Genomic DNA, 288358 nt, shown 5'->3' with positions numbered 1-288358 from the left:
TGTTCCATGTTTGGAATTGCCCTATCCCCCACTCCAGGGATTCGAGCAAAAGGAACATTGTTTGCATCAGTTATGTATGAGTATTTTACTGGAAAGCCTTTCGGGAGTGTTTCTATCGAATCCTTTTCTGTAGCGCTGACAGCCTGTAATATTTCGCTGTCTATTTTTGTTTTTGACCGTGTGATGGCAGCTACGGAAGCCGTTTGCACAGCTGCCTTCGCGGCCTCATCAGCCAATGAATTCCCTTCAACGTGAACGCCATCACGTTGATGACTCAGCGTATGTATCACGTGAGTCTTTGGTAGTTCTTTTTGTAATAGAACTACTTGTTCCCAGAGCATCTTATGCTTGATTGTGCCTCCTTTTGCATCCTTAAAACCATTCTGAAGCCAGATCTGCAAGTATTCATTCTAAGACTGAACGCAGTAATACGAATCGCACACTATGAGTGTGGGGAATTCTCGATCGGTATTTTCAAGCGCCATCTTAAACGCCAGTAGTTCAGCTCGCTGAGCTGTACAATCTCCTAGAGATTGTGTCTTAGTGATAGCCAGTTTGAATTTTCCTTCGTGCCAGCGACCTTTAACAATCGCGCACGCAGCACTGTAAGCTTGTTTACCCCCTACTGCGGGTTGTGCTGATCCGTCTGTATATATTATACAGCCGTAATGTTCTAGAGGCAGAATTTCGGTCGGCGGAGGACATTCAAATTCATATTGGAGAAATTCTTGTGTTTTTAAGTTAGGATCAAATTCGTATGCCACGTCTGTTGCAGCAAGAGAATTAGCCCATTGTATCCATCTCGGATGGAGCGCTTTAGCATTTGGAATGCTTGCTTTTGTTACAGCCTCTAGGGCTGGTATTGGTGTCACGATTATTATTCGTTTACCTTGTGTCAGGGCTCGTTCTTTTGCTATAGCTGTCTGTGTTGCAGTAAGAATTTTTTCCGTTGGGCTAAATTTCATTTCAGCCTTGGTGTACAAGTGTGATTTGAATGCAATTGGTACCTTTTTTCCCCTCATTAGAGGTCAGGTATGTGAATTCGCATCTTCCTGGGATGACTCGAATCACAAGATTGCGTGTGTTATCACGTGTTTCTAATTTTGTTTTAATTAACATGTCTGTTTGTAAGGATCTCAAGATTTCTGTGTGTATTTGAGTCCAATTGGTTCTTTTAAAATCTGGTTTTATTAGATCATAAAGGGGTTTGACCCTTTCTGCGTAATTTGCGATGTATGTTCTTCCAAAATTTAGGAAGCCTAGAATTGACTGTAGGTTTTTTAGCGTTCTAGGTGCTTGGAGTACGCCACATTTCTCTAGGAAATTGTCAGCCAGGCTTTTGCCTTCACTTGATAATTCGTATCCTAAGAACAGGACTGTTAGATGGGCAATTCTGGATTTTTTAAAGTTGAATTTGTAACCCTCTGCTGCGAACCCAAGTATTATGGTGTTCACTCTCTTCAAGTGGGTATCCAAGTCATCATCTGTTAAGTATATGTCGTCGACATAAGATAATGCTTCATCATCATATGTTTGTAGTAATTCTGTTACTCTCGCTGAGAATACCCCTGGGCTATTCTTGTACCCCTGGGCTAACCGACAGAATTGTTTTTGAGTGCCATTTATTGAGAATGCAGACAAATATCTGCTCTCTGGTGCTATGTTTTGACAAAAGAATCCATTAGAGATGTCTAATGTTGTTTTGTATTTTTTGCGCACTATGTTATTCATTAGTGCAGCACTATGCGAGTTTTGCACTGCAAAGGTTTTGCAACATGAGTTAAGGTGTCGGTAATCCAAAACTAGACGATATGAATTGTCTGGTTTGGAGACCGGAAACAAAGGGTTGTTCATTTGTGAGGTGCAAGTTTCAATCACCCCCTGGTATTCTAATTGATCTAGAATTTCTTTTACCTGTTTTTTAGCTTCTTGCTTAATTGGGTACTGTCTTTGTGCAGTAGGTTGTGATTTTAACTGGATTTTGTGAGGAGAGTCCTCATCCCATCCTACATGATTTTTATATAAAGCAGGAGCTAGAGCTACTGCCCACTTTCTGGCAAGTGTGTATTTTTTATGAATTGGGATATGATTTGAGAAGGCAGGCATAATTATTTCTTCGCCATGAGGGCACTCCCTGACAAACTCTGGTGGCCAGTCTTTTTCAGCTAGAAGGATGTCATAGCCCTTGGAGAGATTATCCCAAAATAGTCCCCTTATTTTTCTAGTCTTATCCCCTTCTATACGTAAAGTTATTTCATATATTTTGTGAGGTTTGCTAACTCTGGTGTCTGCAGTTTCCACTTGAAGATATTCATTCGTGTCCACTGTCTCCAGATGATTCATAAGGACTTTGTGAGCTATGCTCACTTCTGCTGCGCTGTCTAGCATTGTCTGAGCCCATTCTCCGTTTTTCAGTTGTGTCCTCAGTATTCTCGGCATTGTTAACTACCTTGATACTGGCTACCTTCTTTTTTGGAAATTGTAATTTCTTTTTTAGATGAGCAGGTTCCTTGTCTTTGGACTTGGCGTGCTCTTCTCTTTGTTCTGATCGTCCTCTTCTTTCCGATTTCTGCGAGGAAGTCTGAAAAGATTGAGAGGGACGTGTATCAATGTCTTGATATCTATCAGGCTTCTTTATATTATCCCTATTTCTAAGGTTATATCTTTTCCCAGAGGGGTCACTTTGGGGTGACCTGTGTCTTTGGTTCGGAGATTTTTCTCTTCGCCGAGGAGACCTTCCTCTGGACTGGAATTTCTTTTCTTTAGGATTGGATTGTTTGTTTCCATCCCAGCTCTTTTTTTGTGATGTTGAATTATTATTAAAAAATATTTTTTCAGGACTTTCAATCAGTTGTGGTTTTACTGGTATTCCACCTAAACTATCTCTTCCTAGTTCCTCATAGGATTTTTCTATAATTCTGGCAATTTCAGCTGGTTGGTCTGCTATATCTGTCTCCTTTAACCTCTGGCGGATCGCCACGTTTGCTGCTTCTCCCTTTATGTTGGCTAATAATATAGCCGAGACCTGCTTGAAGTCTTTTAGTAATTTCATACCAAGAGTTAAAGCGGGTTCTGGACCGTATTCGTCTTGAATTTGTTTTAGCACATCTGGTATTACCGAAATGGATGGAAGACCGTGCGTTTTTGTGTAGATGGAAGCAAAGACTGTACCCCAAGTGTCACAGTCCTCCACGTGTGGTGCGATTCCCATTGGAAGACAGATAGTCAGAATCCTGTGTTTTTCTAACGGGGTGGTGTCTGGAAACACCGCCTCTATTTGGGTGATTTTATGTGCTAACCAGAATGGTATTTGTTTCCGTTTGGCTGGTACTTTACCTAGGCAGGATTGTATGTTCTGTGGTGTAATTTTATTTGTGTTCCCCTGGTGAGGGGTCAGCTGTGGAATTTTAATTGCTGGTTGAATTGTTGAAGTCCGCATCACATATTGGACTAATTGTCTATGTAATTTTATTAATTGTTTTAGCTGTGTTAAAAGCTCTGCTTGAGACATCCCATTGATGTCTGGATGTGGTGTGTATCCGGCTAGGACCGGCCACGTTGCTCCTGGTCTACCTAATGGACCGAGCCTGGTGATGTGATTATTATGTTTTAGGGCGCCATTAAATAAGAGCAGATGCTCTTGAAATTTAAGTGGTACTTCCACCTCCTCGAAAGGAGTGTACTCATTAGGAGGGTCCTCTGTTTTGTAATAGTGGAAGTACTTTGTTACAGCATTTGCTGCTGGAAAGTGTATCCATGAATAATATACCTCTGTCTGCCGATATTCGTGTGCCTCAATCACGAATATGACTGTGCCACCTCTAGGTGTCAGTCCATTTTCTATAAGTTTTAAAGTTATAGATTTCCTCTTGATGACCGGGATGAGTATTATATCCGGGTCTGCGTCTTGCAGTGCATTATCAGCAGCTGCGAGTTCAGTTGCTATCCTAACTGTCTCTCTTTCGTCATCACTGTCTACTATTTTACCGACAGGAACGTTATTTAGTTTGTTTGCAGATCAGGTTTCTTATGGAAACAAAGATTAGATGCACAATATTTTGGAACAGTGTATCCTTCAACGTTGACTAAACCAAGAACCATACATAGGAGTTTCCTCCTGCGAGGTCTGGCGGATATTACCTTTTACCCACTCCAGACGTCTTTGGAGTATTATGGGAAAAGGGGTCTGAGTGAAAAAGCACGACTGAGTTACTCTAAATGTCTTACGTTCGTTTTATCGCCCTTCCAAACGCGTTGGGCGCCATGTAGTGTAGTTCCTATTATCCCAATAGGCTCTGCGCATTGGAATAATACCTTCAATAGTATAGGCCTAGACCAGACGTTAACTAGGTCTACTACTGTCGATATTAGACTTAAAGTTTTGGGTTTGCCAGCTAGCTCAGAGTTCACTAGAAACTTTCTCGAATAGGCAAGGAGGAGTTGAACCTCCCTGGATAGACAAGAAGGGATTTCGTTTCTGACAACCATAGAACATGACAACTTTGCTCTCCCCTAATCAAGAGTGTATCTCTAGAGTTGTGTGAAAACAAAAGACGACTTATTTTACTCAGTCAGTACGTGCATTCTTAGTCTCACCAGATTGTAGAGAAAAGGAAGAGACGGGCGTGTTCAATAAAAGATGTTATTTATTGATCAGTCTCTTTTCTCATACAAGAGAAATGGATCGATATTATTGCAATACTTATGGTTAAGTAAAGTGCATACAATAAAAGCAGAAGTATAAAATAATACTGTAAAAACATTGATATGGTTTCTAAGCCATATGAAGGTTTAAAATGAATAAAATGAATACATACACATTTACATTTCACTAATCGTACTCAACTGGTGTTTCTAACTACGCCTACCCCGTGTACCTGACCTAAGCCTAATACGTGGGCGGGAATAGAAAGTTACAGTTTAAGTTAAGTTTGTTTTGCCAAGTGACTGACTAAAGAATTCTCTGCAAGGGGTTATTCAGTTCTGTACCTGGAATCTAGGATGAATGAGGGATGGTATCTCTCGTCTCTGGTCTCGATATTCCAGGCTGCCTGCGAGGGCTACCCGGAAGCGCCGGAGCTGGATTTCTCGGCAGGAGAAAGCAGCGTCTCGTTCTCAGCGCGTCAGGAAGGCGGGGCTGCGCCAGCGGGGTCTGCTCTGCTCTGGGCTTCGGCAAGTCTGGCTGCTCCGATCTCGTCACCACCGCGTGTGTTTGCATAGGGCAATATCGGTAATATTTATACCTTTAAGGTGCCGAGATTGACGTAAGGATGGACATAGATACGTCAATAAGGATGTCATACGACCTGGTCGTTAGCACATTCTTTTGCTGAAGTTCTCGGTGAAATCAAAACAATGGCCGCAGGGTTTTTCCCAGGTTGTCATAGGTTTGATTTGTTTTGAGAACTCCGTATGCCTTATCAGGGGCTGGAGGAATATCGCTTGTCTAATTAGATGGCAAGCGTTATGACCTAATCAGATAACACGTTCCTGTGCCGTAGTGTGGCTTTATCAGATAACGGTTCCTGCATCATGGGGGTTTTCTGCCTCATGGGATGGCTGCTAGTTAACTTGTTAACCAGAATAGGGTCAGGAATAGGGGGATCGATACAGAACCTATAGGAATACATCACAAAACGATGACCAAAGTAGCCACCTACTGGTACCACACACCTGAACGACTACATCGATGGGACCTGCGAGTTAGCGACCGCTGTTGGATAGGGTGTGGGGAGATTAGAACATTGGAGCACCTACTTTGGAGCTGCGACCGCCTACAGCCTTATTGGAACTCAATCCTAGATTTGATAGACGCACACCTAGATACTCAACTACCCAGGTTCCCTGCTTATGTCCTGCTTGGCCTTCCTAACGCTTTGATGTACCCCTTAAGGTCCAGGAGAGGGAGGCTTATTGTGATTGCACTGGGGGCAGCTATGCAAAATATAGTAGCGCATTGGAGAGCCGTCCAACCTCCCTTACAAATAGGTTGGCTACATAGGCTATGGGCGATCCTGGGGATGTAGAAACTATCACTGGCAAAGGCAGGGAAGGGAGAAGAATTTGCAGCACTTTGGCGGCCATTCTTGACCATGCTGACAGGAGAATTCCGAGAACTGAGTTGCCCCCGCTACCTGCGACTGCTACGCCTTGCGGACACCCCGCTTACAGAACCTAAGGCGCAGCCACGCAAGCGCAAGACTCCGGGTGGTTCTGCACCCTATGGAACCTATTCAAGAGGTGACCCCTTATAGTCTATATCTTTGCTCTGGGGACAAGGAGGGGGGTGGTTGTGGGAGGAGGGTGGGGGGCAGGGGTTTGTTTTTCCTTTTTCTTTCTTTCCTTTTTTATTCATGTTTCATAATCATTACAACATGCACCTGCTTTTTAGCCTTTAAGACGCGGCCGGCCCGGATGGGTTGTAGGCGGCTTGCTGTGTTAACGCTCACAGTTGGAGCATCTCATGGCCGTGTTTACGCTATTGAATTGTTCTCGACCGCCTTGTGCTTATGCAGGTGCGGGTGGCTGTACTCGATGCAATGTTTTCCTTTGCTGCTTAATGAAAAAGATTTACTACTAAATGGAGTGTTGAGGTGGCACCCCTGACACCAGGAACTTAGATTCAACGGATCAAGAAGAGAGGACAAAGATGGACCACGTGAAAAGCAAGAACTTATGGCTGCTGTGGATTTTTTGCTGCCAAACCCTGCCTACACCAAGTCTCGACAATCGTGACTAGTGACTTGTCCTGCAGTGACCAGCTTCCAAGAACCCTAGGAGACTGCCAATCCTATACAAATTGCCAAGGAATGTCAATTGGGGTAGAGGAGCTACAGCCCTGCAGTCCGCAGGTATGGCAAAGCAAAGTCCAGGTGACCGATTTGCCCAGCAGCCCCCCATGAAGAGGACCCTGTGCTCTTGAAGGTCAGATCTGTCCCCCCACCAATTGAGAAGAAACCAGGACCAATCATAGCTTCACAGGGCCAATACCGGAGGTACCAGAACCCTTGCAACAAATAAAGACTGTGAAAGTCCAATCTGGACTCCAACATCACTGAGGCCGAGCAGTCGTCAAAGGACATCAGCACCGCAAAGACCCACCTCCTGAGTGGTCAGGCTGTCCTGATTTTTGCACCCTCAAATGGTCAGACCGACAGCTGCAAGGCTCTAGGACACACAGAGCTAAGCATACCATTTCACTTGGCACCGAGCAGCCCAGCCTTGGTACAGACTGTGCTCCTTTTCCACAGAATGCTTATGACCCGAGTACCCCTTTTGGGTGCTCCCAGACTTGTCCTGAATTGCCCCTGCTGCAGCTTGTTTCTAGGTTTGCCCCCATTTTTTCCAATGGCTACCAACCCGACCAGCACCCCTGCAACCAGAATCCCCAGGGCAGGTAATGAGTAACTGCTGGTGGCACTTTGGACCTTGGACTCGTAAAACCTAAGTCACGCAGGAGACTCCAGAAACCAATCTCAAATAACTGTATGCCACAAATGCCTTTTCTCCCATAGGAAAGCACTGGTGCATAAAGGCATGATATTGAACTCTTTTACCTACCTGTAAAAATTAATAATTGAAAAAGTATTTACTTGATAATGAAATGTATATAAAAATAAAACTTATTTTTCTAAATCGATCTCTGACTTATTCTTGAGTGTGTGTCTCATTTATTGCCTCTATAAGTACAACAAATGCTTAGCGCTACCCTCTCATACGTCTAACTGCACTCCCACACTACCACAGAGAGCATTTTATGATATCATTAGTGGGTTTGCCTGGACTCTTAATACAGTGTACCTTGTTTTGGTCTATTGTATAAAGAGCCTGCGTCCTACAGGCACCATCTACCGACTCCGAGGAAGACTTGTAGCTCTAATTGTGGAAAGGCAAGGAGACCTACCCCTAGAAGTCTCTCTACTGCGTTGTTTCTTGAGCTTTCTCTTCCTCTACTTTATTGACTTTGAGGAAGAAGAAAATCTGGACTACAAGCACGACCTTGAGCACGAGCAACGCCAAGTGCAGAACTTGCTGCGTGCCTCCAAAACAGCTACCATTTCCTTGCCTGATGTTTGTCTACCAGCTCTGGTAGCGGTTTCCTCGTTTACCATTTTTACTATTTCATTGTCAGCCTCTCATTGTTTGTACCAGTTCCATATTCTCTGCTAGTGACAACATCACCTTCAGCCACACCATGGAGTTCCTGTGGACCGGCCACAGCTGCATCCACTTCACCAAACCCACCGTGCACCACCATGCCCACCACTACCCTCGCAGAATTTGGAACTATGTCACCACCTCCCTCAACAAAACCCCTCCACTGACATCCACGGATGCTAATACCTCAGCACGCAACCTACATTGTTGTTTCTCAGACTGCACCAGCACTCTGGTTCCCCTGAAGAAAGCCCCAAGCAACACCAAGTGTGGTTCTCTCCTGCCCACCTTGAGTCCAGATGTATCCGTAGATGGCTCAAGAAGATATGGAGGAGCAGCAAGATGCCAGAAGACCACTCTGCCTTAAAGACCGCTGTCACCATACACTACCACCATCAGAACAACGAAGATAAAGTGGCCCTTAAAGAAAGGATGAATGCTAATGCAGTCAATAGTAAGGAACTTTTCGCTGTGGTCAAAGAATTTACCTGACCCAGCACAGAGACATCAGACAATCCCACCCTCCCAAAACCTCTGCAACAACCTAAGCACCTACTTCCACTGCAAGATTAAGGAGATAAACGACAGATTCGACAACCTTGAGACAGAAAACCCTCTCACTGCAACCCAAGAAACCGGACCCCAATAGACCCTACTCAGCTGGAATCCACTCACGGCTGAAGACACCCTCAAGGTCATAAAGAGCATCCACTCCGGTGCACCCTCAGACACCTGCCCACACCCCATCTTCAAAAGAGCCAGCACCACCATCGCCCCCGAACTCAGCCGCACCATCAACTGCTTCATCAACTCTGAAACCTTCCCGGATGACTGGAAACATGCAGAGATCAACCCCTTGCTGTAGAAACCCTTGGCTGACCTGACACACCTCAAGAACTTCAGGCTCATCTCTTTTCACTCCTTTCCAGCCAAGGTAATCGAGATGGCCATCAACGCCCACTCTCCATGTTTATCAAAGCAAACCACATCCTGGACCTTTCCCAATCAGGCTTCCGAAGCAACCACAGCACCGAGACAGCCCTCCTCGCCACCACAGACTATGTCCTCACCCTCCTCGAACAAGGGCAAACTGCAGCCCTTCTCCTCCTGGACCTCTCTGCCACTTTCAATACAGTCTCTCCCTGCACCCTATGCACAAGACTTTACAATGCCGGCATCTGTGACACAGCCCTGGAAGGGATCCGCTCCTTCCTCACAGGCCAAACACAGTCAGCCTACCACTGTTTAACTCGGAACTCACGATGATCAGCTACGGAGTGCCCCAGGCTTCCTCCCTGAGCTCCACTGTCTTCAACATATACATGGACCTGCTCGCAGCCATCATCCGGAACCATGGACTCAACATCATCTCCTACGCCGATGACACCCAGCTGATTTTCTCCCTCACCAACGAACCCACAGTCAGCAAGAACAACTTCCTCAACGGAATGAAGGCTGTTGCCACCTGGATGATGAACAGCTGCCTCAAGCTCAACTCAGAAAAGACTGAAGTCCTCATCATGGGCTCCACCCGCTCTGCCTGGGACAACTCCTGGTGGCCCACAGCACTTGAACCACTTCCCACACCCACCGCCCATGCATGAAACCTTAACATCATCCGGGACTCCACGCTCACCATGAACCGCCAGATAAACGCCGTCTCATCATCCTGCTCCCACACGTTACGCCTGCTCCAAAAGATCTTCAAGTGGATCCCCACTGAGTCTAGAAAGACAGCCACCTACACACTCATCAGCAGCCTTACCCAGAAACTCATCAAGAAACTGCAGAACATTCAGAAACCCTTCACTAGACTCATCCTCGACATCACTAGTCGCATCCACATCACCAGCCACCTGAGAGACCTCCACTGGCTCAGTCAACAAAAGAATCACCTTCAAGCTCTTCACACATGCCTACAAAGCCCTACATAATGCGGGACCGGTGTACGTTAACCACTGCCTCGCACTCCGAGCACCCAACAGAGACCTCTGCTCCGACTAACATGCCCTGGCTACCTTCCCACATATCCGTTAGACCACAGCCAGAGGAAGATCTTTCTCCTACCTCGCAGCAAAGACCTGGAACACCCTGCCTCTCCACCTCAGTCAATGACAGTCAGTGTCTCAATTCAGGAAAGACCTCAAGACCTGGCTCTTCAACTGAAATACATACAACACCTTTGACGGACCAGCAGATTACCCCACCCCCCACCTCCAGCGCCTTGAGACCCTTACGGATTAATAGTCGCGCTATACACACAATCTGATTGACTATTTTTACAATACCTTTTTTAAATAATTAATTCCTTTATTATATTTTTTTAGTGATGCTAAAAGGGGTTAAAGGTAAGGGTGCAGCAGCAATTATAAGGTCTTAAGGGGAGTTGGGCGATTTAGGGAATTATATATATATATTTTGGGAGGGATCGGATGAAGTACTATGTTGTTTTATAGAATGCCTTAACAAGAACTGAAACTTGTTTTTTTTAAATCTCCCATAGCAAAACTATGATTGATTTCTGGACATACATATAGACGCACAAGGTGACAGGCTAGTTACCTCGCTATTTAGAAATGAAATGGCAGAGAATACAGCCCTATACACAGCCAGTAGTGACCCTGGGCATATGAAGTAGAAAATCTCCTAGGGTGAGCTGATAAGAATGTAGAGCAACTGCAGTATGAAGGTGAAGGTTAGAGTGATCCCAACCTTCAATAAAGAATCGAAGAGAATGGCTGATATATAAGGAAATAATTGTGAGGTTTGAAGGAATCAGTCATTAAAGAAATTGTCACTAAGCATCACATATTAAAGCGGAAGAATTGTGAGAGAAATGTTGGTGCATTGCCATTTCAAGACAGAAAATACAAAAACATGGTTGGATACAGAACCTTCTGTTTTTTCCCTTGTAGAAATTGCAAGGAATGTAAATCTAGTACAACCTACAACAAGCTTTCCCACCCTAGAGAAGCAATATCAAATAAAACAATACATTACTTGTAATATAGACTATGTAGTGTACTGCATAGTGTGTCCCTGTCCATGTAGATATGTGGGCAATACTATTTTCCATGATATAAAACATATCTTAGAGCACATAAGGGCGATCATAAACGACTCCAAGTACCAGTGGTATGCCATTTTCAGACTAATCATAGGAGTGATTGGACAGCAATGACCTTCTTTGGTCTCAACAGCGTGCGAAAACACCAAAAAGAAGGGCACCAGTGCCCACGGCTAGAATCGGAATACATCATTAACTTAGAGACTATGGAACCAGGGGGACTTAATGTGAGTGAAGATCTAGCCATAAATCTGCACACATGAGTGCTAAGGTTGTGGAATGTTTTCTACTGCTTTGCCCCGACGATCAAGTAAGAATTGTCTGAAGTTTGTATTTTGTGAGAACTTTGGGAAGTTTCCAGCTTATTTTCATTCAAAATTAATGTTCTGTTGTCTTTCTTTTCTTTTTCGTATTTTTCTTTTTGCATAGATCTAATTCGTGGGTTTCCAGTTTTGGATGCACTTTAATGAAGCATCAAAAACAGTACTGAGCATAGTACGTATGGAATCTATATTTGACAAACGATTGGATGTCCATTTGGGCTTGACTGACATAGGAAGTAATGTACATATACAAAGTGTATTTGATGAATGATTAAAAGCCCAAAAGTGCTACAGTGTTATAGACACCCCATAGTGTTGTAGATGAAAACAACCATTGATCAAACCAAATGGTGCAAATATTCTTAAATCAATTAGAAACATATTCTGATTTAATTGCTAAACATTATGGAATCAGCAAGATACATTTTATTTTCTGTTTCTATTTTGAGGATTTGAAATCTGCAATGATTTATCTGTTTGATCTTTGTCAATAGTAGACCAAGCCCCCTTTTCTTTTAACACCTGGAAATGATGAAGTGATGTTTTCTTTACTGGTGGCAGGACAGCGTGTTTGATATATATATATATATATATATATATATATTCAAGCTCCCAAACACCGATATCACGAGTCACTCGAGTAGCGGGTGCTATTTCCGCGGCGGTGACCCACGGCAATAATATCGGCTCCACTCCTTCAAATTATACCCATCCGGGTTAGAAGAAAACAGCACTCGCGGGTTTTTTTTGCTTCAGCAGAGGTTTATTCCAAAAACAAACGCGTTTTGGGACAAGATCCCTTCGTCAGTGTTTACAAGTGAACGCACAGCGCGGTACCATTATATGGATTCACTAAGGATCATTAACAAAGAAATAGGACTGCAACAAACACTCGTATTTGCGCGCCATCTTTAAACATGTTTTTCGTCTTTTACCAAAACATTTGTGCACTATGTATTACTGCCGTATATCGGCAACAATTGTAACTATAGAAGAAATACAATCTACTGTTACAAAATCAAAAGAGCCCTTAACACTGGTCGTCTGGACGTAATTCTCCTGAGAAACGATGTCATATCTCTTACAACATCGTAATTAATACGCTATAATCGTTTAAATATCAAGTACATTTCTAGTTACTATCTTGCCGTGTATCGGCAATTGCAGCCTTTGATGGCCGCAAGAAATCTCCAAATAGGATACATACAGACACTTGACCAGATATAAAGGAACTCTAACCAATCTCATGACCCCGCGTGACTTATCTCTAATAGCACATCTTAAAATAACAAACCCTCATATATAGTTTATATTATTGATAATACACTATATTGAACAGACATAACATTTCAGAATTCAGCATATTTCAATTCATGATTTCTTAATTATCTCAGAATTATCCCAAATGAGAAGACAACTCCTCCCCCATGTTCAGACCTCCAGGTGCCTTAAATCGATTATATATCGAGACTCTAGTCTCCTGAGTGTCTGTAGTTTATTGCCACGCCGTGGACTTTCCAGGACACAGTCCAGACAGAAAAATCTCAAGAGGTCCCTATTGCTGTCGTGCTTAATCGCAAAATGCCGGGCTACCGGATAAGAAAAATCCCTATTTGCTATTGCCCGCATGTGTTCAAGCACCCTCAGTTTTACTGAATTAATGGTGCTGCCAATATATCTTAATTGGCAGGGACACATAAGACAGTAGACAGCATGGTGTGGCAAGACATGAATTTGTTGATTTTATTACCCCCTTTACAGCCTTTTACATCATAGGTTAGAGTTCTTTTACTGGATGCGCAGGCTTTACACTTCCCACAGGGGAAGAAGCCTGTAGCATCCTTCAATGTTCCTTTCTTCTTCTCTATAGGATTTAAATGGCTCTGAACCATGTGATCCCGTAGAGACCTCGCTTTTGTAAAGGTTATAAGCGGAGCAGCTGCTATATCAGGACCAACAATTTGGTCAGTTTTTAAAATATGCCAGTGTTTGGTTAATATAGATCTTAATCTAAAGGAATTGGCTGAATAAGGTGTGATCATGCGAAATTTGCCATCAGTAATGGGGCGTGTCTTTTTCTCAAAAAGAGAGCTTCGGGATAGTTTTCTTACTCTGGTCAAGGCATCATGTAAAAGATTCTGTTTATATCCTCTATTCGAGAATCTTTCCATACTGTCACTGGCTGCCCTTTCAAAGTCTCCATCTTGGGTACAATTAAGCCTGAGTCTAAGAAATTCCCCGTAGGGGATGCTATTTATGAGTCTTCGGGGGTGACTGCTGGAAGCGTGTAACACGCTGTTACCAGCTGTGGGTTTTCGATATAGTTGGGTGCAAATCTTACCCTCCCTCACACTCACTTGGAGATCTAAGTAGTTAAACTTTTCTTTACTCATTTCCCCCGTGAATCTTAGATTACAGTCATTATTGTTGAGCATTAGTATATACTCATTGGCCTCTGCCACAGGCCCATCCCACACTAGGAACAAATCGGCGATGTACCTGCACCAGGGTACCACTTTGTTGTTCCATGTGGTATTTCTAGGGGCCCAGGCTACCTACTCCTCCCACCAGCCAACGAATAAATTCGCATAGCTGGGGGCGAAGCAGGAGCCCATTGCCATGCCAGACAACTGTCTATACAAATCGTCCTGAAAAAGAAAGATGTTATGATGCAAACAGAAATCGATAAGTTCAAGCAACATCTTATTGTGCATGGCATACTTCAGTTGTCTTTTGTTCAAAAAATATTTTATGGCATGTAGGCCTTGTTCATGTCCAATGCATGTATAAAGACTTGTTATGTCTAAGGTTACAAGTACATAGGTAGGTTGCCAGTCTAGATTTTCCACTTTCTCAATGAAATCAGAGGTATCTCTAATATAAGACTTCAAAGAAAGTACGAACTCAAATAGAAAATGGTCCAAAAATTTGGAGAGATTCTCCGTTAATCCCCCTATGGAAGAGATGATGGGTCTTCCCGGGGAATTCACAATGTTTTTATTGACTTTTGGTAGGTGGTAGAAGGAGGGCAGGATAGGGTTCATTGTTTTTAGAAACAGATACTCCTCCAGTTCTACCATCTGCTTATCATGCCATTTCTTCAGTAGATCATGTAATATGTTGATGCTCACAAGATAATCTCTCTTACTTATCACGGCATAGCAGGTATTGTCTCTTAATTGATGCAAGGCTTCTGTCACATATTGTTCTCTTGACATAATAACAATGTTACCTCCTTTGTCGGAGGGTTTGCATACAATCGAGTTATCCTCTGACAAACTCTTCATAGCCAATCTTTGTTCTTTCGTGATGTTGTAGGTTTTCCGTTGGGAAGTTTGTTCCGTCCTCATAATCATCAGATCCCTGATAACCGCATCCAAAAAAGTGTCAATAGCATCTATTGGGGTTTGAGGAACAAATTTTGATGTTAGTTTCAGCCCACTCTTGGGCGCTTCCTGGTCAATTTCTATATTGGCTAGTCTCTGTGTCAGAGTATTTGTCATGCTGTTTGTTTCCATGTGGCCCTCTGATCTTAAATTCTGTAAAACCTCACATGCAGTCAAGTCATTTACATTTAGGAGGTCAGTATCTAACTATATATCTGACCATCTAACTATAGTGAACCTGTCCCAGAGGCCTCTAACATCTGAGGAAGAATCCGTTCTACAGTTGGGACTCACATTTTGTCCAAATACGAACATGGAGCCTTTACGACACAACTTTTACAACGCAAACCATTACAACGCATTGCGCTGGGGGGCGCTCTAGGATAGGGAATACGTTTAATTTACTATCCAACACCTTCCCTAGTGTCCACGGGGACTGGAGTTGGAATAGTAAATTAAACTATTCACTATCCAGCACCCCAAAGCGCTATGCGTTGTAAAGGTTTGCATTATAAAAACCGTGTTGTAAAGGCATGCGATGTAAAAGCATGCGTTGTAATGTCATACATCCATTGTCCTTTGGTGAGTGGGCTCCGGGTCCACTTGCGTGCGTCTTTGCATCGGAATTCACTCAGATCTTTTAGCATAGCATCACTGAAGATATCAATGGCGTCTTATGGTGTCTGTGGAAGGAATTGGGAAATAGGTTTGAAGTTGGTTTTTGGTGCCTCCTGCCCTATTCCCAAATTCCTGCTTCTCTATGTCCAGTTCTCAAGATCTTGTCACTCCGTACAGTTTTCAGTTCTAAGCTCCTCTAGGGCTTCCAATGTTGTTAGATCATCCAGTTGTATGATGTCCGTGTCCCTCATTGTATCTTGTAGGAGTCTAGTCTCTTTGACTGTAGGTTTTAACTTGTAGTACTTGTGTAATTTTAATTTTCTGGTAAATTTGAAGAGATCTATCCTTGTTTGGGTGTATTCTAGGTTGGTCGGTGGACAAAACGAAAATCCTAGTTTTAATACGGACTCTTCGTTTGGTGTTAATTTCTTGTTAGTCAGATTCACTATCGGTTATCCGCTGCGTTTACCACCTTCCTCCTCTCTTCTTTTTCTTTGTGGTCGATTGATTTTGATTTTGATCTCCGCCTCTGCCCTTCCTCTTCCTACCTCCCCTCCTTGTTCTCCTGTGTTTTGTTCCGGGGTTTGGTTTTGCCTCCCTGTAGCCATGTTGCTCTTATCAGATCGAATTCCTCGTTAAAAAGGGTTTTCTTGGGGGGCCTTGATGGTCCAGCCACTTCATCCCCTGAATGCTCTGATGCTGTTATATCCGATTCCGATGTTTCAACTGTTTCTAACGACTTGGGTGGATTTCGTTTCTTGCGTATCATCTCTTTACGGGGCCCATCAAATTTTCTGGCGAAAGTGAGAATACGACCCATAGAGTAGTCTCTTTCGTCTCTGTCGAATTTTTCTTCCTTTCTCTGCCGAATTTTCAACTCATATTTCTGTAGTCTTTTTTGCATTTCTCCTTTGATATCTTCATGTTCCTTTTTGTCATGATTATTTTCCAACTCCTCCTCCAAGATTTTTATTTCATCGAGCACTTTGGCTCTATCACTCCAGGCGAACCTAACCAGTAGCTGTAGGCTCTCTTTGCAGAAAGATGCAGTGTGAAACTTCCAGTCCTCCAGAAGTAGCGGGTCTGGGTTTTCATATGCGGGAATGGTGTACACCCGCAACCCATGAGGGACCCTCTCCACTTCGATGTAGTTTTGGAGAGAGGTCGCCTCCCACCACTTCCGGATCTCTCTCTCGTGTAGTCTCTCAAGTTTTTGATATTTCGCTGTTAAAGCGCCAGAAGTCTTTCTGTTGCCTGGTTTGTCAATTGCTGCAACCTCACTCCTTTTCTTTTTAAACATCCCCAAGGCTGCTTCCTCACGTGCTGCATCGCTAAACATCGTTGTAATGTTTCTATTTGGATACCGCGCCCGGTATCCATGTGAATCTTCACTTGAAAAGCCACCCCTTTGCCTCGCCCCAAGTAATCTGTATGTCGTCCCGCTCGTAAATTCAAAAGCGTTAAGCAAGCGCTGCTTACCCGGCTCTCGTAGCAACCATGTAGTTTTCTGCCGCTTCCCGGGGAATCAAATTTCAAAGCAGCTTCTGCTTGGCGGGGCGATTCCTCTTCCGGAATTCTGGCGGTGCCTCTGTTGTATTCTCGTCTCCACGCTCCTTATCGCACCATAACAACAGTGCACTTAATGGCGGGTGTCGCGTTGACGGTGGTGCACCGTACACAATATTTTCGCTCCAAAACCCCCCTCTCCAGGCCGGGAAGGAAGGAAGGAAACGGTACTCGCGGGGTGGTTTTTCAAAGATTCAATTTATTATAATGCTTCGCACAGACGAGTTTCGGGAAACCCCTTTATCAATGTGTTCACCACGGTGAAACACGGAAGCTTACTTTAAAGGGACCCAGCACGTGATTAGATAGGGGAAGTGGAGGTAGGACTGCTCACCAGCATTACCCCAGTGAGCGCCATCTTACAGAGTGCAAAAACGTCATACATTTACAATTTTAAATGCATACACATTAAAGGTTATAGGTTGTTGGAATATATATATATATATATATATATATATATATATATATATATATATATATATCAAGTATAGGACCATCCAAACTTTGAATACATAATCATCCGGCACTCCGAGGTAAGGTTTAAAAGTACTCAGTTTATTTTCATTTTGACGAAGTTACATCAACGCGTTTCAGAAGTCTCTCCTTGTTCACGATGTCGAGGCACCATTTTTTTCAAATTAAAATACACACTGCAGTGGTGAATAAAACTGACAAATGACACATTATACCTGTAGGACTCTGCCTAACATAATGTGGCGGCCATATTTCAATATGTTTCTCTTAGTATTCAGAGATATACCGGATCAGCTATCTTTCCAAATGCTCACAATTATTCAATTTCAAATAAAAAATTTAATTCATGGATATTTGTAATCATAATTCATTAATATTATTTGGGAATGTTAATTCCTCACTATTTTCAATCTATTGCACATTTTTCATTGACACAGAAACTATTTAACTTTCAAACCGTGCATTTCATAATTTCAAAGTGCAAGTGCATTGAGCTATAGGAGATTTCAGCTTGTACCATAGTATGGCGGCAAGTACCTGTTCATATTGGGTGCAAATTCCAACAGATTTAAAATGCAAGTGCAGTAGTGCAAATAAGCAATGTTCAATCATTGTTGTTTGGACTTCAAGTTACTTCACTTTAAAGTTCAGACGCAAATAGATATAATTAATTATGACCTATATACAATTTAAAAACAGGTCATTTCTTATGTCTATCTAAAAGTATGTATCCAGAGACCAAAAACATTTTTAATTATATCCTCTAACTGTAATGTTAACTAGCACCTTTAAAGTGCTAGTGCTTATGTAAACTAGAGATAACTTCTCCATGTAAACACATCCCTCTCCTCAATATAAACATACTTCAAAACAGTACAATGATATCAATTAGTGCAAGTGCCTATGTAAATTAGATACAATTTCTCCATGTAAACATATCACTCTCCACAATTTAAAACCTCTATGAATACAGTACAATGATCTCAAAAAGTGCAAGTGCATAATAATCAAAATGGAATAAGCTACCCATCCCGACTTAATGACACAAATCCTATGTTTCATGAATCTTAATAACCATCACTGCAAAAATATATATAATTTTTTTTTAAACAATCAATTCATGGTCTTATGTGCAGATTCTCCTATTATAACTCTTCATCAAGACAGGCAGGTATATAGGTCCTCATCTACAATAAGCCCATACGGTACCATGCAATTGAATTCCAGAATAAAGTATGTTTCTAATTTCCGAAGTTCGCTTTCCCTGTTCCCCCCTCTCCTTTTCTTTGGGACCTCAGCTATACATGTATACTGCAAGCCCAGAGGGGTACTTTGGTGATGGGACTCAAAATGCCTAGCAATAGGATATGTTCTGTCTTGATTTAAGATCGCTCGCCTGTGTTGGAGGATTCGTTGGTAAACGGGCAGAGTAGTGCTTCCTATAAACATTTTTGGACAGGAGCATTGTAACAAATAAACAACAAAACTAGTTCTACAAGTCAGAAAACTTCTAATGGTTACTGTTTTGTTAAAAAAATGTCTAAAGTCAGTACAGTTCATGCCATGCTGGCATGCCTTACATTTAGAGCATTTTTTAAAACCTGGTTTCTGATGTAGCCATGTGGGGGCACCCTTCTTTCTTTCAGTGAATTCGCTCTTAACAATCAAGTCCTTTAGAGATTTATATTTTTTATATGTGATCTCTGGATTTCTCCTAACTCTGGCACCCAACACCGGATCGTTTCTTACCAGGGGCCAGTGTTTGTTCAGGATAGATCTAATTTCTCTATGTTTTACATTAAAGGTAGTTATAAATCTATAGTTATCCTGATCTCTCGATTTCTCCCTCTGTTCTTGCTGTCGTTTTGTTCTAGAAGGTTCAAATAGTATTTTACGTCTTTCCAGGTTTCTAGCCTTACTTGATGCTCCTTTCAAGACATCTTGACGATATCCCCTTTGGATACATCTCTGAGTCATTTCTTTTTCTATTCTGTCATATTCCTCCTCTTTGCTGCATGTTCGCCTAGCTCTATAGATCCCCTAAAGGGGTACTTCTAATTAACGCGGCAGGATGGGCACTTTCCGTGTGGAGAACTGAGTTTCCAGCAGTAGCCTTGCGAAATACAGTTGTTTCTAGTTTTCCATCAAGGGGTTTAATCCGAATATCCAGAAAATCTATTGTGGTCTTTCTGTAATGCCCCACAAATTCTAGGTTTAAAGAATTTTGGTTGAGGTCATTAATAAATAGCTTGATGTCTGTCTCAGTGCCCTGCCACAGCACGAAGACATCATCAATAAATCGAGCCCACAATAGGACATGTTTGGTCCACTGCTCCAGGGGACTGCCTCCGAGCACCCGTTCCTCCCACCAGCCAAGATGTAAATTCGCATAACTGGGGGCGAAACAGGTGCCTATCGCAGTCCCCTGTTCCTGCAGATGGAAATCATCACCAAAGAGGAAAATGTTTTTTGTAAGGCACCATTCCATTAGCTCTGAAATCATTTTATTCTGGGAGGCAAGTCGCACTGGTCTTCTATTTAGGAAATGTTTGAATGCTCTAAGGCCATCTGTGTGTCTTATACTAGTGTATAATGTTGATATATCTAATGTCAACAATACCATTGTCTCTTCATTCCAGCGAATATCAAAAATACATATCAAAAAGTCAGTTGAGTCCTTAATATATGAGGGGAGTGATCTCACTATCGGATTGAGAAAATAATCAATATAACGTGAGACATTTTCAAACAAACTACCACAAGAAGAAATGATAGGTCTCCCTGGTAGACTAGTGGGGCTCTTGTGTACTTTCGGGAGCATGTAAAATACTGGGATCACTGGTTTCGCTCTTTTAATAAACTTGTATTCATCCCAGCTTAACAATCCTTCATCTCTCCAATTATCCAATCTCACAAAGAATTGCTCTGTTACCTTCTCGTATTCCTTAGGACTAATCCTACTGTAACAATTACAATCCTGCAATTGGCTAAGCGCTTCTTTCTTATAATGCTCCCTTCCCCACAGTACAATATTCCCTCCTTTGTCCGAGGGCTTTATTAAAAGTCCATCTTCCTCTTGTAGTTTTTTCACAGTTTTTGAAACAATGCTTTCTTGGGATCCATTTTCCGTTTTCTTTGGTTCCCCACAGAATATAGATTTTTAAGATCTCTGGTTACATTTTCCCCAAAAATATCCAGATTGTCTCTCACAGTCTGGGGTAAAAATCTGAACGGTGCTCTAAACGGTGTATGATCACTTCTATCCAAACCAGTTCCCATTCCAATCAGATCCTCACTTCCAATCTGACAATCATCGTTGAACAAAGAAATCATGTCTCCTAAGGCCGGTATATCATTAACGCAAAGGAAGGCTGTATTGTTGGTGTATATAGGAGTTTGTTCCTGTACTTGAATATTAGTTCCATATTGACCTGCATGTAACTTAGATAACTTAAGCTTGCGGATGTAACGGTATAGATCCATTCTGCTGTTAGGATCATTGTAATCATTATCATCGCAGTAAGATAATCCTAATTTCAACACCATTTCCTCATCCTCTGTTAACTCCACAGTGCTCAAGTTAATTGTTGCATTGTCAGTCAATTTTTGAATTGTTTCTTCGTGTTGGAGCGCAACGATCTTTTTGTTTGCCAGCCTTGTGCTCCTCCTGTATCCCTCGCCTCCTCTTCTTTGTCTTCTCTTCCTCTGCCTCTTCCCCAACCCCGTCCTCTTCCCATACGTCCTCTTCCCATACGATGGTCGGACTGTTGTTCCAACAGCATAAAACGGAATTCCTCGGTTACAGCCAATCTCACGTCCCTAGATCCTCTGATACTTAGTTCATCAGATTCCGGCTCAGAACTAGTATCTGAGCTTACTTCACTTTGTGAGGCAGCATGCTGGTCTATTTGGCCACTGTGTATTTTTTGTCACCTTGCCATATCAAATTTCTTCGCAAAAGTATAGATTCGCCCAGACTCGTAGCCCATGCGATCCCTTGTAAATTTCGTGGCTTTTCTATCCTTTATGCGTTTCTCATATTTCTCCAGCTTGCCTTTTAAATCACTTTTGAACTTGTTGATTCTAACTCTGTCATCATTTTTATCTAGGATGTCATTTAATTCTTTAATTTTCGCTACCACTTCCAGACGTTCTTTCTCCGCATATTTTACCAAAATGCGTATCATATTGGTGGAGCTGGCCGCACTATTTTCCGCCCACTCGCTGAGCATTTCTGAATCTGGGTTTTCGTAGGAGGGTGTCATCATTATTCTAAGTCCACGTGGGACACGTCCCACTTGTAGATAATTGCGTAGGGATGCCACTTCCCACCATCGTGAGATTTCTCTCTTTTTTAGTTTTTCATAGTTTTGCAGTTGTTTATTTAAATCATTATTGCCAATTGGGGCCGCCGCCCCCCTTTCCCTCTGCGCAGGTCGCTCTGTTTCCTCAAAGAGTTTTAGGGCCTCTTGTTCCCTAGCTGCACATTCTTTGTCACTCATATTATGGCTGGTGACACACTACCGCGTTGGCACACTTAATGTTCCCCGCTCTCTCCCACAAAGCGGATTACTCGCATATAGATAGCAATGCGCGTTTCTCTGTGTTACGACCCAGCTCCCGTTGCCGCATACAATATCCCGCTGCTGTGAAGAAGTTTATTGCCACGCTGACTCACCACGAATCCGTGATCCTCCGACCTCCGGTTTCCTGGTAAGAAGACGCAGTCCGCTCACTCCTTTCTAATTCGGCTTTGAGGTTGCAAGTGGCAGCATACACGGGGGGCACGCCTGTCTTCTTTTTTCCTTTCGATTCGGCAGTTTACACTGGCGTGCTGCCTAAGCGCTGATGGTGCCGGGTAAGAGACGTTCCACTGAGTCTCTAAATATCAAGTATAGGACCATCCACAGTGTGAATTGACAATCCTCCGGCACTCCGAGGTAGGGTTTAAATGAACTCAGTTTATTTTCATGTTGACGAAGTTACATCAACGCGTTTCGGAAGTCTCCTGCTTCCTTGTTCACAATGTCGAGGCACCATTTTTTTCAAATTAAAATACACACTGCAGTGGTGATTAAAACTGACAAAGGACACAACATTATACCTGTAAGACTCAGCCTAACATAATGTGGCGGCCATATTTCAATATGTTTCTCTTAGTATTCAGAGATATACCGGATCAGCTATCTTTCCAAATCCTTACAATTATTCAATTTCAATTAAAAATTAGAATTCATGGACATTTGTAAACATAATTCATTAATATTATTTGGAAATGTTAATTCCTCACTATTTTCAATCTATTGCACATTTACATTAAAACAGAAACTATTTAAATATCAAACCGTGCATTTCATAATTTCAAAGTGCAAGTGCATTGAGCTATAGGAGATTTGAGCTTTTACCATATATATATATATATATATTAAATATATATATATATATTACCTACTGGCGGTCGCCAGTAGGTATATATAGTTAGGATTTTTTCTCTATGGGTTTTTTGAAAATTCTATGTCTAATAACTTTGGCGTTTGTGGACGGAATTGGCTGAAATTTTCAGGAAAATTGCACATTTTGTTTCTGAGCAGCCCCTGAAAATTTGGGGGGGGTTCGTCAAGGGGGGGCCGAGAAAAAAGGGGGGTCCCAAAACGCGTTTTTCCCATGTTAATTTCCATAGGGCGGTTGGCCTCACTTTTAGCCCGAACGGCTGAATGGATTTGCACGAAACTTGGCAAAATTGTAGGGACTGGTAGCCCGATGTGCCTTTTGTAGGTCTCAATATATGTGCTCCAGTGGATTTTGAGAAATTAACGTTTAAAAAAAGATATATATCTGTAACAGCGGACCGGGCAGCGGCCCAGGACGCGTACTTTTCGCGCAACGGAGCTTTGTGAAGCGAAGCTGATTGGTCCTCCGGCGTCTGTCAACATTCCAAACAGTCCGTAGCGGCCGCCATCTTGTCTCTCGGTAGGATCGAGAGACAAGAGGAGGCGAAAGCGAAGGGGCAAATGACCATAAGGGGGAATAGTAGATCCTCGCTGACCCCCTAGGTTTGATGTGGAGGTTTTAAAAGGGCCCCGCGGGGCAAAAAAAATAAAAATAATAATAATCGAACGGCTGAATGGATTTGCACGAAACTTGGCAAAATTGTAGGGACTGGTAGCCCGATGTGCCTTTGCTAGGTCTCAATATATGTGCTCCAGTGGATTTTGAGAAATTAACGTTCAAAAAAAGATATATATCTGTAACAGCGCTCCGCTTCGCGTACTTTTCGCGTTACGGAGGTTTGCGAAGCTGATTGGTTTTTCGGCGTCTGTAAACATTCCAAACAGTCCGTAGCGGCCGCCATCTTGTCTCTCGGTAGGATCGAGAGACAAGAGGAGGCCAAAGCGAAGGGGCAAATGACCATAAGGGGGCATAGTAGATCGTCCCTGACCCCCTAGGTTTGATGTGGAGGCTTTAAAAGGGTCTCGCAGGGCAAAAAAAAAATATATCGTTTTTTTAGTTTTTTTGCGTGGAGTGCGCCCGGTTCGCGAACCGGGAAGCGTTCTGGGGAGCGTACTTTCTTGAAAATTAGTGAAAAAAGTTAGAGTAAAATAATAATTGTGAGTGATCAGATGTAGGGTAGCTCTGAGAAGAGCTTTTGGGTTTATGGTACATTTAGGTACTTATAAGTAGGTACCAATGCACATTCTTAAATTCAGAGTGAAAACTCTGTTGCCCTCATCTGAGAAGTGAACTCCATCTCCTCTGTAGATATCTTGCATGTAGTAACGCAAGTTATTGTTGTACAGGGAGCCCATTCCATGGTCTCTCATGTAAGCTGAAACAGATTTGTTTACATGCTTCCTCGACTTCTCAATTTGTGGACAAAATTGGTTCGACCACCTCCATTTCTGTCTTTGGCATATATTTGAATATACCAAGGCAGTCTGAGGAAAAAGTGCCATCAATTGCTCAAAGGTGTCCTTTAAAAGCATTTCCAGACCTACCCCAGTCAAAGTGCCCAAATCATTACCTCCACAGTGCACAATTAACAGGTCAGGTTTTGGCAAATGCATAAAGGTTTTCACCAATGGTATCAATTGGTGACATTTTAATCCTCTGTGGCCAAACCACTTAATTTCCACATCTTGTAAATTGAGGTTAGGTAAATTCCTGTTTTCAGCGTACCTTTGAGCCCAATATATGTAACTATGTCCAACAATCCAGACAGAAAACATGGTGAGAGAAGGTTCTGCTGCAGTCAGATGAAGTGTGGCAATGAAATGGCAGTTGAAAAAATGAGAGTGTAAAATGAAAAAAACTGAGGAGTTTCTGTGTTAATGAAGCAGTAAGAGTGATTGGTGGATTTTGATTGCTGAAAACAGAAAGTTAGTGTGCATGGATGAGTTCGTTGAAAGATGTATTTTGAGTGGCGAAGAAAAAATCATTAAATGAAAGAATGCTCTGGATATGCAGGTGCACTGAGAGTTCAGAGTTCAATTGCAACATTGTTGTGTGAGAGGTCTTGCAAGAGGTGGTTGCTATGCAGAAAAAGCAGAGAGGGGGCAGAGGGGGGAAGGGTTTTGCTTTGAAAAAAAGTGAGGGAAGGGTTTTGATTGGGTGACATGAGAGATATGTGTGAGGAATTACAGCATTTCTGTGCTTTTGATAGCTGCAGACTCTGGAGTGCATACCTTTTGCTCTGCTGAAGACAAATTGGTGTGTTTCTGAGACTGTTTTGAAACTCAAAGTATTTGCTAAGGTGAGAAAAGATTTCTTTAATTTAGATAGAAAATAGTGTGCTTTAAGGAGAAAATTATGAAGAAAGTTGTGTTTTTCAAATGTTGCTTTGTCTCAAGTGTTTCACAAATAGATTTTGTTTCTTTGAGAAATTGTAATTGGAGAAAATGTGAAGTATTAGTACTGACAGGGCTTTTATGTGCATAGGAGCTGTGGAGTGTTTTCAAATTATGACTTGTAAATCGTTTTTGAGAAAAAGCAATGGTTTTAATATTGATGAGAAGGACATAATGGTGTCTGCTTCTTTATAAGGTAATTGAGAGTCTCTGATGTTATTTTTCCCATTTCAATGTAAGAAGTTTGTCTGTGGAGCAAATTGCTTGTAAATATGCTCCCACCTGTGCATGGCAAATTTAGATTTTGAATGTTTCCGTTACATAGGCATGTTAAAGGTGACTGAAACATGCTGCAAAGGCAATCAAAAAATGCTTTTATGTGTCTTAAGGACATTTTAAGTAATTTCCCCATGTGCAGTGTTTTCAAATTATGAGTTGAAAATCGTTTTTGAGGTAAAGGAATGTTTTCAAAATTTATGTGCGCCATATGACCCCAAATTTCTTTTTCAGGGGTGCAGCAGGGTGTTCTTGAGACACCCCTGCACCGTCGGAAAAATTCGTAATTTGCGATGAGGTAATTGCTAATCGCAAATTGCACCTTCATTCCTATGGGCCTCCTGCTGCATGGAAATGAATGGGTAATTTGTAATTAGCAAATAGGTCATCGCAAACTAGGAATGGTAAAGAATCGCTATTTATTCCTTAAAGTTCGCTATTTAGGAAATGCAAAAAACTTTGATGATACATATGGCGGTTTATCTCTAACAAGATAAGAAGCATAGGGATAGATTTATGATGACTGGCGCATCACCAGGGATGTGTTAGTCATTCTGTGCCGCTGTTCCGTCACCTATGGTGTGCTGCATTTACAATGCGGCGCATCATGGGGCAAAAACAGCACAGATGCGTGACGTATTTGTGCCGTAAAGTTGGCGCATTGCTGGAGTTGTATCGCAAGTGTGATGAAGCTCCAGTAAGGTTGAGGGGTGCCCCTGTCGCAGGGTTTCTGTTCTGACACAGAACTGTGGACAGAGGATTGGAACCTCGGCGAATTAGGGTGTCCCAAAACTCACGTTAGTAATCAAAAACTCCTTAGTAAGCTAGGTACAGTGTCACATTGGATATAACAAACTCTCAATGTTTAGACAATCCAGAATATGAACTTATAGTACCTCAGGATACGTGGAACTCACGAACAGTCGGTCGTTATATATTTCTTAGAAACGAGAACATGGAGTTAAGAAGAACACATGTGTATTTGAAATGTTTATTTACTAATGCCGTCTTCTCAGGCGTAGTATCTTAGATTATACAAGTACACATATTATCAGTAGCAAAATTACCAGCATAGTCAATAGTACATAAAAAGCGAATGGTGACAGTATGTTAACATGCTGTAAATGAATAAGAGTTAGCAACACTTATAAGCAGCCGCGGGCCGTGGAGGGAGTTACGGTGGGCAGGGAGGCGGGGAGGGGGAGGGGCAGGGTGGAGAGGGCTCCACCCTGCCCCTCCCCCTCCCCGCATCCCTGCCCCACCGTAACTCCCTCCACGGCCCGCGGCTGCTTATATCTCACCCTCCCTAATACACATAATATATTATTTGCTAAGAAGGTCTCTTTGTGTTGGTTTAGGGCGTGCCGATACTTTAGTGTCTTAGATTTGAAGGAATCACATCAGCAGAGAAAAGATAATCCATATGCCGTGCTTAATATCGCCAACGGCATTGTGCCATAATATTCTAGCATGCGATTGCGGAACAGTGTCAGCAGCTGCAGGGCGGGAGCTTGCACAGGAGGGACATCCATATTTAAAAATGTAAAAAAGCACAAGAGCGTCCGCTGGTAATGCAAGTAAAAATGGGAATCCACGAAGCAGAGTGGAAAAAATAGAATGTAAGAAAGCAGGGATGACTCCAAAGATTTTCTCAAATTAAGTCACGAGACCACTGGTAACAATTTTAAAAAAGTGCGCCAGGCCCTTTGTGGAGGACGCGTTAGAGATAGTCCAAACCATCTTGCTGAAATGGAAAGGCGAATCTGTATTTAAAAGGGTCTGCACCTCTGTACGGGTGTTCGCTGTGTGAAGCACGAAAGTTTCACGGGCCGAACTCAAGGCCACCTCTCTCTGAGACAAAATAGCTCTTATTCTTGCCATGCCGTTGAAATGTGCTGCCAAGGTTGGTATTTGTGGCCAGATTGAAAACTCCCTATGTTCATGTGTGGGAGGAAATAGAACATTTCTGCAGCAAATAACCCGTTCATTTACTGTTACGATAAAATGAATACTTTTAATTAACCCAGAACAATCTTCATTATTGAGCATCAAATAACTACCATTTTCCAAGAACTTGAACGTGGGGATGATAGCAGGAACTGGTGTGCCTTGCAACACGCAAGCCATATTTGGTCGGTGTTTGTTGCATGAACCGTGTAACTGTATGTGCCTACACATTAGTGAATGATCTGGCGTCTCAGTGCATTCCTCTCCATTCAGATAAAGTTCTTGATCATCTTTGAAAATCTGTATGTGTATGGAAGCGACCAGACTTCATGAAGAAAACCACTACCTAAAGGTTAATAACGACCTATTGGTATATATTTCATACAATTTGAAAACTTATATAAAGCAAAAGGCAGCGTTATTAAACCGTGGATAAGGCACGTTGCCAAAGCAGTCAACCTTTTGGATTTATACTGGAAATGTTAAAGGAAGAATTACGGAGTAGGGCCTGTAAATCTTTAATAGACAACGAGTAAAATTACTCCAACCATCATATTCCTCTAACTCCGGGATAGTAGGGGTGTTTAATTTTTTAGAAGTAGCCAATCCAAAGCATTTGGTCTGGGAAATTGTTTCATTCACAAACCACATATGTTTTGGGATGAGACATGCACGGTGGAAAGCCTCAGTGCCTTGTACCTGCCAGGTTCGTGAACCCCAAACTGATGTAGATCCTGGATATTTTTACTCTGTATTACGTTAGCATGGTCTCATTACTGGTTTAAACGCCATTTTTCCTTTTTTGTAACTTCTGCACACGACACTTAGTTGTTGCTTTAGCTTTCAGCCTACCTGCGTCAAGATCTATGCCTGCTTCAAGCAGGCGCAGGGTTTTGATGTAGCTTTGTCCTATCTGATTGTAAATGCGGCACACCGTGGGTGGCAGAGCAGCGGTGCACGTTAACTGGTGCATCCCTGGGGATGTGCTAGTTAATATAAATCTGCCCCTTTACATTTAATTATGTGCAGGGGACACAGAGTAGGTGAGGTTTATCCAAGGTTAAGAAGAGATGAGTCCTGTTCAGTGAAAAATTGGAGATAGGCTTCAGTATATTATATACTTAAGTAGTGTGTTAAGTTTTTGATGACTGTTATTAATTTACTGTTGGGTAATAGTGGTTAATAACATTTTTTATTATATTTTACCACAGATTCAACTGCAGATTATTTCAAGATTTTAGGATGCCTAGCAAAGAAAGAGTAAGAAAGGCTGCAAAACGTCAAAGACAGCAGGACCATGGAATAATGCAGCAGTCCTCTAACAAAAAGATTTGTCAAGTCACCAAGAAAGCACCGGGTAAGAGTCGAAAAACAGTCATAAGAAATATGTGTAGTAAAAAAAATATTACTACAGAAAATGTTTCAGTCCAGAAAAGGAGAAAAAATTCAAATGGTAAGGAAAGGCCAATGAGAAATGTTACTGCTAGAGTAAGAGATAACTCTATGCATGAAAGTAGAAGGAAACAACAGTTTAGGGATATTCGTAAACGAATGTTCCGCCACAGGATAATTTGGAATTTGTTAAAAAATATTAAGAAAGGTCAGCAGAAAGTGGTTTTTTATAAGAGAAAAAAAATAGTTGAGAAAGTTATTGATCAGGCATTTGAAATTAAACGTAAGTTATTTATTTTGACAATCAATAGAATTAGGAAGCTAAACAAGGTAATTTATGATTTCAAAAGAAATAGTAGATGGAAGAGAATAGTTAATCGTAGTAATTTTTGTGAAGTTTTTTCTGGAGAATGGATGCATAGTTCAAGCTCTGAGGCATTTTTTAATGAGGAGAGTTATTTCCAGGATAATGATTTGGTGCATGCAGTTGACACCAGTGGTCGAGCTTATGAAGTGAAAGATGGTTGTCCAGTTGAAAAAGAAAAACTTGTGAGAACAGAGATAGAAGAGGTGTTAGGTAATGAGGTTTTAGGGAGACGTCCTAAGGGTCCTGTGTACACCTGGAAGTGTAGTAGTATTTGCAGTGTACGACAGGATTCCATCAATTTGCTTTGTGATTTTATACGGTCATTTAGTAAGAAAAGTTTGAAGCAGAAAATGAAGTTGTTGCAAGAATTAGATCCTTGCAGAGTGAGAGAAGTGATAGGTTTGCATGGTCATTCACTGGCTTGTCTTTCCAGGAGAGTATGCCAGAGTGTTTTTCATCATTTCAGGATGCTAGCAGTGCATCATAATAAAGTGAGGAAATTAGTTAGAATGTTGTATTATGCTAAGAGTCCAGCAATTATGCTTAAACAATTATGCGCTGCTCTTTTGCATGGTTCTGAAATAGATGTGAAGAATATATGTGAAGAAATTGAGTTTTGTTACTTTGGAAGTAAAGAGGAGAATGTTGAAATTGACCAAGAAGAAGAGAGTAATGTGGAAGATAGTGTACAGGTTTCCAGTACAGATAATTTCCAGAGGGAAATTGCGACGTTTGAGGTGAAATCAAGTGAGAGGCCAAATTTCACTTGTGTGTGTTGTCGACGCACTTATTATAAGAATCAGACTAAGTTAGTGGATTTATATGGAAAAAGTGAAAGGGAAAATAATAGTGAATGGAAGGATTTTACAACATACTTGATGGTAGAAAATTGTTTTGATTTGGGATTGGATCAACGTGTGTGTACTTATTGTTGTAACAAATTAAATCAAAACCAGATGCCTGCTAGAGCAGTTCATAATAATCTGGAATTGGTTGAGATTCCTTCTGAATTGAAGGATTTAAATACTTATGAATCTATTTTGATTCAAAGTATCCATCCCTTTCAGGCTATTGTAAGAATGGAGCCAAAGACAGGGAAATTGCCTCCATCAGATTTACAGAGAGGATTAAAGGGAAGAGTTGTTTATTTGCCTCTAGATTTGAAGAAAAACATTAACACAATTGGAGTAGAAAAAGTGGAAGAGGAACCTCTTGTTATCTTAGTTAATGGGGTTCCGACAAAGAATAAGAAAATATGGCAAGATTTAGTAGATGTTAGGAAAGTCAAAAGGGCAACATTGTATTTGAAAAAATATAATAAATACTATAAAAATGTATATGTTGCAGAAGAGGAAGTAAGTGAGGAAGAGGATAGCGATTTGTGTGCTGGTCAAATTGAGAAAGTAGAACCCTGTACTAGTGAAGAAATATATGAACATTATAGTGTTCATCCTTTGCATTCCAAGGAAGTCATGGGGAATGCTATTGAGTTGTTTCAAATGAAACAAGCGAAAGGGAGTCCCATTAGTGTTTGGGAGGAAAGTTTGGAAGCTCGGTGTTTCCCACAGCTTTTTCCAACAGGTCAGGGAGGAAGATATGATGAGCGACCTCATCAAATTCCTGCTTCTGAATACCGGACTTTGCGATTGTATGCAGGAGATCCTAGGTTTCGACAATGCATTCCTTATTTGTTTCATCTCCTGTTTGAAAGCGATCTGTCTGGACTGTCATATGCAGTGAACCACATCTTGAAAAGTGGTATACACATGCAAAACATCTCGGCAAGTGACTTTATGGATAAAGTCAATGTCCAAGACAGTATTTTGGATTCTCACCTGATTAATCTCATGGCGTGTCAGCGTGGTACTAATGAGTACTGGTACCGTCGTCATGGTGATTTAAAATGTATGCTGAGGAACTTAGGAACTCCCACATGGTTCCTCACTTTGAGCTGTGCTGAGTATGGCTGGGAAGACTTACTTGAATTTCTACGAGAGGCAAATGCTAACGTAGAAAACATCGAATTCAAGACACCCGGAGAACTGTGCTCTTTGGATCCAGTCAATGTATGTAGGTACTTCAATCATAGATTTGAAGGTATGATGTCTTTCATCATGAATAAGAAGAATCCACCTCTTGGAGAGGTGTTGGATTTCTTCTGGAGGAAGGAGTACCAAGCAAGAGGTGCTCCTCATATACATATGTTGCTGTGGATCAAGGATGCACCTAAATTTGGAACGGATGCAGAAGACTCAGTGATGAGTTTCATAGAACAGTATTCTACGTGTGCTGTTCCAAACGCAAAGGAGAAAAAAAGCCTACGAGAAAAAGTTCTACGTTTCCAAAGCCATCGATGTGGAAAGTACTGTCGTCGTAAATTCCGGAACAAAGACAAGTTCTACACCAAATGTCGTTTCGGCTTTCCACGACCGGTGATTTCTAAAGGAAGAGTGAACAGTTTGATGTCTTCGCTGCGACATAATGTGATGAAGAAATCACCTAAAAACACATACAATTTGAAGAGGAACGAAGAGTCTAAGTACATTAACGACTACAACCCGGTGATTTTGTCCATGTGGAATGCTAACATGGATATACAGTTTGTGGCTGATAACTGTATGGCTGTGGCTCGGTATGTGACATCTTACATCACCAAAAAAGAGAAGACAGAATTGAAGGATATGTGGGAGGACATTTCCCATGAAAAGAGCCTCAGCAAGAAGTTGTACAGTTTCAGTCTGAAGATGTTGTCGCATCGAGAAATCGGAGCTTACGAATGTTCTGACCGGTTGTCTTCAGCAAGTCTCTATGCCAAGTCCAGGAGTATCGTTTGGGCGAGTGTTGGTCTTGCTGCAACGCGTAATCGAGTTCTGAAACCTGTGCGGGAAATTGAGTATTTGGCGGAAAAGGAGCCAAACAGTACCGACATTTTGAAGAGCAACATGTTGGATACATATTATCCAAATCGAAGCAGTCACCTCGAGAATGTTTGTCTGTATGAGGTTCTGCAAAATTACATATTCAAGAGGAACATCAAAGAAGATACTGAGAAAGGAGTGTATGCTGTAATAGGAAGTGAGGGATGTCTGGTCAAGCAAAGAAAATGCCACTTGATAAACCATCGAAAATTGAGTGGCGAATCTCCTGAAAAAAAGGAGTTTTTCTATTTAGCACTTTTGCAACTTTTTAAGCCTTGGCGTGCAGAAGAGGAACTGCTTGGAGATTTCCTTTGTTACGAAGACTCATTCAATGCTGCCAAGGAGACCATAGAATGTCCTGCTTTTCCCAAATATGTAGAAATGTTGAATGTGGAAATTGAGCAGGAAGCAACGATTGCAGCCGAGATTGCCAGAGACAGTTCTCAGGACAGTCAGAGTTCTGCTTCATTGAGTCAGGATCCACTAGGAGGACCTCTTATCGAAAATGAAGCTGCCACTGCTATGAATGAAGTGGAAAGAGCCATGGCACATGCTCAGGAGGATGCGGTTAACTTAGAAGAGTTGGAAAGACAACTCAACGTTGAGCAGAGGAAAATATATGACGAACTTACCATGCAAATTGATCATGGATTAAGTCATGACAAGAAAGAGTGCTCATGTACGTCGTTGAAGCCTGTCCGACTGTACGTGAGTGGAGAAGCGGGAACTGGAAAAAGTTTCCTTATTAAAGCAATTTCATGTTATTTGCAGGAAAGGACAGAGTCATCGCTGTCTTGTGTTGTCACCGCTCCAACTGGACTGGCAGCACATAACATTAAAGGGATTACTTTACATCGTTTACTGATGCTGCCAGTGGAGCATGACAACAAATTAGAATATCACAAGCTATCTGGAGATGCTTGTTTTGAAGTTTCAAGAGTCTTGAGGAAAATGAAACTTCTTATCATTGACGAAGTAAGCATGGTTTCCAATGTCATGCTTGCCTTTGTGCATTTGAGAATGCAAGAAGTTCTCAAAACAGAGTATGATGTGTTATTTGGTGGCAAACACATCATTGTTTTCGGAGATCTTCTGCAGCTGACACCAGTGAAAGGGCAACCTGTGTTCAAAATGCTCACGCATGAAGATACCAGGAAGTGCTTAGGGAGTATTGGCAACGTCAATATATGGTTAAACTTCAATTATGCTGAACTGCATGAAAATATGCGTCAGGCAAAGGATGAAGTTTACAAGACTATTCTACAAGATGTTAGAATTGGAAAAGTGACCGAGCATGGGAAAGAAGCTTTACATGCACGATTACTGACAAATTTATATCCAGACGAAGATGTTGTGCCTGAGAATATTTTTCAGAAAGTTACTGAGAAAAAATCTGGAATATGTTTGATGCCAACTCTTGCAGAATGTGCCAAATTCAACAACAAAATGTTGCATTTAGAAAAGCAAGAGATTGTGAAATTGGAAGCTATTGACAGAGTAGAGCATATGGGATCAACAATTATTTTGTCTGAGAATCTGAAAACAAAATAAATTGGATTCATTAGAGAAGAGTATATCTAAAACTGCGGGTTTTGAAAAGACTCTGAATGTGTGCTTGAACTGCCGTATAATTTTAAGAAGGAATTTACATGTTGAAAGAGGTCTGGTAAATGGATCAATGGGTAATGTTGTTGATTTTGTGAAATACAGAAATAGAGATGGAATTGAATTTTTAAAAATTAAATTTGATGGCATTGAGGAAGTACAGCTAATTGCTCGTTGTTCTGCTAGATTTTTGCTTGTAAAAGACTTATATGTTCGTCGTAAGCAGTTTCCTGTTTGCTTGGCATATGCGGTGACAATCCATAAATCGCAAGGTTTAAGTGTAGACTGTGCATTGGTGAATATTGGCAGTTCTGTGTTCAAGTAGGGTATGGCATATGTGGCATTGTCACGAGTTAGGACTTTATCGGGATTGTACTTGATTGAGTGTGATGTCACAAACATTTGTGCGGATCTAGATTGTGTTAAGGAATACAATAGGTTGAGAAGAGAGTATGCGCCACATTTGCCTCAGTATCCTTTGTTTGAGAAACGTGTGGTAGGCCGGAAACGAAGAAATGTGACCAATACTGGGGAGGTTGTAGCAAAAAGACGAAAAGTCGATGAACCTGAAATTATAAGCAGAAACAAAAAGGATTCTGTTGAAGATGTTGTTGGTTTTCAATTTGAAAACAGTTCTGGTGTCAACTGCTATGCTAATGTAGTGATTAATGTTTTGTTTTCTCTACAAAATGTAAAAGAAGAGATTGTGGTCAATTCTGATCAAAGATTTTGCAGTTTGTTAAATTCTGTGTTAGAGAAATGTAGCACTGATAGAACAAACATAGAAAGTGTGTCTGAAATTCGAAATCTGTTAGACAGATGTTCAGGCCAAACACAATTCTCTCAAAATAGTCAGCAAGATTGTCAGGAGTTTTTAATGTATATGCTTGATGTATTGTATGCTGAAGGTGTAGATGTAGATCATCTGTTTGGGCTTTCTTATCAATGGCAGCATGACTGCGAGAACTGTAGGGTATCAAGTAGTACTAGTGTAGACTCAGAAAGATTTATATATTTAACTTTGCCAGACAGTAAATCAGTCTCTTTTAATAAGCTAGTAAAAGCAGCTGATCACAATATGGAGTGTAGGCAATGTAAATCTGAAATGATGTCCACATTATTTATACGAACATATGGCCAGTATGTCATTTTAATGTTCCAACGATGTAGGCCTGATGGAACAAAATTGACAACTTTAATTAAAAATTTTGTGGCTTCACAGTTGTCAATATCAGGAAGGACTTTTGTAACTGTAGCAATTATATATCATGATGGTTCTTCAATAACATCAGGACATTATACAGCTTATTTAAAGTGTAGAAATGGCTGGTCATTCTGCAACGATTCTGTTTTAATTTTCAAAAAAAAATTGCCGTATGACCTTAAAAATTCTTACCTGGTGTTTTTAAAACCAAAATTTTAGGGAAAGAATCTCGGGATGTGCTCTGAGGAATTTCAAGAAGTTCTCATGGCTCCTACACTATTTGGCCTTGAAGATAAGTGTAGTACAGAGACATAACTTTTTACCATAACACTGGACGTTATTGAGAAATATGTGCACTTTGAATGAGTTCAGAAAAACTATTTCTTTTTATAAGCTAATTGAAGCAGCGAATCAAAACATGGAGTAGAGGGAATGTAAGTCTGCAATGCTGTCTACTGTTTTACATTGCTTTGTGATTAAAAGTGATGTAGAGAATTAAATAATTGTACTAGTCATAAAGGTAGTGTAAGTCTGCTTCATAGTAAGCAGTATCAGTGTGATAGGAAATGTAGAACATGATTGAGCAAGAAGGGGAAGATATTACTAGTCCAGGATTGTGTAAATGATCTTCAACATTTTAATTCTGAAAGTTGTGGAAATGCGAAAAGACGGTATTGGCTAACAAAAAATCCAAGAGTTATACATGGCTCAGACAAGATTTGGCCTTGTGGAATCTTGTGGTAGAGAGCAAGAAGTCATTTATTGTATGTAACATGTTTTTGAAAACGATGGAGGTTTTCTTTCAGAAAGTGGCGGGTTGAAAGTAATAACAGCACAACAGAGTGTAAGCTGTTCATAGGACATCCTTGGCCGTCATGGAAAGTAAGTTAACTTTAAGGAGTTCTGAATTCTGATTTCTAATGTTGTATGGGTTTTTTAAACACAATCATTTTGATTGTGTTTTTTTTTCCCCGCTGTTATATGATGAATACCTTCAAGTCACTGTTTTAGTGAAATTTGATACATTCTGAGAACAGCAAAAATAAACCATTTAACATGTATAATTAATTCTGTTCTGTTTGCATTCATGATGTACATGTAGAACTGTGTAGGAGGCATGGAGAAGGTGAGGCTTCTGTAAGTGTCAAAGTTGTTGCATACAGTGCTCATATTCTACGTAGTCTTTTATATTTCATTACTTTCACTGTTTCTGACTGCTCTAAAAAATTTTTTTTAAAAAGAACAGTAAGTATAAGGGAAGGAAACAGACAGTTATGTTAAAAGAAACACAGCTATAGGGAATAAACTAGGGATACTGTTACCCGCAATCCTCTGCTGATGATGTCACTGAGCATGTCATGAATGATGTAATATGTGACATCATCAGCAGTGGATTACGGGTAATAGTATCTCTAGTTTACTCCCTTATAGCTGTCTTTCTTTTAACATAAGTGTCTGTTTCCTTCCCTTATACTTACTGTTCTTTTTTTAAAAAAAAATTTTTGGGTTCGCTTCCGGTTCGCGTACCGGGGAGCGAACTGGGAAGCGAACTAAGAGAAATAGAGGTTGGCACAGTTGCAAATATTGTACCAATTTTTTAATAACGGGGAGGTAGTTCTGAAAAGAACTTTTTTTTAAATTGTTTTTGTTGTTTTATATTTTTTTTTATTATTTTTCTGAACATTTTTTTTTGAATTTTTCTGAACAGTTTTATATTTTTTTTGTTTTTTTTTCGGAGGGGGCAACGAAAACGATTCATTGTAAAGGGCTCAACAGGAGCAAGAAAACAAAAAAAAAAATTTATTGTTTGGGGAGTTTCAGACAAACATGAGCATGATTGTCAATAGCTCTGTTGATCAGAGTGATGCTACTTTCTGCGTAGCAAATGAATCCACTGCAATGTACGCAGACTTGTTTTACTTCACGAAATCTCGTTTGTATATTTGGCACCATCTCCCTGCCCTCTGGTCCCGTTACTTCCGGTACAACAGATCTTCTGGCCATAATAGGGAGATTATCTAGGTCGTCCTGTTCCTCTTCTTCCTCTTCTTGCTGAATTATAACTTTAGCAGGTGGTCCACTCTTCCTTGGATGTGGTGGAGGTGGTGGGGAAGCACCAGCTGAAGCTAGTAAAGAAGCCATTGCTCACTGGTAACAAAGGGTCTTTCTCTCACAATGATGAAAGTCAGAGTGAGGAAAGAAGGAGGGATTTTCACCATTTGGGAAAAAAAATAGTTCTCAACCAATGAAAAGTGTTCATTTTAGATCATATGACCTAGTCTTACATCATTAGGAAACCGAAAGTGAAATGAACCAATGAAAAGTGTTATTACCAAGTCACATGACCTGCTGTGTGTATGTTACGCGCTTTGCAGGGCCTCCCAGTTTGCTTCCAGAAACCTGTGCTTTGCGACTCGGTAAGCATACGAGTTCGCTAACGTAGCACGTCATATGACGTATCACGCGACAACGCGAAACGTCATGCGGACGGGAGGCGTCACGATGTTGTTTTCTAACGCGGCAGTTGCGGTAAAGAAACGTTTACCGGCTCGCGGTCTATTTCGCGGCATCAAGGTCAGCTAACGGGAAGCTTCCCGATTCGCGAAGCGGGAACGAAGAAAAAAAAATATTAAAAAAAAAAGTTATTAATAAACATATAAAATATATTTTTGGATTTAAAGAAGAATACATTTTACAGCTACAGATATTAGCTGTTAAAAAACCAATGAAATTCACTGAAAAAACCATAGGTTATAGACCATATATAGTTAGGAATTAGCATTTACAAAACCTTGAAAATTCACTGAAAAAACCATAGGTTATAGACCATATATAGTTAGGAATTAGCATTTAAAAAACCTTATTTTACTCACACAAAACCATTGAAATTCCATATATAGTTAGTTGCACTAACTATATATCGCGCACCCGCAATCCACTGCTGATCATGTCACATATTACATCATTCATGACATGGTCAGTGACATCACTGATGACATCACTGATGACATCTCAAATGACATCACTGATGACATCTCACTTGACATCAATGATCACATCACTGATGATATCATTCATGTGATAATACAATGCATCTCCTCACACTCTAATATAACCCCCGTTACACACAGTGTTAAATAGAGAGTATCATTTTTGAAACCATTGACACACCAATACTAGTTACTACATACGCACTCACTGATTCCTATGTCTACACACACATTCACTCATACAATCATTCATACATACAATCACTCATCTTTACAACACTATCATATGCACTCATACACCTATACAGACACTCACACTCTGCCACTCATCCATGGAGTTACTCACACACCTAGTCAGTCCTGAAAAGAATCAATCACACTTCCATTTTCTCATCTATACAGTTAAACACAGAACACCTTACATTTTTGAAACATATACTAACACATAGTTACTCTCTTATAGAATCACTGATACAAGTACACATTGATCTGCACAGAGTCACACACCTCCCAGCCAGCCATACACACACTCAGTCTCCCATACAAATACTTGTGCAACCAATCAATAACCCATATAGCTACTTATATAGCTACTGATTAACACGTGCAGCAGCTTGCACAACAACAGACATACTGATACACACTTTTAGACAGTTTAGTCACTAACCCGTGCATTCAGTAAGACGCATTTAATCACTCACTCATACAGTCAATCACGCACCTACTAAAACCTTTATTCAGACACTTATACATCCACTCATTCTTCAATATGTAAAACATATTTAAACTTTACAGAAACACATAATCACTGGATGTTGTCATCAGTGATGTCATCAGTGATGTCACTGACCATGTCATGAATGATGTAATATGTGACATGATCAGCAGTGAATTGCGGGTGCGCGATATATAGTTAGTGCAACTAACTATATATGGAATTTCAATGGTTTTGTGTGAGTAAAATAAGGTTTTTTAAATGCTAATTCCTAACTATATATGGTCTATAACCTATGGTTTTTTCAGTGAATTTTCAAGGTTTTGTAAATGCTAATTCCTAACTATATATGGTCTATAACCTATGGTTTTTTCAGTGAATATATATATATATATATATATATATATATATATATATATATATATATATATATATATATATATATATATATATATTTGCCCTGGATTGAAGACGCACTCTGCAGCTGAATAATTCTTACAAATCCTTCAATTTTCAAAAGCAAAACCGTCATGCTTCAATCAGATAAAATTCCTACCTAACGCATTTCAGAGCGCCTGCTCCTTGTTCACTGGCTTTCATGGAACTTTGCAGCAATGCTGAAAAGGCACCCTCAACTGCATGCCAAGTTAATTATAATCCCCTCACAGGTGAGTAAAACATAAATACACGACCCCTGACCTTTGGCCAGGATACTGCTCTCCCAGGCGTGCAGCTCAACCTGGACCTCTATCTCCTGCACCCCGCTGACCACGGTTCGAGGCCTGTGCCCGCTCTGCCTGGCAACTCAGCCTGCTTCTGGGTCACTGCTCTTTATTCTCCTCTTCTTGTCCTCTGTATTTCTGCCTTTGCTGTTCATTGGTTTTTCCCTTTATTCTACTATTTTCCTTTTTTGTGTGCCTATGCGTTTGTTTTGTGCCCCCCCTGCCCGTATTCGCCACCTGTTCTTCCTGCTAACCCCGCGGCCCCTCCCAGCTGCATTTCCCTCCCTTCTATGCTATTTATTGGAGGATGCTGCAGGGCCTCGCCAAAGGCAAGCCTGTCTGTGCGCATCTGCGACATGATCAGCGCCAGGGAGCCTGGATCTCCGACCATCCACCGCTATGACTCAGCTGCCCTTCTCGCACTCAACCCCGGAAGGAACAACAACTGCTAGCTGGCCATGCCTTACACCACCCACGGCCAGTTCTCCTACCATCACTGCTGCCAAACCTTCACCACCCACCGCATCCCCACGGGTACCGCCCCCACGTCGGATGCAAACACCACGAAGCCCTGAAATGCATCCTACTCAACATGTGCTCCCTGCACAGACACGCTGTAGAGATCTGGGACCTACTTGACATCCTCTCGACAGACGTCACCTTCTTCACAGAAACCTGGACCAACACCTCGTCCGCCCCTGACATTGCCACTGCCATCACTGGCGGATACAAGATCCAGAGGAAGGACAGCCCCAACCCCCCAGGAGGAGGACTCGTAATCAAATACAAGAGCTCCCTCCGACTCTCCACCGCCACCACGAATGGCGCCTTCTCCACCACCGAACACCTTCACTTTCAGATCCAGAACAAGCCCTAGAACCACACTTCGCGGCACCCTCGCCTACAGATCCCCCCCAGAACTCGTGCTTCGTTCACCACCACCATCGCTGACCTCATCGTACGCCATCGCCTCCATGCACTACGTACTCATTGGAGACTTGAACTTCCACCTCGACAACCCCAGCCAACCCAACTCCACCACCCTCCTGGAAAACTTTGCCAAAATGGGACTGAAACAGCTTGTCACCACGCATACACATCAGGCAGGACACATCCTGGACTCCATCTTCGCAGGTGGGAAGAACATCCGCTTCAGCACACCACGCAACCCCCATGGACAGACCACCATTGCGTACACTTCCTTGTCAACAAACCAACGCCGCCCAAACCTGCACCCAGTCCTCCATGAGGAAATTGGAGCAAAGTCACTGAGGAGCAGCTCAACTCCACCCTCAACCGCAATGCCCCCACCACCTTGACCGTCGCCAACCTTGCAGCCAAAGAACTCCACAGATGGATCTCCAACTGCGCCATGGAGCTCGCACCCCTACAGGTGGTTCACTGCCTACCTCCAAGAATCCACCTGTAGCCTCGAGAAAAACTGGAGAAACAGCAAAACAGAAGATCGCACCACCTACAAGAACGCAATGACAGACTACCACCAAAGCATCAGATCCATCAAAAGGACCTTCATCCAGAACAGTATCCTCCCCAACTCCAAGGAACTCTTCAGCGTCAACCAGGAATTTACCAAGCCCCCCGCGAAACCATGGACATCACCCCTTCCCAGGACCTCTGCAAAAAGCTTGGCTCCTACTTCCAGCTAAAAATCAAGGGCGTTTATGACAACTTTAACGGGCAGACACATGACACCGAAACCACGTTCTACTCCAGCAACGCCAGCCAGCCCACCATCTCCTCCTGGACCCCAGTCACCACCGAAGACACAACATCGACCATGAGAGGCATCCACTCAGGAGACCCAACGGATCCCTGCCCCCCGCAGATCCACTGCCACCATCGCTCCGAAACTACGACGCACCATCAACGCCACCTTCAAAACCGTGTCATATTGCATTTTTTTGTTGATTTTAGATATGAACGTACAAACAAGTTAACATTTTCATTTTCCCTACACTTAATATGCAGTTATATATTCTTGAATAAATGCTCATTGCAGTTGCCAGCATGTCAAAGTGTAGATGGCTAGAACACTGAGCAAGGATAGGCTGTGGCATTACAGCCAGAGCTGCTGACTTTAGAGCTGGGGAACCAGGTTTGAGTCTTGTTGCCGGCGCAACATTCTGTGATTCTTGGCAAATATCGTAATCTTCTGGTGCTTGCAAAAATGAATGTGTCCTTGTGTAATGTAACTAGCGCTCAAGTAAAGCGATCAAAGTCCTTCCAGTCAACTCTGCACTATATAAAGCAAGCGATGACCAGCGACAGAGTGGGGAAGGGGCATGCAGTAAAGGGAGCGAGGTGGTGGAAGAGACAGGCCAGTAAGGAACAGGGAAGGGGCATGCAGCGACAGAAGTGAGGTGCTGGTAGGTACAAGCAAGCAACAAGCAGAAGGTAGATGCTAGATAGTAAAAAAACAAGCATTTGCAATGAAATAGGTCTCGCATTAGGAAAATTTGAGCTATTGGTATTGTAAATTAGATATTTGTTATTTATATGTTGGTTTTGAAAATAGCGAAATTAATAGCTTTGTAATTTAAAATGCCAATACTGTTAACTTTTGCAAATGTGATCTCGCATTAGGAAAATTTGAGCTATTGGTACTGTAAATTACACATTTTTCATTTATGTGTTGGCCACGGTTTAATAGTATTGGTGGCACTTTGGGATAACACCCAATCCAGTAAGTCCTGGGTTTCTGCTGGGGAAGAATGTCTACCAAGATAATTACCATGTTGCATCAGACCACGTTGCGTCACGCAATGTGATCATACTTCTAAGATGGCCTGTTGCATAACGGAACACGATGGCTACTATGGAAGTATAAAAAAACCTTCTGTAATGGCAAACTGGCAGTTTTAAAATCATTTGGCACTGACAAAGCCAATTGCGACAAGATGTGGCAAAGAGGTGGTAGGGTAGTTAGTGGAAGCTCATGGTGGGGAGAAAGAGGTATGGATGGGAAAGCAAGCACAACACTACCACCGCATTGCTCAGCGTTTGAGGGACAGGGAAAAAAGATGAGTTGGTAGTTGGAAGAAAACAAGTGTTGCATGGTTTAACACTTCCAAGGTCCCAAAGGCGAGACCTATTGGCTATGCCAATGCTTGTTTTATTTAGGCGTTGCACAGCGAATTACACAAAGGCTTTAGAAACTGACAGTGAGAGTCAACTTTCAAAGCTTTGTTGGAACTTAAGCATACGCAAAGTTGAGCGCTAATGTTGGCCACTTTTACACACATGCAGCTTGCTATCTATGCGTCTGTATTGCAAATGGCGCTCATGTAGCTTCGGATCGAGTTTTCGCTATATAAAACTGAGACAACAATAAAAAGAATGGTAGGGACAGATGGAAAAACAGTGAGGGAAGTGAACGGATCATGGCGTAAATCTATTTTTACCGGGGGACCATCTGTAGAAAGAACAGACCTGCCTACTGAGGTCACTGTCCTCTCTCAGGTCTCAGCACCTATTGTCGACACCAGTTATTCTCTTTGGAGGAGGGATCCTGGATTGAGTGTCCTGGCTGTGACGTAGCATGTGTGCATGGGCACAAGTGCAAACAAGGTAAGTTTAACCACCTACTCTTTTACTGTGTAGAATGCCACCGTTCTGAACCGGGCAAAGAGCGCTCCCCCACACCAATGAATCCCGGCGCACCTTCATTGCCACTTCATTGCCAGTGATGTCACTGACCATGTCATGAATGATCTAAAATGTGACATCATCAGCAGTGGATTGCGGGTGCGCGAAATATAGTTAGTACAACCAACTATATAGGAGCAATTTCATTGGTTTTGTATGAGTAAAATGTCGAGCTAACTATAACACCACTAAAACGTATAGTTTTTTGAGTGAATTTCAAAGGTTTTTTAAAAACGAATTCCTAACTATATAAGGCCTGAAACCTATGGTTTTTTTCAGTGAATTTCAAAGGTTTTTTAAATGCTGATTCCTAACTATATAAGGCCTGAAACCTATGGTTTTTTCAGTGAATTTCAAAGGTTTTTAAAATGCTAATTCCTAACTATATAAGGCCTGAAACCTATGGTTTTTTCAGTGAATTTTAAAGGTTTTTTAAATGCTAATTCCTAACTATATAAGGCCTGAAACCTATGGTTTTTTCAGTGTTTTAAAAAAAAAATTGATTGGTTAACTGGCTTAAGTGTATCTTAGTGAATACATATATTAGCGAGTAATGTTTAAATATTTAAATATATGCATGAGTGATGTAATATGTGACGTCATCAGCAGTGCATTGCAGACGTGCAAGTTATAGTGAGTCCAACTAACTATAACGTGGGAATTTCAATGGTTTTATGCGAGTAAAATTTCCAGCTAACTATAACTGGTGTGAAACCTATGGTTTTTTCAGTGAATTTCAAAGGTTTTTTAAATGCTAATTCCTAACTATAACTGGTGTGTAACCTATGTTTTTTTCAGTGAATATGTATATATATAAAATTTCTATGGCAAAATGAAACCCACTTTATTCCAATCAAGATGACTTCAGGCGTGCCATACTTTTGTCATAAGTAAGACTGTTAGCGTTCTAGTTGTTCTTTAGAACACTCTGGGACATTCGGTCATTGGGCTATAGTTGGGCTACATCTGGCTGATATTTGGGCTACATTTGGGCTCTTGTGTCTCTGGTGGCCATCTTGGGAGACTGCATATCAGAATTTTTTTAATGAAATATAAGAGGATTTGAGAAGTCACTCAAAATGTGCCCTCATTTTTCTTTCTTCAGCACTAATCATAATTTCTATGGCAAAATGTACCCCCTCATTTTGTTCCTTTGCAAATTAAATGTTTTAAGTGTTAACACTTTACTCCAATCAAGATGACTTCAGGTGTGCCATACTTTTGTCATAAGTAAGACTGTTAGCGCTCTAGTTGTTCTTTAGAACACTCTGGGACATTCTGTCGTTGGGCTATAGTTGGGCTACATCTGGCTGATATTTGGGCTACATTTGGTTTTTTTTGTCTCTGGTGGCCATCTTTGGGCTACATTGGGCTACATTTGGGCTCTAACATATATATAGCCCAATGTAGCCCAATATATATTTTTTCAAAGTTCATTTTCGTAAAAACCACTGGAGCACATATCTTGAGACATAGCAAAGGCACATCGGGCTACCAGTCCCTACAATTTTGCCAAGTTTGGTGGAAAACCATTCAGCCGTTCGGGCTTCAAGAGAGTCCAACCGCCCTATGGAAATTAACATGGGGAAAACACGTTTTGGGACCCCCCTTTTTTCTCGGCCCCCGCTTGACGAATCCCCCCCAAACTTTCAGTTTCAATAGAATGTTGCGATTTCCCTATGGAAAACAATCCTAACTATATATACCTACTGGCTATCGCCAGTAGTGAATAAATATATATATATATATATATATGCTCACTCCTTCTCCCAATTAGTTTTCAAAAAAGCACTTGCAGGGGTCTTTGTCTTCTTTCCAACATTTCTTGATATGGAAAGTGGAATTGTGAAATGCAATTGAATAGGATCATATTTTGCATCATGCGCAGATGATTTATGGTCCTTCGTGGATTCTCATTGTTATTTGCATCACGTGACTTAATGTTGGTCTTTTAAAAATGTCGCTGTTTTGCGCAAAACATGGAAACATTAGAAAAAGGCAGAAGCCGAAACGCGGCATGTTGACTGTTGGCTGTATGAATTAAAATGTTGGAAAGAAGACAAAGACCCCTGCGAGTGCTTTTTCGAAACCTAATTGGGAGGAGTGAGCGCACATTTTGTACGCGGTTGCACCTCCGCGTCATAGCACCCGTCCGTGAGTGCGCTGGACCTAGGTGCAGTGGAGCGTTTTATATATATATATATAAGTGAAACAGCAGCCGTACACGGGATCGAGGACGGGCCCACTTGCGGGGTCCATACAGGACTGGATTGTGTGCTTTCCGCACCACACTTCCCATAATACACAGTCTCATTTGAGCCTCCTATTGGTGGGTGTGTCATATGGGAAATGGAGAAGTGGGTTAGCGGTTGCGCACACCGCTTTCGTTAAAGCCCCTGAAGAGAAGCATATGGAGCTTCGAAACGCGTCGGGCAGATCCATTACGGAGCGGCATCTACAAGCGGATCCCCGTCCTCACCTACACATAAGTCAAGCTGCAGCTCGTGTGCTACTCAAAGGTGGACAACCTTGGAGCGACTATATATATATATATATAAAACATATTTAAACTTTACAGAAACACAGTCACTGGATGATTGTGCAGGCAAAACATAAAAAGCATGTCCTGCTCAAAAGAAGTCAGCTTTCCACCATGTGAACATGACCCTATTTTGGGATGGACTACTAGCAAATGGCAAAGACCTTCAGTTATTGAACATTGTATGTGAACAATTATGCACACATCAATTTTGGACCTACTGGTGAAACTTCAGACATATGACAAGTATTTTTTTTAATGCTTGGACTTTAATTTATTTTTAAACGATCTCCCTACATTTATAACCCAACTGGATGCAGGCTCATCACAATAATAATTTCTTCTCTATGCAGATGCTGCAGTGCAAAGGTTAACATGCAAGATCGGAGCACGTGGTTTTCAATTTAGGCAAGCACAACTGTTGCAAAAGGCCTTCTTTTGTGTACTATTCCTCCTGGGTTTGGCCTTCTACAGCTGAACCTTTCTTTGGCAATAGGACTCTGTGCACTTTACCCTTGCTAACTAATGGTAAAGTGCTTCTGCCCTTCCTCACAAATGTGTTAAAATGGGTATACACCTAATTGGCACATTTAATTTGCTTGTAATTCCCCATCGTGTGGTACTACTTGTACCCAGAACCTGCAAATTAAATGTTACTAGTGAGAAATTAAACGCTACTAGTGGGCTGCAGCACTCATTGTGCCATCCACTAAAATGTCACTGTAAAACCTCTCAGGCCTGCCACTACAGCCTGGGTGAGCGGTTTTAAACTGCCATTTCAACCTGGCAAAATAAAACGTTTTCCAGGCTTAAACCTTCCTTATTAATACTTCTAAGTCACGCGAAAGTAGGCCTGAACACCCCAAAGGGCAGGGTGCATTGTATTTACAATTAGTTCATGTATATTTGATGATTCACACGTGCTAGCAGTGAGAACGTTTTTAGGTCGAGCCTAGAGCAGCGCATGCGCTACTTGCTCGACTTTTAGTAAGGGGGTTTTGAAAGTGCTACCCACAAGCATTGCAGCTGCCATCTGCCTTTCTTATCTCCAGTGCTTTTTGCGCGGGCTTGTTAATTGTTTATTTTCATTTCGTGCATTTTTTGTGTGTATTATTTCTTTAATTGTCTCGGTGTTTTCTTTCCTCTTATTTATTTTAATATGTTTTCCCGTGATATCCTTTGTTCAATTCAATATTTTACTGGTCTATAATTTTTTCACTTTTAAATGTAACTTTTACTTATCAGTGTCCTTTCTGTCGCTCATTCTTGTGGGATGTTGATTTGCACTTCAGTCATGAACAAAGCATTGGTTACAGGTTGCTATAAGACAAAGGAACAGGTCAGGACCAATTGAAAGCTCTCCCTTTCCCCCAGAGCATTGCAGATTGCTTTCTGCAAAGATTTCAAGCTACCTAATGCTAGTTCAAACTAAGTAACTCTTCCACTCGTTTGGTTTCTGCATCTTGATGCCCGGTGTTTATATTACAACAGCTGGCATTCTGTGTGATCTTGACAGGGAGCCTTTATTGTCGTACATTTTCAGCGATCTCAGGTTGTCCCGTACTGATCTTAAAAAATGGTCTGCTTTTACAACCTACTTTACAAACTGCCTTATTTTTAGGCACTGATTATAGGTGTACATTAATACCCGACTCCTATGGTTTGCATTTTGTCATCCTCTGAAAAATGAGCGGCTGAGTCGAGTACTATAAGCATATCTCCCGAGCGGGCGGATTCACCCACTCTGCATTCTTTCATACCTATTTAGTCCCGTGTCAGAAGAAAGAAATTAAAATATTCTTGTTATCGCTTTGCGTTCTGGGGCTTGTAGTTCGAATCGAGCTAAAAGACAGAAAATCCCAGACGTCTCAGATACAAAGAACATCATCACATTATCTTTCTGCACTAGAGTTATTTTCCCTTTGTGTTTTAGGGGAGTTCCGAGACAGCTGTTTTCCTGTGGGACGTTTCGGCCTCTCTTCAGTTTCTCTCCGTAACTAAACCGAACCCCTCTCCTTTCTGGAACTTTGTATATATAGCTTTAACAGTTCTCTTTTTGGTAGGATTTCTGGCAGAAACTCACATACTTTCTACTGCGGTCCCGAAAAAAGTAAAAAATAAAATAAAAAAGACGGGAAAATTCCTTTGCAGATGTTTTTAGAATTGGTGCGCCTATTCTTGGCAAAATTTGACTCGTACTGTGGCCGATCAGCAGCGGCGCTGTGATTTTGCTCGGTTTAAATTTTTTTCTTTTTGATGTTTTAAAACCTCGCTAGCTTTGATTCCTTCTTGCTGATTAGTCAACAATTGCCCTAGTGTGGCCTTTGGCTCTGGCACTCCCTGAAATGGACGTGGTGGCATCCGAACACCATGAGAAGTCAGCATCGAAACCTGTATTCGGACAAGAGAGTTCCCTCCACAGCAACACAAGATAGGAAGGCCCAGGACACCAGTTACCATAGGCCCATCTTGTGCCAGCTTCTTTGGAGGGCTCCAGCTCTACCCTGAGTGCTTAAGTAGCAAAAAATAAATAAGCGGCTTGCACCACCCACTGATCCTGCAGAGCTGCCTATGATAGTACCAACACAACTACAAACCATCGCACTCCTACAAGTGTGACAATGTGGACTATTCAACACCCCCAAAACTATAAGAATGGCTTGGGCGGCAAGTAAAAGTCATTTTTAAAGTATATTGAATTAATAATAGACTTTTGCTGTGGTCATCTCTAAAATAGCCAGACACCGCCACCTTGTGGCAGACTGTCACAAGCGCTGGGGATGACAATTAATGGCCAGTGCCGAACACCGGAAAGCACGGGCTCAAATTAAGAACGGACCCTGGCTTGCTCGGTACTGTTAATCCCATGTCTGGCCGAGGCCTTTAAATCCCATTGACATATTGGTCACTCTATATGGGACTTGTTTTTGCTTATTTTTTCTATTATTTATTTTAGGAGTTTTATACAGCACTGGCAAAACCCTGGGGGTATCAGAGTGCCTTACAGCAATGTAAACATTTATCAGTCAATCACAATACATTAACAAGCATTTGCATAGCCAATAGGTCTCGCATTTGGGACCTTATAAGTGTTTAGCCATGCAACAGTTGGTGTTGTTGCACCAAGGATATTCTGCTGCATAACTAAATACGTAGGTCATAAAAGCGAGACCTTTTGGCTATGCCAATGCTTGTTTAAACTTTAGCAAGGCTGGCTCTCCTACAGCTTAACGCTGGTTTACAGTATTACATTTAATAAGTACAAAATTCAGGTTTTGAAATAGCTAGAAAAAGCTTTCAAGAACTCATTTTAATAATAATTTGAAATTCAACTTAATGATTAAGTCAGATTTACTTTTACTATTTTGGAAAAAACACTTTTAGAAAGTGGTCATTTTCCTGACTAAAATCAAAAGGCGTTCCTGCCAGTCTCCAGTTGTCACCTGATTAATGAGAGCTCCTCTGTAGTTAGATGTGTATTGCTGTGAGACTGTAGACAAAGGGCTCTGGGTGTGGGTAGGGGGGTTGAGGGGTGGGAGTTGTCTCCTCCCTTGATAAGGTGGCCTGGGGGCTGTTCCCAGCCCCTTCTTGAGTTTCAAATGATGCCTACCTTGTCACTGGCAGATGAAGTTCACATCTAGGCTTGCCTCCCATTTGTGTCTCTAGTCAGACTGGCTCCTAACCCAGTGAAGAGGATGAACTGGACAGGTTAGGGGGTGGACAAAGGATTGTTCTCCACCTGCAGGCTGGTAATGGGCATAAAAGTAGACCCTCCCGCTCAAGCTCTCCTCAAAACGCTCCTGGACCTGTGAAGAATAAAAAAAAAATTTAAAAAAAAGGACTACCCTGTTGTCTGAAGAACTTGCAGGAAGACTGGACCAGCTTGCCTTGCTTGAGTTACAGGAACAGAATGAGCTTCCATAGGCATCTCTCGTTGCAATTGCCCTGCTGACCATTCCCAGCTGCACCGGTCCTAGACCCTGCTACTGACCTGTGTTGGAGTAAGTCCTAACCCACAAGTGGTGCCCCAATGCCCTGGACCCTTGGCTGGTGTTAAAGTGTCCCCCCAAACACAACAAGATGATGTACGGAGTGCTGAAACTTTTCAGCCACTCATCCCCAGTCAAGAGATCTGGGTTTAATCCATTGTTCTGCTGCTTATTATGCCACCCCAGTTTGGACCCAACCAAATGCAAATCAGTCTTGACCCTGCTCCTCATGGGAACTGTCAGGCTAGGTCCTCCCTGGACCAGAAACAAGCATCCGGAGACCAGTTTCGGGGTATCACCATTCATCAGCCAGACTAGCTTGAATCCAGTGGCACAGCAAGAAAGTGACACACGTCTGGGCATAACCTTGGCCACTTAGGGAGAACATAGCAAACGCAACAAGATGACAGAGTGCTGAAACTTTTCAACCACTCACTCCCAGTTAAGAGATCTAGGTTTAATCCATCGTTCTTTGGCTCACTATGCCACCCCAGTTTGGACCCAGCCGTATGCAAATCAGTCTTGACCCTGCCAGTGGTGAGGCGGGCCAGAGAAGGGAGCTGGGGAGGGTGGCAGGGGTCGGGATACAAAAAAAAAAAAAAAAAAAACTTACCTGATCGCCGCCGCCTCCGCCGTCCGCTCCATCGCGCTCTTCCTGCTTCTGAGACAGGCTCCCAGACTTGACTGCGGCCAATCATGACGCTGCAGGAAAGCAGCATCAGGATAGGCCAGAGTGTTATGGCTTTGCGCTCCCAGGCAGACTGGGATCCTGTGGCTTCTTTCTTCAGCCCCAGCAATGCAGCTGGGGCTGGTGAAAGCTTCACTGTGCATGAGGTGTTTGGCCGGCCTGAAACGGCCAGCCAAACACCTCATGCACAGTGAAGGAATAAGGGAGTGCACTATCACTCTCCCACCTGAGTGTCATATCCTGGACCAGCCCTCAAGATTCGCCAGAGACCTGGGGGTGGGTCCAGGGGGATTAAAATAAAACGATAATAAAACAGGTTAGAAACTTGTTTTATTATTGCTTTATTTGTGGTTGGTGGCGGAGGGCGGCGTTCCTCCGCCCTAATGGGGGGGTGGCCGCTGGACCCTGCCACTCATAGAAACAGTCCAGCCCAAACTGCCAGGCTAGGTCCTCCCTAAACCGGATACAAGCATCCTGGAACTGTGTACGGGGCATCACCCCCTCAGCAGTGGCACAGCGAGCAAGGGACCCTCATCTGGGTATACCCTTGGCAACATAGGGCGAACATAACAAACATAAGATGGACAGATTGCTGAAGTGTTTCAGCCACTCACATCCAGTCAAGAGATCTGGGTTTAATCCATCGTTCTTTTGCTCGCTATGTCACAAAAGGGGCGAAAGATAAACTGCCCAAGAGGTGTAGAAGAGAGGCCCAAGGATCTGGCCGTAGCACAAGAGTCCTTGAACCTCAGTAGGGCAGAGTCTGCCTTCTCCCCAAAATGACAGGTGCTATCAAAGGGCATGTTCATCAAATTTGCCTGGACATCGCCCAAGAAGCCAGTTGTCCCAAGAGAGGCATGGCGTTTCAAGACGACTGACAAATAAATCAATCTACCAAGTGATTCAGTTGTGTCAAGACCACACCTTATGGTGAAATTTGCTGCATCACTCCTGACCTTAACTGCCTGAGACAGCACATCCCGAGTCTCCTCCAGGCCTGGAGGCAGCACTTGCGCAACCTTCTCCCAAAGGGAGTGGAAGAAACGGCCCAATAAGCATGCAGTACTCACCAACCACAATGCCAAGCTAGAGAAAGAAAATATCTTCTTTACAAGTGAATCCAGCCTCTTGGTTTCCCTATCCGGAGGGGATCAAGACAGCTTTGTTTTGTACTTGTATTTGGAATGTTTTGAGTGCTAAGAATATTGCTAGCAGCTCTAGATGGTTGATATGGAACAATTTCTGTTGACTGTTCTATTGAGTTGTGTGATGTAGGAGATGGGCTCCCCATCCTGTGAGGGATGCGTCTGTTGTGAGCACTAGTTGTGGAACAGGTTCGAGGAACGGCCACCCTTTTGTCAAGTTTTTGGTGTTCCACCACTGCAGAGAGCGATGTGTGCGGCTGTGTACCAACACCAGGTCTGTTAGTTGACCTTGAGCCTGGTTCCACTGTTGTGCTAGGCATTCCTGTACCGGACGCATTTGCAGTCTTGCATATGGCACTATGAAGATACAAGATGCCATCATGCCTATTAGTCTCATGAACACTTTGGCTTGAAGAGAGTGTTGCTGTTGAAAAACTGTGACTTAGGCTTGAATGCTTTGTATCCTTGCTGGACTGGGATACGCTAGAGCTGTAGACGTGTTTATTGTAGCCCCTAGATACTGATGTATATGAGAGGGTTGCAGATGCAACTTGGTGTAGTTGATTGTGAACCCTAAGTGGTGCAATGTTTGAATTGTCTGATGTGTGTGTTGAACACACTGGTTGAATGATTTTGCTTTTATGAGCTAGTCGTCCAGATAAGGGAAGACATGTATTTGTTGTTTTCTGAGATGTGGTGCTACTACTGCTAGGCATTTTGTGAATACTCGTGGTGCCGTTGTCACTCCGAATGGAAGGACCTTGAACTGGCAATGTTGTCCTTCCAGTACAAACATTAGATACTTCCTGTGAGCAGGATGTATAGGAATGTGGAAATAGGGGTCCCTTAGGTCTAGTGTTGGGAGGAAATCGCCCTGTTGCAGCAGTGGGAGCACTTGTTGCAAAGTGATCATATGAAAATGATTTGGCTGAATGTAATGGTTGAGGGGCCTGAGGTCGAGAATTGGTCTTAGTGTCCCGTCCTTCTTGGGAATTAGAAAGTACAGCGAGTAAACTCCCGTTCCTTGTTCTTGTAAAGGAACTAATTGTATTGCGTCCTTTTGTAAAAGTGACAGAACTTCTTGTTTGAGCAGAGTAAGGTGTTCTGCAGACATTGGGCGTTGTCAGGGTGGTATGTGTGGAGGGGTTGCTGTAAGTTCTAGGCAGTAGCCATACTGGATAATCTGTCTTATCCACTTGTCTGATGTGATGGAGTTCCAGACAGGCAGGAATTGCGTTAATCTGCCCCCCACAGGAGTGGAATGCTGTTGGGGGAGCAGAGGAAAGTCACTGTTTTGAGGCAGAAGAGGTTCGATTACTGTGGTTACCACAACCTCTTCCTTTGTTGTTATTTCCTCTATATCCTCCTCTAAAGTATCCCTTGTTAGAGGATGTTTGTGTGTTAGATTTGAAAGATGTTGTATTATCTGCACCTGTTTGTTTGGAGCCCCCTCTATAAAAGGAGTGATGAAAGGAACCTCTAGTTTGTGTGGACTGTAGAGCCCCCATAGATTTGGCGGTGTCTGTATCCTTCTTCATTTTTAAAGTGCTGTGTCTACTTCAGGTCCAAACAATTGGTTTTGATTAAATGGTTGGTTTAAAATGGTAGTTTGAACTTCCTGTTTAATCCCAGAAATGTGTAGCCACGCATGTCTTCTAAGTACGACACTGGTATTTACAGCTCTAGATGCAATATCTGCTACATCTAGTGCACACTTGATTAAGGCATTTGAGATAAGCTTGCCTTCCTGTATAAGATCATTTGCCTGTGTCCTATTTTGGTCAGGTAGATGTTCTAGCAGTTTCTCTAACCGGTCATAATGAGCCCTATCATACCGGGAAAGTAGGGCTGGTGTATTAGCTATACGCCATATGTTGGTAGCTTGCGCAGCTATTCTTTTGCCGGAGGCATCTATGATCTTGGATTCTTTGTCAGGTGGGGGTGCTTCACCGGAAGTTTGTGAGTTTGCTCTCTTCCTAGCATTTGATACAACTAATGAATCTAATGGTAGTTGTCCCTCAATGTAGGTAGGATCTGTAGGTGCAGGCCTATATTTATTCTCAATTCTAGGGTTTAAAATCCTAATACAGGGTCTTTAAAAACTTCTGTAGCATGTTTGATGACCCCTTTGATCATTGGAAGAATTTGAACAGATCTTTGCGATTGTTCGAATGTGCCTAACAGAAAATCCTCCTCTGCCTCATCAGACTGCATAGTGACTTTATGGTACATGACAGCTCTGTTCAATAGGTGCCCAAAGCCAATGTTATCTTCTAGGGGAGGTTGTTGTGGGTAGGACTGTGGGTCAGGAATGTCCGGTATATCCTGTGGGTTTGGGCACTCCCAGTCTGTATCATGTATAGGGTCTGGGAAAGGCTCATCTGTGTCTAGCCCTCTTCCTAAACTATACTCATCATCAGTTTCAGGTGAGTGTGAGGATAAAGGAGGAGAATGTGAAGGAGACATTGGTGGTGAATTGTTATGAGGAGCAGGAGATGAAGGAGAAGGAAGTATAGGTGAAGAAGGGTGCATAGGGGATGTGGCAGAGTCCTTCTTCTTGGCAGGAACCACAGGTGTGGGTGTTTCATCTGCCTTCCTTTTCTTGTGTGGTGTAGTGGACACATGACCTGTCTTTGGGTCAATGTTGATCTTCTTTTGGAGAGGATCTGGCTGGAAGAGTTCTCCTTGAGGAACCTTTGTCGGCGTTGATTTTTTCAGTACAGGACGAGGTTGCTGCTTGTCTTTAGCCTTAGGAGTGGTTACAGTGTCCTTCGGCATACTTTTCAGCACCGAAGGTGTTTTGTTTTTGGTGTCGTATGCGGTTTTGAGGGCTTTGACGCGTCGAAATCAGGCCTTGTCAGTTTCGGCATCGAAGACGGTGTCTTTGGAGTGGAAGCTGGTCTCGTCGGCTTCGAGGCGTTCGAGGTATCAGACGCTGGCTTCGTACCCTTGTCTTTAGAAGTTAACGGTTTCGGAGCCGAGACTTCTTTTGGTTTCGGTGCCGAGTGAGCTGGTGGAATCGGCACGCGAGGCTTGCTCGGAACCGAGCTACCGGAAGGCTTAGTTCTTTTCTTTGGAGCCGGGCTCGATGGCGGGGCTGTCGAAGTGGATTTTCGATCGCGACTGGGCCCCGGAGGCGGAGTGTTGACCTTTCCCTTCGATCTGGGTACTGTGTGTGGTGCAGGGGCAGTAGTACTCATGCGCTGACCCAATGGTATGGAGTCATCTGAGTCGTCTGCCTCTGATTCGGTCTGGAGATCATCGGAATCTGCTCCGGGAACAAGCGGAACCTCCTCGTCGAAGATATCCACCGGTTCCGGAGCGGATCTCTGCATGTCGTGTCAACGGGCCCTCCGATCTCGGATGGTTTTCTTGGATCGAAAGGACGCGCAGGCTGTATAGCTGGATTTGTCGTGTTCTGGCGATAAGCACAGGTTACAGACCTCGTGGTGGTCACTGTGTGGAAATTTTGCTCCACACCCGGGGTATTTCTTGAATGGAGTCCCTTCCATGTGGTGTAGGCCTCACGGCGTGGATAGGCCCAACGGCCCACATCGACGACCAGAATCGAGCTGATGGAGTCGAAATGATGTTAGTCGATATCGAGAGTAGTTTGGAGAGTTTTGGGAAGTTTTTTTGCGCTTCGAAGTGCTTGAAAAGTCTATTTCTAGCCGCAGCGGAAAACTTTCATCCGAACCCAGTGGGGGGAAAAAACAATCTAAGGATGGAGCCGATGCCCATGCGCACTATTGTCCAAGTGAGGAGTCACCTATCTCGTGACTACAAAGACTTCTTCCAAGAAGACAACATGCAATCATCCGAGCCAAACACCAGGTGGCGATCTAATGCTAAGTGTACTATCTGCAGCTCATATGCCTCGAACATTATTTGTTGCTTATACACATTTTAATTGCTTTAAATTGTCTACTGTGTATTTCATTTGATTTAACCATAAAATATGTAGTTTACATCAAACTTTGTTTTATGGGCTTACGCCCAGAAAAGAACAATAACCTAAGTACTTAATATTGTTATTCCCTACAAAAAGGGTCATGTGCAGTATTTCACAACTTTTTGCAAACTATTTTCAGAAGAAAAATGCCATTATTAAAAATTTAACAAATCCTCACCCAAAGAGGATGCTTGTTTTGGATCGGGTTCCTTTGGCACTTGTTCCATATTTTGATAGTTTTAGCATTTAGTTCACCTACACTAATAGGATGTAGCCAAAAATACCTTTCTTTATAGATTGCTAGGGTTAGGTCCTAGGACACCAACCCTATAGATTGGATGAGTGGTATTAAACCGTTGTCATTTTGCATTATTTTGGCTACATTGTCAGGACTATTATTAAGATTGCTTATAGGAACATACCTTTGAAGGCAGTGTAAGAATTGCTTTGCTGGTACATGTGAAATCATTGTTTGACTTCCTAAATTGTTCAAATATGCGGGCCTTGCCAAGTAACCGATGAGGTGATATTCGGCCATTTTAAAGTGATGCTACTAGGCATATTGCACTGCAGAGCAGGATTACAAAATTGATTCTACACATTTTGGGGCTTTTATAGCCAGGCCAAACTAAGTTGCTTGTTTCAATCATAACTTGGGTGAAGAGAGTTTTTGTGTTGAGACTACTGCTATTAGTAGCCAGGGCTGCCGGCTGGTCCAATATGCTCTAGCCCAAGTTTTAGGGATGGATTTGGCATCAAGAATCAAAAGTGGACGTCAAAAAAAATGGTTTGATTTGATATTCAGGCATATTCGTTTGGTGAAGTATCAAATTCTTTTACCCACATTTTTTTTATTGTAATTTTTACCTTGCTTTATCCTGGATAAACTATTTGTATGATGTTTTTGACTAGTTGAATTTCCCTCCGTAAGGCCCCCCACCACAGTGAATTTTATGGAGATCTTTAAAGCTAGGTACCAAGCTACCTACTGGAGCTTCTTTGCAGCGACTGGTGAATGAATAGATTATCTTGTAACAAGTGTTCTCTGCAGTAACGGATTGTGTGATGGTATGAGTCTTTTGAATGATTATTTGTATAGCAACGCCAACACTAATCTCATTGACTGCTTCTATGTACATGGTCAGATGGGAGTCACAAGGTGACAATGTGATGTGGTGGCAGTACTTGCCACATCTTGCTTCTCAATCAGCAGTGACCACTGCGCTACTGAGCTTGCTGTGTGGGTTTGATTCTTGTGTTGGGTATGGTTTTGTGCGATGCAGTGACTTGAATCCTATTTGCACTAGGGGAACTCACCGAGTGTTGATCAAAAGTGGTGTCACAGGGTCAAACCTACTGGCATAAGTCACAAGACTTGTTGCTGCATAAAGAGTTCATTTAAGCATATGTGTTGTGCTTTAGGCAATCCTTTCTTGCATGCTGAAGGACAGTATAGAAGGTGGAGTGAATATGTCTCTTGAAGTGAGCCGGGGTATGATGTGATAAGATGACGTCAGGTGGATGCCCCAAATAAGGAAAAGCAATGTACAACAGTGCTAAATAACCAAAATATGCAGAACCAAAGTATGGATTAAACAAAATTCTGAAAAAACACTGAATCGCCTTTTACAAAGATTTTAAAAATGCAGTTGTAAGTGCCTAAATATCAGGAATCAAAGTTGAAGCGCCACTATTGTTAATTTTCATATCAAGGACTACTGCTTATTTTTACATTACCCTGCAGTAAATATTGCTGGGCTTTATCGATTTGGCACTTATCACTCATCTACTGACATACTGATGTGCCCGCATGGCTTTTTGGCACTATTACAATTACTTCATTAATAAATAAAGGACAAGTGCAAATAAAAAGCCAAACTCAGGTAATGAAACAACGCGAGCAGTAAGGGCCACCTTCAAATTACGAACTGCTACAAATTCTCCAAGACTCTTAAGATAGAGATAGAAGTATGGGAGAAGACGTACTTCAAACACAGGAAACACATTTCACACTACTATTTTTGCTGCATGTAAGGTGAGAATAAACTATTCCCTTTGGACAGTGTAAGTAAATTGCAATTAAAGGATTAGGATGTTACACCTACTATTTTTCCCATAAGGGTGCTATTCTCTTGCACTTTATGAACCCTCCAATAAGAAAGAAGATTTTTCAGAAGATGGTCTGGTATTAGCCCAAAAGGTATGATAAGCAGAAAACACAAGAAAGCATTACAAATCTACATAGTTTATTAGAACAAAAATCACAGTCATTTATATATATGTATATATTTATAGAAGATTAAAAAAAAAAGTCCCCAAATTTCAATTTCCAAACACTCCAGCAAATTGTTCTCCTCACCCCCACACTTAATAAAGGCGTCACCCCAAATGAGACTGATGCACCAAGCACAAAGGCTGTGGATGTGAGGGTCTCGGCCACCTTTTATATTGTAGTCAGTTTGAGAAGCACAGTAGTTCAATTTAAGACATGCATCGTCTCTGATTTGACGGTGATTTAACTGGGAGCTAGGCTTGTTGCCTTCATATTCAAAAATGAAAATATTGGTACTCGAGGGACAAGTAACAATTCTGGCAGTTTTATCAGGAAGGTACCACTGAACCCTTGCCACTGATTTACAGTCAATTTAATATTATTTACACATACAGCGCCCCTTCCAGCCCGGAAGGCCAAAATACTTAAATGTTCAGTTCTTAGGAAAGATGACCAAATTCTTCCAGTAGGGCCAAAGGCATTACCATGTCTCCAAAATCTGTTCGCACCTTTCTCCACTGTCAGCTTGTGATTCCCTGTCTCCAATGCTTCTTTTCTCACTCATCTCTCGCTCCGTGGGTATATATATATATATATATATATATATATATATATATATATATATATATATATATATATAGAGAGAGAGAGAGATAGATACATTAAGATGTATCTATACAAACACATAGATTTTTAAGGTCTAATGTCGTAATCACAAAGTCTACAAACTACTTCTTGCTAAATGATTACTTTCAGGCCTCTTGTGGTTATCCAGTTTCACCAAGCTCTCTAGATACCGTCCTACCTTTCTTCCATGGGAGCAGTTCCAGCCCTCACTATGTGGCGAGTTCCCTAGCTTCACTTGATCGTCTCGAAGTTTACTCCTCACCCTCTCTATATCACCTTCATTTAAACGGTGTGTGTACCAATACTAATGTGTGATGCACCTCCCAACATCTTTGCAACCACAATAGACCGTGCTGAAAGACCCAAGGTGCCATTCCTCCGCCCCTACCAAGTCTCAACAGAGTACAGGTTCTGCTCAAGAAGTGACAGAAGATCCAAGACCTGCTCTTTGAACCAGAAAGATGGTAAAACTAATGTTGCTGGAGCAGAATGAAAAAAGTAACAGGAAGGCACACAACTAAAAATGAATACATGCTTTAGTGACAAGGCACAAAAGCTGATCATATTTTAAGAAGCATCAACCGTTCATCATTCTTTTTCCAATTTCCACACAAAATAATAAAGTACGGTATTCTGGGTCCCACCACTACTCCTCCTCGCCAACCACATTTGAAAGGCTTTCTCTCTATGACTAAGAAAATAAGTCATATTGTGTATGTGTTACAAGACTCTCCTCTCCTTACGCAGTCCCTAGTTCTGTTTTCAAAATGGATTTAAAGAATATGAAAATTATAGAAGAAAGTGTACCAGATTACTGTAGGTCTCTGTTGAGAGAAGTACTTTGCATCTTTGGCAGATTTCCTGCAAAATCTTGGCTTATAATGACAGACAAAACTACTTGTGGAAACACGGTCAGGAACTTTGTTCTCACCAGGATTAAACTATTACAAGGTTGATTGCAACTATTCTGCAAAAACTTCACACAAGGCAGAAGATATTTGCCTCCAGGTTGATGAATGACTCAGTTGAAGAGAAATTGGTCTTCTAGTGAAAAAGTGAACGATGAGCATGAAGAAAGCAAAGCATGCTGGCCATGAATAAGAAAAAATCATGAAGAAATGTAAAATAAGCAGATATGAATAGAAGACATAAATAAGGGACTTTTTCCACACAAGGGCAGCAAAAAACTAAATGTCAACACAAATCAAAAAGAGACAGTAAGACATTACCAGAGGTTAAAGTCTCTCAGGTAAAAACAAAACGCCCACTGTACGGAAAAGTCGGACTTCGAGCAGACCCAAGCTGCCAGCTTCATTCTAGGGTCAGCTTAACAGAAGAGTTTTCACCAAGGCCGGAGCTCAACTCCTTGCCCACACAAACTTGATTTCCCCAAACCCACATTTAAAATAAAGTGAAACGTCACTCTCAGCAGATGGCAGAAACACCAAAGCCAGACAGCCAGTTTATTAATCCCTTCGGAGATTGTTCAAACGTTCCTCCAAGTCGGCATCGGCGTCTGCCAGGGCCGCAGCACTCTCAGCTTTCTTCTGAGCAGCCACATTCAGTGACCCACCTGTAGCAGGAAGATCTAGAAGAAAAGGGAGGGAAAATAAAGGGCCATGAAATGATCAAATAAAACACATTGCAAGCAATGTATGCGAAGGAGTGGCACCAACCCATCCACTTAGGCCGACACAAAGGGACAGAGGATCTATAAATACACAATCCATTACTAACTGGTTGTATGACCCAAAGGAAGGAAGGAAAACACTAAAGCAATCATTTGTGCACAACCCACAGAGGCTGCACCAAACACACTTGGAAGTCAATTACAAAGAACAAACCGACTAAATTGTGCAAAAAAGAAATTGGAAAAGGTCTTTTTAGGTCTCGTCTACACTACAGACACATTTAACTATTTGTTACCAAAAAAACTATTGTGTACAATACCAGTGAGCTTCGAGTCATGCCACTGGTTATAATTTGCTATCTTTGTCAGCAATCTCATTTGCTTACTTCTCACACCAGGGCTGTCCTTCCTCTTCTTGCGTTTGTCCCTCCTTTGGCACGTAGCTTATTTACTATATTATTGACTGGATGACTTGTATCCTTCCACGGGTGACATCACAGAACTATATTTTTATTTCAGCACTCCAATGCAGTGCATGCATTTTCTTGTTCACTCCCCTGGGTGCTGCTTCAACCTCAGGTTCCCACCCCAGGATTTCCTTGCTGCTCCCCCCACCTGCCCAGGATGTTGCTTCCCACACATCTGTGCTTCCATTGCTTTCCAGGCCCTACATTGCTCCCCACGCCTCCCTGTGCCGGGTGGGCTCGGCACTTTTCACTAATTTGCTTGCCCTATCTATCTCCGCTCTCCTTTATTGCTTCCTTACCACTTGTCAAATTATTTTTTCTCTTTCAGCAGGTACGGCAGCTGCCATATGCTACTGGGTTGCTTCGTTATCTGATGTGGTTCCGCGGTAGCACAGTTGTTGTTTTCTAATTTACCACTCCAAGTTTGGTGTGGGAAAAAAATCGCAGCAACATGATGTATGCTCGTTCACGCGTTGTCAGGCATGCATCATCACACTGAGTCAGCAGTTTTGCCTCTTTCTTTTTTTGCTTTTGCCTATGCTGCTCAGCATCAGTAACAACCTTCTTTTTTTCTTTATTCTGATGCGGTTAAACACTGGCAAAATCAAAAGGTCGGCTAACGAAAGGGAAGACCTATTGGCTTTGCCAGTGCTGATTATATTTTGAAGTAATGCTGTGCAAGTAAAACAAGGGCAATTTCTTGATGTGTGTGTGTGTGGTGATACAGATACATGCAGGAGGTGGCAGGATCCATTATGTGGTGTTGGCTAAGAAAGCGTGCACCACATTATTCACCACTGGAAGCTGGACAGATCTAGCCTAGAATATACATCGTCTTGTGGCTTCGTCTTCTTACCTCCAGTAAAGGCAGAGAAAATGGACTACAATATGCCATCTTTAGATTTCCATGAAAAACCGTGGGACACAAGGATGGCCAGTAACTAACATTTTAATAAATATAGATTAATGTAGCAAATAGAGAACAGTAATAAAATCTAATGCCTATAAGACTGAAGTAGACTACCATTACAGCAAGAACATGCATAGAAGTGTCACTAACATACATGAAGGACCTATATTTTTGGAATTATAGCACAAAAAACGGGAAAGCCTATCTTAGGACTTTTTTTTAGCACACCAATGGTATGTCTGAAGGTATGTGATTTGTGAACCGTAAAGTTGTTTTGTACATTTTTAAATTCTTGTCTCCATGTTTCTAATGCAGGAGTAAATGATTTAATTTACTGTTAAATGTGCAGATGTAAATAATATTCCAACACAACAGATTAATTCTTATTACACCAGGGACTTGATAATGGAGATTTAATTGAACTTCCTACAGGGCGCTGCACTGCGGTGAAAGCACCAGCTCTGCTCTGCTGCTCGGAGGCATCAGACAGCTGTTGGGACTGGGGTAGTTTAACTCTTCTCTTCAATGGTGCCCCAGGGACCAGACTCCTGATGCAGATTACTTTTTGCATGGGTCCCCAGTACATTACTGCTGCCTTCACAATGGGGTCTCGCGGGTTAGACAACCTGACCTAAGAGAGGGTCATGAGATGAGTCTGGGGCGACTGATGCACAATATGTACCAGTTAATGAGTGTTAAAAGCCTGGGAACATATTTGGCCTTTAATGATTGTTAAGGACTACAGCCTCAGACTGCCTTTGACAGCATTACATCTTTGATGAACATAATGCATGGTGTTATTTATGCTTATTAGAGCATGGAGCCATGAATGTTGGTTATAGCCCAGCACCGCTGATATACATTGCAGCATAGGGACATACGTGCATTTACTTTGTGGAGCCATCAGTACATTTAATACTGTGAATATTTTACATTTGAACCTCCTGTACAGCATTTATGATTGTATTTTCACGTTGTCACTGCCTTGAAATTAGCACTTAATGCTAGTTTGATATGCACCACGTGTTGGGCTGCTAATCAGCGACATGTTAATTTATTTGTTATATAAAACATTCACTTGAGAACAGAATAGGAGTAGGGAGGACTGAGAAGGCAGAGGTCACGAGATAGCAGACAGGATAGACCGAATTCATATATAAATCATTTTAACACATCACACAATTTATAGAAAGCAACCACAGTTATTTGTCAATGGACAGAAAGAATCAATTAGGTAATACCAGGTTATTCTGAGTGATCAAAACTTGTCAAATAATATGTGACCAATGATTCCTACATACGTTGTTACTCAGATCAGACAAATGTCCAGGTCCAAATAGTTATTGGAGTGCGTTTCGGTAGAGACCTCTCACCAAGGTCAACCTTCTTCAGGACGCAGAAGAGATAAATTGAACTAAACAGCTTGCCACTAACTGGAGGCTGATTTTATACATGTTCCATAGATTTGTCCTGAGATCGCGAGTTTCTGGAGAGAAGAGATTGAGTTGGCACCTGTAAGAAAAGAGGACTTTTTGCAGCTGTACCCCACACCTCACTTTTTTGACCCCATTTGGACTACTAGATGCTAGTTTTCTGACTCTTGACTGTGCCGTGGACTCTGCTAACCAAGTACAGGGTCAGTGCTCTATTTAAAAGGTACATGATAATTAGGTGGAATTACAATTGGTACTGACAACTTACCTGTAAGTCCCTAGTGTATGGTAGGGTGTGTAGGTTTAGAAGCCCAGTGGATTTAATGCACTAAGTGTGCCTCCTGTCATTTTAAAGCCAGTCCTGCTTTGCAGACTGCTTTTAAAATAAAACTAAGTTTAAATTTTACTTTGGAATTAAACGTACTTCCAAAGTCTTAAACTTATGTTCACATACAAGTCATCCCTAAGGTCTGCTCTACGTATCCCAAGGGTAAGGTACATTATGATAATAAGCAGTGACTTTATAAAAGAGGTTTTAATGCCCTGGTGAGGGAAAAAAACGCCAATTTAATGTTTCCCCATTGTAGATTGCTAGCCCCAAAGCCAAACCTGGGAAGGCTTTATTAAACATTAAGAAAACCAATCTTTTGACAGAGTGAGCTACAAATTGTATTCAAAGTATGAAAACAATAGTTGCAATATATCAAGCTACTTGCCCAGGTTGGATTGCTTAGACCCATTGCAGGAAAGAAGAAATAGAACTGTTTTACTCAAGTTACCTAAAATCAGTCCTGTAGCACCCTCTTCTGATTGGCCAGCCTTTGACAGGTTTAGCCAAGCTTCCTTAATGAGGTGTGGTGTGGCCTGGGCTGAGATAAAGAGACATTTAGTGGGAGGAGATCTGCTGCTGCAGATGCCAACACAGGAAGGGGTCTGGGTATCCAAACTGGTCTTCAAAGGTAGAACAACAGTTATGATAGGAACCAGGCCCACCCCCATGTCCAGCACCACCAGCCAGATGGGACCCCTGTAATTCAATAATGAGAGGGGCTGGAAAGGGAGACTAGGGAAAATTTAGCCACACCTGTGGGTTGGGTTAGCCAGACCTGAACTTCCAGGATAGATTGTCTATTTTGTGAAGCGCTGTGAACACCACGTTTGTCTCCGAATCCATTCACTAAAAGGATTGACTGTACAGCCAATCAACCATCTCTAGAGATCTCAATTTGGTGGGACTCGACCGCCCTTTCATCCCTTCGAGGTCGATAAAACCCTCCATTACACGGGCTACTGATAAGGGTGCCTAATGTGTTTTTGTGATGCAGCAAGCCAGTGGCAGAAGTGTCGCACAGGATCTTGATTTTAACATTATCACTGAGGAGTGCGTGTCCCTTGACTCGCCTCTAGCAGCCTGCTGTTCCAGTTGTCCCTCCCCTACGCCCGCAGCTACACCTGTCACTAGGAAGAGCTTGGAATTAAACCATTCACTCTCAATCTTGGCCCTTTAAATAATGCACCATTCCATTAGCTCAATGCACCATTCCATTAGCTCAAGTCACAACCTATGCAGGGGACAAGCACAGACTGCAGACCTCGTGAAGGTCAGTACTTGGGTACTTGGAATGGCACTGGGGGCAGAAGCGAAACAGAGTCCGGTCCATCAGCAGAGTATCATTGATGGAGTTGAATGAAAGTAAAGGATAGCCCGAATGGGAGAAGTCCACAATCAATGATGAATGGCAAGTCTGAACAGATGAAGTATCCAGATCCGAACCCGGCCAAGTAAATAGTAGCTGGGTGTCATCCGCATAGGCTATAATTTTTGCACCCAGTTCCTCAGCTAAGGAGATCAGGTGGGTCAGGTAAATGTTAAACAGCAGGTGACTTAAAGTGGACCCCTGCGGCACCCCAGTGGAGAGTAACCTGGCCGAGGACGAAAAGGGAGGCATCCACACCTGCTGAGTCCGATTGTCCAGGAACGATGTTAACCACTCCAAAGCAGGGCCGATGATCCTGATGGAAGCCGATGGGGCACCGTGTCGAAGGCGGCAGAGAGGTCCAACAAAATCAGGGCCGCTCTGCTGCCTCCGTATAGGCACTCCCTGATGGCCTCAGACATTTCAACCAGAGCTGCTTCGGTGCTGTGAGCAGCACGAAATCCAGATAGCGCGGGGTGCAAAGCATGTGATGCCTCCAAAAAGGCATCCAGCTGGCGAAATGCCACCTTCTCACAAACATTTGCCAACACTGGCAGGAGAGAAATGGGTCGGTAATTAGATGGAACCAATGGATCCAACCCTGATTTTTTTTAAAGTGGCAAGAGTTTGACCTGCTTCCAGCACGTAGGGACCGTATATCATTGTATGCTGATAATATTACTCTTTACCTACGAGCACTAGTCTCAATCTGATCCTCCAGCAGTTCATATGGTTTGGCGACCAAGATGGAATAAGACTTAATTGGAGTATATCTCAGATTTTTCCCCTCACACCCAACACTACTCAATTCACTCAGGAATTTCCACTAAGTTGGTGTGAACACGAAATAAAATATCTAGGCGTGATCATCACTAGGGACAGAGACCAACCCTTCAGGCCAATTATGGTACTGCAGTAGAAACTATCCTTAACTGGGTAGACCGCTGGGTCACATTTCCACTCTCTCTGGCCAGCAGAGTGGCACTCATAAAGATTAACATTCTGCCCAAGCTCCTATACTTATTCATCGATATACCATACAATCCAGGACGCCACTTCTTTAATACCGTTCCTTACTTCAGACTGGCCTGGGAAGGGAGGCAGCCTCGGGTGGGCTGGAAGGTCATGACTCAGCCATTCTCCAGGAGGGGATTTGAGGCCCCGGATATGGAATTGCACTACCTCAGCGCACAAGCCCATTATGCAATATACTGCCTTCATTCCCCCCCCCCTTATATTCTGCCCCTGGCCATTGAGCAGGGATACATGACGCCCACAACCCTAAACTCCGTTCTGGGGACTCCGGTTTCTGGGGATGAAGTGTCTCACAACACGGTAAGCTGCACTAATCATGCATGGAAGCGCTTGGCTAAAATGATGGACAAACCAGTAGCATATTCCCCGCTAATGCCACTGCTACATCTACCATTTGTCCTGGACACTCAAGAGGTTGCATGCCGGGAGATGCTCCGTAAAAGGAACCTCGTTGTGGGGGGTAACCTGTACCAGGCCGGTCAGTTTAAAGACCAGCGGAAGCGGAGGCGCTAGGGGGCGCACAGCGGGATGGCTGAATAAAAACACAGCTCCGCCGGACGGCTCGAACAACGCTGTCTGAGCCGGTCGGAATCCGCCCCCGGACGCCGCAAACCAAGGGATAAGCAGCATAAAACTGCCCAGCACAGAATGCAACGCTTGAGGTACCCAATACGACTCATATTATGCCAAAAATCAACGTTGTAATCGTGACTGCTCGGAGCGCGCAAGCAAGATGGCGGACGCCGCTGAAAGAGTCGGTTAGCCCAGCGGAGAACTGAGCGCCCTGACCCCATGGACGGCTTCTCGAGGCGGACTTCAGGTACACTCTGGCCAGCGAGGCGGATGACTGGGGGGATTCTATAGTGCGCAGCATCTAAGCTTTAATAGTGAAACGTTAACCGGCTCCTTTAAGGGACTCCGGTCGCTAGCAAACAAAATGGCGGCACCCACCAGGAGTATGCGAGCCGATGCGGTCTGACCCAAGAATAACGCTGTGCCGAGCTGTCGGCAATGTGGGTCGGGGCCTGAAATCAACACGCTCCTAGCAGAAGTTGCCCGATGAGATAGAGAAGACCCGGGCACGTCAATAGTGAGGTCTTCAGTGCATCTATCGAGTCGTGGAGTGAGAGACACCTGAACGCGGGAAAATCGACCCCACATCCACACATGGGCTCAAAGCATGTAAAGTGCCGATCGCCACAGGAATAATACCGGCCCAAATAAGTCTGAATTTACAGAGGACACGGACCATATCCTGGCGAAATCTGGTGATACAACACGACACCGCTGTGCTGTTCACGGCAATCAAAGCACCACGACCACTGAGAATCACGCGAGCGCCTGTGTGCTGCTATCAGCTGCCTAGGGTGACCATTGAAGAGACTGCCGGACGCATAGGCGGAGCAATTGGGTTTGGAGGACTCACGGCCCCACCACTGTAGACTGACTTTCCACGCACGGTGTGAGGCGAGCACCTTGCAGAGAGAGCTAATACGAAGGCGCTGAAACTGCCGCCACACCAGCCCACGTACAGCGGCCCTGAAAAGTCACGGTCCGTAACGACACGGTCTGCTGTACTCACGCAGTCACGCAGGGGGACTCCGCGCCTGGACGACATCTAACAGTGCCAAGAAGTAAGATCACTACAGCCTAACGACAAACCGGGGAGAGTGGTGCGGAGGAGAGAACTGGCGACCCACTTGGCTACGGTGGGCCCCGCGATTGCCACAGCTAGACCGAAGAGGACGGCAACAGCTAGAACTACCAGATCCACGCGACATCAAACAGACGAACAGCCGTCTGGAAACCTTACAATGGGGAAGCCAGATAAGCAACAACAAAAGATTTCGTTTGAGAATAAAAAAACGCCGAAAACCGTCGAACAAACACCTGAGAGAGAAGAGACACCGACAATGGAAGCTACATCAAACATGGAAAATATACTACTGTCAATACAGGCGAATGTCCAGGATATCAATGGTAAACTGGATAACCTAACATGCAGAATGGACGGTATGTCAGATAAGCTAGAGAAGCATGGCGAAAGACTGGACCATGCCGAAGCCAGGATATCATCGGTAGAGGATGAAGCGCATGCTACGAGCAGCAAATGCACGGGCATGGAACGTGTCCTAGAAATGATCAAGGCAAAGGAGGAGGAGTTGGAAGCGCGCTCCAGACGAAATAATGTACGCATCACGGGTCTGCCAGAATCGACCAACACAGGCAAGATGGAAAACTACATAGAACAATTGTGCAGAGACATTTGTGGCACGGAGGCCCTATCCCAAATTTTCATTGTCGAGAGAGCCCATAGATCCCTGGCGCCCAAGCCAAAACCAGGAGCGACGCCACGTCCAATCGTGGCAAGGATCCTAAATTATCGTGACAGAGACACTATTCTGCGGCTGGCACGTGAGAAAGGGAAGATCACACACCAAGGGAACACTTTAGAGTTCTACCCAGATCATACAATAGCGGTTCAACAAGCGAGGAAAGAATTTGCATCAGTGAAGGCGAAACTGAGAGATCTCAACGTGGGTTACTCCATGCTATATCCGGCGAGACTACGAGTCACATGGGAGGATAAAGCAGTGGTGCTGATGACCCCAAAAGCAGCTCAAGAATTCGTAAAAAAGGTTGTACAGCACAACAAGCAGCGCTCACGGGACGTCCACCACGAGGACTCAGATGATGCTGAATAAGTCAGTGAGTAGAACCCAACAGAATTATGGTAAGACATAACCTTTTTTTTTTTCTATCCACAATGCACTGCATACACGGCCCTAGGTGGCCACGGAGGACGATCGACGAGGCTCCCGTTGACAGTAACAGACTCTACCCTGAGACTCACATGAAGTGCGATTGTTAAGTTCCAACACAATAGTCTAAGACCTGGATTGAGATGGCTTGGGGGCAGAAGCACACAACCTCCACAGGCCGGAATCTATTAAAACACTAGGCGTTGGTAGGTGCTGAGAGTCGTGCTGCGTAGATGGGTACCCGGGAGCCTGGAACAATTGTGTACAGCACCATCTACAGACGCCTTACTTGTGCTAAAGGTCATGCCTACTCCTACATTGTGGCTCTTGTGGGGGCCGCAAACTCTTATCCACCCCTTAACCCGTGCGGCATGAAGAAGCACGATTGGTTCCAGATCTGCGCATGTGCACTGATTTGGGGACAGGGGATGGTACAATCTTATGGGAGTACTAACGACACGCCTATGTCTAGCAGGCACTGCGGGAAACGCTGCAGCAAACAGACATATCTGAAGGAAAGTTGCATAATGTCCGTTCACGTGCTTTACAGAAGACAGTATTGTTTGTCGGGTTGCGGCGGAGGGGGGCGGGGGGACCGCAGGGACTTGTCTATCAAACATGGTTGAACCACTCTAAAGGAGAGCAGTCCATGCCCGTTGGTTTGGGTGCTGAGCTGTACCCCAAGCGGACCTCCCAAGGGTACTCCCCACAACAGTTTGTTCTTAATTGCTCTAGTTTATGGGCAGCTATTCCGAGGGTAAATGGCTTCGGCAGGTTGGGGATGCTGGAGTGGGTGGTGGGTGGGAGGGTAAGGATAAAGTTTGTGTTCAGAGACCAATCGCTGTTGAATTTGTTGTGATAGTTAACATGCTGTGGCGGAGCAAGTCGGGCTCATTGGCACTGAGGGCATTGGCATGTTTCAAATTGACCACCAATCGTTCAAATATGCAATGTTATAGCGCTTTGGATATCATCAAGTATTTCATGCAGGGTTTTCCAGGGGCTCGAGGGGGGTGGCCATTCTTATTCATCGACGGCTGTCATATACCCACGAATGTCACTGGCTCGATCCCCAGGGTTGGTATGTGTTTGTTAAGGGTATGGTTGGTACGGAGCCAGTGGTGTTTGGCAGTGTGTATGCCCCCCCTCCTCTACAATGGTCCCTGGCAGAGCGCCTATTTGAATTGTGGGCCGAGATCCCAGACTCCTTGGCTGTGATAGGTGGCGACTGGAACGATGTTGTGGATGTGTGCCTGGACCGAAGGAGGTCGCAGGGGACTGCGGTGGCGACCTCCTCTACACGGTTAAAAGCAATGATTGACGGGTTGGGCTGGGTGGATGCCTGGAGACACTTGCATGCCAAGACGCGCGAGTATACGTATGTGTCTGCTGTGCATGGCTCTTTCTCCCGGCTGGACTACGTATTTGTACCAGGAGCCTTTCTCGACAGGGTGAAGCAGGCCGCAATTCAGCCTCGAGGGCTATCTGACCACTCCCCGGTCGTAATTCGGATTGAATTGCGCAAGACGCGCCAGCCATTCCGGTGGCGGATGTCCTCGTGGCATCTCCAGCAGGCAGATTATACGAAACACATGCGCAGCGCGATTGCCCACTACTGGCAGGAGAACCTGGCGGAAGGGGTTGATGGAGTGATGGTCTGGGAAGCCATGAAGCCCACGCTGAGGGGCGTCGACATTGCTTGGTGTGCTGCTGCCCGTCGTAGTCGCCGAGAGGCCACTATCGCGGCTGCGGCTCGAGTAGGGGTGTTGGAGGGTCGGTGTCAGGGAGACGGTAACGGGGTGGCAATACGACTGAGGCGTAGGATGGCTGCGCCTGCAGGAGCAATCTTAATGGACGAGGCTAGACAGGCTTGGCTGGCCACACGGAGCAGGGTTTACCAGTGGGGCGACAAGTCCTGCACCATGCTCCATCGATTGTGTCAACAAACTCTGCAGCCGATTACTCTACCGGGCCTCACGGACGGAGAGGGGACTGCCGTAACGGACCCTGCTACCCTTGCGGCGAGTTTTGCTGACTACTATGCGGAGCAGTATGCCCCTCGGGACAGTCTCCCGCCGGATGCGATTGACAAGTTCATCGCTGACCTTCTCCCCCCCCCGCGCGATATCGGACGAAGTCAGGACGGCCCTGGACCTTCCCTTAACGGCGGAGGAACTGGGTGATGCGCTGGGACAACTCAACACTGGTAAGGCGCCCGGACCGAGCGGATTTCCCAGTGAATTCTACAAGAAATTCCACCTGCAGCTGGGACAACACTATAGGCGGGCGCTGGAGGCAGCGCGGGAATGTGGTAGCTTGCCGGCGGACTGGCGTCAGGCTGAAATTGTAGTCTTCCAGAAGCCGGGTAGGCCTCCTGACCGACACGAGTCGTACCGCCCCATATCTTTACTCAACTTTGAAGCCAAATTATTGGCCAAAGCGTTGGCGAACCGCCTCCTCCCATATGTAGCGGACTTGGTTCACCCGGATCAGGCGGGCTTTATGCCGGGTAGGGCGACGATACAATATCAGACGCGCGCAGGCGGCGGTGGACACTATGGGAGCGACTGGAGAACGGGCGGCGCTACTGCTGGCAGACATTGACAGGGCTTACCTCTTCGCCCTTTTGCCGCGCCTCAACCTGGGTCCGGTATTTGTCTCGTATGTCAGGCTGTTATACACAGACATCGCCGCCTCAGTGCGTATTTCAGGAGCTATTTCGGAGAGATTCCCGGTGGCTAGGGGGACCCGGCAGGGATGCCCCCTATCCCCTTACCTCTTTGCACTGGCCATGGAACCGCTGGCCGCGTGGGTGCGCATCGATGCACAGCTTCGTGGCTTCGTGTGGGGGGCGGGACTCTCGGACAGGATCACGCTCTACGCGGACGATGTCCTTTTCTTTATGACCGACCTTAACCGCTCTGGCCCTCGAATCTTGGAAATAATGCGTATCTTTGGAGACGTATCGGGACTCTTCCTTAACCCGCGCAAATCGACCCTGTGGGTACTGGGCGGAGAGTCCGAAGCATTCTCTTGGGCTTCGGCTCTACAGGTGGCGGTCGGTGGTCTAAAATATCTGGGAGTCTTCCTGTCGGAGTCTGCCGCAATTGCATGGGAGCGCAACGTGCAGCCGGTATGGGACAAGGTCCAATCGGACGTCAAAACCTGGTCTCGTATGCCTCTCAATATCTATGGCAGGTCCGCAATTTTTAAAATGGTCGCCCTTCCTAGACTCCTGTACCAACTGCAGAACCATCCACACAGGATCGACCCGCAATGGTTCCGTCGAGTAAATTGAGTACTGGGTCACTTTTGTGGGCGGGGGGTGCTTCCAGAGTGGCGCTGCGGACTTGTTTCTTGTCCACATACTGTGGGTGTCTCCCTACATCGGACATTCTGTCCTACTATCAGGCCTCCCATTTGTTGGTTCTGAACGAGTGGTGGTACGGCGGCCGCAGTGACCCAGCATACGCCCTGGAACACTTTCTGATGGGGGAGGCCACGCTACATACACTGTTGTACTCGGCCGGGCGGCGGAAGAAACTGCCACAGGTTACTCAGGTGGTCTTCACGATCTGGAGGCAGGTGCTGCGCCGCATGGGCTGGTGGGGTCGGCTGACAGTGGAATCCCCACTTTGGAACAATGGACAGCTCCCCGCACTAGCCTCGCTGCAGGGGTTTAGTGGCTGGGATTCCATTGGGATCTTGTCACTTGGCCATGTTCTTACTGGAATTACCCTCAAATCCTTTCAAGCCCTCAGCACCGAATTTGACATGCCCAAGACCCAATTTTTTAAATATCTACAACTTCGCCATGCTCTTGCACCGAGTCTGGTGGGGCTGGACCAGCTCCCTGAATTTAGCCCTGTGGAAGCTAAGTTTTTCATGGGAGATCTGGGGGATAAAAAAGTCTCCAAAATTTACCAAACGCTTGTCACTCATTGCTCCTCTTCCCTCCTGTCGTTGAAGGCCTCTTGGGAGACGGATATCGGTCCTTTGGATGAGGATGACTGGAGAGAGGCTCTGGAGTCCCCCCGTGGGGCTGCAATAGCGGTGCGACTCCGGTTTATACAGTTCAAATACCTGCATAGGGCCTATTACACCAGAGAGAGACTGTGGAAGGCTGGCCTCATTGCTACCCCAGAATGCCTGCGCTGTGGGACTGAGAGAGGTACACTGCTGCATACTGTGTGGTCGTGTGTGGGTCTGACCCGGTTCTGGAATGGGGTATGGAACTGCTTGTCAGAGGTACTGGGGTGGGACCTACCTCGTACGCCCAGATTGGGTCTTCTGCATATCCTGGAACAAGTAGGTGGTAAAATCTACAAGCGTCACCTCCTCCTGCTGGGCCTAGTTGTAGCTAAGCGGGATTTGGCAAGGGCATGGAAGAGCGACCGCACCCCCCCACTTAGTGCCTGGAGGGCGGGCTTGGACTTTCTTATGGGGCTAGAATTGCCAGTGTTTGAGGCCAGGGGCTGCCCCCGGAAACACTACAAGATCTGGAAGCGGTGGGCGGATTACAGGGAGTTGACCTTGGAGCCCCCCATTGACCTGGATGATGGACTGCCTACCGATGGTGACCTCGGGGCCTAGGAGGTTACAGGACGCCTATTTTGCTTTAACTGTATACTGCAGCTGATAGTGAACACGTGCACCGGGCTAGGGTGGGATAAGGGGTGGGTAGCGGGGGATTTTGGGGTTGTTGGCGGGGTGCAGGGGTGTGGGAGGGGGGCGAGTTGAGCATTTAGGCTGTACATGCATGCTGTTATATGTTGACCACTGTCAGTGTCCTCCTGATTATGGAGAACTGTACATATGCTATGCCTAAACATTTAATAAACGCAGTTGTGAAAAATATGCAATGTTATGGCCTTATAGATGACCAACAACACGATGAATGAAAACAGTGCGCACCTAAAATTTCTAACGTGGAATATTAGGGGTCTCACGCAACCACGCAAAATTAGACAAGTGTTCGCCTATCTGAATAGATGGAATATTGACATAGCCTTACTGCAGGAGACCCACACTGCACCACACACGCAGCAACACATAGGTAAACGCTGGGCCGAAGCAAGCTACGCTGCCACGTACTCATCGTATTCAAGAGGGGTGATCACCCTGGTCAGGAAAGGGGTGAACTTTAAAGTACATCGAGTGATACAGGACCCTAATGGGAGATATGTAGTGATCTCCGGCACTTTACGAGGACAAAGCTTAACGCTTTTAAATGTATATGGTCCAAATATAGACTCGCCAGACTTCTTTCAGGAAATATGGGGGCATTTACAAACGTTTAATAACACCAATGTTCTATGCGGGGGAGACTGGAATGTTACACTGACGGATGGGGTCGATAGGTCCACACATTCTGTTGAACAACATAGACAAGCAAGGGCCAAACTGATGCATATGTTACAAGACATCTCACTTACAGATATATGGAGACAGAGGAATATCGATGAGCCGGGAGCCACACACATCAGCAATACATAATAGCTGGTCGCGCTTGGACTACTGGCTAGGTACGAATAACATTGCCTTGTGGACATCAGGGATGAACATACTACCACGCACCTTATCGGATCATAACCCAGTGCTTTTACGGCTATCGATCCCGCAGTACACTCCACCTCCATACCACTGGCGATTCAACTCACGTGCACTCACTGACACGGTATATGACGACACTATTAAAAAGGCGATCAAAGAATATTTCCATGTAAACGGGCCAGTGGTTGAAGACCCGGTGCTCCTGTGGGAGGCTTTCAAAGCCACTATACGGGGGGTCTGCATGACAACTACTATTTGCGTTTTAAAAGACATACGACATCAGATAAAGCGATGTGAGAAACGCATGAGAGAGCTTGAGACAGCGTTTGAAGCTACGCAAGACACAGTCTTGCTGACTGAGCTGCGACGGATGCATTCAGAACATCAAGCATTCATTGATGACGAAATAAAATACCTGGACCGTAGACTAACCGCTAGAACATTTGGTGAAGGTGGCAGACCAGGCAAGGTATTGGCACATAAAATATGCGAGGGCAAAAGTCACTCGGCTGTACTAAAGATCCAATCAGCGGGGGGCGAGACACACACACATGCGGAGGGTATATTAAACAGTTTTGTAGACACGTATTCGTCATTATACAAATCACAACAAACTGCCTCCAGAGACGAAATTTTCCAATATTTAGATGATGTGGCAATCGGGTGGCTATCGGACGGACATAGGGAATACCTAGCGAGGCCAATCTCAGCAGAAGAGGTGTCAGAAGTAATTAAGACCCTCCCCAACGGTAAAGCGCCAGGACCAGACGGGTACACCAATGAATTTTACAAACACTATGTAGATCTACTGGCTCCGCACATAGTCGACATGTCTGGGGCGGCATTCGATCAGAAAGAGCTACCTCCCACACTCCGTGAGGCGGTAATATTAGCTCTTCTCAAACCCGCCAAAGACCCGGAGAAATACGACTCCTATAGACCGCTATCACTCATCAATACTGACTCTAAAATACTAGCGAAATTACTAGCACTCCGCCTAACCCCATTGATGACTAAATTGGTTCTGCCGGACCAGGCAGGGTTCATCCCCACTAGATCAACATCACACAACACCCGGTCGTTATTTGCTTTGTCACACTACCTACAACCCACTACAAAGGCGACAGCGGTTCTACTCGATGCCGCCAAGGCGTTTGACTCCATAGAATGGGGGTATTTGATAGCTGTGTTGCAGAGGATGGGCTTTCCTAAAAGATTTATCCAATGGGTGACATTACTATACACCAATCCATGTGCCAGGGTGCGCATAAATGGGCATGTCTCTACCAGTTTTGCAATTGAACGGGGCACCAGGCAGGGGTGCCCACTATCACCCTTACTGTTCGCTCGAGCCTCTAGCTTGCATAATTAGACAAAAATGTAAACTATCGGCCCTCCGATTTACTTCAAGGCCTCTTCACATATCTCTATACGCAGATGATATGCTCTTATACGTCCGCGACCCAGAAACACACCTAAATGAAATACTGAGAGAATATATCAGATTTGGAGGACATTCGGGACTAGCCATAAACTGGACTAAGTCTTCAATTATTCCGCTCACGGACACGACGACCCCATTCGCGAAGGAATACCCGTTAGAATGGCAAAATGAACCCATACGCTACTTGGGGGTGATGTATCACAGGGATCCGGTGGAGGTGATTCGGTCAAACTATGGTGCAGTAATTTCCAAACTGGAGGATAAGGTACAAAGATGGATTCAATTACCACTGTCCCTTGCGGACCGAATAGCAATAGTCAAAATGAACATATTGCCTAAGCTGCTATACCTTTTTAACAATATCCCCATTACGCCCCCTGCAGGGGTCTTTCGCCGTATAAAATCAGTGGTGTTAAAACTAATATGGGCAGGCAAACAGGCCCGTATCGACCTCCAGACGCTTAGTCTTCCCTATGTACGCGGTGGTTTTGGCGTTTCAGATTTTCTACTATATTACCTATGCGCACAGGCGCAATATGCTGCCTACTGGTACCACGAAATACCGTATCTCACCCACACCGCAATCGAAAAGGATGACGCTGCACCAATCCCACTAACAGCAATTATATCACACACTAGACAACCGCTACATGCACGAGACATCAACTCAGTAGACGCTACAGTTAGGGCTTGGCAGAAACTAGCTCAGTTAACACATAAAACACCGTTATATGCTCCTGCGATGCCACTACATTACCATCAGGCATTGTCAGTAACTGGGGAGAAGGTGGGCATGCAGCTACTGCGAGGGGCAGGAATTGACAAAATGGGAGATCTGTTTACTGAGGGCGAGTATCTGGAAGTCACAGACCTTACATATATCCAGAACAAATCACCCATGTTTCACTTCACATATCACAGATTGAAAAGGGCCTTAAAAAGACTTCTACCCTTCGTTCCCTTCTGAACCTGAAAGTCTGAACACACTGCAACTGATCATTACCACGACAGACACAGCTCTCATGGTATCCAGACTATACTCCAAAGCACAGGAGGAACTACCACATGACACTGGGAAAGCCAAAGCACGCTGGGATAGGGTATTACTGGAACCTTTGACTGACCATGAATGGACGCAGACATGCGCACTAACGCAGATCCTTACCCCGAATGGTAACCTCAAGATCATACATTATAAATTCCTTCACCAAGCGTATTATACACCTGCACGGATGAGCAAATTTGGGGGTCAGGTGGAAGATTTGTACATAAGATGCGGTAGCGATGGCGCAGATTTCTCACATTTAGCATGGGGCTGCATGAAAGTGCAGGAATACTGGGTAGGCGTAACTGAAACCCTCTCAGTTATGCTGGGTTCAGAAGTGGGCTGCACGATACAGGTTTGCCTCCTAGGTCTCATACCACACCTTAAATCCACTAGACGAAAGTTCTGTGCGGTGTCACTACTATTGGCCAAAAGGCAGGTTGCTCAATGCTGGCACAGTAGAAAAGTACCTAAGCTAACCAGATATGTCCAGCTGCAGGGATAAGATTATAACGTATGAGGAAGAGATGCCAGCGAAATCAAGGCCTAAAGACTTATGGTGCTATCTAACAGACTATTTACTAACACTGACTGATACAGAAGAAGGAGGCTCATAAGGCCTAATTATCTTACAGACATTTGCTATTGTGTTGATATGATGCCCGATAGGTTCCGCTGTAACACGACACTGTTAATATTCCTCAATCCACGCGGATTGTAGGCGCAGATGTATAGATTACAAAGTATACTTTAGTTAGGTCTCTACATTTCAGGTTATGGTTAGTTCTTTACCTTTCGTTACAAAGGAAAATCAATAAGGTACAAAACGCAAAACCACGATTGTAATTCTTGTTTACATAAACGGAGAAGTCATCGACTAAGTAAATAACGAATGTCAGTATTCATGTAAAAAAGTATATTACCCTAAGTCACGTCTGTGTTGCTTTGAGGCCGGCCCCAGGGTTGTAGGCCAGCACTGATGTACTTTTGTAAAGATCAATAAAGGTTTTGCAAAAAAAAAAAAAAAAAAAAAAAGACCAGCGGAAGCTACTGTCTGGGGATAGGGTCAACCCCGTTGAGGTGTTTCTGTACATACGAATCAAACAGGAGAAAAGGGCCAATGTCCCAGGATTCCCGGCGGAACCTCCAACACTGGAGGTCCTACACACAACGTTGAAAATGCCAGGACTGGCACACGCTGTGTCCCATATATACAGAACTGCACAGCAGAACGGCCACATATGACACTTGAAGTCAGGGAAGAGTGGGGTAATGATTTGGGGGAGCCACGGACGGACAAGCAGTGGGCTTACTGCTGCTCACAGACAGAGGTCATTAGGGCAAGTAGCCGACTGCGAATCATTCATTTCAAGTTCCTGAACAGAACCTATTATACCCCTGCACAGCAATACAAAGATAAGCTACGAGACGATGACCGTTGCCTGCGCTGCCGGCGTGCTGGAGCAGATTTTCTGTACCTTGTGTGGTAATGCATTGCAGTTCGGGAGTACTGGAAGGAGGTACTAGACAAGCTGTCCAGAATGACTGGCTCTAGTATCCCGCTAATTCCCCTGATAGCGCTCCTGGGATACACAGCGGACATACAGAAACCATGTAGGAAATGTGCAGTGCTGGGTCTATTACTAGCAAAGCGCACACTGGCTTTATGATGAAGTAGGGGGCATGCTCCTAAATTCAAAGAATGGCTCACAGATTTCATATACTGTAAGGACCAACTCATGACTTATGCAGAACTCCTACCTTCCCCTTCTCGCCACGGAGACATTTGGAGCCCCTGATAGAGTACTTCCGGGAACACTCAGACTGAAAATATGCATAGGCGGCTGGCTACACGGGACGATCTGCGCAGAGATAATCCCTGGGATGGGGGCGGTGGGAGGGGGGTGTTAATGGACCCTAACAACAAGTGGCGACTCATGTATTAGAAAGGGGGAAAGGGGGGAAGCTGCCAGATGTGACTCAATGACTCATTATGTGTCTGCAGAGTGGAGGTCCTGTGCCTAACTAACTCCCTGTACATCGATGTGTGCCAAGTGCTTAACATGGATATTGCAAGACAACTGTATTAATTTCTCTCATTATGCATATTGTACATAAATATGTCATTATGTGTTGTCCATTGTTTTTTTTTTTTCGTATGAAAACTTAATAAAATTAAAAAAAAGAATTGTGGTTAGGATTTCGTACATGAAACAAGTTTCACTACATTCCATTTCACATAACAGCAGCAAGCTTAAGCGTCGATATATGTGAATCTCTGCCCTTTTTAGGTCTCGCCTACCGATGCAGCGCTATGCGCTGCTCGTGTAAACGAGACTTATTGTTGCCGGGTAGCTTAGTGAAGTGGGACAGGAGAGGTGCACGAGCTTGCCAAACACATTGGAGACAATGTCTGTGACCGCGCGGTAGTGGAGACATGCGCTGTGAACGCTCGCGTCTCATCCGCGATCCGTCACAGAGAGAGCGCTCCTCCACGGAGACATAGGCTGTGAATGCTCGCGTCTCCACGCTTTCGCAACTTGCCACGGAGACATAGGCTGTGAACGCGTGAGTCTCCACACTTTCGCGACTTGCTACCAGGACATACTGTTCACTACAGAGCGAGGTCAAGAAGGCGGGGGCAGCTGGGAATTTGCAGTGTTTTCATTTGCCTTCCACTTTCTCTGTGTGGTAGCTCAACCTTTAGTGTTTCCATTTGCTCTCCTCGCTCTATGTGATAACTCGACATGCAGTATACGTGTGTTTTCAATTTGCCTTTACTTCGCTCTGTGTCCTTTACGGAGAATGCGCTCCTCCATGGAGGCATAGGCTGTGAACTCGCTGTGTTGTAACTCGACCTAGTGTTTCCATTTGCTCTCCTAGCTTTATGTGTCCATAAAGAATAACAGCATGCCATGAACGTGCACGCAGTTCATTGTTATGCACGTTCATAAATAATAATAGACATGCCCTAAACGTTTCTTTTTTTAATGTGCATTTTATAAATAATAAAAATATTTAAATAAACGCATGGCGTTTAAATTTAATAAAACACGCGTGGCGTGTTCATAAATAATAACAGCATACCGTGTAATTTTTCCTTTGTTATGTGCAACCAAATAATAAACCAAATGTGCACGCAGGTCATGTGTTCTGTGCTTAATAGTGCGCCATCAAACATAATATACGTGTGACGTGTCCATAAATAATAACAGAGTGCCGTGAACGTGCACGCAGTTCATTTGTTACAGAGCGATGTCATACTGTACAACTTTATGTGTAAAACAAACAACTAAAGTTATTACTATAAATGCTGAGTCACCAAATAAAATTAAACATAAAATCACCTGCATATTTGCTACCTATCAAAAGTATTACTTCATCAAAATTTATATAACTTGCTATATACAACTACTATAAATAATAAAACGATTCAGAAAAGGGGGTGGTGATGAACAGAGTGTCTGAATTAAGCAGACCACTCTTACCCAGTCCAAAGATCAGGGCTTGATCCATCACCGTTATTTATCTCACTGCCCCATCCCAGCTCAGAACCTGGCTATATGCAAATTAGTCTGTCCCTGGCCCAGTGCATCATGGGAACAGGGCAGACCAAACTACCAAGCCAATTCTTCACCAGAAAGGAGACAAGCTACCGGGGACCGGTTTCTGGCATTTCAGCCTCTTCGGCCCGGCTTGCTTGAATCCTGATGGAGCAGTGAGAAAGGGACTCATGTCTGAGTATACCCTGCCACACCTATAGTGGCCAAAAACGATTCAGAAAAGGGGGTGGTGATGAACAGAGTGTCTGAATTAAGCAGACCACTCTTACCCAGTCCAAAGATCAGGGCTTGATCCATCACCGTTATTTATCTCACTGCCCCATCCCAGCTCAGAACCTGGCTATATGCAAATTAGTCTGTCCCTGGCCCAGTGCATCATGGGAACAGGGCAGACCAAACTACCAAGCCAATTCTTCACCAGAAAGGAGACAAGCTACCGGGGACCGGTTTCTGGCATTTCAGCCTCTTCGGCCCGGCTTGCTTGAATCCTGATGGAGCAGTGAGAAAGGGACTCATGTCTGAGTATACCCTGCCACACCTATAGTGGCCAAAAACGATTCAGAAAAGGGGGTGGTGATGAACAGAGTGTCTGAATTAAGCAGACCACTCTTACCCAGTCCAAAGATCAGGGCTTGATCCATCACCGTTATTTATCTCACTGCCCCATCCCAGCTCAGAACCTGGCTATATGCAAATTAGTCTGTCCCTGGCCCAGTGCATCATGGGAACAGGGCAGACCAAACTACCAAGCCAATTCTTCACCAGAAAGGAGACAAGCTACCGGGGACCGGTTTCTGGCATTTCAGCCTCTTCGGCCCGGCTTGCTTGAATCCTGATGGAGCAGTGAGAAAGGGACTCATGTCTGAGTATACCCTGCCACACCTATAGTGGCCAAAAACGATTCAGAAAAGGGGGCCAGGGACAGACTAATTTGCATACAGCCAGGTTCTGAAACTGGGATGGTGCAATGAGCTAAAAAACGGTGTTGGATCTAGCCCTGATCTCTTGACTGGGTGAGAGTACTCTGCTTAATTCAGAGACTCTGTCCATCACCACCCCTTGTTGTAAATAAATAATAAAACAGCATACGCCAATACCAAAAACAGCAAACCGTCTGTACATGTATCCTATCTATACAAATGAATAACTTTAGTAAGTTGCTTTTATATGACACCATACTACTTCATTTGTACAAATACCAAAGTGTACATTAAAAATACTTTTACATGTGACAGAATGCCCGTGCGTCTTTATTGTCCGGAAGGATGCCTTTCCCAGCATTTGATGGTGGCCCCGTCCATAGTAGCGCCGCTGAGGACTCGTACACTGCTCCAGCTATTGTTGCCTCCTGTGACTGCTTCCTCTTTCCTCGCCCTGGTACTTCTGTTGGGGAACGCGTCCCCTGCCTTGGATCTGGGAGTGCTGGTCTTCGGTGGAGGGGACTCTGTCGGTGGTCGGTGGCGTCCATTTTGTGCTTGCAAGTTGCACCTCTACCGTGCGTGGACATTTTGTCTTCACTTGTTTGCCGGGATGAGATCTCCTTTGCGGGCATGCCACGGGGGATTTATAAGAATGGGCCAGGGCTAAGTGGTTCTCTTTGATAGTTGATGTCTGTGTGGCGGGTGGGTGAAGCGGGTTGGCGAGTTCTTACACTATACTTAATAGCGCGATATGTAATGTTTCACCCCCATTTTTACTGTACTAAGTGATTGCTGCTTTTATTGTCGCTTCTGGGGCGGAGACTACATTCATGGAAGGAGAGACCGGGAGCCTATTGGGATAGCCCTCCTCCGGTAAAATATAACCTTTTTTCTTTTTCCTTTCTCTCCTCTGTACCTAAATTTCGGGTTCTGTTCTCGGGCGACAGGCACACTGCTAGGGGGGGGGGCAGGCCATAGCCTCTGCATGTGTGCTGGGTGGGGTTTTTTGTTTCGTCTTCGTTTCTATGGGCCTCGTTTTTTCTCCTCTTGGTTCTTTCTTTTCTTCTTTCTTCTTTCGGGTCAGAGTGGTGCTTAAGTGTAGCGTTCGCTTATTGTTTCTGTTGTTATTGTTCCTGGTAACATTAGTTAGGATGTTCCACGTTAACGGGGTGGGTGATGGCCAGTACGTATTGTGAATACATGTTTTTATCCTGATAAGCGTATTTTTCAGCCGATCCTCCGATTGTGACTCTTAGCATCGTTGATAATCTGCTGTGTTCATTGCCCCCTCTATGCTTGCTGCGGATTGCATGGCGACTGATCCTTTTTCATTTATAAACTTTAAAATTAACCTGATTTATCCTGTACTCGACGGCCACTTTCTCCATATGTGTCATTTCGAATACCGGCTGCTTCTTCTCTAGAGACTGCTGAGCTGTTCTATTGTTGCGTTTGTGTTACAAACTGATTTTGAGGCCGGCCGGGATGGTTGTAGGCCCGTACCTGTATGCTTTTGTTACACAATAAAGGTTTTTATAAAAAAAAAATACTTTTACAACCCTAAAAACTTTCTGCAGCAATATTAATTACGATACCAACACTCAAACTTATATGCTGCGAGACCTATTGCATTGCAAAGGCTTATTCCATGCTGTTTCCAGCTGCAACACAATGCCAGCTATTCACTGGAAACGGAGCAAAGCAGCTTATGACACCTGGATGACACTATCTTCTGCTACTCCCACATTTAAATTTGTCTGATCGACCAAGTTCTGTTGATCCTGTTCACTCCAGAAATGTCGAGAGATTCATTGGACTGATGTATAGACGCACTTGTCCATTGCCTGAAATAAACGGTGCTCGCCAACTCAAGTTTGCAAGTGGAAACAGAACTATTGAAAACATCCCCCCTACACAAGGCACTCTTCTTCAACATGTTAAACGATCTGCGTAACAAGGGTGCCATGTTTGGGTTCAGACTTTAGTGTTAATGTGAACATAACCAGATTTAAATGATTGTGGCTGGAAGCAGATTGATGGAGTAATGGTAAAACATTAGACAACCATTCCAGAGGCATCTAAGGCATGCAAAGAACTTATTTGTGGTGGGTGCAAAAAGTTGTGCCAAAATCAATTCAAACGCTTAAAGGTGAGCCTCCCGTGCACCGCCCTTTGCTTTTACAGTGGAAACTTATCAAGATTAAGACAGTATACAAACACAAATCATCACGGTTTCATATTATCAGGGTTTAATATAGTCTTGTATGGTTTAATTACAATGAAAACATAATCCACATCTTCATAGTAAGTGTTGTAAGGATACAAATGGTGCAAATTAGATGTTTACTTTCGTTAGAGTGCGTGTTATGTATTCCTGGTGTTCTTATTGACGGCCATTTTGGTTTTATATCTATGGCATCTCAGTCTAGATCCAATGTAGGCATGCACAGGTCATGCACTGACATGTACACATGAGCTTTTGTGCAAAATTTTGATGCAAATACACTTGGGGTCGTACTCTTTTATGATTACTAGTACAATGACAAATATCTGTACAATCTTTCAGGTTTCTATCACAAAGTGAACGACTTTTCAGTCTAACAGCTATACTAGAACATCACAAGATTTTGTGAATGATTCGGTCAAACACAAGTAGCATCATAATTTATTGTGGATGACTGTGCTCAAGAAAGCTTGCAATGTGTGCTAAAACAAACATAACAGACCATCAAAATGTAGCAGACAAGGACAGGCACTAAAACAGACAAACCACACTACTCAAAGCAAGACAAATGGCTGGCGCCCCAAATAATAAGGGCCAATCGGGGTAAAAGACCTGTAAAAAAAAACACCTGCCTGAAAATACTGCATCAACCAATGCAAATGGTTTATTGGAGTACCATACTTACTAGAAAGCTCATCTGTGAGGGTGAGACCAAGTTCATCCAAAACCTGAGACACAACAGCATCGCTGTAAAAAAACACAGAAAACAATTACTGTTGAGGTGAGGAATATATGACAACCTCAGAAACAGAAATCTGGATGCTGTGACTAGGGAGCATGATATCATATACAACGACTCTAAATGCTGTTTTTCCCAGACACCCATTTGTCTTTTCTTAATTCTAACTAGTATTTCTTGATGTTTAAAAACTATTTCCACAAAAAAATTGGGATTAAGTTTCTATTATTTAAAAAAATACATTTAAAATACATCTAATTCTAACTCACAAACTATCAAATACTTAACCATTAAAACATTATTTAGAGCCTTGGACACTACCCCAGAGGCTTATGGAACTATTGCACACATACCTCAGATTCTTCCATGGCCTATGGGTAGGAGACACCTCACAAGACACTTAATCTGTTCCCACTACAGAAACAAACAACTGTCCCCTTGTGGAGAACCTTGAAGACTCTACTGTCCGTAGCTGTAGTAAAGTGCCCCTTTTAAACATGGTCAACCCCACTTTTTGCCTGGTATCTAATGCAATTATGACATAATTGCACTGGGTGCCTGCTACTCGGATCCCTCCCCAGTGCCAGGTCTCTTACACTAAACTGTACAATTGTTCCCCTAAATGGCAATACCTTTAGCATCCCCTGCAAATCATTTGTAAGTGGTACCCCAAATACCTAGGGCAGGCATGCTAAAGAGGGGCCCCAAGAGCTGCAGCATGTATTGTGCTACCCTAAGGAACCCCTCAGAGCCAACATGCAAACTGAGATTGCAGGCTGCGTGTCTTGGTGTAGACAACAGTGAAAACATGGCACTCATTCCTGTGTGCCAAGCCTGCAGACACTGCATTCAGTATAGGTAAGCCACCCCTACAGTCAGCCTTACAGCCCTAAGGCAGGGTGCACTATACTAAAGGTGTGGACATACCTGCATGAGCAGATATGTCCGTGCGATGTCTAAGTTAATTTGTCGAAGTGAACAGGGAAACCATTTTAAGTACATGTGCTGGACCAGCTACACAAAGGTTTCTCTGAAACCTATGGTGTTCGGCTTCAAACATCTTGTATTAATAAACCCACACACTCATAAACCCAGAGGGAACCTTAAGAGGTTCCCCCTGAAAACCTACCATCCTTTCAGTGTGCTGGCTGATTGGTGTCGACCAGCCTGCCACCACAGACCGGTTTCTGACTCCCTGCAGTTGAGAGCCTACGCTCTCTGAAGGCCGATGCAATGCCTGCTCTGGCCAGAGATGTTGTCGCCTCCTCAAGCAGGATGGCCAAGTAATCAGCATATAAAGGCAGAAGGCTTCAAGGGCCTCTGTCGCCTTTGATATATGACCACTGCTTGCCCAGACGGGGGAAATGCCAACCCCCTTCCCTGGTGCCATTTGGCACAATGACAGGAGGGAAATTAGATATGCAGGGAGGCGTGGTACACTACCAGGCCAGTCACATCTCTAAAGGTGGGTGGTCTGAAGTGCCCCCATTTAGGAAAGTTCAACAATCTTCATGTTGGCAGAATTTAGTAACTCTGGGACAGGGCTATACTCACTTCCCACAGGAAGTGGTCATATGGGGGGGGGTGTAGTGACCCCATGGATAAGTAGCCCATTGGCTACCACCCTTTACTACCCTTAACACCCCTAAATCTAGTATTTAGGGGAGCCCCTGGCACCAGGAAAGCAGATTCTGAAGACATAAGACGAAAGGCACTGAACAGCTGCAAAGAGCGAGAACTGAGGAGCAGTAACTGACTTGGCACAACCCTGCCTACCTAGCTGCTGTCCAAGACAAATGCGCCAAAGACGACTAGTCCTGTAGCTGCTCTTCCTTCAAAAGTCTGGTGGGACTGCCAGCACTTTAAGGAGCAACCGGCACCTCCCGTGGAGTGCAGATGCTTATTCCCTCCCCCTGCAGGTTCCCAAGAAGAACCGTGAGGACTCCGGGCCATGAAACCCCAACACCAAAAGCATCAAGGCACTCATGGTCCCCAGCCTGACTCAAAGTGGGCCAACAGTACCAACGAGGTCCTGAGACTCCCCAGAGTCAAACTCCACCTTGGGTTTGCCTAGACTGACTTCCCATCGCTGCCTGCAGCCTCTTTGTGCAGCCCCCCTTCAACCGCAAATGTCTCCTGCGGAACGGACCCAACGCCTACACACCACTGCACCCGAGCCCTAGAGCCCAAGAAAAAGAGCCCTAAAGGTGTCCCTATGTGCCCGGGGATCTGAAGGACCAAACCCCCTTTGGGTTCAACCAGACTGGCTCTCCAGTCCCAGCTTGCAGCCTCTTTTTTCCCCAGGACTGCTTCCCATTGAAATTAACCAGACGCCGAACAGCACCTCTGCACCCGGACGCCCCAGAGCCTACGGAGGTGACTTGTTTGTGCTACCTTGGACTTTGGCCCATACTTACCTTTACTCCAGAAGATTGGTCATTCAAGACGTACCTGTATGCAGTATATGTGCTTTTGCCCATTGTATTTACTTGTTTTCTTCAAAACGGCTATGTTTAAAAAATACTTGCCCAATAATGAAGTCCTTGGTGTCAAGAGTTATATAAAGATACGTGGTATTTTTCTATTTTGGTGTGGAGCTCTGGGTTGCTATCTTTATATTGTTCAGTGTCTGTATGGAGTCTAAAGAGTAGGTTCCTACACTGGACAAATTTCCTGGGATGGTATTTGCAGAAATGATCACTGCAGTCCTTTCATTTCTTACTTGGCCTTGTAATGGGCGCATCCTTTTCGCATCACCTGGAACACTCCCTTCTGTATCATTTCAGAGTTTAAGGGACTTGGCTGCAGTACCTTGGACTGAGTAATCGAGATCCATCGAGTCCCATGTATCTTTGGTTCAGCGAAGACGTGTGTTTAACCACCCACTATCACTTTTAAACTGGCAGGGAAAAGAAGCATGCATCACACACCCACTTCGAGTGGGAGCCTGTGGACTTCTAGAAAGCACACTCCTTTTGAACATAACAGCCTGAGTGGAATCAGGGAAAATGAAGACCATTCTATTTTCCACTTTTAGTTTTTTCCATTTTTAGTTTTACCCAGGGATCTGGCCTTTTATCAAGATCACATCCAGAAAATTCAGTAGTTTAGCTACTAAGGGTGCGGTCAGACAGCAGACAGAGTGAAACCTTTACTGTGCAAAAAAGTGATAGTCACTGGTAAACAATTAATATTTTAAGCCATGTTTAAAGGAAGGAAACCATGTTGTTGACTTCTTAAGGAGCCCTACTAACCTGATGTTATATCTTGTGCGCCCTTCGGAATCTTATGCCCTGTATTCGAGAAAGCACACTCTTTCAATCTGATTGAGGACTTGTTTTTACATGTCCTGTACCGTGGTCTACAGCTCGGACAGTGACTCCTCTGTTTGACTCTGTCGAATAATTTCGGCTCATCTTCCCGTAGTAATCAAAGGTCTATGACAGTCAATTTTAGCTACCAAAGCTTCCCTGGATATTGCAACAGTCTCCAGGACCTGGTCCAACTTGTCCTAAGGGTCTCACCCAAGCCCATAAAGCAGGGGTTTCCATTTTACATGCATACGTCTCTGCCCCTCTGCCTGGGTCTTTAATGGTGCAGTTTGGTCCATGACTGAGCTTGCTGCAGTTACAGTGATACAGTTCTCATTGCCAACTGCCACTAGCCAGTAAGAGGTCCCAGTGCAAGTCTCACTGATTAAACATCTCCCTGATATATTTTCATGTACTGCACCACAATGTAATCCAACCGATAAATGGAATGTTCAGGTCAGACTCCAGGTGTGGACATTCTTATTCCACCGGTCCCTTAGTTTGTTTGTCCTCAAGGGATACCTTTATTTCTGGAGGATGTCTCCTCAGAATTCTCAGTGCACTAAAAGAGCTACTTCTAGGGCCTCTCTTTAATGGGGCAACCACAGATTCACAACTTAGTCTGAGGATCCAGTCCTCTGCAGTTAGTCAATACCAGCAGCAAGGTTGCCGCAGCTGCGCTCCGCTACGCTTCATTTGTAAAGGAGCTTTCATGTTAAAATGCGCTCTCTATTAAGCTGACTATTTGTTTTTATTCAATCGAATTGCTTTTATTTACCCAGAATTGCTTTTACCTAGGTTTTAGTCCTCCAGCTTTTAAAAGTACATTGTTTTTTACCTGTGATGTAAGCTCTTAATTGAAGTTCAGATTCCCACCTACATTGCATGTTGCACTTTAGACGGGTGCTTGACCTATTTGGTTATTCCGGTCTCAGCCCTGTTCCGTCGCGGCTTGGTTCCATTGCGCGGAGGGCATAATTGACCATATACACCTTAACCTCAATTTCGGCTCACCTAGGTGTATTGGGTGGTTGCGGTCTACTTTCCAGCCGCATCCACCTACTTAACAGGATGGCAGACCGGACACACGCAGCTCGCAGAAATGGTTGATATGGCGTTTGTTACCGAAACCTGGGCGGACAGAACGTCCGACCCGGATTTGGTTTTAGCCATTCCCGCTTGCTACACGATTCTCAGAGCGGATCGAGTAGACAAGTGGCATGGGGGTCTAGCTATTATCTGCAGAGACAGCTTGTCAGTTAAGGGGTACACAACTGGAAGCAGTACAGACTGCAAAGTTTTGTTATTCAGGCTTGCTTTAAATAAAAATGATACTTTCAAAGGTCTATTGTTATAAAGGCCCCCTGTCCCAAGAAACACTTTTGTGAATTCTATCAGTCCCTTCATTGAATCTAGCATTGATACAGATGACTTTTCGATTTTGAGGGATTTTAACTATCACTTTAAAAAACTGGATGATTAGGATACAGCCTCACTAGTCGACACTATGACCAGCTTTTCTCCGAGACAGATAGTTTAGCACGCTACGCATGACGCAGGACATACCTTAGATGGCATATTCATATCAAATCCATCCTTGAAGAGATCAGAGGTTCTGCCGATTATATGGTCAGACCATAAAGCCATAATGTTCTCAGTGAGCACTTCGCATCACCTCCCGCATCCCCATAACCCCATTAGAGAACTGAAAGGTCGTGACAGGAGGAATATCGACCCCCTTGCACTTCAAGTGTCCCTAACCAACTTAAAGCCCAACCTGACTACATATGCAAACGCGGCGGCCCTCAGGTTCTCTACCTGGATCAAAGCTGCAGTTGATCCTTTAGCCCCGGAACAAACTTTTTCCACTAGGAGGAAAAAGCCTTCAGAACCCTGGTTATCCGACAAATTGAACCCAGAAAAAATATGCAGAAAGATGGAGACAGTGGAGAGCAAATTACGGGGGCTTTAGAACAGTCAAAAGCCTAGCCAAATCACCAGATCCCAAAAGTACGGACAGCAGTGTCAAATTTTGCAATTCATTAGCACGTTTTTCTTTTTAAGGATAAGGTGGAGATTGTGTACAGGTCCTTTAGGGATAGAGAGGTTGCTTCAAATAGAATTGCTTCAGCAGTCGCACCTCCCTCCTCATCCGACCTGTTTGTCTCCTTTTTCTGACAAAGTATGGAACAGATATCTCAGGTGGTTAGGACATCAAATTCTGTAGGCCCCATCGGATCCAGCCCACCAAGAATACTGCATCTTGCGCCTGACCTTATCAGTGAACAATTGGGGGCCGCATTAGGCGAGATTACCAGCTCAGGTATTTTCCGGATGCCTGGAAAATAGCCTCGATCCTTCCACTACTGAAAAAATCAAATCTGGATCCAGGCGATCCCAGCAGCTATAGACCAATATCCTGAGCAATAAAACTATTCTAAAAAAAATAAAAAAAACCGATTTGTGTTGGTAATTAAAAGTATTACATTTTCATTCATCACAGTGCTTATCTTTACCTGAATGCTAGATAGAATAGTGCAGACTGCCAATTTCACGAATAGCATTCCTACTGTTGGGGGAAGTCTTAAAATAACCAGAAGACACCACAAACTGATTTAGCTAATACTTTGTAATTTCAGCATAAACCCAATGTGTCTAATATTGCCTGCATGTTGTGAATGCCACGGACTCACAATGTGTGATTTGCTTCTTAAATACTTGCACTTAGATGTGAGCATGTGCACGCGGCATGCATGGTTCTCCTTCCTATGGGCAATCCATTGGCACTAAGTCGCCAAGTATGCTCATGGGTGGTGCTGGGGAATTACTGCTATTATAGAACCTTCGAGTGATACTGGTAATATCTTACAATTCTCACTAGATATATACACACTACTCAGTGACCACTGGGCTTACTCGTACAACCTCTGCTTTTACTGGTTATATCCACGTCACCTTAGTCGTAGGAAAATAATACAGGTTTAATTCTGGAGAACAGATTTAACACAACAGTGTATGCTTTTTGCCAGTCTAGTTGACTCCTTAGAAAGAGAAGTTGGGGTAATCTTACTTTGTAAACCGAACAGATCGATCAAGTACATTTGCTTTATTATAAATATGGCCTGTGCCTAATGCTTATAAATACTGTTACAAAAGGGAGCAAAACCATGTGAAATTAGTGTCAAACCTCTCTTCCTCGTCGTCCTCGTCGCCCATGGCATCATCAATGGCATCATTCATCATTTCCTCCTTCATGTCCATAATCTCCGACTGCTTCTCAAATTCCATCATGATCTTTTGGATCTGGGGTAGTTTCAGCTGTCAACAGACAACAGTGCCCGGTTAGAGGCTCAGTTTCCCAACATATCAGAGTCAGTAGCAGACAGTTACGGAAAAGTTACTTGCTTTTAATCTTGGATGTCCAGCATGGGCATCCCGATTGTGTTCATAGACATATTTGAGAGTTTTGTGGAGCACCACACAACTTTTTGTGCACTTTAAAGCAGAGAATATCTCTATCTACATGTGGGATTCAAAAACCGGCTAGCAAGGGGACCTAGACAAATGCTCTACTTACACCTTTAAACCTAATGGTCCTCATTAACGAGGTGCTAATTCTTCACAAGAATTATTCAAAAGTATAAGGCATATGGTTGTAGTGTGTTTCATGAAATGGCCTTATGATAGCTTTTACTTTTTTTTATTGTATTGGTTTTACTGTTTAAGTTTTTTATGTCAATTGTATTTATGTGAACTTTAATGGCAGCATTTGCCAAATAAACAATAAAGAGAAACCTCTCTCAAAAGAGGCATTTATATTTGTATAATCGTTTTAAAGTAATGCACCACTTTCCTTTTAATTAATACCTTTACGCTTTAAAATAGTGAATCCTCTCTGAAAACATAAAAATGAAGAAATGTACAGCGACAGACAGGCATCACCATTATTACAAGGGAATTCGACATGTTCCCTTTAAAATAGGAAAGCTCAATGTACCAGAGTACACCATGAAGACATAGACAGTGTGTGAGTGAGTGAGTGCTTTAAACAAAATGGTACTTTCTTTTATGCGTGGATGCAATTACCCATCTCTGACATCAGTCAGCACATGATTTTCTTGTTCGCCTTCCCAAAATCAAGGTGCAACTTGGGAGGGGAAAAAAGTAAGGCTAGAACCTCTGCAATTTTTTTAAATACGTTTTCCAAAAACATACTCCGCTATGGGAGTTGTAAAAGTTTGAAAGGTGGTCGTCATATTTGTCGGAGCCGTCTGTCAAACTTTTACAACACTGAAAAGAACCACCTTGGTGGCCTGCGCCTGAACCACTTTTCAGCACACCAAAAAGCTCTGAGTAGAATAAACTTGTTTTTCTTGCCCTTCGATGTTATGCTTCCTTTGAAAAGCATTAGCACATTGAAACGACAGAATGAGCCTTCCCTCGCTCTACCAAACATACAATTAAGCTCACACCATGACAAGGACTATGACAAATAAAATCAACTACGGGAAAGAAAAACCTTACTGAAAATCCATATAGGTTTTTAAAATTGCGCTTACCCACTATGTATTGGCATGCTTCTTCACAGGGTTGCTAACACCCTGGCGCAGACCAACACTCAGGGTGGAGACAGTGCTTAATTTGATCCGGTGCTCAACACTGGCACCTAATTCTCAGCACCGGTGCTTAGAGCACCAGTTAAGGACACACTTATTTTGAAGTCACATGATTGCACATGATTTTACCCAGATGTTGAGCCACGCAAAGACTCCAACCGGGTTCTCCAGCTCCGAAATCCGCAGCTCTACCCCTTAGGCCAAGTCCTTTCCAGGTTAATTAGTGCCACTGGGTGGAGCGCATATTTTGAAAGGTTAAGGAGGGATCCCTACTGCAGATAAAAAAAATTACAACTGTCTAAGAGGGCACCCCCGTAATATTATTCTGGGTCGTTCTTGGTAGGATTAAAAAAGATTTGGGTATATCAGAGAAACAACATCACTGTTACCCTGACTGCTAGTATTAACATGTTTCAGCCTCAGACAAATGCCCAAACTGGTCAATGGCCTTCCTCAGGATACAGATCCCTTTTTATTAATTTCCCTCCTAGTCCGTAATGAAACTCTGGTATTTCCCTAGAGTGTGTCTACAAAGGGCAAGTATTGCCACATGTTAATCAATCCCTACCATAAGTTACTGACCAGTTGGTGCTGTGAGACAACCTCACTCCTCACCGGCTAAAAGACATTAAAAACGTAATTATTGAAACTAGCCCACTAACTTGACAACTGTTCCTAAAAGAGAATCCAGCCTGACTCGGGAATCTAGTAAAGGAGCTGTGGCCCTAAACCAGATACCAATGACCCTCGATATTACTGGGAGTGCCCAAGAAGTTTTACTTACCCTTTATTAAAGTTACTTCTTTCTTAAAATAAAGTACTAGATAGACATTCTAGTAATTAATTATTATTTAAAGTGTTACACTGCCTTCTGAGTTTTTATGCCCCTCTATCTCCTAGTATAAACCTGGATTACTTAAGCCCACGACCCGGAGAGTCAAGTGCCCAAAGGGAGTACATGGCCATTCAACTGTAGTGCACTACTAATGTGGTCTGGGTTACCACGCAGGGAGGGAATCAACATCCCCACCAGCTATTGCTTAGTAATCCCAGATTCTCAGCACTCACTAACATAAGAAATCACTACTTCTGCAATGGACTGTGGAATAGTTCGGTAAAATCGCATAAAGTCTAACGCAAAAATTATACTGGATGGACTGCCTCCAATTTCTTAAATTAATGTGGTAAACCCTCTCTTTCTCAGATCACGTTCCTGGAGCTTGAATCCAACCCATTCTTACCACCATAGGGACGCATCCAGTGACAATGGTTTGGGATAGTGTACCCGGATGAAATGGAACATCATTACCTTTCCATTAAAAAAGGCATTTTAATGTAACTTTATTATTTGTGGTGAATTATTCTGCATTTAAATTTGATTTCCTGGCCAATACAAACTCTTTATAGGCTGTTAAAAATATTTAGTTTTTTAAAAATTAGGTTTTCAGAAAGTTTATTATTTGTATATCTTCGTAAAAATTGATCCAGGATCCCATATTTTGGCTGCACAATTCAGTGCTTATGACTAATATTGAAGATTCTGCTGGAGGACAACCAATATATATTTTGTTGTGCATTGGGTTTCATTCAATCAATAAGTAGATTTGTAGAGCGCTTTTTGTCACCCATGATGACATCCAAGTGCTGGCAGGGTCGAGAAGATTAGTCGAACAGCCAGGTTTTCAGGGACTCTCGGAACCCTGGAAGAGATGAGGAGGTCCAGAGATGAAAGGGTAGCTCATTCTAGGTCTTTGTGCTGGGTAGGAGAAGAGCAACCTCCGCATCTGCTATATCAAATGCAGAGGTGAGGTCACAGAAAGGGAAGCGGAGCAGAGGTGTCTGGAGTGCTGATGAAAGTTTAGGAAATTGTTCAAGTCGGAGGGCCCACAGTTATGTAGGGCCTTGTATGCGTAGGTCAGGAGCATGAACTCGCATCTTTTCTGTACAGCAAGCCAGTGGGGTTCCCTGTGGTAGGGGGCAATGTGGGTTCACCTAGGGAGATCCAGGACGTGTCTGGATGCGGCGTTCTGTATCGTCTGTAGTCATCGTTGGTGGTGAGCTTCAATTCCTGCAAAGAGAGCACTGCCGTAGTAGTCAGCTGGAGTTGAGGGCCTGGATGATGGTGTATCTTGAGCTTTGGGTAGCCATTTAAATATCTTATGAAGCATGCAGGGGATGAAGAAAGTAGAAGGAGGAGACTAAGTTGACCTGAGTGGTTCTGGTTAGCCTGTTTTCAAGTACGATTCTTAGGTTCCGAGCGTAGTCAGTGTGAATAGGAGTGGGTATGAGGGCCACAAGGATGCGTCCACTGGAGAGCTTTTGCTTCTGAAGATCAGGAGCTCTGTCTTGTCCATGTTAAGCTTCAGGCAGTTGTTCTTCATTCAGTTGGCAAAGTCTGTCATGAAGTTGTGGAAGTTGATGGTGTCTATGGAGAGTGAAATTATGAATTGTGTGTCGCAGACATAGGATATGATGCGGAGCCCGTGGGGTCTGATGATGCTGGCCAGAGGTGTCATGAGTGTTGGAGGCTGGGGTTGAAAGAGGATCTTTGGGGTATCCACAAATGGTGTCCTTGGGTGTTGAACAGAGAAGTCAGTGGACTGGGGTGGAGGCTTAAAGTTTCTGTAGATGTTTCTGATCATAGACGAAGCTTGTAAGGTTGTTGCAGAGTTCCTGTGAGGGGGTAATGTTGGTTGTTGCAGCTGAGGGATTGGATAATCCTTTGACGATGTTAGAAGAGTTCTTTGCTGTTATTGAAGCTTGATGTGATGTATGAGGCAGAGGCAGTTTTCTTCGATTCTCTTAACTATCTATGGCAGAGGTTGGGGGCAGTATTGAAGACTGTCTAGTCGGTCATGTCCTTGCTGGTGTTCCATCTCCTATCTAGTTATTTACACGATCATTTAGCTGTTGTGAAGTCTTCAGTGTACCAGATAGCCTGTTTGGTGGACCTTGTGAGTGTATTGTCGCAGATGAGAGAGACGCCGTTGGTGATCAAATCTACCCTTAATTTCGGACATCCTGGTCTGTTGGAGGAGATGGGGAGGTTGGTACTGAGGACATTCACTGAGCCATGTGTTTTTTAAGACTTTCCTCCAGCTGCAGTGGTAGGCGTTGGGCAGACTGTAGCTCCATGAGCTGATAATGCTGAAGTGGACGATGGAGTGGTCGCCCAGATGAGTTTTAAGGTATAGCTGTAAGTGATGTGGTCGCTGGAGGTGAAGATGGCGCCTAACCAGTAGAGTGCGGGGGGTTTGATGTTGTTCATGCTGTCGAGGAGGTTGGTAGCGTTGGGGTCATTGTGGTCATCAAGATGGAAGTTGAGGTTGTAGAGGAAAATGTAGATGTTGGAGTCTATGATGAGGTGGGACGATGAAGTTGCAGAAGCCGGGACGTGGTCCTGGAGGACAGTAGGCAAGGGTGCCCCTAATGGCGGTTTTGCTGTCTGTTTGGAGTCGGAAGTTGAGTTTTCCATGTCTGGGGAGATGTCATTTGTGGTGGTGCACTGGATGGACTCCTTGTGTATGATGGAGATCTCGCTGCCAGGCTTGTTGATGCAGCCGTGGTGGGTGATCTTGTATCCTTCCAGTGTTGCGGTGGCGAAGTAGGACGCAGAAGCAGGGACGAGCCAGATCTCAGGGAGGAAGAGGACGCCAGGTGAGAGGGTGGCAATTAGGTTCCAAATCTCTGTGGTGTGTTTGCATAGTGAGCATGTGTTGAAAAGGGTGCTTGGAGTTGGTGGTTTTGTTCAGGTGGTGTCTTCTGTATGTTCGGGTGGTGCTGGCCGGTGTGTGAGAGTCGGCCGGTGGTAGTGTTTGTTGCGGCGTCTGATGTAGAGAGTGTAGAGCTCGGAGATGGCGTATTTGCAGCAGGGGCCAAAGTTGGTGGCGCTGGGCACAGTTCAGGCATGGACTACCACATATAGGCTTACTTTAGGTGCACCTTTGGCGTGCCAGTGGCGTGGGTGTGCTGCAGTCAGCATTAAGTAGGTCCTGAGGTGGGTGGGGCTTCTGTCTGCAGGAAGAACAGTGAGCAGGAAGAATGGTGAGCAAGAAAACCCGGACAGGGTCAGCGTCACTTGGTCGAACGGCAGCAACTGGACCAGGCTGGTACAAGCAGGACTGGGTTTCAATCCAAAGCGGCATGTTATGGGAGAGGACGGTTTGTTATTTAACTTTTATATTTGGCTGGAGATGTTCAAAAGTTTGCTTTTAGGAAGGTTTTGATGTTTGGTTCTAGGCCGGTTTTGTTCAGAACCTTGAATAAATGACTCCAGTCTATGTGAGCAAACACCTTTTCACAGCAAGAGAGGAGGATCATTGTAACAAGCCCTCTCCGTCTCCCACTCTTGCTGCCATTTTCATAAGGGCTGTGGCATACTTTGTTTTGGTCTGTGTAGTGCTATTCTGAATAAAACCAGACTGCTATCCAAATCCCCAGTGCCAGATCTTTCTCTAAAACTGTACAATTGTTCCCCTAATTGACCACACCTTTAGCACCCCTTGTAAGTCCCTAGTAAATGGTACCCCTGGTACCTAGGGCAAGGAGGCTAACAAGGGTCCCCAAGGGTTAAAGCATGTATTGTGCCACCCTCTGGGACCCCCTCAGCACACTCATGCAAACTGCCATTGCAGGCTACGTGACACAGTGAAGAGAAAAGTGAAGACAAGGCATGGTACACCTTGTGTGTGCCATGCCTGCACACACTGCATGTGATATAAGTAAGTCTCCATTTTAAAAACGGAGGTGGACGCATGCACAGGCTGTGGATTCCGGACCACCCGAAACCGCTTTTAAACCTAAGCACCAGGCTTGGGTCTCTGATGGAGCGCTGCTCCTGCGGGTGACATCAAGATTTTAGGGAAGGCTCCGGTTGAAGCAGAATTACCACTGCCTGCTACTCCGCCATCCGAAGCAACATGCTGGGACAAAATGGCGGATGACGAGGAACATTGTTAAAATCATTACAGAAGATTCGGAAAAGAACGGGATTGCCCTCCTGAGTACCCGTTTCAGGTGATGTGAACGACTTCACCTCTCAACAAGGTATATCAACCTTTGTTACTACGCTAAAGAAAGTTTGCACTACGAGTGACTTAACTAAAGCGGCCTGACCCTAAGTTGGCGGATGTTTGAAAGGTACAGGATGTGCGTAATCTTCTCCTGCAGAGCTGCGCTGCAGACTACTGGCACTTTTGAGCATTTACTTGGGATGAGGCTGGGTCTGCTGTTTATGGGGAACATTTCTGCACAAAAATTGATCTCTCAGCTGGGCGATCGCCCTCGGTGTGGTGCCTGACCCTAACATGGCGCCCGGGACTTAGACCTCGGCAAAATCAAATCAGCAATGCAACAATCTAAAATTGCTGCAACGTTAAGCTCAATTCATCCACTGCATTTATAACAAGCTGGGGGGCTATCTGCCAACACTCTCAGCCTGAGAACAGCTTATCTTGCAATGTGCCAGTACCAGTTGTAAACTTCATGATGTTCAGCATTTAAGCCCCTGTCGACGATATTCTGCCCTTGGCTCCACAAAACTGGTGGTTCCCTCATCCCCCCTGCTCTGCCTCTAACAGAGAATAATGGGGACCGTCTGAATTTGAACTTATCCCCCTGGCTTGACCTCAAGATGGCTGCCTCAGTGGGACCCTTCTCAATGCTCGATCTCTCCTGGTCTAAAGTAATTGGTCATCGTCCTGATCGTGGCCTGCCCTCACCCGACCCTGTTCCTGCTCACCCACCAGGACATTTACTCTGAGAACTTTCCCTAGACAGTCGAGACCTAGCCATTTTGACTGATGCCCGGTGGAGCTACCTCACAAGCTAAAGGGGAGATGGACTATGGATTCCCCTCCTTGGACATCACCTATCCAGCCGGTCTTTGGATAAACTCTTCTGCATCTCTCTCATCTCCCTCCTCCCCCTTTACCCTACCCCTTTCCGCTCTACTCTTCTCCGCTTTCCAGCTATTGACCTTTGCCTCACCTGTCCTTGCTCATAGTTCCCACCCTGTTTATCCACTGGACTTTCTTCTGTGAACGTTGCCTCGTCAGTTGAGACCTAGCTATTTGACTGAGGCCTGATGGAGCTACCTTGTTTAGCTAAAGGGGAGACGGGCTGTGGATTCCCTCCGCGGACGTCACCTACCCAGTTGGTCTTTAGGCAGAATTCCTTTCGTTTCTCCTGCCATCCTTTCCTTCATCATCCCCCCTCACACTTCCCCTTTCCCCCTCCGCTCTATTTGTCTCACCTTTCTTTCCTCTCATTGTGTTGCTTATTTTTGATGCAATGTGTAATCGTTATCATTTTCTGTAACAGTGTGCAACCCAAGCGCTCTGATACCCGGGTCTAAGTAAATCACCCCTACAGCAGGCCTTACAGCCCTAAGGCAGGGTGCCTTATAATACATGTGAGAACATATCTGAATAAGCAGATATTCCTCTGTGATGTTCCTGTCAATTCTTGGACACTGCCAGTGAACAGGGAAGCCTTCTTAAGTATATGTACTGGGCACTGGCGATTAAGAGGTCCCCAGCTACAGGATAGCTTCACTGAAACCAAAGATGTTTGGTATCAAACATCTCGTACTAATAAGCCCACACCGATTCCAGTGATGGATTTATTAATACATGCTCCCAGAGGGCAACTTAGAGGTCCCCCCCCCCCCCACTAAAAACCTACCAAACTCTTGTGTACTGGCTAATTGGTGAAGACAAGCCTGCCAACATAGACACGTTTCTGAACCAGAGCCTACGCTTAGACGGCAGAAACAATGCCTGCTCAAGCCAGAGGTGTTGTCACCTCCTCCAAGACGGATGGCTAAGCAGCATATCAAGGCAGGAGCCTTCAAAGGTCTCTGTCGCCTTTGATAAGCAAACCCATTTTCCCTCGGACTTGGGAGAAGCCACCCCCTGCCCTGAAGCCTATTTGGTACCAGGACAGGAAGGAAAACTAGCTAGTCAGTAGGTGCATTCCCTATCAGGCTACTACCACGCCTAAGGTGGGCTATCCGATATGAACACGAAAACGTGAATTCCACCATCTTGGTTTTTGCTGGTATTAGGCTCACTGGGTCAGGGTTATGCCCACTTCCCACAGAAAGTGGTAATATAGAGGGTGTAGTCGCCCTAAAGGTTAGAAGCCCATTGGCTATGACCTGTCACTCCCTTTCACCCCCCTAAATTGAGTATTTAGGGGGCAACCCGGATCCCAGGAACTTGTATTTCGACAGATCCAGAAGAAGAGGACAAAGAAGAGTCACAAGAGAAGGAGAAATGAAAACCTGCTGTGGACTTTTGGCAGCATGCCCTGCCTGCCTGCGCCAGTCACGACAATTGTGACCGAGTGACTCGTCCTGCAGATGAGCGACTACCAAGAAACCCGGTATACTGGTGTCCATCACAAATTGCCAGCAATCTTCCTTGGAATAGAAGAGTTTCTCCCCTGCAGTCCGCAGGCACCGAAGAAGCAGAGCCCAGTTTACTGCGTTGCTGCTCCCCAACCCACCCTGCTCCCCAGCCTGCCTGATGCAGCAGCCCCCCGGAACAGGCACCAGTGCTCTTGAAGGTCAGATCTGTCCCCCCACCGTGAGAGGACAAAGGACTGACCGTAGCTACACAGCACCAATACCCAGGGTACCGGACCCCCTGCAGTAAGGATTAGTTACTTACCTGTAATCCTAGTTCTCATCCAGGGGTATACTCAAAGTCATAATCTATGAATAATCCCCGCCCATGTGCGGGATCCCGGAGCATATGATATATATATATATACACACACACATATATACATACACATACACGCGTGTGAAAACATATACATGCAGCCTAAAATGTTTCCAACGTGGCAAAAATGCCGAAATTACATAGGTTTACATTGTAGGACAAATACCCTCCTAACTCATAAGGAAAAGAGGAAGCACTGGGAAATAGTCATACAACAATGCTTTATTGCCTTAAGGAAAGCTTGAATTGCCGGCAGTTGCCTGTAGGCTGCATAGCAGAGTAATGAAACAAAGAAAAAACGGACACTTTGCCTTTAAGGCTTTCAAGGGTTAGGAGACTGTGCCTTTTAGACCTGCAGGAGACCCTCTGCTCCCATGATGCACCACAGTTGACAGTTAGGTCAGATCTTTTTGACGGTGTATTATATACAGACACCTGAGTAGAAATGCAATTAACCTTAAAAAAAACAACTCCAATAATGCTCGTCCGCGGGGGAGGGAGGGTCGCTTATGACTTTGATGAGTATACCACTGGATGAGAACTAGGATTACAGTTGTAGGAAGGGGGAGTCTCTGGTTGGCGCAGTGCAACACTGGCGACAAGCAGGGCCTCTCTCTTCCTCGTCAGGGCTGAGGGTTACCTTCAAGACAACCTCTGCTTACCCTCTAGGTAGTGTGGCTTAAGCAGTCTTAGGCTAATCTCTGGGGCATGTAGGGTTAAACATTTGCAATATTACACCATCACCACCAACCCACCACACAATGACACCAAACTGTATTTGTGAAAATATATGTTCTTTATATAAATCTCAAGCAGGCTTGTAAATACAGTTGTCAAACTTTCAATAGCGGTTCCAGTTTACTTAGGTTCAAGTTGCCACAGTTCTTTTTTTTAGCAATAAGCAATCTTTTGGGCCTTCTGCCCAGGTTCCAGCAAGGTTCAGTGTCTTGTAGCGCCTCAATGCGCGTTCCGCTGTCTCCGCTCGCTTCAGAGAGGAGAACGGGCCCGGCCGGCTAAAGCTCACGCTTCCCGCGTGGGCCTCGCGGACCCGGCACAGTGCGAGCCTCGGTTTCAGGGGCGGCTCACGCTGGGAGGCAGGTAGCGCGGTGCGAGCTCAGGACGTAGGACGCTCGCACCGCAAGGACAAAGAACACAGTACCTTGGTTTTCTTGTAGGTCTTGGAGCGGACGGCTGTCCGGGGATCTGTCCCACGTCGCGTTGTCTTCCTGGAGGGTGCGGCGGCCTGCGAGTCTCAGCGCAGGTCACAGGGCACCCGTGCTGACGGTGCAGATGCGGGGCAGGATTCTCCGGAGTCCGGTTCACTCGCACTGAAGGGGGAAGCTGCAGGCAGGCGGGGCTGAGGGGGGTGCACTCCACGGAGCGCGGGGCACAATTCAGGCACGGCTCAGCAGCGAGTCACTTCCAGCTGCGGGGGCCAGGGGGTCTCAGCGCCCAAGTCACGAGGGGCACAATCTTGGCAGTGCCGGTCTTTGCGGGGCAGCCTGTACCTCGGGGGTCACACAGGCGGCGATGCTTGGACCGGGCAGGTCCTCCCTTTCCGTTGCAAGGGTGGCTCAGCGCGGACAGTCACGGCGCTCGAACCAGCGCGGGGCTGATCCTTACTTTGCGGCTGGCACACGAACAGGCCACAGTCACGGTGGTCGGGGAAGGAGCACAGCTGCACAAATTGTCAGAGAGCGTGGCGGCAGGCACAGCGCTCTCAACTCTCCTTTCCTTGGCGCTGTAGAGACACACAGCACACGCCAGCAGCAGCTTTTCTTCAGAAGGGTAGCGCCCACTGTTCCTGGGGCGCTGGTCAGGGGGCAAGTTCACAGGCAAGCCCTTGGAGATCTTTCAGCAGAGTTTGGCACAAAGTTCAAATAAGCAAAAGTCTTTGGTAGTCTTTTCTTTCCTCTCCTTTGGCAGCAAGGCACCAGACACAGGCCAGAGACAGCACTCCTCCTGGTCCTTCCAGGTCCTTCTCTTCGGGCAGAGTTTCTTCTGTAGCACAAACAGGATCTAATTTACAAGGAGCAGGGCTCCTACTTTTATACCCAGTTTCTTTTGTTCTAGCAAGCCAGGGGGGCCTCTGCATAACTGCTCCAGTCTCTGCGTACTTGTTGTGGGTACTTATGACTTCTGTATTCAGTGTGAGGGCAGGCACATCAGCCGCTCCCCAGGGGGGCGGAGCCGGCATTGAGAGGGCAGGAGTGGCCTGAGTACTTTGTTGACAAGCTTCGGTCCTTCCTGGGCCAGGTGCAGGCTGAGTCATCAGTCGCTCCCCAGGAGGGCGGAGCCAGCATTGTGGTGGCAGGGGCACAGCCTGATGCATCATTCAGGGGAAACTCCCACCACCCATTAAGGGGTCCTCCTGCTAATCACTACCTGTCAACTCCCAGCCCTGTCACTCACACACACCAGACAGTCAGATCCACATCCAAGCAGAGGCGGGCTGAAATGGTTAGGCAAGCAAATGCTAACTTTCTAAAAGTAGCATTTGCAAACACAGGATATTAAAATAAACTTTACGAAAAGAAGTATTTTATTATTCTGAGTTCAGGCATACTAAACATGAATTTCTACCATGTTCCCTGAGCCTGCTGGGATTATAGAGTGTAATAATTCCAGCAGCCCATCTGGCCTAGAAGGGAACAGGTAGCCTTACAATAGTGAAAAACGAACTTGGTAGTAATTCACTATTAGAACATGCCACACACATCAGGGCATGTTCTACCTTACACTACAATGCACCCTGCCCTCAGGCCTACTATAGGGGTGACTAATATGAAGTTAAGGGAAGGTTCAGGGGCTGGCAAGTGTATGCACTTGCCCAGCCAGGGTGACAGTACCAGACTGCACGCAGGTTCTGCAATGGCAGACCCTAGACACATTTTAAGGCTGCTTCTGTGGGTGGCGCAACCAGCGCTGCAGGCCCACTAGCAGTGTTGGCATTCACAAGCCCTGGCACTCCTGGTGCACTTTACTAGGGACTAACAGTAAATCCAATGAACCAATCATGGACATCAATCATATGTACACTTTACAGTAGGGAGCACTTGCACTGCGGCACGGGTTGGCCGTGGCGCAGTGCCCTGAGTAGCAGACACCAGCAAAACATTTGAGGCACAACAGCAAAAAGTGGAAGGGAAACTCACGCCAAGGTGCCAGGTCTAACACGTGTCCCCTCCAGCTGAAATGTGGGGAGAACTACCCTTCCCCAGGGAGTTCCTCATCACTAAGGCGGAAAAATCTGGACAGACCATCAGCGTTGGCGTGATCTGTGCCAGGGCGGTGTTCCACCGTGAAGTCCATACCCTGTAGGGAGATGGACCACCTCAACAGTTTTGGGTTCTCACCCCTCATTTGCATCAACCATCTGAGGGGCCTGTGGTCCGTCTGAACTCGGAAGTGAGACCCAAACAAGTAGGGTCTTAGCTTCTTCAGCGCCCATACCACAGCAAATGCTTCTCGCTCTATTGCACTCCACCTACTTTCCCGTGGAAGTAACCTCCTACTGATGAAGGCTACGGGTTGGTCCCAGCCCTCCTCAGTCATCTGTGAGAGAACAGCCCCTACACCATGCTCTGAAGCGTCTGTTTGCACTATGAATTCCTTGGAGAAATCAGGAGCCAGGAGCACGGGCGCCGTGCACATGGCAGTCTTCAGGGTGTCAAAAGCCTTCTGACAGGTGTCAGTCCAAATCACATTCCTGGGCTGCTTCTTAGAAGTCAGTTCTGTCAAGGGGGTCACAATAGTGCCATAGCCCTTGACAAACCTCCTGTAATACCCAGTGAGCCCCAGGAAGGCTCTCACTGCAGTCTGGGTCTTGGGGGGTTCCCAAGCCAGGATGGTCTCAATTTTGGGTTGCAAGGGTGCCACCTTGCCACTCCCCACTTGGTGTCCCAAGTACACCACTGAACCCTGCCCAATCTGGCACTTGCTTGCCTTGATTGTGAGGCCTGCCTTGCGCAGCGCCATCAACACTTCCCAGAGGTGCTGCAGGTGTTCTGGCCAGGTGCCACTGAACACTGCGATGTCATCCAGGTAGGCGGCACTGAACTCATCCAGCCCAACCAACACCTGGTTGACCAACCTCTGAAAGGTGGCAGGGGCATTCTTCATCCCAAATGGCATAACCCGGAACTGGAAATGCCCATCTGGTGTGGAGAATGCTGACCTCTCCTTTGCCCCATCGGTCAAGGCGATCTGCCAGTACCCAGACGTTAAATCAAACGTGCTGAGGAACCGGGCAGCCCCTAGCCGATCAATGAGCTCATCAGCTCTGGGGATAGGGTGCGCGTCAGTCTTGGTGACTGAATTGAGTCCTCTGTAGTCCACACAGAACCGGAGTTCAGGTGTGGCTCCCGGCGCAGCAGCCTTTGGGACCAAGACCACGGGGCTGGACCAAGGACTGCTGGAAGACTCAACCACCCTAAGAGCAAGCATCTTGGAGACCTCCTCCTTGATGCAGGCCCGGACCCTGTCAGTTACCCTGTAAGCCTTATGCTTCACAGGTAAGCTGTCTCCTGTGTCCACATCATGGACGCACCAATCTGTGACACTAGGAACCAGGGAGAACAGGTCTGGAAACTGCCCCAGCAACTGGCGGCAGTCTTCCTGTTGCTCAGGGGTCAGGGTGGGTGAGAGGTTAACTCCATCCACTGACCCATCCTTCTCACAGGCCACTAAGAGGTCAGGAAGAGGCTCAGACTCCTCTTCCATTCCATCATCAGTGGCCAACAGCATGCCCACTTCGGACCTTTTCAAGTGGGGCTTGAGGCGGTTGACATGTAAGACCCTTAAAGGATTCCTGGGCGTCTTCATGTCCACCAAGTATGTCACTGAGCTCTTGCGCTCCACAACCTCAAATGGGCCTGTCCACTTATCCTGAAGTGCACAGGGTTCCACTGGGGCCAAGACATACACCTCTTGTCCAGGCTGAAGCTCTACCAGAGTGGCATTCTGGTCGTACCACCGCTTCATCTCCTCCTGGCTAGCTTCCAGATTTGCCTCAGCAAGTTGTCTGAAGCGCCTGGTTTGGTTTCTGAAGGCCAGCATGTAGCTATATACATTCTGGGGAGGTTTCCTGGGAGATTGCTCTCAGCCTTCCTTTACCAAACTCAGTGGTCCTCTCACGGGGTGACCATACAGCAGCTCAAAGGGGCTGAACCCTAGAGACTTCTGTGGCACCTCGCGGTATGCAAAGAGCAGGCATGGTAAGAGGACGTCCCACTTACGCCTCATTGGACCTTCCAGGCCCATGATCATGCCCTTCAGGGTTCGGTTGAATCTTTCAACCAACCCATTTCCTTGGGGATGGTAAGGGGTGGTGAACTTGTAGGTTACACCACACTCTTGCCAAAGGGACTTCATATACTTGGATATAAAGTTGGTCCCCCTGTCGCTCACCACCTCTAGAGGGAACCCCACTCTGGAGAAAATTCCCATTAGTGCACGCCCCACCACGGGGGCCGTCACTGTCCTCAGAGGGATGGCTTCAGGGTACCGGGTGGCATGATCCACCAAGACCAGGATGAACCTGTTGCCCATGGCTGTCTTGGGGTCCAGAGGCCCAACAATATCAATACCCACTCGTTGGAATGGCGTACTGACCACAGGGAAGGGTTGGAGGGGAGCCTTGTTCTTCCCTCCGCTCTTCCCACTTGCCTGGCAAGTTGGACAGGTCCTACAATGAGCATCTGAGCTCTTGTGCATTTGGGGCCAGTAGAAGTGGGTGACAAGCCTGTCATAGGTCTTGTCCATCCCCAAATGTCCTGCTAAAGGCACATCATGAGCCAGTCCCAGTAGGAAGGCTCTGAACTTCTGGGGTACCACCAGCACACGGGCTGACCCAGGTTCAGCAGCCTTAGGCTCTGAGTACAGGAGGTCATTCTCCCAGTACACATAATGTGTTTTGGCCTGAACACCATTGGCCTGGTCTGCAGCCTGCTGCCGCATACCCACGAGAGAAGGGCATTCTTTCTGCTCCCTGCAGAATTCCTCCCTGGAGGGGCCTCCTTCTTGCTGCCAATGGGTCAGCTCAGGCAGGTCCCCCAGTTCGGCAATCTGTTCCCCAGTAGGCTCCAGGGCATCCCCCTCAAGGTCTGCTTCCTCCTGGACCGTGGGAACTTCCCGCGCACCCTGCGCCTTCTCCCTAAGGCCGGTTCCTGGGCCTCTCCGTCAGGCCCCAGGACCTCTTGATCACCCCTACTGGCTGCCATTGACCGGGTGGTCACGCACGCCCAGTCAGGTAGACCCACCATCTTCAGGTGAGTCGTTTTCTCCACCTTTTCCCAAGGGGAGTCCTCCAAGTCGTTCCCTAGCAAACAGTCAACAGGCATGGCTTTCCTCACACAGACCTGCAGAGTACCAGAGACCCCCCCCCACTCGAAGGGAACTTGAGCCATCGGACACTGACTCTCTGAATTGTCAGCGTTGACAACCCTACAGTAGGCATGGGGTACAACCTGCTCTTGAGACACCAGGTGATGCCTCACTGCAGTCACACTGGCTCCTGTGTCTCTAAGAGCCTCAGCTTTCTTACCATTGATGGTAACCACCTGCCCATATTTTTTAGTGTTAGAGGGCAGGTAGCTTGTAGGGACCATCTCACTGTCTCCTAGTGAGACTAGGGTCATCTGAACAGGATCTCCACCCCCCGGGACCATCACTTCTTCTCCTAAGTGAACACTGGTCACTTGTCGGGGCGGAGCACCAGTGGGTGCTGGTTTTCCAAACAGGCGACACTTGGGGTCACTGGCTATGTGCCCCGGGTCACCACATTTGTAACAATTGAAGGGCCCCTTTGGAACAGGTCGACCTGTCGGGGCCCCATTCTGCTTAGGGGGTGGGGGAGGCTGAGAACCTTTCTGCTGGTCCCCTGGGGGATTACTTTGGGGGCCTTTTTGGAACCCTTTCTGTTTTCCCTTGTCCCCCCCACTCTTCTGCTGGGGACCCTGCCCACCCTTGGCGGAGTCTCCCACTGGACCCTTGTGGACCCTGGTGCTGAGCCAGCGGTCCGCCTCCTCAGCAAGTTTCCTCGGGTTGGACAACTTGCTATCAATCAGGTGCTGGCGTAACTCAGGAAAACATTGATCAGACAAGTGCTCCCATGCAATTAAATCAAAGAGACCTTGAAAATCATTCACTTTGTTACCCTTCACCCAACCATCCAGTGCTCTGCAAAAAAAAGTCACAAACTCCACATACGTATTCCCAGGCCGCTTATTACACCCCCTAAACTTCTGTCTATACATTTCAGGGGTAAGCCCATACCTGGTCATTAAAGCTTCTTTCATATGGGGATAGGATCTCTGGTCTTCAGAGGGCAAATCTAGCAGGGTGTCCCGCCCTTCGCTAAGGAACCTTCCCCATAACCCCGCTCCCCAATCCTTCTCAGGGACCCGGTGGGAAAGCATGGCTACCTCATATGCCCTAAACCACTGTCCTATGTCATCCCCCTTAAAGAACTCTTTAACTACATCTTTGGGGATGTGCACTCTTGACTCTACCTGCACCGGCGTTGTGCTGCCACCAGAGGGAGGATGATCCAAGGTTTTCTCTTTTAGACTCATCTCCCTCATTTTCACATCATACTCCAACTGGAGTTTTCTTTCTTCCAGAGCCATTTTTTTGCTTTCAAGCTCCATTTGGCCCTTCAACTTCAATTCTGCCATCTTTATCTCATGATCCCTGGTTGCCTGTCTGTCTGCCAGCTCCTCTGGCGACAGGCCTCTGCCAAAGCTAAGAACGCTGTCTGGTTTTTCCAGACTCACAGGATCCACAGGTGCATCCTGATCTTCAGGTGTCTTCCTAGATTCAAGCCAGGCTCTCATGGCCTTGTAGAACTCAGGTTTGTTTCTGCATCCTGCGTGTGGAACCTTGAGTTTCCTGCAAAAATAACTCAACTGCTTCTTTGTGTAGTCATCCAGCTTTGATGCGTCCCATTCTAGCCCCTGCGCACTAGAGGCTATGGACTCTCCTCCATCAATGCTGTTTGTGCCAGGCATGTTTGCAACACTAGGGATCTTCTTCTTTAGCAAAATTAAAAAATCCAAAAGTCTGTGGCTAAGTTACTGGACTGTAATCACTATGCAATGGTCAGTAGCTAAGGTAAAACACTGCAAATGTAAATTCGCGAATCCCCACCGCTGCGTCCAATGTAGGAAGGGGGAGTCTCTGGTTGGCGCAGTGCAACACTGGCGACAAGCAGGGCCTCTCTCTTCCTCGTCAGGGCTGAGGGTTACCTTCAAGACAACCTCTGCTTACCCTCTAGGTAGTGTGGCTTAAGCAGTCTTAGGCTAATCTCTGGGGCATGTAGGGTTAAACATTTGCAATATTACACCATCACCACCAACCCACCACACAATGACACCAAACTGTATTTGTGAAAATATATGTTCTTTATATAAATCTCAAGCAGGCTTGTAAATACAGTTGTCAAACTTTCAATAGCGGTTCCAGTTTACTTAGGTTCAAGTTGCCACAGTTCTTTTTTTTAGCAATAAGCAATCTTTTGGGCCTTCTGCCCAGGTTCCAGCAAGGTTCAGTGTCTTGTAGCGCCTCAATGCGCGTTCCGCTGTCTCCGCTCGCTTCAGAGAGGAGAACAGGCCCGGCCGGCTAAAGCTCACGCGTCCCGCGTGGGCCTCGCGGACCCGGCACAGTGCGAGCCTCGGTTTCAGGGGCGGCTCACGCTGGGAGGCAGGTAGCGCGGTGCGAGCTCAGGACGTAGGACGCTCGCACCGCAAGGACAAAGAACACAGTACCTTGGTTTTCTTGTAGGTCTTGGAGCGGACGGCTGTCCGGGGATCTGTCCCACGTCGCGTTGTCTTCCTGGAGGGTGCGGCGGCCTGCGAGTCTCAGCGCAGGTCACAGGGCACCCGGGCTGACGGTGCAGATGCGGGGCAGGATTCTCCGGAGTCCGGTTCACTCGCACTGAAGGGGGAAGCTGCAGGCAGGCGGGGCTGAGGGGGGTGCACTCCACGGAGCGCGGGGCACAATTCAGGCACGGCTCAGCAGCGAGTCACTTCCAGCTGCGGGGGCCAGGGGGTCTCAGCGCCCAAGTCACGAGGGGCACAATCTTGGCAGTGCCGGTCTTTGCGGGGCAGCCTGTACCTCGGGGGTCACACAGGCGGCGATGCTTGGACCGGGCAGGTCCTCCCTTTCCGTTGCAAGGGTGGCTCAGCGCGGACAGTCACGGCGCTCGAACCAGCGCGGGGCTGATCCTTACTTTGCGGCTGGCACACGAACAGGCCACAGTCACGGTGGTCGGGGAAGGAGCACAGCTGCACAAATTGTCAGAGAGCGTGGCGGCAGGCACAGCGCTCTCAACTCTCCTTTCCTTGGCGCTGTAGAGACACACAGCACACGCCAGCAGCAGCTTTTCTTCAGAAGGGTAGCGCCCACTGTTCCTGGGGCGCTGGTCAGGGGGCAAGTTCACAGGCAAGCCCTTGGAGATCTTTCAGCAGAGTTTGGCACAAAGTTCAAATAAGCAAAAGTCTTTGGTAGTCTTTTCTTTCCTCTCCTTTGGCAGCAAGGCACCAGACACAGGCCAGAGACAGCACTCCTCCTGGTCCTTCCAGGTCCTTCTCTTCGGGCAGAGTTTCTTCTGTAGCACAAACAGGATCTAATTTACAAGGAGCAGGGCTCCTACTTTTATACCCAGTTTCTTTTGTTCTAGCAAGCCAGGGGGGCCTCTGCATAACTGCTCCAGTCTCTGCGTACTTGTTGTGGGTACTTATGACTTCTGTATTCAGTGTGAGGGCAGGCACATCAGCCGCTCCCCAGGGGGGCGGAGCCGGCATTGAGAGGGCAGGAGTGGCCTGAGTACTTTGTTGACAAGCTTCGGTCCTTCCTGGGCCAGGTGCAGGCTGAGTCATCAGTCGCTCCCCAGGAGGGCGGAGCCAGCATTGTGGTGGCAGGGGCACAGCCTGATGCATCATTCAGGGGAAACTCCCACCACCCATTAAGGGGTCCTCCTGCTAATCACTACCTGTCAACTCCCAGCCCTGTCACTCACACACACCAGACAGTCAGATCCACATCCAAGCAGAGGCGGGCTGAAATGGTTAGGCAAGCAAATGCTAACTTTCTAAAAGTAGCATTTGCAAACACAGGATATTAAAATAAACTTTACGAAAAGAAGTATTTTATTATTCTGAGTTCAGGCATACTAAACATGAATTTCTACCATGTTCCCTGAGCCTGCTGGGATTATAGAGTGTAATAATTCCAGCAGCCCATCTGGCCTAGAAGGGAACAGGTAGCCTTACAATAGTGAAAAACGAACTTGGTAGTAATTCACTATTAGAACATGCCACACACATCAGGGCATGTTCTACCTTACACTACAATGCACCCTGCCCTCAGGCCTACTATAGGGGTGACTAATATGAAGTTAAGGGAAGGTTCAGGGGCTGGCAAGTGTGTGCACTTGCCCAGCCAGGGTGACAGTACCAGACTGCACGCAGGTTCTGCAATGGCAGACCCTAGACACATTTTAAGGCTGCTTCTGTGGGTGGCGCAACCAGCGCTGCAGGCCCACTAGCAGTGTTGGCATTCACAAGCCCTGGCACTCCTGGTGCACTTTACTAGGGACTAACAGTAAATCCAATGAACCAATCATGGACATCAATCATATGTACACTTTACAGTAGGGAGCACTTGCACTGCGGCACGGGTTGGCCGTGGCGCAGTGCCCTGAGTAGCAGACACCAGCAAAACATTTGAGGCACAACAGCAAAAAGTGGAAGGGAAACTCACGCCAAGGTGCCAGGTCTAACAACAGTTAAGTAAGTAATCCTTCTCATCCAGGGGATACTCATCAATAGTCAATCTATGAATAGAGTAGCATGCCCATACTCAAAACCTTGCGGACCAGCAACAGAGTATACAGAACATGAAAAAACATAATTTTCAAATTGCAATCATGCAAACAAATTCCTTAAAGAAGCCTGCCCAACCTGGGCATTGGCTTGAGTATCAGAATCTAGACAGTAATGGCGTGTGAAGGTATGCACTGATCGCCATGGGGCTGCCCTGCAGATTTCAGACTTAGGAACGTTGCAAAGGAGAGCTGTGGTAGAAGCTTTCCCTCTTGGAGAGTGCGCTTTTGGTCGGCCTTGTAAGGTCTTGTTAGCTAACTGGTAGGATAAATCTATACAAGAGACAATCCATCGAGAAATTGATCTTTTAGATGCAGCTAGGCCGGTGTTAGTTGGACCTTAATTGACAAAGAGCCGGTCAGATGTCCTAAGTGCGAGAGTTTTGGCAAGGTAAAACTTCAATACTCTCCGGAGATCTAGACTGTAATGATCTCTCAAGGGGATTTGATGTTTTAGGAAAGAAGGTGGGCAGAGTAATAACTTGATTGATGTGAAAATCCGAGACCACCTTAGGAAGGAAGCTCGGATGTGTAAGTAGCACCACCCTATTGGCATGAAACAGTATAAGGTTCCTTACAGCACAGCACATGAATCTCACTCACCTTGCGGGCTGAAGTGATGGCTACTAAAAAAGCAGCCTTCCAGGTCAAATGCTGCAAAGACGCCTTATGAATAGGCTCGAAAGGAGCACCCATCAGTTTAGTAAGAACAATGTTAAGCTCCCAAGGAAGAGAAGGAGATCTCACTGCGGGATAAACCTTCCTGAGTCCCTCCAGAATGACCTTGACCACTTGCATTTGAAAAAATGAACCGTGGGTAGGAGACGTTCTGTAAGCTGTAATAGCAGCCAGGTGAACCCTGATGGAGGGATATTGCAGGCCTGACTTTGCCAAGTATAACAATTCCAGAAGGATCACCTGCTCCTGACCCTAAGTCGGATCAAAAGCGTTGTCCTTGCACCACAGGTAGAATCTCTTCCACTTGAAAGCATAAGATTTCCTGGTGGAGGGTCTCTTTGCTTCCTTTAGAATGTTCATACAGTCGGCAGAGAGGTCTAAGTGTCCGTATTGGATGACTTCAGGAGCCATGCAGTCAATCGCAGGGACGAGAGAAGGGGATGAAATACTCTCCCCTCGTTCTTGGTCAGCAAGTCCGGGCAGCAGGGCAACCTTCGGTGTGGCGCTTCAGACAGCTGCAGGAGGTCTGGATACCACCACTGGCGCGGCCACTCTGGTGCTATCAGGATCCTTCGGGTGTTGGTCCTGTAAAACTTCTGTATGACCGCCGGGATCAGAGGGAGTGGCGGAAAAGCGTGCAGCAATGTCTGTGACCATCTGATCAAAAGTGCATTCCCGCCGTGATCCTTGTTGTGGGAATCTGAACGCGAAGATGGGGCATTTTGTATTTGCGCGTCTGCGAATAGGTCGATGTCTGGCATTCCCCATTGCTGAAAAATGTCCTAGCGACTTCGACGTTTAGCACCCAGTCATGCGCTTCTACGAAGTCTCTGCTTAGAACACCTGCCTACATGTTCAAGGTTCCTGAAAGGTGAAAGGCTACGATCGTGAGACTCCTCGCCAGAAGCCACATCCATATGGTCTGGGACTCCAGAGACAGGACCCGTGACCTGGTGCCTCCCTGCTTGTTCAGATAGTACATTGTTGTTGTGTTTTCTGTCTGAACCGGAATGGAGCTGGACTGTAAGGAATGGTACAGAGACTTGAGAGCCAGATGGACTGCCCTTAGTTCCAAGAAGTTTATGTTATAACTTCTCTCTTTCTCAGACCAGAGACCTTGTACCTGAAGCTGGCCCATGTGAGCTCCCAAACCCTGCAGTGAGGCATTTGTAACCACAGCCTGGGTCGTTGGTACCGGATGAACCGGGATCCCCTTGCAGAAGATGTCAACGTTTCATCCACCATCTGATGGAGTCCCTGGCAGCCTGAGGAAGAGAGACACGATCTTCCCAACGGCCTGACCGCTGTATCCATTGATCTTTGAGGGACTGCTGTAGAGGCTGCATGTGAAGTCTTGCACTGGGCACAATGAAGATGCATGAGGCCATTGATCCCAGCAGTGATGACACCTGCCTTGCTGTGGGATGTGTAGAGCTGAGAAGAGTGCGACACTTGAGCAGCATTGAGGACAACCTCTCCTCTGAAAGACACATGCTTGCCCTTGCGGTGTCCAGGGACGCACCCAGATAATTTATCTTCTGCGTGGGGTTGCGGACTGACTTCTTGTAGTGGACTTGCAACCCCAGGGAGTGAAGTAGATTGAGACAGTACGCGAGATGGCTCTGGAGTAGTGAAGGTGTGGAACTCTTTGGGAGCCAGTTGTCTAGGTAGGGATAGAAGAAGATTTTCTGCTTGCGGAGGAAGGCAGCCACACCGCCACGCACTTGGAGAATATCCGGGGGGCGGATTGGAGCCCGAACGGAAGTAATCGGTACTTATAGTGCTTTTGAGACACCTGGAACCTGAGGAATTTGCGATGTTTCACTGAAACAGGAATGTGAAAATAGGTGTCCTGCAGGTTGATGGCACACATCCAGTCTCTCTGGTGAAGATGTGGGAAAATATGGTGCAGGGCTAGCATCTGAAATTTCTCTTTCCTTATAAACCTTTTTAGCAGGTGCAGGTTGAGGATTGGTCTGTACTTTTTGGCTACTCCTCGTTTTTGGACCAGGAAGTACCGCAAGTATACTCCTTGGTTTCGCTGGTGAGGTGGGACCTCTTCTACGGCCTTCTTGGAGAGGAGGGTAGACACTTCGCCTTGTAACAGAAGATTGTGTTTTTGAGGAAGGCACTTCAATTGTGGGGAAACTTGCGGGGGGAGGAGACTTGAACCTCAGCAAGTAACCATGCTGCACAATATCCAGCACCCATCTGTCTTTTGTTATAGTTTCCCACTCTATCTACTGGAGTGGCGAACGATTGCAGAGGAAGCAATTCCTCACTGTTTTGGAGGCTGCTTGGAGGAGGACTGTTGTTGTTTGTTGTTCCCCCTTCCTCTGCCAGGAAGCTTCTGCTGGAATTGGGAGGACCATTGAGGGGTTTGAACCCTCTGTTGGAAGGGGCACTTGTCGTTCTGACAGAAGCGTTTGCGAAATCCCTTCCGCTTTTTCAGACCAACGGTGTTTGACCGTATGCAGCTCGACCTTCATCTTTGTCATCTCCTCCTCAGCATGAGAACCGAATAAAGAGGAGCCATTAAAAGGAAGGTTGAGAATCTTCTTCTGAGCGTCCGATTTAAGAGCAGTGAGGCGCAACCACGCTGAGTGCCGAGAACAGCTGCCATGTGAATAGCCATGCGCGACGAGATCTGAAGCGTCCGACGCCGCGCTAATTACCTGGTTGGCTACTAAACCACCCTCCTGCAGGATCTCAAGGAAGTCTTGTCGATCTTCTTTGGGGAGCTTGTCGGTAAACCTAGCCAGAGAGTCCCAAAGAGATCTGTCATAGCGCCCAAGAAGGGCTGAGGCACTTGCAATCTTCATAGATGATGCAGAAGTATTGCACATTTTCCTGCCGTATGAGTCCATTTGTTTACTTTCCTTTTCTGGAGGAACTGAAGCGGACGAGGCTGCGGAGTGTGCTCTCCTGGAGGCTGCCACAATGACCGAATCCGCTGGAGGATCCGACCTAAGGAACAAGGGATCCTGGTCTGGAGCCTTGTACTTCTTTGCGATCCTCGACGGAACTGACACCACTGTGGCAGGGGCGAGGAACCCTGCCATAGCGAATTCTAAAAAACCTGGCACCAGAGGCAGCAGAAGTCTGGGAGCTGTACGATGGTGCAATGTCTCAAAACTAATTGACTTGGGGACCACAGGAGTGTACAAACTGATATTTAGTTTCTTAGCTCCTCTACCAAGTACGTCAGAGAAAGTACCAATGTCATCGATGGGAGACACCCTTGAAGGTGGCCTAGATGAAAATGACCTTGTGGAAGAGGACCAGGTGGATGATCTTCTGCGCCTCCTCTTGTGTGGAGGTTCGTGGCGCGAGCAGTAGCGATCCCTTGACCGTGATCGGTGTGTAGAAGGTGACCTTGGTCTAATGGGAGGCAACTTTGAAGGCTTTGCAGGAGCACCTCTATCAGGGTCTCTTGAGGTTCTAGAAGGCGAGTATGTCCTAGAGCAGTCCGAGCCCGGACTTCTGCGGTCACCTGTTCCGACGCCCTGCAGCGACAGACCATGGACTCTCTTTTCGCCAGCTCTAGGAGATATCTCTGGAGAAATCTGCACAATATTCAGCCCTGGGGATAATGACTGGGCTCTTGACGTCGATCTGGACCTCTACGTTGACTTGCACCAGGCCGCCTCAGTGGCCTCTGCAGTTTTGTCCCTAGACATCGAACGCCTCGACATCGATAAGGTTTGTGTCATCTTCGCCATCAATCTGTGCGGCGATCTGCTATGGGAACGTCGTCCTGTCCTCGACGTTGGTCTCGACGTGGATTGTCTACGGCGATGAGGTGAGCTGGACGGCGATGGGGGGGACCTAGACGTCGACCTCCCAGGACGTCTTGCTGACATCAATCTCCTCGACGTCGAATGATGTTACCTCGATGACGCTCTCGACGTTGACATGTACACTCGCCGCATGGTCTTCACCAGCCAGTCTCTCAACGCCGACCCCCTCGAGGGTGGCGGAGAATGCCTCGACGGAAGCCTCGACGTCGGCTGAGCTTTAGCAGGTCTCTCTGAACCCACAGCCTTTGAGCCCGAAGTGCTGTGCATCGACGCAGACTTACTGGCATGCGGCGGAGAGTTTCGATGTCGAGATGATGACTTGTTCTTCGATGCTGAAGAGTGCCTCGGCCTCTTCGATGGCGATCTCGACTGCGACCATTGTCACCTGCTTCTTCCGGGAGGTGGAACAACGCCATTTTCGGTGTTACTTGCTTGAAGAAGGAGCTCTGAAGTCTCCATGGCCACCTCCATGATGGCTTCTATCCTTCTCCAGCTGGGCATGAAGCTTGATGCGTTCTCTGTCACGCAGAGTCCTTTTAGAAAACTTCTGGTAATGAGAACACTTGTCAGGTTTGTGTGAAGTTGGAAGGCACACAATACACACAGAGTGTGGGTCTGACAGTGCCATCTTCTTGCCACAGGAAGGACATTTCCTAAATAAAGCAGGCATTCTGACTGGGAAAAATGTGGGAAAAACCAGTAGAATATACCTCTAGGTATCAGAATATGTCGATTCTTTTAAAGAAAATGTCAAATATACAACTTTCAGTCAAAAAACTGAAGAGCTCAAACTCCAGGACCCTCACAGAAGGAGCCGGAAAAAAGAACTGACCTGTCACCTGTGGTGCATCATGGGAGCAAAGGGTCTCCTGCAGGTCTTAAAGGCACTGTACCCTAACCAGTGGAAGCCTTAAAGGCAAGGTGTCAGTTTTTTCTTTGTTTCATTACTCTACTTTGCAGCCTACAGGCAACTGCCGGCAATTACAACCTTTCCTTAAGGCAATAAAGCATTGTTGTATGACAATTTCTTAGTGCTTCCTCTTTTCCTTAAGAGTTAAGGAAAAGATAGGATTATTCATAGATTATGACTATTGATGAGTATCCCCTGGATGAGAACCAAGGCCTGTTCATGTCCAGTCAGGACTCTAACAGCACCATGACAGAATAGCCATTGCAGTACATCAGCACAGCAGAGATTCACTTCCAGAGTGGCACAGCTGTACTGATTTTGCACCCTCAACTAGCGAGAACGACAACTGCGAGGGCCTTTGACATACAGAGCCAAGCTGACCTATCTATTCTGCATCGAGCACCCCTGCCTGGGTACCCACAAACTAGCTGTGCCCCCTTGCTCCAAGGACACTTGTAACCTAAGCCCCCGTTAGGAGCTCCCGGACTTGTCCCAAAGTCCTCCTCTGCAACCTGTTTTTATGTGGCCTCCCCCTTCTTTCCACCAGCGTAGCAGGCAAAGATACCAATCCGACCAGCACCTCTGCACCAGGACGCCCCTGGGCAGGTAACAATAAATGCTGGTGGTACTTTTGACCTTGGCGCCCTATGACCATAAGTCCAGAAGGAGACCCCCAGAAACCAACCGTAAATAACTATATGCAACATATGCCTTTTTTTCCCTATAGGAAAGTACTGCTGCGTATAGAAGCATTTAAGAGAACATTTTACTTACTTGTTTATGTCATTTAATGAAACGTGCAATATATGGGCAATATATTTTCCTCTAATTATCGCTTTTGTGGCATCAACAATCCTATGCTACTTCCCATCCAGGATTCTCCATGAAATAATGGTGGTTTCTGCTATCATTGTCCTGTTTAATTTACTTTCCTTTATCAAGGCTATGACGGTGGAAGAGTATTATTGTCAGCAATATTTGAGGATTTTAGGGCATGATGTGAGGCACACAAGTGGTCTTTTGATGGATCTAAAGTCTTAATGAAATCCCCTACTAAGATCAGGTCACTTAACTAAAGTGGATATCTGGGGCGTACTTTTTTCCTTGGGTCTGTATACAAGAAAGAAGGTCAGTGCTCTGTCTCCCAATTTTCCTCTTCATCCCAAGTATTCTGTGTCCTTGATCGACAAGTAAGCTGTAACAGGTAAAAGGGAAACTATGCAATATCGTCTTCACAGATCTTTAGACTGCGTGCAGTAGAGTGCAACAGAATCATGCATCACAATGCGTCCAGCTAGTGTCTGTAAGCTGGAATCAAGAGGGTTTCCTAGAACAGAACTACATTCTTTAGAGCACAGCCACTGTAAGATTGCCGTCAACATAACAAATAAATTAAGACGCTGGATGTTCAGGGTCATCAGCTTCAAGATGTCAGCCATGAATGAAGGACTCGTCATTCTTCTCCTTTAACCCCTTCGCTGCGGGGTGTTTTACCCCCGCTGTGCGGGGTGAAGGGGGGCCGTGCGCGGCTCCACTGTGCTGGTGACGAGCTTGGCTCGTCATGAGGCACAGCGGAGCTGCACTCATGACGAGCAGAGCTCGTCACGACCACAACCGTTTTGGAACGTTCAGTACAGCGGGGAAATTATCCCCGCGCGTGAACGTTCCAACAGCCGTTGTGCAGCTCAACCGTGCCTCATGACGAGCTGAGCTCGTCATAAGCACACAACGGGTTAAGGCACAGCTATGTCCTATAGTCAATGAAGAACAAGGACTCAATCACGTTTCAACTGCCCTACTATCCCTTGCTGCACCAAAGGTCTTCCAGTGCACTATGCTCAGAGTCCAACATGACTGGCCTCAATAAATCCAGCATCCAATGGGGATGTATAAAATAAATAGGAGCATGAGGGAACCCATATGAAGAAATAAAAAAAATGTAAATACAGTAACACACTTTCATAACACAGAACGTGAGATTAGTGCTCAGCAAGTCAGTATGGATGACCCTGCAAAGTAAGTTAAGGGGTTAGTTGCAGGAGACAACCTCTTAGCCCCTTCACCCCAAATGGTACAAGAAAAAAACTCCAGCAAAAATCTGACGCGTTAACTTAAAACACTAGGTCTCATTGACTAATGAAGGAGGTAACTGCGTGTGAAGATACGTACAATCGGAAAAACTGTAGGATTTAGCAACACATAAAACTTAAGCAGATTGTCTGATATCGGTACACCCAATTGAGCGACGTTCAGTCACGTTTACAGCTGGTGTAGATCAGAGTAAATTATCACGCTCTAATCCAATTTCTCCGTCATCTATTTTACAATCAACATTGCTTGGTATTGTTTAAGAGAGGATACTTTAGCCAATTACGCATTTTATGAATCGGGTCAGAAGTTTCAACTTGCTACAGCCTACTATCTTCTTTCTGCAAGGAGTGATCAAGGCCTCAAAAGGATTTTGCGAAATCTTGATACAATTAATGTTCCGATTTTGGAGACTAAAATTTACATGTTTCCCTTAGTGGATGGAGCTGATACGTTTGTCTTTGCCATTTGTGAAGGGGCTTCTGGTGCATCAGAACGTTCTAGGCTGAGCTAGTAAACAGAATGCAACATAAAACTTATCGATATGGCTTTGGTCTCTTTTGCCTGTGGATCAAGTAGTGGAAAAACAAACAAAGGATCCGGCTTTGGCCAAAAACTGGGTATACTAAGCCAGCGAACACTACATATGGACTTCATTTGAATTCTTTTGCATGCCCCATTCTCCGATGTGAACTGCATTGGAAATGAACAAAGACTGTATCTACGTCTAGCAAAAAGCTCTATCCTTGATGTGGCTGCCGCCCAGGTGCCTTAATACACAGCGACATAGGAACAAAACCATGCACCACTTCTCTCTGTTTAAGGGCTCATATTAGACAGTGGTGGCTCTGTCTTACTCCGCGGTCTGGTTTTGAGCCTGGAACACCTGGGAGGAGGATTACGCCCAGAGTCTGAACATGGTCTATAGCTCCATCCATAGCTGGTCTATAGCTCCATGTTATGCTGGACAGTGGAATGCATGGAAAAATAAAAAGCAAGAATGCCAGTAAAGTCCCCCAATCAAGAGTCGAATTGGCAAATAATAACAAGTTACTTACCTTTGGTAATGCCTTTTCTGGTAGAGACTATTTAGCCCAGGCATCAGAATGGATCCAGACATTTTTTAGTATACCCCTCCGAACTGATAGGTGACATAGTATGGTTCTGCACAGCACCTATACATAAATGCTATAAGGGTGTCCCTTGTACTGCAATCGCAGAACGGGGAGGATAGGTGGGAAGGGAAGGAATCTGCGGCTAGAAATTGATATGGATATTATAGCAATAGATAAATTGTTTCCATTTAGCTGCATAACAAGCCCTTGTAGAAGGCCTCTGGGCTCTTTGATAATGCTCATACAGTCTGGAGGCAGCAAATACTACCTATAGACTTAATTTGAATTATTTTGCATACCCCATTCTCTGATGTGAACTGCATTGGAAATGAAAAAAGTGAGCACAGACTGTATCTACCTCTAGCAAAAAGCTCTATCCTGGATGTGGCTGCCGCCCAGGAACCTTAATACACAGCGACATTGAAACAAACCACTGCACCACTTCTGTTTAAGGGCTCATATTGGACAGTGGTGGCTCGGTCTTACTCAGCTGTCGGATTTTGAGCCTGGTACACCTGGAAGGAGGATTACGCCCAGAGTCTGAACCTGGTCCATAGCTCCATCTATAGCACAGTACCTATATATAGATGCTATAAGGGTGTTCCTTGTACTGCAATCGCAGAACGGGAGGATAGGTGGGAAGGGAAGGATCTGCGGCTAGAAATTGATATTGATATTATAGCAATAGATTATTATTTTTATTTTTTACACTTGTAAGGCGCACAGCTACCCCAAAAGGGTTTCCCGGCGCAGAGACACAGCACAGAAGAAAAGGTAGAAGGTTCGCATGGTCGTTCAAGTTATTGTTCAAACAGCCAGGTTTTGATGTTTTTTCTGAACCTAGCGTAGTTTTCTTCTTTGCGCATGTGTGGAGGGAGTGCGTTCCAGAGCTTAGGTCCTAGCTGTGCAAAGGATTTCCCTCCCATTCTTGCAAGTTTACACCTGGGCACACAAAAATTGGCTGCTGATTGCGACCGTAAAATGCATTTGGGAGTGTAGGGGTGGGTTAAAGCTTGCAGGTATTTAGGTGCCGTACCTGCCTTTATTTTAAACATGTAACTGAGAGCCTTAAATCTAATCCGGTTCTCTACTCTGAGCCAGTGTAGGTCATGAAGGTATTTTGACACACTGGTGGTTTTAGGAATTCTGCATAGCAGCCTGGCAGCAGAGTTCTGGACAAGTTGCAGCCGCCAAACTTAAGCTTTGTTTGAGCCAAGGTACAGGATGTTTCCATAGTCAAGCCCAGATGTAATGAGGGCATTGACCACGGTTTTTTGGGTGTAGGTGGGCAGCATCCACAGGATTTTCTTAAGCCACTTTATGATTGTGAAACAGAGGCCAGCAACTTTGTTGGCCTGTTGTTTCATATAAAGCAAGCTGTCCAAAATAACCCCCAGGTTGCGTACCCGAGTAGCTGGTGATGGGAGGTTTCTCATCTGGGAAGGCCAATGGACGGAGTTCCACAGGTCCCGTTGTTTACCCAGCAGGACGATCTCCGTTTTTTCTCCGTTCAGTTTCAGCTGGTTAGTGGTCATCCAGCTAAAAATGTTGTGAAGACCCTGATTGAGAAGTGACGGGGCTAGTGGGCTAGATTCTGACAGAGAAAAAATTATCTGCGAATCGTCGGCGTAGGTCATGAGGGTAAGTCCTGAGCGGTCCGCTAGATCGGCCAAAGGTCTACGGTAAAGATTAAAGAACAGCGGGCTTAGGATAGAGCCCGGGGGCACTCCGTGTGGGGCACTGAAAATTCCAGAATGCGCAGAGGAAGATGTGATCTGGAACGTCTGGAAAGTCGTTTCCATTTAGCTGCATAACTAGCTCTTGTAGAAGGCCTTCTGGCCTCTTTGATAATGCTCATACAGTCTGGAGGAAGATTGAGATATTCAAACTCAACGACTTCAGGAGCCAGATAGCCAAGTTGAGTTCATTGGGCTCTGGGTGCCTGATTTCTCCATGGCTCTGTGTGAGGAGACTGGATGTGAGATGTAGCTTTTGATGTGGAACTATTGATAACTCCAACAGGGTTGTGAACAAAGGTTGACGGGCACTTGTGGGAGCTATTAGGATTAGTGTGAGGGATATTTGCCTGAGTTTCCGAACCACTGATGGAATGGTGGGAGAGGCGGAAAAGTGTATGCTAATATCCCTGACCAGTTCATCCACTTGCATTGCCTTTGGAGAGCGGGCGTGGATACCTGGAGGGGAAGCTTGGGCATTTTGCATTTTCATATGTGGCGAAAAGATCTATTTAAGGAAAACCCCAACTTTGAAAGTATGGGAGGAGAACTTGAGGGTGAAGATCCCACTCATGGATTTTCTGCCTCTGTCTGCTGAGAAGGTCGGCAATTTGATGGTTTACTCCCGGAAGGTGTTCTGCTAAGAGATACATTTTGTGGTGTATGGCCCATTTCCAAATGGCTTGAGCTAGGTGTGACAGTTGAAGAGAATGAGTCCCTCTTTTTAGGTCTCGCCTAGTGACGCAGCACATGCGCTGCGGGCTTGCGAGATCTATTGTCGTCTTAGCTTCGGAAGCGGGGTGGAAGCTCCTACCATGCTTCTGATTGGAGCAGGTCCAAATTGCGTGATTTTCATTGGAAGGGAGGCATGTTTTGTTGCCTCCCCGTCTCCTGCTCGCTGTGCCTGCGCAGACAGGAGATGTGCTTGTGGCATTTCAGCAGAACGCGTGTGTGGCGCACTCTCACTTTCCCTACCCCCCTCAATACCCCTCCAGCAGCTCAAGATAATCTAGGAAGAACCCTCCCTTCCCCTGTTCTCTCTCCTGCTTTCTGTCAGCTTGCAGCACTTTGTTTCCTACTTTCTTTACTGTGTGGGAGGTAAGATCTTCTTGTTATTTATTAACAATAATCACTCGAGCGCCTCCTTGCTCGACGGGTGAAGCCTCAACGCGCGGGAGGGCTGGCTGTCCGAACATTTATTTAATGCCCGCGTTCTTTAATCATTACAGAATATTACATTTTTGGGGTTGTTGTAACATCAAAATGGTCCTCGAGCCGCCTCTGCCCCTCGCAAGTCAGTACTAGGGGTCTGCCTGCCGGGTGATGTTTGTTCTGGCTCAGTTTAATGGTGTGTTTTGATCCCCGCTTTGTCAGAGCCTACTTGAGCGGCTGGCTGCAGCGGGTCTCCGTTTCAGGCCGCTGTCAGTAAGCCGGCCAGAGTCGATGCTCTCTGCTCCCCAGCGCAGCGCTGCTGGCAAGACCGCGCTCCTCGCAGCAGTGTTCGTGTTTTAGCCGCCGTCTGCACCGCCCTCGCTCCCTTTCACCAGTACAGGGGACACTCACCATTCTGCCATGTTTCCAGGGCTCCCAATAAGACCGCAATTTTACAGCCTCTTCGGTTTCCATATCTCCGGGCTCCCCTGGCCCGGTTGCAGCTCCGTTCCTTTGGTTTTGCAGGTCCGCCAAGCTCCGGCTTCAGCTCATGCCGAAGTCGGAGGCTGGTCCACTCGTTCAGCACCCAAATACAGGTCAACACGGACGCCTCACTCCCAATTATAACAGGATTAATAAGGGATCATGACAGAGCCCCACAGCTACGCTGCCGCCATGATCAATCATGGTCCAAACCATGCCCCCCGCAAGTGCCTTAGCTTTAAGATTGTTGCAAAGCATTATCAATTCACAGTTTTACCCTTCAGCATAAAGTTTTTACAATGAATGTTTATGGAATGCCTTACTGTGGTGCAACTAGAATCATGCAAGCACAACAGGTAACTGTTACATACGGGCCTTTAAATATTTTTGGGCATTTTCTGTTGTGACCTCGAGTCAATCTAGATATATATGGTGATAATAATCATGTTGCATCTTCACATCACTTTGACTTCTGTACTATTTCAATGTACATGGCCAGTGTGGTTTGTGTAAATTATTTTACGCATATATTCCCCGTGGCTGTAACAAGATTTATTAGTGTTAACAATATTTGTGGGTTTTTATTTATTTATACACTATAATGCTTTGTAATTGAATTTCCAGTAACAACATACAGTACATGCATTTTAACTATATTGTCATTATGTTTCTTTCGCAAATCAGCCTCAATACATATGCATCTTACTGACAAACGTTCGGGTTACATCTTAGCCAATCAGACATTATTAAGAGATAGTGATTTACCTTTTGACAGCTCCTTTGAGCTGCTGCACCTCAACGTGCATGTCGCGGCCTCCAGCTCAGCGTCACGTTTACACACAATCATTAACTGCCTTTGACTCGCGGTAACTCGTCAAGAGTCTACATAACAAGTTCCTGCCTTCGCTCTAAGGTGAGAGTAGGCTTTTTAATCAGCACACAATCAATTTCAGCATGCTAAACGCCAACACTGTGATTCTAAAAATAGCCCTGTTTATTTTCACAGCAAGATGAAGTAAATTGCCTGCGGTGCATTTCAAGCGCACTTCACAAGACTCCAACCGGCTGGTGGAGGTCGAGTGAATTCTTACACAAGGTATTCCTGTTCACTTTATCCTAGCTCATTTAAATCTCTGTTGTGTTGTTATTCAGTACCAATACATTTCCAGTTATAATTTATTTTTAGGCTCTAACCGGCTGCTAGAGAACTATGCTGACCTTTTTGAAATAGGAAGGTATTTCCCCTTCCTTTCAGTTTATTTAAATCACTTATTTTCTCACATGGGAAACCCATGTATTTTCCCGATGTATTTTCAGAATTCTCTTGTCCATCGTTTGATTTAAATTATGCGCTGCTGGTAAGGACTAGTACCGGTTGACACATGAATTAATTGAGCCATTGGTCCTCCATACACTTAGTAAATGCCTTTGCTATTAGCAGATCTCATTCCATGAAGAGTCTGCCTTGTGGTGAGCAGTCATCTGGCTACTACATACTTTAATTTAGTCACAATTCCAACACACACCACCCCACTTCAGTAGTCCTGAGGAAGACCCGTTCTGATGCACTCAAATTGCGCTGCTTACAGGGTCGAAACGTCGACATACTACATATGTCCACACAGTTCTCTTGATGACGATTCAATGACTTAATAGGTCTTGCAGTACATGTGTGAAAAACAGACATGATTTGAAAACGTTTCTTTTGTTTGTCATGTATATAGTGTACTGTCCACATCACTATTCACTTCATGTCACTTTTTCCACTATTCGTCACCTGTGGCTCAGTTCAAATTCAATTTGTACTTGTGATACACAACAGTATTCAATACTTGCTTTGAATATATGATTGAATCCATTTGTCTTCTCTGTGTGTTTTTTTCTTTTTCAGAAACATCAGAGTACGATTTTTAAAGATTTTGTGTTCGCTGCAGTAAATACAGGTTTTCTAAGCAATAGCAAAAACCCCAACAGAACCATTTGTTCTATTTAATACAAATACCCAGGTACTGAGGGACACCAGGTAACCCCATTATTTTTATTGCTGCTTGCTGTGGTGGTGACGCATCTCAACTGCCAAGGATTCAAATGGCTGGTAAAGGGAAATGGAGCATGGAGACGCAGGCCTCAAATCCGAACAACAGTTACTCAGATTCACCAATTGGGGGTAACCATCATTGTCAAAAATTCCCTTCTTCAGCTAGTGTTGGCTCTTTTCCTTTCACTCTGTTTTCGTTTTTTCAGTTTTACCCTTAATCCTTCTACCTTACAGTTTCTGTCTCCCCTCCAACCTAATTTGAGCCGAGCCACCGAAAAACATAACTTTAAGAACCAACACTTAGAGAGTGGCTCAGAACGTATTCCCTGTTTTGATGAATTGTGATTATATTTTCTTAAAGCTGGTAGGCAGATATTTTGTTATTTGGAACCTTAGACTACAATAGTAGTAGGCAAGTACTTGGCTGCAAAAAACAAACAAAAGAAATCCTTTACAACACCAATAGCTCTAACTTTAACAAATGCGGAACATATTGCATTGCATTGCAAATGCTTGTTTGTATATACTACACAGCGGTCATGTCTGTGTGGACTAGGACAGCCTTGTCTAGAAGGTGAATTTGAAAATCTTTGAGCACTAGAAACACTGCTAGCAGCGCTAGATGATTTATGTGGAGTGTCTTTTGGTTTTGACGCCACAAGCCTTGAATTGTGAGACTCTGAAGAGAAGCTCCCCAACCAGTGAGCGGCGTGTCTGCTGTTAGTATGGCCTGTGGAACAGAGCCTATAAAGGGCTGCCCTTTTGATAAATTGTGGGTTCCACCACTTCAGAGAGCGATGGGTGCGGCCGTTTACAAACACTAGATCTGTCTAATGACCTTGCGACTGGTTCCACTGACTTGCTAAGCATTCCTGGAGGGGACGCATATGAAGCCTTGCATGGGCGAAAATCATGATGTAAGAGGCCATCATTCCCAGCAGGTGCATATACTATTCAGCTGGTAGTGAGTGGGTGGGTGGGTGGGCTGAAACGGAGCGACTAGAACCTGAATATTGTGAATTCTGGCTGCATTGAGAAAAAACAGAGCTTTTTGAGTATCCAAAGTGGCTCCTAGATAGGTTTGTGTGTTGGAAGTTTGGAGATGAGACTAACACATTGACTGTAAAACCCCAGCTGCTGCAGTAACTGTAGTGTTTTGCGAGTGTGCTGGAGACACTTCATGTAAGTGCTGGCTTTGATGAGCCAGTCGTCTAAGTAAGGGAAGACATGAACGTGTTGTCTTCGCAGGTGAGCAGCGACTATTGCCAGGCTCTGGGAGCAGTGGTGACTCCGAATGGGAGCACTTTGCACTGGAAATGCTCCCCCGCTACCCCAAATCTGAGACATTTGAGATGAGTGGAATGTATTGGAATGTAGAAACATGTGTCTTAAGTCTAGAGTAGACAAAGTCGCCTTGCTTTAAAAGAGGAAGCACTTGAAGTGTCACCATGTGAAAAGGATCTGATTGTATGTAGTGATTTAACTCTTTTGAGGTCTAAAATGGATCTGAGAGAGCCGTCCTTTTTGGGTATTAGAAAGTACAGGGAATATACGCCCGACCCTTTATAATATAGTGGTACAGGCTCTATGGCTCCCTTTAAAAGCAGAGACTGAGCCTCCTGTTTGAGGAGGTGTAAACGATCCGGTGACATTTTGTGTCAATGCGGGGGGAATGTTTGGAGAGTTGTTGGTAAGCTCCAGGCAATAACCAGATCAGATTTCTAGCACCCATTTGTCTGTAGTTATTGTTTGCCAGACAGGGAGGAATTGTGAAAGACGTCTCCCGACAGGTGTTGAGTGGTCAGGGGGAATTGTAGGCAAGTCACTGTTTGTTATTTGAGGGGGAGGTGCGTGTTGTGGAACCTAGGGATGAGTTTTCCCTCTTGCACTAAGTCTTGGGCTTTAGTTTTCTGCTCATCTGGTAGAAACTGGAGCAATTGCTCTATTTCATCCCAATGCACTCTATCATACCTGGCCAAAATGCGTGCAAGAACCGGGTCGTTAACTATGTTGTCCACATGTCTTAACATGCCTTTGAGCATAGGGAGCGTGTTGGTGGTTCTTTGGGAACTACTAAGGGTTTTGTTGTAAATGAAGAGATGTTGTCAATAAGGAGATATAAAGTATTTATTGTGCACTACAGAGAATAACTGGTGGTCCCATCAGAAAGCAGAGAGCTAACTGACTGGAGAGAATACAGTGGGAGATGACATCAGGGAAATGGAATGTAAGACTTAAAGGGATACAGTAATACATAAGTGTAGAGAATACAACATATCCTCTTCCCTTCGTATAAAATTAAAAAATATATATATATAAGTACATGTCCATCATTACAGAAAGGAACATTACTTGCACACAAAATCATGTAAGTAATCCGGAGGTTTTCTTACTCTCTGAGCTCTACTAGTTCTAATTTCGCTGGAAGGCGCATTACCCTCACACTCAGCTTTCTTGTAAAGTGCTACACGTCTCAAATTCCAACTCTCACCATTAAATAAAGTCACAAACCTTTTGTGGACAGACTTGACCTTAAATGGCCCCCTGAACTTCGTCAATCCAATACCAACTCGACCAGGTTTGACTTTCACCCAATCATTCACTGCTAATTTACACCCGCTTTCTGGTTCGCTCACATTGTCAGAATTGTTGGGGTCAACAGGGACAGCGTTCAGATACTCTTTCATCCATGCAGTGACTAATTTAGTACCAGCTGAACGTCCTCTCATGATGTTAAAAGGAATCATACCAGTCACACCATTTTCTGTAGTTCTGTAGGCCCAAACCAGGTCATTAACTAATTCTCTCACATCTGTCCTAGAAGAAATCGCCATTTGAATCGCTCCCTTAACCATCCTGTTCGCCCTCTCAACTATTCCATTTCCCTGGGGATTGTAAAGTGAGGTCCTGGAATGTGTAATGCCACACTTCCCCAAGAAATTTGCCATCTCTTGGGAAGTCAATTGCGTCCCATTATCAGTGATAATTCTAGACGGAAAACCTTCCTCTCTAAAAATGTCACTCAACACAGAAATTGTACTGCTTGTAGTAATCTCCTTCATGAATTTGACTACTAACCACTTTGAAGAAACATCCACTACTACTAACCCAAACTTCATGTCTTGACTCAATTGATAAAATGGGCCAATGAAATCCATACATATGGTGTGCCAAGGATACCCATGGTCTACTATTGAGCCACAACCAACATGACTGCCAACTTTAAGTCTTTTCTCGCTCTCCAAGCAGTCTGTACATTTTTCTACCCACTGAGAGATTTCCAAGTCCATTCCGGGCCACCAAAAATTTTCTCTAACTCTCCTCTTAGTGAGGGACTGCCCTAGGTGACCCTCGTGGGCTAACTTAAATAAAGTAAATCTCACTTCCTGCGGGGGAATAAATTTATCTTCCATCAAAATCATGAAACCATCTTTGTCCAAGACAGATAATTGTTCCAAGACTTTCAAATAAGGGCGAAGTGCAGGTGATAAGCAACTCTCTCTCCTTGTACCCTTCACAATCAGGTCTTTCACTTCGTTCAACACCACATCTTTAGCCATGGATGTATTCCACCAACTCCTACTAATTGCTCCAGTACACATATCTACTACCTCATCTACAGCAGCCACAGACCCTTCTGAATTGAGTGATTCTACCCCTAACTTATCTACTGTCTCCCAAGGTAGTGGAAGTCTAGAAAGCCCATCAGCTTGGCAGTTTTTCCAACCTGGAATATACTCAACAGTGTACAAATACTCCTGAATCCTAGCAGCAAGTCTGGCTAACCTTGCAGAGCCTTTGCCAGCTCCACCAGGTGAAAGGATTTTAATTAGGGGTTTGTGATCAGTTAATAACGTAAATTTGAACCCCCATAAGTACATTCTGTAATACTCACAACCCCACGCTGCAGCTAAAGCTTCTCGCTCAATTATGGAATAGTTTCTTTCTGCTGTTGTGAGCGTCCTTGAAGCAAAAGCTACAGTCTTGAGTCCAGAACTATGTACTTGAGCTAAAACCGCACCAACCCCTACAGCGCTTGCATCTACCGTCAAAACTGACTTTCGGTTGGTGTCGAATGGTGTTAAAATACCTGCCTCACAAATTTCAGTCTTGATCATTTTAAAACATTCATCCTGTTCCATACCCCATACAAACTTGCATCCTTTCCTCAACAACACCTTAATCTTTTCGGTTTTCTCTGCAAAATCTCTTACAAATTTAGCATAATACTCGATGAGGCCGAGAAAAGACCTCAACTGATCTTTGTCACATGGAGCTGGTGCATTCCTGATAGAGTCTAATAAGTCTCTCTTGGGTTTGATCCCATCAACAGATAAAGTATATCCAAGGTATTCAACCTCTTCTACTGCAAATTTACATTTCTCTTTCTTTAGAGTTAAACCAGCTTGTTCCATCCTTTCTAAAACAGTTTTTAAAACTAAATTGTGTTCTTCAACAGACTCTCCAAATATTAAAACATCGTCTTGAAAATACACTACGTTGTTCACACCCTTCAGTACAGCTCCCATCATTCTTTGAAATACTCCGGCTGCAGAAGCCAGTCCGAAAGGCATACGTGTGAATTGATAAATCCCTTCAGTTGTTATAAAAGCTGTCAACGTCTTGGAGTTTTGATGTAGCTTTATTTGGTGATACGCGCTGCGAAGATCCAGCTTAGAAAAGTACTTTCCTCCTTTTAGTGACAAAACCAACTCGTTGATGTTCGGTAATGGAAAGTTGTCTACTACGATGTTCTGATTTAAGGTGCGAAGGTCCACACAAAAACGGAATTTTCCGTCAGATTTGGTCGTGATAACTACGGGAGAAATCCAGGGTGACGTTTCGATCTGTTCAATCACTCCTTGGTCTATCATCTCCTTCAACATCCTCTTCACTTCCTCACGTGCAATAAATGGAACTTTCCGCACCTTGTGTTGTATAGGTACGGCATCATCACGCAGTATAATTTTATGTACATAACCTCTCAGTTCTCCAATGTGTTCATCAAACAAACCATTCATCCCGTCAACAATCGAATCTGTGGTTATACTATCTACAACCATCACTTGTTGTGTTGCTCTAGGATTGATGATTATACCGAGGTCATACTGTTGCCCCCACCCTAAAATTGCAGGACCTGATCTGGCTACATATACCTTCCCCTTTGCAGAACGGTCTTTAAATGACAATGTGCATACCATAAATCCAATCACATCTATACTCTCACCCTGATACCCACAGGGACTAATATCACTAGCTAATAATTGCACGTCCTTCCAATTTTCTAAGTACATGTCTTTGGGGATAATAGTCCACAATGACCCCGGATCAACCATCAGTTGTACTTCTATTTTATCAATAAGAAATTGTGCTTTAGGTCTGTTTCTTCTACCAGGCTCACTTTCACTCATACTATCTTCACCCAAACACAATATTTTGTTGGTACCTTCAACACCAATAATATCTCTTACGACTTCTTTGTTTTCTACTACAGCTACTTTGTCAGCATTTGCACTCTTGCACATCTTGGCGAAATGTCCTTTCTTTCCACATTTTCTACACATTTGGTCGATGGCAAAGCACTTCCTGAAATCTGAGTTATGGAAAGTACTCCCGCATCTGCTACACATCCTCCCTTGGAACCTATTCCTGTCATTGCCTGAAAATCCATTGTTATATTTCCTTGGACCTCTGTCACTCATGTCTACACTTTTCCTGTGTACTGCAGCAACTTCAACATGCTCAACACAGGAAACTCCATTCCCTTGAACATTTTCTCTTGTGTTGTCTTTTCTCTCCATCTCCTTCATACAAGCATTCGATTCTTCAACTACTTTCGCTATGTCTATAGCCATCTGTAAGGTAGGGTTCTTCACCGCCCACAGTTTTTCTTGCATCTTTTTATTCCGACATTGTACTATTAATTGATCACGTATCATTTCGTCTCTTATCTCTCCGAAATTACATTTGATGGACAACTCGCGTAACCTAGCTACAAATTGGTCAACAGATTCCTCATTCCTTTGAGGTTGAGTGTAAAATGTATGTCTTGCCATGACAATATTTACTTCTTTTGCATATTGCTTCTTCATGCGAGCTTTTGCTTCCGTATACACATTGGTTATTGCTCTTCCATCTTGGCTCAGTCCTAATGGAAGATACTTGAAAGAATGTTGACCTTCCTTGCCCAACGCACTTAACAAAAGGGCTTTTTTCCTAGTTGCGCTAAAATCCTTCCCATCAAGTGCTTCTATATAATTTTCAAAAATGTCTATCCATTCATCCCACTCAATGGGTGGATCGCCAGTTGTTTGCAGGAACATAGGAGGTACAATTACATTCAGATTCTCCATCTTGCTAACTAATCTCTTTTTCTGTTATAGTGTAGGCGTCACTATAAGTGTGTACCAGTGGTTAGTATCCTTATATGTGAAGATCTGGATGGATGTTACCAGAGTATTCACAATACCCTAGATTTTCATCTCTAGTAGGCCTTGTGCTTTAATGTCTCAAGATACAGTATATATATATAAGTCAAGGGTTCGTTGTTAATTGTGCTAAGTGTCGTTTAACAGAGAAATTAGTTTTGTAGTTTATACAATGCTGTGTGCATTTGTAGTTTATACAATATTGTGTACACTTCCTATATAATACTGTTTTACCATGGGATATTCGTTGTGAACAGTAGCGCTTCCTGTAGCTAAACTCACCGAGTTTTGAATAAAAATCGTGTTCTTTCACATGGACGCAGAGTCTCTGCAAGACGCGTTGTTCTGGTTAAACGCGTTGCTTAGTTACGAAATATTGTCTCAAGATGGCCGCTACGTAGCGTCATTACGCAGCGTCGTTATGTCATCGCCGCTTCCTGTTGTGACGCTTGCTCGCTTCTTCTTCCGATGGCTCAATTCTGAATATGTCGTCCTGAAGATTCTAACTGTGAGTAGGCTCGTGTTTCCCTGCTCGAGTCGTATTTCAAAAAATGCTTTTCTTTTGCTCAAGCCACAGCTGATTTCAAGCGTTTCTTTGCTCGAGTCAAATTTTAAAAAACGCTAAGAGTAATACATGTTTTACTATGCTTGTCGAGCTGCGGTCAAATTTTTTTTAAAAGAACTCCTACTCACAGTTACGTTTTCTTTTAACTGCATAAGACGTCTAAGTTCACAGTTTCTGTCTTGGTTCGGATTCTTGTTTCTTCTGTTGTGGTTAGATTCTTGTTAGAGTTGGACACTGATTGTCGTCAAAATACTCGCTGGTTACAGTTTGTTGTTAAAATTTTCCTCGAGTAATGTCAACAATAGTCTTTTGAAGCAGGTGGAGTCTAAAAGTTTCTGCAAGTCACCTGTTGCTGTGATAAGAATAGGCACTTCTTCTTTTGTAGTTTTGGTTCCTTGTCTTGGGAGGCGATATTTTCTTCTCTTGGCCACAGTTTTTTCTTGTTACATCTTTCAATTTCAAATTTAATTTTCAAACTTGCGTGGTCCTTTTCTCACCAGTGGAGGTCTTCTCCCTCTGTAGTGCTTCAGCTCACTCTGCTCATCGTCGCCATGTGTTGTAAATGAAGAGATGTTGTCAATAAGGAGATATAAAGTATTTATTGTGCACTACAGAGAATAACTGGTGGTCCCATCAGAAAGCAGAGAGCTAACTGACTGGAGAGAATACAGTGGGAGATGACATCAGGGAAATGGAATGTAAGACTTAAAGGGATACAGTAATACATAAGTGTAGAGAATACAACAGGTTTCAAAGAGAAAATCCTCCTCTAGGGACTCCATATGTAATTGTACCCCATGATATTCAGCAACTCTACTTAGCAGCTCAATATAGCCTACATTATCATCTGATTGAGAAGGCTTGGTAGGAAAAAGGTCCGGATCATTCTGTGGGAGAATCCCTATTATAATCCTTACAGGGGTCTGCAGGTGAAGGATCATTGCCCCCCATTGCCCCCATCTTCATCAACCTGATCATCAGGTGTTTGTGGCAAATTAGTAGGAGTAATTAGTAAATGCGGTGTTTGTGGGGAAGGAGGTGATGGGGGAGGAGAAGGAGAAGGGTTAGTACCAACATGTTTCCTTTTTAAAGGGATGTGATAAGTGTCCTATGACTCAGATTTGCGTTTATGTGGTAATTTGGTTGCAATCTGCCCCTTTGGATTAACATTAAGTTCTTTTTGTTTTAGGTCTGGTTTCGAAGGCGGGGCACCGAAACGGGGCTCCTGTGAGCGAAGCAACTTTATGTTTCGGTGTAAAAGTTTTCGGTGTCGGTGTCTTCGGTGCCAAAGATTTCGGATCCAAACAAGGTTTCTTGTCGAAGGAGTTGGGCCGGAGACTGGTTTCGGCTTTGAATATGAAGGTTTCGGCTCGGTGCCCAAGTGTGGACGGCTCCTTCCCGAGCCAGAAGGCTTAAACATGTGTTTCGCTGCCGAGACGGACGGCGGGGTGGGACCAGAGCCTTTTTCTTCATCAGAGTAGGACTACGGGGCAAGGGAGGTTCGGTACTCAGGATACGCTCACCTTGCAGAATCCCTTCATCCACATCGGGGTCGGATTCAGAGACGGATATAGAATCGTCCTGTTCTTCCTCTGCCCTAGTGCAACGCCAGCTCTCTTGTTCGGAATCTTCTCCGAAGAGGCCAGGAATGGAACCGGTGTGTTGTCTCTGCATGTTGAGACATCTAGCCAGACGGTCGCAAAGAGTTTTCTTCGAACTGAAAGATTTACACGCCTCCGGAGAGAAGCACAAGTTGCACACTTGGTGTGAGTAGGTGCACGGGAACTTTGCATGGCAGGGCAGAATTTAAATGGAGTCTGTTCCATCAACTGCAAAGTGGACCGACACGGGTAGGCCCAACGGCCTTACAAGAGTTTCCTGATAAAAAAGTTTTTGTATTCAACACGATACGCAGAGAAAAGTGAATACATGACAATACCATCTAGGGTAAGTGGATTGCACACCGAGGGAAACCGAAAACAGTTTCGAACCAGAGCGCAGCAATTCACGTCCAAAGCCGATGGTGGAAAAAACACAATCTAACAATGGAGTCACCATCACCGAAAGGAGGAGTCACCTACGTCGTGACTGGAACGACTTCTTCGAAGAAAAACAACTTGCAAACGTCCGGACCCAACACTAGATGGCAGGAGTATGCAAAGCATGTGATCTACAGCTCACATGCCTCTAACATAATATTATTAAAATGTAACATTTATTAGTATTTTTATTAGATGTTCCTTGGGGAGAATTCCAACCCTTATGTAAATCGATCTTTTAATCCTACTAGGTTTTAAATATCGTTCCCATGAGGCACAGGGTCAGACTGATTTGCATATGGTCATGTCTAAACTGGGGTGGCGGAGTGAGCTAAAGAATTATAATGGAATAAACCCAGAACAGTTGACTGGGGGGGTGCAATGGTCAACACTCCGTCCATCATCCCTTTTGATTTTGCTTTGTTCGCCCTAAGTTGGACGTGGGTCCCTTGCTCGCTTTGCCACTGGAGTCAAGATAGCCTGGCTGATGAGTGTTATAAACCTGAAACCGGTACCAGGATGCTTGTTTCCGGTCCAGAGATGACATGGCTTGGTAGTTCGGGCTGGACTGTTCCCATGAGGCACAGGGTCAGACTGATTTGCATATGGCCATGTCTGAACTGGGGTGGCGGAGTGAGCTAAAGAATGATGATTGATTAAACCCAGATCAGTTGACTGGGGGTGAGTGTTTGCAATGTTCAACACTCCGTCCATCATCCCCTTTGGTTTTGCTTTAAATATCGTTGCTAGCATAACCCCAAATATAACATTTATTATGACATTTCCCAAATGTTCTTTAGGAGAAGACCTCTAAATCTCTTTGTAGATTTGATTTTCAAATAAAACAAGGGTGGGCCAATATGTTTCTCCTAATGGGCTTCATAGTGCATCATTTGACAACAAAGTTTCCGAATATACATGGGGAGAGCTGGCAGTTCTCTTTTAAACAACTCTGACTCCATCCAATTTTCAGCAGATTTAGTGGCCCAATGATCTTTAAAATTCACTGTGGAAAACGATAGAAGTGATCCGTGCCTGATTGATCTTTAAATCAGATTTTGATCACCGTTAATGGACTACATTGTATGTTAAAATTCAGTTTACCATCAAATGGCCATACAAAATAGGTTTCATCTCTGTAAATGTGTATTATTTATGGATATCACGTTCACTATAGTTCTAGAGCATGCATCAGTTATTTAATCAACGTATGCAAATATTTTCGTTTGTGCCTGACATGGAAATGTTGCTCATTGCTCAGAAAAGATTGGGGATGCCAAATTTGGGGGAATGCCTGCCAAAGTGTGAAAAGGCCTCACTGAATTACCTGATTTTGGAAAATGTACTGCTTTAAGCGGCCAGGTAAAACTCTACTTCAACATATCACCGGACTTTCAAAGGCTGGGGCTGAAGACTATAACTGGGAAGAAAGAAGCTATCTGGTCTTCTTCTTGCATATGATCCTGGTCTTTTGGCTTTGCTGGATCTTTTCGGCTCGCTGATTTTTTTGTGGGCCCCATCCTAGCTGAGCTGGTGACTGCTGCGTGATCCTGTTGCAACTACTTGTAGGGAACAGCCTTTATAAAGTGGTTTTTACCACATTGTACCTTTACCATGCATTTTTTACCATGCATGTTTTTATAACGCATATACTTTTAAAACGCATGCCATTACCGAGCATTTAAGGTAAGTGTGGCGGTGTGGGGAGTCCCCCCCCCCACAAATACATTCTTTACATAAATAAATATATAAACAATGTGTGGTAAAGGCATACATTGTAAATGCATATAAATGCTAAAAAATGCGGGGTAAAAAAAAATGTGGTAAAGACATGCAAAGTATTTCCCTGCGTTGTTGAGTCATACAACGTAATTCCCTGCGTTGTTGAGTCATACAACCCTAATTGTGGCCTAAACAGGTTGACAGATTGTTTCGCTCTGAAATAAGCTGGATTCTCATACTGGATCCTGAAATTACAAGAACACCACAGGAAGGATAGGTTAATGCTATGCATAAGTATTCCTGGTGTGTGCACTCATGTTTTAATAAATGTGCTTTTCACACGTTTATTGAATGTTTTAGCATGCTGGAAGTTAGGTTAGCATAGTCAAAACTCCCATTGGAAAAAAGAAAATTAGTCATTTTTACCCTTCTATCTATACAGAACAGTTAAAATCAAACACAGATTTCGGATAATCATCTCCTTTACTGTTTAACATGCAAGCAGTCCATTAGCACTATGCAGATTAATTTTTAAATAAACCATATACTTTCAGCAAGCTCATTTTCAAAAGTCACTATACATATTACAGATGCAAAACAGTGTCAGCCCTTCTCAACTGAGGTGTCTTCATGTTATATGATGAACACAGTTAAAAGAAGGTCATGTTTTCTTTCCAAACGGGAATTCACTTGCAAAGTTATGTGGAGCTCGGAGCTGTTTTTGTGCAGCTAAAGGGTGTTCTAAGAAGATACAGAAAATATTGGGGTAAGTATATTTGGGAATTTGTTTTTATACTGAAAATGTTTCATAGTTTTCATGGTCATTATTTAAAAATATCAGGAATTAATTTGAATGTGTTCAATTAGTTTCATAAACAGGCTTCGATCGTCTGTTAGGATTCAGACTTGGGTGAAGAAGTTGGAATGGTTTTGATATATGTGAAAAGAACATTTTGGGTTTGTTTAAATTGCGTTGTTGAAGGCCACAAGTTTGGACGTGGATACTTATGAAGGGAATGCAGTTTATTTTTTAAATATGCTTCGGTAGTAACTACACTAAATAAAGATTAGCTGTTATTAAGAAAACAGAATGTATACCCATGATTTGGTGGAATAATCACACTTGTACAGTAGTAGGACAAAAGTCACTGAATTCCTCTAAATCACAATCCCGAAAATTCAAAGAGAGATCTGGATGGTAAAAACATTACCAAATGTATGTAATATACAATTGCAGTGTGAAAGGTATGTACCTTCAAGAGAAGGTGAACTCTCCAGATTTGAAACAGGGTGGTATACCTGGGAAAAATCATTTGAGGTCAAACAAGTGCCCCCCTCCTCCAATAACAGCATTGTGGTCTACGGATTCAAGTCAGCAAAATGCAAAGGACTGGTCTACAATGAAGGACATTGGAGTATTATAAAGTAGCGTATGGGACCCACCCAGCCCTTTCCAGAAAAATGATCCAGGGTCACCCTCATGTATTGGGGAAAACACAAATCCTAAGGGCTCCAACAGTGTATGCGATAGTAGTAGCGGACTACCACAAGGATGTCTTGCAGGAACATTTAACTAAGTTAAAAGAGTAACTAACTGAAAGAGCTTCTTGGAAGAATGGTGGGTCCTAAGGATGGTCAGCAGGGTAGGAGGCTGTTAAGGAAAGTAGTCAGATGACGCTTCACAAGTATATTCTCTTGATCTTGTACCTGTCTGTTCATCGTTGCCATGGCCTTGGTGACTCCTTTCATTGCCTGTGCCATGGAATTATTAGACTTCAGTGTCTGAATCTTCAGAGACACAGCTTGGATGTTCGCCCTCATCATAATAAACTTCTTCACATAGCGGCGAGTTCGCACCAAGTCTTTGGCCATGATTTTAACTGCATCCTATGGAGACCAAAAAGAAAGTGTTATTGATGCAGCAAATCTATCAGGACATGGTAAGGCACACATCCGATTCATATAGCCTAATACAGGAATGAAGGCAACCCCTAAACCAGACAGTGGTTGTATTCCCACTCTGCACAGCAATATTTAAAAATAAAAATAAAACAAAGGTGTTCATTTGGTAGACACGCTGAGCAGTGGTTGCCGTGTTAGGAATCCAGAGGATGGTGAACCAACAAACAGTGTTTGGAATGGCTTGTAGCAGCTCAAATGGTCAACGATTGTTCTTTCAACTACATTTGGACACTAGAGAATTCATTCTACCAGAGTAAACTAACAAGCACAAAGAAAGGATATGTCTTAGCACGACCTGACATACAGGCTACATAATACAGCATTACTAACTATGCAAGGTAATATAGGCTTTGAAGAAACAAATAAATATTACCTTGGCACATGAAAAGAACTAACTAGCAAGAAATGGTTCAGGAAGTATTCAGTTCTTTTCACTCGAACTCTGCAAAACATGCACTGCTCATTAGAACATCAGACAGGTATATATATTTTTTAACTTTATTTTTCATTTTGTATCCAAGAAAAACAACAATACAAATATGTTCTTACATGCAAAGCACAATTTCTAGTATAAAGAAGGAGTAACCCCTCACAGTGGACAATAACAATGAACGGGGTAGAAAGCGAATAAAAATAGCCATGGGAGCCGACGGTGGCATGGTTGAGTGTGAAATAAGGAGGAGCAGGATTGCAGGGCAGAAGCATTGAAGTGTTCTTATGCAGGATGCGGTGTGAGCAAGGGCCCCGGATTCAGCTAGCATTACCATCGGTAATGTCACTGTTTTAAGTTAACAAATCAGCAAGTAAGGGTTGCCAAATGCCTTGGCCTGGAAGTCGAGGTTGCAACGTAGCAGAAGTTTCTCCGATGGATTCGCGATAGGTCATCTTTCAACCAATCGTCCTTGGTGGCCATTCGGTCGCTGCTCCAGCACATGGCTATATGGCGGTTGGCTAGCAATAGTGCAAATGCAATGAAACGTCTAAAAGCAGATGGGAGAGGCTTAGCATGTCCCAGTAGGGCTAGTAAAGGATTAGGTTTATCGGGGAACTAGGTAATTACTGAAAGCGAGGTTTGAATCTGTGCCCAGTAGGTGTGAATAGCAGTGCAAGTCCATGCAAGGTGCATGATGTGTGCACGGTCCACATTGCATTTCAGACAGTTATGTGAGCGTGTGGGGTCGATTTTCGCCAAGCTTAATCGTGTCGTATATGCTCTGTAAAGGAACTTGTAATCGAGCAGTTTATCTGTGCGATTGGGAGAAATCAGTTTGGTTTGTATGCAGCAAAAACTCCAAATGTGGTCTGTGAGTGGGTGTCCCAAGTCTCGGTCCCATGCCTTGGAGCTCACTCAACTCCCACGGATTTTGAAGCTAAGCAAGTTTGGTATAGACAGGATACCAGGTGGGACCCGTCAGAAGGCGTGATCACCAATGTCAGTGGTAGGAAATCTTCAGGTTCCATTGGGAAGGTTGGTATTCTATTGTGTAATGTGTCCTGTATTCCTCGAAGGACAAAAAGGCCCTCGTGGGTGGTGTCACCGGAGACAGCCAGAGCAGTCTTGTGTGTTATGTCATGGCCATCCGGGAAAAGGTCACTAATAGTATGAATATGAGGATTCCTTGGACTGCGTTGAACCAGTTGTCCCTGGGTCAATGACAGTCAAGGATTGTGGGCCAGGGGCAATTCTGGTGGGTTGAGCAGCCCACCTTCCAAGTATCTGCATAACTTTAACCAGGCCCAGCAAGAGGTATAAAGTGTTTGAATGTCAGTGAGGTCTCTCGTGTGGCCTAGTGGCATAATGGCAGAGGGGGGATGGAGGGTGTCTCACACCAGGTCTCGCTCTTTTATCAGATATGGTATTCTAGCATCTATGTAGTACCAATAATAGGAGAGGTGACATTGCGCCACCAAAAATATAAATGTATATCCAGTACTCAAAAGCCAGCACTTACGTATGGGAGCGTAAGTGTCTCCCATCAGATCCAAGGCCGCCGACCAACCCAGACCAAGTGGCGCAGTAGACCTTTGAGTGTGGCAAAAAAACTATTAATCAGTGGGATCGGGATATTAAAAAACAGATCTAAGAAGCAAGGAAGTACCACCATTTTGATTATGGCGATACTTCCAGCCACTGACAACGGCAGCCTGATCGAATGCTCAATTTGAGTGGTAAGTTTGGCAATTGCAAGGAAATAATTTAAACGTATCACATTTCTTTCTGTTGGTGCAGAAGAATACCGAGGTATTGTGGGGAATCATCACACCACATTAAGCTGGACTCCAGTTGACAGGGCACTGTGGCGTCGGTAAGAGGGATTAGCTCAGATTTACTCCAGTTAATGGACAATCTAGAAAGGCATCTATGTTTAATATGTCTCGGATAATTGAGGGCAAGTGTATGGCAGGATTTCGAAGGAAATGAAATATAGATTGTCTGCATACATGGAAATTAAAAGTGGACCAATGTCTAAACCGTAAGCCACAGTATAAATGACGCTCTTGGAACTGTTGGACCAAAGGGTCCACTACAATGATGAAAAGCAATAGTGATCGGGGACAGCTCTAGCGGGTTCCTCTGACAATCTGGAAGGGGGCTGTGAGGAAGTCATTCACTCTCAATCTGGCCCTTCCTGTCTTGTGGCATTGTTACCTGGCTTATTCCGTGGTAAATATAATAAAATATCCTAAGGCAGATGGAATATCGGTCATGTTTGTGAAGTACCCATCCGCCAAACTCCAAATCAAGCCCTAAATCATCTTGGGAGTACTTAGCCCTTCAAGTCCCCCTTTATTATGTATTTGTAATTTCTTTACATAAGTTGTACTAAGTTTCTTTAATTAACTCTTGACTTAATTATATAGCATATCTTTAATGATTCAGTGTCTTGTGATATAATAGTAGCGATGTAGGGTCCAACAATATACTAGACTCTAGGGGAAATAACTCAGAAGTACTTAGTGATTTCCTATATCTAACCATTAATTTAACAAGTACTTTGTTCAAAGCACGAGAAATAAGTATTTTTGTATTTGTTTTCGTCATGTTCTTTGCAACTCCCCTATAGTTTGTAATCATTACCAAACCCTTTGTACTCTCGAAATTATTAATAGTGACAGGATATTGAGTTCAAGTACCATATGACTCCTAGTACGTCAAACATATACTACCACCTAAAATAATTCTGCTTTACCACCCAAACATTGGAGGAAATTGTCTTGGCTTCCTTAAAGATTGTTGACACCCATTAAGCCTCTGGCCATCCTGCTTAATGCCACTGCCCATACAGAACCATGATGACAGCTGGCAGGTCTTCTCTAATAGGAAACGGTATAGGAAGCTCTGCTGCATGGTATCAGGCCACATAGAGTTGAGGTTGATAGTAGTACAACTAGAGAGATAACAGGTCCCATAATCCTGCTTCCGACAAAGCCACTGACCTGGGCAAAATTTGCTCCTGCACTGCTGGTTGCTACTTCTTACATTGACAGACCGCCTACCTGACCTTCAACATCAAGAACATAAGCGAAGTACTGGCCATGAGTCTGCTCGGAGACAGTGAATGGCAATAGGGTCTCCTATACTGAGCACAAGGCCACTACTACTGATCAGCTGTCTCAGGTTGCTCATGGCAAGGAAGGAATCATGTTAGTACGTAATGCTTCCCAAATCAATGTTTATCTTTGACAGAAGGCTCAGCTAGGTGCTACCACTGTGCAGTTTGGTTATTCGCAGTAGGCTACATGGCTGACAATGTGCATGCACAGAGCTGAACAGGACCACATAGCCACACAGCGTTCCCTTTCAGGGTGGATTTAGGGACATTTGTCCCACTTTCTTTGAAAGGTTGCTGCTGCCTTGTATCACTCTGTGCACAACCCATCAGTTTAGCTGTGCAAGTACCCCTACAATAGGCAATATACCTGTGTAGGCACTGTCCTGCCCTTGCACATATCTGTAGACAGCACAGCCTGAGCAGTCTACTTCACTTCTTGGATGCGGATTGTGCTGACGTTCCCTGAAGCAGTCTCATTATCTTGGATGGAGGCACACATTTGTTGTCCTCCAGCTGACACATTAATTATGCTAGCAGTTTTGAAGTCCTTCTTTGTGTAGGCACCCCTCTAACCTCCCTTGGATTGGCCCTTTTATTCCTCATCTGTCTCCTGACATGCCTTTTCTACTGTGGATTCTGACGGAGCAGGTCTCGCTAGAGATTACGGCAACTACTCTTCAATTAGACGAAAATCAAAGCACAGTCAAAGAAACGTGATCACCCTCTAAAATGGGGGAAGTAAATCTGGACTCAGAGAGGGCATAAAAAGATCTATTGCCTGTTTAGCAATGTAGAAACAGCTGTTGAAATTAAAACTATAAGCACAGACTCTGCATCCTTTCAATAAATGTCGGAATGTTCAGAAACGTGCATTTGAAGACCAGTTTAAACAGATTGTCCAAACCCTCACAAAGATGTATTCAAGAAATTGGATTTGGATGACCGACCTTAAGTACAAACTTTAGGATGTCAGGACGCCCTTAGAATGTAGAACACTTCAACTATTTGTCCTTCTTGGAATTCTCCCTACCAGACTTGACTGGCCAGTCTTTCTGTTCACCTCTGTGATTTCGGAGGGCACAAAGATTGTGCTTCAGGCATCCAATGAAGCCACATGCACTAAGAGCAATCTTGACCTAACCCCTCCACCACCAGCATGGAAGGTAGATCATTATGGTGGTTGTTAGATTTGGGGGTCTCTAGTTGGCACAGGTAGGTACTTGTGACAAATATGGACCCTCTCCTCTAGATAAATCTTCAAGTATGTGGTTTTTAGTATAGGATTATGGCGCCTCTAGGTAGAATCCCATAATTGTATAGAGTTTGAAACAGGTATATAGTCGGTGCTGTAGGGTATGGAAAACCACTAGACTCCGCAAAACAAAGCCCAAGCTCTATACACAATCTACTTCACTCCCCAGCACACGTCAAGTAGTAAGATGGGTTTCCCTATTGTGATTAAGAACACATTGTTACCTTATCATCATACAACATAAATGTGAACAATTCCTTTAGGTTCATATTTTCAGGTTTTTATTTTTCGACGTCTTGTGTCTCAGTTTCAACAGCCAAAGCCAATAAGTGTTTTGTCGCTAAAGGGGCGTGATCCCGCGACTTCCTCAAGGCTATATCCTTCAAATGACGAAATTTGAAATGTGGGGATACTTCCAACCCACATTGTTATGTTATGTTATGGAATATTTGTATAGCGCCTATCACCGCCGGTCTCTAAGCGCTTAACAAGAAGAACATAACACACTGATGCCCAAAGAAACCTACAGCTGTATTACCGCCTAAACCATCATAAAGGCCTTTCTAAAAAGATGAGTTTTTAGTTTCTTTCTGAAGGGTAATAGCTGTGATTCTTCCTTCAAGGTGGGCGGAAGCTCATTCCACAGTTGTGGGAGAAGCACAGACAGAGCCCTGCCTCCTTTAGTTTGAACCTAGGTTGAATCAGATTAGAGGTTGTTCCTGAACGCAAGGATCTTCCGGGAACGTACCTCCTCAAACGTTGTTTGATATACTCTGGGGCATTCCCAAAGAGTGCCTTATGGGCCATGCAGAGACACTTAAACTGGACTCTGAATTTCATTGGGAGCCAGTGTAGCTTCTGAAGCAGGGGGGTTGCGTGCGAGTTTCTAGGCAAAGAGTGGATCAGCCTGGCTGCATCGTTCTGAATGACCTGCAGCTTCCTCAACAACTTCTGTGGCAGGCCAAGATATAGGGCATTGCCATAGTCAAGTCTCGAAATGACTGTGGCGGATACAATCGATTGCAGGGTGGAGGCAGATAAGATGGGGACTAGCTTTCGAAGGTGCCTCAACACACCAATGCAAGATCCGACGACAGCAGAGACTTGCGGGCCCATCGAGAGATCCGCGTCGATCCTTAGCCCTAGGCTTTTTACTACAGCACCAGGAGACGGGGTGGTTCCCAACTCAGGGGGCCAGTACAGATCGCTCCAGGGATCCTCTTTGTTGCTGATCACCAGCACCTCTGTTTTATCAGCATTCACTTTAAGCAGATTGGGGTTCCGATCTACGCGGCGTCAGTTATCAGTCAGTTGTAAACGTCTCCTTATCGATTCAAGTCCTGGTTACTTCTTGTGCGTAATATTTGGACCTTGCGCCGCTCCAGTTCAATACAGAGTATGGTATCAAGCTCCCGAGTGCTGGAGCCGGCAACCATTAAATGTTGACATGGAGTCTTCAGGTGACCGCAATTATGGTTTGCTCGGACATATCAGTGACAAGTGTACTAAGACTAAGTCAGGATAAGGGGATTACACTCCTAAAATAACCCCTGCTCACCCCCTTGGTAGCTTGGCACGAGCAGAAGGGCTTTACTGCAGAGGCGTTGTAAGTTAACCAGTTGTGACCACATACAGTAACCCAGTGACAACACTAGAAATGGACACCACACAGGTTTTATATAAAAAATAAGCAGACTTTATAGAGTTACCACAAGACCATAAACGACAAAAATACACACTATGATTAATTTAAGATGGTAGATTTAAGCTTAGTTCAGTTGAGTTCTTAGATGCGACACTCTGCGTCAATGTACCTTACGTTGCGCTTCCACGACAAGCAATGTCGCAGCGATGGGAAATGCGGCAAAGTTCAGATACAAAGTAATAAAGACGTGAAGATCTTCCAGAGACGGCATGCTTCTCAGGGATGTGAGAAGTTCTCAGTTCGATGCGTTGACTGCAGCGGCGACACCCTTACGATGCGACGACAACAGGTCCAGCGGCGATGCTCTTCTCCCACGATGCGTGAAATTTCCGCTTGATGCGACAACTACAACAGCGACATCCAAGATGCGAAGGCAGAGGGTCTGACAGCGGCACGCTTCTCGGGGATGCGAGGTGCTCTTGGTCGATGCGGTGCAATGCGACAGTTGCAGCGGCGACACCCTCCTTCGGAGTTGCGACGGCAGCAGCGACACGCTTACTCTTCGTTGCGGCACGCTTCTCTCCGATGCGGTGCAGTGCGACAGTTCCAGTGGTGACACCCTCCTTCGGAGTTGCGATGGCAGGCGCAGCGAAGGCAATACGCTTCTTCTTGTTGAGTCGCGCTTCCAGTTCCTTGTGACACGCAGTTCCTCAGAAGGCCCAAAACAGCAGCAGGCACTTCCAAAAGAACTCTGGGGAGCTGGGAGGGATGAAGTCTGTTGTCCCCGAGACTTGAGCAGGAGGCAAGGTCTCTTCCAAGCCCTTGGAGATCCTTCACAAGTTGAAAGCAAAGTACACAAAGTTCCTTTCTCCTTCCTTTGGCAGTAAGGCAACCACTGCAGGCCAATCCCCCAAGCAGCACTTCAGCTTGGGAATAGTCTCTCCTCAGTTTCTTCAGGTTCCTCTCCTCGATAAAGGTTTCTTCTTGTAGTCCAAAAGTGATATAATTTCATGGGATCAGGGTCCCAATATTTATACCCCAAAATCCTTTGTTCTCTGAGGCGAGAGGGGCCTTTGCCCAGTCCAAACCAGTTCTGAAGCACTCGGTTTACCAGACTTCTTCTTTCCTTTCACATTGCAGGGCAGGCATATCAGACGCTCCACAGGAGGTGGAGCCAGCATTGTGGAAGGCAAGTACAGTCCTGGAGCACTTTGTTTACAGGACTCCTTCTCTTCTTTCAGTGTGCAGGGCAGAGACATCAGCCGCTCCCCAGGGGGCGGAGCCAGCATTGTGGAAGGCAGGCACAGCCCTATTCAAGGTTCAGGTGCAACTCCTCCCTCCCATCTAGATGCAGATCGCTCTATTCACCACCGGGTGACTCAGCCTGTCTCCTGGAATTCCCCAGCCCCATCACTCACAAAACCAGACATAGGAAAACACAACCTAGCAGAGGCAGGTTTGAATGGTTAGACAAGCAAATCCCTACTTTTTAAAAGTGGTATTTGCAAACACAGAATATTAAAATAAACTTTACTAAAAGATGTATTTTATTATTCCGAGTTCAGGCATACTAAACTCGAATTTCTACCATGTTCTCTGAGACAGTTGGGATTATAAAATGAAATGTAATTCACTATTAGGACATGCCACACACACCAGGGCTTGTCCTACCTTATCCTTACAATGCACCTTGCTCTTGGGCCTACCATAGGGGTGACTGATATGAAGAAAAGGGAAGGTTTAGGGACTGGGAAGTGGGTGCACTTGCCCAGTCAGCATGACACTACCTGACTGCACGCAGGCTCTGCAATGGCAGACCTTAGACACATTTTACAAGGCTGCTTCTGTGGGTGGCACAACCAGTGCAGCAGGCCCACCAGCAGCATTTGGATTTACACACCCTGGGCACACTCAGTGCACTAGACTAGGATCTGACAAGTAAACCAAATAGCCAAACATGGAACCACTGATTAATACATCAATGTACAAAAGGGAGCACTTGCACTGTGGCACTGGATAGCAGTGGCACAGTGCCCAAAGCATCTAACACCAGCACAAATACATGAGGCAACAGTAAAAATGGAAGGGAGACCCACGCCAATGGTGCCAGGTCTAATAGTGGTGAAAAAGTATAGCCCATTCTTTTACATTGCTCATCAAGGTGGTCAGGCCACACTTTGCTTACTTGATCTTAGCGCAGCTTTTGCTACTTTCTCACATGATACTCACGTTTCACGACTTTTACAGACAAACTTTGAAGGATTCGTCCATGGAAGTTTTGTTATCACCAACAGATGCCAAGCAGGGTACCTTCCTTCGTTTCAATATTTCTTCAGACTTTTGCCCCAGAGAGTCCACTCTGACTGCTCTCGTAGAACATTTCTGTTGAATCAGGGCAGTTACCCTGTAGCCAACTTCATAAGATACCTCAGTTTCTTCCTAATGTCCAAGTCTGACAACACTTGGGTGAATTTTGTACATGAGGAACTACATTGGGGTTGTCCAATCCAGGTTTGGAGATAGTATGTGCACCTTCAACTCCAGCATAAATCTTTAAAACCAAATGGTGCTGCACTGTGGTGCTTCTTCCTCAATCTTGTCTTTTGTCTATCAGCTGTCAGAATAGGGACCTTCAGCACAGAATTTAGAAATAGTCTTTTAAACTAATTATCTTTTGTCACTCAGGTCAACAAACTCACTACTAGGTGCTTAATGCTACTTCATATTCAGAGGAAAGCAGTCCCCCTTCTCCGAGCAGCTAAACCACACACAGTAGTGCAAGTAGTCAACTTATCTTCGTTACTGTTACTCTTTCTATTTGGGTCTACCAACCTCGGTTATCTGGCAGCTTCAGTTTACCCAAAAGTATGCCGTTCACCTCATTCTCCACCTTCATACTCACTACTTTATTTCCGGAAGTCTTAAGAAGATGTATCGGGTTCCTGTGTCCAAGCATTCTAATGTTCAAATTTTATGCACCTGCAACTGAGCCTTTCATGTTTAAGAACCTTCTTATCTGCAGCATCGCCTGGTTCCATATAATCCTTTGCGTATACTCTCATCTCTAAATTTGTTAATCTTGTGCACACTGTCAAATACACCAGCGCCTGGCCTGGCAATCATTCATTCTTTTTCCTGGCAAGTGAAATTTGGAACCTCCTTCCTAGGGAGATCCATTTTCTCACAAAAAATATTGCATTCTGGAAATGTATAAAAACGTGTCCGTATTGAGGTTAACTAACCTGATTTTCCTGGTTTTCCACTGTTTAATCAAGAACTAGCACACCTTTAACAAGTATTTGTGCATTTTATTAATAATATAACATTATACAAGGATCTCGTATCCACAGACTGCTTTTCTTCAGGAAAAGAACATAAAACAAACAATTTCTGGCCTCAAACCCAGTGCTTTGGAAATGGCACTATCATTTCTTGGAACCTGCAGCTAAGCGAATTACTCCGTGGAAAGAATAAATATTTTTATCAGCCTAGCAACTTGGAGAAGTTCTTGGAATCTTCGGAATCTACTAGAATGGATGTCTCACAATCAGACAGCTGGAAAAATAATTCCAACTGCTAGTCGAGTGAAAGTGATACCCAGAGGGATGACAGTAAGATAGGACCTACAGTTTGAATGGAAGCGATGGGACCCCGAACAAGGTCCTTTATTTATTTATTTAATGCATTTTTATAAAGCGCGGACTTTACCCGAAGGTGTCAGAGCACTGTACAATAGAACCAGTTACGTTACATGAGAGAACTGTTGCAGGAATAGAACAAAAAAAATAGCATGCCATAGAGTCGAGGCAACGCAGGCAAAAGGCACACAATCTCAAACACAGCATGAACAGACTGTACAAGCAAAAGTAAGAAAAAATATGACAAATTTTACAATGACTAAAGAACTTCCTGGCGCACAATAGCAGGCCATAGAATCAAAACAACGCAGGCAAGAGGGACACAATTTCAAACGCAGCAAGCACAGGATGTACAAGCAAAAATATAAACATATGTGACAAATTTATAATGACTAAAGAACTTCCTGGCGGGGTCTGAGAAGGAGGGAATTAGTTCTGAAAGTGTCTTTGGAATAAACGAGATTTGAGGTCCGCTTTGAAGATCTGGATGGAGGTGATTGCACGGAGCGAAGGAGGAAGCGAGTTCCAGGTTCTCAACGCATTACCTGAGAAAGATTGTGCCAACAATTTTTCTCTTTTGAAGGAGGGGGACTCAAGAAGGAACTTTTCCGCATTCCGAGAAGGTCTTGAGCCTACAGACAGTTTCCGTTTATTCGCCAGATAGCGAGGGGAGGAAGAGTGCAAAGCTTTGTGGGTGATGCATGCTGTTTTGTAGATAGCGCTAGCCTCGATGGGAAGCCATCGGAGAGAAGACAGGATAGGAGTGATGTGGTCACTTCGTTTGGACCCTGAAATGAAGCGAGCAGCTGAATGGAGGACGGATTTGTGGGGGGAGAGGTGAGATTTGGGAAGGCCAGTCAGAAGAGAATTACAATAGTCAAGTCTGGAGAGAACTAGCGATTGGACCAAGGTTTTTAGGTCATTCTCCGGGAAGAACCGACAAATCCCCCATAAAAGTCGCAGTTGATAACGTGCGCTCTTGGCCATGGAGTTGATGTGTGAGATTAGGTGGAGTCTTTTTTCAAGTATGACACCTAAGGATTTAGCGCAGTCCACAATGATGGGTTTACTGTGGAGTAGATTTGATTGATCCATCCAAGCTTGAACAGGAGGCGGAGAGAGAGAGCTAGATATGAGGAGGAATTCCGTTTTGGAGGGATTGAGAATGAGTTGGTGAACTAGCATCCAGTTGTGAATAGTGTTGAGAGTAGAGCTGAGCAGTGAGAGATCATGAGGGGAAGACACCTTGAGGTAGATTTGGGTGTCATCCGCATAGAGATGGTAGAGGATTCTAGATTTGCTTAGAAGGTTCCCTAGTGGTTCCAGATAGAGATTGAAAAGAGTGGGAGCAAGGATAGAACCTTGAGGGACGCCTTGACCAACCAACAGTGGAGACGAGAGACTATTTGCAATCTTGATCATTTGGGATCTGTCTGAGAGGAAAGAGGCAAACCATTTGAGTACTGTGCCTTCCACGCCCATTCTCTGTTGAAGAATGTTTAGGAGGGTGTTGTGATTAACAGTGTCAAAAGCTGCAGAGAGGTCAGGAAGAATCAGAAGGCACGATTCCCCCGAATCGAGAATATGCAGCGCATCATCGATCACTTGCAGCAGGGTTGTTTCAGTGCTGCAGTTTTGAATAAAGCCTGACTGGAACATGTCGAGGAGATTATTGTCCATAATGTGTTGGGAGAGTAGTTTTGCAACACATTTTTCTGTGATCTTTGAAAGAAAAGGGAAATTGGTGAAGTTATTGGGGTCATTTGCATCTGCAGAGGGTTTTTTTTTTTTAAGGGGGGTAACCTGTCCTGTTTTGAGGATAATTGGGAGGGATCCTTGACTGAGGAAGAGATTGACTAGCCTGGTCCAGTAGGAGAGAGTGTTAGTATAGAAAATCAATGGCGATGCCACTGGGAATGGGGTCAGAGGAATGGTTGGAGGGTTTGGTTTTGCGGATGCATTTGAGGAGATCAACCTCTGAGATGGCGGCAAAGTTCTGCCAAGTGACTAAGGATTTTCGCTCCTCGATGGGGGTGGGGTGGGTGACCTGTTCCACCAGAGATTTTACCTTTTGATCGAAGAATATAGCGAACTCAGTTGCTTTCTTTGATGCATCCTCAGGCTTGATGGTTTGGGGAGAACAATTTGGGTTTTTGATGAGGTCGAAAAGTTTTTTGGGTCTGTTTTTAGCTGAATCGAGGAGGGATCTGAAATGTGATGTTTTTTCCAGGAAGATGTGTTTGTGGTATATGGATCTTGCTGAACGTAAAAGAGAGAGGTTGGGGGTGGATGGAGATTGTCTCCAATGCTTCTCCAAGATTCTAAGGTTTTTCCTTTCATCATAGAGTGCTTTGTTGAACCAAGGAGCTGATGGGGTGGGTCTTTTCCACTTGCTTTGGAGTGGAGCAACCTTGTCTATTTCGACTGCGAGGATTGAGAGGCAAAGGGGAATGAGATCGCAGTGGTAATCTGGTCTGATTTGGAAATCACAAGGTCCAGAATTGAGCTCTTGGGATGTGTAATTTCCGAGCAGTGTTGTGCAAGATCGTTAGCGGAAAGAAAGGTTGCAAGCTCGTTGGCAGCCGAGTCTTCCACGGAGCCCCAGTGGAGATTGAAATCACCTAGGAAGACCTGCTTATCGCTTTGTGAATATTGGTCACTAATGAAGTCGATGAATTCCTCCATGAAGGAAGGGCAATTACCAGGCGGGTGGTAGATGGTATGGAACCTGAAGGGTGAGCCATGATGAACTTGGAATTCTAGGGAAAGGCATTCAAAGGTGCGAAAGAGGGTGGTGGGAGAGGCTTTGATTTGGAGGGTGTTTCTGAAGATAATCGCAACACCTCCCCCGATCTTGCCTGGTCTGTCGTGTCTGAGAATGGAGTAGTCAGTAGGTAACAAAAGATCAATTGAAGTGTGAGAGGAGTCATTAAACCAGGTCTCAGTGAGAAAGAGTATGTTGAGATTGTGGTGAGTGATGGTGTCGGAGATTTCCAGTTTGTGTTTGGTTGCAGATCTACAGTTATGGAGCATACAGTGTAGCCCAGACGCAACTGTTTTGGTGATGTGAGTGTCTGGACTTATGAGGGGGATAGGGATTAGATTCTTGAATGAGGGTGCCCCTTGAGGGGGGGGGGCTGGTAAGTTCTGACTAAAGAGATGGTCTGGATGGCAAATTGAATAGAGTTGTTAGGAGAGGTGCGTGTAGGGGAAATGACATTGATGGTCTTGTAGGTAGCCAATAGGTTGGTAATGTGTGTGGAGGATAGATTGTGGTTTGCTCTATTGCTCTATTGGGGCGCGGGAGCAAGGAACTCCTCGGGAGGTTGTTCGGGGAGGGGGATATTTTAGCACATAGCAGTGAAATGGACGCTTCAAGCAGGGAAATGGACGAGATGAGGGAATCAAGTTTAGTTTCCAGAGAGAGGGTTGCTGAGCACGGAGTGAAGGCTGGCTCAATGGTTAAGGGAGAGAGTGTACTAGGCGAAGGAGGACAAGAGGAAGTGGGGGACCGGGGGGAGTGTTGGGGTGCGAGGGTCGAAGGTGGGGGAGGAAGTGATGTAAGCAAAGAAGGGCAGTGGGCTGTGGGGGAAGATATGTGATGAAAGGGTCTGAGGGGGGGAAAGAAGGTGGTAAAAAGGAGTGAATGGAGATATGAGATGTTTTTACTGGTGTTGAGCAGAGGTGAAGAATAGAGAGGAGAAAGTTGAGAAGTAGAAGTGGATGGCTGGAGGGGGAAGGGGGAGGGAGTGGGGTAATGGGAAGGCCATGGATACGGTGAGGTTGTGGTATATAAATAAATAATACCGGATCTAGGTTTTACTGGACATAGCAATAACAGATAGCTCAATAAATAAGAGTCAAGATTCGAGGTAGTAGGAGTTTGCAGGTTTAATACAGCATAAAGGACAGGAACAGGACAACCTGCACAGGAATAGGATGACAGGGCCCGGCAGGGGGGCAGGATTGGACTGGCGTGGCCCGGCAGCTGCCGGGGCTGGATCTGGGATGAGCGCGCTAACTTTAATAACAATACACAAGCATATATACTAAAACAGTTGCAATTGCAATACATACAATAGGCGGAGCAGTGGGTGTGGTCAATAGCAGTCGCGAAAGATAAGGGTGAAAGTGGGTGTAACAGAAGGCGTATACATAGACATGTGATGTAAACGTAACAGAATATGTCATAAATGGGGCGGAAACATGGAGGGGGCTACCTAAGGAGCCGGGACCTCTAACCTAATGGTGCGCGCAAACTGACAATGACGTGTCACTAGGAGAAGCTGGGGGCTATGAACTCTGTGCTAGGAGCAGAGACTGAAGTCTGGAGAGTCAGGGCGACATGTACCTAAACCCTATCTAGTATCTAATGTTTAGAGAACATGTTGATATAAACTAAGAGTCAGGAGGGGAGAGGCTAACAGACTCTAAGACTGGTGCATGCATTATTCTACATGTAGTGCGTGATGAAGAATATTAAATGACCATAAATACAGTATTTCTCTTACATGGAGACGTAAAGGCTAGACTGTGACGGAAACTATTGATGCGATTCAGTAGTTTAGGAATGCAGAGAAGGAGGGCTGGACTGATAACTAGAATCATAACATACTCTTGGCAGACTCGTAGGCAGAGCCAGGCTGAGCCGGGCACTGTGAGGCAGGAAGTAAGTGAAGGGTCGAGGATACAGGTGGGGGCTGTATCGCTCCTCAGCGAGGGCTCAGGAGACAGGAGCTGAATCTGGTGTCCAGGCCCTTTTGAGGCCTAGAAACGGGGACTTTACAATGAAATAACGTGCACACTGAGAAACGTGGCAACGTAACTTTACATAGGCCTGATATTCGTAGCTTTCACGAGAACTGGAAACTGGCATACTAGAGATGGACACAACTGTAATTGCGTCTTTAATCGAACATGGGGAATACATATGCATATTAATCATACACACATAACATAAGATGGGGGACACGTAGGGACACAGAACATGGCAAAATTTACTTTTCCACATTCCCTCCTTGTCACTACGTTTCCATCAGGAAACATCAATATTCATGATACCATCTATCATTTCATACAGTATCATTTGCTCGTCTCGAATTTTCTTGGAACGGGATTTAGAACGGGACTTGGGACTAGGAATACAAGAGGTAGCACAAATGCCACAAATCGCAGGGCCACATTGTATACATAGGCAGCAACTGAATATGATCGCTACTGCAATACCTAGAAAGGACAATACTTTCCATCCCCAGGCGGAAATTATATTCCAGAACCAACCAGACCATGTCCAGGTGCCTGGATCTTGGTGTAACATATGGGCAATTTTATGGAGTCTGGTTATAGCTGAATAAACAGACGGCGCGTTATTAGGAATGAAAATGCAGCAACTAGATCCGATGACTCTACATGCCCCGCCCCTATCGGCCAGTATGACGTCAAGGACGAGACGATTCTGGAGCACGACAATTCTCATAAAGGATTGTTCTTCGGTTAAGTTACTTAGAGCAGAAGTAGTCTCAATCACTACTGCTTCAAGGGTTCTGGTTAATCTACGTATCAGTTTACTATTCACAACAGTACCTAAATAGGGGAAGACACCTTTATTGATATCTATATATTGTTCTAGAGCAGTTGCAGTATAATCGACAATCGGGAGGTTTCTCTTGTGTCTAGTATGTACTAGGTGGGAATTCCTATGATAGTCAGGTGGGGCTAGAAAAACTGGTGGCAGTAGGAATGCAATGTAACAGGTTCCCTCCCAATCGAGGGGCAGACGAACATATGCGGTCTGACCACAAACAAAATAAGAATGACGTGAAGCTTTGAAAATAGATTTCCTGCTGTCACTATACTTGACAATAGTAGTACAATCACTATGGCCTACATGTACGGAACCATTCTTTCGGACACATAATTCGCCTTTAACTGGTAGTACTGACATAGCAGGTAAGTCTGGAGTAGTATCAGACTGGACATTCAGGACCATAAAATTCGAAGAATAATTACCTAGATTATAAACTTCATTTTCTAGATCTAACCCTGTTCTGTGGGGGAAGACCTTGCTTGTCTGGAAAACATGTACTGTTAGGAAAAGACATATCTGTTGAGGATGACGTTAACGTGGACCATGCTCCACACAAACCATTATGTGAAAATGGATAAGGAAAGAGTGGCAGAACTCCCTTCGGTGTCTGGAATGGGGGGAGTCGACCACACACCCAACAATTAGTGGCATTGCTGGTCTGGTGTGAATAGTGTAACATGCGGATAAAGGAATTATTACGCATAGCAAGACGATATGAGAGTTCATGAGGAGGCAGATCACTAAACGTGTGCTCTACTGTAGCAATAGAAGACTTATTTACATGAGAAACTGGAAAATACAAATAAAATGCATAACCTGTGCAGGTAGTCATAAGGCTGAAAAACAATATGAAACTTAGAAAAACGATACATCGGATTGAGTTTTGACTAACTCTCTCACTATGGGGGTCTATTTTATACATGTCAGAAACCGGTCTAACCGTTTCACCTAGGGGAGGACTTAGACAATCAAACTGGCTGACTTATTTTACTAGACCTTAATTTTTGCTTATACTCCTGTTGCGGAGTTTTCTCTAACAGGGAGGGTTCAGTATCATTGTCTTTAGCGGGACAGTCCTTAAGAATAATACTTTGGCAGTCTTTCAAATCCTGGGAAATGTTCTTAGAAACAGGCTTTAGTCCGTAAAATCTTTTCACATGAGACAGGTGGACCCAGCCCTTCCTGCCTTCCAGCTTGACGGCAGTACGGGTGGCCAGGAGGACCTGTCGGGGTTCCTTCCAGCGGGGCTCCAGCGGACTTGAACGATCAAAATTCCGGACAAGAACCATGCATCCGGGAACGATTTCATGCGGTGCCACCTCGGTATTGTCTGGAAATGCGGCAGCAACCTGTGAACGACAAGAGTTGAGGGCAGACATCAAGGAAGCTAGGTAATCTGTCAGCATATTACTTGAAACATCGGTAATACTTCGGGGTCTAGGTGTACCCCACATATTAGGGGGGCGGCCGAATACGACCTCATACGGGGACAGACCTGATCTGGAATGTGCGACCATGCGCATGTAAAACAAAGCGACTGGCAGAGCTACTAACCAGTCCACACCTTTCTCTTTACATATTTTAGCAATGCGGATTTTCAGGGTCTGGTTATGTCTCTCTACGAGACCGGCTGCTTCAGGATGGCGTACACAATGGAACTTCCACTGGTACCCTAACAAAAGGGAAACATGTTTCATGAGCTCAGATGAGAATGGCTGGCCGTTATCAGAATATACGACTCTAGGGAGTCCATAACGGGGGAAGAACTCACGAACCAGCTGCTTGGCAGTGGTCGTGGCTGTGTAATCTGGGACTGGATATGCTTCTGTCCATCTGGACAAAGCGCATACAACTACAAGGACATACTTGAAACCTCGACATCGCTCCATCTGAATATAATCCATTTGGAGGACTTCAAAAGGGTGGTCAGGGGGCTGGAATCCACCTTGTTCCACCGGGACACTTTTACCTGGATTAAACTGGCAACATATCATACAGGTACGGACTTTCTGCTTGGCTGCAGCTCGTAAATGCTTATTGAACCAAATGTTCTGGATACTGTCTAACATAGCTTTTTCTCCTAAATGTGCTGGACTATGTGCGGTATTGATAATGACTTGAACCATTGAGTCGGGGAGAAACCATGTGGCTCTTCCCTTCGTTACCCATCCTTGATCTGTCTGGACCCCTCCTTGTTCGGACCATTTCTTGATTTCATCGGGAGTAGCATGTAACTGGATATCTATGACATCTTGAGTGGGGTCCTTAACTGTCATGCATGTAGTCGGATCTGGAGTAGGTGTCTGTGTCGGATTAACTGAAATGTCTGGAGTCTGTGCTGTAAGCTTGGCTATGCGATCTGCTAGATCATTACCTTGAGAAATAATGTCAGTAACTTTCGTATGTGCTTTGCACTTCATGATAGCAATAGATGTCGGTAAGTGTATGGCATCTAATAGAGCTTGAATAAGGAGACCATGCTGAATCTTGGTTCCATGAGAAGTCATGAAACCTCTCTCCTGCCAGAGCACTCCAAAGTCGTGTACGACTCCGAATGCGTAGCGTGAATCTGTATAAATATTAACTTTCAGGTTCTTGGCGTGTATGCAGGCTTGGGTCAGAGCAACTAGCTCTGCTGCTTGAGCAGACAGGGTGTCAATACGGTGTGTTTCTATAACTTCAGTGTCAGTAGTCACTGCATACGCGGCTACTAGTTCTCCTGTACTTGTTCTCATACATGAACCATCCACATAAAGTGTCAGGTCGGGATCTGGTAATGGAATATCTGTCAGATCTTGTCTTGGCTTAGTCATAATACTAACTACTTCCACACAGTCGTGTGTGGCAGGATTCGAATTAACTGACGGTAACAGTGTAGCAGGATTTAGAACGTTGCAGCGTCTGATTTCTATGTGTGGCTGGAACAGTGTCAATTCATAACCTGTTAAACGTGCAATTGTCAAGTGCTGAGTCTGGGTTCGGTTTAAAAGAACTTCCACGGAGTGTGGAACTTGTACTGTCAAGGAATGTCCTAATACTATGGAATCACTTTGTCTGATAGCTAGAGCTGTGGCTGCAACTGACTTGAGGCACGCAGGCAGAGCCTGGGCTACAGGATCTAATGTGCTCGAAAAATAAGCACAGGGCTTGTATTGTCCTGCTTGATCTTGTGTGAGAACAGATAATGCTGTACCTTCGCGTTCAGTGACGAAAAGTGTAAAAGGCTTACTGTAGTTCGGTGTAGCTAGAACTGGAGCTTGGCATAAAGCTTTCTTTAACTCATTGAAACTAAGTGTATGTTCAGATGTCCAAGGGAGGACAGTCGATACGGCTGCCTCCTGTGTCGTTAACTGTATCAGTGGTTTAGCTAGAAATGCATACTGAGGAATCCATTGTCTGCAATAAGAAGTAAGGCCGATAAAAGCACGTACCTCCTTCTGTGTCTTGGGCTGAGGAAGACTCGCTATTAACTGGATACGGTCTGGTGTCAACTGCCTACCCCACTTGGACAGCAAGTGGCCTAAGTAGATCACTTGCTGGACACAGAATTGAAGCTTCGAAGGGGACACCTTGTGCCCCATCTCGGCAAGGAAATACAGGACTGTAAGTGATGCTTGCTCGCAAGCACGTTCAGAACGGGCTGTGATCAGTAGATCATCGACATACTGGAGCAGGGCAGTGTCAGTTGGCATGTGAATATTGTCTAGTTGTCTCTTAAGCGCTTGACTGTAAATACTAGGACTTTCTGTGAAACCTTGAGGAGCTCGTGTGAACATATAGCTTCTTCCATTTAAACAAAATCCGAAAAGAAACTGGCTGTCTGGATGAATGGGGACACTGAAAAACGCGTTCTTGAGGTCTATGACTGTGAAAAATGAGGCTTCGGAATCAATGGCTGTCAATAGGGAAGAAATATCTGGGACAACTGGATACTGGGGAATAATACATTTATTGAGTTCTCGAAGGTCAATCACTAATCGATATACTGGGGGTGCATTTGGATCAGTACGTTTCATGACTGGAATGATCGGAGAATTACATACATTGGAGTCAGTTTCTACAACTACTCCTTGAGCCATGAGCTCGTCAATAATTTTGGATAAGGCTGCTACAGCCTCAGGTGGCAATCTGTACTGTCTGATTCGTGGTAACACTACACCTGGTTTGAGAGTCACACGATGGGGTGTGATTTGCATGAAACCTACATCAGTTGGACCTTGCGCCCATAGATGCTGCGGAACATTAGACAATCTCGGATCAAAATCTCGTAATACATAGTGACCCTTGAAGTCACGTAGAAACAGGCGTATTCCCTCTGGGGAGCAGCAAATAACTGCACCTAATTCTTTCAGTGTTTTAATACCTAACAGATTTTCTGGACATGACTTCGTAAGTAACAGATCAGTAGTTCGGGACAATGGACCTACTTCTAGAGTAACTGGCTTAGATATCTCGTTTACAATAGGCTTTCCTGAAAATCCAAGGGAAACATTTCTAGAGCCTGAGAGCGGAGCCCCTGGAACTTCGGCGTGACTGATAGTCGTCCTACTTGCCCCTGTATCAATCAGAAACTTTCTGTCTTTCCCTAGTACCTGACTATGAACATAGGGACCTTCTTGATCTACAGGAATCTCGATGAGAGGCAAGCCTACCTCCCTCTCTAGGCTGTTTCATGAATATGGCTGATACTCTGGATACTCGGACTGTGCATACTGGTACATCTGCTGTGTAACATGCTGTGTTGCAGCAATAGGCTGCGGTGCTGGAACTGTCTGTTGTGCATTCTGTGGCTGAGAAGTCTGTGAAACTTGTTCTTGTCTAGGCGGACGTGGTCTTTCTTTAGTTTTACCAGTGGCTATATTATGTTTCAGAACTGCACACTCGTTTATGAAATGACCTGGCTGTTTACAATAATTGCATGTCCCTTTAACGGGAGCTGCAGGATGACTGGCTTGATTCGTACCCCTCTTCTGACTGTCTTGTGGAACAGATTGTGCAACTAGTACTTTCATTTTCGTGTCTTTCATACGTTTTCTCTCGTGTTCTTGCTCTTCTCTGATTCTATTCTGATGGTACTGGAGCATCTGTAACATCTGGGACGGGGTACTAGCTTGCCATGTACTTTCGACTTTCAAAACTCGATTCTTAACTTGTGGACTTGAATTCTCGACTAATTTAGTAACAAAAAGATGAGGGTATGACTCACTACTTGTCTGGAGGCCACTGTTTATGATAAAACATTTCTCAAATCTAGAATAAAAATCACTAGTGTCTTCATCTTGTTTCTGTTTACAGGCTGAGATTGCATCCCAGTCTTCCTTTTTAGTTGCTAATAATCTGGGCAAAACTTGTATTAACAGTTCTGGTAATTCTTTACATTTCTCTCCAAGACCGGTACCTGGTACTCGTATCTTATCTTCAGCTTCTAGAACTGCCCAATCGATCTTTTTCTCTCCCACCTCCCATTCTTTTTCCTTGAGTTTTTCGTATACCCCTGCGGGCAATAGGACCTTTAGGATTTTAATAATATCTGGATAAGTGTATTCTCCCATACGGAGCATGTCTTTTAATTCTCGGTGGAACCCTGCTGGATCTTTGTCATGACAGGGAATTAATTTCTTCATCTCTAAGAGTTCCATCTTTGTAATCGGAGTGTAAACAAACACTCTTTGCATTTCACCATCTGTTGTCCTGACTGGGTGTACTTCTCGTAACGGGTTCTGTCTATCTATGTAAAACGGTTTACTTTCTGGAGGTGAGACATGAACAAAATGCGGGTTCAGAAACGTTCTATATTTGTGACGCTGTTCTAGAATGACACTAATTAAATCGGTACCTAAACCTTTCCATCTATACTGGAGTAACTCGTTCAGGACATCATGTAACGGACCTGGATCAGAATGTTGACCCTCATACAGAGTAATGAGGTGCTGGATCATATACATACCCACCAGTCGTTGCTCGGCTGGGGGCAGTTTCAGAAACATTTGTGCCACTATTTCATCTGGAAAAGTGGTAGAATCAGTAATCCATCGGACTGCTGATCGGGCTAGTTCTTGTTCATGCATAGTACTCAACTTACTATAACCGATTCGTGATTTCAGAATGTGATCGGTAGCTTGAAATACTTGTTCTAGAGAACCTTGTTCTGGTGCTGGATGAGGAACAGTTTTCTTGTAGTCTAGACGTGAATGTCGGTCTGGAAATCTAGATTTTCCTACATACGCTATTCTGGCGGGATTCTCGTCGTCTACCTCTTCTGTAGAAGAGTCATTTTCTTTCTCGCTTACTTGTGCTGCTTTACGTTGTTCATGTAACCTTATTATTTCCTTACGAATTCTCTTGTACATACTCTCTATACTACTGACGGTTCTGTGCTTACCCTCGGCTATATTATCACTCCACCTTGTCAGGATTCTCATTTCGGCCGGATCTTTGGTCGGATAATCTTGTTCCCTTATTAAACAATTAATCAGAAACTTTAATAGCATGAGCTGGATCTCAGCTTTCCTTTGAGACATGGCTTCGCCAATACTTTCTGGATCATCCCCTGTACGGATGAAACGATATATTCTGTCTAGATCTTCTTTCATATTCGGTAGGGTGTCCAAATACCCGGTCACCCGTCTTACACGGATGGAATATATAACTGTACTATCATCGCCTGCAACTGGATCATAGCGGCATTCAGTAAGAGCTCGTCGGATATCTGCAACGGACTTATATTTGGGCGTACGCTGTAACGCACATTCATGTAACTCGACTAATGTTAAACGTTGGTGTGGTGGCGGGGTACCAGGAGGACCTCCTCCTGCGGCCCCTAAACTGGAATCGTCGACTGATACTCTTCGTGTTGGCAGAGTGGGAAATTGTAATGTGGGCTGAACCGGGGGTACCGTAGCAGGTACTCCGGTGTCTGGAGGAGCAGGATTTACATTATTTACAGGAGCTGGCGGAACAGGATTTGCATATTCTGGAACCGTGTCGTCCAAGTAGGACGAAATAAAAATATCAGCTGCGGTCGGTTTGTGACGTAGCTTGGTCGGAACTAATGGTGGCGGAAAATTACTGGATGCCTCCGGGGTCGCTTTTGGCAAGCCCTCGGCAAGAAGAGGGTACATACCCTTAATAAGGGCATTCCTCTGTCTGTCTGACTGTTCGGTTTTAACTCGTTCACCTATCTCGATTAATTCCCTTTCTTGGGCTCGTTCTAAGGATTCTCTACTTAATTCTAACCTTCTGATTTCTTTTTCGGTTCTTTTATGAGATTCTTTGCGCCATAACTCGATGGCATCTTTCTGTGACTGTCTGGCTTTCTTTTTCCATAATGCTTCTTCTACTCGCATGATGCACTCGGCATCCCATGTACCCGATACGGGCCATCTATACTTTTCTTCTAACTGTTTGGTGTACTCCACCCATAAATCTAGATATAATATGGCACTTATGCCATGCTTCTGATACATACAATGACCTGGACTGTCCCTAGGCGGGACAGGAACTGCTTCTTCTAACAGACCTTTTCTAGTTTTTAACTGACGTAGTCTGGAAAATAACGGCATGACTGAACTGTAATCTAGACACAATACAATACACAATGAACACGATAATTACTCCACATTCATACCACGACATTAAAATACATGAAGAACATTTAAAATAACAGTTCGAACAGAATACTACCTGGAATACTGAAAACAGAATACATGAATTTCTCGAGAACAGAACTGACTAGAACAGAAACTAGATGCACTGCTGGAACAGTACGAAACTTACCGGTCTCATAAAGAGACACGTCAGGACCCGCATCCACCGAAGTGGACACTTCGTTTTGGGATCTGTGTACCACCAAACCCCACGGACCAGAGACAATTAGATTGACCCTGTCTAGATACTACCCCAGCAACGGTACTCACCGGGCAGCAAGAACGGAAGGCCTCGGACTGGACGGGACTGCTTCGACGCCGGACGGACGAACTTCGGACTTCAGTTACGGGTGGGCCTCCGGATACCTCGGACCTTGGACTCTCGGCTTGGGCTCTGGTCGGGACTCGCCGCGTTCCTCCACCGCCTCGTCTGGATGCTGGACCGCAACCTCCGTCTCCTCCGTGGGCCTGAGGGATACTTGAAGCAGAAATATCTGCACGTGCACGGTATGGTTCCGTCACGGCTGCAGAGGATCAGGGGGCATACGTGGCTTCACCGGCGCGTGGGGAAAGGGCAAGTCCCTGTTCGGGCGCCATTATGTGGTATATAAATAAATAATACCGGATCTAGGTTTTACTGGACATAGCAATAACAGATAGCTCAATAAATAAGAGTCAAGATTCGAGGTAGTAGGAGTTTGCAGGTTTAATACAGCATAAAGGACAGGAACAGGACAACCTGCACAGGAATAGGATGACAGGGCCCGGCAGGGGGGCAGGATTGGACTGGCGTGGCCCGGCAGCTGCCGGGGCTGGATCTGGGATGAGCGCGCTAACTTTAACAACAATACACAAGCATATATACTAAAACAGTTGCAATTGCAATACATACAATAGGCGGAGCAGTGGGTGTGGTCAATAGCAGTCGCGAAAGATAAGGGTGAAAGTGGGTGTAACAGGAGGCGTATACATAGACATGTGATGTAAACGTAACAGAATATGTCATAAATGGGGCGGAAACATGGAGGGGGCTATCTAAGGAGCCGGGACCTCTAACCTAATGGTGCGCGCAAACTGACAATGACGTGTTACTAGGAGAAGCTGGGGGCTATGAACTCTGTGCTAGGAGCAGAGACTGAAGTCTGGAGAGTCAGGGCGACATGTACCTAAACCCTATCTAGTATCTAATGTTTAGAGAACATGTTGATATAAACTAAGAGTCAGGAGGGGAGAGGCTAACAGACTCTAAGACTGGTGCATGCATTATTCTACATGTAGTGCGTGATGAAGAATATTAAATGACCATAAATACAGTATTTCTCTTACATGGAGACGTAAAGGCTAGACTGTGACGGAAACTATTGATGCGATTCAGTAGTTTAGGAATGCAGAGAAGGAGGGCTGGACTGATAACTAGAATCATAACATACTCTTGGCAGACTCGTAGGCAGAGCCAGGCTGAGCCGGGCACTGTGAGGCAGGAAGTAAGTGAAGGGTCGAGGATACAGGTGGGGGCTGTATCGCTCCTCAGCGAGGGCTCAGGAGACAGGAGCTGAATCTGGTGTCCAGGCCCTTTTGAGGCCTAGAAACGGGGACTTTACAATGAAATAACGTGCACACTGAGAAACGTGGCAACGTAACTTTACATAGGCCTGATATTCGTAGCTTTCACGAGAACTGGAAACTGGCATACTAGAGATGGACACAACTGTAATTGCGTCTTTAATCGAACATGGGGAATACATATGCATATTAATCATACACACATAACATAAGATGGGGGACACGTAGGGACACAGAACATGGCAAAATTTACTTTTCCACAAGGTGAGAGGAGAAGGGGTTGAGCAGGGAGAGGAGGGATGGAGGTCAAAGGGAGGACACACGAGTGGGGAGAAGAGAGAGGGTGCAGGCCAGGTATTATGGGTAATGAAAGGTGAATGTAAGGGTAAAGGCACCAGGCAGAGTGGGGGGAGTTGAGCAAAATGAAAGTTGTGGGAGGAGTGAGGGGCTGAGCAGTCAAAGGGAGGGAAGAGGGAGGAATTACCAAGAGGGGGGACAGGGTTGTGAAGAATAGGGGGGAATGTAAGCGGAGGAGAGAAGGGGGGGTGAGATCAGTGGGAGGGAAGATGATGGGATTACCAATAGGGGAGGCAGGGATGTGAGGCATGGGAGAGGGGAGATAAGGTTGTAGAGAGATGGGGGATGTGAGAACAGAATTGAGGGTATGAGGAAAGGGGAAGAGCGGAGAGGGATGAGGAGCAGAGGGAGGGGGAGGGTAAGGCGAGTTGATCGGTAGTTCAGATTGTAAGAAAGGTGGGTTAAAAGGGGGGAAATGGGAAGGAATAAGGGAGTTAGGGGGTGAGAGAAGGCAGTGGAATAGTGGGGAGATACAGGATGTAGGAGTGAAGTGGGGTGTAAAGCAGATGAGGTAAGAGGGTCCAGTTGGGAAGGTGGCAGAATGGAGGGAACGAGAAAAGGGGGGGGGAAAAGGGTCAACCTGTGACTCTCAGGAAAGCGGTCTGAAGGAATGTGTGGGAGTCAAGGGGGGAGAAGGAGAAAGAAGACAAGTTAGAGGAAGAAGAAGAGGAAGAATCTAGAGAGATAGTAGTCGCAGGGGTGGGACGAAGGGAGGGGAAGATGTGGTCAAAGAGAGAGAGAGAGAGAGAAAGGAGTCAGAAGCTTGGATCAAGACAGTGCCATTGTTATAAAGTGTAATGGTGAGAAAGCCATTAAAGCGAGCGCAGGAAGAAATTTTTAACCGCTTCCCATGCGGGAAAGAAGAGGAGGAGGATACGTTGAGGGAATTGGAGAAGCTGGAGGACCAGGAGGGGATGTCATTAGTAAAGAAAAGGAAGTCATTTTTAATCTTTCCTAGGCACCCATTATGGAATTGGTCAACAAAGAGGGAATCTGGAAATTGTTCAATTATGTTATGTTTGAACCGTTTAGCTACTGCTTTGGACATATGAGGGGGATAGATTACTTTGAAGCAGTTGATTCCAGACTTCATTCGATTGGACGCCATGATAAGGAGATGAGGTGAAGACGTGGTGTGGTGGACAGAAAAAGGGGGGCCATTAGGGTAGTGAAGGCGGCGCAAAGAGGTTGAATAAGAGGGGGGGTGCAAATTCCGGGAGTCAGAGAGAATAAAACCAATAGGAGTGAGGTCAAAACAGGACCAAAAGGTAGATACCTGACAAGGCTAGAAACAGGTAGAAAGGTACAGGGGAGAAGCAGCATTGAATCATAAGTGCATACCTCATCAGTTTCTTAAAGAGGAAGAGGAAGCACCAATCCAAGATGGCCATCAAAGATTTGAAGGAGCATTACTCTTTCTGTTCTAATCATACGTCGGCACCATGGGGCACGCACGAGCTATTCCCTGACACCAGGTGCTCCTGCCCTGGCCAGGTCCTTTCTGGGGTGCATTTTTCCAGAGCTGAATTCCACTAATCCAATGGCTCCCAGGCTCTTTGGTTCCCTGTCTCCGTGTCAATTGGCACATATCTGTCCTCATCGGCTAAGTTTTGTTTTTCTGAAACGTGTTGATCCGGTGCTGTTATTTCAGAGCAGACTGGAGTGCGGGTGGTGTTGAGCTCAGGACAGGCCTCCGTGTCTGCACGGCCACCATTTTAGGGTCAGGCAGTCTTTTTGGGTGGCATAGGGCGAGCACAGTCAGGTCAGCCGCTGGCCGCCTTTCGCTCCCAGCTGGACAGAGGTGTTGTCGCTGAGGGGGTGCGGTCTGCGGCAGTCCCATCTCAGTGCTCCGGGGTCCCAGCTAGCCATGGCACTGTGAGCAAGACCAGAAAAAGCCAAAGTCCCCCCTCATATCATAACATTTTCCTTCCTAAAAGACCCACACAGTTATCCACAGGATTGTTGCCCCAAATTCATCAGTCAATACATACCACTTTATGTCCTCAACTAACTGTTCAAACTCTCCTTTCATGATGCAGTTACTCACCCTCATGAAGGAATTCATACCCACGTGGTTTCAGTAACGAAGGCTGGTCAGACTTTGGTGTCATCCTATCCCCCCCACACACCCACCTGATCACTCTTCCATTTAGTTAGTATTGTGTAGTTCCTGGGCCTTGGCCTGGACCGATCTTATGCTCATCCCAGACAGAAACCGGTTTCTGACTTCTTACGGATCTAGCCCTAAAGCAATTCTAAGGAATGAAGAGTGTTGGAGGACCACTTTATATATTTTTTTTTTAAAAGGATAAAGAAAATACAAGAAATATAATTTGAAGACACCTATCACAGAAGTAGCAGTGAGGTAAATGTTGCACATCCTAAAATACACATATTTGGCTTGAATCACACAGTACTATGTTCTTTATACAATATGTTCAATATCATCACTGCAGAAGTGTAATACACCCTCCTCATCACATTCCATGAGAGTATTTACCTTTTCTCTACTATTCGCAGGATAGTACTGCCTTTAACTTCTGGTCACTAATCAACCGTAACCTTTCTGGCTACATACTCTCCTCCTGCTCATCTCAAAAGATGGTACAAATACTATCTTTTGGCAAACCATGAGCATTACACATCTGCACTGATAACTCTCACGTCTAAGCATGTGCTCTAGGTTATTAATTTTTGGCAACTACTGGCCTTTCAATTTTCTCATCTGCTTGCTCTCAAATTGTTACCCATCTCACAAGATATGTACTTTCCCAACAATGTTCACCAACTGTACTCCCTTTTGAGACCAAACCTTCGGATGTGATCTCATTATACACCAATTCAGTCCCTCACAGCGGTCTCGTGGTCGAATCTATTACATATTGTAACTACAAAAGAGTCATAAAACTAGTCACATTATGATTAACTTCATACACTACTGAGTCACAGCCTTGAAAAAGTCTTCTATGACTCTACACATGCTGGTTGAAATTAACGTCAAACATTTGCTAGAAGGACTGTGGAACAGGGCTATAACTGATGTCCAACACTAGCTGTAACTAACATGGCCTATTATTGACACCATTATAGCTGTTCTTTCAATAATAGAACTGCAGCACAGAGATTCAGAGAGTCAAACAAAGGAGGGTTACGCTTACACATGGTTGCATCTTTTGAAACAGAAAAGGTTTATATGAAGGCTAGAGAGGTCTCCAAATCTGTCCTTCTAATTTATAACAGCAACCAAATCCACCACTGGGTTCCTGATATATAGTAACACCTCAACAGCATCTAAAGAAATAGAATGCTGAAAGAGGTGGGAGAGTATATTGGGGATAGGGGGTGGAAAAGGGGGGGGGGGGGTAGGAACACTAATTTTATGCTTTAAAGAATGTCAAGTTGGCGCCATTACAGTGCATATATGTCAATACCCTATGACATTTACTCAGATTAGCGAGATCCCCAAACCAAAATTCGAGGCCAGGAAGGTATAGGAAATGGTTGACAGCATACAGTTAATAATAATTTGTACACGACGAGCTATCCTCACAACATCTCTCCTTCCCCATTGGGAGGCATTCCTCTTTTCTCTCTCACTCTCAAACACTCGGCAAAAGGCCAGCAGACTCACCTGTGACATAGTGCTCTTACAGGCATCAACAATACACATATCAAAAGCCAGCCACAGAATTCCTCAAACTCTGCTCAAACCCAGCACACCCACCTCGCTCAAATATTAACAACCATTTTCCATTTCCATCACATACAGCTGTCCAGTCTCCTCACACAGAATCCCATGAAGATCCACCCATAACATAAAACAGGTCAACTCGATAGTATATGCCACTGTTTGACTACATCTACTGCATCTTAACCAACTACACACAACCACCATAAAAATCCCCCCAGTGGAAGTCTAACTGGCACTCATCCAGAACAAACATCCCCCAACAAAAGAAACAACTAAAGGCCCACCAATCACCTCTAAGTGTTGTCTCTCCAACTACGGGTCCCATGAAATAGAATATGCACATGTAACAGCAAGCGAAATGATTATCACAAGAAGAGTATACATGTTTACATACAAAGTACGTATCAAACAGAGCATGTAACTATAAAACTTCGCTTTTAACAAGACAAAGGGGCGAGGGCTAACTCTCTATTCAGCTGCATCCGAGACAGTACCAGTCATGCTATTTACACAGGATAAAGATATTGTTAATTCTTAATATACATTCAGACCAATACAACAACAGTCACTCCATAGGACAGATCATCAAAGTAGGTTAGACGCCATCCCCAGCACAGCCTCCCATTATGAGAAGTCACACTCCCAGTCTTTTCCCATCCTTCCTCCCTGAAAGAAGATTCTCCGTCATCACTGGAGTTGGAACATGGGGGACCACCTGTAAAGTACACAAGTAACACAATCACAGCAGCTCTTTCAACCGCCAATCGGTCGATTAGCTCAGTCTCGGAGAACCCTCCCTTTTCTTCTGTTTCTAGGCAGTCTACTGTTACACTGTTTGGTTATGAGGGTCTCCCCCAAAGCCGCCCACAATTACACCAGTACCGTTCAGCTGAAGCCTCAACAAAGTACAACTTTCCAGCCGGAATAATACACAGTATATCTGGCTGATCCAAAACAGGGCTGTCGCCTTAAGGTTTTCAGATGACTCCACTTTTATAGGACAGGCTTGCCATGCAAGGGGGGTACTGTGGACCAGGGCAGGGAAAATAAGCAATGGCTCATGAAATCACTCTTTTTTGTCTTTCCAAAAATAAACACAGACTTTGGGCAGCATTTGAAAAACATGATAAAGTTCATTAGAATATTACGTTTTCCCAAGCCACTCAACATCAGCCTCTGCTTTCTGCAATCTCTAACTACATTCTTTCATTCTTCTTGATTATTTACTACATTGTCGTCATCCAGTGTGCTTGGCCCTGAGCCCCCCCATTAGTTTCTGCCTCATTTCTTGAACTAGGTATAACCTGTACCTACACTCTTGTGTACTTGGTAAAATATTGTGGACAGTTGTGGCATTCTGCAATCAATCAATATTTGTTGAGTTCCTTGGGGGTATCTGGGCGCTGGGATGCGAGGTCCCCATCCAAAAAACAAGTCTAGAGGAAACGGCGGGAAGAGGAAAGAAACAAGCAGAAAAGATAAAACAGAGGGCAGAAAACGAGCAGAAGAGGTCAAACAAAGCAGAAGAGGGCAAAGAAATTAGCAGAAAAGGCCAAACAAACAAGAAACCAGCATAGGTGCACAAACAGAGGGCAGCAGATAGACCGGCAGCAGAGAGTAGTGGACAGCGATCAAGCTGGATAGAATAATTATCGCAGGAGGAGCTGGCACGAGGATCTGCTCAATTGGGTTGCACTGCGGCCTCCAATAAGTATGTCCTGGGAAGGAGGGGGGGGGGGGGGTGGAGTGTTGAATGGCGTGAGGAGGAAAATGTGGTAAGAAACTAGCAGAAATGGGCAAAATTAGAGTGCAAAACAGAGCAGAAAAATGAGCAGGAAGGCAAAAACGGAGTGCAGAAAAATTAGCAGGAAAGCAAAACGGAGGGCAGAAAAACGAGCAGAAAAGTTTAAAAAGAGCAGAAAACCACAAAACAGAAAATGGGAAAAAACTAGCAGAAAACGTCAAAAAGGCAGAAATATTTGCAGAAAAGGCTAAACAAACAAGAAACGAGCAGAGGAGGCACAAACAGAGGGCACAAACAGAGGGCAGCAGATGGACAGGTAGTGTCACAGGAGGAGCTGGAACGTGGATCTGCTCAATGGGTTTGCGCTGAGGCCTCCATTAAGTAAATCTTGGGAGGAGGGCGGAGTACTGAGTGGCAGGAGGAGGGAAAAGGTGGGAAGAAACACGCAGAAAAGGCAAAGCAGAGGGCAGAAAAACAAGCAGAAAAGGTCAAACGGAGCAAGAAACTACCAGAGAAAGAACAAACAGAGGGCAGTAGGTAGACAGGAAGCAGAGGGTATCATACTGTGGGCACGCTGGACAGGAGAATTGCTGCAGGGGGAACGTTCACAATCAGTCAACAGTCCCTGCTTCTTCAGTACTACTTAACATCTGCTCCTGCCTTGTATTGTATCTTACCATCTGCCCCTGCTTAGCCATCTTCTTTATGTCACAAATTATCTTCTTTTCCTGCTGTTCCAGTTTCTGCCTTTCTCGATCCATTTCTCTCATGGCTCTGGTCAGAGCCCGCTGATTCTGTCTCAGCATCTCCTCAGGAGTCTTCCGTTTCCCAAAAAGGAAATCCATTGTACCACTCTGGATCTGCGAATACCTAAGACGAAAGGTAAATAGTTCACCAGGTGTAGTCAGCAGGTGAAAAATCACTACTTCATGGTGTTATGAATGCCATTAGGAGCTGCTTTACGTTTTCAGTTAATAAACTCTTGTTCGAGATTCTCATGTCCTATTGGGAAAGCAACAGGCTGTGTATTATAATTTATAAACAAGTGCCAGTAAATGCTGTGAAACTCTCAATGTCTGGCTCGGACATGTGTACTCTAAATTTACTGATATTTTTTGTAACCTTGCCATAGCACTATTGTTTGTATTAAAAAGATATATTCAAATGCATATATTTCACCACCAATTTTATGATAATGTTAAAATCTCCAATATTGTCAATCTCGGTTTACTCGCTGGTGCACTTCGGGGCACCAGAGCTGTACCGGCTTTCAACAATAAAATTACGTTGTGAGAAAAAAAAAAAACTCAATGTCTTCCATACTTAGGAGGAGGAACTAAATTCCATGTTAGCTCTATTGTAGTGCGCCAATGAAGAGAAAAGTCCAACACTGTCCCATATTCCACCCAGTACCACAAAGAGTGTGGAAGTTGAACATGAATGGAATAATTTCTCTAATGACCGATACTCACATGCACCTGTACATAAGCTGTGTGGGTTTCGGTACCTCTCATGATCGGAGAGACACTATCCCTATAACAGTGTAAAGCAAAATAAACTCATAGGCATAGCTGAACAGAACGTAGCTCTAGAGAGGAAACATACATGGTAGATGAAGTGCTCTTTGCTAGTGGGTTTATAAAGAAGTTAAGTAAAGCTTACAGCAAACACTGGGATAAAAAAGGAAGACTCCTAATGAGAGATAGCGATACCGAGGTTGGTGAACACCCACGATTACAGGTGAGGAAAATGGTATTTAAGGGTGCAGCAATATTTCTTACGATATATATATATACACATTAAAAGCAGACGTGGCGGTGCATTCATATGAAGTCCATGAAATCTAACAACAGACCCCAATGATCACCACGTGCTAAGACTGTAATCTCACATCTATAAATGGGCCAGTTAGTAGAGCATAAGGCATCTAAAGCAACTGTTCAAGGCCTGAGCAGGCACATTTGCTTTACAGTCGCTTAGACCTATTTAGATCTTAGTGAGAATGTGTCCAATTTTCTACTAATCAAATCAGAGTACTTGTAAAGCGTGCTACTTACCCGTGAGGGTCTCAAGGCGCTGAGGGGACGGGGTGCCGCTACTGCTCGAAGAGCCAGGTCTTGAGGAGTCTTCTGAAGGCGAGTAGGTCTTGGGTCTGCCGTAGGTGGATAGGGAGGGTGTTCCAGGTCTTGGCGGCGAGATAGGAGAAGGATCTGCCGCCGGAGGTTGTTCGTTGGATGCGGGGGACATCGGCGAGGGCGAGGCTAGCGGCGCGGAGCTGGCGGGTCAGGGTGTAGAAGTTGAGTCTGCTGTTAAGGTAGGCTGGTCCGGCGTTGTGGAGTGCTTGGTGTGCGTGGGTGAGGAGCTTGAAGGTGATCCTCTTGTCGACGGGGAGCCAGTGTAGGTCTCTCAGGTGGGGGGTGATGTGGCTGCGGCGGGGAACGTTGACGGTCAGTCGGGCGGAGGCGTTTTGGATGCGTTGTAGTCGTCGTAGGTGTTTGGCTGGGATTCCTGCGTAAAGTGCGTTGCCGTAGTGCAGTCTGCTGCTGACGAGGGCCTGTGTCGCCGTTCTTCTTGTTTCGGTCGGGATCCACTTGTAGATCCTGCGGAGCATGCGGAGGGTATTGTAGCAGGAGGAGGGGACGGCGTTGACCTGTTTAGACATACTAAAAATAGTTTTGTGTTTCTAGCCAGACGGCCCGCTAGGAACCACAAACAAGCATTGGCATAGCCAATAGGTCTCGCTTTTGGGACCCTATAAGTATTTAGTTATGCAGATGAATATCCTTGGTGCAACAACACCAACTGTTGCATGGCTAAGCACTTATAAGGTCCCAAATGCGAGACCTATTGGCTATGCCAATGCTTGTTTATGTTTATTTTGCACACTAGACACACATCTGTTTGTGGCGGTGCACAGATTCCAATTCTGGAACTACTGTTTTGAAACTACTATCTGCAAAAAGGAGGCAAAATCAGAACCGAGCTGGAATCAAAACACTGATACAATATGCGCCTTGGCATAATCAGAGAGGCTACTATCACAGTTCTAATACCGTGAGAATGCTGGCATAATATGGCACAAAAAGGAAAACGTAGATTTTTTATAACAGAACATTTTTCAAAAGCATGCCTCTCTTGGACTAATAGATTCTTTAAAAAATTCTAAACCCCTGGGAGGTGGAGAGGTGGCAGAGAAAAGGCCAATGAAATACAGTGTAAGCACTGCCCTTCCTGTGACGTATTTGCCAAAAACAAGAGAGAGTGGGGCCCTGGAACTGGAAAGCTGCTTCTCTTTTTCGTGTTTTTTGATGTGGACTCTTCTGCCTGGCAATGCTTGACCATTACTAGTCGGTAGCACAGTAATCAGGCATGATGTCATCACTCCCCAGTGCCTGTCGAGAAAGGACTGGCTTGCCTGCGGCAGAGCAAAACAGCTCAAAAGTGGAGTATTCCCACACCCAGATTCAATGGGTGCAAGAACACCGTGCCCGAAGTTGCTGGGGGCAGGGTGAGGGGGGGTACATTTGAGTGTGGTTTGTACTGGGGCTGCGGGGACAATTGCACCCCGACATTAGGCATGGCAGGTTTTTTGCAGGGCCCAAGTCAACAGCTTAAGAAGGGCCTACAATAAAACGAGCGCCCGTTTCTAAGTTTAAACAAAACATGTCCTACAGGAAAAAAGAAGACGTGGCAGATAAAACGTGTGACACAATCTAATAGTATTAGGCGCCTCCCCCTGAATAAACAATGCATCTTTCATTTATGTTATGTTATGTTAATAACTTTTATTCAGCGCACAGCTGCCCCAGCGAAGGGGCGTCCTGGCGCTTGATCAAGTACCACAACATAACAGATCGCCACTGAGAAGAAGAAATTAGTTAACGGAGGTGAACAGATGGGTCTTAATCGCCCGTCTGAAAAGAGTCAGGCTGTTCAGGGCACGGATATGGACAGGAAGAGAATTCCATAATCCAGCCGCCATAACACAGAAAGAACGACCTCCTATCCTACTCAATCTAAATCTAGGCACGTTCGCCAGGTAGAGGGATTCCGACCTGAGAGACCGCCTGGGGACATAAGGGGAAACAAGGCCCAACAAGGCGGGGGGAGACGAGAGTTTCAGGATCTTAAATGTCAAACAGAGTGCCTTAAATTTGATTCTCTGTCTGACCGGCAGCCAATGCAGGGAGGTCAAGACTGCCGATACAGAGCACCGTCTCGGGAGGCCTACAATGGCCCGCGCAGCGGCATTCTGCACCCTCTGCAGTCTAGTCGCCTCGACCTGATTAACGCCGAGCAACAGAGCACTCCCGTAGTCCAGCCGGGAAAGAATGGAGGCTTGGACCACCAGTTGCCGAGTACATTTTTCAGAACGAGCGCGAGGCCACGAAAAAAAGGAGGTGACCTGAGGAATAACGCTCACTGTTCCCCTCCCTTTTGACAGCCCTGCTTGCCTCTGCCCGACCCCCTCCAATGGCACGGGGTTCATAGAAGCCCCCACAAGCCTAACGTCTACAGAAGAGAAATTACATCACGTCAAAAGCTAACTAAGAGGGAGGGGGAGCAGGGAGGGGCTACTGCGAGCACAGAGAGAGAGGAGGTGGAGGAGCATGGCTTAATGAGCCATTACAAAAGCCAGATGGCCTGTGCACCTTCAAGCGCACGTGACCGCACGCTGGTGGCCGGCAAAAGGCTTTGGTAGCACTTTTAAAAGCCAGTGTCTATAGGTCTCGCAGACCAGCGCATGCGCTGGCTCTAGCGAGACCCAAAAATGAAATAAAAAGAAGGGATGGGGTAGGCCTTTCCAGGCATCGAGTTGGGCTCTTTCCCCATAATGCTGTGTGACCACCCAGAGGGAGCAGATTGGGGGGTGGGGGGGGGGGGGGGGGTTAGACACCAGGATAACTTATTTTACAAAAAAAATAGAATAGGTGACATCCTGTCTAGGGCAAGGGTTTTGCTCCCACCCCATAATAGCACCAGAAGTCTTTCTGCATGCCCTTGGGGGTGATTTGGTCGAGATTTTAATTCTAATCGACACCATTCCCTAGAGTTTGGAGTCATCCGGTCATGCTACCATACTCCCATCCTAAAAACAAAAGTGGTGAACTGTTTTGATCAGGAAAGTGCGGGAATTCTATATTGTGAGTATTGTGAGGATCTTCGCAAATTCTGGAACTTTTATTCACGGAAATGTGATGAAAATTTGAGATTTCAGTCTAAAGGTGAGGGTTGTATGCCATTCTGAGTAACAAATACTGTGGGGTCCATGCAAGTCATACTTCCCTAGACTCCCCTGGGTGTCTAGTTTTTATAAATGTCTGGGTTTAGTAAGTTTCCCTGGATGGCAGCTGAGAATAGGTTCAAATACCGCTGCTACCCATATCACCGAATTAGGTCCATTTCCATGGCGAAAAGTACAGTGGAGAACTACTGGCCTACTTGTGTAAAGTTGAGCTTATAAGCACTTACGCAGTCCTTGGTGTCAAGATCCTGATAGAGTGATAAGCGTATCAACGTGATTAGCTTTAGTGGTACATGCGTAGTGTGTGAGTGAGTAAGAGTAATGGAGCTTAGCTGGGTCCATTTTGGGTACCCTCGGCTTGGCCTGGCCTTGCACAAATGTGTTTAAGTTGCAAGTGCTCTATGGCCAAGGGAGTGCTTCGCAGTGTAGTCAGAAGGCTGCTGTGCAACTATGGATGGTGTCTGCCTAAAAGACAGACTTCCACAGGTGAGAGGACATCACCTGAAGTCAGGATCTCTTATTGGAGAATCGGTGTACCTACCATGGACCTCCTAAAAGCCTGCTTGCCTGCTGATAGAGGGGAGAAGCCTACCTACCCTTCAGGAGGAGAAACTGATCATGAAAGAGAAAGGTGCAGTGTGTCTGTAGAAGCTGTGGGTAACCCAGAGAAGCAAATTGCTGGAGGTCGATCCGGTAGCTGCCAGGCTGCAGTGCCACACCCCTAGTCAGGAACCACAACTCCATGACAGTACGATTGCTGAGGGCCTGTAAGGGATTCAATTGCTTGCTGAGTTCACCCAATGTTGGGCTGACACTTCTGCAGAATAGGACTAGCCCATGTGGGGCTGCAACTGCTTGAGTTGTCACCACCCCGTGCCGAGCTTCATCACCTGAATTTGTGACTAGTTCACATGCTTGACTGCAACTACTAAGGGTAGCAAGATTTTTTCGGGGGCTCTGTCCGCGGTCCATCCAGACCCAGTGCTGGCCCAACCACAAGCTCAACAGGCCCAAGACACTTACAACTGGTTCAGATAGGACTACTTCATCTCAGGACTGCCATCTCACCCTCCCAGAGGAGTTTGAGTGGGCGTGCCCCAAAAGAGGCCCACCACTCGAGGCAGAAGGTACTCGAAGACTGTTTGTCAGAACGCCACCACTCATCGGCGTGTAGGCGTGCCTCAGAGCGAGCCCTTAGAGGTCTCAATTCAATTCAATTCACTCATGAGCGGGTAAGTGAAACAGAAGACTTAGCGCACATACTGTTTGGGGGTGACTGGACTGCACCTGTGCTAGATTCAGGCTATTTTGGTCTCCTCTGAGAGATAAAGGTGCCACCCAGAACTGAAGTAAGAGCCTGGAAAAAGGGTGCAGCGAGGTAGCTGGGTGGCACAGCATCAAATAGTGCTCAGAGGCAATGACGTGGTGTTAGTTACTAGTAGTGTGTAGTACAGAGTATCAATGCGTAATTAAGTGCTTTATCATTTGGAAAGATAACTTGACTGCACATTCACTTTATTTGGTTGATGAATGATTCTTTAGCAATAAGCTCAAGCACCACCAAACTGCCTCATTGAGAAGCCTGTATCTGCTCACCCTCACTACCCTGTAAATGGTCCAGTTTGCAGCGCCATACTGATGTAAATCAGGACAGAGGCAAATAACTAAACCCCAGGTTTGGGGCTCAGTGTAGGAAGCCTGTTCCATGGAGTCACCCCAGATTTTTCACCTCTTGCTGGACCCTATATTTTTGCTGGTTTTAGAACTCAGTGCACTTTTTTAAATGCCCACGCTCCCTCTTTAAATATGGTCGAGTCAGCACATTCCTGATTGGTATATTTAACTTACCTACAAGTCCCTGTTATGTGGTACAAGATGTACCCAGGGTCCGGAGGTTTAGTGGAACTAGTGGACTGGAGCACCAGCTACAACAGTCACAGTGCAAACATGGCTTCAAGCCTACCCTTTTGTAGCCTGACTGTAGCAGTGTAAAAACTGTGATCTAACATGTAAAAATAAAGTCTTTTGACAATCAGAACCACCCTTTTAAATATGAATTTGTCACCCCTATCGAAGTCTTGGAGTCCTTAAGGTTGGTTTCATGGTATCTAAAAGTGGGACATGTAGAAATATAATGTAAACTGTGACTAGTATGTGCACAAACACACACACCTGAAGACTTTCGCCATCTTGAAAATGCCCAAAATGGGGAATGTTGGCCCAGAAACCTTACCTCATTGCCCAGAAGTAATTTCTACCAACTAGAGCATGTCAGGCATAAATGTTGCATCCACTTCCGTACACAATGGCACTGAGGAAGAACGATGGAGGAGTGAAACTTCTGTCTGTGACAAGCCGTGAAGGACACCACCAGCTCTTTCTTTTACCCACGAATTGGACTCCAAGGACCATAAGGCCGACTTCTTCTTCAAGCTACAGGAATACAAGCTACTAGTGGCCCTGCAACTGCTCGGCTTACCAGTGGCAACTGGACCTAGAGTGGACCCTGCTGTTGAACTCTGCCTGATACAGAGTCTCCAAGTGCTGTCTTGAGGTCCTGGTAGGATTTAGAAATGTACTTCTGACTAAGTCAGAAGGTAATATATTCGTAAATATTCATATCTCCAGTTCCCCCTTTTTGGATTTTGTCAATTTGGTTATTACATTTTGCCCGGTTTATCTAACTCTGTTTGGGATATTTATTCTTTTGAATTTTGACTATATTTGGTACTACATAAATACTTTCCACATTGCCAGATGGTAAGGTAAGCCTGTCCGCTCTGTGTCATAGCTACCAGGGAGTGGACCTCCGTTTAATTTAGGGTTCATCCTGTGATTATTCCTCGAGGTGGGCAGTCCCTATTCCCCAATAAAAATCAAATTTCTTACACTCAGAATGTGGACACTTTTCAAAATTAATGAGTTGATGCCTTTACCTGAATGCATTTCTGCCACATACATTTTAGCCTGCTCACCCAAAGATAATATACTGATAGATCCACCACCACTAAGGTTGACTGCATCATAAAATACAAAGTCCCATTACAGACAAAACTTCAAATACATCACAAACCAAAACTGCGCACCATGTCACACTAAACTGTTCAATTCAAGGCCTCACCCTAATAAGACACCTAATCTACGCTCATCAACAGCCATTTTCTAACACCAAATTGTTTGATCCTTCTCAGAACAAATGCCTTCCCAATGATAACAGGTTAAAGGGGCTTAAGGGTGGCAAGGTGACATCCAGACCAAACACCAGAACTATCTGGAGGAAGAGTGATAAGCAATAAAAGTATATAGAATACTAGGAAACATTACTGGGAATGACGACTCTCAAGACCAAAATGGAAACAGGGAGACAGAGAGAATAAGGAGAATGGGGTCAGGTAGACCACCAATATAGTAGTTAAGCTATTGCTTACATGCAAGTACTTATCGTTTTAAGACTGACCTAGCCAGCACGTACACCGAGCTCTAGGAAGATTGCAGACTATCAAGTCAATAGCTATACATTTAGGATTACATGAAAAAAGGGGCGCAACTAGATCCAAACTTTGGAGAAGGGGCATGAGATTCTGAACGAAAGCTCTGAAGAGGACCCTTCCCAGAGTTAGAAATATTTGTGACCACTCCCTTTACGGTTCTGCCCCAATTTGTGAAAAGTGAAAAGGCAACACAAGGCAATAAAAGGTTTTAGGATTATGCACAAAGAATGGCTTAAAACTGGCTTCTGCAGCAGTGGAAGTGTCAGGAGCTGAATCAGAAACCGAATAAAAAAATGGTTTTGGTGAAGGGGGAGGGATTGGCGTGAAAAAAAAAAAGCGTTTATTGTGTCTAATGTGTTGAAGTATGCAGGGAATAAGTCAAAATCCACAGGCATAGCCATCAAAATCCCAACTTTATTTAATTTTCAAATAGAGAGCACTATGAGAAACAACACATACCTTTTAAATTTTCTATTTCAAGTACAACCCTGGTGCTAACTTAACCCACCATGTCAGTCAACATTACAGTACAATGGTGAAATAGCATGAGAGAGGTTAACAGTGTACAATATAAAAGTATGGCCAGCTTTAACCACAAGCAAGTCATGCAGGTTGAAAACCCCTAACCCAATCCACCCCCCATCCCCCTGTATCTCGTCCAAGGCCCCCATATCTTTTTCCATTTGTTATTACATCCTCTGCTTTTAATAGCTACAATTTCAAGGTCTCCCTCTTAAAAAGAAGCAAAGTTTATCTTACTTTTGTCTACCTCTTACATATTACCTCTTTAGAGAAGCTCTAAGGTCAGACTACTGACGACTGTGGAGTAGTCTCCTGCTTTCAAACAGCTCTCGCAGACCTGACATAGTATCTTTTGAATAACGATCTCCATTTGTCATTTCCGGTTTCTCTCAATGTAACTCCACGTTTACCTCTTCCATTCTGGTTTCCTCCTACCTTTTCCTGATCCTCACGATTTTTCCTTTTCCTTCAGTCCCTATCTGTTGAAAAGACATCCAACACCAACCACCCATGAAGCACAGCTGCTTTATCTGGTGAGAAGAGTATCTTGGAGCAGACCATATCATCCTCAAAAGATCCTTCCTAATTCAAACTTTCTCCTCTCAATTGGTCCCTCCTTTCTATTTCTTCTCCCTCTCTACCAGCAATCACCTCTTTAAAATCATATTAAGGTTACTCAATGAACTACATAAATAAGCAACATAACAGTGTAGAACAGTCAGAGCCAACAAAGAAAAAGCTGAAATGTCGAGATAAACTTTTGCTTTGCTTAAAATCACTACTGGTTTTCTCTCACTCTATTTCATTCTAGGTTTTGCAATTTCTCTCTGTAGCTCTGTTCTTGTGTTCACTATTTCTGGTCTCTCTCTCTCTCTCTCTCTCTCTCCCTCTCTTTCATTACACCTTTCTCCAACTCTCTAGGCTGCTTGCCTGTGCACAGCAGAAGATTGAAAAATAAAGAGGTTATTTTAAGGAGTTTTTGAGACAGAGCCTGTGACCATCTCTCAAGTATCCACAACCACAAAGTCTTTCAGCTCTTCTTATACGCAATTACACATACCTGCCTAACTCCATTTATCCCTTCACGTTTAGCTATAGTCATAATTTCTTGTATAGCGCACATTTCACAATGGTCTCAAGGCGTTTACTACTTCACAATACAGTATATCATCCTCTCATCCCGTAACACTCAGTCTTCCCCCATCATTCCCATTTCATCCATATTGCTTATCCTTTACAAGACCATCCTTCCTCTCCCTTCACACTTCCCTCCTCATCCCATGCCTAATACCTTCAATACTGTTCCCAGTCCTCCACCCTAATTCCTAAACTCCCTTCTCTCATCTGTCCTTCCTCGTCTCATCTCACTAAGCACTCCTACACACCACTGCAATACCCATCCTTCTAAATTCAAAGTCCTTAAATTTAGGAGGATATTGGTATAAGCGTTGGCTAGGTCAGTCTTGGTCACCCTACATACCTCCTCCATGCAGCACCAGGACACATAGTTTCTGTAGTGCTGGTCTATTTCGAATATATTTCTCCATATTATCCTCATAAAAGGGTCCTTTCACGAGGACAAGGTGGGATTCAAACCGGTTGCTTTGCTGTTTAGAGAAAGATCACTACCAGCATTACACACATATTACTACAGGTAATGTTCTTTCAAGAGTTGCAACCAGCCTCTTTATAACTGGAGCAGTGCTATGGTGGTCCTTACGGATACAGGAATGTTTTGTAGTTATTTTATACAACAATTCACACCCCTGACAAGGTGCAAAAGTACTTTTTCAGACATGCAGTAAACGACTACTGGAAAGAACTGAAGGAGAGATTGTTTCAGTCATGTGGTTTTCATGGGCACTTATCAACGGGCCTGCGAGGATCGGAGTTGTATTTTTATGTTTTGATAGTGTGCCAAGACGAGTGGTGAAGTGGAAAGGAGTGAAAGGATGCTTGAGATGATCAGCTCTAGATGGATATAAAGTAAGTAACTACAATTTGATTTATATAGTGGGACGAATACCCACAGGTGTCTTGGCGCTGGAGTCTACTGAGGCTATTCTATAACAAACTTCAAAACATCTGTAGCTATAAAGAAAATGGCACAGAGAACAAACTCCGGACAGCCACGCAGCACACAAGGACGCCATCCGCAACCACCCCCAAATCATCAGGGCGGCAAAGAGGACCTCCTTCAAAGACCGCCTCGACAACAACGCACACAACAGCAAGGAGCTCTTCAACATCGTGAAGGAACTCTCCAACCCCAGCTCTAACACCAACGACATCCCGCCATCGCAAGCCCTGTGCGACTCCCTCGCCACCTTCTTCCACCGCAAGATAGCAGACATCCACAACAGCTTCAACACCGAGACATCCCCAAAAGACAAGTATACAACAGACCCTCCACACAACATCGACCACGAGCCCCTGCTAGCATGGGCCAGCGTGAACGTCGATGACACCATCAAGACCATGAGCACAATCCACTCTGGCTCTCCGTCAGACCCATTCCTGCACCATGTCTTCAACAAAGCAAGCAGCTCCATCGCATCCCACCTGCACAACGTCATCAATCTCTCCCTCAAGACCGCGACCTTCCCAGAGAGCTGGAAACATGCTGAGATCAACGCCCTACTCAAAAAACCTAAGGCAGACCAAAGAGACCTCAAGAACTACCAGCCCATCTCTCTGCTCCTCTTCCAGGCCAAGGTCATCGAGATAATCATTAACAGACAGCTAACCAGATACCTCGAAGAAAACAGAATCCTGGACCCTTCCCAGTCAGGGTTTCGCAGCAACCAAAGCACTGAGACTGCCCTCATCGCCGCCACCGACATCAGGACCCTGCCGGACAACAGTGAGACGGCAGCAATCATCCTCCTAGATCTCTCTACCGCCTTCGACACAGTCTGCCACCGCACTCTACACGCACGCCTCCATGCCACAGGGATCCGAGACAAGGCTCTGGAATGGACCACCTGCTTCCTCTCCGGCAGAACCCAGAGCGTCCGCCTCCCCCCATTCCGTTCCAACGCCTCCGAGATAATCTGTGGCATACCCCAGGGATCCTCTCTCAGCCCGACACTGTTCAACATTTACATGGCCCCGCTCGCGCACGTCGCCGGACAGCACGACCTTAACATATTCTCCTACGCCGACGCCACTCAACTGATCCTCTCCCTCACCAAGGACCCAATCACTGCCAAAGCCAACCTCCACAAAGGCCGTCGCCGACTGGATGAAGATCAGCTGTCTACAGCTGAACTCGGACAAGACGGAGGTCCTCATCCTCGGCTCCAACCCTTCAGCCTGGGACGACTCCTGGTGGCCGACGGCATTGGGGGCAGCCCTGACACCCACCGACAACGCACGCAACCTGGGAATCATCCTCGACTCAACGCTCTCAATGACAAAGCAAGTCAACGCTGTCTCCTCCCCCTGCTTCAACACCCTCCGCATGATCTACAGATGGTTCCAGACAGATACAAAAAGAAAACAGTCACCCAGGCCCTTGTCAGCAGCAGACTCGACAACGGAAACGCCCTCTACGGGGGAGCCCCGACCAAGCTTATCAAACGACTACAACGCATCCAAAACGCCTCGGCACGACTGAATCTCGACGTACCACAACATGGCCACATCACTCCCCACTTGAGGAACCTGCACTGGCTCCCCGTCAACAAGAGGATCTCCTTAAGCACATAAAACTACAAAGTGGAGAAGGGCCCGAGGGGAAATGTTTTATAGACCTATCGGCATCTTTTTCTTGCTAACATCTATGGTAATTAGCAAACCATCTTTCTTGCTACTATCACTCTGTTTTTTAACCATACCATCTTGATGGGCACACTTAATAAAGTTTCCTTGTTGACGTCAAGATAGGCATTTTTAAATCACTTGGATCATTTTCCTTTCCCTCACATATTCTTATATAATTTCTTTAAGCACTGCAACTAAGCCCTATCGGCCTCAAACGCTGTCATTGGTTCTGGTTGAGGGTTCAACCATTGGGTCCTAGGCTAGCCTCAATGTCTACTCGAGGAAGTGCCTGTTGGACACCAACTTTTCAAGCTTGAAATCCCAAATGACGAGGTTCCACTATTGAGTGGGCTGATGGGTACTTTTCCATCCTTTGTATCTCTTTATCTATCCTGTCACCCCAGCTCCTCCTGCGGAATACTTTATAGATTCCTAAGTGTGTCTGGATTGTGCAAAGACCTGTGGCATCTTCCGTGTGTTCACATCTCCTTAAAGCTCCTCATCCACGCACACAAAGCACTCCACAAGACCGGTCCAGCCTACCTCAACAGACGGCTCTCCTTCTACATCCCCAACCGCCTGCTACGCTCTGCCGACCTCTCACTCGCCTCCGTCCCGCGCATCCGAAGAACAACTACCGGCGGGAGATCCTTCTCCCACCGCTCGGCCAAGACATAGAACACCCTCCCACTGAGACTACAACAGACCGAAGACCTGCTGACCTTCCGGAGGCTACTCAGGACCTGGCTGTTCAATCAGTAGCACCCCCCCATCCCCAGCACCTGGAGACCCTTGCGGGTATGTAGTGCACTTTACAAATGATTGATTAATAGTTTAACACTTGCTAAATTGCTTTTGAGAGAGATAATTCCAGAGTTTGGATTTCCAGTCTCTTTAGAAACGGAAAGAGGGGCTCATTTTAAAAATGAGATAATTATGATGATTTGTGCACCATTACAGAGTGAGCAAAAGCTGCATTGTGCCGATCGACCAGAAGCCTCAGGTGTGGTTGAACAAATCAATAGCACTATAAAATCGAGACTCTCAAACGTTTGTGCATCCACAGCACTAAAATGGCCAGATGCTTTACACCCTTGGTTTTGCTGAGTCTAAGCATTCCTGATAAAAAGACTGGCTTGTCCCCGCATAAAATGGTCAACGAGTTGTCACGACCGGCCTGTGCTACTACAGCTATCCCAGCCTCTCAGTTACTATGCGACTCGCTGGCCAAGGCCTTCGAAGATAAGATCGCGACCATCCTGAGTAACCTGAGTCCCATGACATCAGGGGCTGTTCACTCACCTACATCTGAGATGGAGGCTGGGAAAGCCAGGCTAGATAGTTTTCCTCTTCCATCCTTCGCAGAGTTTGGTGTTCTAGCGGATAGTGTATCCTCTGGTTCTCCCCTCGATATACTTCCGCACAAACTCTGGAAAGTTTTTAGGGAAGAGTTGTTCCCTCCTCTCCACGCAATTTGCTGCCAATCTCTTGACTCCGCCCAGGTCCCGGATAGCTGGAAACTAGCGGTTGTTTCTCCACTGCTGAAGAAAGAATCACTGGACCCCTCTTGCCCCGCTAATTACAGACCCATTTCATTACTTCCCTTCCCGATTAAGATCCTGGAAAAACTGGTCACGAAACACCTGTCCAGTTTCTTGGAAGTTAATGACTGTCTGGATGCGGCGCAGTTTGGTTTCAGACCAGCGCATGGAACCGAATCAGCTTTGGAGACTGTCTTGAGCGACCTTCGTTCGCGTGCCGACTATGGACGAGCAGCCTTTTTAGTACTGCTCGACATGTCGGCAGCGTTCGATACGGTCAGTCATGCCATCTTGACCAGGAGACTGGAGGAGGCTGGTGTGACGGGCCTGGCCCGGGATTGGCTTGTATCATACTTGGCCAATAGACATCAGGTGGTTGCCCTGCCCCCCTTTAAGTCTACTATCAAAAGGGTCGGTCAGGGAGTACCCCAGGGCTCGGCCATTAGCCCCATTCTTTTTAACCTCTACCTCCATCCCCTGGTCAAGCTAATTAAATCTTTTGTCATCTCAGTCACCAACTATGCAGATGACACCCAGCTCATTTTCTCCTTTGAAGGGGAGAATGCGGTGTCTCAGGAGACCTTTCACCACTGTATGGTCACCACGGCAACATGGTTGAGTAACAACTCGCTGCAATTCAACAGCTCCAAGACGGAGGTGTTGCATTGTTCAGCGGACCGGGTCTCTCGTCCTCTACCACAGGACTTTTGGCCCTCCTCCTTCCAGGGCACGGCAGCGGCAGCTACCTCGGTTCGGAACTTGGGAGTGACAATGGAACCTAATCTTCAACTGGATGGTTTCATTGACAAAACAGTGTCTAACTGTATGGGTTTGCTGCGTTCCCTATGGAAGATTCTCCCTCTGCTCCCTGCCCATGCTAGACCAGAAGTAGTGCGCAGTATCATTTTAAGTAGACTTGACTACTGCAATGCACTGCTTCTGGGGGCACCTGTCACAGCGATAGGCAAGCTACAACGAGTGCAGAATTTCGCGACTAAGTTAGCACTTTCCCGTCGCCGTTTTGACTCATCTTCCGCAGCACTTAGAGACTTGCATTGGCTTCCCATCCCTCAGCGGATTGAGTTCAAAGCTTCATGCCTGGTTTTCCGGGCCTTGCATGGATCGGGACCGCTGCCCTTACAGGAGATGTTTTCCTGGTACACCCCCACTAGATCTCTCCGATCGGCCTCTGCCTATTTGGCTGTTGTTCCCAAGATTCGGAGAAAGCGAATGGGTGGCCGCTCTTTTGGCTTCACGGCATCTAAGTTGTGGAATGACCTGCCACTGTCGCTCAGATGCTCAGGAGACCTTCTTTCTTTTAAAAACGAATTAAAAACACACCTGTTCCCTAGGTCAGGGTAGTCTTTTTTGCTGACACCGCATTGACTGTGCTTCAGGATCTGATTGATCACAGCGCCAGGATGCCCGTCGGGTGAAAGAAGCGCTCTACAAGTGTGTTATACATACATACATACAAAGTGTTAATGGGGAGAGCAATGAGACAGCGGATAGTACCAGCAAATCAACTGATGAATATTACTGATGATCTAGTACTTGACTATTTCAAAGGATTGGCTGATGTGGTGCGTTCTGCGTCTCATCAGGTTGGAAAAGTTGCAACCACAGAACAGCAAGATCAAGCACAGGAGAGTGGATTCTGGTGAAGACGTATGTGAGAAAGTTGTGTATGGAGCCACTTTGTCATGGGCCATATCAAGTGATACTGGTGACAACAGCAGTAAAGTGTGGTGGCTTGCCAAATTGGATACACGCAAGCCACACAAGAAGAGTCCCAAGTCTGCTTGAAAGACTAGAAGAGGAAGATCGACAACAGGCAGAGAGTCAAGAAGATCCTGAAATTGAGCTAGAGTTCGAACCTGAGCTTGAACAAAGTCAAATAAAGTGGGCACCAGCTACTGGGTCTTATGAGACTGCTGTTGAAGTAAATGAAGGAGAAGTGTTGAATGAAAATAAAAAGGTCAAAAGCAAGTACAACAGAGAAAAGAATAGAATAAAAGGAGTTGTGAACTTAGCTCCGAGAGTGTTAATGTTAAGAAAGCCAGAAAAGGAGATGTGTGGCCAAAGGGAGTGAAAACACTGAAATACACCCTGAAAGAAAATTTACCAGACACAATATTGGAAGTATCGAGCCAAACAGAGCAAAGTGACTCGGAAGAAGATTCTGTTCGGAGACCAAAAAGATCAAGAGTTGCGAACAAGAAATACATAGCACCTGAATGGACATATGTGGTGTCTGAAGAAGCTGAGCACAAAGAGCAGTGCAGAGAAAACACTGGTGCACAATTGAGTCACTCAAATGATTGAGCCAACCTAAATGAACTGAGTAAAAATTGGGGTGCAGAAACTTGAAAATCCACTTGCAGGAGTGTGAAAAATTAAAGCTGGAACAGAGTTGAAGGCTGTGAAGTTATTTTTTTAAAAACCAGGGGTCCAGCAAGAAGGCTTAAAAGCGTTTGGATACATTATTTTCTTTTAGTTTTTTTCTATAGCATTTTTAGTCAGTATTAGATTTTTATAGAAATGGCTGAGGCAAATACTATAGAGACTGGATATCCAAACCGGAGTTTTAAACGTAGATGTACTAATGCTTGCTTCATTAGTGTTTTATTACTAATGTTGGTTTTGGTTAACACGAATTGTTGTTGTGCCTTACTTTATGTTTCCAAATGGAAATAATACTAATAGTTTGATGAGTGTGAAAGTAGATGTGGATAATCGTAAAGGAGATTCACAAACTAATATGAAAAGGATAATAGATGACAGTGTCTATCACCAGGATAATTCTATTAATGACTTTTCATTCTATGTTTTTACAAAATTATTGTACGAGTATGTTGACACGATGGATGCCAGAGATTGTTATGTGTGCATGCAACTACCATCGTCTGTCTCGGAGGGAGTGATTAACCATCACTTACCTCTAATATATGGAGTGTCTTGTAGTGTCCTGACTAGTATATTCTACGAGAAGGGTAGTCTACAATACTATTACTCAAACATGGATCTAGTGTTTTTTGAAATGCCAATTAGAAGGAATATGAATAGAGTGTATAGTGCTAGAAATTAAGAATGTATGGGTGAGTTTTTTCATTTGACAAAAACAATTGATGTAGTATATGCGCTAAGAAATAACTTAACGTGCAGATTGCGTCAGGAAGAGATAGAGTATATTAATATGGTAGAGGACAGAAGACAGTTTTTTAAAGTCCCATGTACCTGCGTGGGCTTTTAGAGAAGGGGATTATAAAAAGGGCGAGACATACGTTGCAATGACTTTAGATTGGCATCATAGAGGGAAGCTTTGCTTACTTAGATTAACAACTGACTATAATAACTATTTAATTGGTTCTAGTGAATGTGATCATGTTTTCTTAATCATAGGAGGTTGGGGAATAAGAGGAGGAACTGATCCTGCTTTCCTTGGAATTTATTATGTGTGTGGTAAGAATGCCTATTATAGGTTGCCTGCACATTGGTATGTGTGCTGTTGTATGGGAAGTTTTCCCAAAGGTTTACCATTTAGACAAGAATCATGGAATCAATTAAAACAAGAGTGAACTAATTCGTAGTAAAAGGGGAAGAAGTGTTTCGAAAATTGTGGGTGAGATTTTTGGAGCATTGATACCTTCAGTTGGGGAAATTCTAAATCCACACAAAATTAGAAAATTGTCCACAGCGGTTCATCATTTATCAACAGACACTGCTGGTTGGTTTTTGATGATTGATACTGAAATGGTTGCGATAAGGTCTATGGTTTTGCAGAATAGACTTGCTCGGGATGTATTATTGGCTAAAGAGGGTGGAGTCTGGATCATGTTGAAAATCCAACAATGTTGCACATATATCCCTGATAAGAGTAAAAATGCAGAGGGGTATATTAGAAACATTACAAATCTTCGAGAAGATTTAGCAGAACTGAAGGTTGACGGTGCTTGGGAGAGACTTGGTAAGGGTTTCTTCTCAGTGGGAAATTATTTTTCTGCTTTTGGTAATATTTTATTAGGGAGAATAATAACGCCAATAGTTACTGTTGCTACTAATACTAATGATACTACTGATATATGTGTTGCAAATGTGAGAAAGGAACACAAGATGTTAAACGACAAGCAAGAAAAAGGAAGAGGGAAGAAAGAGTTAGAAGACAGGCGAGGAAACTACTATGAAATAGTAAAATATATAGATGGAGTTATGTTGAAACAAAAGAGAACTACAGATTTCTAAATGATAACATGGTGACAAATTGTATTTGTGGGTTTTTTACTAATGGCTCAAAGTCGCCATCAAAGGGGAGATTGATGGAGCAGGGTTTTCGCTAAATGAAACCTGCTCGGACTGAACTCCCATAGTGTGAAATTATTAATTGTGTGGTGTGCAAACTGCATGCGAAAAGGACTAACATAAGGGCTAATGAAAACCGCAAGCGCAAACTAAAATGCTGGGGTGGGCCGCAAATGCTTATGACCAATAGAAAATAAAAGGACTAATGCTGCTTGATCTATAGTAATATGTGAAGGAAATAACATTAAACTAAGATGTGCATGGGTAAATGCAACACATGGTGTGGAACGCTACGGTATAACATTATAAGTAATTAATAATGAATGTGTTTGTTTTTCGTAGAAGTCTAGTTTTCTACTCTGCAGAAAAGGCCCGAGAATCATTTCAGAAAATAAATGAGAGTTTAATCTGAGCGAGAAAGAGAAGGTGGAAAACTGTTTGTCCTTCAAGGATCCTGAGTGCCTGCCAAAGTTTGCGTGGAGAAACAAAATAATCTTCGGAAGCAGAACACTTCCTTAGACAATGGTGCAAATGAACAATCGAGGCACAAAAGTTGTTACAAGACCAAGATGGAGAAAATGTGTACTATGACGACAGCTCGAATTTGTATTTCCTGGACTGAAAGTTGATAAAATGAGTAAGAGGACAATGAACAGTCTTACAGAAGTGTCATGACGAGAGTGGTGTGACAGTACACCTCCTTCCTTAACCAATAGAATGAAGAGAAATTGTGTGTTATGATACATTGCAGGTTGTTCTTTTGGGGTTTTAGAGTATAATAATAGGTACCGGGTGGGGGGGTGTTTCCCTTTTTTGCGAGAGGAGAGAGCTGCATTGCTGTCTCCTACCTGGGCTGGCTGTTCCTGTTTGCTGAATCCTGACATAGAGGCCTATTAGGATGGCGTCCGTCCGCCACCCCGAGGTGGAGGGACCGTCTGCAGGGGCAGCGGCTGTCCCTCCGGTTGAATTAGGATGTGACCGCCACCCCGGCGATCACATCCCGTATATTTGACATTGCGGTGGGTGCTGCTTTAAGCAGCACCCTCCGCAAAGTCAAATATGCATGCTGTGCATTTGCATGCACAAAGCGGCAGGCACCGCGCGGTGCCTGCTGCATTGTGCATGCAAATGTAGGGGGGTACCATAGGTACCCCCCATGTACACCCCCCACACCCCCCCCCCCCCCCCCCCCAACACCCTGGGGGCTCGCAACGGGCCCCCAAAAACAAAAGACCACATGCTTTTCCGCCGTGGAACAGCATGTTTCTGCCTGCATCGTAATATGGCTGGCGGTGTCTTGCAGACACTGCCACCATATTTGCGTACACCCACCGCGGATCAGCGGCGGACGGACTTGCCGTCCGCCGCTGATCCCAACGCCATCGTAATGTGGCTATTAGTGTTTTCCCTCACCAAGGCGGTGAATCCGCATCCTCCAGGCCAGCGGTGGCTTCCGCCGGCCTGGAGGATGCGGATTCACCGCAATCCTAATCGGACCCTTAGTCTTTGCTCTTCAAACTCTTCTTGTGGGGCCTTGATGCTCTCATGGCCAGAGAGTAGTTTTCCTAATTTCCTTTGTGGGTTAATATATTATCTGAATTGCATAATTTTCTAATCTTTTGTCTCTACGCTTATCCACTCACTCATTGCATTGATGTTGAGATGTACTTCTGTAATTTCCATTTATTGTTACTTGTATGGTAATCAATGGTTCGAGCTGTATTGTATTAGATGAGCAATCACATTATTTAGATAAAAGCATTATACATATACAAGTGAGTTTGTATTTATTAGAGTTATTGAATTTAGTTTATAATGAGATTTACTAGTTCTAGTTATTAGTTTGCCAAACCCAGATTACATAACTAAAGACCGCATCACCACAAAGTATATGCAAGGATGATATAGTAATTGGAATTTGGTAAGTTTGGTACTTCACTGCACCCAGTGTAAAGGGGCTTATTGGGTAATGAATTGGGCCCAGGTAATGGAAATGTATTAGTCCCAGATAGCTGGATCACCTTCAAATCTGGGATAGACACAGCCAGTACAGACACAAAGAACTTCAAAAATATGAGCATGAAGGAAAACAGCAACAACCAGTCTCAGATCCCCAAATATTTTACATTGGCACAGACAATGGCATTAAAAGCTTACAAACAAAAACGCAAAACAAAAAGGTCTTAAGCCCCAATAGTAGATATCAATATCCACTACAGAGATCAATGAGGTGCCAAGCTCATTGATAGCTCATATAGGGCTGAAAGAGAGAGTTCGACACGCTACAAGGCAGCTCGAGGTGTCTCAGGCAGCTAGTCTTCTTTTGCAAGTTGCCAAAAGCAGGACATTTGGCATTTCGCAGCAGTTCACTGCTGACAGCTGGCAAACCCCTCAAAATTGGGACAACCCCACAGAAAACAGGACAGCTGGTCAACCAGTCATCAGAACGTGATATGTATTAAGTTACCCCTCATACCACTATTCTCAAGACTCATATCAAGGCATTAAAAAGTTGCAAAAAACATAATATTTACATTCCAATGCCATTAGCTTCAGATTTACACCTAGCATAGTTTTGCTGGCATACTTCTTGGAATGTAGGCAAAATTACAAGAAGTAAGAAATCTGCAACCATACGTAAGCGTACATTCAGAAGTGCAAATTTACTACTTTGTGAAGTGGCCCCATTTTCTTTTGTTGTAGCTACAGTGCTGCAGGTTATCACTGCGGGTTATCTGGGGCTGTGGGGGAGATGCATTAAAAGTGGCTTTCATGCCTGGTGATCTAATCCAAATACTGTAAAACATCGCCTGTTTTGTGAAATGATCAGGCAGTATGAGCAGAGGGCACAGGAAACCATGAAACACAAACGATATATTGGAAGCTGTAGGTGGCCTTTTCAGCAGAAGTACTTCTGAGGTGGACTTCCAGCCCAGCAATCACAGTCCAATCAGCACAGCCCATGGGAGCCGAATGAGTGTTGCATGCCTGGATGAAAGGAACCCACCAAGACTATATACATTTCACCTAGTCAGTCACACAAGTATTGAACACCTAGGAAGTTGAAGAATTAATCCAATAAACGTGAGATCCTTTAAGACCTTGAAAGAGCATTCATTACATAGATAGCACAGCTTTATAAGAGGGTCAAAGCCCCACACCAACTCAGAGATGCACCCTGGAGAGACAATCCTTGGACACTTCTACCTCACAGGCATAGATGGCAGGCCCATCCCCACAACACAACTGCAGGGAAGAGCCAACATTGTACAAAGGATACTTTACATGAGGTAAGGTCAGACACTCCCAAGGTGTTTTCTTCCAGGCAAACCGCAACCGCTGCTACATATTTACATCCACAGACAGACGTGACAAGTAAAAAGCTGGTGTGCATAACTTAACAAACTTCATTAAAAAAATTGCCATTTTCCCCTCAGACAACTCAAGTCAGTTCTGCCACTCATTACAGACAAATCTGCTCAATAAAGAGAATGAAGCAGCTTATTTTCTTTTACTTCTTTATATGGGGTTGAAATAAATAATATCCATACGGTGGATTAAAATGTATCTGACTGTATTACATGGATTGCTTTAGTTTAAACTTGAGACCGAAGGTTATACCAAGTCAGGTACATTAATCATAATATTACAGGATGCCAAGTGGAAGCGAGATTCGGACTTCAAAATAAAAGAAAGAAGAAGAAAGTGCTCTTCGCATCATTTAATTGAGAATAATTTAAAAATGAGTAAAAGTGCTCCCTTTGACTGCACCGTTAACTGTGGGCTTTACATTTAAACAAAAGTCAAAATAAAATATTTTAAGGAGCAAGGATACAAGAGGAAGGAACCCTAAAACAGGCGGAATGCTTACCTGCTATACTATTAGCGTTCCAATAATAATCTTTTGTATCTAAAGGAAACGTTCACAAAAAAATAATAATAAATGAGTGCATGTATACATTAAATTATGTAACAGATGCACAAATTCATTAGCTAATGGTATGGGATGGAGGATGTGGAGTGTGGGGGGGGCGGTGGGGGACTTCTGCAACCAACGTCAAAAACATGACCCCTGTTCCACAATCAAAACCCAATTACAACCTTATTGGCCAGACCGTGTTTTAAGCCCTCACTGCGAGGCTAGTGGCTCCTTTTAGAAAACAAAGGGCACAGCCCCCACTCTAACGCAATAAGTTGTTGAAAAAAAAAATAGTTGTAAAATTGTTCTGCTAGCTTTTTTACACTAAAGACTAATATAGCTCAAGAAGCTAGTAGTCCCCATGGTTTAGTGATGTGAGCTTGAATGTTTTATTTGGCTCGCAATTGCCGATTTTAACAAGGTACCATCCATGGGGTTCCTTTTTCAAAAGTCACTTGAAGGCTTGCTACAACTAAGCATACACATTCTTAGACTTAGCCTTACAGTGTCCACTTCCCCTTCCCCTAATAAAAGCATTTTCAACAAAGATGTTCTTGATTACTTAACAAAATACTTTGGTTGGTTACCTATGAGGAAAAGCAGTACTGAGAAGTCAGACAACTCTCCTCATGATTTTTACATTTTAATTACTGGACAATCTCCCTATCTTCCTTTGGACGTGCTCAGACAGTAACTATTTATTTATAAGGTTTTATATAGCACAAACGTGACCCACGAGGGTATCAGAGCACTTTACAGTATACAGTTATTAAACAAAAGAGATGAGGTAGTATGCAAGCATATGATAGTCGTCACATCGTACATCGTACAAAAGAGGTTTATAGTGTATGGATAACTATGTACTGCAAACAAATGCTGGCCTGCTCCTCTCATGTACTATGGTCACTGTCATTTGTATTCTCATTGTAGATCTGTATCTTGCCATTTTCACTATCTAGTATTGTACTTTCCTCTCCCTCTATTTGGATTCTGCTTCATTCATAAAATGTAATAACCGTTCTCCCCTCTCTGGGATTATTGCCTCAAGCATTCTCTTGATACCCCATTCCTCATTAGGATACAAGTGTCTTTATTAACTCAGAAAAGTTAGTCGCGCGCTATCGCCACTGATATTTTTTATAGTGCAGTGCCCCACTCTTCTTTTATTCCTGAACTATTCTCTTCCCCTGCCGCTTGCCATCTAAATTAGCTGCCCCTTCGTTCTGTACTTGGTCACACCCTACCAGTCATTTAAGAAAGTTTGAATCAGGGGATGAGGAAGACAAAAGCACATTCCCGTAGGGGAATCTCTGGCTGGCATTTGGGTCAGAAGACCAAAACAGAACTGAAAGAGTTCATTACAGCAAAAGATCCAAGCAGTTGGCAGTTCTGTAAGCCACTGTAGAAGGGTAACTTTGCAGCCCGAAACACGTGTCAGCAGGGAATATCCTGCTATGACAAACTCTGTTTATGTAACTTAATAAAGAGCATGACTTTTATACATTCTTTTTTTATTAAGTGTGCCAAGGACGCAAATATATTTTTGGGGCGCTCTATTGCGGTGTGGATCTTTGACCAAAATCAACTCTTTCAGTTCCGTTTTGGATGCTTGTTAACAGTTGTTGATACGCGCTTATCATGCCAGCACCACATACGAATTTAGAATTTGTATTTTGAGTCTGTTGGCATGGAGCATCAACCTTGAAGTAGTTTTGACATGTGCAGCAGTGTACTTGTTGGGTTTTCTCTGGGTTTAGCTGAACTCTTCACACAGGTGCTTGTATGGGTCTCTAATTCTTTGAAATGTTTGTTCTAAGAAGGTCATGCCGTCTTCCTAAAAATCACATAAGAGGGAGAAACAAAGGACATGAGTAAAACACACTGAGAACAGAAAGATCTATAATAACCAACTGTGAAAAAATCTTTCACTTTTCTATGCATGGGCAGTTGACCCATGTAAGTGGGCAACAACGGCATGTACTAATAAGAAGAATTTGGTTGGTGCAGTTCAATTTACCTTAGATGACCAATTTTTGATCAACTTTCATAAGCATGTTTCTCCCCATTGTCTGCTCTGCGAATAGAGGTTTCCACTTATTTTTTTGACTGAGAACTTGCAGGCACACAGACATACAATGTAAATAAGCATTGGCAAAGCCACTAGGTCTCGCTTTACCGAGAGTTAGAGCGATTAGCTTTGTAAATGACATTCTTTTACCCATGTGCTATAGAGTGGAGTGGATGGGTGTGGTGTGGAATTATTTGGGTTTGATTGGAATTGCTAGTTGTGAAATTGTGTGGCATGGAATTGTGCGGATTGGAGTGGATTTGTGTTGTGGAATTATTTGGCGTGGAGCGGAGTGGAATTATGTGGATAGTAATTATGTGGCATTATGTGGAATGGGATTGTGTGCCATAGGGTGTAATTATGTGGAATGGCATTTTATGTTGTGGAGTTTAATTATGGGGAGTGCTGTTGCATTTGGTGGCATGATGTAGAATTCTGTGGTGTGGATTGGATATATGTGGTGTGTTGTGCAATTGTGTTGTAGAGTTGAATTATGTGGTTTGGTGTTGAATTATGTGATGTGGAGTGGAAATGTATGTAATTGAATTGTGTGGCAGGGAACGGTGTGGAGCTGAGTAAAATTATGTTGATTGGCTGGCTCTGCAGTGCCTTGACACCAACAAATGACAAGAATTAATTAACGCAATGAAAAGATGGCAATAAAAATTCAAACTTCGCTTATCACTTTCTGTACTCTTCATATGCTTCATAAGAACTGATCTAGAGCAACACGTCCTTCATTAATACCGTTTAGTTCTAGGAGTAATGAACAATTTTTTCACCTGTGGAGAAGTGTGGCTCACTGGTTAGAGGCGGCAGACCCGTAAGCAGAGAACGGCCCGGGACCAGGGTTCGATTCCCGACGCGGCAGGGTCGTGGACCAGGGTCAGCGGACTCGATAATTCTCGCCACGGTGCCTACTCTAGTCAGAAACCACACTCGGCAACTCTGGGCATCAGCTTGCCTCATCTTCACAACGGCCCCCCCAGACCGCCGGGGATGCTTGGTCGCACCTTAGAGATACCCATCAGGGACCATCTCTCAGGGTGAGCCAGGACGGGTTCCCCAGCGGTCGAAGCGTGGAGATACTCCTCCGGGAGTCGATTCCTAGCGCTATATAAACCCACAATCAATCAACAATCAATCTGAGGAAGTGTGTGCTCGATAATCTGTAATCACCCTTTAACTGAACTATGTCTGTGGCCCTAAAACATAGTGGTAGTTGAGACAAGACTCGGTTTTACTAATAACGTGGGTTTCCATAAATGAGACACTTCTATTATTCAGAGATACAAGAAGCAGAGAACTTGTGAACTTGTGGACTTGTGTGAGCCATGCTCATAAGTTTAAAGTTCAAATGATTTTAAATTAGGACTGTGTCCTATCAAAATGCAACGTCAGCCAGGAAGGACAATTGCCAAAGCAGTGACACACAAATTATGTTAACAAATGCCCTTGTTCCTTCTGCAATTCAATGCACAACTCAAAAACACTTCTGGTATTTGTCAGAGATCAACAAGGGGTGTACATCACTAGCAGCCTTTGGTGCTTTTGTAGCAGTGAGTAACAGGTGAATCGGATCAGTTCATGCAGAAAACTCAGGCCATTAAGATCTCATTGAAACAAAAGCATGTCCAATACAGTAAGAATGAAATCACAGAAAAAAAGGCACAACAAAAGGACGCCTAAAAACACAGCACAGAGCGGGGAGATGGGGGAGGGGGCGGAGAGGAGCAGCAGCGCTGACTCTTCCCTCCACGCAGCACACAGAGATAATAGAGGACAACAGCAGGTCTCTCCACACTCCCTGCGCAGCCTGACAATGGGGAGCAGGCAGCGCACACTGCGTGCCCCTCCTGCCTCACCCAGCACATGCAGGAAGCGTTTAGGGGAGGAGAGGAGGGGACACTCGCCTCCTCTCCGCTCGGGAGAGGCATGGGGCCATAAATCCACCTTTACAGACACACACTGGGCTGTTTTATAGACATCTTTCAAACGCAGCACATGCTTCTTGAAGCTCGAGCCCTGCTCCCCACATATAAAGATCTTACGTCCTCGCGGAAGTCCTGCTAGACGCACCCCTGCTCATAGGAAGGTATGGCTTCATGTACTTCAAGACAGCGAGCAAACAAGTTATTATTTTCAAACCTTGCACGAGGTTCCCCCGGTGTGGCACAAGAGTGCACCGCGAGTGAACATCAGCAATTGGTCCATAATCAGTTAGCTAAACAAGGAGGCACTGCAGCTGCTCACTCCAGCAGGCAAAACACAGTGGGATGCGAGGAATGCAGCTGTAGCGTCCCGCGAGTTGTGCTCGCGCTCTGTAAGGAAGACAAAAGGGCTACGAAAGTAAAAGTGCCACTGCTCGCTCTTGACAGCTTTAGGCCGGTGGAGGAAACATTTACTGGGAACGGTGGGACATGCATCTGCCTTTGGCCAATTGCATGCTTTCATTTTTGAAAACCACATGCAATGGCCAATCACTTCAGCTTTTCAGCAAACTCACAAAAAAAAGCCACACGCGCGAGTTTGCTGAAAAGCTGGTGATTCCAAGAGGTCATTTTCTAGAGCAGCGCATGCGTGCTGCGCTAGGCTGACCTAAAAAGCCTATGGCTGTTATGTGGAGATCAATGCTCCTCTGTTCAATATTTATTTTTTGGAATCTGTAAGATGCAAGTGGGACATTGTTCTTCCAGACGTCTTCAAACGTAACAGACAATAGGAAAGAGTATATCATATCTCTTTGTACGTTTCTTCACAGAGGCAAAAGTAAGAAATATACTTACAGTCCACATACCATCAGTTCATACTTTAAACCTGCCACTCACGAGCAAGAAGATCCTTTCGTAAATGTGTTTATATTTTAGCTTTTTCATCATAAAAATCAATTTTGTAAATGTTGGAAGGCACTTTTTCTAGTGAGGGTTAGGGAAGTTGCAAAACAGGTAAGGTTAATTTGGCTGGGGGGGGGGAAATCAGACTTCCTTCCTCAAAATTTGAGAAACATCTTTTTACTAGCATTGTAACAAAATGTCTTAACTTTGACCTTGGAGCGTGCAGTCCTGGGTCCTATACCCATTTCTGTGATGTCACCAAAATCAGTTGATTGCAGGCAAAATGCTTTATTTATCTGTAAATGGAATTGCTAAAATGTGCTTGGGGAAAAAAATCATGTAATCTAATAACTTGCAGCTAGTGTGCAGTCTAGTAATGGCCAATCTTATGTTGCTATCTTCACACTTATCACATTTAGTTTTTGCAGTCTTGCTATAAACAGCTTAAACACACTGTCACAGTCAGCGCTGTATACAATTCTAAACAGAGTGGGCTTTGTCCCGGCCCTTGTTCATAATTAGCTTTTCAATCTCAGATGCCTGCTCTTTACTGGTTGGCTTTTCTCCCCACTTGCGCTTGTCACGCACTTTTTATAGAACAGCTTTACCCTTGTTTTTGATTGGCTAGGATGTGTCCTTCAACTGCTATCTATCATTGATAGTGAATGTACGTTGTGTCTTTTTTTCTTTTCTTTAAAGCATGCTTGATTGCTTTCCCTTTCTACCCTCACTTCCCCAGTCTCTCCCACCTTTCCTCCTGTTGCACGATATTTCTCTTCTCCCACACTCCCACCCAGAGTTCCGCTGCTGTGCGCCAAGCCCTGGATGGAAGCCTGATGATACCTTTGAAATTATCCTGCTTCACTTACCTGTGCCTCTATACACCAATGTTTTTTTTGTTTTTTAACTTCTGTCTCTCTCACTCTCCCACGCCACCCATTCCCACATCATGGTGGTAGTCGCTACTGGCTACCATCCTGAGAGCACAGAAAACAATGATATCCATATTTTTAAAATGTTTAGTCACCGTCAAATTTTAAAAGCCTCTGACATTGGCAAAGCAATGGCACAAGATTTGCTAATTCTTGTTTTAACAGGACTTCAACGAACCCCACGCATATAATAGTTTTATATGTGCAGCACCTTAACTTGAAATGGTCCCTGCAAACATAAAAACATTTTTTAAAGCACTTTCGACTTAAGCTCACATTGAATCAACTACCTTACATCAAATATTCTGGGGGTTACACTTAAATACACACCTATAGACCACATGCATTAACCCACCAGACGATTTTACCAACACTGAAACCAGTAAATAGCCCTTAGTTCAGCAGAACTGCAGCTCCTGAGCTCTCTCTTTGGGATTAGGACATGTAACTGGAAGGTGGCACTTTGTATGTGTCATGTCCTAAACCAGGGTCCTTCAACCTTTTCTCTAGTAAGAGCTACTCCTGTTCGATGAACGTCAGCCCGCGCAATTAACATTTTTAGAGTCTTAATACTGACCACACCAAAGAAGATTGCATTAGTTCCCACCATATAGGATCAGAGAATATTACATTAGTGCCCACCATAGGCAAGATTACCAGCAGTGTTCAGAGCAGTGCATCAGCCAGGGTTGCCAGCAGCAATGTAAAAAATGCATTATCAGTGTGGCAATGTGGAATGCCTCTGCATGGTTAATCATAACAACCACAACTGCAATGCCCCTGGCTCCTAGTTATTAGTAATAAGTCTACCCAAACACAGCTCATAAGTTCTGAAAAAATTAATTTTCATCTCAAATACACACTTTAATTTTTGTATACATATATTTATTCACACAAGCAAAAGCTTCTATATTTAGTAGGCTGGGATGTACACAGGAGAGCTACTTATAGCTCATAGGCTACTCATTGGAGACTCCAGATTACTATTTTATTAATTGTAGCATTTTTAACGCCGTTTTCAAACAACCAACAGAAGCAGTGGTGCTTGGATAGATTTGCATACTTGCCAAATCCACGAATTTAAGCAGTAGGCTACCAATACCATTTACGAATTTGATATCACAATGCTACGGCTTTTCACATGACTTGCAACCCTGACAGTATCATAATTGTGTTGTCTAACAGAATAAGACGTACCAATCAAATCTGCCTCAGTCAGCTTCCAGCCTATGTATGGCTACATAGTGTATTTTAGGGCAGAGGGCGGCTAATGTCACTGTATTTGCACTCTATAGTGTCACATCAGGACCCATGCATGAACCAGCATTGACGGTCTCCGACATCGAGAATTAAAAGACTACAGTTAATGTGTCACTTAGTAAGCACAACGGCACATAGCCTTACTGCACTCAGTCCAGAGTTGTGCAGTTCAACCAATCAGCCATTCAGGTGTGAGACTGCATTTAAGGTTTTTTTATTCTACTTAGTGCTTGACTATGTGACTTTACGATTATTTAGTTCTACTCGTTGCTCTGTGCTGCGTCCCCAATGATTAATCCACATTTAATAATGGATGTGCCAATGACTACTCAATCAATTCAATTCATAAACTTTATTCGATTCATGTAAGAATCATAAAAGTCAATTAATACATTTCAGAACATACATTAAAATTCATTTAGAGCAGTTTTTAAATTTGTACAATAAATTAATAACATACATTGATTAATAACGATAGTTATGGCCCACTGCTTATGCGATCAGGTTCAAATAATCATGAAAAAACAAAACAACAGTATACATGAACAACAAAACTGATACTGGGAGCCAAAAATTAGGTATACCGTTTTCTGATCATAAGTGACACACGTATAAAATTTAACATTGCACAACAAACGTTAGGTGTAGACAAAGCTAACAAATGGTCATAGCCCTCTTTATAATGGCAAGGTTGTTTTTCCTTAAGGATCGGCTTAATGAACCTCGTTCTCGGATCCTTATATAAAGAACAGAAAAGAACAACATGCAACGTGCTTTGGCTGTCTTGGTTGTTACAGGGACAGGGGGGCAGTCTCTCACACCAGCTCCCCTGTCTAGGAAACGCAAAAAGAAAATGTAAAATGTGTAACCTAAACCTTGTCAAATAGAATCGCCATTGCACATGATTTATAAAGGTTAAATAAAACTGACAATATAAAGTAACCTTAAATTCTTGAGGGCTAGCCAAAGGGTGCACAAGTGAGGATTTCAAATAACTTTTTTTGATAAGAGATTTGATATCCCCCTGGATGTTTTCAGGACTATCGAAGATATTACCCAGGCCTATTTTATGAAGTGTTTCATTTACATAAGACAACCATGGGATCTTGTTCATGTGTGTCAATTTTAGACAGTCCCGAAGGATGTCTCTAGACAATTGTAAGTCCTCTGACAGCCATATTTTACCCCATAATAGAAGGGGAGAAAGACGAATTGTGTCACTCACATAACTCAAACCAACCTCATCATGGGCAAATCTATTTGAGGAGCTTAGTGGAATAGCCAATACACGTTTTAAGAACTTGTTCTCCATAATTTGAATTGCATCAGGGCTTTCAGTTCCCCAGACCCCTGCCCCATAGGTAACTACTGACAAGCATTTTGCTTTATACAGGGTTTTTAAATGCTTGACGGGTTTTTGGCCTAACTTCCCACAGAAACGAAACAGTCCTTCAATAGAGCGGCTAGCACTCTGGACTCGAGTCTTAATTACCGGGGCCCAACTTAATTTGTTGTTAAAAAGATTTCCCAGATAGTTGAAGTTTTCCACTTTTTCAATGGTGCAGTTGTTAACTACAAACTTTCTGGTTTTGGTCCCCTTTGGGCCACAGACCATTACAAAGGATTTGGTGAAATTTACCTTCAGGTCTAGGTCCAACATAAAAGTGTGAAAGGCATCAAGACAATGCTGCAAACTATTTCCTGTGAGAGTCATTAATACCGTATCGTCGGCATAAGAGAGCATCGGTACACTCCTGCCATTAACCCTTGGAAAATCATGGCAGTGGTCCAACAGGTATTTTTCCAGCCCATTTGTGTAAACTAAGAACAGGAAGGGGGCTAAAATACATCCTTGACGGACGCCCTCAGTCGAGGGAATAGACTTTGTTTTCTCTCCCCCTGGCCCGAACCTTATGGCTACAGTGGTTGCTTCATGGAGTCTACGGAGCAGAAGAACCAAAGGTTCCTCGAAACCCATATCCTCCATCATCTTCCACAGCTTGTTTCGGCAAACGGTGTCGAATGCACTTGAGAGATCCATGAAGGCAAGATGAATGGAAGAATTCATTGCCTTCATGTATTTCCCTATAATCAATGCCAGGTTTAGGCACTGTTCGACAGTACCTTTGCCTTTCCTGAACCCATATTGCGAGTTTACAATAAGGCCCGCCGAATCTGCCCATGTTTCCAATCTGGCCAAAATAACCCTACCCAGTATCTTACATGATGCGTCAATTAGTGAGATTGGGCGATAGCATCGGGGGTCAGATCTATTGCCCTTCTTGAAAATTGGCACCACTACTGCCTCCTTCCATGACGATGGAATACGACTAATAACAACTGCTCTAAATACATTTAATAAAAGAGGGGCCCAAATCTTGACATTGTGCTTGAAAAAATCCAATGGCACTAGATCAGGGCCGGGAGCTTTTAATAACATACCTTTCAACAGGGCATCCTCTACTTCCTGCAAGGTGAGTGATAGGCTCAGGGACAAAGTTGATTGCGAAACCACTAATTCCCTAGGGTCTCCCAATAACAATTCATTAAGTGGAAATCCATGTGGGTTAAAAATAGCCCCAAAATGTGATTCCCATATTTCACAAGGAATCTGCATCACAATATTATCCTTACCATTACTTATAAAAAGAGGGCGATTAATTACTTCCCAAAATAACCTTCCGTCCTTCAAATCAGAGGCTTTTTCTAGATCTTCCCAAGCCAGATTTTTTAGGTCCATCTTCCTTGTTCCTATTGCTTCTTTATAGGCCTTTCTAGATGCCCTAACCAATTCTATATCCCTAGGTTTTTGATTTAGTGCCACTTTCAGGGATCTATGTGTGGCCGAACATGCAGCATCAAACCATCTGGGCCCTGACCTTTTGTTTTTCCCAGTTGGTTTTGTAAGGCGTTTGGCTACATGCCCACACAATATTTCAAAATTCTCTATAACCTTTTCGGGATTAGATGTCGGTGATAGGCATACATCATATTCTGAACTATGTTCAGTTATGATCTCTGCCTCAAGACCTACTGCATCTATTTTACCCCATTTAAGAGTAATGCCTTGATTCCTGTTACATTTTATGGGTTGATCCCAAATAGGATGTTTAAGTTTAACAGGACAAAAAAGGGATAGGATCAAGGGATTGTGGTCACTGGCAGCATTGGCAACTACTTCCAATTTATCAACATAATGAAAATACCCATTGGAAATAATTACGAAATCAATAAAACTCATCGTGCCTCTACTTCCCTGAAATGTCGGTATCGGGGCTAAGTCTGGACTAACCCAGGGTTCCACTATAGCTAAGTCATTCAAAATGATGATATTATTTAAAGCGTCCCCCTGGGGTGTATGTTTGAAATGTGTCAAAGGAAGGTCGTGGGAATCTCTCAATCCACACACCTTCAAGTCCCCATGGGCACACAAAGAGCAGTTAAAATCCCCCACCCAGATGACAAAAAGTAGGGGATGCTCATGACGTGCCCTGGTCATTGCCTCCTCCAACTTCAACATTACAGTTGTCTCATTAGTATCAAAGATGTTATAGTACCAATTAATCAATAACAACGGTTCGGGAAACAAATTAACCAGCATAAGCACTTGAAACCATGCAGTGTCAACTATCTTGGTAATTACGAGTTTACACAGTTTCAATGAAGTTGCTGTCATTAGACCACCTTTTGCCCTACCAGCCTGCGAGGCTACAGCAGGGGTATTAAGGGCTTGAAAGCCATCAATATCCTGTGTACCACGACTCCATGTTTCCTGGAGACACAAAATATCACAAACACCCACAAAATCTAACCATGCCTCATCCTCCAATCTTTGAGCAAGCCCAGCAATATTCCATGAAATTAGGCCGATCCTTTGTTCACTTTGGGTCTTTGTGACTGACTTAAGTGGTACTTCCGGAACATGCCTTTCAATAATTACACTTGACACACTTTCTGTATTAATACCGGCCACAAGAACTTGGGGTTTAGAAGCACAACCGTCACCAATGGGAACATTCACACGTGAGTTGTTGTTGCAACTTTCACCCTTCCGCCTCTGGCTGGCATCTTCTGTCGTAAGGGCATTACCAGGAGAATAGTGTGGTGGTCAATCTTGCTCATCCATACCCATAAGTGGTTCAAAACGGTTTCTTAACGGGATATTATTTGGGAACCAACCTGCCACCTCCTGCAAAGGACCAAACATGTTGGTCATCGGGGCCCCTTGCCACCAATTTTGCTGGCTATGTCCATCGAACCTATTTGGTTTCCGTCCAGCATTCTGGACAATAGTCCAGGAACCTTCTTTCGCATAGTGAGGTCTTGGAGGATAAAAGAAGGTAAGGGGTCTCAAAACTATTGTGGGGTTAACTTCATACGATGGCCGCACACATATATTCTGTGCTGTGTAAGGATCAGCAAAAGAAACAATAATACAGTCGCCAACCAAGGATTTAGGTGTGGGGCCTATCCATGGCACTCTACGGACCATTAAAATGCTGGTTCTATGATGAACGGGGAGCTGTGTGTTGGAATTAAGCCAATGAATGACTTTATTTTTCAATGATTGAGGATTCTCCTGGGAATTCTGATCCAGCTCTGGGACTCCAGCAAGTATAGTCACATAGGGCCCTGCTTCTGGAGGAAGATCAATAAAGCCACCACGAAAATTAGGGCGACTGATCGGCCGCTGGAAATTATTCAAAGGATTTTGCATTTTCCTATGCTGTGGGGCAGCTCCAGAATTAGAATTCTGCCTATGGGGTGGATTGGGCAAGGGACATAATTTTGGTGCAACAACGATTGGAGTTGATGCAATCTGGTTTGCAACAGTAGTGCGTGGCTTCGGTATAGGTTTTACTAACGTTGAGGGCGTAGGAATATTTTGAGGGAATTGTGTAAGTAATGGTACGGATACTAGTTCTTTTATTTTGGGAGCCAAATCAGTCTCACTAGCACGTTTGGCTTCCATTTCCTTTAGACTCAGGCTGGCCAAGGTAACTATGGTCTTATCCATTTCCAACAGATTATTCTCTATACGAGACAGCCTTAGTTCCAAGGGAGTAAGTAGCTGTTTTAAAGTACCCCAAACTAAATTAAGAAATTCTTCATCACCCCGTCTATCGTTTGGTGATCCACCCACTTGAACAGTCGGAGCATCAGTTCTAGTTGTCTCTGGGGAGGCAACCGTGATGCTATCATCCGCGGAGCTATTTAAATCCGAAACAGTTTCCACTCCCAGAGTGCCCGGATTAATTTTTAAACTACCATCCGTTATCCCAAGAGATCCTAATGCCCTTCTGCTATCAAAAAATTTCGATCTAGCGGTTTTCGCCTTTTTTCGAGCATGGATAGCCCTGGCAATACATTTCTTTTTACGTATTGCCGCTTTCCTAGCCCTAGCTGTATTCATAAGTGAATTATTTTTAGGGGGAAGCATAGTACCTAGCATGGAAGTTAATGGCACGGGATCCTTAGTTATTACCAGTGGAGTAGGTGAATGGATCGAAAGGGATGTTGGGGAAGAAACAAAAGGTGCTGGATGAATGACAGCCATTGTCAGTAATGGCTGCGGACCTACTGTATGCTCGGGTGTACGGGCAGAGGCAATGTTCCCCATTGAAGACTTTCTAGTAGTGGCTAAGTGCTCGGATAGTCTTCGTGCAGCTTCAAGATCTAAAGAGACCCTGTGCTGCATTTTACTGATTTCCTCGTCAATAGCCAGATTGGTTTTGACTAGGAAATCATCCAGTGTCCGATTAGAGTTCGATTTACTTACAGCCATAAGGGTTTTACTCCTACTACCCCGCGAGCACATTATACAGATTTAAGAAATAAATAACAATAAATAAGTAAAAAATTTTCAACAATAAGACTGTATAATGCACCGACCAACCTAGGGGCATGGCCCAGCCCAGTCCTCTTTAGTCCTCGAACGGCCTCAAACGGCCCAGTCTTTGCCCTGTCTTCGCCCGTGCTGCGTCCCGCGCTGCGGGAAGACAGGAAGAGGAAATAGAGAGCGTGGAGGGGAGGGGCGTGGCCAGCAGGGAGAGCGGACCGGAAGGTGGTAAACGGTCTCGCAGGGACTCCTGGCGTCCCTGCACGCTCGCAGCCCCGCTAGCGCTTCTCACCCTCAGCCAAACAAACAAACAATGTCCAAGCCCTCTTCACAGTTTCCTCGGTCCCTCTGCGCGACGCGGCACCCGCGAAGCGGGTGCGGCGAGCTGTGGGCGGTGAGGCGGTGAAGAATGGGAGCCGCTGTCGTCCTATTCAGGTCAGGTAAGAGAGCTCCGTAGAAATGCTCCGTGTAATCAGGGGAACCCACAGGAAAGGCAGTGGCGGGAGATTTAATAATCCTCAGAAGGGGAGGGGCGTGGCCAGCAGGGAGAGCGGACCGGAAGGTGGTAAACGGTCTCGCAGGGACTCCTGGCTCCTGGAGTCCCTGCACGCTCGCAGCCCCGCTAGCGCTTCTCACCCTCAGCCAAACAAACAAACAATGTCCAAGCCCTCTTCACAGTTTCCTCGGTCCCTCTGCGCGACGCGGCACCCGCGAAGCGGGTGCGGCGAGCTGTGGGCGGTGAGGCGGTGAAGAATGGGAGCCGCTGTCGTCCTATTCAGGTCAGGTAAGAGAGCTCCGTAGAAATGCTCCGTGTAATCAGGGGAACCCACAGGAAAGGCAGTGGCGGGAGATTTAATAATCCTCAGAAGGGGAGGGGCGTGGCCAGCAGGGAGAGCGGACCGGAAGGTGGTAAACGGTCTCGCAGGGACTCCTGGCTCCTGGAGTCCCTGCACGCTCGCAGCCCCGCTAGCGCTTCTCACCCTCAGCCAAACAAACAAACAATGTCCAAGCCCTCTTCACAGTTTCCTCGGTCCCTCTGCGCGACGCGGCACCCGCGAAGCGGGTGCGGCGAGCTGTGGGCGGTGAGGCGGTGAAGAATGGGAGCCGCTGTCGTCCTATTCAGGTCAGGTAAGAGAGCTCCGTAGAAATGCTCCGTGTAATCAGGGGAACCCACAGGAAAGGCAGTGGCGGGAGATTTAATAATCCTCAGAAGGGGAGGGGCGTGGCCAGCAGGGAGAGCGGACCGGAAGGTGGTAAACGGTCTCGCAGGGACTCCTGGCTCCTGGAGTCCCTGCACGCTCGCAGCCCCGCTAGCGCTTCTCACCCTCAGCCAAACAAACAAACAATGTCCAAGCCCTCTTCACAGTTTCCTCGGTCCCTCTGCGCGACGCGGCACCCGCGAAGCGGGTGCGGCGAGCTGTGGGCGGTGAGGCGGTGAAGAATGGGAGCCGCTGTCGTCCTATTCAGGTCAGGTAAGAGAGCTCCGTAGAAATGCTCCGTGTAATCAGGGGAACCCACAGGAAAGGCAGTGGCGGGAGATTTAATAATCCTCAGAAGGGGAGGGGCGTGGCCAGCAGGGAGAGCGGACCGGAAGGTGGTAAACGGTCTCGCAGGGACTCCTGGCTCCTGGAGTCCCTGCACGCTCGCAGCCCCGCTAGCGCTTCTCACCCTCAGCCAAACAAACAAACAATGTCCAAGCCCTCTTCACAGTTTCCTCGGTCCCTCTGCGCGACGCGGCACCCGCGAAGCGGGTGCGGCGAGCTGTGGGCGGTGAGGCGGTGAAGAATGGGAGCCGCTGTCGTCCTATTCAGGTCAGGTAAGAGAGCTCCGTAGAAATGCTCCGTGTAATCAGGGGAACCCACAGGAAAGGCAGTGGCGGGAGATTTAATAATCCTCAGAAGGGGAGGGGCGTGGCCAGCAGGGAGAGCGGACCGGAAGGTGGTAAACGGTCTCGCAGGGACTCCTGGCTCCTGGAGTCCCTGCACGCTCGCAGCCCCGCTAGCGCTTCTCACCCTCAGCCAAACAAACAAACAATGTCCAAGCCCTCTTCACAGTTTCCTCGGTCCCTCTGCGCGACGCGGCACCCGCGAAGCGGGTGCGGCGAGCTGTGGGCGGTGAGGCGGTGAAGAATGGGAGCCGCTGTCGTCCTATTCAGGTCAGGTAAGAGAGCTCCGTAGAAATGCTCCGTGTAATCAGGGGAACCCACAGGAAAGGCAGTGGCGGGAGATTTAATAATCCTCAGAAGGGGAGGGGCGTGGCCAGCAGGGAGAGCGGACCGGAAGGTGGTAAACGGTCTCGCAGGGACTCCTGGCGTCCCTGCACGCTCGCAGCCCCGCTAGCGCTTCTCACCCTCAGCCAAACAAACAAACAATGTCCAAGCCCTCTTCACAGTTTCCTCGGTCCCTCTGCGCGACGCGGCACCCGCGAAGCGGGTGCGGCGAGCTGTGGGCGGTGAAGAATGGGAGCCGCTGTCGTCCTATTCAGGTCAGGTAAGAGAGCTCCGTAGAAATGCTCCGTGTAATCAGGGGAACCCACAGGAAAGGCAGTGGCGGGAGATTTAATAATCCTCAGAAGGGGAGGGGCGTGGCCAGCAGGGAGAGCGGACCGGAAGGTGGTAAACGGTCTCGCAGGGACTCCTGGCTCCTGGAGTCCCTGCACGCTCGCAGCCCCGCTAGCGCTTCTCACCCTCAGCCAAACAAACAAACAATGTCCAAGCCCTCTTCACAGTTTCCTCGGTCCCTCTGCGCGACGCGGCACCCGCGAAGCGGGTGCGGCGAGCTGTGGGCGGTGAGGCGGTGAAGAATGGGAGCCGCTGTCGTCCTATTCAGGTCAGGTAAGAGAGCTCCGTAGAAATGCTCCGTGTAATCAGGGGAACCCACAGGAAAGGCAGTGGCGGGAGATTTAATAATCCTCAGAAGGGGAGGGGCGTGGCCAGCAGGGAGAGCGGACCGGAAGGTGGTAAACGGTCTCGCAGGGACTCCTGGCTCCTGGAGTCCCTGCACGCTCGCAGCCCCGCTAGCGCTTCTCACCCTCAGCCAAACAAACAAACAATGTCCAAGCCCTCTTCACAGTTTCCTCGGTCCCTCTGCGCGACGCGGCACCCGCGAAGCGGGTGCGGCGAGCTGTGGGCGGTGAGGCGGTGAAGAATGGGAGCCGCTGTCGTCCTATTCAGGTCAGGTAAGAGAGCTCCGTAGAAATGCTCCGTGTAATCAGGGGAACCCACAGGAAAGGCAGTGGCGGGAGATTTAATAATCCTCAGAAGGGGAGGGGCGTGGCCAGCAGGGAGAGCGGACCGGAAGGTGGTAAACGGTCTCGCAGGGACTCCTGGCTCCTGGAGTCCCTGCACGCTCGCAGCCCCGCTAGCGCTTCTCACCCTCAGCCAAACAAACAAACAATGTCCAAGCCCTCTTCACAGTTTCCTCGGTCCCTCTGCGCGACGCGGCACCCGCGAAGCGGGTGCGGCGAGCTGTGGGCGGTGAGGCGGTGAAGAATGGGAGCCGCTGTCGTCCTATTCAGGTCAGGTAAGAGAGCTCCGTAGAAATGCTCCGTGTAATCAGGGGAACCCACAGGAAAGGCAGTGGCGGGAGATTTAATAATCCTCAGAAGGGGAGGGGCGTGGCCAGCAGGGAGAGCGGACCGGAAGGTGGTAAACGGTCTCGCAGGGACTCCTGGCTCCTGGAGTCCCTGCACGCTCGCAGCCCCGCTAGCGCTTCTCACCCTCAGCCAAACAAACAAACAATGTCCAAGCCCTCTTCACAGTTTCCTCGGTCCCTCTGCGCGACGCGGCACCCGCGAAGCGGGTGCGGCGAGCTGTGGGCGGTGAGGCGGTGAAGAATGGGAGCCGCTGTCGTCCTATTCAGGTCAGGTAAGAGAGCTCCGTAGAAATGCTCCGTGTAATCAGGGGAACCCACAGGAAAGGCAGTGGCGGGAGATTTAATAATCCTCAGAAGGGGAGGGGCGTGGCCAGCAGGGAGAGCGGACCGGAAGGTGGTAAACGGTCTCGCAGGGACTCCTGGCTCCTGGAGTCCCTGCACGCTCGCAGCCCCGCTAGCGCTTCTCACCCTCAGCCAAACAAACAAACAATGTCCAAGCCCTCTTCACAGTTTCCTCGGTCCCTCTGCGCGACGCGGCACCCGCGAAGCGGGTGCGGCGAGCTGTGGGCGGTGAGGCGGTGAAGAATGGGAGCCGCTGTCGTCCTATTCAGGTCAGGTAAGAGAGCTCCGTAGAAATGCTCCGTGTAATCAGGGGAACCCACAGGAAAGGCAGTGGCGGGAGATTTAATAATCCTCAGAAGGGGAGGGGCGTGGCCAGCAGGGAGAGCGGACCGGAAGGTGGTAAACGGTCTCGCAGGGACTCCTGGCTCCTGGAGTCCCTGCACGCTCGCAGCCCCGCTAGCGCTTCTCACCCTCAGCCAAACAAACAAACAATGTCCAAGCCCTCTTCACAGTTTCCTCGGTCCCTCTGCGCGACGCGGCACCCGCGAAGCGGGTGCGGCGAGCTGTGGGCGGTGAGGCGGTGAAGAATGGGAGCCGCTGTCGTCCTATTCAGGTCAGGTAAGAGAGCTCCGTAGAAATGCTCCGTGTAATCAGGGGAACCCACAGGAAAGGCAGTGGCGGGAGATTTAATAATCCTCAGAAGGGGAGGGGCGTGGCCAGCAGGGAGAGCGGACCGGAAGGTGGTAAACGGTCTCGCAGGGACTCCTGGCTCCTGGAGTCCCTGCACGCTCGCAGCCCCGCTAGCGCTTCTCACCCTCAGCCAAACAAACAAACAATGTCCAAGCCCTCTTCACAGTTTCCTCGGTCCCTCTGCGCGACGCGGCACCCGCGAAGCGGGTGCGGCGAGCTGTGGGCGGTGAGGCGGTGAAGAATGGGAGCCGCTGTCGTCCTATTCAGGTCAGGTAAGAGAGCTCCGTAGAAATGCTCCGTGTAATCAGGGGAACCCACAGGAAAGGCAGTGGCGGGAGATTTAATAATCCTCAGAAGGGGAGGGGCGTGGCCAGCAGGGAGAGCGGACCGGAAGGTGGTAAACGGTCTCGCAGGGACTCCTGGCTCCTGGAGTCCCTGCACGCTCGCAGCCCCGCTAGCGCTTCTCACCCTCAGCCAAACAAACAAACAATGTCCAAGCCCTCTTCACAGTTTCCTCGGTCCCTCTGCGCGACGCGGCACCCGCGAAGCGGGTGCGGCGAGCTGTGGGCGGTGAGGCGGTGAAGAATGGGAGCCGCTGTCGTCCTATTCAGGTCAGGTAAGAGAGCTCCGTAGAAATGCTCCGTGTAATCAGGGGAACCCACAGGAAAGGCAGTGGCGGGAGATTTAATAATCCTCAGAAGGGGAGGGGCGTGGCCAGCAGGGAGAGCGGACCGGAAGGTGGTAAACGGTCTCGCAGGGACTCCTGGCTCCTGGAGTCCCTGCACGCTCGCAGCCCCGCTAGCGCTTCTCACCCTCAGCCAAACAAACAAACAATGTCCAAGCCCTCTTCACAGTTTCCTCGGTCCCTCTGCGCGACGCGGCACCCGCGAAGCGGGTGCGGCGAGCTGTGGGCGGTGAGGCGGTGAAGAATGGGAGCCGCTGTCGTCCTATTCAGGTCAGGTAAGAGAGCTCCGTAGAAATGCTCCGTGTAATCAGGGGAACCCTGCATTTCGATCAATTAATTGCACCATATAATATAGTTTACAACAGCAGCGGTCTGGGTGAAGATCTTGATAAGCCTCCACTTTGAGCACAGGTGAGGCAAGTTATACAGGCATCTGAACTAACATTGCAGTATGCTGCAATTCGTGCATAAAAGCTTGCAATACAAGGGGGGAAAACTGTACAAGAAGTCTGTCTGTAAGAAGTGTATAGGAGAAAAGGCAGTGCTAGAAAAATCAGAAGCAGACATATACGCATGACAGACAGTCACAAGGTTAAACCTAGCAATAGTACATAGTATAGTTTATTAATCAACACGCCACCTGGGCACGAAGCCACATGGTCACTTTTACTGATTTGGATACTATATAATTCGAGTTCCAGTGTAATCTTCATCATTACAAATTTTGTGTAATGTCATTCTAAATAACATGATCAATAGCAGAATTTGTTTATTTAAAACTTGAAAAGTGGTACCCCATTAGTCATAAAATGTTTACAAGTAGGGTAGTGTCCGACTTTTCAACAGCTTAGATCCCTAGCTCTGCATTCACTTTATCCTCCAGCGTTTTGTCCCAACGGTTCTTCCTTCCCCATCTGCTTACTTGCTTGCCCATGTCCCCCTTTCTTCCCTTTCATTCTTGTTCCTTATCCAGCCTCAGCTCCGCCATCCCCAAACTAGCTCTCCAGCTCTCTGTCTTCCTCAAGTTCCTTCTGCTTCTGGCTTATTTCTGTTGGTATCTCGGACTCCCAGACTGTCTCCCGAATAAGTCAAGTTGCTAAAGGTCAGGTGCAAACAGCTGATCCATTGCTGTCTGTATTGCGATTAGATATTTGTAGCTTGGCAAATATGATTGGAAATACAAAACGACAAATACCAGAATGCAAAGGCAAACATGGATTGAGTAAGATATTATTACCCGACTTGGGGCATTCTGTGACCCTCGCTGCTCGTCCTTGTTGTTCCCTCAACCCCTTTCTCACTCTCCATTCCAAGTTCTCTTTTCCGACTATCTCCATCCGTGATTTTCATTCCACATTCTGATTTCACAAGTTCCAACTCATCATTTCTCTTTTAACACCTCTCTCCCTGTGTGTTGGTGTAGTATCGGATCTCTACTATCGGACAGCAAGAAAGGATGCCTGCGACAATATTCTCTTCCACCAAAGAACATATTTTCTATTCTATTAATGAGGCTTCTATGCCTTGAGTTCAAAGACGTGTTAGTTTCTCGTTGTCCCTGGGAGACTTTGAGAAGTTAAGGGAACTCTTGTTGTCAATGAGAGCGGCCTACCCACACTCACATCGGAGAAACTGTAGCTCTGACACGAACATCAAAGACTAAAGAAATGATGCAGAGCTGTACACAGCTGCGGAGGAGTAACGTAACAACATGGCCCTACTTACTACTTACCAGGAGTCCGAAAATTCAACCTAATGACCGTAGTCGATATTCCAAAGGGTTTCGTTTGTCCATTATTTTTGCACTTCCTGGTCGTATAATAATCAATACTACGGCAAAATATATTATGAGAAATAGGTGACGATATAGCAGCTACTTACCCGTGAATTCAGACTAATATTCTTTGTTCTAATTCAGCTTAACAATCGACGCTTGTTGTTGGTCTTTTAACGGGTATCATTTAGCTGTAATTTTAGCACTTCCTGGTCGCAGAACAACCAATCCCACGGCCTAACATACTATAGGAATGAATCACGTAGGTATGGGAGGTAGTGCCAATGACTAATGTGACCTATGATTGGAGCAACGGAAGCAGCTCAGCCAATCATAGTGAGCATCCCAGAATTTCCAAGTGCTGATTGGCTGTCCTCCACCAGTCGGCTGTGACAGCCCAGTTTTGAGCGGGCGGAGTTTGGCTGGAGAACCACGTGAGCCTAGTTAGTGACGAACCAGCGATGACGGCTGGTTTCATCCTGACCCAAGTTTGAGGCGTGGCTGCTTTGCCTCAGTTTCTACATAGGAGGGAGCGATGGTTGGACCTTGTTACGCAATGCGATTAGTTGGGATGAACCAGCATTTGCAAAGCCAGTAGGTCTCGGCAATGACATAGGGCTAAAAGGTCTTTATCCTCCACCCCCCCCCTAATACCACACTGGTTTCAGTACCGCCCCCCCCCCCCGTCACCACTCTGCCTGTTCCTCACATTTGTATTTTACTTTTACTGCCACAGTGGGAGAATGCGTTTCATGAAAAGTGCCTTGACATTAAATAGGGCTGTAATAAATCGCATATATTCATTTGCAACGTGACTTTTCTTTGTTTCTGTTAATTAGTCATGGATCATTAATGCAGCCCTAGAACACATTTAAAAGAGCTTTCCTTTTTAGGTTTCGCCTGGCGTTTACTGCGCAAGCAGTATCGCACAGACGAAAACTTTTGTTTAGAAGTATGGAGCTTTCTCCCACCTCTGTCTTCCATTGGCTAGCTCCATAAATGGAGGCTAGCCATTGGAAGACAGATCTGCCCGTCATTGCCGGAGCAGAATCGTGGGCGTTCCCGCGATTTTTGCTCATCCCACCCCTTTCCCTACGTCATGCGGCGGTGGGCGGTGTTTTTTTTTCTTTCTTTTTCAAGCCATGTTTTTGTCATTTGGTTGCCTGTGGTCTCCGTGTTATGTCGTGCTTGGCTCGTGGCGGTCGTCTCCGTCTTCCGTCTTTGCCCGCTATGTATGCTCCGTTTATCGTGCGTGGCTGTCGTCTTTGTGCCTGTGCTCCGGTTATCGTGCGTGGCTGTCGTCTTTCTGCCTGTGCTCCGGGTTTCGTGCGTGGCTGTCGTTTTTGTGCCTGTGGTCTCCGTGTTATGTTGTGCGTGGCTGCTTTCAGGAGCTGCTCGGCTCCGCTGGCCTCCCCCCCTTCTATCTGCCCTCCTCCGTCACGCTCTGCCGCTCCCCCGGGCCCCCACCTCTCCCCTCCCTCCCTCTCCAGCGGCCATGCTGCCTCTGCTTAATTAATCCTACTGCAGCGGCGGGAGGAGAAGAAAGCTGTGTCGGTATGTGAGATGCTGGGCGTGGGGACCGTGTGTGCGAGTTGTGGTGCTTGTTTCATTGAGACTTTGCCAGCGTGGCTTGAACGTTGAGGTACTGGGTTTTTCAGAACCGGTGCTTAACCGGTAACCCAGCGGTGTCAGGGAATACACACCCGAAGACCTCGAGTCCTTTTCCTCATTCAGACCACAGAAACTCAGAGTCTTCTAGGTGAAGTCAAAGATCGGTTTATTGGCTGCAACCAAGGTAACAAGTGTCCTAGAAGTACAACACATGGAAGTATGTTCTCAGGAGACTGCTTCAAAATCACGAAGTCGGGCTTCTCTTCTTATACAAAATAATAAGCTTCAGGCAAACATTCCTAGATTTTCAGGATACTATTCACATATTTCGACCACAAATAAGTAACAGAGTTATGATGACAAGCTCACATTTCGTTTGTCTGGTACATTTTTTTTTTTTTTTTTAAAAAGACTTTTATTCGGCACCAAATAGAATGCACAGTAGGTTACAACAAACCAGAACAATAGATGCGTATTATTGGACGATGCCATACACGTCAATTGAAGAAGAGCAATGCAGGAGCGGGATAGTTCAGGCATGGTTGATCAGAAATACAGAGTGCCATTTTCCAATATAGGAGAATTATAAAGTAAAAAAAAAAAAAAATGAACAAAGTGCAATAAAAACAAGAAATACATAATACAGCAAAGGAAAATAAATCAACAAGCATGCGAGAGTCAAGAAGGCAAGTCGGGCAGCACAATTACAGGTAAGTAGTGAGAACGCCGTGGTGGCCTAGGACATAGCTCACGCATCTCGCTACAGGTCCACCATCGCAGGTCTCTCCTCAGTAAGGAGCGAAACTCCACCGGTGACAAGCATCATACATTGAAACACATCAGATCTCATGCCCACACCCCACCCTCCCATCTAAGTCAAACCACAGCGCCGAGCCAAAAGTGGTGAGTGTGACATCCGATGGCATCGGGCGGGCGGAGGGGCCGCTCACAGCCTAACCCACCCCTTCCGGGACAATGGAATGAAGGGATTGGGACTGCGCCTTCTGGGTCAATTTTTCGACATAGCTGCGGTACGGCCCCCATATGTCTGTCGGACGGGAGGCCGAAGGGAGCAAGGCCGAAAACTCCACGCTGTTAACATTGCAGTGGGCCACACTCCTCAGCCATGCGGCAACCGTCGGAGCGCGGCGCGCGCCCCAGAGCAGCGCAACCTCCCTCTTGGCAAGAAGGAAGCACAAGGAAGCAAGCCTACGGAGAGGTTGTGGGAAGTTAGTCACATAGCCCAATAAAGCAATTTCGGGGGTGGGATGTAGTGTCAAGCCCAGTATTTCACCCATGACCCGGTGGACATCCAGCCAGTAGGCGTGTATCTTCGGGCACGTCCAAGACAGGTGGGCAAAGTCAGCATGAGGAGAGGCGCACCTAGGGCAACTGTGTGGTCTGGCAGCGTCTATTTTATGGGCAAGCGCGGGGGTGTGATACATCCTTCGTAGAAACTTGAAATGAAGAAGCTTGTGCCTACTATTCATGGACACTGTCTTGGTAACAGCGCAGCATGCCTCCCACTGGTCATCAGTAATCTGGTTGCCCAAGTCCCTCTCCCACGCAGCGCGCACCGCGGTGTCAAAAGAGGGAAGAGATGTCATACACAGCTTGTATAGTCGCGACACTACGTGAGCGCTCGTTTGGGATTGTATGACGAACGTGAGTGCCGGGTCCTCGGGCGGTGACAGTGGGAACGTTGGGAATTCAGCGCGCAGCATGGAGCGGAGCCTGGCCAAGGTGAACGCGTCCATAAACGAGCGGTCCTCGAAGCGGGGATCCTCCGTCAACGAAAAGGCATGTCCCTCAGGGAACAGATCGCCAATAGTGTGCAGTTGGAACTTGGACAGTGTGCGGTCAACTATCGCCTCACCCGTGATGGGGAGCCAGTGAGGGTTGGGGAGAGGGAGCGAGGGAGAGTACAACTTGTCCATGCGGAGTAGTCTCCGTAACTTATCCCAGGCCCAGCTAGTCGTGGAGACCGGCTGAATGTCCTGTGGATCGCGGGGAAGTCCCTTGGGAAGTATGGAACAAAGCGGCACCGGAAGAGCCGTATCGGCCTCAGGTCGCAAGAAGGGGATCCTGGCATCCGGGTGGAACCAGGAGTGCGCGTACGAGCATTGCGCCACCAGGTAGTAAAGGTGAAAGTCCGGCATCCCGAACCCTCCTCGTTCATAAGGTAAGGTTAACGTGCGCCAAGCAACACGAGGGTTTTTGCCGCCCCATACCAGGCGCAGCAGGGCAGAGCGAAGCTGTGCAAAGAAAACCTTGGTCAGAGGGATCGGGATATTAGTGAACAAGTATAAGAATCGAGGGAGGACAACCATCTTGACAATGGCAATCCTTCCAGCCATGGACAGCGGAAGACGGAGCCAACGCTCCGTACTCTCCTCCAAAAAATCCAGGGCGCGCCCATAATTCAGTCTCACAATGGATACCGCATCCAGGTGGATGTGTATTCCAAGGTATTTGACCGAATCGGTGCACCACTCCAAAGGGAAGGGGCAATCCCATCGCGCCGTGGAGGGTGTCAAGGGAAAAATGAGCGACTTGTGCCAATTAATCTTCAGGCCAGAGTATGAGCCGAATCGTGCGATCTCATGGATCAAGGGTTCCAAGTTCGTACTAGGGGTGCGGACATACAGGACTGTGTCGTCCGCATATAAAGAGACAAGTAGAGGACCCGTGCGGAATTGTAGACCTCTGTGGAGGTGCTTCTCCTGAAAATGACGGACTAAAGGGTCCATTGCCAGAATATAAAGGAGTGGGGACAGCGGACAGCCCTGCCTGGTACCTCGGGAGAGCGCAAAGTTTTTTGTTATGGTGCCGTTTAAACGGATACGTGCCGTGGGAGCAGTGTATAGCAATTCTACCGTGGCCACATACATCGCAGGCATTCCCATTCTGCGCATGATGGATAAAAAAAAGGGCCATTCCAGTGTATCGAACGCTTTCTCAGCGTCTAGGAAGACCGCAGCAGCCGGGACGGAGGGGTCTATTTTATGTAGAACCGAGAACAGCGTACGGAGGTTGAGGGAGGTGGACCTGTGGGGGACAAAGCCGGATTGAGCCGGCGCGACCAGGGAATCTACAAGAAGCGCCAAACGGATAGCTAGGGCTTTCGCTAGGATTTTATAGTCAAGGTTGAGGAGGGACAGGGGGCGGTAAGAGCTACAGTGGGAGGGATCACGGCCCGACTTGGGAAGCAGAACTATGACTGCCTCACGGAGGGTGGGGGGGAGCACGCCCGTCTCCAACGCCTCCGCATAGACCTCCATCAAGCGTGGCACCAGCTCTTCTTTGTACTCCTTATAAAAATCGGCAGTAAACCCATCCAGGCCAGGAGCAGAGGAGCACCTCATCGAGTCTATAGCCTCAATTATGTAGTCCGGAGTGATGGGATCCGCCAGAAAGTCTTGCATATGTTTCTCGAGGTAGACCATGGCTATTTCGTTAAGGTAGGGCCCTGGGTCGCAGTTGGCATCAGTTAGCGATGAAGTGTAAAGACGGGTGTAGTAGGCTAGAAAGGCATCGCAAACATCGGGAGTGGAGTAGTGTCTAGTGCCCTGAGCGTCGTAGATGTCGGTTATGTACGCCGCTTGGTATGGCGGGCGGAGCATCTGCGCTAGCAACTTGCCCGGTCTTTCCCCCTCCCCATACTGTCGCGCTGTGTAGTGCTTACCCAGAAATCGGAGCTCTCTATCCGCAGCGTCCCTAAAGTCTAGCAGGAGTTCTAGGCGCCTGGCCTCCCGGTCCGGGGAGGGATCCCCAAGTATCTCCCTATCCAGTGCTGAGAGGTCGGCCTCTAGGCGGGTTAGAGTGGTGCGAGTGTCACGAAGGGCCCCAACATGTTTGGCGATACAGACCCCTCTGATGGTAGCCTTAAAACCCTCCCACAGTGTTGCCCAGGAGGCCACCGAACCCGTGTTAATGTCAAAGTAGTCATCAATGGCTGTGCGGACCTCCTCCGTGAAAGTCGGGTCAAGCAAGGCCTTGCTTGGGAAACGCCACTGCCTCTCATACCCTCCCAGTCTCGGGACTGCCAGTGTCAGTACCACCGGTGAGTGATCGGACAGAGTGCGCGGGGGCGTGGAAAGGGAGCGCATCCAACCGGCCACTCCTGGAGAGAGCAGCCAGTAGTCGATTCTGGTGCTGGTGTTATGGTAGCCTGAGTGGTGTGTGTACGCAGGGGATTGTGGGTGCGCCCTGGCCTCGACGTCAATTAGGGAAAAGTGGGAGCAGATGTCCGCCACCACTGCGCGGGAAAGAGGTTTGCAATCAGGGGAGAGGGAGGTGCTGTCCCTGTCGGGGGTCATCAAGAGGTTAAAGTCACCCCCCCAACGCCAGTAAGTCAATGTCAGAGCGAAGTAGCAGAAGCTGTATGTGTTGAAAAAAGGCAGGGGAGTCGACATTAGGGCCGTACACACACGCCAAGGCTATTTTATACCCATGCAGCATTCCAGAGACAAGCACAAACCTACCCCCTTCGTCAGTCATGCTATCGAGCAAAACAAAGGGAACACGATTATGAACCAGTATCGCCACCCCTCTTGCGTATCTACTATAACATGAAAACACCCTATGCGCACCCCAACCCTTAGCCAGAGACTGAGTGTCCGAAGGCAACAAATGGGTTTCCTGCAGGAACAGCACATCTACCCTGTGGCGCACAGCATAGTTCAGAACCTGTCTGCGCTTCCGTGTGGTGTTCAGACCACGGACATTCCAAGTCATCATCGTTAGCATGGAGGGGCCAGCCCTAAGACCTATCCCGGCCATGGCATCACATCAAGAATGATCAAGAAAACAGCGTATTCGGCAAGCCCGGCCAATGAGTCTCGCAAGAAGATGCAACCAAAAAAAAAACACAAATACAACACACAACCCATCCCCCACCCGCCACCCAGCCTCCCGACATCCCCAGGAAGGCAGACCCCCATCAAAGGGAAAAACACATCAAAAATTGACATGTATGAAAACCACAATTGCAAGAAGTACAGATTCGGAAACAAAAAAAAAAAACCAAACCCTTAAAGCAAGTGAACAAGCAGGCGTACACCTTGGGGGGTAGCAACGCCTCGCCACGCGGGCCATCCGGCAGAGCGAACACTATAGCAATGGTCGTGCAACAAACCAGAAAGAATGAACCATTAATTCCATATCGGATAACATACAAAGAGGAGAAGAGTCAGGAGAGTCAGCCTCTGTCCGCATCCGCAAAAAGGTCGGCGCTGGACTGCGTGTCAGTGCGCGGGGGAGAATGTCCTCCAGAGCCAGAGGGGGACGAGGAGCGTCGCCGCTTGTAGCCGGCACAAAAGTCCTGCGCCTCAGCCGGTGAGTCAAAAATGCGGAATCTTCCATCCGCCTCCACCTTCAATCTCGCAGGATAGAGCATGGCGTACTTCAGGCCAAGGTTACGGAGAGCGGATTTGACGCTAGTGTACTTGCGACGCGCCTCCTGCACCATGAGCGTGTGATCCGGGAAAAAAGACAACTTGCTGCCCTGCCACTGCACGTCTCCCGCCTCACGTGCAGCGCGGAGTGCGGCGTCACGATCGCGAAAGTTCATGATGCGAGCTATTATAGGCCTGGGTGGAAGACCAGTGCGGGGCTTGGGCCCCAGTGACCTGTGGGCGCGCTCGACAACAAAGCCAGCAGTGAAGGTGTCTCTCCCAAAGAGCTCTATGAGTAGGTGCTCCACAAATGTGTCAAACCGGCCAGTAGCAGTCGTCTCCGCAACGCCCAAAATGCGAATATTATTGCGCCGGCTACGCGCTTCCAAGTCCTCATTCTTGATGGCCACGGTTTTAAGGATGGTTTCGACCCTCTCCAGCCGCTTCAGGGACTTCGCAGCCCCATCCTCAATGTCCGAAATTCTGGACTCCGCCAAATCAAGCCTACGGTCATGGGCCTGCACTGCAGTGGACATGTCTGAAAGACGCTGGTCCAGGGCATCAAACCGAGTGTCCAGCGCCTTGAAGCCAGCGCGCATCTCCCCCATCATGGCGGCCATCATCGCTGTGGCGTCCCCCGCCTCCGTTGTGCCAGCGGCCCCAGTGGCCGGTCCCGGCGGGGGGTCAGTGTCGGGGAGAGGGGTCTTGTCAAACGTAAGCTTCCGTTGGTTTGGGTCCTTCTTGCCCATCTTCAAGGCCGAGAGGGGGTGGTGGCTGTAGCAGAAATGGAACGCAGCGCCAACACACAGGGCAGGCGGTAACAGGAGGGCAGCAGGTCCGAGCCTCGGCGATCTCCAGAGGAGAGAGTACTGGTGAAAAGCGGCAAGTAAGGGCTGCAGAGGATCGGTCCACAAAGATAGCGCCCTGGAGCCTGGCAGCAGTCAACAGCAGCGTGCAGGGAGCAGGAGGATTGCAGTGAGGACCAGGAGTAGGCAGCGTCGCAGGTCCAAACTCAGCGATCTGCAGGGCAGGGAGCGACCCTCTCCTGAAGTGAGGTCAGGAGGAAGGGGGGGGAACAGCCGTCCCGCCAGACGCGAGTGGGGCAGGGTCGCCGGAAGCCACTGGCGGGCGCCGCCGGCAAACGCGGCCGCCCCGAGTCCCACCGTCCCCAGTCAAGCGCCCCCGCCGGCCGCCCAAGGAACCCCCGCACCAGGCCACCAATCGAGGCCCCGGTCACAGCGCGCTCACAGGCCCAGGGCCCCGGAGCGCGACAGGAAGCAGGCGCCCCAACCGGGGAGAGGGCACGGAGGTAGGGGAGCTCGGTAGGGGGCCCCGCGGGTGCAGCAGAGAACCCGAGGCCCGGCAGGCGAGAGCCGAGCCGCGCCCGCCCAGAGCACCAGCCCCGAGGGGAAGATGGCGCCGAGGTCCGGAGGCCTCGCTACCCCTACGCCCCACTCACCGCCGAGGCCGCTCCCAACGATGGAATCAGGCTCCGAAGGCACCAGGCTGCATCAGGAGGCTCCGCAGGTAAGTTGCCGCAGGATAGGCGGGCGGATCATGCCGTGTCCGTCTCCGCCGGGAGCCCGCCTGGAGGAGCTTCACCAAAGTGCGGCCATTCCGCTCTCCGCCGTGGCCACGCCCCGCGTCTGGTACATAATAAATTACTCGGCAAGGTCCGGTATTTCAATCAGATATCGGTGTTCCCCAATAGAATGAGCACGTTCTCATCATAAAACAAGTAGGAAAGAAGGAGCGGGGTCAGGTGTGGGCAAGATTCGGCAGGGTGAGAATGTGATGAAAGGGCTTTATGGCCGGGTGCGCCTAGATGCTATCTTGACCGGCCACTGGGAGAGGAACTGACCAAATGGGTTGGCCTGGGGCGATGGTTTAAACCTGCCCAGGTCACGAAAAAGTCAATCAAGGAGTGCTTGTCCTTATGATATTGGATTAAGCCTATGTGAAGGGCAACATACAAAATGGCTGCCGTATAAGAAATGGAAGCCAGGGGTTCAGGGTATAAGTGACGATTTCGAGGTGAAAGCAACCTTCGAATGTGATGAAAATGTTTGTGCATAATGTACTCGCCATTCTCGGTCTTTTGATACTAAATTTGTCGTGGTACGATGAAGTTTTATTCTTGCGTCTGAATGGTTATACGAGTTTGGATTTTCAGTACTACAAACCCTCCTTTTGCCCTTACACAGGCAATTTAACCTACTCTCATGCTAATCTGAGTTTAGGTCGATATTCCTAAAGTCATTGAGGTGTTGCTGTAACATCATCCTAGTACTTAGCTCGTCTCTTGATACAGGTTTCCTTATACATGATGTGACACAAAGGCCACATATTGCAGGAGCACACTGTACACACAGACAGAACAGGAAAAGGATGGCTAAGACCATCCCAATGACCATCAGGATTTTCCATCCCCAGCTGGATATTAGTTCCCAGATGTATAAAAAAGAGGGAGGCCTCCTTAACAGTCAGATTAGGGACAAGGAGTATAAATTGAAGGAACAGAGCAAGTCCCCAGATCACTACCTTACTTAGAACCTATCAGTGTATTGCCCATTTATCTCGCAAACCCAGTAGCCAACAAATATATAAATGTGACAGATATAATTAATAAACAAAAAACAATTTGGAAAAGGAGAATAGAAACCTTCACAGTGTGTGTGGTATAAAAGTATACAATTTATTACAAATCAAATTAAAAAACAGTAGATATACAATATAATGATAGTACCCAAAATCACAAACATCAATGATTTTAAAAAGATTTTGTTAATCAAGTAAACACAATCTATTTTTGTAAAAAGTTTCTCAATATTTAAAAAACAATATGAAGAATTTCACAGTTGTTGTAGGAGTGGACGCGGCGTTTCGGTGTTTGAATGATTTCACCTTCTTCAGGACAAACAATTCTATTTAAAAAAACGTCACAATTAGGTACATACTGTGATTCCATCCAAATTACATTGTGTTTCCTATTCTTACTAACACTTAATTCTTAAAAGATCATGGGGCACATTTTGAATACACACTGGTTAATGTTTTCATTCTAAGGGTTTTACAAAAAGGCTTCTTGGGAAATGTCGAGGTATAACTGGCAATACATTTGGTTCGTAAGGTGTGGTGATATCTAGTCACCATTTTGGTAGCTGATGTCACGTTGGTAATAGAACATATAGCATACCTGTGGGTCATTAATTTTACACTCCTCGCTTTCTTGATTTCTTTAGAGGTAGTTAGGAGCGTAGATTTTCTTATGTTGGAAACTGCTAGTCTTTGTTTAATTCCAGACACGAGTTTCGTTCATCTAAATAATTAACGATCACATTATTGGTTTCAAATCAGGTTAGGTAAGGCATTTCATTCAATTTGCCTATTTGTGCTATTAGATCTTATTGTTTTTACCTCCTCGTTGCAGGAACTTTTTCAATGGTGAGGATGCTGGAGGGGGGCCACCGTATTGATAAATAAAATAACTAAAAGTAAGAAAAAAGGTTTTGTACTTAGCACCCCTTGGTTAGAGTTTTGCTATTCCCATTCAGTTTATGTTAGAGACAGAATCACAGGGTTTCTGTTGGTGTATACATGGGAATGAGTAGTATATTATGTGTTACTAAAGGAGGGACTATGCACATCACCTTCACTTTGCTCAAATACCCAGTTCACATATTTTGTTAGCAATTTCTGTAGTGGTACCATGGTGACTATTTAATCTTACCCCAGGGTTTTTTATAAAAATTTCAGTATTTCATTTGTTAAATGCTACTTACTTTTTAAAAAATGGGATAATGTATCCCTGACTACAGCGCCACTGGATGCCTTCAATTCTCCCGGCAGCGTCAGAGTAATCTTTTGAATTTATAAAAACCAAGGTCTCTCATCAATCCGACCTGAAAAGGTTGTACAATATTTTATGTTATTTTCATCACATGTATGAACTCTCTATAACAAAAAATGCACGGCGCTCTATCTTTTAAAATTATACGATCTGCTATTGGTGATTTGTACCATTAATTTAATTTTCATTAACCTAGTCTTGCCGTTTAGTAAGGGGTTTCCCTCGTAGGTCTTTAACTACCCGCTGTATTATCTATGGTCGAGATAATACCAGTCGTTAATCGTAGGTAAGTAGCATTTAACAAATGAAATACTGAAATTAAAGATTAAATAGTCACCATGGTACCACTACAGAAATTGCTAACAAAATATGTGAACTGGGTATTTGAGCAAAGTGAAGGTGATGTGCATAGTCCCTCCTTTAGTAACACATAATATACTACTCATTCCCATGTATACACCAACAGAAACCCTGTGATTCTGTCTCTAACATAAACTGAATGGGAATAGCAAAACTCTAACCAAGGGGTGCTAAGTACAAAACCTTTTTTCTTACTTTTAGTTATTTTATTTATCAATACGGTGGCCCCCCTCCAGCATCCTCACCATTGAAAAAGTTCCTGCAACGAGGAGGTAAAAACAATAAGATCTAATAGCACAAATAGGCAAATTGAATGAAATGCCTTACCTAACCTGATTTGAAACCAATAATGTGATCGTTAATTATTTAGATGAACGAAACTCGTGTCTGGAATTAAACAAAGACTAGCAGTTTCCAACATAAGAAAATCTACGCTCCTAACTACCTCTAAAGAAATCAAGAAAGCGAGGAGTGTAAAATTAATGACACACAGGTATGCTATATGTTCTATTACCAACGTGACATCAGCTACCAAAATGGTGACTAGATATCACCACACTTTACGAACCAAATGTATTGCCAGTTATACCTCGACATTTCCCAAGAAGCCTTTTTGTAAAACCCTTAGAATGAAAACATTAACCAGTGTGTATTCAAAATGTGCCTCATGATCTTTTAAGAATTAAGTGTTAGTAAGAATAGGAAACACAATGTAATTTGGATGGAATCACAGTATGTACCTAATTGTGACGTTTTTTTAAATAGAATTGTTTGTCCTGAAGAAGGTGAAATCATTCAAACACCGAAACGCCGCGTCGACTCCTACAACAACTGTGAAATTCTTCATATTGTTTTTTAAATATTGAGAAACTTTTTACAAAAATAGATTGTGTTTACTTGATTAACAAAATCTTTTTAAAATCATTGATGTTTGTGATTTTGGGTACTATCATTATATTGTATATCTACTGTTTTTTAATTTGATTTGTAATAAATTGTATACTTTTATACCACACACACTGTGAAGGTTTCTATTCTCCTTTTCCAAATTGTTTTTTGTTTATTAATTATATCGGTCACATTTATATATTTGTTGGCTACTGGGTTTGCGAGATAAATGGGCAATACACTGATAGGTTCTAAGTAAGGTAGTGATCTGGGGACTTGCTCTGTTCCTTCAATATTAGTTCCCAGAACCACCCCATTAATGACCAATCTCCTTTATCCACATGAATAGATTCGGAAATCTTATGCAGTTTGGAGATGGCTTGGTACACCGTCGGAGCGTTATCTGGGATAAAAATGCAGCAACTAGATTGGATCAATCTGCATACCCCACCTCGGTCTGCAAGTATGACGTCTAAAGCAACCCTGTTCTGAAGGGTCATAAGACGATCCGACTGGAGCTCAGCAGTCAGGTTACTAAGGGCACCAGTAGTTTCAATCACGGTAGCCTCAACTACCCTTGTCAATTGCCTTATGTCCCTGCTGTTTACCATGGGTCCCCAGAACGGCAGAAAACCTCTTGCAAAGTCCCCAAATTCTTGACCTGCAGTGTCTTCTTTACTCAAGACACCTCTAACTACCCTTGTCCTGTGGTAATCCGCCGCTGCTGTGTAGGTGGGAGGTAACAGGAATGAAACGAAACATGAGCCCGAGAAGTCAGGGGGCAACCATGTATAGGCTCTATCATGACAGATGAAATAAGTACCCTTAGCTGCTAAAAACGCAGGGGAAGTCTGAGACCCAAAAATATATGTTTCTGTACAGATACTTCTCCCTAACTGAGCTCTGGGATTCCTGCCAATGCCTTGCAGACACAAGTTACCTTGATGGGGTACAATCCAGATCGGGGAAGATTTCTTCGCTTGCTGTTTCTCACTTAAAGTAGCTCCATATCCGGTCACGTTCCAACCTACATATGCAAGTATCTCGTCATTAGGGGTATTTTCATAAGAAGTTACTTCCTTAATCATGTCAACTATGCCTTTTACTAGGGTGCTAGTCTTGAGGTTGTCTTTTACAGAACGTAGGGGTTGGATTTCTCGTGCATATATGAACATCGTTCTGTATGCCCACACGGAACCATTATGACTGAAAGGTAGAACTAGATAACGGATACCTTTATCCGTCGTGTGAGGCATAAGTCCACATACCCAACAGTTAGTTGTGTTCATTACTAACTGGTGCTGGTGCAGGAGCTGAATGAAGGAGTTATTAATGAATTCTAATCTCCTATGGGATTCATGGCCAGGAAGGGAGTGGAAAGAATGAGGGGAAACAGTAGTAGGAGGAGGTGTAGGGGATGCAGGTGGTGCGAGTGTCACATGAAGAGAGAATCCTATCAGAAATATCATACTGGATATCATACAAATGCACATTATTAGAAAACTTTTTCTTGTCGTCACTGTACACAGCTGGCGTCTAGAGTTCGTTTGTTTGGCAGGCCTCTCCATTTCAGAAAACTCCATCCTCTCTAGAGTGCTGCCCGCGGTGGTAGGTTGATTCTGCTAAAAGATGCTTCTGTCAGTCCAGGGTAACTCCCTTAGACCAACCAGAACTCCCGACCTAACGTCGTTAGCTGCACCCAAAAGACTTTTTAGGCAACCGCGGCCCTAGCAGCGGAACCCGGATGGCGGTTCGAAAAACAAAAATGAGCAAGTTTTCTTCTGATGGAGGAGCTGCCTTTTCAAAAAAATAGTACTTGGAGGAAAAAAAATAATCTTTTATTAGTCCATAGGTTTTTTTCCTTAAAGTGGAAAAAGAAGTTTAATTTATTTGTTCGTATTTCTTGGTCTCAAATCGTATCTTTGTCTTCCCGGTACTGTGTTGTCCTGGAACAACAGTTCAGGCTCTGGAGTGTTCAATCGTTTTGACGGTGGCACACCTTCTTGAAGAATGTTCTCGTTTTCGTGCTCAGAGTTAGTTCCTTTTACTTGTGCATCACTGAAAGGTATGAACCGAGGTACTGTGTCTGTTTCTGAGTCGCCGACACCTTCCTGGACCCACTGGTCATATGGCAGAGGAAGAGGTACCTTCTTGCAGTGGACCCCGTGGATCCAGGCCTTTTTCCCTTCCACTCGCACTGCCGATCTTGTAGAGAGAAGGACAAGGTGTGACCCTGTCCACCTGGGCTGGTCGTTTCTGGTCCTCTGGAAGTTTCGCACCAGTACCCAGGATCCAGGGTCAATGCTGTGTCCCGGAGTCTCAGAGACCGGAGGCAGGGTGTCATTGACCTGTTGATGTAAAACACGCAATTTAGCCGTCAATTCATACAGATAGTCAAGTAGAACGGGGTGCTCGAGCTCGCTAAACTTTTTGGGCCTAGGCACTCCCCATATGTTGGCCGGGCGGCCGAAAATAATTTCGTAGGGGCTGAGTTTCACTCGCGAATGCACAGTCATTCTGGTGGATAGGAGTACTAAGGGTAGAGCATCGGGCCATTTAAGACCTGTGCTTGCTTGAATTTTGGCCAATTTTAACTTAAGAGTGCCGTTGTAGCATTCTACTAATCCAGCTGATTGGGGGTGATTTGCAGCGTGGAACTTCTGCCGGATACCTAATCCTTCACACACTCTCTTCATCACACGACCCACAAATTCAGTCCCATTATCAGACCAGACCATTCTAGGCATTCCGAATCTAGGGAAGTACTCTTTCACTGTGGACAGGGCAGTATTGTCTTTCAGGGGGTATGCTTCTATCCATCTCGAGAAGGCACAAACAACTACGAGCACATATTTTAAACTGCTGCACCTTTCCATATGGATGAAATCTAGCTGCAAAACCTCGAACGGATACGTGGGGGGTGCAAAATGACCAGCTGGAGTTGGGGTTCCCCTACCAGGATTGTGTTGCAGACACACCATGCAATTCTTGACCACGTTTTCTGCACACTTGGGAATCCCTGAATTCTCCCATACTGGAGCCAGCAACTTGCAAATCCCTTTCACGCTGATATGAGCCATACCATGAGCCATTGTGACTACTGCAAGCACATATGCATCGGGTAACAACCATCTCTGATGCTCTGATAATTCAATCCAGCAACCACTCGCATCCATTCTACCCGAACTTTCTCTCCACGTACTCAACTCTTTCTCCGTAGCTTCAGCTTGAATAGACTTCACACTCTCTATCGTGTCTTCACACATTCCTATGTCACCAACCCATCTTGCAGGTCCTGTAACATACATTCGGCTCATCACATTCTTCGCAGTTTCTTTAGCCGTTTCATCAGCGAACGCATTTCCACGACCAACATCATCAGTCACTTTCTTGTGAGCGCTACATTTCACAATCGCTACTTGTAAGGGCAAAGTCAGTGATTCTAGAAGCTCATTTATCAACTGACCATGCTTAATTTTAGTTCCATGCGAAGTCAGAAATCCACGTTCTTTCCACAATCGTCCAAAACTATGGGCCACGCCGAACGCGTACTGGCTGTCGGTGTAGACGGTTACTTTCATTCCTTTCGACAACACACATGCTCTCGTGAGTGCAATTAGCTCCGCTGCCTGAGCTGAATTGTGTGGGATGCGTGTAGCTTCAATAATCGTGTGCAAAGTCGTGACAGCATATGCTGCAGTCGTATCGCCATTTGAAAGCTTGAAACATGAACCATCCACCCACAATGTACCATCACATTCAGCAAGAGGAGTGTCGAAGAGGTCTACTCTTCCTTTCGTCTCTTCCTCTGTTCTATAAAGACAATCATGCTGTTCTGAAACATCTGATTCTTCTATGAATGGTAATAACGTGGCTGGGTTAAGGGTGTTGCACCTTTGAAGTGCACATGACTTGCTAGCAAAGTCAGTTCGTACCCTGACAATCGAGCACTGGTTAAATGCTGTGTCTTGGTTCTATTTAACAATGTGTCTACTGCATGTGGGACCATCACGATTAGTGTATTATTCATGACCAGGCCAGCAGACTGTCGAATAGAAACAGCTGCTGCTGCTGTGGCTCTTAAACAACTAGGCAATGCTCTAGCCACTGGATCCAAAGTCAAGGAAAAGTAAGCACATGGACGCTGTTTGTTCCCAAATAACTGAGTCAGGACTGACAATGCACAACCATCCTTCTCAGGGACATACAGTGTAAAAGGCTTACTGTAGTTGGGGTTACCCAACACAGGAGCCGAACATAAGGCTGTGCGTAATTCAGAAAAACTCGTTTGACACTCTTCAGACCAAGGGACGGGATTGGGTGTATCTTTACACGTTAACGCCACCAAAGGTTTGGGTAATAACGAAAAATTAGGGATCCATTGTCTGCAATATGATGTAATGCCCAAGAAAGCACGCACTTCTTTCTGTGTTCTTGGCACACTCAATTTCGCTATTGCCTGAATTCTTTCTGGGTTCAGTTTCCTTCCCTCCTTCGATAAGAGATGACCTAAGTAGGTCACTTCTTGTCGGCAGTATTGAAGCTTGGAAAGTGACACCTTATGATGCAAATCGCACAGATGGTGTAACAGTGATATGGTTGCTTTCTTGCAAATTCCCTCAGTATCCGCAGCTATAAGCAAATCGTCGACGTACTGTACAAGAGTAGTACCTTTTGGCAAAATAATTGTATCAAGCTGCGTTTTTAGAGCTTGACTGTATATTGATGGACTTTCACAGTAGCCCTGAGGAGCGCGTTTAAAGCGGAAGCTTCGTCCTCCTAAACTGAAGGAAAAAATATCCCTGCTCTCCTCGGCGATCGGGATGCTGAAGAAAGCATTCTTCAGGTCAATCACCGAAAACCACGTGGCAGAAACTGGAATCATAGTCAATAAGGTAGTGATGTCGGGGACAACTGGAAATTGTGGCACAACTATTTTATTCACCTCTCTGAGATCGATCACGAATCTGTACACCGGTGGCTGAGATGGGTCAGTTCGTTTTAAAACAGGTAGAACGGGACTATTGCAAACGTTACCTCTTGTTTCTTCAATCACATCTTTTTCAATTAACTCGTGAACGATCGCTAGCAAAGCTTTTTCACCCTCACTAGATATTCGGTATTGCGGAATTCGTGGCATTTTAACATTGGCTTTCAATGTTACAACATATGGTGGTATTTCTAAGAGTCCCACATCATTGGGACCAACTGCCCAAAGTATGTCTGGAAGAAGCGACAATTCTGTTGGAAGTTTATCTCTCGCTAAGTACATTGGAGAAACCGCTTTCTCACCTAGGGTAAGTTGTACTCCTGATGGAGAACAGTACAAAGTTGCATACAATCTTTTTAGCAAATCTAATCCTAGCAAATTTTCGCCACAACCTGTTGTCAGAATAAGGGGTGCTTCGAATTCGCAAGGACCAACAGAAAGAGACAACGGGTCAGAAATCTGGTTCCTAACCGGGGCGCCAGAAAAACCTACAGAAACGTTCGTTCCGCCAGACAAAGGTGCGCCAGGGAGTTTGGAGTGCATAATAGGACTCTTTGTAGCACCAGTATCCAAGAGAAAAGGTTCTGACACACCTGATGTGATCACCTCAACGTATGGTCCATTCTGATCTACTGGAACTGAAACAACTCCCTCTCTTTGTCTATGGCTGTCCTAGCAATCATTACTGCTCCATTGCTCGCCTTCTGTATAGTAATCATCTGTATAGTACTGAGCTGTCCTACCAGATGCGTTGTTCTGCTGATCGAATTTATTCATAGAATTCTGTGGTGGAAGAGACTGCGCATTCTGGGGGACGTTTCCACGTCCTCTACCTCTAGGTGCCTGCTGAACGCCTTTACCTCTTGCGTTCGAAACACCATTCACACGTTGTAACAAGATAGGGCAACTATACTGAAAATGACCTTCCTCCTTGCAATATGAACACTGGTGGGACCTATATTGACACGTGGCTGATTATACTCGACTCTTTGTGAGTTCCCTTGATACTGTTGTGGCTGCTGATAGTTATTCTGATAGGTGTTCTGACCACCGTTATTCTGGCCATTACCACCACCACGTGGCGGATAGGCTTGCTGCAGTAAAACCTTCGTCTTTAGTTCTCTAGTTTTCTTTTCTACTCTATCTTTCTCATCTTTGTCTCTATTCTCGTAATATTGCGCAGTGGCTAATATCTGTGCTGAAGAGGAGACAGCCCAAGAACTCTCCGAATCTTTTAACTTCTTACACAATTCTGGAAGCAGATTGTGCACGAACTTATCGACAAATAATCGCTGACCACCTTCTGTGGTCATGTCTTGGCCACTGTGATCGACAAACGTTTCTTCGAACCTGGTGAAGAAATCTGAGACCGTCTCGTCTTTCTTCTGTTTACATGCAGACAACTTATCCCAATTCACACGTATTGCAGGCATTATCGTTTTCATGTAATCAACTATTTTACCAGGAAGTTCTGCTATTAATGGCTCAGGTTTAGCACCACCAACTTGTCGGGCATCTACAGCAGCGATATTGGCCCATGAATCGCCTAATTCCTGATCATGATCTGAATGACGAATCTTACTCCATAAAGGCTGTGGAACAACGTTCCCAAATAACATATAGATATTGGCTAAGTTCATGATACATGACCCAGCAGTCTGCGACAATTCCTTGTAATACCCTGCAGGATTCTTACGTGGATCAGGTAATGTCTGTTTAAGTGCTAAAACTTCAGCACGCTTCCATGGGACGTGTACCCATACACGCTGAAAGTGTGGCGGAATAGGAGGTTCAACAGATGTGTCACCCTCCCTCCATTGCGGAGGGACTTCTCTCATGGGATACTGTTGTGCCTTTTTCCTAGGTGTATCGCGCTTAGACTGTGAACCAGAAGTGTTCCCTTTACTCCGATAAGACAACAATACCTCAACCGCTTTTTGGACATCGGGACCTACGATCATTCCTTCTCCAAACTTGAACCGTACATGACACAACTCCTGCGGGTTACTTTCTAAATCATTATCTTCCAAATCCTCACCAAGAAAAACGCACATTTGTTCAAAAACATACCTTTGTGTCGGTGCTTCCCCCTGAAGGAAGACTTTCATGACAGATTCAACGTCATACTTTACAGTATCTATGATCCATTTACGAGCTAAACGATTCAATACATCTCTCTCTTGGTAGTCAGGCAGTTGACTTCGCAACTGTCTTCGTTCCGTGTTAGGGGTCGTTTTAGGCGACCGAAAAAGGGGTGAAGGAATGTTAGTGACAATGCTGGCCATTTTATGCCAAACGGAAGGTGAAAGTGAGGGAGGAACGGGTGGAAAAACAGTGTGAGATAAGGCTGAAGTAGAGGCAATAGCAGAGGGGACATTATGAGAGATCGAAGATGCATTAGGCAAAGTCATAGAAGGTGTAAGCGAAGTAGATGTAGCCGGTGTGCCTTGAGGAGGCTGCACCGGAGGAGCGGAAGCCAGCTGAAGAACAGCTGGTGGGTGCTGAAGAAGGGCAGGCATAACGACCATGGGCGGCGCAACTAAGGGTTGCGGAGGCGCCGTGGCTGTTTGCGCATAGGGGGGTGGTGAACTTAATAAATGCGACATTAATGGGTCTTTTTCATGTTCTTTGGCTGTCTCTTGCTGAAGAGACGGCAAAACTGGATAGCATTTATCTATTGCCATTTTACGTTGCCTGTGCAACTGCTCACTCATCTGTACCTCTTCTTTGTCTTTAAACCGCATAGCAGCTTGTATTACTGAAATATTCCCTTCTCTCTTATTTTTCTTCTCTAATTTAATTTCCTTCTGTTTGGCCTCCTTACGCCATAGGCGGAAAGAGTCAAACATCGCCGGCCGGGCTTTCTTTTTAAAGAGTTTAACTTCAAGGTTATCTAGGATTTCGGTATCAAAGCTACCATATTGGGGCCATTTTAAAACACCATCTTTCCTGGTGTATTTAATCCATACTTCGTTGTAGGTGATGGGGCCTACCCCATGTTTCACATATAGCCGTAAGTCGGAGTTCCAACCGGAGGAACCGGACATGAGTCCTCCAATCGGGAGTCCCAATTATTACCACCGAGACAAAACAAATTTCCAAGTCTAAGACTAGGCATCTCTGCTCTCTAGTCTAGTTCCAAACGTCAAAGGATTATCGATTACGATATTTCTCGTGAATACACGAGTCCTTCGGTTTTGGTGCTTGCAAGTACCAACACAAAACTTTCCCAATGATACACAAAACTAAAAACCAACTAAGGACTGGGAGGCGCTCCACTTATACTTAACTGAAATGTCGATGACGTCACTAGAAGACTCGTCTTAGTGTTTCGCTCTACCAAACTTCAAGGGTCCAAATCAGGGCGATAGCCAGGGCAGCAGTCTTTTGTAGCCGTCGGGAAGCGGGGAACCTCGCAGCAAAGACCTTCGGACCACGTCGACATGCAGGGGTCGTTGAAGTGGCGGCCTTCCTCCGGAATTTTCACACGAAGCTCCTCACGAACCTCTGGCTGGACCGGTACCGCTGGAATCGCCCCAAACGTTGGGCGCCAACTGAGGTACTGGGTTTTTCAGAACCGGTGCTTAACCGGTAACCCAGCGGTGTCAGGGAATACACACCCGAAGACCTCGAGTCCTTTTCCTGATTCAGACCACAGAAACTCAGAGTCTTCTAGGTGAAGTCAAAGATCGGTTTATTGGCTGCAACCAAGGTAACAAGTGTCCTAGAAGTACAACACATGGAAGTATGTTCTCAGGAGACTGCTTCAAAATCACGAAGTTGGGCTTCTCTTCTTATACAAAATAATAAGCTTCAGGCAAACATTCCTAGATTTTCAGGATACTATTCACATATTTCGACCACAAATAAGTAACAGAGTTATGATGACAAGCTCACATTTCGTTTGTCTGGTACATAATAAATTACTCGGCAAGGTCCGGTATTTCAATCAGATATCGGTGTTCCCCAATAGAATGAGCACGTTCTCATCATAAAACAAGTAGGAAAGAAGGAGCGGGGTCAGGTGTGGGCAAGATTCGGCAGGGTGAGAATGTGATGAAAGGGCTTTATGGCCGGGTGCGCCTAGATGCTATCTTGACCGGCCACTGGGAGAGGAACTGACCAAATGGGTTGGCCTGGGGCGATGGTTTAAACCTGCCCAAGTCACGAAAAAGTCAATCAAGGAGTGCTTGTCCTTATGATATTGGATTAAGCCTATGTGAAGGGCAACATACAAAATGGCTGCCGTATAAGAAATGGAAGCCTGGGGTTCAGGGTATAAGTGACGATTTCGAGGTGAAAGCAACTTTCGAATGCGATGAAAATGTTTGTGCATAATGTACTCGCCATTCTCGGTCTTTTGATACTAAATTTGTCGTGGTACGATGAAGTTTTATTCTTGCATCTGAATGGTTATACGAGTTTGGATTTTCAGTACTACAACGTGGCCCAAAGCTTAGGACGAGGCGCCGCCGGGGAGTGGAGGGCAGACAGGCAGGCAGGAGGCTCGGCAATTACAAGCACACGCCGGCAGCGAGCCACACACCTCCCCGGCCCCCTCCTGTGGAGCCTGTTTACTGAGCAGAAAAGGCCAACCATGAAGCATCACCACCGGCGTGCCGCGGAGACGGCACAGTCCGGCCGTGATATAGGCTCCTAGATGTATGCACGTCAACATGCACACTGCAGAGGCTGGTGGACGACCTGGCGGGCACAAGACATGCGGCAGTGATCACTTTCAACCTTCACTAACAGATTCCCCCCAAATACTGCCTGATGCCTCAGTCCATCCATCATGAACCTTCTCCAAGCCCCCTGTTTCTGTCTGTGTGTGTGTATGTGACTGCTCCAGAATGTGTGCGTGTGTGACTGCTCCAGTGTGTGTGTGTATGTGACTGATCCAGAGTTTGTGTGTGTGTGTGACTGCTCCAGTGTGTGTATGTGACTGCTCCAGAGTGTGTGCGTGTGTGACTGCTCCAGTGTGTGCGTGCATGTGACTGCTCCAGAGTGTGTGTGTGTGTGACTGCTCCGGAGTGTGTGTGTGTGTGTGACTGCTCCAGTGTGTGTGTGTGTGTGTGTGTGTGTGTGCGTGTGTGTGACTGCTCCAGTGTGTGTGTGTGTGTGTGTGTGTGTGTGTGTGACTGCTCCAGTGTGTGTATGTGTGTGTGTATGTGACTGCTCCAGAATGTGTGCGGGTGTGACTGCTCCAGTGTGTGTGTGTATGTGACTGATCCCGAGTGTGTGTGTGACTGCTCCAGTGTGTGTGTGTGACTGCTCCAGAGTGTGTGCGTGTGTGACTGCTCCAGTGTGTGCGTGCATGTGACTGCTCCAGAGTGTGTGTGTGTGTGTGTGTGACTGCTCCAGTGTGTGTGTGTGTGTGTGTGACTGCTCCAGTGTGTGTGTGTGTGTGTGACTGCTCCAGTGTGTGTATGTGTGTGTGTATGTGACTGCTCCAGAATGTGTGCGTGTGTGACTGCTCCAGTGTGTGTGTGTATGTGACTGATCCCGAGTGTGCGTGTGTGTCTGCTGCAGTGTGTGTACGTGACTGCTCCAGAGTGTGTGCGTGCGTGACTGCTCCAGTGTGTGCGTGCATGTGACTGCTCCAGAGTGTGTGTGTGTGTGTGACTGCTCCGGAGTGTGTGTGTGTGTGTGTGTGACTGCTCCAGTGTGTGTGTGTGACTGCTCCAGTGTGTGTATGTGTGTGTGTGTATGTGACTGCTCCAGAATGTGTGCGTGTGTGACTGCTCCAGTGTGTGTGTGTATGTGACTGATCCCGAGTGTGTGTGTGTGTGACTGCTCCAGTGTGTGTATGTGACTGCTCCAGAGTGTGTGCGTGTGTGACTGCTCCAGTGTGTACGTGCATGTGACTGCTCCAGAGTGTGTGTGTGACTGCTCCTGGGTGTGTGTGTGTGACTGCTCCAGGGTGTGTGTGTATGTGACTGCTCCAGAGTGTGTGTGTGTGTATGTGACTGCTCCAGAGTGTGTGTGTGTGTATGTGACTGCTCCAGAGTGTGTGTGTGTGTGTATGTGACTGCTTCAGAGTGTGTGTGTGTGTGTGTGACTGCTCCAGTGTGTGTGTGACTGCTCCAGTGGGTGTGTGTATGTGACTGCTCTGGTTGTGTGTGGGGCTCTGGGTGTGTATGTGTGGCTGTGGGTGTGGCTGGCTCTGGGTGTGTGTGGCTGGCTCTGGGTGTGTGTGTGGCTGGCTCTGGGTGTGTGTGTGTGTGGTAGTAATTGCTGTCTGCTGAGCTCGTCCGTAGGGTACAATAGTTCTCACATTTGCGAGAGATTAAGCTATTGGCAATGTAAATGACAATGCCATTTATTTATCTGTTTTCAAAACCAACACATAAATACAAATTTTGTCATTTACAATGCCAATAGCTCTAACTTCTCCAAAGGCGAAACCGTTGCATTGCAAATGCTTGTTATATTTGCTGTTTGAAGTGTGCACAAATAAGTGCTAAAAATACTGACTTCAGGTGATTTTGCTTATTTTTGCACTGGCTCGGATATCAAAATACTGGTGCTGCTGGTATAAATCAGATCAGCTGGCAACCCCAATCACAAGACTGGAAGTTTGTTGTTGCAATTATTTCCTCAATTAATCAATCAGGTAATTGTGAAGTGCGCTACTCACCCAAGAGGGTCTCTAGACGCTGGGGGAGTGGGTGTGTGGGGGAGGGGGTGGCATGGTGCAGCTTCGGGTCAGTCGAAGAGCCCGGTTTTGAGGCTTTTCCTGAAGGTGTGCAGAGTGGGGACGCTTCTGATGTTGATAGGGAGCTCATTCCAGGTCTTTCCCGCAATGTAGGAGAGGGCTCTTCCACCCGTTCTTGCTCTGCAGATCAGTGGGGTTTCAGCGAGGGCGAGATCGGCAGATCGGTGGTTTCTCTTGGGTACGTGGAAGGATATTCTTTCGTCGAGATATTGGGGTCCGGTTTTGTGAAGGCATTTGTAGGCGTGGGTGAGTATCTTAAAGGTAACTCTCTTCTCAATGGGGATCCAGTGGAGGTGTCGCAGGTGTTAGGTGATTTGTTTATGTCGAGGGATGCCGAGGACGAGTCTGGCTGCGGTGTTCTGTATGGTCTGGAGCTTGCAGAGCAGGTTTTTTTGATTCTGGCTTAGAGGGTGTCTCCATATTCCAGTCTGCTGGTTATGAGTGCGTAGATGACGGTCTTTCTGGATTCGGGGGGGAAATCCATTTGAAGGTCTTGCGCTGGATGCGGAGGGTGTTGAAACAGCGGCAGGCAACATCGTTGATCTGTCGATTCACAGTGAGGGAGGAGTCGAGTATGAAGCCGAGGTTCTGGGCGTGGTCCATGGGTGTGGGCCACTAGGTGTTGTCCCATGAAAAAGGGGAGGCTTTGAGGACGAGAACTTCTGTTTTCTCCAAGTTGAGCTTCAGGCAGCTGCTGCTCATCCAGGATGTGACGTCCTTTATTCCTTCCTGGTAGCTGAGTCTGGTGCTGTGGGGGTCCTTGGTGAGGAAGAGGATGAGCTGGGTGTCGTCGGTGTAGGATACTATGCTGAGTCCATACTGTCTGATGATGGTGGCGAGGGAGGTCATGTAGATAAGGAAGAGCTCGGGGCTGAGTGATGATCCCTGGGACACTCTGCAGTTCATCTCTATGGGTTTGGAGAGGAAGGGCACAAGTCTGATTTTTTGGGTTCTGCCGGTGAGGAAGGAGCGGAGCCAGTCGTGGGCAGCTCCCTGTAAGTCGGTGTCGTGGAGTCTGGCTGTGACAGTGCGATGGGAGACGGTGTCAAAGGCTGCAGATAGGTAAAGCTGGATCAGGGCCGCGGTTTGGCCTGGGTCGACGAGGGTGCTGGTGCCGTCTGTGGCAGTGAGTAAGGCGGTCTCGGTGGTGTAGTTGCTGCGGAATCTGGATTAGGAGGGGTCAATAATGGAGTTCTCTTCGATGAAGTTCGTTAGTTGGGCACTGACGATCTTCTCAATGACTTTGGCCATGTAGGGGAGGAGAGAGATGGGTCGGTAGTCCTTGAGGTCCGTCGGATCTTCTGAGGGCCTCTTGAGGAGGGGCTTGACTTCCGCACGTTTCCAGTCATCGGGAAATGTGCCTGCTTTGAAGGTGGCATTGATGGTGCATCGTAGCTCAGGTGCTATGGCAGCGGTGGCTCTGTGGAAGATGTGCGGAGGGCAGGGGTCCATGGGGGCTCCTGAGTGAATGCCTTTCATGGTTGAGGCGGTGTCTACAGTGGTGACTGGGGTCCAGGAGGCTGTCGTTGCTGGGTGGAGGTGTACGGGGTCTGCTCGTTTAAGTTGTCGTAGGGGGATCTTATCTTGTAAATGTCATGGTACTTATAGAGCGCACTGTCACCAGATGGTCACCTTGCGGTGTCGCCTATTCGGCTTCCTGGCACTGATACTCATACCGCTGTGGAACCCCTCCTGGCTTTCCCTGTGAAGTGTCCACTCCTGGGCACCCCCAGGGTGAAGCCAGGCATCCTTAGCGCTGTTGGGGCCGGTGTGGAGGCTAAGCAAGCCATTGCCCAGAGTTGCAGCGTGGGGCCCGTGATTAGAATAGGCACCGAGGCGAGAATTAACAGGTCCGAGGAAATTGAGCCCGAGTCCCTGCCGAGGCGGGAATCGAACCCTGGTCCCTGGCCAGAACTCTGCATCAGGGTCTGCCGCTCTAATCATTGAGCCACACTCCTCCACTCCACTCCTCCATCTTCAGGTGGAAGTAGGAGCTGAGTTTGTTGCAGAGGTCCTGGGAGGGTGTGACATCCGTGGCTTCGCTGGGGGGCTTGGTGAATTCCTGAATGATGCTGAAGAGTTCCTTGGAGTTGATGGCGCTGGCGTGGATTTTGTTTCGGATGAAGGTCCTTTTGGTGGATCGGATGTGTTGGTGGTATTCCGTTATGGCATTCTTGTAGGGGTACGGTTTTTGGAGGTTTTGCTGTTTCTCCATAGCTTCTCGAGACGTCTGCAGGTGCATCTGGATTCTTGGAGGTCGGCGGTGAACCAGCTGGCCTTAATGGGGCGCTGTCTGTCGGGGTTGCGTAGGGGGGCAATCTTGTCTGTGCAGTTCTTTGGCTGCGGAGTTGGTTTCGATCGAAGTGGGTGGGGGATCGCGGATGATGGTGGAGTTGAGGTGCTTCTCAGTGACCTTGCTTGAGTTCCTTCGCGGTGGGCGTGGTGTAGGTTTGGGGGTGGTGGCTTTGTCGAAAGAGAAGTGTACGCAGTGGTGGTCCATCCAGGGGGGTTGCGTGGTGTGGCTGAAGTGGATGTTGTTACCTCCTGCAAAGATGGGGTCAAGGATGTGTCCTGCCGTGTGGGTGGGGGTGGTGATTAGCTGTTTCAGTCAAAGGTTGGCAAGGTTGTCCAGGAGGGTGGTGGAGTTGTGGGTCGCTGAGGTTGTCCAGGTGGAAGTTGAGGTCTCTGATGAGTATGTAGCCGATGGCATGGGATGCGAAAAGGTCAATCGATCAATCAAGCATTTGTAGAGCGCACTACATACCCGTGAGGGTCTTAAGGCGCTAAGGGGTGGGGATTGCTGCTACTGTTCGAAAAGCCAGGTCTTGAGGAGTCTTCTGAAGGTCAGTAGGTCTTGGGTCTGCCATCGGATGAGGAGGGTGTTCCATGTCTTGGCGGCGAGGTGGGAGAATGATCTGCCGCCGGCGGTCACTCTTCGGATGCGGAGGACTGTGGCGAGGGCGTGGTCGGTGGAGCGGAACTGGCGGGTGGGCGTGCAGAAGCTGAGTCGGCTGTTGAGGTATGATGGTCCGGTGTTGTGGAGTGCTTTGTGTGCGTGGGTTAGGAGCTTGAAGGTTATCCTTTTGTTGATGGGGAGCCAGTGCAGGTCTCTCAGGTGGGATGTGATGTGGCTGCGGCGAGGGATGTCGAGGATCAGGCTTGCGGAGGCGTTCTGGTTGCGTTGGAGCCGTTTCAGGAGTTTGGCCAAGCCTCCTGGGTAGAGGGCGTTTCCATAGTCCAGTCTGCTGCTGACGAGGGCCTGGGTGACCGTCCTTCTCGTTTTGGTTGGGATCCACTTGTAGATCCTGCGGAGCATGGGGAGGGTGTTGAAGCAGGAGGAAGAGACAGCGTTGACCTGCTTCGTCATGGAGAGGGTGGAGTCGAGGATGACCCCTAGGTTGCGTGCGTGGTCAGTGGGCATTGGAGCTGTTCCTAGTACGGTCGGCCACCAGGAGTCGTCCCAGGCCGAGGGGGTGGATCCGAGGATGAGAACCTCCGTCTTGTCCGAGTTCAGCTTCAGTCGGCTGTTTCTCATCCAGTCGGCGACCGCCTACATTCCTTCGTGGAGGTTGGTTTTGGCGTTGTGGGGGTCCTTGGTGAGGGAGAGGATCAGCTGGGTGTCATCGGCGTAATAGATGATGTTGAGGTCGTGCAGTCGAGCGACGTGGACGAGCGGTGCCATGTGGATGTTGAACAGCGTTGGGCTGAGGGAAGAGCCCTGGGGTACGCTGCAGATGATCTTGGTGGCTTCGGAGCGAAAGGAGGGGAGGAGGACGCTCTGTGTTCTGCCGGAGAGGAAGGAGGTGGTCCAGTCTAGGGCCTTCTCTTGGATCCCGCCGTCGTGGAGGCGTGTTCGTAGTGTGCGGTGGCAGACCGTGTCGAAGGCGGCTGACAGGTCCAAGAAGATGAGGGCCAGGTTTCTCCGTTGTCTAGCAGGGTCCTGATATCGTCGGTGGCGGCGATGAGGGCAGTTTCGATGCTGTGGTTGCTGTGGAACCCGGACTAGGACAGGTCCAGGATGCTGTTCTCCTCAAGGAAGCTGGTCAGTTTTTTGTTGACGGCCTTCTCGATGACCTTCGCCGGGTACGGGTGCAGGGAGATGGGTCGGAAGTTCTTGCAGTCTTTAGGGTCTGCCTGGGGTTTCTTGAGTAAGGCTTTGATCTCGGCATGCTTCCACCCCCTTTTGTACCGCTTTTGGCCACCATAAGTGTGGCAGGGTATGCTCAGACTTGAGTCCCTTGCTCACTTTGCCACTGGATTCAAGCAAGCCGGGCTGAAGACGGCTGTAATTCCAGAAAACGGTCCTCGGAAGCTTGTTTCCGGTCCAGGGAAGGCATGTCTTGGCAGTTCGGGCTGGACTGTTCCCATGAGGCACAGGGTCAGACTGACTTGCATATAGCCATGTCTGAACTAGGGTGGCAGAGTCGGCTAAAGAACGGTGATGGATTAAACCCTGATCTTTTGACTGGGTGTGAGTGTTTGATTGGTTCAGATGCTCCGTCCGTTACCACCCCCTTTTAGACCGCTTTTGGCCGCCATATGTGTGGCAGGGTATGCTCAGACGTGAGTCCCTTGCTCACTTTGCCACTGGATTCAAGCAAGCCGGGCTGAAGACGGCTGTAATGCCAGAAACCGGTCCTCAGAAGCTTGTTTCCGGTCCAGGGAAGGCATGTCTTGGCAGTTCGGGCTGGACTGTTTCCATGAGGCACAGGGTCAGACTGATTTGCATATAGCCATGTCTGAACTGGGGTGGCAGAGTGGGCTAAAGAACGGTGATGGATTAAACCCAGATCTTTTGACTGGGTGTGAGTGTTTGATTGGTTCAGATGCTCCGTCCATTACCACCTCCTTTTGTATCGCTTTTGGCCGCCATAAGTGTGGCAGGGTATGCTCCGACGTGAGTCCCTTGCTCACTTTGCCACTGGATTCAAGCAAGCCGGGCTGAAGACGGCTGTAATGCCAGAAACCGGTCCTCGGAAGCTTGTTTCCGGTCCAGGGAAGGCATGTCTTGGCAGTTCGGGCTGGACTGTTCCCATGAGGCACAGGGTCAGACTGATTTGCATATAGCCATGTCTGAACTGGGGTGGCAGAGTGGGCTAAAGAACGGTGATGGATTAAACCTAGATCTTTTGACTGGGTGTGAGTGTTTGATTGGTTCAGATGCTCCGTCCATTACCACCCCCTTTTGTACCGCTTTTGGCCGCCATAAGTGTGGCAGGGTATGCTCAGACGTGAGTCCCTTGCTCACTTTGCCACTGGATTCAAGCAAGCCGGGCTGAAGACGGCTGTAATGCCAGAAACCGGTCCTCGGAAGCTTGTGTCCGTCTGCCCCTCGATTGGGAGGGAACCTGTTACATTGCTTTCCTACTGCCACCTGTTTTCCTAGCCCCATCTGATTATCACAGAAACACACATCTAGTACACATTAGACATAGAAGGGAGTCCCCAATTGTCGATTATACTGAAACTACTCTAGAACAGTATACAGATTTCAATAAAGGTTTCTTCTTTTTCGTAGGACCTGTCCAGAATAGTAAACTGATCCGTAGGTTAACAAGAACCCTTGAAGCTGTAGTAAATGAGACTGCCTCTGCTCTAGGTAACTTAACCGAAGAACAATCTGCTATGAGATTTGTCGTTTTGCAAAATCGTCTCGTCCTTGACGTCATACTGGCCGATAGGGGCGGGGCCTGTAGAGTCATCGGATCTAGTTGCTGCATTTTCATTCCAAATAACGCGCCGTCTGTTTATTCAGCTATAACCAGACTCCATAAAATTGCCCATCTGTTACACCAAGATCCAGGCACCTGGACATGGTCTGCTTGGTTCTGGAATATAATTTCCGCCTGGGGATGGAAAGTCCTGTCCTTTTTAGGTATTGCAGTAGCGATCATATTTAGCTGCTGCCTCTGTATACAATGTGGCCCTGCGATTTGCAGCATGTGTGCTACCTCTTGTGTTCCTAGTCCCAAGCCCCGTTCTAAATCCCGTTCCAAGATAATTCGAGACGAACAAATGGTACTGTATGAAATGATAGACGGTATCATGAATATTGATGTTTCCTGATGGAAACGTAGTGACAAGGAGGGAATGTGGAAAAGTAAATTTTGCCATGTTCTGTGTCCCTACGCCTCATCCATCATATGTTATGTGTGCATGACCAATATGCATATGTTATTCCCCATGTCCGATTAATGACGCAATTACAGTTGTGTCCACCTCTAGTATGCCAGTTTCCAGTCCTCGTGAATACTACGAATATCAGGCCTATGTAAAGTAATGTTGCCACGTTTCTCAGTGTGCACGTTATTCCATTATAAAGTCCCCGTTTCTAGGCCTCAAAAGGGCCCGGACATCAGATTCAGCTCCTGTCTCCTGAAAGCCTCGCTGAGGAGCGATACAGCCCCCACCTGTATCCTCGACCCTTCACTTACTTCCTGCCTCGCAGTGCCCGGTGCAGCTTGGCTCTGCCTCTGAGTCTGCCAAGAGTATGTTATAGTTCCAGTTATCAGTTCAGTCCTCCTTCTTTGCATTCCTAAGCTACTGAACTGCATCAATAGTTTCCGTCATTGTCTAGCCTATGCGGCTCCACGTTAGAGAAATACTGTATTTAATGGTCATTTAATATTCTTCATCACGCATTACATGTAGAATAATGCATGGTCCAGTCTTAGAATCAGGTTAGCCTTTCCCTTCATGACTTCTAGTTTATATCAACATGTTCCCTAAACATTAGATACCAGATAGGGTTTAGGTACATGTCGCTCCGACCCTCCAGACTCTAGTCTCTGCTCCTAGCACAGAGTTCGTAGCCCCCAGCTTCTCCTAGTAACACGTCATTGCCAGTTTACGCGCACCATTAGGTTAGAGGTCCCGGCTCCTTAGGTAGCCCCCTCCTATGTTTCCGCCCATTCATGACATATTCTGTTACGTATGCACCACATGTCTATGCATACGCCCAGTTACACCTACTTTTACTATTATCTTTCGCGACTGCTACGCGTCACGCCTTCTGCTCCACCCACTGTTACGCCTACTGCAATGTAATGCTATGTGTTTGCGCTATGTATATAAGTCCATGTATTGTTATTAAAAGTTAGCGCGCTCATCCCAGACCAAGCCCCAGCAGCTGCTGGGTCATTCTATGCAGGTTGTCCTGATCCTGTCCTTATGCTGTAATAAACCTGCAGAAGCTCCTACTACCTCGAATCTTGACTCTTATTTTATTGAGCTATCTGTTATTCATTCATTCATTCAAAAATAGATCCGGTATTATTTATTTATATACCACACAGGGAAGGCATGTCTTGGCAGTTCGGGCTGGACTGTTCCCATGAGGCACAGGGTCAGACTGATTTGCATATAGCCATGTCTGAACTGGGGTGGCAAAGTGGGCTAAAGAACGGTGATGGATTAAACCTAGATCTTTAGACTGGGTGTGAGTGTTTGATTGGTTCAGATGCTCCGTCCATTACCACCCCTTTTTGTACAGCTCTCCGGGAAGGTTGCTGTCTCAAGGGGATGTTGATGGCTTTCCGGAGATGGTGTGCGATGGGAGTGCTGGCTTTGTTGAAGATGTGGTGTGGGCATGGGTCTGACAGGGATCCGGAGTGGACGGTGTTCATGATCTTGATGGTGTCGTCGTCGTTTATGTTGCTCCAGGAGAGCAGGTAGCGGTGCGGGTGGTGGTCGTGGGGGCGGAGTTCTCGTGGTTGCCGGGGCGGTCGGGGCTTTGAAGCTGTTGTGGATGTCTGCGATCTTGCGGTGAAAGAAGGTGGCCAGCGAGTCGCACAGGTCTTGCGAAGGTGGGATGTCATTGGTGTTGGAGCTGGGTTTGGAGAGTTCCTTCACAATGTTAAAGAGCTCTTTGCTGTTGTGTGCCTTGTTGTCTAGGCGGTCTTTGAAGGAGGCCCTTTTGGTGGATCTGATGAGCTGGTGGTGTCTGCGGGTGGCAATCTTGTGGGCTGCGTAGCTTTCTGGTGTTCGTTCATGGATCCAGATCTCTAGCTTTCAGCAGGTTTGCTTGGAGGCCTGGAGGTCTTCAGTGAACCAGCTGGCTTTCTTTCTGGTGTGGCTGTTGGGGGGTTTCTTGAGCTGGGCAAGAGTGTTGGCGCAGTCATAGATCCATTGTCTGAGGTTGCGGGCGGCGGCGGCGGCGCCTGGGTCGGTCAAGTCTGTGGGTGGGTTGTGGGCGAGGGAGGTGGTTAGCTTGTTTTCGGTGACTATGCTCCAGCAGCGGCGAGGCATCTGTTGGGTACGGTGGTGCGTGGTGGATTTCCATAAGGTAAAGGGGATGCAAGGGTGGTCGGTCCAGTGGAGTTCGGTGGTGTGGTTGAAGGAGATGTGGGAGCTTGACCGATAACAGCGGGAAAAGCCTTATCTAGGTCGGCAGTAAAGATCAAAATATCATCGGTATAGAGGGCTACCTTCCTCTCCCACTCCCCATACCTAAAAGGCTGAATGTTAACATCATCTCTTAGCCGTTGAGTAAATGGCTAAATGTATAGGTCAAAAAGGAGAGGGGAGAGTGGGCAGCCCTGTCTAATACCCCGAGATATATTAAAGGTGCCATGACACTCCCATTTACCAAAATTCTAGCTGAGGGACTCTTATATATAAATTGTACTGTACGACAACATTTCTCGCCAAGATTGAATTTTTCCAAGACCTTCGACAGGTATAACCAATTCTCCCTGTCGAAGGCCTTGGTGGCGTCCAAAGTCATAGCTGCTAAGGGGAGGAAATAAGTAGATGCCAGATCTATTGCCCAGATTAGATCATAAGTTAGGTGCGATATCTGGTGACCTTTCACAAATCCCTTCTGGTCTGAATGCAGGATATCTCCAGCCACTGTGCCTAGACGTGCTGCCATTATAGAGGTAAAGATTTTATAGTCAGCATTCAATAAAGATATGGGTCTATAAGACCCACAATTGAATGGCGCTTTCCCTGGTTTTAGGATCAAAACTATGATGGCCTCATTCCATGAGTCTGGCGAGATCAGGCCTTCTTGTAAAATCTGATTGAAAAGTTTGGTCATAATGGGTATAACCTGATCCCCTATTGCTCTATAGATCTCAGAAGGTAACCTGCGGCCTTACTGTTCTTACTATTGAAGATAGCCTCCCTTACTTCCGCACAGGAAAATTCCCTGTCCAAATATAGTTGTTGCTCTAAACTGAGAGAGGGAAGCGAGATATCCTCAAGCCACCTATAAGCACTCTGGCTATCTACATTTCCATCCTCCTGATAGATAGTTTGAAAGAAGGCCTGAAAATCATCACGAATTTCCTCGTCAGTAACTAACGTACCCCTTTCATCTCTGATCTCCATAATATAGCTCCTTGCTCGGTCCGATTTAGTCTTTCAAGCAAGGAGTTTGCCCGCTCCTTCTCCATATTCGAAATGGGAGATCTTACTTGCTTCCCACCTTCGCATGAGCCTAGTATTCAGAATGTTCTCGAGCTGGGCCTTCAATCTGCGGATCTTATCTCGCTTTTCCTGCAAGGTTTCCGGAGGTGCTAAAACTGAGAGGTCTACCTCTGCATCTTCAACATGGCTTCGATATCTGTGATTTCTTCCTTATATTTTTTGTTCCTATAACAGGACCTATCAGTAATTTGGCTACGTATGTCGGCTTTCAATGAGTCCCAGACTGAGGTTATTAAAGCTGTACCCACATTCACCTCGTTAGAGAAAGGAAACTTCTTTCTCCTCCAAGAGTATGGCACGGTTAAAGGACCAGGTCCTAATTAGGCTGGGCACTTGGCATTTCAGAGTCAAAAGGACCCCAGAATGGTCCCAGAGATGGGGTGCCAAATATACTGCACTCTTAACCAGGCTCCTTAATGAATAGCTAACCAGAACACAATCGATACGTGACTGGTGCCTGTATTTAAAATTCTGGTACAACACCCCTTGCTGCTGCCCTGATCTATCCCTCCAGATATCTGATAGAGTGAACTGTCCCAGCAAATATTCTCTCGACTTCGAAAAGACCACAGCCCTATTAGTTGGAGTTTTATGTTTTATCCAGAGCAGGGTTCAAAACAATGTTGAAATCCCCTGCCAAGATCATTGGCTCCGGGTAATCAAGTAAGTGTAGAAAGATAGCCTTCAAACTAGAAGGATAGTCCTGGTTAGGACCATAGTATCCGATTAAAGTTAACAAGGTATCCATTATTGAAGCTTTTACAATCACCCATCTGCCATTTGGATCTTTTATATGAGAGGAGACATGGGCCCTAGCTGACTTCTTAAAAATAATTGATACCCCTCGGATATTTGCAGACTGATTTGTGCTTATATGGGAGCCCACCCAACTATGAGGCTTTAACAAAGAGATCATTTCATCTTCCAATAGATGTGTTTCCTGGAGGACAATGACCTGAGCAGATGAATCCTGCAAGTACTGTAAGATCTTATCTCTTGGTCTAGTGCGCAGGCCATTGACATTCCAGGAAAGGATCTGAAGGGAAGTCATGGTGGCTCCCCCTTCCCTACCCCATTGGAATATGCAGTGTCAGCTTTCAACACCATCAGCGCCCTGCCTACACCCTTAACCTTAACTCTGAAAATGGACACTTCAAAAATGGCGAAACATTTGTCTTTTTTGTATATTCTCCCTCCCTCCTCCCACCCCTACTCCTTGCCCATACCAATCCACCCCCACCCATGGAGAACTGAACCCCCAATCATCCGGACAGATGAAGTCCAGATAACTGCATCCTGAAATTTCCCCCCCACATCCTCCTCAAGAAAAACTCACCCAGAAGTGCCAAGAAAAAGAAAAGCAAGAAGAAGAAAAAAAAACATGCAATACTAACATACTTATATCTAAGCCAGCGTATTACAAAGCGATAGTTATCAGCCTAACATTTTGTGAATATTGTGAATATAAGAGAAAAAATCGAGGAGGGTTAAGACATTGTCTATGACCATCATGATCTTTTTTTTTCTCTTCTCCCTTCTCCCCGTTACCTATCTATAGGACCTAACTGTTCCCCCCTCTAGGCTTCCTACATCAAAAGGTACAGAAAAATACTTAAAGCTTGCTTTTTATTATATATTCCAGCCCTGTATTTAGAAAAAATAAGCTGTCTATGTGGCGGGTGGAACGGTAGGCAAGACAAGGAAAAGAAGGTCAGAATATAGAGTATACCTAACCCGACTGTAGGTTTACAAGCAGATCTTCAGCCTCCTGTACCGATCTCACGTTATACATTTTATTTTGGAACATGATCTTGAGAGAGGCAGGAAATTTAAGTTAGGCCACTGCTCCCAGCTTTTTAAAATCCTCCAACTTCCTGCCCAATTCCAATTGCCTAGCTAAAGTGGCTCTAGCCAAGTCTGATCTAATCTAGAAAGGGAAGTCCTTGCCTTTCAGTGATTTAAGTTTGAGAGATAGATTAAGTATCCTCTCTTTCACTAAATAAGTGTGAAAATTAATAAGGATTTTCCTCGGTTTAGAGCGATTTGGGTTTCCTCTGAAGGGGTCCCGGTGGATTCTCTGGATATCCCTATCCAGTTCCTCCTCAGAGAACTCTAGATCTAGCGATTCTTTTAGAAGGTTGATCATGAAGGGTTTAAGATTGTCCCCCTCACTCCCCTCTGGGACATTCAATATTCTTAAATATTCCTGCACAAGTTATTTTCTAATGTTTCCAATCTGTCCCGTAGGACCCCTTCGTCTCTTTTCAGGACTACAAAATCCACTTTCATGACATCAAGCTGCTCCGTTAATGCCCCCAATTGGATTCTAGAGTTTCCGTCCTTGCATTTAGAAGATCCACTTTTTTATCCAGAGATTCACAAAAGCTCCTGATCTCTCCTTGGTTTGTGGGAGAGACCTCAAAACTCTTCTTTATGTCTGCCGCTAATGAAGCCATAAGAAGCTCCAGGGAGGAGATCGAATGTACCTCTGGAGCAGGAGCCTCTAGACTTTGAGGTGTTGCGCCTCCATCCAGAAGCCCCTCCACAGAGACCGAACTCTGGGCCTTAGATAGATCCTGAAAAGCTTCTCAAGAGACCCCTTCAGGTGTCTGGTCCAAAGCTTCTTTCCCCTCTTTCACTACTTCCATCCTGTTATCACTCCTCGCCGACCCAGAGCTTTCCATAACCACTGAAGCGCAGTCCTCTGCAAGCATGAAACCCCCCGGCTTTGACTTTGCTATTTCTGAGGCTGTTTCTGAGGCAGGGGTTGCAGGTCCACTCAGTTCGTATTCTGACTCAATTACGGCCTCTCCACCCAACCTTCCAGCCTCTCCCTGTCTCGCGAGAGACAATACTTCTGGCAGGGCCTTAAAATATGACCTTAAGAAAGGCGTGATCTTACCAGTACTCAGCTGTAACAGGTCAATAGTTCTCTTGGTGGATTTAGCCCTTGCAAGCCCTCCTCCTACCCTATGCTTTTTATCCTTTCTGTAACTCTTACTAAAGAGGGAAACAGAAGTAGGGGCAGAAACAGAAGCAGGGTCAGAATCAGAAGTAGGGGCAGAAACAGAAGTAGAGGCTAAAACAGTAGCTAAGGCAGCGGAGCTCACCTCAGCAGGATCATCAACTGGGACAACTCCTACCTTGATATTGGACACCCAGTCGACCCACAAACCTCCGCAGTCCCGTGGCTTAAAAGATGCGCTGGCCGACCCAGTGCTACGGACACTCTGTTCCCGGATGTCCTTGCTGCTCTCCTCAATCTCTTCAGTCTGCTCCAGGTTGACTGGCACTCCTCTGATACAGTCCCTGAGGAGTCCACGGGCCGCAACTCTCCGGCTCCTCCTCAGCTCCAGCGCTGCTACCCCCCACCGCATTGAGCCGAGAGGGGCGGAGGGAGCGAAGGGAACGGACACCGGGACGGGACAGCTGCCTGCACCCCCGCCGACACACATCCGCAGGAGACCGACCACTAACAAATCCCGAAATGGAGCCCAAAGCAAAGCCCTAGCGAGCCCCCTCAAGACAGCCCAGGCGCCTCAACACAGACGCCCTTGGAAATAGGTAGGCTGTCCGGAATTCGGTTAAAACCGACTCTTACCGATATTACCCTACCGACTGCAAATCAGCTGACCTGATTTAAACCGAGTATCGCTGAATTTTACACATTTGATTCACCACTTGGCCATTTTCACCTTTTGGCCACTAGAGGGAGCCAAAGCAGTACAAACTCAGCATCCGAGCTAGGCATCTGTAATTCGATTAAACATTGCACCCTCCTCCTGCTGTTCATGGCCTTTAAACACACTTTTACTTTCTGCGCGGTGCTATTGAAACGGGCGCTGCGCTTTGTATTCGGCGATGAAACTGTGTCCCCGCTGTAGTGTATGTCTCTCCTGGGGCTTAAGTTAAAACCCGAGCGTCAGAGTCTTTTAATCTCAACGCAGTGACTCACCGCTAGTGTCTGCGCCCTGAGGAGGAACTGGCTACATACACCACAAGAGGTGCAGAGTTGTGCGTTACACCCCTGTTGAGACACTTAACGAGGCTTTGTTCTTTCACAGGAGATTCAATAATAACACCTCATCTGATTTTATTGCGGGGGTCACAAGCCTGCTGAAAACATGTGCAAGAGGTGTTAGTATCGTTGCAGTTTATTGTTTGTATTTGCAGCGTGCCCACCGCTTTTAGTATAGAGCCCAGGGCACTCATGGCACTATGGCGAAGCTTTTTTATTAAAATACAACTTTTTAGAAGAATGCGGCGTCCACTTGAGGGACACCGCACGTTCTTTTACCATTTTTTATTTTTTTTTAATCTTGCATGCTGAGCGCGGCGCACTACACAGCCCTGCAACTTTGTGTTCGGAGGCTGTGCAAATGAGGGGTAAAGTTTCTTTATGTAGCACCAAGTCTGATGAGATTGTGGCAGATGATGTAATGAAGGTGTTGCGCTGCCACTCACCACACACTTTGACCGGGTCCTGGTTCGGAGGATGTGCAAATCAGGGGGAAAGTTTCTTTTGATAGCACCAATTCTGATGTGATTATGACGGCCGCGTCCGAGTACTTCACAGGTCTTTAAAAAGACCATTTACTAAACAATACTTTAATAAAGGAGTGGGCGCCGGGAGACGGGCACTGGAGAAAATGGCGGCACCTAGGCAGGTATGCGGAGGTATGTGTCATGACATGGATGCCATTTCTTTTTCTCTTATTTTACCATTACACGATAACAGATTCAAGACTTGGAGATGCACAAGATATGTGTACGAGCACTGAAGAGAAAGAGCAAACTGCAGCCTCCAAAAAAGAAAAAAACTTTTTTTTTTTAAAGAGTGAGATTGGTCAGGAGAGCATCTGCACAGTCTATCAGTCATGTGATCGAAATAAAAGAGGAGAGGAAAACAGCACAGGTTTTAACTTTAATTAAATGAGATTAAAGCATGAGCAAAAATATCCACTCCATCTGACAGTTTCAGTCAGCACCTTTATAACAGCCAGTTTTCCACCAGTCACTGAAATGTGTGTGCACACTGAAACATATGTGCAGATCACATTTATATTTGTTTCACCTGATCACTGGGCATTTACAGGTTATAATCTGATGCAAGAGTTGCATTACTTACAGACAAACAAATGCAGAGCAGTACTTCCCAAACTATTGGGATAGCAGAGACACCTCGGTGATCATGATCCTGGAATTTAAAGTGCTTGTTATGCATCACAAGCACAATTTGCTTGTATAGCACAGGCCATGTTTTTGTTTTACCAAATCTGTGGGTGACATGAGTGAAATAAGGATACCCAACAGCAGCCCCCCCCCCTCCTGGGTCAGCTGGGCACCACAACATTGCAGAATATGAGACCTCACAAGATAATCTGACGGGTTAAAAGTTGGAGATTACAGCTATAATAAATATTCGGTATTCTCAACAGCTTGCAAACAACACATGCATGAATTTTGGCAGCAATGACAAGGGCGATGGGTGGTGCAAGCTGCAGTGGCCTCCTGGTCAGTGCCCTGGCACTTAACACTTTACAAATTAGGCACTGCTAGTCATACAATCAAACACATGGTAAAGAAGCTGTGGTCCAGGGGACAAACAACAGAAGGAGGAAAGCCATTAAACAAAAGCCCACAAATGAAATTGACAAAAATGCCTGCCAATGATCAGCAAAGGGCCGCCCCAAAGCCTACTGCAAGTATTGGTATAGTACACACCAGGGGCCATATTACCAAGATGTGCGTTAAAAAACGCACATCGCACATCTCCCTATCGCCGGATTTTATCGCCGTGTTAGCGCGTCATTATCAAGGCGCAACACGTAGGCGATATTAAATCCGGCGATAGCCAGCGATAGGGAACATTAGCGTGTGAAAACAAGCGTTGTTGTCATACGCTAATGTGTGCCGTGACAATATGGGGGGGTGGATTCTCCGCAAGCCGCCTCAGGTCTCTCGAGGACCAAAACTCCCCCGTCCCCGAAGGGAGCAGGAGCAAGCGCCACCGCCCACAGGCACGGCCAGGAAACAAACCCGAGAATGGACCCAGGACCAAACCGCCGCACCACTCAAGACAAGCGGAGCAGCCCCGACGGCGAAGAAACAAAACTCACAGGTCCTTGCGAAACACTCAGCACTTCATTACCGAACTAACAGAGCATTGGAGAAGCGGGTAGGATTTTCAGGTGCAGCGGCAGCTCAGCGTACTGCTGCCATGTACTCCCCGGTAGGAATTACCGAGACGTGGGAGCTTTCGGAGAAGATGGGGTCAAGCGTGTGGCCGGCAGAGTGGGTGGGTGTTGTGACGAGTTGTCTGAGTCCGAGGTTGGCTAGGTTGTTGAACAAGGTGGAAGAGGTGGGGTCGTTGGTGTTCTCGAGGTGGAAGTTCAGGTCCCCGAGGAGGATGTAGTCCGCGGAGGCGAGGGCGTGTGTGCTGACGAAGTCGGCAATGGGTTAGCTGAATTGTGGACAAGGGTTCCTCTGAGGGTGGTGTTGGGGTCGGTGTGGATCTGGAAGTGCAGGTGTTCGGCAGTGCTGAGGGTGTCGTCAGTGTTTGTCGAGACTTTAAGAGTGTTCCTGTGGATGATGGCGATTCCTCCTCCTACTCGGTTGGTGCAGTCATTGCGGGTGATCTTGTAGCCTTCGGGGACGGCTATGGTGATGTCGGGTGCTGAGGAGGGATTCAGCCAGATCTCCGTCAGGAAGGCAATGTCTGGGGTGTTGGAGTTGAGTAGGTCCCAGAGTTTAACGGCGCGTTTGTGGGCGGATCGGGTGTTGAGAAGGATGCATATGAGGTAGTTGGGTTCTTTGGTAGGTGGGTTGGCGGGCCGGATGCTGGTGAAGCTGCAGTTCCAGCAGGAGAAGGGGCCTTGGGTGCGCTTCGGGGTGGTCAGGCAGCAGGTGCGTGACCGTCCAGCGTTGAGTGCGTGGAGGGTGCTGGGGTTGTAGTGGAGACGGGCGTCGTGGCATTCGCGAGGACCAGGGGTTCTGGCGCTGGGTGCGGTCCAGGCGCAGACAGGCACAGACGGGCTTGCCTTAGGTGCGCGGCCTCCATATGAGGAGAGGTGGGAGGAAGGAGCAGCTGGGAGGCGGGAACGGGCCTGCGAATGGGTGGGCACAGGGACGCAGCAGCGAAAAAAAAAAACTACTGAAGTCTGGCGGGGCAAACAAAAAGCAAAACAGGGCACAGACAAAGGGCAGGGGTGAAAAACAAGGAGATTAGCCAGGAGGGAGAAAAAAGGATTTTAGGCAGTGAGAAAAACACGACAGAAATCACAGAGAAGCAGTACAGCAGCAGTGTAATGAGACAATACCAACCTAGCCGTGCAGCAGCTTGGGGAGCGATCTGCCTGAGAGCAGGGTCAGTGATGGTAGAGGTTCGAGGTCTGGGAAGTCTTTATCCAGGGTGCTGCGTAGAGTCATTCTGGGTCTGGTTCTGGAAATTTAGGTTTTCGGTGGTGGATGGGAAGTCGCTCGTGCTGGAGGTGGAGAGTCAGAGGAAGCTCTTGTGTGTCATAGCAAGTCCTCCTCCTGGGCAGTTGGGACGGTCCATCCTCTGGATCTTGTATCCGTCGGGGATGGCTGCGGCAATGCCATGGGCAGAGGTGGTGTTGGTCCAGGTTTCCGTGAAGAATGCAACATCTGGCGAAAGGGTGTCCAGGAGGTCCCAGATCTCTACAGCATGTCTGTGCAGGGAGAACACATTGAGGAGGATGCACCTCAGGGTTTCAGGGTGCTGTCGTCCGGCATGAATACGGAGGCTGTGGGGGTGCGGAGGATGGTAAAGGATTGTCGGCAAGAGAACAGGCCGTAGGTGGTGTTCGGTGTAGACAGCTGGGAGTTGTTGTTCCTTCCAGGGTTGAGTCCTTGGAGGTCAGCTGAGTCGTAGTGTTGGGTGGTCAGAGAGCCAGGGTCCCTGGCGCTGGTCGCAGACGGGAGCAGATGGGCTTGCCTTTGGCGAGGCAGTGGCGTGACCGCTATTAAAAAAGAAGGGGGGAGGGAAGCGCAGCTGGGGGGGAGGGAAGCGCAGCTGGGAGGCGAGTGCGGACACAAACATGCGAAAATAAACAGAAAGAAAATAACAAATACAAAGGCAGCATAACAAAAAGACAGATGAAAGACAGAAAACAGCAGAAACACAAAGACAGACAACAGCGGACCAGCAGAAGAGCAAGGCTATCCCACTGGACCACCAACGATGAGGCACAGGCAGGAGCCTGCGGGTGGAGGAGGGCCTTGAATACCTACCTTCTCAGAGAGGTGTATGGGGCAGCGGCACAACAGCGGAGCTGCTGGGGCAGAGAGCAGAGTCCCTGACCAGGAGGTCGGAGGTCTTGCTCACACGCCTGAGCAGCGGCCGCCAATAAATAGGGAGGGGGAGGGAAGTGCAGCTGGGAGGTGGGAGCGGGAACTGGCAGGCAGGAGGGGCCGCTGGGGCAGCAGCGGCGGGAAAGGAAACGGGCACGGAGGACACAAACAGGTAGGAGCCTGCGGGTGGATCCTCAAATACCTACCTTCTCAAAGAGGTGTAGGGGGCAGCGGCTCAACAGGAGAGCCACTGGGGCATGGAGCAGAGTCCCTGACCAGGAGGTCAGAGGTCTTGCTCACATGCCCAAGCAGTGTCTGCCATTAAATAGGGAAGGGGGAGGGAAGCGGGGCAGGAACCAGCAGGGAGGAGGGGCCGTGGGGCAGAAACGGCGGGAAAAGAAACAGTCACAGAGGATACAAGCAGGCAAAAATAAACAGAAAGACAGAAAATAACAAATACAAAGGCACAATAACAAAAAGACAGATGAAAGACAGAAAATAGGCACATACACAAAGACAGACAACAGCGAACCAGCAGAAGAGCAAGGCTCTCCCACTGGACCTCCAGGGATGAGGCGCAGGCAGGAGCTTGCGGGTGGAGAAGGGCCTCGAACACCTACCTTCTCAGAGAGGTGTAGGGGGCAGCAGTACAACAACGGAGCTGCTGGGGCAGAGAGCAGAGTCCCTGACCAGGAGATTAGAGGTCCTCCATCCCTGATTAGGGTGACCAACTGGCATTGGTGCAAATTCAGGACGGTGAGTGTAAAAATTCAGGACAAAGGGTCCAAATTCAGGACAAAAATTCAGGACAGGAGGTCAAAATTCAGGCCAAAACTTCATGACACTCCGAATCTCCAACCAACCCCTGCCCTCACCACGTCTTCAACAAGGCCGACTCCGTCATCGCACCCCACCTGCGGGACATCATCAACACCTCCTTCGACACAGCGACCTTCCCGGAGAGCTGGAAGCATGCCGAACTCAGCGCTCTACTGAAGAAACCATCAGCGGACCCCACCGAACTCAAAGACTACCGCCCCATCTCGCTCCTCCCGTTTTCTGCCAAGGTCATCGAGAAGACCGTCAACAAGCAGCTGGCCGCCTTCCTCGAGACAAATGGATCCCTCGACCACTCGCAGTCCGGCTTCTGGGCCAACCACAGCACCGAGACCGCCCTCATCGCTGCCACTGATGACATCCGAGCCCTGCTCGACAACGGGGAAACAGCGGCCCTCATCCTCCTGGACCTTTCCGCGGCTTTCGACACTGTCTGCCACCGCACCCTAGAGCAGCGCCTCAGCAACGTCGGAATCCAAGAGAAGGCACTGGAATGGATCATCTCCTTCCTCGCCGGAAGGACTCAGAGAGTCCGCCTCCCTCCGTTCAGATCAGAAGCCACCGAAGTCATCTGCGGCGTGCCCCAAGGCTCCTCGCTCAGCCCCACCCTCTTCAATGTCTACATGAGCCCCCTTGCGGCCATCGCACGCCAACACAACCTCAACATCATCTCTTACGCCAACGACACCCAGCTGATCCTCTCCCTCACCAACGACCCCGCCACCGCCAGAGCCAGCCTACACGAGGGGATGAAAGACGTAGCCGCGTGGATGAAGAACAGCCGCTTGCAACTGAACTCGGACAAGACGGAAGTCCTCATCCTGGGATCTGCTCCCTCCGCCTGGGACGACTCCTGGTGGCCCCCCGCCCAGGGCAGCGCACCCAAACCAACAGACCACGCACGCAACCTGGGCTTCATCCTGGACTCCTCCCTCTCCATGACCAGACAAGTCAACGCCGTCTCCTCGTCATGCTACAACATCCTGCGCATGCTACGTAAGATCTTCCGGTGGATCCCCACCGAGACCAGGAAGACGGTCACCCAGGCCCTCGTCACCAGCCGACTGGACTACGGCAACTCCCTCTACGCCGGAACTACTGCCAGACTTCAGAAGAGACTCCAGCGAATCCAGAACGCCGCAGCAAGACTCATCCTGGATATCCCCTGACACAGCCACATCTCCGGACACCTGAGAGACCTGCACTGGCTCCCGGTCAACAAGAGAATCACGTTCCGACTCCTCACCCACGCACACAAAGCCCTACACAACCAAGGCCCAAGATACCTCAACAGCCACATCAACTTCTACACTCCCACACGCCAGCTTCGTTCAACCAACCACGCCCTCGCCGCCGTCCCCCGCATCCGAAGAGCCACCACAGGAGGAAGATCCTTCTCCTACCTCGCCGCCAAGACGTGGAACTCCCTCCCGACCCACCTCCGCCTGACCCAAGACCACCTCGCCTTCAGGAAGCAGCTCAAGACATGGCTGTTCGAGCAGTAGCGGACCCCCCTCCCCAAGCGCCTTGAGACCCTCCGGGTGAGTAGCGCGCTATATAAATGCTGTGATTGATTGATTGACAATGGGTAAATTTTACAGACACATCAGAGGTCACGCAATAGTATATAAGTAAGCCCAGCCATTTCCAAACATATTCAACCATTTGCAAACCTATCCATCATGTATCCTTCCATCTATCATTTCACTCATCCATCCCTTCATCCATCCTTTCACTCATCCATCCATTATCCATCCATCCACCCTTTCACCCTATCCATCTGTACACTTATCCATCCACTCTTTTTTTTTTTTTTTGCAGAGCTTTATATAGCGCGAACTAGACCCGAACCGAATCAGGTATCAGAGCGCTTTACATTGCACCAGTTACGTTACATGAGGACGGACACACACTTATTTTAGGCACGGGGAGATTAAGTGATTTGCCCAGAATCACAGGAGGTTTTGGCGTCGTTACCGAGACTCGAACCCAGATCCCCAGGTCCGAGGTCGAGCGCCCTAGCCGTTAGGCCAACTCCTCTCCCTTCATTCCATCCATCCATTCACTCATCCATCCAGCCATTTACCCTTTCACCAATCCAGCCATCCTTTCACTTACTAATCCTTCCACCCATCCACTCTTTTAGTGATCCATCCCTCCTCCCTTTCTCTTTCCATCGACCTTTTCACTTAGCCAACCTTCCTTCCATCCATCCACCCACCCATCCATCCATCTACTCATCCACTCATGAATCCATTCATTGACCCTATCACTCATCCATCTATCATTTCACTCCTTCACACATCTATCCATCCTTTTGTCCATCTACCCTCCCTTTCACTCACTCATCCATCCTTACATCCACCCTTTCACTCATACGTCTATTTATTCACCCTTGCACTTATCAATCCATCAATCCATCCATCATTTCACTCATCCACCCACCTGCCCACCCATCATCCACCCAACCATCCACCCACCATCCACCCACCTATCCACTCATCCATCCTTTCATCCACCCACCCATTCATCCATCCATCCTTTCACCCACCCACCATTCACCCACCCACTCATCCATCCATCCTTTCACCCACCCACTCATCATCCATCAATCAATCCATCCTTTGACCCACCCACTCCTCATCCATCCAGCCATCCTTTCACCCACCCACCCCCAATCCATCCTTTCACCCACCCACTCATCATCCATCCATCCATCCTTCCCCTCATCATCCATCCATCCATCCCCTCATCATCCATCCATCCTTCCCCTCATCATCCATCCATCCTTCCCCTCATCATCCATCCATCCATCCATCCTTCCACCCACCCACTCATCATCCATCCATCCCCTCATCATCCATCCATCCTATCCCTCATCATCCATCCATCCTTTCACCCACCCCCTCATCCTCCATCCATCCATCCATTCCCTCACCATCCATCCATCCTTCCCCTCATCATCCATCCATCCTTTCACCCACCCCTCATCATCCATCCATCCTTCCCCTCGTCATCCATCATTTCACCCACCCTCTCATCATCCATCCATCCATCCATCCTTCCCCTCATCATCCATCCATCCACCCCCTCATCATCCATCCATCCATCCTTCCCCTCATCATCCATCCATCATTTCACCCACCCCTCCATCCATCCATCCACCCTTCCCCTCATCATCCAGCCATCCATCCTCCCCCTCATCATCCATCCATCCTCCCCCTCATCCTCCATCCATCCCCTCATCATCCATCCATCCATCCATCCTTCCCCTCATCATCCATCCATCCTTTCATCCACCCCTCCATCCATCCATCCTTCCCCTCATCCTCCATCCATCCATCCATCCATCCCCCCCTCATCATCCATCCATCCTTCCCCTCATCATCCATCCATCCTTCCCCTCATCATCCATCCATCCATCCATCCTTCCACCCACCCACTCATCATCCATCCATCCCCTCATCATCCATCCATCCTTCCCCTCATCATCCATCCATCCATCCTCCCCCTCATCATCCATCCATCCTCCCCCTCATCCTCCATCCATCCCCTCATCATCCATCCATCCATCCATCCTTCCCCTCATCATCCATCCATCCTTTCATCCACCCCTCCATCCATCCATCCTTCCCCTCATCCTCCATCCATCCATCCATCCATCCCCCCCTCATCATCCATCCATCCCCCCCTCATCATCCATCCATCCTTCCCCTCATCATCCATACATCCTTCCCCTCATCATCCATCCATCCATCCATCCTTCCACCCACCCACTCATCATCCATCCATCCCCTCATCATCCATCCATCCATCCTTCCCCTCATCATCCATCCATCCTTTCATCCACCCCTCCATCCATCCATCCTTCCCCTCATCCTCCATCCATCCATCCATCCATCCATCCATCCCCCCCCTCATCATCCATCCATCCTTCCCCTCATCATCCATCCATCCTTTCACCCACCTTACGCCAGCCGTCAATAACATGCTGAGTTACTCCAAGTGTCTGGAATACATCCTGCATTCAGACATCTCATTTCCCATTCTTAACACTCATCTTTCACTTTCACGCTCACTCGGCACTCACAGCCATCACACTGCACACCATGCACTTACGCTGTTATCCTACACTAAACCTCCTCTTACCCTGCACTCGCACCAGCACACCACTCACCCTGCACTCATAGTGACCATACTGCACGCATGGCACTCGCCATGAACTCATACTGTACTCCCTCTACTTACCCTGCAGTCACATGAGCACCCTGCTCAAACTACACTCACAGTTATCACACTGCACTCACACACTCATCAAGCACTTGTGCAGTTCACCTTGTACTTACTCTCCCGGCAGCCACACAAGCACACCACTCACCCTGCACTCATGTGATACTTCACTCACCTGTCACTCTCACTACTCACTCTCCAATCTCACTCAAACAAGCACATCACTAACGATGCATTCATTCACGATAGACTTTAAACCGCAGCGCGATCTCACAGGCTGCACTTGATAGAAGACAGGAACTTGTGAATTCCTACATTTAAAATCACTGTTTTTATTGTATTTGCTCGTTTTTAAAATCGCCGGTTCCTATTGCTTTAGGGTCATATTTTAAATTGATGATTGATTGTACCAGGCTCCATAATCATTCCGCTTACCTGCACATTAAAAAATCTACCACCACACGCTATTTCTGCGTGATTACACACACCTAGGCTGTCACTGTGCCATCTTGGGTGAGGCAGGGTCACGGCCATCGACAGGCACCATTTTGGGAGGCACTCTAGTTTCTGTGGATGCTCGGCGGATCACACGGCCGGGCATACTTAAAGGGGGCAATGCAAGCGCGCAGCGCGCGCGCCAGAGGCGCGCCAGAGGAAAGCCGGTCTGCGCCCGTCCGTGCCCCGGAGGCGCACGGCGCAGGAACTGCTGCCTGTTTGGGAAGCAAGCAACGACGATTAATATATGGTAGAGAACGACTTCTGGAGTTGGGTAAGACTGAGGCCCCCATGGGAACTGATGAAAATATACTAAGGGGAGGGTTGATTAATTGCCGCTCAGTCGCGAAGCATGCTACAGAGGTCTCGGACTTGATTGAGGATGAGAGACTTGATGTATTACTTTTAACTGAAACATGGCTGACTGAAGAGTCTACCGCTGTACTAGGATTTGTCTGCCCTAGTGGCTATAAAATTCTGCATAAGCCTAGGGCCACGGGCAGGGGGGGGGGGAGTGGGAGTTATCTTCAGAGAGGAGCTGGACTTTAGACCCCTGCAGATTAATGATGTGGAGGGTATTGAAGTGATGGGTTCTCATTATATTCGACAAGCGGGAACCTACTCACTGGACTGCTTTGCTACAGGCCCCTGGGGGGCACGACAGACTATCAGAATGTTTTTGATATTATTACCAGTCTCTCGTTGGCTCACTCTAGAATGGTTGTTCTTGGTGATTTTAACCTCTGGGAAGATGGGAAGGCCAATGGCCATCTGCGAGATCTAAGACATACTTGTGCGAATTTGGATCTCACCCAGATGCTGGAAAGTTCGACTCATAAAGGGGGCCATGCTCTTGATAGGATATTCTCTAATCAGGCTACAACACAAGTACTAAATATAGTGCCGCAGAGCTGGTCAGATCACTATTTAGTCATGTTTAGTATTAGAATGGAACACTCGAGGGACAGTGAAGATAAGCAAAGGTCATATAGGATAGGTAGGGAATGGGCAAAACTGGGTCAGACTAGATTCCCAATATCTGTTCCAGAGACCACGTACTTCAATCCTACGCAAACTGTAGATGAGAATTACACGGTTTACACTAATTACATATCCGCTATTTTAGATCAGGCAATTCCTTTGAAGAGGATAAAAAATAGGAAGAAGGCCACAGCGCCTTGGTTTAATGAAGAGTTGAAACAGCTCCGCCTGCTTCGTAAGAAGGCAGAGAGGAAATGGAGAAGGGGGTATGGGGAGGAAGAAAAAATTGAACTAATACAGAGACAACGGCACTATAAGGAAAGTATTTTTAAGGCCAAAGCAGACTATTATGCCAGGTCAATTGTTCATGCATCAAATGGGACAAAGGCGCTCTTTGAGATTACTAAGACACTGTCAGCCCCTAAGTGTATGGACAATAAAGTGGCAGCATCGCAAAAACTTTGCGATGAAATTGCCTCACACTTTCAGGATAAGATTGCTAAGATCGTGGATAGCCTCACTGCTAATACCAAGGTTGAGCAACTTAGTCCTGGACCGCGGGGAGTGGAGGATCAACAACAACCGGCATCTCTGAGTAATTTTCATACCCTTACTAAAGATGCATTTGACAGTCTGGTGGAGTGGGTCTCCTCAGGTTCCCCAAATGACCCCTTCCCCTCCAGGATTTGGAAGACAGCTGGTCAGGACACTCTTCCTTGGCTAAGGCAGATTTGTAATCAGTCCCTGGAGTAAGGAGCGGTTCCAGAGGAATGGAAATTGGCGGTGGTGACGCCACTGATTAAAAAGCCTTCCCTGGACCCGTCAGTGCCGGCTAATTTTAGGCCTATATCCCTCTTACCCTATCCAGTGAAGATTTTAGAAAAAGCAGTCAGTAGGGAACTGTCGTGCTTCTTGGAGATAAACTCCTTGCTGGACAAGGATCAGTTCGGCTTCCGCCCTGGCCATGGGACGGAGACGGCCCTGGTTACAATGGTGGACAACCTACGGATGCGGGCCGACAACGGGAATGCGACTGTGTTAGTGCTTCTCGATATGTCGGCCGCATTCGATACGGTGAACCATCTGATCCTATTGGGGAGATTACAGAAGCTAGGAGTGAAGGGACGGGCACTGCAATGGCTATAATCCTACTTAGCAGGACCCCACCAGGTGGTTATACTAGCTCCTTTTACTGCCAGTAAATCACCAGTCATCCACGGGGTGCCGCAGAGCTCTGCGATCAGCCCCATCTTATTTAATATTTATTTGCAGCCCCGATACCCATCATAAAGTCTGCCGGAGTCTGCGTAGTTAACTACGCGGACGACACTCAACTGGCTTTCTCTCTGGAGGGTGATGGCGCAGTACCTCTGGATGTGTTCCAGGAATGTATGCGAAAAACAGCTGACTGGCTTAGAAAGAATTCCTTACAATTTAACGCTGGAGAGACTGAGGTGCTGTATTGCTCCTCGGGTAGGTTACCTAGACAGTTTCCATCTGAATTTAGGCTTACCCCAGAGGAGGAACTACTGACCCCGGCTAGTAAAGTACGTAATCTGGGGGTGATGATCGACAATGACCTCCAGATAGAATCTCAGGTAAGCAAGACAGCCAGCGTCTGTTTCGCTCTAATACGCATGTTGCGTAAAATACTTCCCTTGCTGCCTAAAGAGGCACGGCCACTGGTCGTAAGCAGTATAGTTGGCAGCAGGCTGGATTACTGTAACTCCTTGTATCTGGGGGCCCCAGCTTACATTCTACAGGGTCTCCAGAGAATCCAGTCTGCAGCTGTCAAACTAGCCCTTGGCTGGCAACGCTGCTCCTCAACCACACTGGCTTTGAGAGAACTGCACTGGTTGCCAGTGATGGAACGTATTATTTTTAAATCTCTATGCCTGGTTTTTAAAGCGATACATGGACTCGGCCCTGTTCCTATGAGGGAAAGGTTCTCTTGGTATCAACCTACAAGACAGCTCCGATCGTCCAGTGCCGGGCTTCTCACGGTGCCTAGATTTAACCGGTCCAGGCTGGGAGGAAGGGCATTTAGTGTGGCCGGCGCACAACTGTGGAATGGACTTCCCAAGAGTCTTAGACAGATCAGCGCCTTGTTAGAGTTTCGTAGGAACCTGAAGACCTGGCTTTTTCCTAGGGCCTAGTCTGAGTACTTTCTCCATATTCTAACAGCTGCGACCTATTCCATCATGGTTCGTTTTTTTTTAGTCTGAAGCGCCAGGCCGTGGGGTGACAGATTGCGCTATATAAGTTCTAAATCAATCAATCAATCAATCATTCATCCGACTGCACTTTTTCACGCACCCAAACTAATATGTTCACCTCACCCTGCAGTCACTCCTCTCATCCTACCCTCATGCTGTTGCATCACTCACTGTGTACTCACATAGGCACTCCTCTCACTTACCCTTACCTCACATGGGCATACCACTCAGCCTGGACTCCCACCCAGCAAACAGGCACATCACTCACCCTGGAGTCACACCACACCCTGCACTCCCTCCTTGAACCCAGCACTCACACAGACAAACCTCTTAGCCTGCACTCATACAGTCACTCTGTTCACCCTGCCTGCACACAGGGACAATAGTCTGCTGGAACGTATAGGGACACACCCTCACCCTGCATTAACTCCTCTCACCATGCACTCACCAGTAACTCATGCCCCTAACCCTGCCCCACACAGGCACACCACTCACCCTGCATTACACATCTGACTGCAATCTGCACTCCTCTCACCCGACACTCACATGGGCACTCCGCTCACAATGCATTCATGCTGCTCACAGAACACTCACATCACCACATTTTTCACCCTACACTTGCATCACTCACGCTGAACTCACTCACACTATTCACCATCACTCACATGAGCACACATATTAATCTGCACAAATAACAATTACACTTCTCTCATAAATATAAAGATATTTATTTGACATCAATATCAAATAAGAAGGGGGGACAGGGAGCTAAAAAGAGCTCCAGTACCCTTGCTCCCAAAAACAAATATACCAATAATGTGGGGTAGTTGTTCCTATGGTGCTAAATATCAGGTTGGAAAAGAGGTGGGGAGAATTGCAAGGGTTCTTCCTTATTAGGAAATGGTGCTTTCACGCACCCGTGAAGGTGTCATGCTTCATCATCGGACTCTGCTCCTCATGGGTTTGGTGCTGAAATACCCCATGGGCCCACGAGAGGGCTCTTTAGCAGAGATCTTTTTAGAGCAAGCTGTGATGGTGAGTTTGGGTGTGTGGAAAAAAGAGAAAGGGGGTTGTGGTAGTGAATTAAATCTACCTGAGTAAATGTATGAAACTTATGTAAATGTATGAAACTTATATAGCGCAGGACTTACCCTGGGGCATCTCCGCGCTTGCTTAGGGAACCCGTCCTGGTATTCCCCTGTGAGAAACCCCGGCAGGGTATCCACAAGGTGAAAGCCAGGCATCCCGCCGCGAGGGGCCGATGTGGAGATTAAGCAAGCTATTGCCCAGAGTCGCAGAGTGTGACCCCGTGAGTCGAGTAGGCACCGGAGCGAGAATTGTCGAGACCGTGGAATTTATGAGCCCTAGACCCGCCGAGGCGGGGAATCGAACCCTGGTCCACGGTCGATCTCAGATTCCGGGTCTGCCGCCTCTAACCACTGAGCCACACTTCTCCTCAATGTTATATTATAATCCGGGGTACCCAAAGTAGGGTTAAAAGTTGTATGTAGATGATAATTTCTCATAATGGAGAAAGGAAATCTGTGAGAAGTTGGCCTGGTATATGATGCTCACTAGTTCTAGTGATCACCTTGTACCATGCCAAGCAACCCTTATGGTGCAGGTTGTAAAGTCAACCTTATAGACAAGCTATCCTAGGGGTAGCATGGACTAAGCAGTCTTAGGCTAAACTCTGTAAAGGCATGTGAAGCAAGCTGTTTTACCATACACAATCCCTTGAATACCAAATGAAAGGACACCACACAGATATATATTGAAAATATATATGGATTTATTACTACAAATATCCCTGATACTCTTTATGAGCACAGAAGCAAATGCGTTAAAACAAAACACAGTTAAAATACACAAAAGTTGCACAATTATGGATGAGCCCTAGGGGCCACCTAAACCATATACTAAAGTAGTGGTATAAGCACCACTATGGGGAAAGTGAAGAGGCCTAGGGCCTGGGGAATCGCTGGAGCTTTCGGGACTAACAGTGAAGAAGTCGGGAAAGGCCCGCGGGACTCGGGTGCAGTGTTTAAAGTGCACGCACTCACCAATGCAAAGTCTATGGTGCGTAAAAAGTACAAAGTTAGTTAGAAAGGAACCTTCCGAGTGACCTAGAAGGATGAAACTTCAGACACAGACACTAGAGGTGTGTACCAGTGTGGGAACACTGGCGGAGCTGAGTTACCTCACCCACAGGAAGCGGGTGCATAGGGTCGAAGTAGTGTCGGGTTTCGTCACGCAGGTCGATGGTGCTTGGAGCTGAAGATGCTGCAGGCGGCTCGATGTGAAGAGTTCCGGTGGATCCAAGGGTGGATCTGAAGAGGTGAAGACCTGAAAGCAGAGGGGACAATGTTCAAAGTCACTAGCCAGTGACTACCGTGGAACCAGATTGGAACCAGGCGATGTCGGGTGCAAACAGGCGTCGAGGTGTAGCTTCTCTCTGCAGCCACGTGGACACAAGGGGTTGAAGACGTCCAGGAGTCGGTCACGAGCTGTCCCACGCAGGCTTCTCGCTGTTGGCGGTGTCGGCAACTTGATTGAAGCAAACAGGCCTTAGCTAATGCAAGCCACGCAGGAATCGAAAAAGGCTTGTTACTCGGACCAGCAAGGTCAGAGCAGGGGCTCCTTTTTACAGGAGCAAGGGCAAATCTGGAGCAACCAAACCCGCAGTGAAAGTTGTAGGTTTCGTCGCCAAGATGGCCACTAGCCGCGTGGCAAGTGGACGGTTAGGCGCGTCGAGTGGCACGATGCAAAAGGGCCCCACGCAGATCGTGGAGATGCTGGGGGGCTGATCTTCAGTGCAAGGGCTGCTCGAGGTTGGGGCTTCTCAAACCCCAAAGCACAGCGTCGAGGGTGCCTCTGATGCTGCGCAGTCAGCGTTTCGGGGGTCTTCCAAGATGTCCGGTCCCACGTCTCTCGGTGCCTCCACGGGTCCCTTCTTTGCAGGGACTGTGGATCGGGCTGTGAGAAGTCTGGGAGTCTGGGTCTTGTCAGGCTCTGGGCTCGGGCTCCGGCGGGAGGTGGCGGCAAAGCAGACGTCGAGTTGCTGGTTGGTGCCTGTATTCACAGGGTGGTCACTCCTTGGCCACAAGGGAGATTCTCTTCCGTCTTCTGTGCAGCAGAATGTCGAAGTCCAGTCTTCTTCTGTATTTCAAGTTGATTCAGGATGATCTGAAGTCTCAGGACACAGCTCCCACTCTTATTCGAATCTGGGGGGCCGGATCACCTACTAGGTCCCTCCTCTGGGTGGAACCAGGAAGGGGGGTGGTTACACCCCCTTTCCTTTGTCCAGTTTTGCACCAGGACTGGGGCTGGAAAGCCCCAGCACCGGTTTGAACTGGCCTATGCACAGGGACACCTTGTGTGCCCCAGGCATGTCTGATTCTATTCAGCCCTGTCCTACCCAATACACAAAATCCTGTCTGGAGTGGTGCTAGCACCTCCCCAGGCAGGAAACCCTTTGTCCAAGCTGCCCTTGCTGGAAGGACTCCCAGCAGCAGGAGGTCAGACTTGTGTCTGTGGTGGCAGCATCCATTTTGGGATGCTAAGGCTCTGTTTAACTTTAACCGGGGTTCAGGCTAGGTACATGCCGTGTCCCTCTAGAAGGGTGGAATGCTACCCCCGTCACCAGAACTGGCGAGGGGGTAGTATTCCAATTCGTATGACACCTTACTCGACATGTTTTGATAAAGCCAAACCCAAGATAGCATTTAACCGCGAGGTTCATAATGCACTTCAGAGTATATGGTATGGCAGTATCATGAAACAGCTAAAGGACATGGTTCCGAAAGCTGCAGACAGGCTCAGCTCATGCCAGAGCACCATCTCACATATTTCCAAGCACTCTGCCTCCAGGATTGATGAGGCCTTCCATAGGAGTGACTGATAGGAACATATGTGTCCCTTTTAGGTTAGGTATAGGAATACTACACCTAAATAAGGGGTGGTTACACCGACTTACCCCAGCTGAGTGATCAGCCAGTTGTGTCAAAATATGGAGGCCAGGCCTGGGGTGGCATAATACATGCTGCAGCCCCTGGTAGGCCTTGGAAGCACCTATGCCCTGGGTACCTGGGTACACTGTTACAGGGGCCAATAAGGTGAACCAATTCCAATTGTGTATGCACCTAAGGTACATGGAGTCCATTTTAAGGAGAGAGCAATTAGCCTGGGGCCCTGAATAGCAGGATCCCAGGCCAACTATGTCAAAAACCAGCTAAACACCAGGCAAAAAGTTTGGGGGTAACCATAGTCAGATATCCACCTTCCAACAGAACCCCCCCCCCAAACGAAAGGAGATAAGGCTATCCTTGACCAGGTAAGCCTATATTGCCTAAGTGGCCATATAAGGAAGTACCAGCTCTGGCTTGGTTACCCCCTGTCTCATGGTCCACTAAGCAATCCCTCACCCTAAGGGTATCTGAGGGTCTCCACCATAGGGAATCTCTACCTGTGGTGTGTCTTTGCAAAGTTAAAGGCTGGTGTTGGGATGGAGTACTGAAGTGAGATTCCTCTGTAGGACTCAGCTTCCTCCAATCACTCTCCACCATGTGTGCCTTTCTTTCTTTGACTGAGTTGCACTGTGCTCTCAGGGTCAACCTCTGGCTACCTAAAGCTGGAGGCTGGGTCCCTCTTGTTGGCTTACTGGAGGGACAGGTCAGGTTTGGGGCCTTGGGGTCCCAGGTTTGGCTGTGCCCAACAGAATCCATCTGTGGGAGGTCCCTAACTACTTTTAAGGGGGCTCCCTCAGGAGTTTTTAAAGTTTTCACCTCACTAGGGCTACTAGTTTTGGTGCCCCTAATCTGTTGATGGGGGTGCTTTATTTGACAGGGGGCCCTTTGGGGCTCACTGTCCTTCTTGTCCTCTGCAGCCCTGGGCTGACTAAGGCAAGGTAGAGAGGGGCAGGTTACCTGCTCCAGACTGGGTCCCACCTGAGAAGGGCCCACTGTCATCAGAGGCTCTGTCAGGCCAGGCCTAACAACCTCTGGGACAGTTCCTTCATCAGGGGTAAGATCAGTTCCCTGAGGAGGCTGATCCTTTCCTAAAGTCTGGTGGGAGGGAGATTTCTCTTCCTCCTCAATGCTCTCTGTTTGTGTGGAGTGATCCATCTTTTCAGGCTTCACAACACATGTATCAGTTTGAGTTTGGGCTGTGGCCATCACAGCCCCACCAACCTTTTCAGGAGGCGACTCAGTTTGGGCATGGGCTGTTACCATCACAGCCCTGCTAATCTTTTCAGGAGGGAAGTTAGCTGAAGATGGGGCTGAGGTTTGCTCAGCCCTACCAACCTTTTCAGGAAGGACATCTTGTATTGGGGCTGTAGCCATCACAGCCCCACTAACCTTTCCATGGAGATTTACCATTCTAGAATGGGTTTCTTGTTCCACCTCAGCCCAGGCTGAGATTTCTAAATCATTCCCCAGTAGACAATCTACAGGCAAGTTTGATGACACTGCCACTCTCTTTGGGCCAGTGACACCTCCCCAGCTAAGATTTACTACTGCCATGGGGTGATTGGTTTCTATTCCATCAATGTTTGTCACCTGATATGTGGCATCAGGTAAAAGTTGCCTTGAGGGGACTAGACATTCAGCCAACATGGTGATGCTAGCCCCTGTGTCTCTAAAGGCCTCAACTTTCAAGCCATTGATGAGGGGCTCCTGTCTATACTTGCTCAAAGTGGGCAAGCAGTGAAATTGGCAAACCCCATGCCAGTCTCATAGACAAGAGTATCTGAGGTAGGGGACCTGGTTAGGCCAGAATCCACCTGTCCTCCAAAAGTAAACCCACCCAGATTCCTGGGTGTGCTCCCACTTCCTGGGGGATTACTGCTGACAGTAACAGGAGGTGTTGGAGCTGGCGTTGGAGGTATATTCTCTTTATTGCCATTCTTGGGACAACAGCTGTCTGTTTTGTAATGCCCAACCTGTTTACAGACATGACAATAAGGCTTTTTCTGGGTTGAAGAAGTGTCTTGGGACCCACCCCCATCCTTGGAGTTTTGTGGCCCTGGGGAAGTCTTTTCCTTACTTTTATCCCCACCCTTCTCTTGAGGCTTGGTAGTCTCTTTCTTTTGGTCACCACCCTGGTTCTTAGGCCTGATCCTGGTTCTGACCCATTTGTCTGCCCTCCTACCCAATTCTTGTGGGGAGGTCAGATCAGAGTCAACCAGGTGCTGATGTAGAAGCTGATTTTGACAATTACTTAAGATTTGCTCTCTCATAATTAAATTATACAATCCTGTATAGTCAGTAACCTTACTTCCCAGCAACCAGCCCTCCAGAGCCTTAGTGGCACATTCAACAAATTCAGACCAGTCCTGAGTCTGTGTCTTCTGGGTGTCTCTGAACATTAACCTGTACTGTTCAGTGGTTAAGCCTAACCCATCAATCAGAGCACTCTTCAGGACCAGGTAGTTTCTAGAATCCCCATCACTAACTGTGAGGAGTCTGTCTCTGCCTCTACCTTCAAAGGAGAGCCACAAGATTGCTGCCCACTGCTCCTGAGGGACCTGCTGTACTTTGCAAGCTCTCTCAAGTGCAGTCATCCATTTGTGGATATCATCCCCAACTTTGTAGGGGGGCACAATCTTACTCAGGTTTCTATTGTCATAGGACCTGTCTTTATCCTTAGGGATAGTGCTGCCACCAGTGGAATCTAATCCACTCTCTCTAGGCTGCCTTGCTCTAGCAAGTTTCTCTTTGGCCAGGGCAACTTCTAATTCTTGTCTCTGGATCCTAAGTTCAGCCTCTCTCATTTTGGCCTCATGTTCCCTTCTCTGAGGGCTAGTCAACTCCCTTCTAGAGTTGCCATGAGAACCTTTAGAAACATGGGAAGTATTGGATTCACCTGAGTGATTCCTCCTCCTCCTATGCTCCTGGTTAAGTCCATTTGGGGGTCTGAATGGGTTGGACCCACCTTTGATGGAGCGGTAATTTCTTCTGGTAGTTTTTCAATGCAAAACCCTCATGCTACCTCTAATTTACCGCTCAAAAGGTGTTGGGCCCTTCACACCATGTATTACCTTCAGGAGACTTTAAATAAACATGAACAGTAAAAACTGCAATTTTATTATTCAAGCCAATAAAGAGAGTTGTTGAGTATTTTAAAGGGTTTTATTTTCTAGTCAAAAGTTACGTTTTTCTCTGACCCTTTATTCATTAGTAAAATATCAATCAGGTTACAGAATTTGGAAAACAGGAAAAATAGCAATAATACAGAACACATTACAGTCTGCATATAAGCATTACATGTAGTTATGAAAATGTGGCGCAAAATTTCAGTCACAATTCTTAAAGAGTTTCTAAGAAAAATAGTCTTGCAAAGCTAATCAATAATTAAATAGTTTGCAAAAAATCTCCCATTAAGAGAAATAAATGCATAAATCAAATAAATCTTTTTAGACCTAATTAATTAGTCAAAGCATAAACTTAAAGTTTAGCATCTAATCTAAAGAGCCTTTCTATCTGTTGCTGTTCATGTGCATCTCTGTGTCTAAAGAGCAAAAAGGAGGGAGACAGCCCTCCCTTCACAAGACCTCAAAGGAATGCGGCCTGATGTGCCAAGATATGACGTGGAAGCAAGAAACCTCCCCCTGAATCTCCTCGGACGCAAACCTGCCCTTTCAGCAATCTCCCGGGACGTTTCTCGTACCTAACCCATAGAAGCCAGCTGAGCTGAGAAAAAAAAGTAGACAGCCCCCATCCAGAGAGGACAGTATTTATACCATAATTATTGGCAGAGTACACAAAGATGTAGCATCTTTCATGAGAACCTTACGTGATTGGTCAGTCATAAAGGCATACGTTCACAATACCCTGACTCATTCTAAAATCCTGACTTCACCAGTTTTTAACAAAGAAGCATACATGCATAACTACATTTATAAACATTTGCAACATTTACTAGGAAAAATGTTTCATTCTAATTCATCCTTCCTTCCACAGCGTAGTCAGAACGGATACTTTTAACTAACTGGTACATTGGCACAGTTACAAAAATGTAGAGTTAAGGTTGTCCTTGACTTTTTGTCATGAGGAAAAGCTGCCACAGTCTGCGCATGCTCCCTTCTCATTAAATTGCAAGCCATAGCCTTGATGGATTCACAGGCAGCCATGTTTTGTGTAGGCCCCAAAAATAAAACAAACACAAAGATAATATTAATTTCATGTAAATCAGTCCATTATGTTTCCCAAGTGCATTATTAATTCACACACATTATAAAAAGAGGTGTTATTAACTGAAAATGTTTATCAAAATATGCAACAAGTCAAAGTCTATTAAGACAGGAATAATAAATCTAGATTACATGGATGAGCTGGGAAGAGAGAAACACATTCAATGAATCTTCAAAGGTAAAAAGGCCACTTTTTCTCTACTTTGCAAAAAAACACGTTAATTCAGCAAAAGCATTTTCAGACTGAAGTGAATAGGCCTCACTTTCATGTTTTTCATGTGCCATGTTTTTAACCTGCACCAAAATGTGCGTGGCAATTTAAATGCAGCCTGTCTGAAGCACAAAAAATAAAATAATGCATGACTGCAGATGAAATCTGCTCCATCAATCCACCCTTCTGATAATTCAAATCATAATAAAATGATTTATAATTCATCACACATATTTAATTTCACAAGTGACAGTATTTTTTTTTTTTTTTTTAAATTGCAAAAGCTGAGCATATAACAATGTTACTTCTATTTCTAAGGCAAACACAAGTTTGGTCTGTAATCAGATCATAAATAGCCACGCTCAAATGTAGATCTGTAAGTAGCTTCTTGGAACAGTAGTCTTCTTTAAAATAAGTAACTAAAATAATAAAAAAGGAGAATTCACCAGGACAGTTTCAGCATTTCTTTGCTCATTTGTCATCAGCTTGTCATTAGTATGGCTCATACTTTCCATGCAAATTGGACTAATTAGGTGCTGAGAAACTCTGACAGAGCACCATCAATCCTTTGCACTTTTTTCAACCAAGGCCTTTCACTCTTATTTTCACTTTGATCAGATTCAGATGTTTCACCACAGCATCTCTCAGATCAAAGCCGTTGCACCATCCATTATGCAGATCTTGTGTAGCAGCTGCAATCTGGTGAGAAACTGCACACTGTACATCAACCAGACCTACACAGCAATGGCTAGTGTTCTCCTCAGTGTTTTCCTCAAGTGCATTTGCATATGCATTTTCAAGCCACTTTAGTGTTGCTAAAACACAGTCTTTTGCCAAAGGTAACTCAGTGCTGCCATTGTGTTGCTTTAGTATGCTTGACACTTCAGGCAGATAGCTACAATCCATTCCTTGTCCAATCTGTTGTTCTGCACTCATTATCTTTGAGACCACATTATGATCTGATTTCAGAGAAACTGGCAATCTATACCTGGGCATCAGTCTTTGCAATAACACATTTGCCACTATGCAGTTGTCATTTCTCTCAAAAACAGTTCTGATACAACACTGTTGTTCTGCTTCAAAAACATTTTCTTGAGCCTCTTTTAATTCAACTGTGAAGATTCCATTGAATGTATATGCTAACAGAACACACATTTGTGCAACTGAATTAGCATTTCTCTCTCCCATGACAACAGTGACTCTCATTTGAGCAGATATACTGCATGTTGTGGTAAGGGCAATCAATTTCGAATTTTGGGCAGGGGTAACTACTGAAAGCCATGAAGCTTTGACAACATAATGTATAAGGAGCACAGCATGTGCTGCTTTTAATGTGTCACCTTTCAAACATGGGCCATCTACAATATGGACATTGTTGGGCTGACTCAGACATTCATCCTTAAAGTCTGAATTTGGCTTTATGCATATTTTCATGATATTTAGACACTCATATTCATTTTCATCATAATCCAATTCATTTGCTGACATTTCTGTGAAGTTAGGGTCAAAGGTCATTGGGCAATACATCACAGACCTTTGAACACATTCATCTTTTTGAATAGGCAATGAGAGAGCGCAGCCCTCCCTCTCACTGCAAATTAGTGTATTTTCTTTCAAATAAACTTTCATTCCTAGTGCTGGGGCGCGACATTTTTTCTCTTTCAACTCTAGGAATGCTTTTGTGCAGTTGTTGTCCAATGGAAGCGGATCAGACACACCAGAGTGTTTCAGCCTCAGTAAAGGCTTTTAAGGAGCTAGTACTTGAGAGGAACCCGACGTGGGTTTTCATTACGGAAACGTGGGCCAAAGATTCTTCAGGCCCAGATCTCATTGAGGCAGTCCCGGCTGGGTATTGCCTGACTAGGCAGGACAGAATAGGTCGAGTCGGTGGTGGATTGGCTATCCTACATAGAGACAGGTTCCACTGTCATATTACGCCCCTATCTGACCCTAAGGACGCTATCCAGGTGCTGCATTTTTCACTGTATGATTCCTCTAACTCTCCATTTAATGGGATTTTGGTGTACCGTCCGCCCGGTCCTAGGACTGACTTTAGCCTAAAATTGCTTCAGTTTCTGGAACCTTACTTTGGCTGTGAGAATCTAACGATTCTGGGTGATTTCAACTTTCACTTGGAGCTGTTGGAGGCTCATGATACCTCTGCCTTGCTGGAAGCACTGACAGCATGCGGATTCACCCAACTGGTGAGTGGACCTACCCACCGAGCGGGGCACACGCTCGATGGGATTTTTTCTAATGACCAGAGACTGTCGGTAACAGATCCTTTCTTTCTTTCCTGGTCAGACCACCTGGCCGTTCCTTTCACCGTGGCCTTCCCTAGCCAGGAGCTCCTTAGGAAAATCCCGAGTACGTTTGAAGTACGTAGGAATCTTAAAAACATTGGGGAAAATTCTTTTGACCCCTGGATTCCTAGTCTGTCCTCAATCCGGGAGATGGATCTTCCTCTGGCGGTGCCGCTTTATGAGAAAATTCTTACTGAGGCCCTGGATGAACTGGCTCCGGTTCGGTCCTGCTATTCAGCCAGGAAAAGACCCTCAGCGCCCTGGTTCTCGGAACAGCTTAGACTCCTTAGACAGGATGTAAGGAGGCAGGAGCGTCTATGGCATGCTAGTTGGGACCAAAAAGATAGGGAAGCCCATAAAACCCTTCTTAAAAGATATAAGCTTGAAGTTATTAGGACCAAGCAAGACTACTTTGTGGCCCTTACAGCCTCGCTTACATCTCCCAAAGAGCTCTTCAGGATTGTGGACTCTCTCACATCGCTCCAGGTCCCCGATCCTGTAACTTCATCTCAGGAGCTCTGCAATGACATAGCGCTCTTCTTTCAGTCCAAAATATCGGACATCTACACCTCCTTGGAGTCACAGAGACTTCTTACGGCTGAGTCACCGGGTATAGCGGTCTTGGACACTTTCTCGGTAGAGCCTACTTCGACCGGCTGTCTGGACTCATTTCCTCCGCTCTCCTTACAAGAACTGGAGACGCTGCTTGATAAAACTAAGTCAGGATCTCCGCTGGATGCTTGCCCTCTAAAGATCTTGAAGCAGTGTAGAGGATCTCTTTTTCCCCCTCTGCTTGACATCATGAATGGGGCAATGAGGGAGGGTGTCTTTCCACAGCAGTGGAAAAATGCTGTGGTAAAACCACTGCTTAAGAAACCCTCCCTCGATCCAGGGGTACTGAAGAACTTTTGCCCCATCTCACTGCTCCCGGCGCCCGCAAAGATGTTGGAGGCCCATTTGAACAGGCATCTTGCTGTTTTTGTGGAGAATTCGGGCTGCTTGGATCCTTCCCAGCATGGGTTCAGGAGGGAACATAGCACCGAGTCTGCCCTCACCCTGGTGCTCGATTACATCCGTACGAGTGTGGATGGGGGTCGGACGTCCCTCCTGATCCTTCTGGACCTCACGGCTGCCTTCGATACCCTTTCTCCCCGCGTTCCTACATCTCGACTGGGTGAGATTGGGGTCCGGGGGGCAGCCATGGAGCTGCTCTCCTCCTTTCTGGACCACAGAGAGCAGAGGGTAATGCTGGGAAAATTTCTATCTCCATCCCTGTCTGTGCAATGTGGGGTCCCTCAGGGGTCGGCGCTTAGCCCCACCCTTTTTAACATCTATGTGACCCCCCTTGCCAGACTTATTAGATCTTTTGGGATGGAGGTAGTCTCCTATGCGGATGACACCCAGATCCTCGTGTCTCTCTCCCAGTCTACCGAGCTGACAGCCTCCAATTTTAGATCTTGTATGGAGGCTGTTAGTCAGTGGATGATTTACAATTCACTGAAACTGAATGGGGAGAAGACCGAGGTAATGGTGTTCGGTGGAAAGGAGGAGATCTGGTCTATGGAGTGGTGGCCCGACTCGTTGGGTGCCTGCCCCAAACCCACATCTTTGGCCAAAAATCTAGGGGTCATGATAGATCCCAACCTTGATATGTGCCAACAGGTCAATAGGACTGTTTCCACCTGTTGGGGTATAATCCACATAATAAGGAAAATTAGGCACTACCTTTCCCCGCAGGCAAGAAGGCAACTTGCTGTCGCCCTTCTGGGTTCCCGCTTGGACTACTGCAATGCGCTGTATGCTGGACTGAATAAGAGTCAGCTGCAGCGCTTGCAGGTAGTCCAGAACGCGGCAGCCAGATTTGTCCTGGATCTCCCCAGCCGGTCTTCGGCCACGCTGGCTAGGAAGCAGCTTCACTGGCTTCCGATCAAGGAGCGGATAGTTTTTAAGTCCATGTGCATGGTCTATAAGGCTTTGGCGAGAAATTGCCCTACAGGGATTGGATCCATCCTGTCCTATTATCATCCGGGCAGACACCTCCGCTCCTCCCATCATCTTTTTCTCCGTGTCCTGCGTATCCGGAAAACCAGATGGGGTGGTAGGGCTTTCTCCCATCTGGCCCCCAAATGGTGGAATGATCTCCCGATAGAACTAAGGTCCCTTCCCTCCCTACAGAGTTTTAGATCTGCCCTTAAAACTCGTCTCTTTGTTCAAGCTTATGAGTAGCTGTGCCCTGCATTTAGATCTTTTTTGTTAGGCGCCTTGACACCTTCGGGTTTAGTTTTGCGCAATACAAGATGCATAATAAATAAATAAATAAATAAAGGCTTAGCCACTAGGGAAATGTTTAGTAACCACTCTCTACAGTAGCTAACCATTCCCAAAAATGTCCTGACTTCTTTCTGAATTTGAGATGGATTCATCTTGGAACTTATTTCCACCTTCTCTGGTGACACCTTTCTACCTCCCTTTCCAATTTTGTGTCCCAGGTATTCATCTTCTTTTTGACAGTACTCCTGACTATTCTCATCCAATGGCACTGTGACATGAACCTGGCAAAAATCAATAAAAATAAGCCATTCTTCACCACATGGAATGTGAAAAAATATATTGGCTGGATTCGGTACCACAGGACAACATGGAAAAAATATGCTTTTAATCTCCTGCACTATTCTGTTCTTTTCATTTATTTTCTGTGAACCTATGATCAGAAAGTTACACAAACTTCTAATCAATTCCATCAAAAATCCTTTTATTGGTAAAATTCCTGCAACTGATTGTGTTCCTGAATACATGTCATCTGGTTCAAATTTTAATAAGACATGTTCTGCACATTTTATTAACCTGGCATCCTTCTCTGTGAACTCTCTTATTTCTGTGTTTATTATTTTTTTCAAAGCAGAAGGTAATTTTTCAACTGTCTTTTCTGAAAATAATGCTACAGCTGTCTCTTGTTGGGCCATTTTAAAATGTACATCCTCATCAGGAATCTGAAAAATAGCATTATCTGGTGTACAGTAATCTGTGCTGCTTAATTTGCAAAATAATTGTTTTCCTGCTATGCCTGAGTCACAGACAACAGTTTTGCAGTTTTCCCCAAATGGGCCTATTTTTGGTGCACATTTTTCTAAAACTGGGTTTGTAATTTCTTTCTTTAAAACTCCTGCAACTAAATCTGGACTTTCCACTGCCTTCACAATGGACTTGGTAAATTCTGAATTGTGAGTGTTAAAACTCTCATTTGCAAACACAGCAACCTGTTGGACTGGATTCTGATTTTTTCTCAGGAAATAATTCCCATTTGCTCTGGACAACCTATTTAAATTAATGTTAGCATTTTCCATATTTTGTGGGACCATCTGTGCTTGAATAATTCCTGCCATAGGTACCTGTTTCTGAACTGACATTTGCATTTGCTTAACTGGCATATTTTGCATCTGCAATTCTCCATGTTTTTGTGCATCATGTTTAAATTTATATTTCTTCTTCCAATGCTCAAATCTGTTAAAAAGATGGCAAAATGACACATTTTCCAGCAGTACAACATCCATACCTGAATTTGCACTAACCAAAATACCTTTACTTCCATCCTGTGCTCTTTTAATCTGTACCCAATCAACATCCTTTGCTGGCACTCTGCCCTTCAGGAAATAAATCACTGCTATATTTTCCTCCATAACAACAAAAAATGATGGTGCATTCATGCAAACCCTTTTCATTTCACTTGGCCTTTCCACAACTTTAGATTCAAACCACAATTTAGTCTGCAAGTCAATGTAAAAGAACATTTCCAAATGAATGCACAACTCTTTCAATATTTCATCAAATCTATCAACTTGTGGGTACCACAGCATAAATGTGTCTCTCAATTGTGGGATTGTGTTCAGAAATTCTGCAAGTTCACTTTTATTCTGTAGCATAGGAACATACATTTCTCCCACCTTTTCTCTCAATGAGTAAGCAAAAGCTTCTCCCTCATTCTGCTTATTATTTTTCTCAACTAAATCTGGTGGCTTCTTTTCCTTATCCATTTTCCTTGCTAGGTCTGGTGGTTTCTTTCTCTTCTCATGTTTTGTTGCCCACTTGTCTCCTAATTTCTCAAGCTCATTGCATTTAAAACCATATTTTATTTCTGAAATGTGCAAATGCATTCCTGAAGAACACATTTTCTCATTTACTTCCTCATCCATGTGTACCCTAAAACTTTTCTGAAATGGAAAACTTCCTGAAACATCAGTTTCATATTTTTGTGCCAAATCTGTCAGTCCATTATGTGTAGTTAATGCACATGCAGCTGTTTCCTTATTCAGGGAAAATAATTATTTTTCCTGCCACTGGTTTACATTTTCATTATTTAAACAGCAAGGACTGTTAATTTCCCCATGTTCAAATGCTGCATTTAAAACACTAAGCTGTTTCTCTTTTTCAGGGCCTGTGTTAATATGTTCTCCCATGTTTTCTATCTTTTGAATCACTGCTGCTTCTCAAAGCAGGTTTGAAAAATCCCATTTTCAATTACATTAATTTTATCCTGGGCTGCAGAAGTTGTAAATATCATTTTTCCCTCACCTTTCAGTGCTTGGGGTAATTTCTGTTCAATAATCTGTGTATTCTTAGTTTCTGAAATGAACCCTGGCAAAATCACTCCTTCTGCAGCCCTTTGCACCTTTTCAGTAGGGCCCATATTAATTGGGACAGTCATAATTTTTCTAGGCATTATCTGTGCATCTGGAGTTTGTAATTCTTGGACTGAATCAGTCATATTTGAAGCAGTAACACCAGGAGGTATCACTGTCAGTACTGAATCAACAGGTAGTGGGTCAATATAAAATGTTTGCATAGTTTTCTCAATCTGTATTTCTCTCTGTTCAACAGAAGCAGTAGCCCCTGTAGTATTTACTGGTGCACTATTTTCAGTATTTTTCATGGGAACCACATAAAGTGGTGGACACTCAGTTAACAATGCATCCATGTTTTCATCCCTTGAATCATTATTTATTTGAAAGTCTTTTTCATCACTAATTTTCTTCTCCTGCATCTGGTGCTTTACCTTTTTATCCTCACTTGCTTTTTCTCTTGCTGTCTTTTCCCACAGGTTTAAGGCCTCAAATTGTGCAGCTTTAGATGGTGTCTTTATTTCACATAACACTTCCCTTAATTTGTCAATAATTTGCAATTCAAAAGTACCATCTTTTGGAAACCTAAAAGCACCCTCTTTTTCAGTAATCTTGCACCATTGGTGAACCCACATACATGTATTTTGTCCAAAATTGGTAGACATAAAATGCACAGGTGTTCCTTCAGGAGTATCACCAATAAAAAACACATTTTTCACTTTACCTCCTAACAGCTTCTTTAAACCTTCAAACATTTTCATTTTTGCAATAGTTCAATGCAATTTCTTTTCTCCAAAGCTGTCAGTCTCAATTTTAGTCAGTTTTACTCCTACCACTGACCCTCCACAAAATCTTACTGCAATATTTCTCTTAATCAATAACTCTGTTAGTAACAACATAAATACATTCGCTACTCTGTCTGTTGTGCTAAATAAAGGATAGATTTATATTCACGGCGAGTAACACATTCCGCTTACCCTTCACAAAGTAAGACTTTCCGTTTACTCTTCATACACTACAGGTAAATCCCTTCCGCTTACCTTTCACGCAAGCTCAGAAGAACCTGCTACTCCTTTGGACTTATCCTTCAGGATATATCTTAGTCCAAAGTTTCACCAGCGAACCCTTTTGCTGTCAATCAAGCTCAGAAGAACCTGCTACTCCTTTAGTGTGACCCTTTCTAGGTGATATCAGACCAAAGTTTCACCAGCGAACTCTTTGCTATCAATCATTCACACAGAAAATAGTCCCTAATTTAACACTGCCAGCCCTCCTTAGCTTCTCAGTATTATTCCAACAGACGAGTAACCTCAGTGCAGTGTGGCTTCCATTTACCACCCGCTATTCCTTCCCGGGATTCCACAGGTGTACATACCTGCGTGTTCCAGACAACATAGAACAAGACACTAACTTAACATGAAGAGTTAAAACATGTAATCAATAACCAAAAAAGTATGTCCTATGAAATTACCAATATAATCAATAACACCATCAATTCAAAATGAGCAAAATGTCACCAACAGTAAAACAATCCTTACTATTTTCAACACTTCAAAAATACATGCTAGCATATTAACAACATTTCACAACCCTATTGATACTCACACCACTTCTTGCATCACCTGCCAGTACTGCTCTGCCAATCTTCAGGTTCTGAGCATTGGAGTCAGGAATCAGGACTTGGACATTTATCTAACTTGGGCAATTATTTTATTTCCCTTCTTAAGGTCAATGATCCATTAGTTGAATAGTTGATGGTGAAATCAATAATCATTTATCACCAAACTAATCAATAATGACCATCTTCTGCTTACCAAAAACTGATGGAGCGGTAATTTCTTCTGGTAGTTTCTCAATGCTCATGGTACCTCTAATTTACCGCTCAAAAGGTGTTGGGCCCTTCACACCATGTATTACCTTCAGGAGACTTTAAATAAACATGAACAGTAAAAACTGCAATTTTATTATTCAAGCCAATAAAGAGAGTTGTTGAGTATTTTAAAGGGTTTTATTTTCTAGTCAAAAGTTAAGTTTTTCTCTGACCCTTTATTCATTAGTAAAATATCAATCAGGTTACAGAATTTGGAAAACAGGAAAAATAGCAATAATACAGAACACATTACAGTCTGCATATAAGCATTACATGTAGTTATGAAAATGTGGCGCAAAATTTCAGTCACAATTCTTAAAGAGTTTCTAAGAAAAATAGTCTTGCAAAACTAATCAATAATTAAATAGTTTGCAAAAAATCTCCCATTAAGAGAAATAAATGCATAAATCAAATAAATCTTTTTAGACCTAATTAATTAGTCAAAGCATAAACTTAAAGTTTAGCATCTAATCTAAAGAGCCTTTCTATCTGTTGCTGTTCATGTGCATCTCTGTGTCTAAAGAGCAAAAAGGAGGGAGACAGCCCGCCCTTCACAAGACCTCAAAGGAATGCGGCCTGATGTGCCAAGATATGACGTGGAAGCAAGAAACCTCCCCCTGAATCTCCTCGGACGCAAACCTGCCCTTTCAGCAATCTCCCGGGAAGTTTCTCGTACCTAACCCATAGAAGCCAGCTGAGCTGAGAAAAAAAAAGTAGACAGCCCCCATCCAGAGAGGACAGTATTTATACCATAATTATTGGCAGAGTACACAAAGATGTAGCATCTTTCAGGAGAACCTTACGTGATTGGTCAGTCATAAAGGCATGAGTTCACAATACCCTGACTCATTCTAAAATCCTGACTTCACCAGTTTTTAACAAAGAAGCATACATGCATAACTACATTTATAAACATTTGCAACATTTACTAGGAAAAATGTTTCATTCTAATTCATCCTTCCTGCCACAGCGTAGTCAGAACGGATACTTTTAACTAACTGGTACATTGGCACAGTTACAAAAATGTAGAGTTAAGGTTGTCCTTGACTTTTTGTCATGAGGAAAAGCTGCCACAGTCTGCGCATGCTCCCTTCTCATTAAATTGCAAGCCATAGCCTTGATGGATTCACAGGCAGCCATGTTTTGTGTAGGCCCCAAAAATCAAACAAACACAAAGATAATATTAATTTCATGTAAATCAGTCCATTATGTTTCCCAAGTGCATTATTAATTCACACACATTATAAAAAGAGGTGTTATTAACTGAAAATGTTTATCAAAATATGCAACAAGTCAAAGTCTATTACGACAGGAATAATAAATCTAGATTACATGGATGAGCTGGGAAGAGAGAAACACATTCAATGAATCTTCAAAGGTAAAAAGGCCACTTTTTCTCTACTTTGCAAAAAAACACATGTTAATTCAGCAAAAGCATTTTCAGACTGAAGTGAATAGGCCTCACTTTCATGTTTTTCATGTGCCATGTTTTTAACCTGCACCAAAATGTGCGTGGCAATTTAAATGCAGCCTGTCTGAAGCACAAAAAATAAAACAATGCATGACTGCAGATGAAATCTGCTCCATCACCTTCAGTCCCAAATAAGCTTAGGTTAGCCTGGTTAAGCCTGCTGACTAACACCTGGCTATCTCTATCATCATCAGACTCACTGTCTTCAACCTCCTCCCCCTCTTCTTCTTCCTCAGGCTGAGTATTCCCAGTGGCCTGGTTTTCCTCATCTATCTGGACGACAGGGGCAGGGGTATCAGGGTTATCATCTTCTGTGGGAGATCCTCCATCTCCAGTCCCTGAGGGGCCTGGTTTGGAGTTCCTTAGAGCTTCAGACTGGTCTAACAACTCTCTGAGGTGTCCTGCTGTAGGAGAAGGACCTGTTTTGATTCCTCTCATGGAACACAGTTGCCTCAGTTCCTTAAATGGAAAAGTAGCAAATTTGGATGGTGCCCTTGGAGGGTCACTCTCAACAGAGATGGGTCCAGTGGATCCCTCTGCTCCAGACATTGCTCTAGTGTGGTGGATGTGTTGCAATCTACCTACACTGGTGTTTTCCTACAAAACCTATCTAGTAGTTGTAGTCAGGGTGTGCTACTCCCTATCCTCTACAACAACTAAGTTCAGTAGAACTTAAGTATATCTAGTCTTGTTTTAGTGTACCTATCAGGTACCTGTATGATCTTTCAAATGATATTTTCAAAGATTGTAATGGTAAAACAACAGCAAGCTCAAATCCCAATCCGCTGCTCACCAATGTGAGAAGTTGGCCTGGTATATGATGCTCACTAGTTCTAGTGATCACCTTGTACCATGCCAAGCAACCCTTATGGTGCAGGTTGTAAAGTCAACCTTATAGACAAGCTATCCTAGGGGGATCACTGACATAATATCGACGACACAAATATCGAGATACACAAATATCGAGTCAAAAATATCAATTGAAGATAGGGAGTCGATATTTTGTCAAACAGGTAAGTACCAAAATATCGACTCCAAAATATCGACTTACAAAAATATAGACTGTCAAAATATCGATTTTTTTAAATGTCTTAAAATTAAGTTAAAACTAATATAGTAATAAATATATTTAATATAAACTTAGAAATAATTAATAAAAAAATGTAATTTTAATAAATAATTTATATAAATAAAAAAATTATATCACCAAAAATTACACACACACACACACATATATATATATATATATATATATATATATATATATATATATATATATATATATATATATATATATATATAAACATATTATTAAATAAACATATATAACATTTTAGAAAATGTTTAAAATTTATTGTTACAACTATAGTGAGTTCAACATTAGCAAAAGTGTTGGATAGCGTAGAGGTCAAATTTACTACTCCCACTCCAGTGGGTGCAACAGTAGGGAAAGCGCTGGATAGCGTAGAGGTTAAAATTACTATTCCCACTCCAGGGATGTATGACGTTACAACGCATACTTTTACAACGCCTACCATTACAACAAAACTTTTACAACGCAAAAACTTTTACAACGCATACATTTACAACGCAAGATTTTACAACGCATATACCTGTACAACGCATACCATTACAACGTAAGTATTGGTAAGTATATAATAATTTTTTGAATATAAATTAATAAAAAATATAATATAATTTAATATAATTTAATTTTATTAAATAAATTTAATTTAAATGTAATTTTACTTTATTTTTACAAAGTACCCCTGTACCCCAAAAACCCAAAACTGACCCTGAACCCTAAAAATACCCCTTTACCCATAAACTGAAAACTGACCCTGAACCCTAAAAATACCCCTTTACCCAAAAACTGAAAACTGACCCTGAACCCTAAAAATACCCCTTTACCCATAAACTGAAAACTGACCCTGAACCCTAAAAATACCCCTTTACCTAAAAACTGAAAACTGACCCTCATCCCTAAAAATACCCCTTTACCCCAAAAACTGAAAACTGACCCTGAACCCTAAAAATACCCCTTTACCCCAAAAACTGAAAACTGACCCTGAACCCTAAAAATACCCCTTTACCCAAAAACTGAAAACTGACCCTGAACCCTAAAAATACCCCTTTACCTAAAAACTGAAAACTGACCCTGAACCCTAAAAATACCCCTTTACCCAAAAACTGAAAACTGACCCTGAACCCTAAAAATACCCCTTTACCCAAAAACTGAAAACTGACCCTGAACCCTAAAAATACCCCTTTACCCAAAAACTGAAAACTGACCCTGAACCCTAAAAATACCCCTTTACCCCAAAAACTGAAAACTGACCCTGAACCCTAAAAATACCCCTTTACCCAAAAACTGAAAACTGACCCAGAACCCTAAAAATACCCCTTTACCTAAAAACTGAAAACTGACCCTGAACCCTAAAAATACCCCTTTACCCAAAAACTGAAAACTGACCCTGAACCCTAAAAATACCCCTTTACCTAAAAACTGAAAACTGACCCTGAACCCTAAAAATACCCCTTTACCCAAAAACTGAAAACTGACCCTGAACCCTAAAAATACCCCTTTACCCAAAAACTGAAAACTGACCCTGAACCCTAAAAATACCCCTTTACCCAAAATCCCAAACATATAACATTTTAAAAATAATTATATACTTACTAATACTTACATTGTAATAGTATGCATTATAACGGTATCTGCGTTTTAAAAACATGCTTTGTAAATGTATGCGTAGTAAAAATTTTTGCAATTTAAAAGTTTTGTTGTAATGGTAGTGCATAGTAAAAGTAGCGTTGTAAACGTTGCATACCCACTCCAGTGGGTGCAACAGTAGGGAAAGTGTTGGATAGCGTAGGGGTTAAAATTACTATTCCAACTTCAGAGAGTGCAATAGTAGGGAAAGTAAATACTTCACAAATATATATAAATAACATAAATAGTAATACCAATTACAAATAATTAAAATATTAAAAAAGTGTATAAAAATATTAAATATTTATTTATAAAAACAAAATAAAAATATTTAATTATAAAAATTGCCTACTCATACTAATTAATTACCTATTAACAATAAATTAATTTACAATTTAAAAATTAATAAATTATTTTCAATTACCAATTATATTTTAATTAATTACCAATTAATAATTAATTAACAATTAATTCTAAATAAATATCAATAAATAAATTAACATATTTAATAAATTATAATTAAATTACTTCCCACCCTATTCCCCTATAAACACACAACCCGCAACAGAAAATAAATTACTAAAATTAAAATATTTATCAATTAATCAATTATAATTAATTACCAATTATATTTTAATTAATTACCAATTAATAATTAATTAACAATTAATTCTAAATAAATATCAATAAATAAATTAACATATTTAATTAATTATAATTAAATTACTTCCCACCCTATTCCCCTATAAACCCACAACCCGCTACAGAAAATAAATTACTAAAATAAAAATATATATCAATTAATCAATTATAATTAATTACCAATTATATTTTAATTAATTACCAATTAATAATTAATTAACAATTAATTCTAAATAAATATCAATACATAAATTAACATATTTAATTAATTATAATTAAATTACTTCCCACCCTATTCCCCTATAAACCCACAACCCGCTACAGAAAATAAATTACTAAAATTAAAATATTTATCAATTAATCAATTATAATTAATTACCAATTATATTTTAATTAATTACCAAATAATAATTAATTAACAATTAATTCTAAATAGATATTAATAAATAAATTAACATATTTAATTAATTAGAATTAAATTACTTCCCACCCTATTCCCCTATAAACCCACAACCCGCTACAGACTTATATTACACAAAAAATAAAAATTATTATTAACTTACCTTAAATTCGATATTTTTGTTGTCTATATTATGTCTAGTCGATATTATGTCCATTCTATATTTTTGATTCGATATTATGTCCATTCTATTCGATATTAATTTTCTCTAGTCGATATTTTTGTTGTCTATATTATGTCTAGTCGATATTATGTCCATTCTATATTTTTTACTCGATATTCTGTCCAGTCGAAATAAATGACTCGATATTATGACTGTACACCATCCTAGGGGTAGCATGGACTAAGCAGTCTTAGGCTAAACTCTGTAAAGGCATGTGAAGCAAGCTGTTTTACCATACACAATCCCTTGAATACCAAATGAAAGGACACCACACAGATATATATTGAAAATATATATGGATTTATTACTACAAATATCCCTGATACTCTTTATGAGCACAGAAGCAAATGCGTTAAAACAAAACACAGTTAAAATACACAAAAGTTGCACAATTATGGATGAGCCCTAGGGGCCACCTAAACCATATACTAAAATATGGTATAAGCACCACTATGGGGAAAGTGAAGAGGCCTAGGGCCTGGGGAATCGCTGGAGCTGTTCGGGACTAACAGTGAAGAAGTCGGGAAAGGCCCGCGGGACTCGGGTGCAGTGTTTAAAGTGCACGCACTCACCAATGCAAAGTCTATGGTGCGTAAAAAGTACAAAGTTAGTTAGAAAGGAACCTTCCGAGTGACCTAGAAGGATGAAACTTCAGACACAGACAATAGAGGTGTGTACCAGTGTGGGAACACCGGCGGAGCGGAGTTACCTCACCCACAGGAAGTGGATGCATAGGGTCGAAGTAGTGTCGGGTTTCGTCACGCAGGTCGATGGTGCTTGGAGCTGAAGATGCTGCAGGCGGCTCGATGTGAAGAGTTCCGGTGGATCCAAGGGTGGATCTGAAGAGGTGAAGACCTGAAAGCAGAGGGGACAATGTTCAAAGTCACTAGCCAGTGACTACTGTGGAACCAGATTGGAACCAGGCGATGTCGGGTGCAAACAGGCATCGAGGTGTAGCTTCTCTCTGCAGCCACGTGGACACGAGGGGTCGAAGACGTCCAGGAGTCGGTCACGAGCTGTCCCACGCAGGCTTCTCGCTGTTGGCGGTGTCGGCAACTTGATTGAAGCAAACAGGCCTTGGCTAATGCAAGCCACGCAGGAATCGAAAAAGGCTTGTTACTCGGACCAGCAAGGTCAGAGCAGGGGCTCCTTTTTACAGGAGCAAGGGCAAGTCTGGAGCAACCAGACCCGCAGTAAAAGTTGTAGGTTTCGTCGCCAAGATGGCCACTAGCCGGGTGGCAAGTGGACGGTTAGGCGCGTCGAGTGGCACGATGCAAAAGGGCCCCACGCAGATCGTGGAGATGCTGGGGGGCTGATCTTCGGTGCAAGGGCTGCTCGAGGTTGAGGCTTCTCAAACCCCAAAGCACAGTGTCGAGGGTGCCTCTGATGCTGCGCAGTCAGCGTTTCGGGTGTCTTCCAAGATGTCCGGTCCCACGTCTCTCGGTGCCTCCACGGGTCCCTTCTTTGCAGGAACTGTGGATTGGGCTGTGAGAAGTCTGGGAGTCTGGGTCTTGTCAGGCTCTGGGCTCGGGCTCCGGCGGGAGGCGGCGGCAAAGCAGACGTCGAGTTGCTGGTTGGTGCCTGTATTCACAGGGTGGTCACTCCTTAGCCACAAGGGAGATTCTCCTCCGTCTTCTGTGCAGCAGAATGTCGAAGTCCAGTCTTCTTCTGTATTTCAAGTTGATTCAGGATGATCTGAAGTCTCAGGACACAGCTCCCACTCTTATTCGAATCTGGGGGGCCGGATCACCTACTAGGTCCCTCCTCTGGGTGGAACCAGGAAGGGGGGTGGTTACACCCCCTTTCCTTTGTCCAGTTTCGCACCAGGACTGGGGCTGGAAAGCCCCAGCACCGGTTTGAACTGGCCTATGCACAGGGACACCTTGTGTGCCCCAGGCATGTCTGATTCTATTCAGCCCTGTCCTACCCAATACACAAAATCCTGTCTGGAGTGGTGCTAGCACCTCCCCAGGCAGGAAACCCTTTGTCCAAGCTGCCCTCGCTGGAAGGACTCCCAGCAGCAGGAGGTCAGACTTGTGTCTGTGGTGGCAGCATCCATTTTGGGATGCTCAGGCTCTGTTTAACTTTAACCGGGGTTCAGGCTAGGTACATGTCGTGTCCCTCTAGAAGGGTGTAATGCTACCCCCGTCGCCAGAACTGGCGAGGGGGTAGTATTCCAATTCGTATGACACCTTACTCGACATGTTTTGATAAAGCCAAATCCAAGATAGCATTTAACCGCGAGGTTCATAATGCACTTCAGAGTATATGGTATGGCAGTATCATGAAACAGCTAAAGGACATGGTTCCGAAAGCTGCAGACAGGCTCAGCTCATGCCAGAGCACCATCTCACATATTTCCAAGCACTCTGCCTCCAGGATTGATGAGGCCTTCCATAGGAGTGACTGATAGGAACATATGTGTCCATTTTAGGTTAGGTATAGGAATACTACACCTAAATAAGGGGTGGTTACACCAACTTACCCCAGCTGAGTGATAAGCCAGTTGTGTCAAAATATGGAGGCCAGGCCTGGGGTGGCATAATACATGCTGCAGCACCTGGTAGGCCTTGGAAGCACCTATGCCCTGGGTACCTGGGTACACTGTTACAGGGGCCAATAAGGTGAACCAATTCCAATTGTGTATGCACCTAAGGTACATGGAGTCCATTTTAAGGAGAGAGCAATTAGCCTGGGGCCCTGAATAGCAGGATCCCAGGCCAACTATGTCAAAAACCAGCTAAACACCAGGCAAAAAGTTTGGGGGTAACCATAGTCAGATATCCACCTTCCTACAAAATCTACCAGTGTGTGTGGGTCTGGATCGTCATGTTTCACACCTCATTGTCAAGGAGGGATCTGTGGTGTTTCACCAGCACTAAAACAGGAGTGAGGCAATCCCTACCCTTAATCTGGGTTATGTGAGGGATTTTGTGTCTCGTGGTATATTCTCTGATACCACCACATAAATATAAGTAGGTCACAGAGGTACCTAGTGGTCAAATGACCAAAGGGAGTGTGGATATCCAACCTGTAAAAGAAAAACAGAGATCAAAGCAATGTTCAGATGTGGTTGATAGTACGTTCCCGGGTAGCAGGCCATCTGGGATACATCTGCATAACGTTATCTAGAAATCATAATGTGCAAAGAGCAAAAATTGTGAAGCTGCTCCTGTGCAGTGTGTCACACATCCCATATGAAATCAGGTGAGTGACTTTGTCAAAGTCGACGATGTGGACAATAACATTGACAGACACACACATATATATCAAATGATAGTGTAGATGTTCCCCTAAGTAAGGGTAGTGAGCTTCTCTTACCCTTTCATTTAAAACAAAATGCACCTTGGGTCAGGGCAGAGGACCAAGACTGTGCTGCGGCAGAGATGCTGCTGGAGAGGTAACATTTGCAGAAGAAACAAGTAGAGAATATGCGGTTGTTCTAACGCAAGCAGATTGGCCGATCAGCGGTGGTTGTAGTCCCGTGGATAGTCGTTGGGTATGGCGCGTAGACCTACTTAAAGTGTTGGAACTGATATTTGAGGTAGGATTTCCTGTACTTATTTTATTGGGGATGTCAATGGCAAAATGCTGACCCTTGTTTACCAAAGTGAATGTTTACAGGTACCCATGACTATGGCTGAAGTGTCCATGTTGTAATTCTGGCACTGTCATATTGTATGTACTCCTTGGCATAAGGGACTCACCCATGACAAAATGCTGACCGTGGTATAGTGGAAGTAATTTCTGACATATGACATTTTATAAAAATGGGATATACGCTTATGAAGGGCTAGGCCTCCCTGGTCCACCATGAAAGTACTGGAATATTTCATGAATGTTCTATAAGGGTCTGTGAAGTTTTAGCACATTTGACCCCAAAAGCTGCAAAACATTCTCAAGGGAGAAGTCCACTTTCCTTTAAACCCCCTACAGGAAATCTGTTAACTTGTTTTGGCTGCTGGAATTTGGGGGAGGTATCACACCCTACCACTTACATAGATCTTTAGTCTACACTAGTGAGCAGAATTTGCCCAGTGTAGAAGGGACAGTTTAAGAATTGAGTGTGCTCTGTCTCTGCAGAAAGGACAGGAGCAGAGAATATGTAATGAAATAAAATCATTGTCTATTCGCCAAACGGCTTACATTTTAAAAGTGGCTAAGCCTGTCGATCTCTTAACCTATCTTTTTTCCCCCAGTTTAAAGACAACAGTGAGCCATGTGGTACGAGCTATCTCAATAATTGTGAATCTGGCTCCCATGGCTTCAGGGAGCAGAACGTGTGCAGGCAGCTTCAGCTGGGAGAGCAAACTGAGACAGTGCATGGATGCAGCAGGAAGGATCAGCATGATGCATGTTGGGGCTGCAGCAACAGGCATGTACATCAGTGTACTGGGATGGAAGGGCAGAACCAATTTCTTATTCTTCATAGCACAAACATGAATAATGAAGAAAAAAACCTGCACAGACTCCTTTGCAGCATTAATGTGGGTGACACAGCCGTTTTAATGAAAACCTCTTTTTACCAATAGGATTAACCTCTCAATAAAAACATTGTCCACAGTGTAGATAATGCAAACAGTGAGCATGTCATAATGGTTTAGAACATGGGTACTCATAAACTTTCTGTCGGGGGCAAAGTTACAGGGAGGTTTGTGGCCAAGGGCTGCACCGGTAGGGGTGGGATCAGTGGGTGGCGGGGCTAGAGTAAAAACATCAAACCTGTTTTAAGAACTACAAAGAGCACATCTTGATAATTCATTTTTATTAGCAGACAGTAGCAATCTTAAGAGGCATTGCAT

The 288358-nt window shown here is 45.6% G+C and overlaps 1 protein-coding gene across 1 annotated transcript; it reads right to left on the bottom strand.

The window, feature by feature from the left end:
- Window positions 1–57779: 57779 nt before the first annotated feature.
- Window positions 57780–210869, bottom strand: CHMP2A (charged multivesicular body protein 2A). The gene is made up of 6 exons (XM_078654818.1): window positions 210707–210869; window positions 168478–168670; window positions 136869–137048; window positions 90370–90500; window positions 83818–83879; window positions 57780–60037 (listed from the first exon to the last, which is right to left on the bottom strand). The coding sequence occupies exons 2-6, from the start codon at window positions 168643–168645 to the stop codon at window positions 59916–59918; spliced, it is 663 nt and encodes a 220-aa protein (XP_078510944.1). The 5' UTR covers window positions 168646–168670; window positions 210707–210869; the 3' UTR covers window positions 57780–59915.
- Between the last annotated feature and the right edge of the window lie 77489 nt (window positions 210870–288358).

This window comes from Lissotriton helveticus, chromosome 7 (assembly GCF_964261635.1).
Source record: "Lissotriton helveticus chromosome 7, aLisHel1.1, whole genome shotgun sequence".
NCBI classification, from domain to species: Eukaryota; Metazoa; Chordata; class Amphibia; order Caudata; family Salamandridae; genus Lissotriton; species Lissotriton helveticus.
This window is presented reverse-complemented; position numbering and strand designations above follow the sequence as displayed.

Coding starts and splice junctions, on each gene's coding strand:
- CHMP2A (XM_078654818.1), bottom strand. CDS start 168,645: ATGGATTTCCTTTTTGGGAAACGGAAGACTCCTGAGGAGATGCTGAGA. Junction 90,501..136,868: donor TGGCAACGATGAACAGACAG/GTACAAGATCAA, acceptor GTCTGTTGACAG/CTGAAACTACCCCAGATCCA. Junction 83,880..90,369: donor GAGGACGACGAGGAAGAGAG/GTTTGACACTAA, acceptor GTTTTTTTACAG/CGATGCTGTTGTGTCTCAGG.